General features: G+C 40.9%; 1 protein-coding gene across 1 annotated transcript; it reads left to right on the forward strand.

Moving 5' to 3' along the window:
* Positions 1–2,067: 2,067 nt before the first annotated feature.
* Positions 2,068–181,468, forward strand: large1 (LARGE xylosyl- and glucuronyltransferase 1). Its single transcript, XM_051953994.1, has 15 exons — positions 2,068–2,668; positions 39,651–39,837; positions 70,894–71,192; positions 80,084–80,166; positions 89,892–90,015; positions 91,130–91,301; positions 133,112–133,216; positions 143,749–143,861; positions 151,921–152,046; positions 153,338–153,493; positions 164,866–165,029; positions 171,642–171,920; positions 172,035–172,181; positions 174,450–174,645; positions 176,074–181,468. The coding sequence occupies exons 2-15, from the start codon at positions 39,732–39,734 to the stop codon at positions 176,269–176,271; spliced, it is 2,268 nt and encodes a 755-aa protein (XP_051809954.1). The 5' UTR covers positions 2,068–2,668; positions 39,651–39,731; the 3' UTR covers positions 176,272–181,468.
* The last annotated feature ends 33,017 nt before the right edge of the window (positions 181,469–214,485 follow it).

Consider the following 214,485-nt stretch of genomic DNA (forward strand, 5'->3'; position numbering starts at 1 on the left):
GGTTAAACTCTGCTCCCTCAACCCTAAGGAGGATGGTCCACAGCACAAAACATATTAGTTACACTATCAAGACTGTAAAATTGTGAGAAGTCTACATTTTTTGTGCCTGCACCAAAATGACATGATTCGCACATTTTATGCTGTGTACCTCCCAAGTTTCTTTTGCTTTGTACAGTAAAAAGAAACATCGTCTGCATTAGGAGGTTGGAGAGGTAGGCTGGCATTAACCAAAGGACTTTCATCTACAAGACCGTTAAAGTCCTGAGTGTCACCATTCTTATTACTCTGCCAAGGAACGTGGCGGAGTTATGTGATGATTAGGTTGGTTTGTCTGTCTGTCAGCAACATTATAAACTGTTGGTTCACTGCACATATATTTATGTTGCAGGTTTGTATATATAGTGTGTCTCTTTATACTTATATTGTCTTTATGAAAGTGTTTTTATATTGTTTTGATGGCTGAAACTGGACCAGGGTCCAATTTCGTATTGTTTCATGTGGAATGATATGACAATAAAGAACCTTTGACTTTGACTTTTGACTTTGATTACTCAAAAACAGAGTAACGGACTTGGATGAAATTGTCAGGGAAGGACCAATGATTAGATTTTAGCAGTGATGCGGCTTATAGTCTGCATCCATGGATTTGTTAAAGATTTCTCTAGCATTGCGAGATAGCAGCACGGCGTCACTGTAACTATGAGAACAAATGAACAATACATCAACTGCCTGCTGACGATCAACTGATTGTTATCCTACTACAAATTCACCACTGAGGACCAGAAATTGTTTAAAGATTTCAACCGCTGGAAATCATGCAACGACTGAGCCACCTTGGCAGAGTGCTGAGCTCTCTGAGTGCTTTTTTTTGTTTTTGTTAAGTGGTATTAACTTTTAGGTTGAAGAAAAGATCATGGTTTGGGTTGAGTTACACCCATGCAAATACAAAAGAGTACTGTCGTAATACATGGAGCTCCAGGTGTTTTCTCATAAGCATTTCACAATTTGACAGTCATTTTTGTGAATTATTTGTTTGTTATTGTTGAAACTTAGATCTAAATTTTTTTGGGGAAAATTGCCGGTAACAGCTGCAATGCTACTGGGCAACTGAACTACCTACAGTAGTAGGCTCTGAGGATATAACAGAATAAAATATCCTGTCCTTATCAACAGTTCAGAATGTGACCTCTGTAAAAAAAAAGACACACAACAAAGGCTGCTTTAATTTTATTCATGGTTGTGCCACCTGGTGTCTTTACTGAATGTATATATGGAAAACTTTGAGAAATGGTGATGAAGCTGTTTTCACACACATGGCCTTGTCCTCCAGGTGGGGAGATAAAAAAAAAATACAAAACAGGAAAACAAAGGTGTACTTGGAGTAACGGACTGTAAGGATACATATCTGAGGCAGCTGTTTAGTCCAAAAAATGATATGTATATATATATATATATATATATATATATATATATATATATATATATATTATTATTATTATTATTATTTTACAGATAATTTAACGTTACTGCACCAATAGTTTCCTTACAGTTTTCTTTAAAAGACCCACGGACTGTATGGAGGAATCCTCCATAGTGGTTTCCCATGTTTCTAAAGCAGTGGTTTTGAAGCTCAGTGTAGTGGCTCAGCCTGTTGCCATCTTGGCAGTGCTTGACTGTGTGATATGAATTTATTTGAAAATGCTTCCACAATAAAGTCCTGTCAGAGAAATAGCAGTTACTGGATGGAACTCTAGTCCTATGACTGTGTAAATATCCCTCTAATGGGCTACGCAGCTGGTTGCGTGGGGTGATCTGTTCAGTCTGTGATGGCCACCCCTTGACTCTGCCCTAGAAGGACAGTAAACATCTATGCTTGATAGTTTCTAAGGTTTCAGCTGATAAGCGAGAGTATATCCCCAAGGAAATGTGAATTTAACCGCACACACTGGGGCCAACCGCTCACGTTTTGCCCAGGGCTAAGCAGTGTGCTTTGCAGCCGTGCTTCGGAGGTGTGTGGTCCGGTCCGCTCCGCTCTGATCCACTCCTTCTTCTGCCGCGGCCCCTCTCTGAATGCTGCGCTGTGATTGGATGGTGGCTGCTTGTCAGGAAGAAAGCTGCTGTATTGAGGCCGAAAACTCAGACACAACCAGGACCTGGACGCCACTGGAATATTTCAAGGGAATGGATTTAAAGTCTACTGGACACTCGGAAGGTATTTTTCAGTAGCTGAGCTTCAGAGGAGCACCGTTTAAGTCTCCGTGCTGCCGCTGTCTTGTGCCATCGTGGCGGTTTCTCCCTCCGACTGTGTCTCTGGCTGCTGGTCACAGTAATCCAGAGCCGACGCTGTTTTAATGAGACTGAGGCTGCTGTGTGGCGACGCAGCCACAAACCTGACAGAGATTTAAGTCTTCATCCTGCCGGGAGGAAACCTGAAGGCTCAGCTGTTGTTGCTGCTCTCCGGGGCTAACAGCTGAAGCTGCTGGACATCCCGATAAAGCTCCAACTACATGGAAGAAGTGAACGGCGAGGCACCGTGTCGTTTTGCGCCAGAAGTGTTATGATCGACCTCCAGACAGCCGTCTCCCTCTGAGCCAGCACCGAGCTTCACTGCTCCGGTTCATACACTGACTGGTCCTGGAAGCAGCAGTTTGAAGCCTCTCTGCATCAGGTGAGTGCAATCCGCACATATTCTATGACTAACACGGAGACTTTACCTCACCAATCTGGCAATGTGTGTTGCTTTAAACTGCCTCCCCTGTGATATTTTAGGCACCATTTGTGTGTACTTTTTCGCTTGTTGTCATAACCTTAAGAAGTCCTTGTGCTTAAATATCTACCAAGGCCTTTGTATAGCCTGTGTGTGTTAATCCGGAGTGCGGGTAGCAACGCAGCAGATTTACTCTCTGCCGTTCAAACCTACAGAAACCAGGGCAAAATGCTCCTTTAATGCCTCCCCATAACAACCTCAAATACAGCCAGAGATGATTTACAACCATGGGGTCGGTCAAGGTCTCCACTGAGTTCTTCATTGTGGCTGAAACCGGGATTAACGGCGCTACCAGTCCCTGTTTTATTGTCTTCTTAAAATGCTGATTACAGTTGGTGCGCGTGAGCACGCGGATGCATCCCCAGCTATACGTAACACTGTCACGCGCTGAGCGGCAACAGTTGCTCGGTGGTACACCGGGATACACCAGGACCGATCAGCGGGAGAACACCGGTAATTCAGCGACTAATTCTGTTATGATTATAAGTCATGTAGCATATTAACCTTTCAATTAAATAACTCGCATTTAATAACATTTGAAAACAGAACTACAAAAATGTATAATTTTAATGCCAGCTAGGTATGGTTAAATTAGGTATAATTATTTCATCTGAATTCTGCTTTTCATTGCAGGCTTGTTGTTTACACGTTTTCAAAGTTTTTGGAGCGATGAAATAAAGCCCTAAATTTACCAGAACATATACACACACACGCTCACTGGTCATTTTATTTGGAACACCTTTTTCGTAAAAGGTTGGACCGCCTTGTGCCTTCAGAACTGCTGTAATTCTTGGTGTCAAACGTTCAACAACCTGTTGGAAATGTTCCTCATGTGTTTTGGTCCATATTGACATGATAGCATCACTCAGTTGCTGCAGATTTGTCGGCTGAACATCCATGATGCCAAGCTCCTGTTCCACCACATCCCAAAGGTTCTGCTGGATTGAGATCTGGTGACTGTGGAGTCCGTTAGAGTACAGTGAATTCATTGTCATGTTAAACAAGAAACCAGTGTGAGATGATTTGAGCTTTGTGACATGGAGCATTATCCTGTTGGAAGTAGCATCACAAGATGATCCACTGTGGTCATAAAGGGATGGACATGGTTAGCAACAATACTCGGGTAGGCTGGCGGGTTTAAATGATGTTCAGTTGGTACTAAGTGGCCCAATGTGTGCCAAGAACATATCATCCACACCATTACCCCACCACCAGCAGCCTGAACCATTGATACAAGATAGGATGGATCCATGCTTTCATGTTGTTTAATCCGAATTCTCTCCATCTGAATTTCGCAGCTGAAATCAAGACTCATCAGACCAGGCAACATTTTTTCCAATCTATCTTCTATCATCCGGTTTTGGTGAGCCTGTGAAAATTGCTGCCTCAGTTTCCTGTTTTTAGCTGACAGGAGTTGCACCTGGTGTGGTCTTCTGCTGCTGTAGAACATCTTCTTCAAGGTTGGATGTGTTGTGTGTTCAGAGATAGTATTCTGCATTCCTTGGTTGTAACCAGTGGTTATTTGAGTTACTGTTGCCCTTCTATCATCTCCAACCAGTCTGCCCATTCTCCTCTGGCCTCTCCAATCAACAAAGCATTTTCATACACACAACTGCCACTCACTGGATATTTTCTCTTTTTCAGACCATTCTCTGTAAACCCGACAGATGATTGTGGGGGAAATCCAGTAGATCAGCAGTTTGGGAAATACTCAGACCAACCCATCTGGCACCAACCACCATGTCAAAGTCACTTAAATTCCTTTTCTTCCCCATTCTGATGCTCGGTTCGAACTCTAACAAGTTGTTGTGACCACGTCTACATGTCTACAAGCATTGAGTTGTGGCCATGTGATTGGCTGATTTGTGTTGACAAACTATTGAACAGGTGTACCTAATAAAGTGGCGTGTGCGTGTGCTTGTGTGTGCGTGTGCGCTTGTGTTGTCTGATAAGTTTATCTATAAGATAAACCGCAGATTCACACATTTAAACAGAAGCCAAAAATGGAATCAGAGAATATTTGCTGCTTCAGTGACTCATTTTCTTTCACTCCACTAATTGAGTAATCGCTGTCAAGGCGTGCTTCGTCCAGTATTTCAAGAACATACAGGGAATCCATTTGAAATGATATGAAACATAAAAAATGCTGTGAATTGTCATGTGTGTAAATGTAAAGCTAAGTAAAATTTGGTGTTTTTTATGTTAACATTTCAAAATTTATTGGGTCAGATTTAAAAGTTTCATCTTGACATTATTACTAGGGCTGCAACTAACGATGAATCAATGAATCATCTGAGCGCAATACGTCATCAAAAGTGGAAGTGAGCGTGCAATGCAACTGAAATCACCGTCTGAGCGGAGCGCGGAACACGGACGGACATCCGTGCTGCATCATACTTATATTGCATGTGCACAGTACAACACAGATGTCCATGCTGTATTGTAAATGCGGATGTCCATCCGTGTTCCGCGCTCTGCTTGGACTGCGATTTCAGTTGCATTGCACACTGACTTCCGCTTTTGATGACGTATCATGCTCAGACGATTCATCGATTTATGATTGGTTGCAGCCCTAATTATTACTGACCTCCTACCATGCGTGTGTGAGATGAATAAAACCACCTATAGCCATGGTGACAACATATTGTGATTCACATTCTTTCATGAGCGTTAGATTAAAAGGATGTATTCTATACCTTAGAATTAAACTTCACTGAAAATTTCTGGTTTTTGCCAGACAATCACAACTAATTTCAAACAAGGTATCAGTGCAGTGTTCTTCTGCCAGTACTATGCCTATTTGTACAAATTTTGGTCAGTAAATTCACATCAGAGAATTAAGTGTTTAGATTTAGACACTTATACATAATGAGTCAATAACCTTTAGACAATATCTCTGTCATTAGATACGAAGTGTATCAGTGTTATGGCCGTTTGTCTTCATTAATGAGCTGGGAGGCCGACTCTCAGGGGATGTATGGTGGAAAAGCAAACAAGCCTGTTCAGTCCAATGCTTCATTGATTTCCTCGTTCAGGCCCGGCGGCATCAAACAGCCAAATTTCAGGTGATGCACTCATCACCATGTAATCACTGGAGATATTCCTAAAGTTAATGCCCCTTCACTGGAGATAAGGTCTGACTGAAACTACTGCTGTATGAGTGATGAAGCCAATAGGAGAATGTTTTGACTTGTACAGGTGGGCGGCCTGGACAGCAGTGTTGGACAGTTAACACATATTTTATATTCATAGCACAACAGGCAGTATGTAGAAGTGTGATTTAATATCTTTGGATTTTGGTCTCTCCAGTAAATTGAGGGGGGAAAAAACATAAAAACAAATTCAACAAAATCCCTTCCGCACTGCATCTGTTGTCCTTCATACTGTATGCTAAACCAGAGCTACCAAACTGAAGAAAAGATAAGTCATTTACTGGAGTTAATTGGAACTGTGTGATAGCATGTCCCTCACCAGATTTATTGATACCTAGCAGATTCCTATCAGAACACCCGAATTATTTCAGCAAGACAGAACACAACCCAGGGTTCTCGCCAGCGCATTTCAGCGTAACGGGCCGTTAAACTGTCAGTTTTAAAGATTACGCTGCGATTAGGGCCGCTACGCTGTCTTTCAAGTTGTGGTATTGTGTTTTGAGCACATTTGCTTGTGTAATATTTCCATATTTATGTGAGAAAACTTCTTTATTGGGGTAGTTGGCGCTGTGAAAGAGAATTATTTTGACAGATAACGTCATGTGCGTTTGTTTTTATCGACTGGGTGCCTATCTAGGTTAATTTATGTCTCCCCACCTCAGCCGTACTTTCCTGTCAATTGACCCGTTCTCGTCTAAAATTAAGAGTCGCTTCCAATCTCGGGGTTACAATTAGCATGTCTCGGTTGTTTCCATGATGCCATGTATGGTGAATAGTGACCTAAATCACAAGCATTTGGAGCATCTGCGTGACGCTCATTGGCTGACATCTGGGCCGGCCGCTCGCGAGATTTAATGAAAGCTATTGTGCGTGCGCGTTTGCATGCATGTGCGCATGCGGGAGGACCTGCCGTTACGCTGTAAAAAAATCCTGGTGAGAACCCTGCAACCAAATCAGCTTACTGCAGTCTGATTATCTACATATACCTCTTTAACTGAGTGGATGGGGACACTACTATTTGAACTGATTTTACTTTGATTGGAAAACATTTAATGAATAAATATAATAAAAGAAAACTTGCACAGTTTTTATTTTCCATGATTATCTACAAGAGAAGTCTGTTTAATTTATCCTTATTTACTCCTCTTTAAATGTTCTTGGATACAGTTTTTCCCTTTGTTTACAAGGTTCCACATGTGCACATCAAGATGAACGAGGAACAATGAAAAGGAAGATTTGGTTCCATAAAATGCAATGTCAGCTGTAGGGCAGCGTAATAATGGAATATTAACTACAATCACCAATTTGGCTTCCCACAATTAAACAGTTGCGACTGACTGCAGTACTGACATTTAAATGCTCCGCACATGAAAACCTCTGCTCATAGAAAGCAGCACGTTTGTAAATATAATCACTTGACTTACAGTGTGTCTCTCTTTAAAAACATATTTTAATTTTTAAATAAATACACACACTCTTCAAAGAAAATTGTTACTGTAAAAGTTGTCCTATCTGATGCATAGGTGTCTGCTGTGATTTGCTTAAATTTTGGTTGGAGGTGTCGGTTATTAAGACAATGTGAATAAAACATGTAGGCTCAGTGGTTAGCGCTGTCGCTTCACAACTAGAAGATTCCCAGTTCGCATCCCGGCCTGGGCCTGGGATCTTGGTGTGGAGTTTACGTGTTCTCCCTGTGCAGCGTAGGTTGTCTCTGGGTTCTCCAGCTTCCTCCCACAGTTCAAAAACATGCTGAGGTTAATTGGTGATTCTAAATTTTCCATAGGTATGAGTGTGAGTGTGACTGTTTGTTTCCATGTGTAGCCCTGTGATAGACTGGCGACCTGTCCAGGGTGTCCCCTGCCTTCGCCCGAGTCAGCTGGGATAGACTCCAGCACCCCCCACAACCCTAGTGAGGATAAAGCGGTGTATAGAGAATGGATGGATAGACAGCATTCCACCAGAGCTTCTACACTCAACAAAAATATAAATGCAACACTTTTGTTTTTGCTCCCATTTTTTATGAGATGAACTCAAAGGTCTAAAACTTTTTCCACATACACAATATCACAATTTCTCTCAAATATTGTTCACTAAATCTGTGATAGTGAGCACTTCTCCTTTGCTGAGATAATCCATCCCACCTCACAGGTGTGCCATATCAAGATGCTGATTAGGCACCATGATTAGTGCACAGGTGTGCCTTAGACTGCCCACAATAAAAGGCCACTCTGAAAGGTGCAGTTTTATCACACAGCACAATGCCACAGATGTGGCAAGATTTGAGGGAGCGTGCAATTGGCATGCTGACAGCAGGAATGTCAACCAGAGCTGTTGCTTGTGTATTGAATGTTCATTTCTCTACCATAAGCCATCTCCAAAGGCGTTTCAGAGAATTTGGCAGTACATCCAACCAGCCTCACAACCACAGACCATGTGTAACCACACCAGCTCAGGACCTCTAAAGGGTTAAATTGCAAGTTTTCCGAACCGACTAGTCGTTAATTTTATTGGCGACTAGTCGGTTCAGAAATTAGTCGAAATTCCCATCCCTAGTGTAGATACAAATGCTGTTCGGTAGAAAGCCTATACAGTGTAACAGTGCGGTTGCCATGCTGTGTTTCCCCAATGCACTGGCGTGACTCTTCACTGCTCGAGACATTACTGAAATAACCTCTGACATTTAAACTGAATGAAGAGGCCATTTTCTTTCCATTCTCATTCTGCATTGGGCGGTCATGTGGGAGTAATTCAGAGGCTGGTTTCATGGCTGCTTTCCACCAGCATGTTTCTGTCTCATGCAACAGCAGGTTAACTGTCAGTCAGCCTGGGGCTAAAGAAGTGGACAGACTGAGCTTAGGTCAAATGATTGAAGGCTTTGTGCATTTGTGGAGATACACAGGCTACGGGTGTATTTTCACATGGAAACATATATTTTCAAATGAGAGACATTAATTTCTTTTTTTTCCCTTCTAAATCATACCTACATTAAACGATCTATTAGATCCCCATTATCTAATGTTATTGTTTTCCTTTAGCTTCAGTTACATCATTTAGTGTACTAATTAGGCCTCCTCCCCTCGAGCGGTTACAAATTGAAGGGACCAGTAGAAAATCAGCATTAGTAAATTTATATGTCTCATTGTTGCTATTGACAGCATAACATGTTGCCGCAGTTTCTGAATTTACATACAGTTGCTCCAGAGTTCAGAAGTGAATCTCAGGCCACTTGCATATGTGGTCCTAATTCTGATACGTATCAGATCTTTTGTCATGCGACTTCAGTCTGAACGGCCATGTCGAATTTATCCGACCTATATGTCATTGGTACACGACAAACGTCACTATTCTTCGGGCTGCCGAAGACGTGTGTCTTGCCGTGAGTGTTAAAAAGAGGCGCTCACATATGTAGGTAAAGGTTGCCCTTGTCATTCGAAAATTCTGAATGAAGTCCACATCTGTGAAGCCTCTCACATCACTATTCCACCACTCCTGGCTGCGACTCCGCACCCACACAGTTCTCTGGACAGATGTTGCTGCCTCTACCCCACAAAACGCCAGGGCCAAAATCCTGGCTCTCTTCCTTCTTGACCTTCTCCTTAAAACGATTAAGTTATTAATATGCTGGCTCCGGCTGCACAACAACTTTAAAATGGCCAGACAAGCTCTACTGTTACCGTCCATGTTTACTTCCGTAAACACTGAACACGCTCTGTGCCTGTGCCGTTGTTGTGTCCTCTTGTGCGCGGGACACTTTTGGGTCATGTGAGGTTCACACAGGACAGTTTTACCACTCTACAGCAATTTTTGTAATGGTTGGGTTGTTGAAGTGTCTTTTGGCAAGGCACTGAGCTCTTACTTGCTCATGATGTAAATGAGCATCTTACATGGTCTGCCTCCATTGGTGGGGGGAGTGTATATGTGTGATTGGCAAACGCATTGTAAAGTCCTTTGTAGAACCTACATAGCTTAGGTTAAAAGGTGCAATATAAGCTTGAACCATTTACTATTGACAGCATTACGCCTGTTGGCAGTCCAGCATCACAATTAGTGTGATGTTTTCTAGCTCAGCTTTGACAAAGTGAATGTGTGACTTGCTGGGTTGTCTTACTTTCTCCATTTTGGCAATACGGAATTTTCCCATCGATTTCTATTCAGGATTTTTTTAAGTCGTGAGACTCCCCATTTCTCACCTTTCTTTCCACTTCTAATTCTTAGAATTACATGTTAACTTTTTGGTCTTTTATGTAATACTCACATTTTAGAGCCAATAATCACATTAGGATTTAGCAATGAAATGGAAGTATGCTAATAATACCCCTGTTTGTTGCTGGACTGTTGATAATAGTGAACAGCAGCGGAGAAGACCACGTCTGCATCCGGTTCACATTATGTTGACTTCACTGGCATTTAGGGCAAGGAAAAAAAATCGGGCTAACGAAATGGGGAACATGCTCTGCTGCTGTTCCTCTACATTAGTCTGCTGTCCCTTGTCATCTTTCTGGGTTTCTATTGCAGATTGAACTACAGTTAGGAGATCATAGGACAGGACGACGTATCAGTCTTGGCAGCTTGCTATGCTCTTTTCCTGTGCCAGCCTGCCCAGTGTCACCGTTTAAAAATGAGACAGATAACTCAGCTGACCACAGGCTTGTATGTGAAAGGCCTGTCCTCTAAAAATATCAGTCCTTGATGACCCTGTTCAGTATCGTCTCTCCTCATCTCACTGCTATCCTCCAGTTGCCAAATGTTGTGTGTTTTTCTGCCTCTTTCCTGTCATCTCAATATCATCATCTTTGCCATATCTGAAATTACAGAATATTTTTTTGACTGACACAACTGCTCTAAGTTCAGTTTTTTTCTTTTGTTGCTGGTTTAGAGTTGGTAGTTAGCACTGGAATTGGGTGCTGTGCTTGGCTAATGTTGGTCTCTCTGGGATGCTGTTCATAGAGTACTTCAACTCCATCTTGCCAAACTAATTATTAAGTTGCTATGTCCAGAATCCACTGACATTCTTGTCTTTTTCTAATGTTGAACGATGTATCTCATGCAAACCACATGTTCTGCCTTAAACATTGAGTTTTTAATAATGCAGAACAACGTATACAGCACAGGGTGTCCAAAAAATGTATACACACTTTAAATAATTGTAAACTAGGTGTTTATTATCATTTGTTTAATTTTCAACATGTAAAAGAATTTACAAACATCATTCTATTGTTTTGTCACCCCCTGTTCTCAAACTGATGTCCGTTCTGGTCCAGACACTGCAGACAACGTGAAGTGATGGAATAGCACACATCATGAAACAATTCCCTTGGTATCTGCGTGCATTCACGTTCAATGGTTCAAAGGTCTCATTGCGTAGACTTTGTCTTTTAGGTATCCCCATAAAAAGAAGTCTAGTTGTGTGAGGTCTGGTGAATGTGGAGGGTATTCAACAAAACCCTGCTAAAAGGTGTATACATTTTTTTGGGACACCCTGTATTTGTCACGTGTCAATGGATTCTGAATAACAGGGGACATGACCTGCAATTCTTCTGTGAGTTAACATTTTTTTCTCACCACCGAATCAAAATATGTAATCGCTCATTGCCTTGAGGATTGTGTTGGTCGCTATCTCAAAGAAAGTGTCGAAAAACAAACAATATTTGCTAATATCATGAAGTCTGCCATGCAAGATTTCAATTTGATTAGACTCGGTGGCCTGTGATTATATGGACCATGTATACCACAAAAAACTGCATTTTTATTATCAACACAAATTTTTTTGTCAGGTAAAGAGCCTTTCTTTGATGATCTTTCATTATAAAACAAAACAGAAAACTTTCCCACTAAAGTGGGATACATTATATTAATGTTATGTGTGGTTAGTGTTTAAACAGTGTAGTTTAACAAAATCATTTCTGTCAGTACCTAGTAATGTCAGTACTTAGAAAAAAACAGTAGTGTAAATGCAGTACTAGACTCATAGTCTAATCTCTCTGTGTCTCTCTGAGCAGCTTAAGAAGCAATGTATTGACCTACATGCTTTTGAAATCCACATTGAAATAAATTTCACCACAAAGCAAATGTGCAAATTCACATGTTCTTAGGGGATAATATGCACATAATAAAAAGTGTTTTGCCTCCTGAACGCCATGTCATTGGCCTGCCTTGTCTAATAGCTTACTATTGGCATTTTCTAATCCACTTAAATATATGAAATTTCAGCAAATGTCAACAAAATCAAGAACATGTTCTTCTTATGTCTTCCTAATCCATACTGTGCAAGTTAAAGACCGACCATTAGCTTGTATTACATCTACTATGGCATCTGCATTTCAGCATGTCCTTGAGTGTTCTTCTTCCTTGAAAGATTTTCATTAAAAAAATCAACTAAGGGACACATTCAAGAGACAAAACAGTGTTATCAGCAGCACTGAATACACACCCATGCTTGTTTTGTGCATTATTCCATCATTTTTATTATTTGTTGAATATTTGCTTAGCATTGCCATGTATGTGCTGTTATCTACCTGCCTATCTTAGCACCGCTAGCTAGCTTATGCTAGGGGATTTGTGGGAAGCGCTTGCTGACAGTGGAGCTGCAGAAATGACAAAGCAGCAGTACCATGGGTGTGCAGTGTATTTTCAGTCAATGTCATTGGACAGTAAATCAATATATTGACCCAGGTACACTCTCCTCCAAAAGTATTGGAACAGAGTCCATTTCCTTTATGTTTGAAACCTGGAAATAAAAGCTGAAATGTTGATATCTTGTCTCATATTCATTGTTTGACATCAAACCCAAATGTTTTCGGTCTACAGCAAAAAACAAAGGATTTGTCCTCACTGTTCCAACAGTTTTGGAGGGGAGTGCATATGTATTTTTGTACCCCAAATGTCAGTACAATAAGACTGTTTACAATCAGGATGAAAGAATATCATTAAGTGTTGCATTTTCACAAGAAAAATGGAAACATTTGAACAACCTGCTGGCTGTAGTTTACTCTCAGGTGGTTCTATGTTGTCTGCTAGATTTAACGGATAAAGACACTCATTTTGATAGCAACGGGTGGTGATGAACATGGTGACAAAGCAATGTAGACTGAATTCAAATATATGAGGTGAGACATTCAGATGCACCTGGACCAGAGAATTAGCAAGCCAATGTCAGATAAACAAATTACCTCATTTTGAATTTGGACAGAAAGGGTAATGGTGAGATGCACTGCAATTGAAAACAGCTTCAGTAAATATGGAGCCAGGTCTGCTGCTGCCCACGTAAGATGCAGCCCACTTAACATGGCTAACCCTGAACACGACTCAAGGTACATGTCCCATGCTGCTCTGTCTGGGTCTACAGTAGCATGCAAAAGTTTGGGCACCCCTGATAATTGTCAAGATTTTCCTTTATAAATCACTGGTTGTTTTGATCAGCAATTTCAGTTAAATATATCATATAGCAGACAAACACAGTGATATTTGAGAAGTGAAATGAAGTTTATAGGATTTACAGAAAGTGTGCAATAATTATTTAAACAAAAGTAGACAGGTGCATTAATTTGGGCACCCCAACAGAAAAATTACATCAATATTTAGTAGATCCTCCTTTTGCAGAAATAACAGCCTCTAAACGCTTCCTATAGCTTCCAATGAGGGTCTGGATTCTGGTTGAAGGTATTTTTGACCATTCTTCTTCACAAAACATCTCCAGTTCAGTCAGGTTTGATGGTTTCTGAGCATGGACAGCCCGCTTTAAATCACACCACAAATTTTCAGTAATATTCAGGTCTGGGGACTGAGATGGCCATTCCAGAACGTTGTACTTGTTCCTCTGCATCAATGCCTTAGTAGAATTTGAGCAGTGTTTAGGGTCGTTGTCTTGTTGAAGTATCCAGCTCCGGCGCAACTTCAACTTTGTCACTGATTCTTGAACACTGTTCGCAAGAATCTGCTGATACTGACTGGAATCCATGCGACCTTCAACTTTAACAAGATTGCCAGTACCTGCACTGGCCACACAGCCCCACAGCATGATGGAACCACCACCACATTTTACTGTGGGTAGCAAGTGTTTGTCTTGGAATGCTGTGTTCTTCATCCACCATGCATACCGCCCCTTATGTCCAAATAACTCCATTTTAGGTTCATCAGTCTACAGCACCTTATTCCAAAATGAAGCTGGCTTGTCCAAATGTGCTTTAGCATACCTCAAGCGACTACTGTATGTTTGTGGCATGTGCGCAGAAAAGGCTTCTTCTGCATTACTCTCCCATACAGCATCCCCTTGTGCAAAGTGCGCTGAACAGTGGAACAATGCACAGTGACACCATCTGCAGCAAGATCATGTTGTAGGTCTTTGGAGCTGGTCTGTGGGTTGAGTTTGACTGTTCTCACCATCCTTCGCCTCTGCTTAGCTGAGATTTTTCTTGGCCTGCCACTCCAGGCTTTAACTAGAATTGTGCCTGTGGTCTTCCATTTCCTCACTATGTTCCTCACAGTGGAAACTGACAGCTGAAATCTCTGAGCGAGCTTTTTGTATCCTTCCCCTAAACCATGATGTTGAACAATCTTTGCTTTCAGGTCGTTTCACAGTTGTTTTGAGGCTCCCATGTTGCAGGAACTATTCAGAGAACATTCAAAGAGGAGAACAACTTGCAATTGGCCACCTTAAATACCCTTTCTCATGATTGGTCACGGAGGTTAGCCTAGTGGTTAGCAAGAGCCTCATGCAGGTTGGACAGAGCAGTGTCCTTGTCTACTCGGGGAAGTAGAACGGGTGGCATTTTATTGTTATTGGCCTAAAGTTTGGTGAACAGAAATGGGAGAGAGGGACAATATTCCTGCTGTCACACAAGTTCTTGTTTGCCGTCAGACACATTCTTCTCCACCTCGATTTGCTGGACTCATCAGTTCTGTCTCTGCGATGAACTGTGAAGAACTCCGCTGGTTGAACACCGTACTCAGGGACTATAGGAGTCAGGCATAGTTGACGTTTTTTTTCTTTGCATTCAGGCTGTCTCTGTGTCGTCTGTCTCATCATCTAATCCAGACTCCATGCTGTTGAGATTACAGCTCTGTGAGTACAGACCATCTGTTGCACGGCTGCTTGACTATGTGCCGGAAGATAGTTCTTTATGGTTCTGGCTGGATGTTTAGGCTTATTGTCCTGCTGCAGAATGACTTTGGGATCTTCAGACATCTCCCTCTCATGGAGTTGGTGATGAATAAAAATGGAATTATCTGAAGTACGGAAACCTTTTGTGTGGTACTGTATACTAATAATGAACACCATGGGCATCATATGTTTGCTTCAAACTTTCAAAAGCCCTCCAGCAGCATTACTCAAACAGGATAGTACACACACGTTTAGCCGCTGTAGAGGCAGTGGAGGGTGACAGAACAGAAGATGTGAATGAGTGGTAGAGAAGGTGTGAATTTGCCCCAAAGACTGTACCAGTTATCTGCATAGTTAGGGGAGCAATGCAAATTATAATAAAATGGCAGTACCTGTAATATACTAGTACTGCCAAGTCAAAAAATGTGTGTTTAACAATTATAACTGGCAGTGGTTGTGAATCCTCAAAGATAAACAAACATGCAGTGATATTTCCAGCAGCATTGTGTACTTTGCTCCACACCTCTTAGTAACTTTAATGTGCCAGTTCTGATAAATTATTAGTAATAGAAATTCAATGTAGCACATTGAGTATAATGATCTTTTTCTGCGTGAAATGGTATTGGAGATCCAAATCTTGACAGATTAAAAAGCAGACCAACTAAAAAAGGCAAACACAGCATTTGTACCTCTTCCTAATGTTGATTATCAGAATATTGACACAGTAATGACAAATTAAGAAACTAAATTTTTTTTCCATTCCATTCTCCTGTCGGAGAGTGGTTGCTCAATTGGAATTCAGTGGTCCACATCTTACTGTGTGAGGTGCTATGAAATAACATATATTCAAAACTGGTGCTATGTAAGTAACACTGAACTGAATTAAATTACCACCTTAAGTTTGTTTTCCTGAAAATTTAAGTTACCAGCGCAGTAGTTAGCTGGCAGCTCCCAGTGACGGACTTTAAATAATTCTAATTCTAACATTCATTTTTAAGTATGCTATATTTTCTCTGTGACATTTTTCAATATCGCCGTGTGGTTGTATTCAGCTGATATGAGATAAAGGCTGTTTCATCACTGTTGCACCAAGCAGGAACTGCAGAAATTGTATAGATGTACCTCCTGTTCCTCAGTCACACAATGAGCTGCTTGTATCAGAGTAGACATGTTGGTCATTACCTTTATGTACCCGACAGAGCATTCATACGCATGTACTGTTCAGTAAATAATTTATTTAGTTTATCAAAGACTGGTGGAGCAACATGGGATATTTTTGACATTTCCTTTCACTCAAGTGTCTCTTGCAGATCCATGGTTGCTTTGACACAAAGCTTGTCATTGTGATGGGCATGTGCTATTGATTTCTGCAGAGGAGGCTAGAATCTCTCAGCTCCCAGATGACACCGAGCTGAAGTCCTCAGAGCTCGCTGCCTGTTTCTGATGGACTTGCTTTACTATTCGAGTTTGCTATTCTGCTTCCTCTGACACAGTGGTTTGTTTAGTCCTTTCTGTTTCGCTCATAGTATTGGTGAGTATAGATATTTTGTCTTATTAGAGCACTATAACGCTTTTAGACTTGGCCGGGCATCATGCAGCTGACTCTGTGAATGCTGACTGTGAAGGGACAGGCAGTATGACTAGTGTGCTGTTGCAGTAAGAAAATAATAAGAAAAGACATCTGGGAAACTGTTGCCATTTGACCCATGACGTCCATCTATTAAATATAGTGTTAACATTAAGGGCTCATTAAGCTTCAGATAAACTCAGTTGTGCAGCGTGTCATCTGATTACATCTGAAAGATAAGTGCTTATATATAAATTTAGCCTCCTTGTGACTGCATCCTACTGCCTCTCTGATTTCTTACCAAGAAGAAATATTTTGGGTGCTTCTACAGGTACATGGCAGTCAGTTATAACAGAAAGGATGAGGACAGGGTGAACAACAATTAAAATCCTGCTCTGACCACCACCAAATAATCCCAGTATGACTGTGTTGCGGGGGGAATGGGAAGTCACTAGGGTTTAGCAGCTAAAGTCTTACAGTTGCACTCAAAATTATTCAACCCCCAGTGCCAATTTGGGGTTTAAGTACTATCTACAACTTTTAAGTTGTTTGGAATAAATTTAACATACAAGTGGATTTTAAACAGCTGAATGTAACCAATAATACAAGGGTTTTCTCTAAATTCCACACAAAATGTTAATTTTAATAACTAGCGCAGTTTCAAAATTATTCAACCCCCTAAGGAGTATTCCTTATAAAGACATACAATTGCAAATCAGATGTGGCTAATTATGCCCCAAGCTTTTATATGCCTGAAAGCTAACATTTGTACTACAGTTGCAAATTCTCTTTTTTACATGCTTGGATTTGCATCTTATAGTTTAATATTGTATCAAAGTCAAGAACACTACCCTAAAAAATTAAGAAAAATGGCAATGCCCATGCATAAGCAATGAAATGGATCCAAAAAGGTAGCATGTGCACTACATTGTTTTGAGGATATTTTTGAAAGCGCAGTTTGCTAGTTAATAGGTTTACATAAAGTGGCCACACTACCTGACCAGGGAGAAAGAATAACTTAATCACCACTACCACCAGATTTCTATGGAGACAAGTGGCAAAATAGCTTGAGTGACTATAAAAGAGCTACAATAAGATATTCTGACATCAGGAACTAATCAGTAACTGATATTTAGTTGGTACAGTAAGATACAACTTCACACCAAAGGGCTTCTTCAGGTACTCAAAGATGGGAACCTCTATTGACCCACAGCAAACACATAAAAATCAGCTCAAAATTTCTTAAAACCATTTACATAATCCATAGCCATTTTGTAATCATATTTTCCAAAGCATTGAAAGAAAATAAGAACTTCTGTAGGCCTGTGATTTATCAGTATATATGGCTGAAGATGGAAGATGACAATACACCCTATCTACAGTAAGGCATGTCGGTGGCTGAATGCTGTTCTTAGCCTGATTGGCTTCATCAGGTACTGCAAAACTATAATAAGCAGAAAACGAGATGAATTTGATCACATATCAGGAAATCTCAGAAGGTAATTTCATGCTGACATTGAATAAGATGATGCTTGGGGACGACATTTGGCTTTCCAGCAACAAGACCATGCTTATCACATTGTCTACTAAGGCTGGGTTTCCCAAGACATCCTAGAATATTCTAGAGTGGTATTGGTAGTTGAAGGATTTAAATCTCACAGGAAATCTTTATTGGGATTTGGTGAAGACAGTTGCAGCAGACATACTCAAGAATTATGCTGAACTAGGACACTTTCCCATGAGGAAGGAACTCAGATTCTTCGTTTGGATTACCAGAAGGTATTGTTTGGGTAAATATCTTATTTTCAAAAGGTTATAACAGTCATAAAATGCTCCAGCAAGTTTTAAAGACACTTGTCATTAGGGGGTTGAATAATTTTGAAACTGCACTAGTTATTAAAATTAACATTTTGTGTGGAATTTAGAGAAGCTCCTTGTATTATTGGTTACATGCAGCTGTTTAAAATCCACTTGTATGTTAAATTTATTCCAAACAACTTAAATCCAGTGGATCCACAAAAACTTAGCAGTAACTAATTACTAAAAAAATATTATATGTGACCGATGACAATATGTAATGCAGGTCTGTTGTGTAGGACCACATGTGTTTTATCTGAATACACCTCATATACAAGGATGGATGGGTTTACAGTTTTATTATTAACATTGAACAGGGTTTCTGCAGAAATCAGCCAATCAAATGTAATGCTTTTTAATGCTGTTTTATTGCTACACTGTAAAAATTTTAATGTCGTGACCCTGAACTCAACAAATTACATGGGTTCATTGTTTTGTAAAAGATAGTTTTTATATGAAAACTGTCCCTACATTTCACTTTTTCTGAATCCAGAAACCATCCCTGACCACCCATGGCCTGTAGGCATTCCCTGAATTCCACGTTTTTTTAGCCATTTCTGCTGGAATTTTCATTTCCCTGTTTCCCAGCTCTCCTCCACCTGGTCCAGCCTGCTGGTACCCAACCGGCTGGAACAGTTATTGCAGTGCTTCGGCATGTTTACACAGATGCACGTATCTGATGAATCGCAGTCTATAACAATATCATTATCAACTATTTTTCTTGAAAACTGCAGAAAGAATTTTTATACCACTTAGAATCAAATTTAATGATTTTAATGCCATTTAAGGCCTTAATTTTCTCAAAATCAATTTAATGACTGTTAATGCTTTTTAATGCACTGCAGTAACCCTGTTAAAGTAAATTAGTCTACTGTATTACTTTATTAGTCTATTTTACATACATAGCTGCGATTTCTCCTCAAACATCCAGAGGTTTTTAGTCTGCCCAAACATCACTATACATTAATGTAATTACCTGGACCTCACCACACAGTGCACCGCACTGAACATCATCACTAATTAGATAGATGGATGAAATCTTTATTGATCCCGCAGCGGGGAATTTTTCAGGTTAATGATGTAAATATACAGTATGATGTAAATAAAATATTTCACGTCAGCTGCTTTATTCAGAAGACCGTGGGCTCTTACTCTGCCTGTCAAGTAATAAAGCAGAACCTTTTCAAACATAAGCAGTGTCTGATCAAACTGGTCACATTAGAGGAAAACTTAATTCTGGCTTCAGCAATTCATGTCAGACAATTCATATTTACAATACAGTTCAAATAATATCCATCCGTCCATTATCTACACACCACTTCATCTTCGTAGGGTCATCAGGGGATGGAGTCTATCCCAGCTGACTTAGGATGAAGACGGTGGACACCCTGGACAGGTCACCAGTCTAACACAGGACTACATATAGAGACAAACAATCACACTCACATTCACACCTACAGACAATTTAGAATCACCAATTAACCTCAGCATGTTTTTGGACTGGGAGGAAGCCTGAAACACAGAGAAAAACCACACATACACAGGGAGAACATGTAAACTCCATTCCGAAGATGCGAACTGGGGATCTTCTAGCTGCAAGGCGAGAGTGCTAACCACTGAGCCACTGTGTAGCCCTCCAATCATAACAATTCTAAAAACTTGCTCAAACCGTACTTTCCTGCTGAATATTTTTCTGTCTCTTATTAATCTGACTTTGTTACATAGAATTTCCTACTTTTTTCAGCATACAGAACAGGTATATGTCACATGATTTTATGCTGTTGCATTTCTTTGGCTTCTGGTGACTGCCTCTTTGCTTTCACCATACCATATGTATTTGCATGATTCATGTTTAGTCCTATATAAGACTCAGTTTGTTTTCTGAGGGTTATGGGTGTCATTTCTTTGTCATTTGCACACACTTTGTTGTCAAACTACAAGCCAGGCTATTGCAAATGCTTCCAGCTCACAACATGTTATAGTTTACTGTCAAATGTTATCAAAGCTGGGTAGATGGTGGAAGTGCCTTACCGGATTCTTCAAACTTTCTCCTTTGTTGACTGGATCTTTAAAGATGTGGCAGGCCATTTTATTAATTTTTTTTGGTGGGCATCATTGGGCAAAAACTCCATACTAAACTTGCAACATGTTCTAATGTAAGTGTTCTAAGAAGAAACTAGACTTCTGCATTTCCTGGGTTGGTTTTCAGTCCTAAGAAAGTCTCGCCTGACAGGAGCCAATCCCTCAGCTTTTTACAGAGAGCAGGTTAGAGTATAAAGAAAAGTCCACAGTGAGCATAGGATGTGGAGGGGCAGTGGGTTAGACAAAGGACTGTCACTTCAGAGTGGGATCTGAATCCTGGATGATGACACAAATTATTGTTGACTTTCAGCTTCTCTATCTATGTGCATGTGAAGTGTGTGTTTGTCTAATGCAGGGGTCGACGACTCGCGGCTCCAGAGCTGCATGTGGCTTCGGAAAATAAGAGTGTTTAATTCAAATTTATTTTATTTTAATTTGTTCCTTTTTTGAAGGTAATTCTAAATTTGAAGGTTATGGTGATCTCGTAATGTCAAAATAAAATGTGTTTCATTTTTTTATCGGTCAAAATGTGCATCACATCCATTAATGTGCGACACCTGTCAGGACATGAGTATTTGAAGTCCTGTTGATCTTGGGATCCACATACGTATGTGAGCAGGTCTTCTCCAACATGAACTACATTAAGGACAAACATCGCTCACACCTCACAAACGACACCTTACAGAAGGTAAGAAGGTTCAGGAGCAAAAGGTACATTAACCAAGTAAGATAATTATTAGTGGTGGGATGCGATTACAAAAGTTAATCTAATTAATTAGAGGCTTTGGAATTAATTAATTTTGATTAATCCCATTTTTGTCAAATAGCAATATTTAACACAATAAGGAAAATTTTTCAATTCAATTAAATTTTGGCTGACAACTCAGTGGATGAATAGTCATGTACGTGAACCTAAACAACAAAATGTTTGTTTCATTTCTATTTATCTGCATTTTTCATCTGTCTAATACATTCACAGTTTAGAGCAAACTCAGACTGCAATTACAGCAATTACATTCAACATTTTAAGACATTTTGTAAACTCAACCACTTTCAAAGTATTGAAAAGTGTTCTATTATGGTATGGCTACTCCGTTAGCTGGTAGCAGGACTGTTGTTGCTCACGTTAGCTCTGGTACTAACAGCTACGTTTTGCATTGAGGTGATACCGTCAGCTTGAAGTGCTGCAGTGATCAGAAAACACTTTGTTGCACAATTTGCACACGACCACGCTTTTATCTAAGCTGCCTTTAAGAAAATTTTTAAAAGAAAACTTTTCACCCAACAAACCAAGCAATGCAGTCTCATCTTCCTTCACTGTTCACCAAACGTTCTTGTTGACTGACTGCACGGCTATGCATCTTCTTCACAGCTGCAAACAGGTTTTAGGTTCACTTGGCTGACGTGGTCATCAGTAGTTGGGTTTCCATACAGTTTTTTGCAAAATAAAAGCGATATTTCTAAAATTTCGACAAAGTATATTTGCACTTTGAACGTGTTTCCATTGAAGGTTGTTCTGGGCAGAAGCATCGTAACTCTCGTAAAATATCCCGCGAGATTTCACTGCAGGAAGATGGACACCCAAAACCTGTTGTGTGTAGGTGTTGTTATGTTTACATCGACTGCGGTTGCCTGTCTAGTATGGCAGTGATGTTTTTCTCAAGAATAATGGCAAGAAAAGTCTCGGTCTCCTCTTCTGTCCACACGTACCGCGCCACGTTTACTCCGAGAGAACTGGTCATGTGACCAGGTACGTCACGTCCGGTGACGTATAATTGCGGAAAATTTTTCAAGATCGAAAGGTCTGAAAAACCACCTCATGAGAGCGTAAAAACTTTTTAGCGATATTTTAGTCCTTTTTCGAAATTCAGGTGTTTCCATTCCCAGTTTTTTATTGCGCTATTTACATTTTGCGCATATCTAACAGTAATGGAAACGAAGCTAGTGTTACCTGTGTGCCAGAAATTGGGGAACTGAGAAAGGTGCATTATTTTTTAAATGTCATTTTTTTCTTGAATCTAACATGTTAAAGTCCCAGACCTAATAAATATTTTAATTGCCTATTATTTTGCATATTTTCATAGGGTTAGGGTTAAGTAATTTCTTTTTCTCTGTTGCAATTCCTTAATTTCATAAATGTAAAACTGTTTTTTTTTGTACATAGCACAAAGGTTATATATATACCGGGCTTTGCAAAAGTTCTGTTACACGGTTTCATGATCTTTAGAGACATTTACATGTCGGAGTGAAAAATTCCATTAAATAAACTGAAAGTTCTACCTTGTAGGCAGGTGTCCTTAATACAATTTTTTTCTCCGGTGAAGTTGTATCAAGATGCAAGTCAAAAGAGTTGAGATATCTGCTCTCCTTTGTGCTTGTTGAGACATTCACGAAAATGAACACAAAAATTTTTTGGTGCAATGAGAAAACTTTTGGATGGCCACATTTCTGATTAATATTATCATTAACACATATATTGAAATATTTGGAAAATAAAAAATTATCTTATTGCACCAAAAAATCTTTGTGTTCATTTTGCTTGCATTTTGCAAGTGTAACAGAACTTTTGCAAAGCCCGGTATATATATATATATATATATATATATATATATATATATGATATATATGTCACAGGCCAAATTAGAATCCAGGCAGATTTTAAATCCACTGAGGCAGAATTAGAATTTTGATTTCGCCTAGGCGAAATCAAAATCCTATCATGGTTCTTGTACGGATTTCAGTCTTGACAGATCAATATCCTGTATATTAGAAAGAATAACCCTAACCCTAACATTACTTCTAAAGTACTTATTTACCTTGTATCTAAAACCAAATTTCAAGGTACATAATTTTAGGGAAAACAAATAATTACATTAACAGAGCATATCATAGTCAAAACTCTTCAAATTTCAATGTAGCCTTGGCGAGATCAAAATTCTAATTCTGCCTTAAGTCTTTTTAAAATCTGCCTGGATTCTAATTTGGCCTGTGACACACACACATATACATACATGTATGTATGTGTGTGTATATATATATGTGTATATATATATATATATATATATATATATGCGCGGTGTTATCTTCATTCTAAATGTCAAGAGGTTTGATGGCTCCTGGTGCCTTGGCTGTTTGAGTGTCAAAGGTTGCTGACCCTTGGTCTAGGAGGGGTTTTAAGACAGCGATGAGAGCAGAGGGAAGAGCTGCAGATTTTCAAATTTTCAGCCTTTTCCACATTTCTGCTTACTGCATCTGTAACTACAAATGTGTTCTCTTCCTCTCTTTGATCTTCTTCTTTTCCTTTCGGCTTTTCCCTTCAGGGATCGCCACAGCGAATCAATTACCTCCATCTAACCCTGTCTTCTGCATCCTCTTCATCTCTTTGATAGTGTCAGTTTTATGTCCATGTGTCATATAATTTCTTTTCACCATTTGTATCAAACTACATCTCCAGAGAGAACAAAGGAAACAATGAGATTTATTTGCCTAGATAAAACAGTTTAACAGAGGAGGCACGGGAGAAGTGGCACTAACAGACAAGAAATACACATCTGTGTTTACTTTTGTTGCTTTTAAACACGTAGCTTGACCTGATCAGACAAATTAGATCAGAGATGCTATCAGTACTTATGTTTCTCATTTACTCATGAATCTATAAATAGCTGTGTTTAAAAAGTCTTATTTGTTATGCTTACATTTAAATGTTTTTAAATATTTGGAGCATTGTCAACCCACTGATACATATTGTAAACGTTGTTGGTCCTAAAAGACAAAGATTCAATAACAGTCCATGCTGCTGCTGTTGTCTTGGGAGGATAGCCTCTCTTGACTTTATCCTTGGCTTTGTATTTCTGGCCATCATTCTCATAAGTCTTGTTAACATTTTGACTGTTGATTTCATTGCTGAATCAAGGTCAGCGGGTGGTACAGGTTTTTTGCTTGGTCCTGGGTTGATTGCTTTTTAATACAGGGTAGTGCTGCAGCAGTTATTTCCATTGTTGATTCATTTTTTAAATATTTTCTCGCTGATTAATTTGTTGTTGGATGCATGCATCTTCATCAAATGATACAAAGAATATCCTTTAGTCTTTCCTAAAGCCCAAAATAATGTCCTCAAAGGTCTTGTTTTGTTCACAATCAAAAGATGTTTGGGTAACTAAGAATTAGTTGCTATTTATTTTCATAAAAAGTCACTCACTCACTTAATATAATTTACCAAAACTGTTGCGGATTCATTTAATAGTTGAAAATGAACTGATCTTTGCAGTTTTAATATTAAGTATATGCTAATATGGAGTGTAGCGTGATACTTATTTTTCTTGCCTAGAGTTCATGCAAATGATACCAAAACCTAAATTCAAGAAATATGGTGGTGAGGTGAAGCAGGGGAAAGTGATTAATCGGTTACATTTGCCGTGGTTCTATACCACAACATTTGGAGATGGGGCACTGACCTCTTGCAAGCATAGCAGTGCAGGTACACTAGTAGGCTAAGGACAAAATTCAGTAGATTATTGAAGAGAAATGATGTGCATTTAATTACTTTGTATTTACTGTAATGGATGCATTGCTGCAGGTCCTGCTTAGCCTGGATACTGATACTGAACCCACTGTTGGGCTTGAAACACATCCCAGTAAATCATTTATACAGGATCTTATTAAAAATGAAAAATTCAGTGCTCGTAATCACCATCAAACTGCCAAGTTACTCAGCTGTGACTGACAGTGAAATGACAAATAGAGAGTGAATTTTTAGCTGAGCTGTGGGCTGTGCTTCCATTGAGCACAAGACAAGTGCGATAACGAATAAAGAATGAATAGAATAAAACAAAGACTGCGAGTTTTATGTAGTTTTTTTTAATATATTGAGAATAAAACAGAGAGATGGATCTGTCTCTTGTAGACCTTTATGTCATTGCTCGTTGGAGGCTCAATCCTGTGGTTAAGTGTCACCCTCTACTCTACAGTACTTGGCTCCCATTGGGATGACACTCATGACACCATTTCTGTTTTTAGTTGTGTGCCCTACTTTAGTCCGTATGGTATGTGTTTTGAGGTGGAGTGACCACCACATGACTCAGTGATGATTCTAATTTTGTGAAAGCCTATTTCTGTAATTGTCTGCCTAATGAACAAGCAAACACGTTGTATTCTAATCCTGAATGATTCATTGCTGCTACATTCCTTATGAGTAGCAGAGAGAAAGGAGTAGGTTATTGACATCACACACACACACACACCCATACGGGTTTGGGTGGTTTATGAGGGCACTGTGTCCATACCAGTAAGAAACACGGTTTATGGGGCCACACCTTTCCCTGTGTCCTAGAGACATGTAGGAGACAAACAACTGCTCCAAAAAAAATTTGAAAAATTTCAATGTATTTAGAATTACAATAGAGTAAAAGACTGCAGCGATATAATAACTTTAAATTGTACAGCATTATGGGAATGGGATGGGTGGTGGAGGTGTTTCCAGGCACTCAACTCAACTTTATTTATAAAGCGCTTTAAAACAGCAGCCGCTGAAACAAAGTGCTGTACAATAAACAATGAATTAAAACATTAAAACAATAAATAAACATAGACATATTAAGACAGCAGCACAATAAAACAGAAGCAGAGTCTCATGCTGTGTTAAAAGCCAGTGAGTAAAAATAGGTTTTAAATTTAATTTTAAAAACACATCGGTGACTTATGAGGACACCCCTTGTTTACTGAGACATTACCCGTACACATATACACAAATATAGCAAAACCCCTGAATATGAGGACCATGCTGGCTCAACTGGACATTACCCATACATACACACACACGACAAAACCCTTTGTTATGGGGACCTTGATGGTTTAAGTGAACATTACCCATACACACACACACAAACACACACGACAAAATCCTTGACTATGCGGACCATGCTAGTTTCACTGGACGTTACCTATAAACAAGTGTTACATTGCAATCCATCACTGAGGAAGAACCACAGTGCAAGAGTGACAAGAAAGGTATAATACCATTATTTTGAAAGCGTAAATCAATTGAGCTATTGATCTGAATTATGGAATTGGTCTCTATTAGCTCACTTACATCTGGATAGGGCTGGCTGCATGGTGAAAATCACATTCTTTGATTTCTTCTACTGACCGGACAGACAGGCCGCAGCTCTGCTCTGTCTAATGTGGTGGTGAGTGACACAGGAGCCCCAGAGGGGATTGTGCTTTCTCCATTCCTCTTCATCCTGTACACCCCAGACTTTCAGAACAACTCTGAGTCAGTCTACTTGCAGAAGCTCTGTGATGACTCTGCAGTGGTTGGGTGTTTAAGTGGTGGATGGGAGGAGTACAGAGCGCTGATGAGCAACTTTGTGGAGTGGTCTGGGAAAAGCCATTTTCTCCTGAATGTGGCCAAAAAAAGGGGATGGTGATTGAAGAGGACGACCACACAGCCACTGAGCATACTGTGAGAGGACATCAAAGCGCTGAATGTATACAAGTACCTGGGCTTCCACATTGACAGACTGAAATAAGAGACTAACACAAAGGCTGTATATAAGAAGGGGACGAGTAGACTCTTCCTAAAGAAGATTAGATTGGTTGGCAGGTGCAGCAAGACTCTAATGGAGCATTGGAGCTGGTGTCAGATAGAAACCCATGGGTCACTTTTCTATTATAGAATTCTGACCCACCCTATGGAAAAGTGACCCACCCCCAATTATTCTGTAAAAAATATTTAAACACATGAAAATTAAAATATTATTGTGTTTTACAAATGCATGATATTTTTCAATATTGCAATAATAATTATATATAATAATATATAAGATGATAGGAAAAATCACGAGGCCAATACTTTATAGCATATAAGAGATTGGATGAAAACTTTACAACACATTATTGAAAATAATGATTTTATTTACAAATTCATTGTATTTACACTAAAATATACATTGAATCAGCTTAAACAGAGAAGACAGGCTGGAAGTGGCTGCAGATGTTGCTGATAAAGATGGACCCAGGAACTGATGGCTGAAGAATGGGTGTGGTTCCTTTCACCAGTAAGTAGGCGAGCCACTTGTAGATGGTGGTGTTGTTGATCTTCCCTGATGCGCTGTAAACATGAACTGTGGTGTTCAGCATCGATGCGAAGGCCAAAACCTCCACTTCTGTGCCCCATTCACCCGGTGTTGACATCTTGCTGCTGGCTGGGTAATCTGTGGTGTTAACGAGATCGCTGAATATGGCTGTGTTGCTGGCCATGTAGTCAACAACTGCCTGGCGGATGAGTCGGTGGTCTGACTGTGCTCCAGTCAAGAGATGGCTGAATGTCCGGAAAAGGCATTTCCCACAGTTCCTATCACCTCGCATGGATGCCGATGTCTGTAGCGAGTCGGTGACGCAGGCTGTAGATGGGGTACACTCCCGGAGTTTGATGAGGACCTGTAAGGAGAATGCAGCTGCACACTCCTTCTGCTAGGCAGCTCCTACCGGGCTGAAGAGGAACTCTTCAGGAACTTCCTCATCTACTAGCTCACAGTCCTCCACATCCTGCTGTGTTGATGGCGAACGTAGCAAAGGTGGTAAAGCCTGGTGCTCCACATCCTGCTGTGTCGGTGGTGAAGGCGGTGAAGATGATGAGGTAGTGGTTGGCTGATGATACGGCTTGATGTGGGTCATGTTGGCTAGTGCTTTCCGATCCTTGAGTCGGACTACACCGTTGTCTCGCAGCTCCTCGATCTTGAAGGTACCTGTCCATCATGGTGCCAACTTGTCCCCTTTGCGCTGCTGTCGACGGGCGTTGTTGAGGAGGAAAATCGAGCGCTGGTGTCTCCTTGGTTGAACGGTTGACTGAGGTCTGGTATGCTAGGAGGCAGGGATCCAGGAAGTCATCCCAGTTGTCTTGGTTGCTGTCCAGGTACTTCACGAGGGATGAGCACAGAGTCCCGTTGAAGCGCTCACACTGCCCGTTGGACTGTGGGTGATAGACTGTGGTGCGGCGGTGGTCAATCCCCAGACGATGGCAGATTTCCTCGTTGACCTCATTGCAAAACTCACGGCCCTGGTCCGTGATGAGAACTTTCGCAGAACTGTAGCGGCAGATGATCTTTGTGATGAATTTGGCGACGACTGAAGCATGTTTTGATGGGATGGCTTCAGCCTCAGGCCACTTGGTGAGATAGTTGGTGAGGACGATGATGTACTTGTTGCCACTCTTGGTAGTTGTTAGGGGACCAACGAGATCCATCCCAAACTTAGGCTTACAGACTGAACAAAACTGATTAGGAAGGCTGACTCTGTAACTGGGGGCTGCACAGTGGTGTACTGGTTAGCACTTTTGCCGTGCAGCAAGAAGATCCCCGGTTAAAATCCCGGCCTGGGCCTAGGACCTTTCTGCATGGAGTTTACATGTTCTCCCTGTGTATGCGTGGGTTTTCTCTGGGTACTCCGGCTTCCTCCCACAGTCCAAAAATATGCTGAGGTTAATTGGTTACTCTAAATTGCCTGTAGGTGTGAATGTGAGTGTGATTGTTTGTCTGTATATGTAGCCCTGAGACAGACTGGCGTCCTGTCGAAGGTGTCCCCTGCCTTCGCCTGAGTCAGCTGGGATAGGCTCCAGCACCCCCGCGACCCTAGTGAGGATAAATCGGTGTATCGAGAATGGATGGATGGATGGACTCTGTAACTGGCTACAAACGGGACACTATGGAAGCTGTGGTTAAGAAGAGGACTCTGAACAAGCTTAGCTGTTCTGGAGAACCCAGAGCATACATACATATACATACATACACACACACACACACACACACACACACACACACACACACACACACACACACACACACACACACACAGTTTGGGCGCACCTTTTCATTCAATTGAATGAGAAGGTGTGTCCAAACTTTTGACTGGTACTGTATTATTTATTGCACTGTATATACATATGCAACAGTATAATGTACATTTATATTTCATGCATAGATATTTTTATTTTATTTTTCTATTCCTCAACCTCGTCCTCCTCTGTTTTGAAGTGTTTTGCAACGGTAGACAAGGAGGGTCAAAAATCATCAGTCTCAGTGGTGCGTGTCGCCCCTTCGTGTTTTTTATTTCGTGTGTCTTTGAATTTTATTTCGCCATTTTTTATTTTGCGAAATTTTGTGCCACGAAATTTCGTTACGCTTCTAATATAAATATATATCTCCACACAGTACCAGGCAAAGCTTTGGGCACATCTTCTAATTCAATGGTTTTTATTTATTGAATTATTTTCTACATTGTAGCTTAATACTGAAGACATCGAAACTATGAAAGATCACATATGGAATTATGTTGCAAAGAGAAAAGTGTTCGACAAATCAGAGTATGTTCTATTTTTTCGATTCTTTGCAGTGGCCCCTTTATACTTTACTTTTGCTTTCAAGTATTATATTTAGAAGGCAGGCATACAACAGTAAGTTAGAACTTTGCTTCAACTCACAGGGCTACTTTCCTTTTGACAGCAAGGAAGAGCTTGTAGCCTGAGAGAGAGAGATGAGAAACGAAAAAATCCCAATGAAGATGAATGTTTCAGTAGGACGTGTTCTTTTCTTTCTTCTGTTTTGCCTCCGGTGTCCAGAGTTGGCCATGATTAATGGCTTCATCTGGGCCACTAAAGGTCTGTGTCCTTCCCAACTAAAGAGCAGGTCGTCTTTGTGCTGTTGAATAAATGTATAGTGCTGCTTTATATGAAAAGACACTCAAATGCCAAATGTTACTGGTAGATGTCTTCCACTGAGTGATATTTAAACACGCGACTCAGGTAATGGTTTTATTTCAACTCCGTGATTTTGATAAAGTGATTAAAGGGAAACATTTTGTAAGATTAAAGACTGATGCAGAGATGCAGTGGATACAAACAAGTGTTTTAGAGTGCACCCTAGAGACTAATTTGTAGGCCTCCATGTTGACAGAAGCTCTGCGTTTCCTAAATTAAATCCAGGAAGGTGCTGGTAGAGAAGCAATTCAAACCTCTGGTTCTTGAACTTCTCCTAAACCTCTTCAGACATTCATTTAAATGCTAAAATGCATCTTTGTCTATAAAATGTTTATGTTTTGAAGTTTTTTTCTATGAAAAACGTAGTCCCTGCCTATAAATGGCTTTTAGAATGGGCAGGTCTATGAAGTGCCTGCCTCTCTTTGCACCCACCCCTCTTCCACTTGCTGTACACAGCAGCTGTGCTCAAACGCTGTACAACTACTTTAAACTACACAATGGTAAATTTTGTCTTTTATTTTTCTTTAGAAGTAAGTGAAAAAGATTAATTGCTGGCCAAAGTATTTGCATATTTATTTTCCATTGATCAGCTAAGTAATTACACGACTAATCTTTCCAGATTAATTGATGCAACCATAAGTGTTAGTTAACTGAAAACTTGAATGCGCTCCAACATTCAGTCTCACAACATAGAAAATGAAGGGATAGTTTCACGCTGGAACTAGGGGCACTTAAAACAGTTGCTCCCTCTTTACAATGCTATTGAGACTGTAATGACATTCTAGGACGTTTGGCTGGTGGATGAGGATGATACACCCTGACTTAAATCAAGGACAAGTTCATGACCCATTGTAGGTCTGCAGCAACCCCTCAGTTCAGTTTCAGTTACCTACCCTGAGCCATACCACATTGCTATTATAGAAAGAATGAATTTTTTAAAATGTTGCCATCAAAGATGATTATTGGACATAATTTCTGGTTTTACAGTCATTTGGTAGCATCAGAATTCTTTCTGGCAGTTTAGTTGGACTGATGATACATTGAACTTGGTACTTACCATCCTAATTTTACTGGCACCAATGATTGGCAGCTGTGTAAATAAGCCCCAAATTGTGACAAACCTGAATTTAGCTGGAGTTACTGTTAACCACCACACCAAGGCATGGTTCTTCTGTAATGATACCACTAATCATTATGAGTCAAGGTGTCTTCTTTTGTATTGGGTTTGAAGTAATGTGAAATCTTATTACAGCATCAAAAACAGCTCCCAGGTAGACCTCCTCGGAACACTAAACTGATTTGCATGAAGAGCAGTCTGTGCCCATCTCATTCTACACCTTGCTGCTGAGGATTTGTGTGTATTCACCTCTAAATGCCTTTATGTGCTTCTGAAGCTCCAATGGCATACATACTGTACCGCCTTCTTTGCACGGCAGTGCACACATTCCTTACTATTATAACAGAATGCTAATGAATGCACAGCTAAGCTAACATAATAAAATGGAAGCAAACTCCCACAGCTCAATCAATATTTTTTTCCACTCTTTGATGGTAAAGGTCCTTACACACCGGGAGCAATGCGAATAAACGATGCGAAATAGCGAAATATTTGGATGCGAGTTTTGACGCACCTGTCCATACATATCAAGCACGATGTGTTTTTGCGACTTTCCGAAGGGGAGGAAGACGTTGCCGTAATGTATTTCCACCTCTTCTTCTGTTTTCCACCTGCCTGGCCACTCCTCGTCATTTCTCCCTCCTCTCTCTTCTTTCTCACGTACGTGTCCCTCAAATTCCTCCACATCTTCTTCACTTCTTCAACTATAAAGTATGAATAATAATAATATCTACCATATGCCACAGATACTAAAAGCAGAAAACACAACACCGGACGGATTATTTTCAGTTCTGATTAGATGCGTTGCGATGTCTTTCTGTCTTGATATCATGTACTGTAATGTGAGTCGGGGCCAGTACCGGGTAAGCAAAACATTAAACTATAATCCATAAACGTAAGGTAACAACCGAGACCTAATTGATGACCGTGACATCAACGCAATTGACAGTGAAAAGTATGTTGTATGCCGGTGAATGGGACGTCGCAACAACACGCAATCTGATTGGTCAGAAGTGGTCACAAAGAATGCGAAACTTTAGAAAAATCGACCATGATCCGAAAAAATAAATGCCGCAAAATCGCTGAGCGAGAAAACGTTGCCGATGTGAACGCGTGTATTGACAGGATACAGGTTCGAAAAAAAATTGACGTCCGACAAAAACGCACGTAAAAAACGCACCCGGTGTGTAAGGACCTTAAGACAGGAGTCGATTAGTCTCTTTGGTCTATGGGTACTTGATTATTATGTTGAAAGAGTGAAACACCACTCTATGAGACTGCGAGGGACAGTGGTTGTTCTTCATCTTAACCCTTAAAAAGCCGGGACCAAGTATACTCGGTTCACGCTTACTCATACACACAGCTGAAACTGAACATTCTTGGTTCGCTAATTAACATAAAATATGCACACACCCGTGTGTTTAAGTCGACCAATGGTAAGATATAAACATTGGCCCCAAATTTGCTTATTTCAAACGATAAAGCCGTACGAGCCGTTGTAACGAAACCGCAATTACGAAGCTTTTATCGGGCCTGTGTACCGTAATAACACGGCCGAAATTCACAATGGCGAACGTCTACGACAACGTGACCTCGCAAGACTTGATCGATATTTTTATGGATTAGGTGGTTTTAGTATATGTTTTAGTATAAGTACTTCTCCGGAAACATGGCCTTGTAAGGGTTAATGTTTCTGCCCAGCTCAACAACTAAAATATACACTTCTGATAATACTCGGTATGTTCATATCACTCCCTGTTCTGTTCAGCTTTTAAACTCAACAGAAAGAGTCCTTTTTTTAACCTCTCAGCCAATCACAGAGAGAGAGATTGGATGGTGGAGGGCACAACCTGGTGTCACCATTTTACTGGAGAGTTGCTTGGTGGCTCAGTGCTAAAGACAATCTGGGATCAAACAAGAAGTGACAGGTTTAATAAACCATTCTCAGGGACAATGTCACAGTTCTCTGCAGCAAAAAAGATTTTTTCATGCCAGGGGATTTCACTTCCCAGTCTGTCGTATGAATTCATTATATGCCTTTTCAAATTCAAATGGATCAAATTTGGTTCAGTTTTATATATATAGAATGTGTCAGAAATGATCACAACTCGAAGGCTTGCTTCTTTTTGGCGATTTCATGTTCATGGTCTTTAGGAAATGGAACAAGCTTAGGAGTAAATACACAGGTTAAATATGAACTTCAGTCATACGATAATTGGTTTACATTGGTAATTTCTGTTTGACAGTTTGCAATATGGAAATATTTTTGTTACATGCCAATCAAGAATACATTTCTATTTTCAAGAAAAGCATAGTAAATTTTTATTGTCTAAAGAAATTATCAGAGAGTGCTACACACGTGGACAAAATTGTTGGTACCCCTCAGTTAAAGAAGGAAAAACACACAATTCTCACTGAAATCACTTGAAACTCACAAAAGTAACAATAAATAAAAATTTATTGAAAATTAAATAATCAAAATCAGCCATCACTTTTGAATTGTTGATTAACATAATTATTTAAAAAAACAAACTAATGAAACAGGCCTGGACAAAAATGATGGTACCTCTATAAGAGATTGAAAACTATTTGACCAGAGTGACATGATTAACTCAGGTGTGTCATTTAATTGACATCACAGGTGTTTCCAAACTCATAATCAGTCAGTCTGCCTATTTAAAGGGAGACAAGTAGTCACCCTGCTGTTTGGTGAAAAGGTGTGTACCACACTGAACATGGACAACAGAAAGCGAAGGAGAGAATTGTCCCAGGACATCCGAAAAAAAATGATAGACAAACATCTTAAAGGTAAAGGCTATAAGACCATCTCTAAACAGCTTGAAGTTCCTGTGACAACAGTGGCTCATATTATTCAGAAGTTCAAGACCCACGGGACAGTAGCCAACCTCCCTGGACGTGGCCGCAAGAGGAAAATTGATGACAAATTGAAGAGACGGATCGTTGGAATTGTATCCAAAGAGCCCAGAGCAACCTCCAAAGAAATTAAAGGTGAACTCCAAGGCCAAGGTACATCAGTGTCAGATCGCACCATTCGTCGTTGTTTGAGCCAAAGTGGACTTCATGGGAGACGACCAAGGAGGACACCACTGCTGAAAAAAACTCATAAAAAAGCGAGACTGGAATTTGCAAAAATGCATGTTGACAAGCCACAAAGCTTCTGGGAGAATGTCCTTTGGACAGATTAGACCAAACTGGAGCTTTTTGGTAAGGCACATCAACTCTATGTTCATAGACTCAAAAACCAAGCATACGAAGAAAAGAACACTGTCCCTACGGTGAAACATGGAGGAGGCTCAGTAATGTTTTGGGGCTGCTTTGCTGCATCTGGCACAGGGTGTCTTGAAAGTGTGCAAGGTACGATGAAATCTGAAGACTATCAAGGCATTCTGGAGAGAAATGTGCTGCCTAGTGTCAGAAAGCTTGGTCTCAGTCGCAGGTCATGGGTCTTCCAACAGGACAACGATCCAAAACACAGCCAAAAACACCCAAGAATGGCTGAGAGAAAAGCGTTGGACTATTCTAAAGTGGCCTTCTATGAGCCCAGATCTGAATCCCATTGAACATATGTGGAAGGAGCTGAAACATGCCATTTGGAGAAGACACCCATCAAACCTGAGACAACTGGAGCTGTTTGCTCATGAGGAGTGGGCCAAAATACCTGTTGACAGCTGCAGAACGCTCATTGACAAATACAGAAATCGTTTAATTGCAGTGATTGCCTCAAAAGGTTGTGCAACAAAATATTAAGTTATGGGTACCATCATTTTTGTCCAGCCCTATTTCATTAGTTTGTTTTTTTAAATAATTATGTTAATCAACAATTCAAAAGTGATGGCTGATTTTGATTATTTAATTTTCAATAAATTTTTATTTATTGTTACTTTTGTGAGTTTCAAGTGATTTCAGTGAGAATTGTGGGTTTTTCCTTCTTTAACTGAGGGGTACCAACAATTTTGTCCACGTGTGTATTTGTATTTGATTAAAAATATCAGTTAACATATATCATTGATGGAAACCAGAGCGTTGGGTTGTAATAGGTTCCATTTTGGATTTTAACATTTCTTTAATTAATTGACTACTATCAGTAATAGTAATCCTTACTGGTGAAGCAGTCCAGTTATGGATGATGAGTGCTTTCACATACTGGTATTATTTAATGTATGTATGTATATATTCTGTAACAGTAAGCCTTGTTACTGATGAAGCCTAGTTAGCAAACATATTAAGATTTTTAAGATTTTTATGATTTTCTTAAATATCACTTGGCGAGAATCTGTCAGGCTATTGTTTTAGACTATGATAGAGTGAAACTTTGATAAATGTAGATTGATCATTCCTTCCATGTTTCTTTATAAGCTACGTGATAAGTTAATAAAACAGTAGCCATTTATTAATCTATCTTTAAAGTCTTTCTTTGTTGGAAGGTCCGCCTTGGATGGAAAGACTGCCCTTAACTATACATATTGGTCAGACAGCCTACAACAGATGTGAGTACATCACAGTGTCAAAGCAGCTTAATGTCAGATGATTACTGACACACAGGTTTTAAAAAACCTATGATCATTGCATCAAAACTGAGCACACTGTTGATTTTCAATTAAGTGCTAGAAAGAATGCTGGAAGTATTTTACATTTTGAAATCTGTTCCTTCCACTGTATTTTACTGGGTTACGGTATGATAATTGGCATTTGTCTTGTGCATGTGCCAGCCTCCACAGGTATTATGTTTCATCCCTGGGTGATGTCTGGTGAAGATTAAAATCAACTGGGGTCACCTGGGTAATTGGACAAACGTGGTTGTAACGGAAAGAGGATATTGGCTAATATTTTATAACGAGACTGTTATACACTCTGCCCTGCTTCGAAGTAGAAATTGACACAATTTAGGTCGTCAAATCAGATAGGTATGTGACTGCCTGATATATGCAATATTTAATAACATGACTGAAATTTGGTTGTTGGCTTAATGAAGGTTGAACTGCTGTTCATGAAGTCTGCAATTACATGTATGTTTCTGAATGTGTACTTTCAGTTCTGCGAGGGTTATTCAGTGATGGATAAGTTGCAGTTTTTGTTTGCTGCTGTTTCATGTTTGACCCCAGATTGACTTCCCCACATCCTTAAAATGTATATAAGTGAATTTTTTCCTCCTTCAAACTGTACAGCTTCACCTTTGTCATGCAGACAACAGAGACTTCTCAGTCAAGGAGTGTATCTCACTATTATTAGACCTTTGTGCTTAACGCTGGTCACAACATAATTATTACATATAATAACTACAAAAGCATTTAGAGAGCGCAGTACTCTGCCAAGGCTGCTCAGATGACGTATCATTTCCGACGGATGAAATCTTTAATGAAAAATTACCTCGTGCTGAGCACAGTGTAGTATCTGATCTGAGAGATGCATTACTTAATAAGTTAATAGAATGGAATCTGTTTGCCTGTTCTAGTATGTGATCTGAATTGTGTGTCATAATGCCATCTGGCCACAAGTGGAACCTGAACTACATGTGTTACCAATTTTACCAATATCATTGGAATGTGTTTTTTAGTCTGAGGAACCCGATGAACTGTTGTTTTCGGGGCTCCTATGTCTAGCTAGAAGGAAGTGTTTATCTAAGAAGTTGGTTCTTGACATGACGAAGACGCTGCCGAAAAGTCCTAAAATTCTTATAAAGATGAAAGAGAACGGTTCCACTGTTGCTGTCTAACAAAGGATGTGTCTGAACTTAGAAGCAGCTGCCATGGGGACAAGCTCTTACCAGGTTTCCTGAAAAAGGAGTGAAGGACAGAAAGGTGAATTTGTGTTCAAAATAAGGCTGATGGCTGAACGCAAACAAAGGCTTTGTGAAACATCAGGAGCTTCACTATTTTCTGGCTGGGGTTTGCTACATTGCGTGACCTAAATATGTAGCGAGACTCAGAAACACCCCACAGTTTATTCATTTGTTCCTTGTATGATTTCCAACTGGCAAATCACAGTCATTTTGTTGTAGGATCGCTATCATGTGATTGTCAGCAGGTAACTGACAGTGTTCACGTCATGCTTACAGCGACGCCGTGCCGGCAGCTATATCTGGCAATGGGAATTCCTCATCAATGCCGGGGATCTGGAGTATTAGCTGCATTGCTTCCAAAATCTAATCACTTGGTCCTTGTGTCATTTCTGACCTTCAATGAAAATTTAATCCAAATCTGCTGGTCCGTTTTTGAGTTATACACCGATTGTCACATAACTCCGCTGTTCCTTTAGCCTAGCCATGCTACACCCATGTTTCTGACGGCACAAGGGTCTAGGGAAGCTCGACAGGGAGGGAGGCGGGCTAAAAGGTTGTCTATCAGATCCCTCTGCAGCAATTGGGTAGGTGTACAACCAATCAACGCTACGAATAGGCTGACGTAGTTCCGAGAGCACCGGCGGATTGTGGCTAAGTCCCATTAGCTTCCCAACCAGCGGAGCCACGGAGCCTACTGGTATATTAAGGATTTGCCATATCCCGTCGGCATAAGTCCAAATACGTCTTTCTTCTCAATGAAACACTTAAGTGCCGTCCTTTGTTTATCTTTCAAGTTGAATTTTAGCTTCAAATCTTTAAGGGCTGTGGCCAAAGCCGAGTCGAAAGATAACTGTTTATTGTGCGCCGGTTGTTTCTGTCAGAATCGTCACGCCTCTGTCGTCACTTCGTTACGCCCGCCTTCTGACTCTACACTTCATGGTGATTGGTCTGGCCAGTTTTAGGAGAATCCAGCCTCGAGCCTTATGGAGGGTAACTAGACCCACCCTGGCAGAGAATTAAATTCGTTGCCGTGGGTTGTCTAGTGCGGCTAGGCTACTATTCCTTGGCAGAGTAACAAATAGCAGAAAACATAATCAGGGTCAAATCTATTATGTCCTGTGATTAACTGGTATGGCAATTTTTGTTCGTGGTTGTCACATAACAAATACAAATATCCATGTCAAAATTACATTTTGTTAAAGTAATTACCAGGTTTAAGAGCCATGCAAACCATAAATTAGTGGAAAAATATACATGTGATGTTAGTTCATGCCTTGTTAGCCCTTTGCAAATTCAAAAGCTGCATAACTGAAAGTCTTTGTTTACCTGAAGTACTGCAGCAATGCATCTACAATGGTGGCTAGTGTTGCATGTTAAACCTACTGTGAGGCCATATTCTGTAAAAGTGCTTCTTTCCATATTACTGTAATTATTGCACCACTAATCTCTGATGTACTTCAGACCTAAAAATGTCAGACTAGGTCCAAATCCAGGGGTAGTTATATAGCCTCTGTTTCTTTAAAAATCGAATATTTAATGAAATTATATTCATTTCAGGTCATAATACATTTTACAGGCACATAATATGCTGTATACATCCTGGATCTGTATATTTTCTGTAACTGTTTGTGTTCAGGGCTGCACAGTGGTGTACTGTTTAGCACTTTTACCTTACAGCAAGAAGATCCCCGGTTCAAATCCCGGCCTGGGCCTGGGATCTTTCGGCATGGAGTTTGCATGTTCTCCCTGTGCATGAGTGGGTTTTCTCCGGGTACTCCGGCTTCCTTCCACAGTCCAAAAATATGTTGAGGTTAATTGGTTACTCTAAATTGCTCGTAGGTGTGAATGTGAGAGTGATTGTCTGTCTGTATATGTAGCCCTGTGACAGACTGGCGATCTGTCCAGGGTGTCCCCTGCCTTCACCCGAGTCAGTTGGGATAGACTCCAGCACCCCCCATGACCCTAGTGAGGATAAAGGGGTGTATAGAGAATGGATGGATGGATGTTTGTTTTCAAATCTGACAAAAGGTAACACTATTACAAACTATTACAAACTTTAGTATGTAGATCTTATATCTCTTGCAGTATGCTCGTACCAAATTTGTTGAAAATCTAATTAAATTAAATTTCTTTAAAAAGGTTGTTTTGGTCTTTAGTGTCCTTTCAGCAAACGGACTGTCTGTGAGCACTAGATGTAGTACAGTGTCAAAGAAGCATTCTTGTGTTAAAGCAGAGCAAGCCCCAAGGTGACAGTGGCAAGATAAAAAAAAACCTTTTAACAGGAAGAAATCTTGAGCAAAACCCGGCTCTTTATGTGAGGGGACTCATATGCTGCTGGCAGGAGGGTCAAGAGGGACAGAAGAGGTAGAGGGGGAGAGGGAAGGGGACATGGATATGTAGAATGTGAAATATCTGCTCTTTTGCTAACCTAGGTTTTTATTCTCTCCTTACTTCTAGTGCCATGAATCAGCCTGGATAACAGCTGCTACCCACATAGAGGTCACTTTACCTCATTTTCCATTAGCCTTGTTCCAGAGGATGCTGGGAATGTGTCGTGGGCGCAGGAAGTTCCTGGCGGCCTCCCTAGTCCTACTCTTCATTCCAGCACTCACCTGGCTTTACCTGTCAGTCGGTAGCTTTCAAGGTAAGCACATGGATCTTTAATGATGGCAGCTGACAAGTGGTGCAGTTTGTGTGTGGCTGAACAGCACTCACTAATATTTACTAGTATTTAGGTTGTGTTCTGTATCCTCCATGTATAGAGCTCTAATACAGATGAAAATGCATGATCACATCAGGTGATATGACGTCTGTAATTTCCTTTACTAAATTGCTGCCTTTTTAAAATTGGGTCTGGTGATGACTTGGTACTCACTAGTGTGGTCCTAAAATATCAAGTTAAATTTTTCAAATGTGCTTTGAGATTTTTTGTTCCTCTTGGGGGGAAAAGTAATGTGAGTGAAATTTCAGGAGATTTTGAAAGGTTTAACCACTGTCACATAACACTTCCTTTTTTCCCTGAGAAGCATATTGTTATAAGGTTGGCGCAATGGTGAATTCTTGTGCTTAGCATACAACTAACATGAAAATGAAGAAATGACAAATTTCTTGTTCACATACCCACTGGACTTCTTAGTTAACCAAGAACAGCACAAGCAGTACTGACTCAAGTATTGGCAGAGATTCATAGAACAGTGAAGATGGCATGTGCAACACGCAAGCAGAAGAGTGTGGCTGATTGGCTTCCCCATGGATGAACTGACTGAAAATAGGCTTCCAACATGGGGTGAGGTTCTCCAACGGTACTTTAGATTGCACAGTGATGAGAAGTCAGAAATTAGAACTGCAGTGACACAAGTGGTACGTGAGACAATGGGTATTTGGGAGAAGGCAAGAATTCCAACTGGTGAAGAACAAAATGTGATAATAAAGCTGGAGAAAAAGGTAGCTCAGTATAGGGCAATCCTGAAAGGAAGAAACCGTCGTTCTGTACCACAGATAGAGAAGGAAAGAGACTTTCAGACAAACATGAATGATTTATTTGATATTGTCCACATTGATGCACTTCAACTGATTAAGATTCCTGAGGATCGTGAATTCCTTAGGGCACAACATGAACCAGGACGACGTGGCTTCATGGTTGGCACTGACAAAGTACTTGCAGAAAAAGAGAAACGTTCACTTCATCACCACGAGCCGTTAATGGTGAAGCATGAGAAAGAAGAGCAAACTGCAAGAGAGAAGACAGTTAAATTGTACTCATCTACTGTACCAGCAGTGACGAGACAGCTGATGACGGTTTCACTCCATCAGCTCCAAAGAGATCTCGCCGAGCAACGAATGTCGTAACACCACAGCTTACTGCAGCACTGGACTGCACCTGTATACTCAAGCACTGATTTTTTTTCACACCTCATGTGGCAGTGGTAAATTTAGTCATATCTTAAAGATATTTGGCAAAAATTATTTTCTTATTTTCTTTGTTAAGAAGCACCCACAAAAAGTCAACATTTAAATTTTAGTGTGTATTTGAGAACCACCCGAGTACTCGCATAACTTAAGGTTATCTTTTGTAAAGGCTCTTCTGTATACATGCTGTATGTAAATTCACAGCCGTGAATTTAATCTATAAAATTCGATGAAAACTAAAAACAACCTTGCAACAACTACAACTCCTGCTCTGCACTTAGTACTGCTGATTTTATTTCTTTCCTCCTGATTTTATTGTGAAGCACTTTGTGAATTTCCTTTCTGTGAAAGGTGCTATATAAATAAACTTTGCTTGCTTACTTGAGCTCTAACTAACTTCAATAGTTAAAACAGTGAACCTATTTCCCCACTTCCCAAGCTAAAATGTAAAAATTTTCCACATTCATTTTCCATTTGATCAACTGAACTGAATGGATGAACATATGGGCTTCTGAATTATATTCTGACATCCTGGTAACATGAACTAACTTTCATATGTCTCTTGGAAAAATAAAATTATTTAGACTCTAATGGTTTGAGTATTTCTCCATTACTACTCATTTAATCCAATTAAAAATATATATCTTGATTAAATGCTACAATTTGGAATATTTAGGTTACAGAAATGACAAAATTTGCCATGAATTAACAATGGCTTAGTTTCCTTTTCTTAGACTACACCATGCCTTGGTATTAGACATTTTTAGTTGTCCCAGAAAGTCTGAAGAAACAAATTTCCTATAGTCAAAGTCACTCCTCCCTCCTCTGTTGCTTCTGGAGGTGGGATATTAATGAATTACTGAGGCCTGTCCAAAGTTGATTACTTCCTCCAGACAATAGTCCACAAGTTCTTGGAGCCATTTTAATTACTTTGACTTACAGGATTGAAATGCTGCAGTAGTGCCATTATTAATTATGATTAAATTGACAATTTTGACTCTGGGTCACGGTCACTGGAGACTGTATATGTGAATGCACTCCCATAATGCAATAGTCACCAAGGTCTACAAAGTAATTATTAGATTTGGCAGTAAATTCTTTGTGGTGGGGAATAAATGCTGGGAGTATGATAAGTTGTGAAGGACCTGGCTGCTGGGAGCATCGGCTGTAGGTGAGGCCTGAATGTGTGAGACAGTGACAATGTGCTCCTACTGGCTGCCACTCTGTCATTCACACTTTCTCCCTTCCTCTCTCTCACTTTGCCTCTCAATTCAATTTCATTTCCATTAAATTCAGTTTCATTTTCATCCCAAACATGCTCAATGGGTGACATGTCCGGTGAGTATGCTGGCCATGCAAGAACTGGGACGTTTTCAGCTTCCAATAATTGTGTACAGATCCTTGCAACAAGTGTTGTGTTTGTATTTTTGTTGAGTGTATATTCAAACTGATCCATGATCCCTGGTATATGATAAATAGGCCAGACACCATGCTATGAGAAACATCCTCATATCATGATGCTTCCACCACCCTGCTTCACTGTCTTCACAGTGTACTGTGGCTTGAATTCAGTGTTTTGAGGTCATCTGGCAAAATGTCTGCTGTCTCTAGACACAAGACGAACAATCTTGTGTTCATTCTTTCATGCTTTCAGTCTTCAAAATGCTGTGCCATTTCTCTTTAGGCCAGTCAGTGTGTTCTTTGACAAATTGTAACCTCTTAAGCATACATTGTTTTTCCAACTGTGGGTCTTTGTGGGGCCTTCTTGCCCATCTCTTGGCTTCACACCCTGTTGTCGTCTCTGTATCAAAATGTTATGATCAACTGCCTCAAGCACAACACTGAGATCTACCAGGGGAAGTATAGAGATGAATCCACTGTCTGACTTTGTTGGTGTGGCCGTTATTTAGATACAGGATTGCTGAACAGCTTACATTTCCGACCTCTGTTCGTTGCCCTATCTCCGTCATGCTTCCTTCTCCTCTCTCTCTGCTGTGTTTATCTGAGTTAGAGATGTGTCAAGTTTTCAGTGCTTTGTCTGGATGAACTGTTACATTGAGCCACCTGCAGAGAGAATCGAGTCATATTGATGGAAAAATGTTGGTACTTGTAACCTGACCAAATGTAGTCGTAAGGCAGGGTTTTGGTAGTATTGTAGTAATCAAATTTAAATTCTTTTCTAATCCTTTATCAAATAGTTTAGTAATTACAAGAGATACTACAATGTTTCATAGGGATCTGATTAATGTTTACATCCTTATGCTACATACTGAAAATGAAATGTGCAGCAGAAGCCATGAAATATTTATTAAATGTATGACACACACACAGCCCACTGAAACTCCTCATAGTAGAATAAGACCTACCAAACCTCAATCAGCCAGCACAGTAGTCAAAGTCAGTTGCTTGTTATTATTGCTATATTTATTACATAAAGGGGCAACTCCACACTGTTTTGCTGTTGAGCATGGATGGACAAAAAGGGCATCTTCAGTTTCTTTGTGTGAGTTTTTCAGTGAAAGTGGCTCCAATTATGAACAGACTAAGACTTTTAAAGCCTCTAACAGCTGTCAGAAGTTCTAGCCACAGTAGCTGAAGACTAATGTTTTTACAATAGTTTGTGAGATCCTCTAGCTTTAAAAGCTGGGAATTTGATTCAACAATGGCATAGCAACAGTTGAGATATTTAAGCACTAAATGAGGTCAACTCTAACTTCTCTTGGAATGTTACGTATTTAATGTTACATTTAATGGTACATATTTCACTAATTACTAGATGAAACTGCATGTCATTTTGATACTCTGTTCTTACTTTTAAATGATCTGATTTAGGAATGGGACAAAAACTAACCATTAGCTGCAGCCTCAGGTACATCTTCATTACCATCAACATGCAGAGCAGTTGTCATAAAAACCCTGGTTTTAGGCATTTTTACCATTAAGTCCAAATAGCCCTCCAGATGTTTCATCAAACATGCTATTATACAGAAGACCTAAAAGCCCAGGATCACCAGCGACTGTATACATCAGCTCTTGTACAGTTTAGTGCTTGGATAATAAAAAATAAGTTATGTAGTTCTGGGCTACAAATGACCAGGGGCCTCATTTCTAAAACATTGCATAGGATCCACACTAAAAGTTTGCGTACGCCGAAAATCTGAAATGGGCGTACGCCAAAAAATATTCTGATTTTTAAAACTGTGGGTATGCACAGCTGCACGCAATTTCCCCTTTATAAATCACACACCAGCTGCAAGATTGCGCAGGGGGATCCACCTCACATCCTGCCCAAAACACACCCACATTTTACCATGAATGGTCAATGTAAAGTAACTCGTGAATGTATCTGTATATAAATAAGCTGCTGATCCACGACATTTTACGCAGCGCCGGCCTGCAGTCTTTTCACTGCTTTGCATCAGGATGAATGAGTCATGTGTTGACCCAGGCCACCCTGCCACTAAATTTGTTATGATTTTTTCTTTTTTTCCCCTTTATTCACATTTAATAACATGTAAGCATACAAAACATTGTGCAACGAACAAACAAACAAAAAAAAAACAGACAACAGGGGTACATAATTGAAACATACAATAGGTTGTGAGTATTGTGTGTGTGCGGGAGTGTAGGGGTGAGCGTGTACATGTGCTAGTTTGTGGTACTTTCTTGGTGGTTGTTTAGCCGGTTATAACAATAAAAGTAACATCAGAGATGATGAGGAGGGCTTAAGCAGAGGCAGTGTTTTAAACAGTAATTTCATAATAATAAATCACAAAAAAAAGCAAATAAAAGAATAGGAAAAAGAAACATGGCAAACAGACAACAAAAGGAAGTAGACACACATTATAGTATGATAATGTTAAATAGAGGGGGAGATGAGGGAGTAAAAGAAAGGAGGGGAAAAAAACAAGGATCAAGGGAATGTAACAAAATATATTTGAAGGGAAAATTAATTAAATTTAGTCAGAGTAGCAGTAATGGCAATAATAGTTGAAAAGAACTGTAAGGAAGGAACTGTCCAAAGAAAATTAAACTTCAAGCAACACATTGATTCCTCGTTAATGATTGTTTTGTATGCCTATTTAGGTGTGATGCATTAAAAAAAGTGAAGCTTACTGCCGGCTCACTTGGTGGTAGTATGTATTTGTCGATTTTGTGATGCTTTTAAAAAAAAAACAAACAAAAAAAAAACACTGACGGATAATGTGTCACAAGATTTCTTTTTTTCCCCCCTCTTTCTTCCCCTCTCCTTCCCCCTTATTCTTCTTTATAAATATATATGTATTTTTTTATATCCCTTTTTTCCCCCTTTTTATTTCCCCTTCCCCCTTCACTCCTCCCCCATCCTCTCTCCTCTCATCCCCCCATCCCTTTTTAAACTATATAAAATAGCAAACAAAAAAATAGTACAAGTAAATCAATACAGAAAGCAATAACGATAATAATAATAATAATAATAACAATAAATAGTAAGCCAAGGCAGCAAAAACAAAAATAAAATTAAAATTAACAACAAACAAACAAACAAACAAAAAACAGGCAAGAACGTAGGCTTTTCTGGAGTGGGAAATTAAAAGTTGCAAATGGATGAAACATTAGAGGAGCTGGTCAACAAATTAGTTTTGTAGGAAATTTATGAGTGTGGTTTTAAATTTGTTATGATTATGTCCGATGTACAAATAATTTGTACACTGATTGAATGTACATTTTTTCGGTTCACATAGACAAATTCATCTTCACTCGGAGCTCTTACAGCAACATAGTGCAGTCAGTTGTGCCAATTACATTTGGGAAACCGGACATCGCTGCAAATTGACGTTTAATGTTGGGCTGTTCACCCACAGTGTAAGGAAACCTGATGTATTGACTGGTCATGTTTATACTGTCATCCAAAACAGCTGGCATTATTGCGCTGAGGGATGGTTGTGATATCCCAGACCTAAAGGACATCATTTAACTGTATATCAGACCCAGATAGGATTTAGACAACAAATGTAACCTCATATATTCTTCATATAAAACACATACCTGTCGGTCAGTTCCTGCTGGAAGGAGCCGGTCGCCAGAAACCCCAGAGTGGTCAGCTCCTGTGTCTGTACCGGGATGGCGTGGTTTCGGCGGGTGGGTCGGTCTATGACAGGGCCCAGTTCAGCACATAGATCCAAGAGCACTGCTCTAGGGAATCTGAATCGGCTTATTAGCCAGTCATCATGGGCCAAGGAATCTCCGTGGTCCCTAAAATCTCTCTCCATTCTTATCTACCATTTATGTGATTTTCAGCAATGCCAGCGCATCCATTGTGCCACATTACGCACAGCTGTCACCCGCTATTTATCCGCTTGATCAGTGATTGGACTGATTGTCACATGCCTTGTCCCAAATAGTAATCAATCAGTGCCACTCACCGCTCTATTATATCATTTGAAGATGGAAGTTTGATATATTAACATAGTTCTGCAAATACAGTCGGATGCCGAATGGCGCACTATATGAACATCTACAACAATGAGGGTTTATGATTGTCCGGCTCTACAAGTCTAATATGTGATGACAATAAAGGTTTGAGATCAATCTGGTTTCAATTCACCACTTCACCCTCCGGCACTGCCGTTCCCTCAGTCTCCAAAATGTGCGTAAGCAAGCATCAAGGTTGGCACACCGGTGCGCAAATTCTTACGCCAAGTTTGTTTTTATAAATCACAACCTTTGTGTAGAAAGTGGCGTACGTAACTTTCTAGCCCTGTTTTGTGCGTACGCAAGCTTTATAAATGAGGCCCCAGAAGCGTCCTTTGAGGATTAATTCCTATGATGTGGGAATCCCATGTACATATTAATTTAATGCCCCAAGGGCCCCCCTCCACACACACACACACTTAGCATGTTGAATTCTACCAGATATACATACTGCTAGTAGGTAATAATGTTATAGCATAATAACTTGATGAATTAGGTCAAACAAATTATGTGTAATCTAAAAAAAATCCAGAAATCACAGTGTATGATTTTTTAACAATTTATTTGTATGCTACTGCTGCAAATAAGTATTTGAACACCTGTCTATTAGCTAGAATTGTGGGCCTCAAAGACCTGTTAGTCGCCTTTAAAAAGTCCACCTCCACTCCACTTATCCTCCTAAATTAGAAGCACCTGTTTGAGATCGTTAGCTGCATAAAAACATCTGTCCACCCCATACAATCAGTCAGACTCCAACTACTAACATGCCCAAGACCAAAGAGCTGTCCAAAGCATAGACTGTATATAAAGATGGACGTAGCATCTGGCTCCAAATTTGAAGCCCTCCCGGAAGTGTCAAAAACTTGCAATATCACGCCGTCCGCTAGGATTGGCTCCAAAAAGCTTTTGCTCCATAGACCCCAATTCATTTTTGGAAAAAATAAAATTTGATAGACTGATTTTCTACAGCTCAGGATTTTTTCCCCGTTAGTTTTCATGGTCAAAATGAGAGATCAGGTGGCCGATCTTAAAATAAATCAATACTGAATTTTAAATAAATCGTTAAAGTTGGCGGAGCCAGGGGACGTGGCTATACTTGATAGACAGCAACAGAAGCCTCTGCGGTAAAATGTGGGCAGAATAAGAGAGTCTTCAGCCAATCTTGCCCCTAGTTGCTCTCCGGTCCAGTCTGTTTGATGATGCTTTTTGCGTCACTGGCACCAAAAAATCCAAAACAGCAACCAGGAAGTAGCAAAATCCAGGCTTCATTTTCTCGGCTGACGTCACGGTTAGTTCACGCCTGGTCCAAAGACATCAAAAACAGAATTGTAGACCTCCACAAGGCTGGAAAGGGTTACGGAGCAATTGCCAAGCAACTTGGTGAAAAAAGATCCACTGTTGGAGCAATTATTAGAAAATGGAAGAGCCTAAACATGACTGTCAATCTCCCTCGGACTGGGCCTCCATGCAAGATCTCACCTCGCGGGGTCTCAATGATCCTAAGAAAGGTGAGGAATCAGCCAAGAACTACACAGGAGGAGCCGGTCAATGGCCTGAAAAGAGCTGGGACCACCGTTTCCAAGGTTACTGTTGGTAATACACTGAGACGTCATGGCTTAAAATCATGCATGGCATGGACGGTTCCCCTGCTTAAACCAGCACATGTCCAGGTCTGCCTTAAGTTTGCCAATGACCATTTGAATGATCCAGCGGAGTCATGGGAGAAAGTCATGTGGTCAGATGAGACCAAAATGGAACTTTTTGGTCTTAATTCCACTCGTCGTGTTTGTAGGAAGAGAATGATGAGTACCATCCCAAGAACACCATCCCTACTGTGAATCATGGGGGTGGTAGCATCATGCTTTGGGGGTGTTTTTCTGCACATGGGACTGGACGACTGCACTGTATTAAGGAGAGGATGACCGGGGCCATGCATTGCCAGATTTTGGGGAACAACCTCCTTCCCTCAGTTAGAGAATTGAAGATGGGTCGTGGCTGGGTCTTCCAACATGACAATGACCCGAAGCACACAGCCAGGATAACCAAGGAGTGGCTTCATAAGAAGCATATCAAGGTTCTGGAGTGGCCTAGCCAGTCTCCAGACCTAAACCCAATAGAAAATCTTTGGAGGGAGCTCAAACGCCATGTTTCTTAGTGACAGCCCAGCAACCTGACTGATCTGGAGAAGATCTGTGTGGAGGAGGGGCAAAATCCCTGCTGCAGTGTGTGCAAACCTGGTGAAAGATTACAGGAAACGTTTGACCTCTGTGATTGCAAACAAAGGCTACTGTACCAAATATTAACATTGATTTTCTCAGGTGTTCAAACACTTATTTGCAGCAGTATCATACAAATAAATTGTTAAAAAATCGTGCACTGTGATTTCTGGATTTTTTTTTTAGTTTATGTCTCTCACAGTGGACATGCACCTACGATGAAAATTTCAGACCCCTCCATGATTTCTAAGTGGGAGAACTTGCAAAATCGCACGGTGTTCAAATACTGATTGTACCCACTGTATGAGTCAAAGCTGGATTCCTTCAACAATTTTAATATTTCCCTAATTTAAACCTAAGCTTTACAAAACATGTTTGATTGAAAATCTGGTACAGAAATCATCATTACTGCCCTATATGCCAAACTATGAAAGATGCAAGTGGTATTTTTGTAACAGGGAGCAAGCAGAGTATGCATTTTACAATGTGGCACAGCCACACCTTTACAGAATACAAACTAATTTAGGTTATCCAATTCATTCCTATTCCTCAGGCTGCCCGACCTCCAAAAACAGAAGGACCCCAGTGACATTCCAAAATGTAGTTTTTCCATGTTTTGCCTCAAATTTCCTGAACATGTTTGTAATGCAGCTGATTTTCTACAACTCCCAGGGTTGAGCTGAATGGTTTAACAGATCCTGACACTCTCTGAGAAGAGGATTTCCATGCTTCTATCTTTTCATTTCTTGATTATTGTTTGACTTGTCATGGTAAGACTTTGCTTCCACAGCACCAACAAATACTGGTTCTGCCAAAGTTTGAATGGCTTCCCCTGTGTTACGGCAAATACATGCTGGGGATTTTGGCTTTCTACTCAAAATTTAATAATGTGTGGTCTTTGGACACTGACATGCCTCTCAGTGACCACTACAGGGCAGCCAGTGTAACAAGGACTGCATTTGTGAGTGAAAAAATGAACCAATGAGTATTAGCTTGATTTACTGTTGTGCATCTCGGAAAACAAATCATACTTGGCCTTAGACAACCAGTGGAGCACACATGTAGCCATATTTCATTTTATACTGGGAGTAATGGGGTCTGGAGAATGCAGGATTTATTAAATATTTCTTGATTACATTAGTCAAATGTTCCCAAAGGCCTCCATCAAATATTGTGTTTCTCCCATTAATCACAGGCTTGTTCATTTTGTCATTCTTTTGACCTTAGTACCAAATTTATCAAAGTTCCATTCAAGATCCACATCAACCTTGTTGATCCTGTTTTGTAAATAAACAACTGTCTTTCGTATTTATTAGTTCTTCTGGTCAGGAGTGCATGTCCAAACGATAGGGAACTGTGTCCTGAAACAATTCATCAATGGCTCATGTAGTTGCTAGAGACACATACTCAACTTGGTGGGGAAAAAAACATATACACAAGCTCTGATACCCCAGAGATAACCTTCATAACTTGAATTTTTGTGTTTTCACATATGTATGGCACTGATCATAACTGCTGGCTAAAATTCCAGAATAATACTCAAATTTGTTTCCTGAATGTGATCAGAATTGTAGCGTCAGAGGCAGCTAAGCTAAACAAAAGAAAGTGATTGGTTGATTGATTTGTATTTTATTTAGTCATAGTATCATGTAAAAAAAAATTCCTCTAATGTTACTAGTAATGCTAGAGGAACAATGCTTGTTAGTGTACTGAGTAACACACAGTACACTAACAATGATACAGCTGTGGCACGACTGTAAAGTTTTTTTGTTTCTGTTCCAATCACTTTCTGATTCCATTAGACCTTGTACTTGTTCCAGTTCTCCTATAATTTAATCACCATCTTTGAAGGTGTAGCACACTCCTCAACACTGTAATGTGACTCATGCAGAACATAACAGTTTCAGGTCTCTGTAACTTGATTTATCTCTGTGTCAACAAGCAAGACATACAGGCCTCAACTGTACCAGGAGGCTTCAACCTCCAGTAGAAGCATTAGTTGTTAAATTTTTTAAAGGTGCTAATTGAAGCCTGAAGGGCTGGCTATCAATATTTGATCTGCTTTAGGACTGCCAAGTTTTGAATAATGGCACATTTAATGCCTCCTATCAACATTTAAGTAGATATTTTAGTAGCATCAATGAGGATGCCCCCTTAAATACTACAGAGCAATTAAATGATGGCTAATCAAAATCATGATTTGAGGCACTGCAATTAAGAAACTTCAAAGGACATTGTCATATTTATGCTTCTGCAGATCCATACTGCCCTCCCTGGGTACCAGTCATGATTGCTAGTCAGAAACCCCATCAACGACAACATGTTAAACCTAAGGAAAACATTACATTCATGATGCTGCAGAATGACTTCCACTAAGCCAAAAGCAACACTGGACAATTTAGTGCTGAAGAAAACCAGTACTTAGTTGATATGGGAGTATTTCAGGTTTGGGATGATGTGAAAAGTGTGAAACAGTAAAAGGCATTGTGCATAGTCTGTCACAGAACAGTCACTACATCATGAGAGAACACCACAAACTATCAGCTCGTATAAAACCATAGCAGGCGGCTATATTGCGAATGTATGGCTACACATATAAATGTAAGTAGTGATGCTCTAGCCAAGTCTAGTAAAACCATTTCAGTGTCGTTTGCAACCATTAGTCCATGTGAAAACAGCTCATGGAGGTACCAAGAGGTAATGAACATCGTAATGCACTCCCTAACTATATCCAAAGTAGTTTAAATCAATCCACTGGACTTTAAGAAAGTTCCTTGAAGATGTTTCACCTCTCATCCAAGAGGCTTCTTTAGTTCAGAACTTTAGATTCTTTAGTCAGAAATAAAGAAGCCTCTTGGATGAGAGGCGAAACGTCTTCAAGGAACTTTCTTAAAGTCCAGTGGATTGATTTAAGCTACTTTGGATAACCATGACCTGGATGAATGAGAACCTACACAGACATCCCTAACTATAGGCATAGTGTCTAGTGGCTAATGTGTTGTGTGAGCTGGCTGATGAATGCACACCAAATGCAGATCTGGTTCTGTTTGCATTACAATAGATTTGCCACTCTTCTACGTGGCCGGTTGCATTTCCCCTCATATTGACCACAGATAAACACATGAGGAAACAGCAGCTGCTCGCAGATTACATTGTTATTTTGGCTCTGTTGATAGAAAGCGTGGACAAACAAAGTGCCTCCAAAGTTCTGGTCAAGAATTCCTTTGTATAGTCTGTCCTCATGCCAGACTGTTGCCTTACTGGTTTTCCTGGCACGACTGTAGTCAGGATGCTTTGTAATGCATTGGGCTACACATGGGTGGTTCAAGCAGACTCAGGTGGATTGTGAAATGTACATAACACCATTCTCAAAAAATGTCAAAAAGAGATTCTAAGAAGCTTTGGTGTTTTCAGCTGCGGCTACTTGGAATAATTTTTGGCGTGAGGTAGGGAGGTTTAGTTGGACTTAGAGAGTTCATTGTGTTGTTGTGTGTGTAGTGATGTTTGGTCCTAATTGATTGCTTGATTGACTCTGTGGTTATGGAGTGTACTGGCTTAGAGGATTTTGTGAAAGCACCAACTGTAGAAGCGATTCATAAATGCACAGTTGAGCAACTGATGTTGGTGGCTGATCATTTTAAAATTTCTGTAACTAAACAGGCTAAAAAGGCAGTAATTAAGGGCGAAGTGTTGAGTGGTTTGGTCCAGCTTGGAGTATTTCAAACTTCGGTGTTGTCTAAAGAGCAACGGCTGTCCTCATCTGGTGTAGAAGATGCAGTGAGACTAAAAGAGTTGGAAGTGGAGTTGGGACGCCTTGCGTTAAGAGAGAGCGAGCTGTGCTTGGAACAATTAAAGGTGCAAAAAGACGCTGAGATCCGTATATGGGAGCTGGAGCTTCTTGGTCGGTCACGTGAGTCCAGAGAAGCAGAGTTTGATGTGAGTAAAACATTCGCTTGGTACCGCCATTTAATGAAAAGGATGTGGATAAATATTTCATATTATTTGAAAGAATTGCCACCACACTTAATTGGCCACAAAATGTTTGGTCTGTGTCGCTGCAGTGTACGCTTGTCGGCAAGGTTCAAGACGCTTTTGCGGCATTGTCTGTAGAAGATAGTCTTGATTTTGATAAGGTTAAAAGTGCTATATTGAGAGCGTATGAATTGGTTCCCAAAGCCTAACAACAGAAATTTCGTAGGTTGAGGAAGCAATATAACCAAGCTTATGTTGAATTTGTTCATGACAAAGACCAAAAAACGCCAAAAAAAAAAAAAAAGGTCAGTGATTTTGCTCATCTCTAACAGCTGGTATTAATGGAAGAGTTCAAAAATAGTTTGCCCGAGAAAGTGACGACTTATTTGAATGAACTGAACAGGAGATGGATGTGTCAAAAGCAGTGGTGCTTGTGGATGAATACATGCAGACGCATAAAGCAACTTTTGAACGTCCATATGGCTTTAATAAATCAGACAAGTTTAATGGTCGTGGGAGGGAGGTTGAAAAAAATGCTTCTTCCCCTGTAGAGCCAGCTGAAAATTCTCCACCTAGTGGTGTTCAAAGTACATCAGGGCCCGCTTAGTCAAAGGAAAATGTGATGTGCTTTTATTGTAAAAAGAGGGGCCACATTGTGGCAGCGTGTCCAGTTTTAAAGAAAGAGAACACAAAGTCTGTTGCGTTGATTAAAACGAAATATCTATGTCAGTCTCGCTCTGAGACAGCTTGCGGTTTTGCAGATTTTAAGCCTTTCGTTATGGATGGATTTGTGGCTGTGTCTAATGGCTCTGAAAAAATCCCAGTTAAAATATTGCGTGATACTGCAGCGTCTCAGTCGTTTATTTTGGAGGGGATTTTGCCGTTAAATGCTGACACTGCTGTTGGTTCTGAGGTTCTGGTCCGTGGATTTAACATGGAGCAGTTACACGGGCGGTGGCTAAACGTGAGCAGAGCCAGAATGACATTGATTTGAGTGACAGTTTCCTGTGTGGGAGTGAGTCGGGTGAAGTGTCTGGGTTGCATGAGAGCACTGAAAAATATCAAACGCACACACCTGATTTGAGCACGTTGTCCATTTCTAGGAAGCAATTAATTGCTGACCAAAAAGCAGATAAAACCTTGGCTAAGCTGTTTTGTGAGATCGCAAATGGGGAGTCTGAAACCATGTCCACCGGTTATTTTCTCAGGGATGGATTGTTGATGCGTAAATGGATGCCTTTAAATGTTTCTCCTGTGGAAGAGTGGAGTGTGGTGACACAAATTGTAGTGCCCGCTTCATATCGAGCTGAGATTTTGAAGCTTGCTCATGATAATCCGCTGGCAGGTCATCTTGGCATTAGGGATGGGAATTTCGACTAATTTCCGAACCGACTAGTCGCTAATTTTATTGGCGACTAGTCAGTTCGGAAAACTTGCAATTTAACCCTTTAAGCGCCAAAGTCGCAATATTGCGACAAGCAACATTGCTGAACATAACAAGCCATAGCTTCAAATATACTGCCTCGTGTGCCTCATGTACTGTACACCAGGAGATGGTGGACATCTAGAACTTAATCTGAGCATCAGTTGTGGCCGTGTTTTCAATCAAAGTTTTGGAGTTTACAGAGTTTGAAAACCGAGGAGACGAGACTCGCCGTCGGAGCGTATCAGAGCGCAAGACGGCACATTTTAGAGTGAGAAAACTCACCGTACCGAGAGGTCTGGTCAACGCTGACAAAGTACTTTGTCAAATAATGGCTTACTCATATTCTGAAGAGGAATATTCACCCTCTGATGAAGATATTCAGTCGTCCACTGAGACAGAAAGTGCCGCTGCGTCTGTGCGTAACGGCAGCAGATCGGTGCGCCATGACAGTCCACGAGCAGCACATGCTGGAGCCGATGCTTTGCTTCGGGGTGGCAGGAAGGGACGTTGTGGGTGTAGCTGGAGTGGTCAAAACACCGCTAATGATGAGGGGGATAGCGGGGATTAAAAAAGAGACAAGCATATGCTACTGGCAGGATCAACCAGGTAGCCCAGACGGGACGAGCGTGCGGGGCACGCCTGAGCGTAGAGCTGCATGGCGGCGCCCGGTCGGGACCGGGGGGGACGGACAGGCGGTGTAGGTTTGGAGAAATAAACATGTCATCTGGAGGTCAACCGCTCCCTGCTCCGTGTGCGTTTGAGGGGAGGGGAGGAGGAGCAATTCGCTCCCTGGCTGCTCAGCCTGTTTACAAAGAAGCTGATGCAGAGGCGCGAAGAACAAGGTGCATGATGTTTAATGCAGCGTTTAACCGACTAGTAAAATACTAAACGTTTAATAAATGAGTAGGCGGTTGTAGTCGCGCACATCCCTACTTGGCATACAGAAAACATATGATCGTATCCTGCATCATTTTTTTTGGCCAGAATTACAACGTGATGTGGTGCGTCATTGTAATTCGTGTCATTGGTGCCAAGTGGCTGGCAAATCAAATCAGACTATTCCACCAGCTCCGTTGTATCGTATTCCAGCTGTGAATGAGTCGTTTGAACGTGTGCTGGTTGACTGTGTTGGTCCACTCCCTCGGACTAAAGCAGGAAATAAATTTTTGGTTACTGTGATGTGCACTGCTACGCGTTTTCCTGAAGTTTTCCCCGTGCGTAAAATAGCGACTCCAGTTGTGGTGAAAGCACTGACTAAATTTTTTTCACTGTTCGGGTTGCCTCGTGTTGTGCAGACGGATCAGGGATCCAACTTTATGTCCAGAGTTTTTGCACAGGTTTTGAAGCAGCTTGGCATTAAGCACTGCCATTCTAGCACTTTCCATCCGGAGAGTCAGGGAGCGCTGGAACGTTTTCACCAAACGTTAAAGTCTATGCTGCGTAAATACGGTTTGGAGTTTGAGAAGGACTGGGATGAGGGGGTGCATCTCCAGATGTTTGCTGTACGGGAGGTGGTGCAGGAGTCGCTGGGGTTTAGCCCATCAGAATTGGTTTTTGCACACACTGTTCAGGGGCCATTGAAATTGTTAAAGGACAAGTGGCTTTGTGCTGAGTCTGACCAGAATTTAATGGATTATGTCAGTAACTTTAGGCTGAAGTTGCGCCGTGCTGTGGAAATAGCAAGGGAAAATCTTGAAGTTTCACAAGCTAGGATGAAAGCTGTGTTTGACAAACAGGCAAGGGTTCAAGTGTTTAAGCCTGGCGATAAGGTGTTGGCTTTGCTGCCTATTCCAGGGTCGAACTTACAAGCGCGTTACAGTGGGCCTTACCTTGTTCAGATGAAAGTTGGTGATAGGGACTATTTGGTTGCCACGCCTGACAGACGGCGAAGGTCTCGTTTGTGTCATGTCAATATGTTGAAAGCGTATGTTGAGCATGTTCCTTCAGGGTCGTGTGAGACTAACACACCTGAGCCTCGGGTCAGTTTGTTTACGGACGTGCAGGAGGAGCTGTCCGGTGCTGAAGTGGAGAGCGATGTGTTTTCAGCAGCTCTGACACGGGAAGTTTTCTAATTCAGTGGCGTTGGAGAACTTGCCACTTTTGTTGTCCCACCTTGATTCATCTCAGCAGTCTGATGTCATTAATTTGATTCAGTCTTATTCAGTCTTGCCGATATTCCCACTCAGACGCACGTGCTCAGCCATGATCGACGTTGGCGATTCCATTTTTTTCTTTTCTTTCTTCTTTTTTTTCTTCTTTTTTCTTTTTTCTTTTTGATTTATTTTTTTCTTTTTTCTTTTTTTGTCTGCATATCAGCTCAGAAATGACACCAAACAGTCATGGTGTCATTATTTAAGCTGCATGCAAATTTTCTTCTTATTTGTGACTGTGACCATCACCTGCCCTCATGGCAAATTAACCTATCATGTTTATTTCAAGCTGTTTCCTACATTATGCCATTGAGGGCTGTGCACACCCAAGTGAAACAAAACAAACACCGGACAGACAAAGGACAGACAAAAAAAGAGGCATAGACAGTGTTCTGAGAGAGAAAGTGCATTCTATTTATTTGTGCTCTTTTATTCACACCTTGAAACCAGTTATAAATCCAAGGCCCTTCACAAATGCCAGATACAACAGAATCCCAACAGGATCAATCAGAAAGTTGTCAGGAAACCACAGGAAGGATAGATGAAGCAGAGTGAGATCCACAGACACTAATCCAGCAATACCCACTGACTCAGCAACCAGGGGAACAAACTCTATTGACTTTTGGTAGATGCCGGTGTGGTGGGTCTGGCATGCAAGAAAACATCCACCAAATGAGAAACAAGAATCGTCGCCTTATGAACTGGTCCTTAAGGTTGCAGTCTTTGATGTTGAGATTAAGCACATCCGGGGCAAGGACAGTGTTGTTGCTGACGCGCTTTCGTGCCTGTAGCTCTGCTATTTTTCTCACTGAATAGGTTGCGGGGCATGCTGTTTTTTTTTTAGGCCTTCTGCAATCCTATTCAGGGTCTTTGGGTGGGGGTGTTATGTGCTTGGGGCACATAATTTTGTTACCCTTTATTTTTTTGTCTAGTTTTTCTTTAAATAAATATTATTCCTTTCTGTTTGGAATATTTTTTCCCTAATATTTTAAGTAATATATTAAGTAATTAAGTAGTTTTTTTTACTTTATTGATTAGCGCGGCGGCCCTTTAAAAGGCTGTTCCAAGGCCTTGCACAAGAGAGGGTGCACATTCTCTCCCTACTCACTGCAGCTGCACGGAGCTCGTCGCACACTCGGTGTGCTCCTCGCCCTGAAGATCTGGCCGCATGGCACTGGCCACGCCATGTTAGCCGGTTAGCCTTTTGTTCTCTTTGTTTCACTTTTATTCGTTTGCCCAGGGGTGACCAGTAGTCATGTTTTCATATTTGTTTTAATGGGTTTAGCTGGTTTTTTTTTCTTAGTTTGGCCGTGGAAACCGCTCCTACGACTACGTAGCAGTTGGCCGGGGACCACGTCCTTTTGCTTTTTGTTTTTCTTTTTTTTTGTCTGCAAGTCCGCTCAAAAATGACACCAACCAACCATGGTGTCATTGCTTAAGCTTCATGTGCAATTTTTTTTCTTCTTTGTGACTGTGACCATCACCGGCCCTCATGGCAAATTAACCTATCATGTTTATTTCAAGCTGTTTCCTATATTATGCCATTGAGGGCTGTGCACACCCAAGTGAAACATAAAACAAACACAGGACAGACAGAAAGGTGAGGCATAGACAGTGTTCTAAGAGAAAAGGTGCATTTTATTTGTTTGTGCTCTTTAATTCACACCTTAAAACCATTTACAAATCTAAAACCCTTCACAAACACCAAATACGACAAAATCCCAACTGGATCAATCATGAAGATGTCAGGAGACCACAAGAAGGATAGATAAAGCAGAGTGAGATCCACAGACACTAACCCAGCAACCTCCACTGACTCAGCGACCGGAGGAACAAACTCTATTGAGTTTTGGTAGGTGCCGGTGTGGTGGGTCTGGCATGCTTGAAAACCTCCACCAAAAGGAGGGAGCTGTCTCCTCCAGCCCAAGGAGGGCCACACAGCCCCCCCGCAGGAGCCACCAAGCGGAGATCCAGCCCAGGAGCCCGGAGCGACCCCCCCCCGACACAGCCAGAGCCCCAAGGCCCGCGCAGCAGGACGGGCCATAGCGGACCCCCACCGGCCCACAGCCCCACTTCCCCCACGACCACCCGCCCCCCCACCCTCCCCCACAACCCGACTCCCCCGCCCCCCAGTCCCAAACCCCCGCCCCCCCCACCTACATTATACACATACACACAATCTTAAAAGCCCACATGTACACACACTCACATAAATGACAATTAAAAAGACATTAATGGTTGCAGTTCTGAGTGCTCTTAAGTAGGTTTTATTTCACATGCATACAAAGCCAGCAAAATAAAGTAATTCTGATGGATTTTAGACATGATACACTGGGTTTGAATGTGATCTTGACTGAATGAATAATGTTCTGAGGTGGGATTCAAATCTGTTAACAGTGGTCAAACAGCATTTAAAGTCAGGGACCCATCAGTTTTTATCACAGTACTGTTGTGAATTCCTTCTTGATTCTATCTGGATTATATCATCACTGCCAATGCCTAGATTAGGCAGCTGATACAGTCCATCTGTTCGGACATGCATCCACCTACTGTGCACCAATAAGACTGCTATATGTCTCATCAAAACTCACAAAGGTTTGCTAGGCTAGTACAGTAACCCCTCGACTAACAAGGCTTCTCTTGGTAGTTTGGATATTAATTTCAATTTCACGTGTGCAGAGGTCCAGAAACATAAGGAGTCATGATCCAATTGGGGAACAAACATGCAGTTTATTTAAACATCCTTTAAACAAAGCTGAATGTTAAATTTATCTTATATTAATATTATCTATGTAACTTAATCAGAGAAAAGCACAAAATGCTACCACAAATAGGACAAGATTAATTTACCTGTTTGAGGAAGTTTGATTTACTAATGTTTTCTTTGCAATGACAGATTATAAAGTTTTTTTTGTCAAGTAAGTCAGTTTGTATAATTTGAGTGTTATTTTAGGGGTAAGATGTCAAGGTCGACTGTCAAAAAAATGTCAAAAAAGCTTTGATAGAATCTTTATTCTGCAAAGGAGGCAGAGCCTCGGCGGAGTTATGTGACAGTCAGTGTTGGTCTGTCTGTCTGTTAGCAACATTACTCAAAAATGGACTAATGGATTCGGATGACATTTTCAACACAGGTCAGACATGTCACAAGGACTACCTCATTAGGTTTTGGTGAGGTTATAGTCTGGATTAACAGATCTGTTAAAGATTTCTGTATCATTGTGAGATAGCAGCACAGCGTCACTGTAACCATGACAACAAGTGAACACTACATCAGCTGCCTGCGGATGATCACATGATTGCGATACTACTACAAATCACTGTGGACTTATCAGGACTTGTCTGTCGCAAATGATACAAGGAGCAATTGATTAAATTGTGGGCGTGTTTCTGAGTCCCATCAATTCCCGCCCACTGCATATTTAGCTCATGTGATTCGGTATCCATACCTAATGTACACATGCATAACACATGGCTGTGCTCACCACAAGGTCATTTTGTTTGTGGGTACATCTATATTAATATCTGGGGGCAGTGGTGATGCAATGATTAAGTTTCTGGACTACTGATCCAAAGGTCAGAGGTTCATACCCCAATGCAGCCACTGTTGGGCCTTTGAGCAAGGCGCTTAACCCTTCCTGCTCCAGGGGCACTGTGCTGTGGCTGACCCTGCGCTCTGACGCCCCCAACTGGGGGGATATGCGAAAACTGCAGATTTCCCCTGGGATTTATAAGGGATAATAAAATAAAAAACAAAAAATGAAATTAAATGGACACATTCTATTTTGCCGTGATTTCTGAAATGAATTTTTTCAAGATTTCAGCCATCAGAAATGAGGCAACGACTGAGCAGCCTTAGTAGAGTGCTGCGCTGAGTGATTTTCTTGTTTTAAGTGTGGCAGAAATGTTGAATGAATTTAAAAATGAACTGATTACTGTTTGAGGACAAAGGTCTCCTTGACCTCACATCTGCCCAATTCTCGTAAATGCAATGTATCAAGATTGCCTGAGGGTTTCGTTCCATCTGGCACAACTGTTCATTCGATTGAAGGATGAACTAATTCAAATTTGGTGGTCAAAGGTGACTGTGACTTAGCAAAATTAATGTTTGGTCATAACTCAACAGATTATATGACACAATTTAGGATTAAATGCTGAACTGATGATTGTTTATGTAAAAAAAAAGTCAAGTGGGGACACATGGATAATCCCTGCAACTTTTGGTTGAGGCATACAACAGCAAGGTGGAACTAGTTGTAAGCTGTTTTCAAATTTTCAGGGAAACATGGCATTGTCAGTCTAATGTAATGCACAGTGTGACTGTCACTTGTTTCTTTTGATTGTTTCCTCTTGATTACACCTCTCATATAGATAAAGAACAAAGGCACCTGTATGATTTCAGGGCTCCAGACTGCGACTAAATGGTTGCATTTTGCAACCAAAATTTGAGCGAGTGCAAGTAAATTTTTCATCTACCTGTGCAGGTGCGACAAGTAAATTTGCCGATTTTTTTTTTTTTTAATTACTATTGAGTATTTTTTGTTGCTGACAAACGTCTGCTCCACACTTCAGTCCAGTAGACAGTAATGCGCAAATGAGCTGGTTTACCAACTGACATTAACTCCAAAAGAAGAAGAAAGGAGACGAACACCAAAGAAGAAGGCGAGCGAGAGTGAGACCGGGGGGGGGGGGGGGGGGCGAATGACGGTGAAGTTCCTGCTGTTTCACAAAGCCTTCATTTACGTTCAGCTTTATTTTGAACACAAAATAAGGCTGAAGGCTCCTTTCTTGTCTCCATTCCAGCTGCTTCTAAGTTTAGACACATCCTTTGCTAGACAGCAACAGCGTGGAACCATTTTCTTTCGTCTTTACGTGAATTTTTGGACTTTTCAGCAGCGTCTTCGTCATGTCAAGAAACCTCTCCTTAGAGAACCACTTCCTGTGCCGCTGGAATGGCTACAAAATAAAAGCCCATAGCATTAAAAATATGCCTTCAGAATAAAAGCCTGAAGGGAACGGTTATTTTAGCACTACCAAAACAAAGGCTTGCCAAAATTGATGAACTGATCAACAGACATTTGTAAGAGTAATTTACACGCGATTCAGTATCAATACATAACGTGCACATGCATAACACATGCCTGTACTCAGCACAAGCTCTTTTTTATTACAGATTTCATCCGTCGGAAATGATACATCAACTGAGCAGCCTTGGTGGAGTACTGCGCTCTCTGAGTGTTTTTCTTATGTTGTGCCAACTGCTGCACAGTGAAATGTGAATTGAAAACATAGTTTCCACATTTATTGTGCAAGTATTTATCAGTAATACAGTGAAAATGAGAGGAAATGTGAATGTTTACTTTGCAAGTCGATTTTGGTGTGTGCCCCTAAATTTTCTGCTTGTGCTCCTAAAATTTTAAGTTAGAGGCCACTGTGCTATGAGGAAAAAAAGTTAGTCTGGAGCCCTGGATTTAAATAATGTGCTGGTCACACCACTAAGTAGCATCTGAAACTGAGCTCATACATCTTGATGACAGTCAGGTCCAGTGATTGGTCATGTTTGTGCAGATGTGAAAGTAGGCCCAGATTGGGAAGTTCTCTGAAGCATCTTTTATTTCTTTTTCTTGCACAACTGCTTGAGTTGTGTGAAGCAGCAGTACAGAACAATCAGTTTTCTCAAGGAGAGATTGAAGTGTGTGTGTTATTATTTGAGTCATATTATACATCATGGAGAGATTACAAAGACACACAAAGGATTAAGAACTCTTGGAAAGAAGTTAAAAAGACAGTATGATGCAGCCAGGAAGAGGCTGTGAAGACAGGCTTTTAGCATTAAGATATTTGCATCTGTTTTAAAGGTATAAAACCCCAAGGATGTCCTTTAAGTCCTGCAAGTCACCTGTTTTTGGTTGATGTTATTCCATTTTTTTCTAAGTAGTTGCAGTCTGGTTTCAATGTAACCTTTATTTACAACAGAAATTACATTTTTGTGGGAGTTTTTTCTGATGCAGCTCCTCGACAAAATGGTGACTGCTGGTGTACTTGTGAGGAGGTGTTTCCATCTGTCTGCCAGGCGAACAGATTCCACAGCATGAAGGATGTGTTGCTACCACCCAGCAGATGTCTGCATAAGAGCAGGAGGCAGAGGATGGAGCTTTACAGCGATGGAAATTAAATCTGATGTGCATCAACAGGATGAGCAATAAATCACTCAACGAGTGCTACAAGCCTCTACAAGCCTCTACAAGGCTGAAGGTCAACTGATTATCTATAAGAGCATATGCTATGAGCTGTATGAATGATCAAATGAAGGATAAGCACTCATGTGGTTTGTATCTTCTCTAGTTTCATTGGTCAGAGGTTTTCATGCATTTATGCTTCTTTTAAAACCATTATTATTTTGATATAATTTATTGTTTTATTTCCATATGATACTATATATAACTCGTGTAATGTTATGTCCAATCAGTTTAAAATGTTGGCAGAGATGAGGATTGTGCCTAAACACAAAAATTTTAAACTTCCAAGGATCACGTGAGCAGAGAGGAAGTCACTATTCAATACAAGAAAATCGGAGAAGTGAATAACACCGAACATCTCTTTATAATGCAATGTTCAGCCTTCTGTTCAAAGGCTTATGTAGTTTTCTTTTGTTCAGTGCCCTTTTCTACCTCTGGGTTAAATGTGTAAAGATGTGCAACTGCAGGGAACTGACCATTAAAGGACAGAACTGCATCTTCTGTGGTTATTGCCTAATACATACATCCACAGTTTTCAACTAAAAGTGAAGTGACCTTAGCCAACACCCATACTCTATCCCACAGTTCTCAAGAAAGTGATGCAGATCCATCTCTGCCCCTCTTGGCCTGGTGGTTTTTGTGCAATCTTGTCCTCTGCTAAGTGTCAGACTACCTCATGAAGCTGATTGAGAAAAATGCCAAGAGTGTGCAAAGCTGTCATCAATGGTAATTTCATTTCAAACGACCTCACAGTCTTACCTTCGCGAGAGAATGGAAGCTTTCTTTCAAAACGTAAATGAGAATGAAGTTTAGCTGTATAGCAGCATCATTTCTGTGAAGTGTAGCAGGTCAAAATTCTTATCTTTTTGCTGCAAATGCAACTCTGAATGAAATGTAATGTTTTAAAGTTCACAGGTCTTGACTTAGTGTGTTAATGAAGTTACATGTTAACTTTCTTTCAGATGTATTGATCTCTGTGGTCATAAAATATGAATCCGGCCAATATAAAGATGGGTCCATTCAACCTTGGAAAGCCTCTAAGCCCTCTCACAAAGAAACCAAAGCACCTTCTGGGCTCCATTTCACCCATGCAGTGATTAATTTGCAGAATGGATTTGCTGGGATAAATTCCACTCAGCTGGACTCGATGACCATTTGTTTGGGCTTTTCGGGGATTGCATGTGACATTTTCAGGGCAGCAGACGCACCAGGTCTTCTGTGCAGCCAGGCCAATTCATTTAGCTTTTAGGTATTTGTCATTCTGTCTACATGCAAACAAAAGCCTATGCAAAGGACATAAATCACATTTTCCCAGTGAGGTGAGAAATAACACCACATTAGTAGAATGTGCTTTTCTGAAGTTCAGACAGCTACCAACAGGTTATTCGTTTTCACGCTAATCATGTTGATAATGGGTTGTAAAATCAGATTCCTCAACCGTATAACACCTGATCTGGTAAAATATTAACTGTTAGACATCTGTTCCATGTTCAGATGTGCTTCATGTAAGCTTTAGTCAATTTTCGCCTGAAATTTCTACTGAAGATGTACGGAAAGTAAATTGAACTGTTGAGCTGTTCTTGAACTGTTTGGAGTACATGCATGGTTGTGGTCTCTTTTGAAAGCTGAAAACCTGAATTTTCACCCAGTGCAGAATTACTCTAGGTGCTACTGGCACAGAGTATTTTATGTTGGAACACACTGAATTAGGATGAATTTTATTTTCGCCTAATTTTTTTCCCTAATAAAACACCTGAAAATAAGTGTGGCAGCACTGTGAGAGCTTGAAAACACAAAAAGGCAACAGCCTGGGGTCTTACATAGTTCAGGTCAAAATTTCAGAGCAATACCACAAGAAATGTAGTATTGCACAGTGTCACACCACACGCCGTGTGCACGGAGCCGAGCTGTTTGTGGATTATTTACTGATTTCAAGACATGTTTTGGACAAAATAATATACTGGCTTGTTTTGTCTGGATGCCTAGCTTGGATCATGGCTGTTTTTTTTTGTGGAATATTTTCATCTGTGTCCAGTTATGAGCGTTTATGAGCCGTCAAAGGTGAGTTGTGCACGTTTACGTGATTTGTTGTATGGTGGACAAATGTGTTTATATTACCTGCTGTGGTAATCACATCTGAAAGTGGTTTATACCAGCGGATTCATGAGAATCTAAGCTTTCCATGGGTGTATAGTGTTTTTATCATCGCATTTGCAGCTTCCGTGAATTTTGAAAAAATGCTTATGGGCCGCTGCGGTTTAAGGTGTAATAAGGACTCAAATGTTTCAGTGAATAAATGCTAAGGGACATCATGACGTGATCAGCTGGATTTCCTACAGTTTATGATGTCAATTTACCAGAGGATGCTTATGATCATGCGTGTGTGGCCGTGGACTCTACAGTATTTTAGTGACTCAATAAATGCCTAAGTTGTTTTTTTAAAATTCTTTTTAGTCTTCAATAAACATTTATTTAATAGCCTCTATGTGATCAATAAATGGCCTTTGCCTATCTAAAGAAAAACTCAAAACTCTATGTTAACAGTGCTAAATAAATCAATAAATACATGCCTACACACATAAATACCACAGTGCACACGTCTGATGTTGCTCACAGCAGTCCAAGGGAACGCTCAGTGCGTTTGTGTGTTTGCTCAGACTCGTGAAAAATTAGAGGGAACATTGGAGCTGACCCACCTTCACAACCTGTGGTTGGTTAGTCAAGACGTTCTTGATGCAGGAGCACATCGGGGGGGGGGGCAAAGTCCACGTCCTCCAGTTACTCCACCAGGATGTCAGCGCTGATGGTGCTGAATACCGAGCTATAGTCTACAAACATCAAGCATCCTAGCATAGGTTGTCAGGAGCTCGAGATGGCTCAGAGCTGTGTGAAGAGCCATGGCAACAGAGTTTTCCATGGAAAGGTTTGACCTATAGGAAAACTGGTGTAGTTTGAAGTTCAGTCAGAGACAGACCTTAAGGAGCTGGAGAACAAGTCTTTCAAAGCACTTTATCATCAGCAACGTCAGTGCCACTGGTCTGTAGTCATTGAGGTCTTTAGTGGCTGTAGTATTGAGCACTGGGATGATGGTAGCTGCCTTCAGACAGGGCGGTACTTCAGCCAGTGACAGGGATGAATTGAAGCTCCCCATCAGAACTCTTGCCATCTGGTCTGCACCAGCATGAAGCACTATTCCAAGAACGCTGTCTCATAGTTAGATGCATCACCAAAATTGCTTAGTTATTTTTACAGTAATTACATGCTTAGGGCGAAAATACCCCTACACATGTTTGAAGCTTCTCATATTTTTGGGTTACTGGGATAAGTCCTAAAAATCTAAAATATCACTGACTGAAATGAAGCAAAAATAATGCAATAAAGCCAGTGGCCAAGATGTAATGATTAGAAACATATTAGTGTTACATCACAAACGCACATAATCTGGGAGAAAAAAAAATCCCGCTCAATCTTCTGCACTTCAGTTGTGTAGGAGTGTGGTTTTTAGGTGACAGGACTGCTTTTACACATCCTGGAATTTTCTTTTCTCCTTGAGCCTTTCCAGTATAGCCTGTATCAGAGACAAAAGTCTCCCAGATGGGTGAAGGTAACGGTTTCTTTTTGTGTGTGTGTGAGATGACAGATGGTATCATACTCGAAAGCCATCTATTTCCCAACCCCGATCAATGCAAGTAATTCAAGCTTCTCTGTCTAGTTCCCTGACATACTGTAGTGTGTGTGAAGTTCTCCAAGGCTTCTCTTTTCCCTGGTGAGATTCTGAATGGAGAACCTATTGTATTCTTTAAGGATCCTCATCCAAGGCCTCCCCCTCCCCTTTGGGAGCTGAAGTTTCTAAGATGTAGTGGGAGAGAGACTGCTTCATCTTCTCTCAAAGGACTTGTCTCTCCAGGACTTAGGGCTGCTTGTTCACATTTGAAGTAGTCAGAGATGAGCAGAGGAAATTGCTGCTGACTTGGATTAGATACACAGAGCGCAGGCTGCCTTGCTGTTTGTACTGACAGTAGTGAGTGAAGGATATCCATGTGCTCCTCATACTATGTGTCAGCATTTTGATCTACCTTCGAAATGTAAACCCCCTCCTCCTGCGGGAGATTCTCTTTTGAGTTTCTCGTTTAGTGAGAAATCCACCATAAAGTATTGTCTCTTCTCAGCAATGTTTGAATAATTTCAAATGTTTAATAATTTTCATGCACTTCCTCCTTGGTATACCTAAAACATAAACTTACTTTAATAGGGAACGTTGTTTCATATATTTTGTTTTTAGTGATTAGTCAACACTGACTCTAAAACAGAGAGGACATGGCTCATTTCAGCTACTTTTGGCTGATATCATGTTTTCTTTAGTTAATTTAATTAATTTCTAACCAATAAAAATAAGTCTTTAGAGTGGAAAATAATCTTTTTAAGAGTTTTGTATCCTGTGCGTTTCAATTCTAATTCCTTAACATGGGAATCTAGAAATACAGAGATTGATTTACATACACCACTATGCATCTGTTTAGCTTTTTCTGAATTACACATTACTTCAGCCATGAGTACAAGAATTTGTGCAACAGACAGTATGGTCCCACAGAGCCCAGATGTCAGCCTCATTAAATCAGTCTGGATCGCATGAAGAGACAGAAAACACTAAATCCACAGAGCAGTTGTTCAGTCCTTTAACATGCTGAACACCTACCTGCCCAGTGCCGGAGAAGCAGCTGTTTGCAAATGTCCGAAAAGAACTGAACTTGTTTTATGGGTTCTCTCACAATATATAGGTGATTTTTTTTCTCTCTTTTCTGAACTTTGTATGAAGTTAGCAGAATAATAAGTATTTAAAGGGGAACTTTGTTTTTTTTCAACCTGGGGTCTGTTTTCATATATCTTTTCATATGTGAGTGATGGAGAAATGAATTTTCGGCATAGCTCCAGTATTTAGCCAGGCAGGCAGCTTAGCAGCTCAGCTCGCAGCTCAACTAGCGAAAAGTATGAGGCAAGAGGCCCCCCCGCGTCAAAGTCCGTCCTAACGTGCTTTTTTCCCCACACTGACCGGCTCGGATAGTCTCAACGAGTGTCCCACAACATACAAGAGATGAGAAGGGAACGAAAACCTCCACATTACCTGACGATCGCTTCACTTCTCATCTGCCTGGCTAAATACTGGAGCTATGTCGAAAAATCATTTCTCCATCACTCACATGTATGAAATGACATATGAAAACAGACCCCAGGTTGGAAAAAAAATGAAGTTCCCCTTTAAAGGTGTTTTCAGGTAAATACTTGACACTGAAATGACTGCTGTAGCCTTCTAACTTTGGCTTACCTTATTTTATCATGAGCTACCTAATTCAAATAGTAAAAAAATAAATAAATAAAAGTTCAATAGCCTAATGTGCTCATATAATATAGTTGAACAGTGTGCCTCTTATAAATGATGTGCCATAATCAGCTAAAGAGATGCACTCTGTGGGAGAAGTTGGAACTATAAAAAAAGCCTCCATTACGGAGTGAAAGTACGACCATTACACAAGATCTGTGGTCAGGTGCTGACACACAGTCCAACAAGCGTCACTTTGTCCTGGGATCAAGTTATACTATGCATTGATGTTAATTAGTGATAGCTAATATGCTGCCACTAGCACATTTTCTGTTTTCACCATAAATGTTTTAGATTTGTTAGCATGGAAATTGACGGAAAGAATGTACTTCACCGGCTTATGTTTCTAAACTTTGCTGTGTCAAAATACATTTTTAAATTGATGCATATAACTTTCCTTTGCATGTGCACTGAAACACTGCACTTTGTTGATATGCAGGACAGCAGCGCTTCAACACCAGCAATCTGAGGGGGCCAAAATGAAATACAGAAAAGAAATGATCTGCCGTAGGTGTGGGTATTTCTAGTCAATACTGAACATTTGAAAAATGCCTGGATCAGCTCTGATAATAATTCTAAGAGCTGGTTTTGGGACACAGGGGGCTGGACAGTGGCTCAGTGATTAGCACTCTCGCCTTGCAGCTAGAAGATCCCCGATTTGCGTCCTGACCTTTCTGGGATCTTTCTACATTAGTGTTTGCATGTTCTCCCTGTGCGGCGTGGGTTTTCTCTGGATTCTTCAAAAACATGCTGAGGTTAATTGGTGATTGTAAATTGTCCGTAGGTGTGAATGTGAGTGTGATTGTTTGTCTCTATGTGTACTATGACAGACTGGTGACCTGTCCAGGGTGTCCCCTGCCTTCACCCTAAGTCAGCTGGGATAGACTCCAGCCCCCACATGACCCGAATGAGGATGAAGCGGTGTATAGAGAATGGATGGATGGTTGTATAGATAATGGATGGATGGTTTTGGACATCTAAAGGTTGCACTACATTTTTTATATTGCTATGCTACTGTTATTGTACCCGTCAGTCATTGTCAGCCAGGAACATTGTTCCTCAGTATGACTCCTTCCACATTTTACACATAAGTGTGCAGACAGTGTGTCAGGTACAGAGTACAGAGTAGAGCCCTGCATTAGGACTCTTTGTAATCACACTCCCACAGTTTGTGTCCAGGTCAGAACTATGTCATTCAATTGACTTATTGTCTTCTGCCATCTTGTAGGGAAGCCATCATTTTACTGTGTAGTGTTATTAACAAAACACTCACCTCTTAGCAGTAAGCAGAAATTTGAGTTGCATTCATAAGAATTTGTTCTGGGACAGTAAATGCACATTTCATACATTTCTCCTTAATGTCTTGTTGAATATGTGCACCAAGGACTTGCTTTGTCCAGGGAGAATGGATCATTTGTCACCTCAAACCAGAGGTGGCAGATCTGTTGTAGATCAACGTTTTACACATTTGTCATCCTGAAGCCCAGTTTGTTTCTATATTTGTCAATAACAACCAGGCCCAGCAGTTTATATTTTGACTGCCCACTCCTTCCCAAAGTTTAGTGCAGACTCTGAAACACACATTTAAAGAGACATTTCACAGCCTGCATAATGTGGTGGTTTTCACAGAAGAATTATGAAAAATTAGGGGTGTAACAGTACACAAAAATCACGGTTCGGTAAATATTTCGGTACAGAAGTCATGGTTCAGTTCGGTTTGGTTCTCAGTTAAGGGGAAAAATTGAAAAAAAATCTGCTGATATCAGAGCTGGTATGACTTTCTGGCTGAAGACAGAGGAGAAGGAACTTCATAACAGGACTCTATCACCTAAAATAGGAAATATATTTTAATGTAATTGCTTGTTTTTAAATAACAACACCATTTAGTTAGGCTCTTGTTTACCAGCATAAATATACTAGTAGGCTAAAAAAATACACAATATAGTCATTTATCTACAGCAAAGGGCACAGCAATAATGTAAAGTTAACATAAGCTGACCTTCATCATGAGTTTAAAGCCTCAGTTCTCAACAACAGAGTATGGCCGTAGATCTGCTGCTATGAAAACACCATGGACTTGGTTATTGCTTTATCCCGTTCTGAATTGCTTGGCAGGGTTTGATGATGATGCTGGGAGCGTTGTTTGTACAGTTCGCTGTTTTTTCCTAGCAGAGGGGATAGTTATGCTTGGATGGTGCTTTTTCTAATGTGTGTCTAAGTTTGACGTGTTGCTGGATACATAGCTGAGGACCGCTTCACAGTGTTGGCATACGGCTTTCGTCTTGTCCACTTGTTTTTCTACTTTTTCATACTTCACTGGGAAACTGAAGTGATCCCAAACGGGTGATTGTAATGACGCTGGAGCGTCTTCTTGTTGTTGCTAGCATTAGCCACGAAGCGCCGGCAGGGTAATAACGATCCGTCACATCCTGTGGTTCCCTGGAAGTCCTACTTGTTTTTAGTTCCGCAATACTGCGCCACTGTGAGCCAAAGAAGGTCCACTGCAACTGTGGGCACTACGAAGTTTTAGGTTTCACAGTTAAAACAATTCTGTACATTGGCCATTCTTAACAGTATTAAAATTTTCGTACCACGGTACACCTCTGTACCGAACCGAAAGGGCCTGTACTGAACGTTTCGGTACAAATACGTGTACCGTTACACCGCTATGAAAAATGTTGATAAATTTTAACTGGCATACTGAGAAATATATACAAATAATAATAATATTTTTTCAAATAGCAATCAATTAGATCAAGTGAATTCAAAACGTAGTTTCCATATTCAAAGTAACAGAAGTGTTTGTATAAGAAACACACATGATGCAATAAAGCATGGCATATCGGAAGATTGTGTTTATGTGGCTTGCTCACTTCTTCACTGTTAAATTTCAGCTATGCTTGACATCAAGCTTTTGATGTTCTCATGTTGAAACTGTTTCTCTCTATCCTAACCCACAGTGAAGCCCCTTCCCCTGTCTCCTTTGGAAGCCCAGTCATCCACGCTGGTGGGTGGAGCCGGTGAGCGGCAGGCCTTAGAGCTGAGAGTCCGTGCGGTGGAGGAAGAGAACAGGGCACTACGCCGGGAGCTCAGTCGGCCACCTAGGAGCCCGTCTGCACGCCTTCCAAATAGCAGTAACCATGGCAACCAAAGCCGAACCCATTCAGAGGAAGGCACTGGCGACAATGAGGGCCAGAAAGCTGCAGCAGTGGGAAACAGCTCAGACTGTGTGCAGCAGCCAGTGGTGGATAAGTGTGAGGTGAGACATGGAATGTACATTTGTCATATCTGTTTTCATACCGTTTGTTTTGTTATAGCCACTAAATGTTCCCCTGGCTACTCGTAATTCAAAGCCTTGTTTTTTTCTTCAGTAATGCATTATGACCTCTGACGTTGCTTCGAAGAACCACAGTCCATTAGCATATTGTGAAACCATGTTGCCTTTTGGCTTGTATGAGCCAAATCCTCCAGCAGTGACAGTTTGCTGTTGGGAAATGGTCTTCTCTCAGACAGCTTTCACACAGCCATGCTGTGATCTCCACAAAGATACCTCACAACACCACAGCACATCACCTTTTAGCTCCCTGGAAGATGACTGGAACAGCCTATACAAAGAGCTGCTCTGATGTCCTGGTGCAGAAGCAGGACATTTTCTTAGTACTGTAAAATGGGCTGCTGAATGTTGACAGCGTTTGTCCATCCGCTTTTCTTTTAAGTATGCAATTTTTTATTGTTGTGGCAAAGCTACATTTTTGTTAAGCAATCTGGGCTTTGGTTTTAAAGAAGAATGTGCCTCCACAATAGTAAGCAAAGTAGCCTGGCTTCTACTGCATGTGTGAGGCCAACATATATATATTAGCTGGTTAGTTATTTAAAATTTTAATCATCAAACATATTGTGATATGTTAATTTTTACAATAAAAAATATATGGTGCCCCTGCAGCTCAACAGATTCCCCGATGCAGCGATTATGGGTTCGAGTCCGACCCACGACCGTTTACTGCATGTCCTTCCCCACTGTCTCTCCACTGTACACGATCATAAAGGCTAAAAGATTCAAAAAAGAATAATATAAAAAGAATTTAAAATATTTATCATAACCAGATCTTTTGGATCAGTGTCCGTACAATTGGATATTTACAAATTCTGACAAAGCTGCGTAGTGAATATCACTGCTGAAATTAAACTTGCATGTACTATCGACACATTGTACTACAGACAAAGACAGTGCATACATATTCCAGTTTATGAGGCTTTTTGTGGTTTTTGAGAAACCACTCGAGTCCACTTTCTTGGCCAAGAATATTTGGCCAATGAAGTGAACATACAGGGAATGTGTTGTGGATTCATAGTGATCCTTCTGCACTCCCATGTTCTGGTTCTTCATATGCATCTTTATAAACATTCGTATCCCAGTTGCTGAATAGTGCATGATATTTACACAGATGCCGGCAGTGTTTCCAAACACAAAACAGCAGTTTTTAACAGGTTAATCTAATATTCCTGTAATGTTAACCTTGAATGAGTGTTTAAATGAATAAAGCACTATAGATCAATTGAAGCAACTTTGTTGTGTCACATTTTACAGCCAGGACATGAGGAAAAACATGCAGTCATGTAAAAAGAAAAAGAAGCTAGCGTTCACCTTTAGCGTCAGTCAGTCATTTAATGTTGGTGTTTTGCATCACTGACCATCATTACTGAAACTGGCTTGCTGAAATTTGGTTCGCCCCTCAATAGGGCACTCCTTCAGTTACAAGCCGCTTGAGGTTTTCTTGTACGTACTGCCCCTTTAGAGTTGCTTTGATTGTGTAATTCCCTAACTCTCCATTTCTTCTTTCTGAACCATTCCTTGGTTGATGTTTTTGATTTGTCTGTCTACAAGACTTCATTCTGAAAGGCCTATCCTTTGCCTATATTTTTTCTGGCAAACTGTGGTTTTGTTCTAATGTTCTTTTTTGGACAGCAAAGGCCATTTTCCTGGCACCCCTCCCATACAGGTCAGGTTTGTGTAATCTCCTTCTGATTGTAGATGCAGCACTTTGACACAAGTGGCTGCAAGAGTTACCTGCAGATCCTGTGACGATATCTTAGAGCCCTGGACATACTGGCAGTCAAGTGAAATCTCCACCACTTGTGCACGATTTTCTTCAAAGTGCAACAAACTCATTACGATTATTTGGAGCTCTTTTTAAAACCCTTAAACCAACAGACATCCACACCCTATTTTGTGAAGGCTTCAGAGAGCTCTTCGATCTTAGCAGATGACAGTACACACTCAAAAAGAACAGCAGGCGCTAGATAGAAGAGGTTTAAATATGACAAATTCCACCTGTCAGTCCCTATGCAAGTTCTAATCATTGTCATTGTCTAATTTTATGGAGCTAAAGGTGTGAAAAATGTACTTCCTCTCTCCATGTTAATATTCAGTTTTTTATTATTCATTGAAATAGTAAAATGACAAAAATGATATTTTTGTGTGTGATTTGTTAGTGTATATTACTTTTATCAGAAGAAGATCAAATGGTTGCATGCTCAAATATAATGAAAAACAACTATTTTGTTCTTGACTTAATTATCCTGCCACGGAATGCAGCAGAGTTACGTAATGATCAGCATTGGTTTGTCTGTCCGTCGTTTGTCTGTCTGTCTGTCTCTGCACAACATTAGTCAGAAACAGACAAACAGACTTTTTCAGGGTCAATAGTGACACACAGACCAAGTGATTAGATTTTGGCAGTGATGCAGCTTATAGTCTGGATCCACACATTTGTTAAAGATTTCTGTATCATTGTGAGATTGCGGCACGGCATCACTGTAACCATGACAGCAAGTGAACACTACATCAGCTGCCTGCTGATGATCACATGATTGCGATACTACTACAAATCCACCGCTGAGGACCACAGCCTGTTTAAAGATTTCATCCGTCGTAAATCATACAACGACTGAGCAGCCTTGGCAGAGTGCTGCTCTCTCTGAGTGCTTTCGTTGTTATGTTTTGTCCTTTTCAAGTACTTCATTTTTTCACATTACTGGAAATACATTGGTATAGTAATTTTCTATAGCTGAATCTCATATATTTAAAAAAAAAAAGTAAATTCGCCTTATGCATTAATATTCTAAAGATTTATTGTATTTTGATCGATTTTCACATCCTAGTACAGTTTAGACAAAGAGTACAAGAGAAACGGGAGCTTCTGAGCTGATTTCCTCCCATCACATAGACACTTCATACTTTCTCCCTGGCAGGTGTGTGATTTGTGTATGGCACTCTGAGAAAGGATATGCCCTCAGATGGTTTCTTATCACCACCTTGTACTTTCCTCCCACATCAGCTGCCACTCACACGGCAGTCTTAGCTATAGCCTGGCACTGTTGAAATGTGAGCTGACTGCAGGGAGAGCAGAGCTCCTTCAGTGTTGGAAGGGGAGAAATCTAGAGAGGGCAGTCTGACTGTAGCACCCTTCCAGCAAAGCTTGAACATGACCTCTGCTCATTTGGAGGGTTAACTCAGCTAGCCCAAGCCCTGCAGGGAGACGACCGTAGACACTCTGAGAGGGGGAAAGAAAATGCATATAGAGTTTTGACATGTCAAGTTGGCATCAGGGAGAGCCATTTGGAGCTATAATTGGATCCATAACCCAGAACTGAGTGGAAAAATCCAGCATAATGTTCTCAGTGTTGAAAAATCAGCTGAAAGAAAGGAAGTCTTCCTGCAATAAGACGTGTTTTAGTTTGAGAAATGAGCAGAAATCATATTGTGCAGCATAAAAATGTGCTACAAGCTGAAGCAGTAGAAAAGTACACCACTAGTAGGTCGGGTAGATGTGCTTACAAAAGTCAGGCGAGGGTCACAGTGTTGTCTGAGGTAACAATATAGTGATAGAGCTTGTTAAATAATGTGACATTTCAGTCCTTGATCAAAAATATTTCATTTCCCACACATAGTGAACGATTACAAATCAGTATATATAAGTATACATTTAAACAATGCATACCAGTGTTCCATAAATGCCTCGCATGCAGGTGAAGGTGAATTTGTTTGAAAAAAAATGGATTGGAAAACAGTGAAATACGGTTTTCTAATGTCAGTTTTTCTCAAGATGAAACCAAGTGATTTTATCTACATGGCCTTAGTCGATGTTAATTTATTTGTAGGTAGCCAAAATTGTGACTGCTGTTGAAACTCCATATATATTTTTTCAGACCTAGCCATGCCTTAGCCATTGTAATTAAATGTAGTACTTTCTCTTCTGGATCGGTTTCATCACTGAAACACAGTCACAACAAAATGGATTGTTTCAAACACCAGGCAGGGAAAGACTGACTGAGCCAATGGGGAAAAAAAGTATTATTTTCAACCACAATTACACCACAGTAGCTGCCTGAGCCGGCCAGAGGACCTCCAAATCAGCCTAATAATAATTTTTTTACTTACACACAAAGGGTAACTATGCAAATATTTTGATCTCAATCTGGAGTCCTGCTCCCACTGTAAATGAAGTGTTATGTTATATATACAACATATGAACATTTCTGAATGCAAAGTGACTCAACACAGCTTTACATTGGACAGTACTATCACAGATGATTTACTAGGAGCAATCAAGCATTTCTGAGACTATAAACATATAAAGTGTACCTAAATTAAATTGGACAGCAACAAGTATTGTCCTTATGAAATGATGCACTGCTCTGAGTGCTCCTGCAACACTTAAGACACTCCTTGGAAGTCCTGTTCTGTGAAAATGTGAGACACTGTCTGCAGTGGCTGCTGAATCTCCTAAACTGTGTAAAACAGCAACCATTCAAGAGGAATTTTATTTTGGAGAAGAGGAAGAAGTCATAGGGAGCCAAATCTAATGGGGAGTGATAATTGTGTTGTTGTGGCCAAAGAATCCAAGCCTAATCACCCCCACAGCACATATGGACCCTCCATGCCATGATACAGTTCAGGGGCCTCATTTATAAAGCTTGCGTACGCAAAAGGTTGTGATTTATAAAACAAACTTGGCGTGAGAATCTGCGCACCGGTGCACCAACCTTGATTCTTGATGCTTCCTTACGCACAAAACAGGGCGTAAATCACAAACTTTGCGTAGAAAGTAGCGTACGCTGTGTACGTTGTGATTTCTAAGACAAACTTGGCGTGAGAATGTGCGCACCGGTGCGCCAACTTTGATGCTTGCTTAAGCACATTTTGGAGACAGAGGGAACGGCAGTGCCGGAGGGTGAAGTGGCGAATTTAAACCAGATTGATCTCAAACCTTTATTGTTATCACATATTAGACTTGTGGAGCCGGATAATCATAAACCCTCATTGTTGTAGATGTTCCTGTAGTGCGTCATTCGGCTGACGACTGTATTTGCAGAACTATGTTCATATATTAACAGGGGCGGATTGAACATTATTTCATTCGGTCGTTTGACCGAAGGGCCGGTATCTGGGGCCGGTGCGATGATCTTTATTAAATAATTTTGTTTACTGCTCACTCGGTTCCCGTTTGGCTCATCGGGGAAAGCAGAAGACCCATTTGCAGGGGTGGTCTCTGACGCAGTGGCTCGGGTTCGATTCCTGTCCGCGGCACTTTTATGCATGTCTTCCCCCTACTCTTCTCCCTCTTTCCTGTTACTCTTCACTGCAACTATCACAGTAAAAAGGCAAAAAAAAGTAAAGAATTTTGTTTACTTATCCATATGCGGCCGAATGGGATGAGCGTCCAACCATTAATCAGCCCTGTACAGGCACGCAGGCACACATGCTTCACACCACAACCCCCGAGTGAAAATGAATTTGTCTATGTGAACCGAAAAAATGTACATTCAATCAGTTTACAAATTAAATGTACATCGGACATGATCATAACAAATTTAGTGGCAGGGTGGCCTGGGTCAACACATGATTCATTCATCCTGACGCACAGCAGTGAAAAGACGCCGGCCGGCTCTGCGTGAAATGCCGTGGATCAGCAGCTTATTTATATACAGATACATTCATGAGTTACTTTGCATTGACCATTCATGGTAAAATGTGGGTGTGTTGTGGGCGGAATGTGAGGTGGATCCACCTGTGCAATCTTCCAGCTGGTGTGTGATTTATCAAGAAATTGCTTGCAGCTGTGCTTACGCAAAGTTTTATAAATCAGGGGCGAAGGGCATACGCCCTTTTCGTATTTTCGGCATACGCAAACTTTAGTATGGATCCTACACAATGTTTTATAAATGAGGCCACAGATCATTTGTACCCAGTGTTGTAAATGAGACATCTCACAACATTAAAGTAGAGCTCTGCTTTAATAGTTCATCGCTAGAAGATGACTACCAGTGTAGAACCACATGGTTTTTGAAGAGAGCAACAACTACATGCACCTTGTCCAGTTGTAGAAACTGTGGACCCTTCCACTTTTAAACTAAAGTTAACCTCCTTGCTTCCAGTTCAGTACCCTCATGCATGTAGTGTGACTGTTTTGCAATGAAGGTATCTCAGCTGTGAGACTATGAAAACGTTAGTTCTACACCAGTTTACCATGTATATGCATTGAAAGCTGTTGTCTGAACGTTCCTTTGTGAAGATCCATGTGTCTTTGCACATTGTGCAACGAATGCACAATTTTGTGCCATACTATAAAGGGTAAAAATGATCATTTCCAGTGCAGTCATTTTCAAGTAAATGGTTCTGGTAAGGCTACAAAAAATAACAAGGATTTTCCTTTATACTTACTTGTACAGTTCTGTTCATAAGTTTACATACACACGTGGACAAAATTGTTGGTACCCCTCAGTTAAAGAAGGAAAAACCCACAATTCTCACTGAAATCACTTGAAACTCACAAAAGTAACAATAAATAAAAATTTATTGAAAATTAAATAATCAAAAACAGCCATTACTTTTGAATTGTTGATTAACATAATTATTTAAAAAAACAAACTAATGAAACAGGCCTGGACAAAAATGATGGTACCTCTATAAAAGATTGAAAACTATTTGACCAGAGTGACATGATTAACTCAGGTGTGTCATTTAATTGACATCACAGGTGTTTCCAAACTCATAATCAGTCAGTCTGCCTATTTAAAGGGAGACAAGTAGTCACCCTGCTGTTTGGTGAAAAGGTGTGTACCACACTGAACATGGACAACAGAAAGCGAAGGAGAGAATTGTCCCAGGACATCCGAAAAAAAATTATAGACAAACATCTTAAAGGTAAAGGCTATAAGACCATCTCTAAACAGCTTGAAGTTCCTGTGACAACAGTGGCTCATATTATTCAGAAGTTCAAGACCCACGGGACAGTAGCCAACCTCCTTGGACGTGGCCGCAAGAGGAAAATTGATGACAAATTGAAGAGACGGATCGTTGGAATTGTATCCAAAGAGCCCAGAGCAACCTCCAAAGAAATTAAAGGTGAACTCCAAGGCCAAGGTACATCAGTGTCAGATCGCACCATTCGTCGTTGTTTGAGCCAAAGTGGACTTCATGGGAGACGACCAAGGAGGACACCACTGCTGAAAAAAACTCATAAAAAAGCCAGACTGGAATTTGCAAAAATGCATGTTGACAAGCCACAAAGCTTCTGGGAGAATGTCCTTTGGACAGATGAGACCAAACTGGAGCTTTTTGGTAAGGCACATCAACTCTATGTTCATAGACTCAAAAACCAAGCATACGAAGAAAAGAACACTGTCCCTACGGTGAAACATGGAGGAGGCTCAGTAATGTTTTGGGGCTACTTTGCTGCATCTGGCACAGGGTGTCTTGAAAGTGTGCAAGGTACGGTGAAATCTGAAGACTATCAAGGCATTCTGGAGAGAAATGTGCTGCCTAGTGTCAGAAAGCTTGGTCTCAGTCGCAGGTCATGGGTCTTCCAACAGGACAACGATCCAAAACACACAGCCAAAAACACCCAAGAATGGCTGAGAGAAAAGCGTTGGACTATTCTAAAGTGGCCTTCTATGAGCCCAGATCTGAATCCCATTGAACATATGTGGAAGGAGCTGAAACATGCCATTTGGAGAAGACGCCCATCAAACCTGAGACAACTGGAGCTGTTTGCTCATGAGGAGTGGGCCAAAATACCTGTTGACAGCTGCAGAACGCTCATTGACAAATACAGAAATCGTTTAATTGCAGTGATTGCCTCAAAAGGTTGTGCAACAAAATATTAAGTTATGGGTACCATCATTTTTGTCCAGCCCTATTTCATTAGTTTGTTTTTTTAAATAATTATGTTAATCAACAATTCAAAAGTGATGGCTGATTTTGATTATTTAATTTTCAATAAATTTTTATTTATTGTTACTTTTGTGAGTTTCAAGTGATTTCAGTGAGAATTGTGGGTTTTTCCTTCTTTAACTGAGGGGTACCAACAATTTTGTCCACGTGTGTACCTGGCAAAATTTGTGAAATATTGTCATTTTTTCTTGAAACTGTTTGATCGTGGAAAAACTTTTCTTTCTTTATAGTTAGTTGGTCAGACAAAGTTATTTATCATCGCACAAATGTATTTACGCTGATCATTCATGTTTTCATTAAAGAATGGTACATATTTGACCAATTCTGCCAGGATTTATAAACTTCTGAGCACAACTGTATGAACACATCCTCAGGGAATTGTTTCTCATCTGTGCTAATCAGCAATAAGGCAGGCAGCGTTTGAACTGTTGAGTGAAATATTATGACATCACATTGGTTCCGCTTTAGAGGGTTTCATGCCTGAGGTAAACAACACTGAGAATGTGGAGCTGCAAGGAAATAGACCATAAGCAGATGACTTGATATTACTATGGTTGATTCGGATTCCTCTTTTGATCCTTTCATGTGCGTTAAGGCTTAGAATTAGGGTTGTTGAATGTGTTTAAACTTTGCATTTTCTGTTCCGTGTTCTTGGATGTTTTGAAAGGCACTTATAAATTAAATGTTTTATTATTATTATGATTATTATTATTATGATTATTATTATTCTTTGCTGGAAAATGGCAATATTTTGTGCTTTGTAGTTCGTTTACCTTTTTTTTTCTCCTATTTCTATTCAGCCATTCCACTTCTGTTCATGTTTTTCTCCACTGTCCAAGTATTAAGAATACTTCTGTCTTTAGTAGCCAGTCCTTTTCACATATTTTCTTTCACTTTTGTCATTTCTTCCACAGACCATCCATGTGGCCATTGTATGTGCAGGTTACAACGCAAGTCGAGATGTGGTGACACTGGTCAAGTCTGTCCTCTTTCACAGGTACAGCAACTTTCTTCTATCCTGTTTACCCTGTACAAAGAATGTACCTCATTTCTGTACAACAGGTTTTTCTAGAGAAAAATAAAACTGTCTGGAGTACATAATAGAAACAAAACTTTTGACACTGAATGTATCAGTAAAAATGTGTTCAGCTTTTTTTTTAAGATTTTTTTTATTTCAACTTATTTGTTTGTATGTTGAGGTGCTGGAAATTTATAGGTGTTAGGGTTCAGACAATTTGGAGGACCAAATGCAGGACATATGAGGTGGATTTTGAAAAACCAAACGCAAACTAAGGAAATGGGCTGAGGCAGGCTTCACAGGTAGGGTAGCAGGGATGTTGAACCTAAAGTCACAGTTTTCAATGTCAGGAAGAGGACTCTTTAACCTGGCTACATCACCATGATAACTAATTCTGTGGAGCTAACCTGGTCTGAAGCAGGCTGTGTTTGGAGTTTTGGCTGGAAGAAGTGTCTCCATTTAAATCTTTTCTTTATAAGTGATACACATACTCAGCAGAGGGAATATGTTACATCTGCAGACCTGTTGAGCTGTCATTCCTAAAACCACTGAATGAAACCTCATAGTTACAATATCGCACACTGTATGTGCTGCTTTAGGAACCTGACGTTTCACTACTGGTACTGCAGCTGATAAAACAGATTAGAAAACGGATTATTCTACTGGTTTTATTACAGAGAATATTCAATCAGTATTATTAACTTCACTTTGATTTGGTCAAAAGTTCAAGTAATATCCTGCATTATGGGCCATACATTCATTTCAACACAATGTCATATTTAAATATAAGAGGTTTAAAGTGTAACAGCTCTAATGTGCAGCAGATTTCTACCAGCATTCCTGCCTGCCTGGCAGCACATTTTACTGTCAAAAATTGTAAGATTTCTCAATGTCTTCTATTAAAACAGCCTGACGACTGAAGTAGGCGGGACCATCAGTGTATTTTGTGCAGAACAGTCAAATGACGCCTTAAACGTCCCCTTTTAAATGAACGCACACAGTGTCTGACATAGGGAGCCTGAGTTGACAAAGAAAGTAGATTAAAAAGACTTCATGATACCTGTTAACTTTGACTGGGCCTTTAGTTTTTCTCAAGCCCTTCCACAGAGAATGCCTGGCTATGTAGAACTTGCTTCGTAGTTCAGCCCTCAGGACTCTGTAGATGAAGATAGCGCTTTATGACTCTGGCTTCATGTTTAGGCTTACTGTTCTGCTGTAAAGTGAGTTTTACTTCAAGCAGATGCTCATCATCAGTCTTAAATAGACGTTAATAATGAATGTGTACGTTTTGCGTTGGTAATGGAGAAACCCCTTTTAATCAGTCACTGTGAATTCAATAACACAGCTGGAAACACCGCGTCCTCTTAGTTAGCTCCTGACCTCAAATTGTATTACTTTTTTTTGTTACTGTGTTTGAGTAAAGGTCATTTTCTCTTTCACTCCTGCGGCCACACACAGCTTTAGAATGTTGCAATGATGTATTTTTTTGGCCAGATAGCAGAGTCCCTGTGTATATTTGGATTGGAACTGATTAAAAACAAGATTTTTGTCAGGTTAACTAGCCTACTGTCTCTGATAGGATGGGAAAATCACAGTATAAACATGCTAGCATTATAAACATGCTAATTTTAATTATCTCTAAGTGTCAGAGTGATTGTAAATAAGAAACAAATCCAACTGGGTCCTGCTCACAAAATAACATACTGTGAAATCTAACTCTCTAAACAGCTGAAGCCCTCTGCCGCACAACACACATACAGTGGGTACGGAAAGTATTCAGACCCCTTGAAATTTTTCACTCTGTGTCATTGCAGCCATTTGCCAAAATCAAAAAAGTTCATTTTATTTCTCATTAATGTACACTCAGCACCCCATCTTGACAGGAAAAAAACAGAAATGTAGAATTTTTTTTGCAAATTTATTAAAAAAGAAAAACTGAAATATCACATGGTCATAAGTATTCAGACCCTTTGCAGCGACATTCATATTTAACTCACATGCTGTCCATTTCTTCTGATCCTCCTCAAGATGGTTCTGCTTCTTTATTGGAGTCTAACTGTGTTTAATTAAACTGATTGGACTTGATTAGGAAAGGCACACACCTGTCTATATAAGACCTTACAGCTCACAGTGCATGTCAGAGCAAATGAGAATCATGAGGTCGAAGGAACTGCCCAAGGAGCTCAGAGACGGAATTGTGGCAAGGCACAGATCTGGCGAAGGTTACAATAGAATTTCTGCAGCACTCAAGGTTCCTAAGAGCACAGTGGCCTCCATAATCCTCAAATGGAAGAAGTTTGGGATGACCACAACTCTTCCTAGACCTGGCCGTCCAGCCAAACTGAGCAATGGTGGGAGAAGAGCCTTGGTGAGAGAGGTAAAGAAGAACCCAAAGATCACTGTGGCTGAGCTCCAGAGATGCAGTCGGGAGATAGGAGAAAGTTCCACAAAGTCAACTATCACTGCAGCCCTCCACTAGTTGGGGCTTTATGGCAGAGTGGCCCGACGGAAGCCTCTCCTCGGTGCAAGACACATGAAAGCCTGCATAGAGTTTGCCAAAAAACACATGAAGGACTCCCAGACTATGAGAAATAAGATTCTCTGGTCTGATGAGACCAATATTGAACTTTTTGGTGTTAATTCTAGGCGGTATGTGTGGAGAAAACCAGGCACTGCTCATCACCTGCCCAATACAATCCTTACAGTGAAACATGGTGGTGGGAGCATCATGTTGTGGGGGTGTTTTTCAGCTGCAGGGACAGGACAACTGGTTGCAATTGAAGGAAGGATGAATGCGGCCAAGTACAGAGATATCCTGGAGGAAAACCTCTTCCAGAGTGCTCAGGACCTCAGACTGGGCCAAAGGTTCACCTTTCAACAGGACAATGACCCTAAGCACACAGCCAAAATAACAAAGGAGTGACTTCAGAACAACTCTGTGACCGTTCTTGACTGGCCCAGCCAGAGCCCTGACCTAAACCCAATTGAGCATCTCTGGAGAGACCTCAAAATGGCTGTCCACCAATGTTCACCATCCAACCTGACAGAACTGGAGAGGATCTGCAAGGAAGAATGGCAGAGGATCCCCAAATCCAGGTGTGAAAAACTTGTTGCGTCATTCCCAAGAAGACTCATGGCTGTACTAGCTGAAAAGGGTGCTTCTACTCAATACTGAGTACAGGGTCTGAATACTTATGAGCATGTGATATTTCAGTTTTTCTTTTTTAATACATTTGCAAAAATTTCTACATTTCTGTTTTTTTCTGTCAAGATGGGGTGCTGAGTGTACATTAATGAGAAATAAAATGAACTTTTTTGATTTTGGCAAATGGCTGCAATGACACAGAGAGCGAAAAATTTCAAGGGGTCTGAATACTTTCCGTACCCACTGTATATAATTACTGCTGCAGTCAGCTGAGCTCATTCTTCTGGATGACATCATTTTTTATCAGAGTTCAATTTAGGATGCCTCGAAATCTTATAATATGGCACTCTGTAAGACTTCAGAACTGCACAAAAATATTTCTTTGATATGAAAGACAAATCAAAGAAAGATCACAAATGTGTGATTGTAGAGAGGCAAGCAAAGGAGCATGACTTTCCACCTCTGTAGACAGGAGTCACAAAAATATCAATTCATATACGGTTATTTCACCAAACTGATTCAGATTTGGTGGAACTTTTATTTTTCATGAGAAAAACATGTACAACAGTGCTTAGTGAAAATAATCTCATATGACATGCTTAGGTAGTGGAAATGAAGCTCAGACTGCCTGGGCTTCAAGTTGACGTGCAAGTGGATGATAAACCTCTATGAAATTTACAAGACAGTCAGATGAAAGACTAGACCTCATTTTCATTGTTCTGCTCAGATTAGCATCATAAAACAGTGAGCAGAATCTCAGACAGGCTGAAGTATGAACTGGGATAGAGCTTGTTGGACATGTCACCAGCAGCATCGCTAATATGCTAATTCCTGCAGGCGCTGTTTAATCAGAGGGATGTTTAAATGTTGACTCACTGTTGCTGCTGAGTGACAAATATGTGAGCAGGCAGCTGCCTGAGAGGTCAGCCTGTTGGACCGTCATCTGATAGTGTAGGCCATCCCGCTGAATGACAAAACAGGCAGAACAGGACACGCAAAACACAGCCCTGCAAAAGGCTGACCAGCAGCTTTTATCAAATGGTTTCTCTTGCTGTATTTCCTCCCTTTTGTTGATTTCTAATGAAATATTGAATATGGCGGAAATTCTCTGTGAAACAAGATTTAGAAGATTTCATTCTTTATGGTTACGTTTCTGTCATTTAATTTCTAGCAGCGGTATGTTGTTTAGCCTTTGCTGTAAATCAAATACTTGCCACCATTTCATCTCTTGGCCCAGTGATGGAGCGCCCTGTGGAATGGCTCTCACTGTGTGACTGATGCTGTCCCACCTGAGAGATGGCCTCTTTCTGCTGCACTCAGTCAGACTGCAGGGTTTCTCATCATTCTCATCTGTCCAGTAACAGCTGTTTATGTCCTGTCGGGACAATCTAAGACTGTCCTCAGCAGAAAAATGACAATATCAGTCATCATTGAAAGCTTTAAATGACCTCTGTGAATGTGTTACTGACAGTCGATCTGCTGTGGTTGTCTGAATGATAACAGTTGTTGTTTACAGTACATAATTGACACAGTTACGTAGAGTTTTTCATTCGGAATCAACTCATTCGGAATTAAAGTTTTGTTCTTCAAGTATAGATGGAAATATTAATTACGGTTTACATGGACGGCATGTTTTTTTCCCCTTACTTAATTCCGCTGTAACGCTTGGGCGTTGGAAAGGATTCTGATTAGACAGTGAGTATCCCTGTTTACCAAAAGAAAACAAACTGCATTTGCCACGGCATTTCTTTTCCCTAACAACACGGAGGAACAACTAATAAGCACGCTTTTCTTTTTTTGTTTAAAGTTACTTTTTTGAATTTGTTTGATAGATGAAGTGAGAGACTGACAGGAAGGCGAAGCGTAGGAGGAAGACATGCAGCAAAAGGCCACAAGCAGGAATCAAATCCGGGTCGCTGCGTCAGGGACCAGCCCCTGTACATGGTTCACCCGCTTAACTGATTGAGCTATACAGGCGCTCTTGACTTTGCTTTCTATTGTCGTTTTGAAACACCAACTCCACAAAGGTTGCAGAACGTGTACGTCGCTATGTCATCGCCACGTGAGGAGCCAAGCATGCGCAGAATGACTGGAATTAACTATCCATCCATCCATTCTCTATACACCGCTTTACCTTGACTCACTAGAGTCGTGGGGCGGAATTAACTAAAGCGGAATTAACTGTATACATGCATAGAACGTACACAAGAGTTAGTTTATTCGGAATTAACATCGGAATAGACCAGGTAATTTATTCGAAATGAAGTTTATTCGGAATGAACTTTTGAATTCAGAATTAAGTGTTTACAAGGAGACTTTAAAGCTGAATTAACTTTTACTCAGAATGAAAGAGGAATAACGGGTCCCATGTAAACCCACTGAATGTTGGTCCAGTGCTCCCAAAACCTTTCAGGGAGGACGACATAGAGGTGCCAAAGTTCACATCCCATCTGTGATTTCTATTATTATGACCACCATCTTCACCTCCCCTGGCTAAATGTTGACTTGCTAATGTGGCACCAGGGTCGAAACCATCATGAGACACAGAGGATGATGACGGTCTACTTTGTTGTTACGGCCTGAGGTCTTAGTTAAAACAAGCCAACAAAATATAACACTGAGTTAAATTTATCTTACATTGGAGGTAATTAAATTATTTGGATGTAAAACAACTATAATTAGCCTAAAGGTAGAATGAAAATAGAGACCCAGACTGACTCCAAAGCTGTGAAAGAGCATCTAGAGAAAAGCTTTTAAAGTAGTTCTGGCTCTGGGAATGTTTTCGTCATCCTCACTAAAAAATCGTAGTAAAACAGTTGTTAGTGATTTCCATGGTTTTAAATGTTTACAAAACATACCATGATGTCGAGTTTCATCACTGTATTATATTGGAAATAAAAAATAAATTATGCAATCAGGTAGATAAGACGACCGTTTATCAACCATGGAGATGGTTTGTTTATGTTACCAAGGACAGGTGTAGGGGCATAGGTAGATTACTGAATGGGCCTCCTCATATTGGCTTTTTGAGGGGATTGTAGCATTTCTAATCACAACAACTATACAGAAATGGGTAACCACTGCAAAGAGATCCAAAATGAATACATAAAAACAAGAAAACCAGACTACAAATACATTTCAGATTACTTCAGAGAGACCTTAAACAACTACAAATATGCACTAAATGACTTTAATAAGGCACAAATGGCTATAACGACTACAAAAAGCCAATAAAGACTTGCACAGTGTCTTTCTCTGATGTAGGAAGGATATGTGTTTCGCATATATGTGCCAAAAGGTCCATTGTCTCATAATCTGTCCAAGGTGTTGACACACAGAGGAAATGAAGCATAAGGTAAAACTACACACATCTAGTCAGCAGTACTTAGAAATCTGAAACTTTACATTAATTGAGCAGATGCAATAGAAGGAACAGTTTGATTTGCCTGCATTCAGGTCTGGATTGTAGTTAAAATTGAAGTATTACAGCACAGTCTTAAGAGCTAATGTTACGAGGGCAACAGCCAGGAACCTGACTTTGGGCATTGGAACCTGTATTGAGAGTATACCATCGTAGCATTTCAATGTTGAACGAGCATGCATGCGTGCGCGCGCGCACACACACACACACACACACACACACACACACACACACACACACACACACACACACACACACACACACACACACACACACACACACAGAGTCTCTGGAAGTTTTTAGTGAAACAAGAGAAAACAAAATTGCATTGATGAAGATGAGATCATTTGATTATCATGGGCACAGTTGAGATAGTCAGGATGTACTTGACATATTTGCTTCCTTATCGGCATGATCCCAAGCATCCCTCAAAGACTTGTTGCTGTTTGTCCAAGGGATGTGAAGACAGTTTCTGTTTGCACTGCTATGGTTGACAGCATTTCTGATTTTCTGAGTTCCGATACATTTTGACAGCTCCCAACCTCCAGTACTTATTCAGCAAATGCAGCTGACACTTTTATTACTGAAGCCATTCAGCACAAGACACCCTGGGATGCTCACATCCTCAGCTGAGTGTCCTTTTCTCTTGACCTGATTCAAAGTCATGAATACCTATTTTACACTCCCCCACCCTCCTTGTATGGGTTGACGTAAGATTCACACTGTAAGGTCTAATCCGGATGACGCTTTGGTCGTATATGAATATGAATCACCTCCATCGATATGCTGAGACTTCCTCATTCAGCCTCAAGCTACAACTCACACCTATCCCCAAACATATATTGTGAAATTCAACTACACAATGTCTAACCATGATCCAATTACTTCTTTGATAACCTTACTATGAGGAATGCTTTTTAACAAAAGCAGCTACAGCTTTTATTTGTTGAGTCTTGTCTAAATGCAAGAAGTTCCAAGACCTCATCAGAAGCTGGGTCGGTGTGAGGGACCAATGATTGCAGTGGAAGGACACCATTTATAGAAGAAGATGAACGTCTAAGAAGACAGTGAATTGAATAGAATAGTGAGATGAAGTGGAGTGACACGAAGATTTGTTGTGGAGCAATGTGTACAGAAAATCACATTAAATGTGTTTTCTGCTTTATGTACTGTATGGAGACCTGCTTCAGGTCAAATGATGCCATAAGTGACAGAAAGTCAGTTCCTTGGGCTTTATGTGAGTGTTCATATCTCCATGGCAACAAGTGATGTCATAGTCCTGAAGGACTGAGAGTAACATGTACAGTTTAACTACAAAGTTTCCTAGTTGACATCCTGGAGGGTGATATACGACGACAACAAATAGCTTAATTGGTACAGTGACACTGATGACATGGTATTCAAATGCACAGTTATTTGGCAGGGAGAGTTTAGTGAATTTGGATTTTTTGAAAGTGAGGACTCCTATAATACCACCCTGTCCAACAGCATGGGCTGTGCAGGAGAAGATGGAGCCAGCAGAGAGAGCAGCTGGTGTTGCAGTGTTTCCTGGATGGATCCAGGTTTCAGTCAGGGCTAGTACCTGAATATCGGGAGAATTAACCAGTGTTTGGATTAATTGTGTTTTGTTTATGGCTGACTGGCAGTTTCATAGGCCAAGGTTGAAGGATATCCCAGTAGTGAAGCCTTTTGTGAGGGAGTTTAGGTTTGCAGAATTGCGTTTTTTGTAGCAGATGTATTTTTTTTTCAAAAGCCTTGAACAACACATATTATATTTTAAGTACAAATCCTAGTCAAACTCAAAATCCAAAGTTCCAGAAACACTTACTATCTGCTATCTCCTATGTTTCCTCAAGTGTTCAAGTGTTCTTAATTCCCAAGTTTGTATGAGTGTGTGTTTATGTGTAGGTGTATGTGTGTGCGTATGTTTGTTTTTATATCTCTTGTATTAAGTGCTTTTAATTGTTGTATTGTTTTTATGTAAAGCACTTTGAGCTGCTCCCTGGCATGAAAAGGGCTTTATAAATAAAGATTGATTGATTGATTGATTGATTGATTGATTGATTGATTGATTGATTGATTGATGTTCTAGATCCCAGCTTGCTCTGTTTGGAGCTTGATTCAGTCTCTTTTTTAAAAGCTTTTGGTGAAAATCCCACCCCTTTCAGATTTTCAGCCAGGAAACAATAAGGGGAATGACCCACCAATTGAATCTAAGAGAGTGAAACCAGGAAATGCTATGCACAAAGTCTAACTCCAACCTGACAGCAAGTCCTAATCAAACTCAAAAGCCAGATTTCCAAAAACAAATATTACCAACTACCTGATATCTCCTCTGTTCTAGATCTCAGCTTGCTCTCTGTTAAGTTCCTGTGGTGATACTAGTTAACTTGTTATCAATAAGCTGAAATGGAATGATGGTGGCCACTGAAACCTTCTCAAGAAGTACAGCCACTGCTGTGTTTTCTTGATCAGCTGGGTGATGTGGTGGATCCAGGTGAAGTCCTCGCTGATGTGAACCCCGTGGACCTTTACAGTGCAAAGACCTGAATCAACATGTCAGTCTGTCCTTCAATACTTTATTTCCATATCTTAAGCTCCAAGCCCTCATGATGTACATCTAGAAAAACACCTCATAAATAGCAATTTCTTAAAACCAGGAGAGAGGCTGGTCCTTTGAAAGGACATTGTTTGATAATTTTGTGTTCCGTTCATTTAATGGTGCTAGATAAAAAGAAGTTGGATCATTACAGCCAACTTCCTTTTTCGGTTACTTTTTTTTATTCCTTTATTTAACAGTGATACCATTTTGGTAATTTAACGGCGATAATACGTGTCAGTAACAACTACATGGTAAAAGTAAATCAGACTTATCAAAAATCTAGATTATTTTTCTGCAGTTTGGGGTAGATTGACGTTGTTTGTCAGAATGTCTTTCCTTTCTAGTCAGTCTAGATATTGTTTAGCTCTTCTTGACTCTATTTTCCAACTTTAATCAAATGGGGCGGTCCTTTTTAGTACAGTTGGGCTTTAGAATTCCCAGTGCACATATGTTGAGTATTATGTGAAATGAAGCAGGATACTGTGAAAGAACTTATTCAAGCTTGGGAATGTGTGTGTGTTTTTGTGTGTCTGCAGGCGGAACCCCCTTCATTTCCATTTTATCACAGACTCCATTGCTCAGCAGATCCTGTCCTCTCTGTTCCACACCTGGATGGTTCCTGCCGTCAAGGTGGATTTCTACGACGCAGATGAACTAAAAGTAAGAAACAGACTCATCTTTACCTCACTAACTCCACTTTTGATCAGAAACTCTCACCCTGCAACTTCACTGACTGCCCTGTAGTGCTTAATGACCTGACAGTTACTTGCTCTATGTTTCTGACAAGTTATGAGTTCTGTAAACTACTGTATCTAAGAAAGGTTGATGCTAGAGGTACGGACCCGTACCCGTAGCATCTGTACTAGAGGTACGGACCCGTTAAGGTCACTGAAGAGCTGGCGCCGGTTAACTACTATTTGCTGCACATTACAGGCAGTTTATATGAATGACTTTGACGGCGAACATTGTATAATTTAACTAAAAATACACCGTCTCCTCTCACACTTTACGTAGACATTGTAGTTTTTACGCTTTTAGACGCCGTGTCTAAATTGTTTGAAGTCCAGTTCCTATTAATTAGTTTACCGCGTTCAGTGGTGGAAGCGGCTGACGAACTCCATTGCAAATGTTCCCATTTAATTTCAGACGCTAATTTACAAGATAAAATTAAGGATGTCGAATATGAAACAAACACTCGTGAATGGTGAGGAACAGCTCTTTAATTCGGCATGAATTAAAAAAAAACACAAACTCGATTTACTGTGATATTGTGAGATTTGTTTGTGGTGATGTAACTTAGCCATTCAACAGAGTCCGCTAACATTAAAGTGACTGTGACAGTGTCTGTGTTGACAGACGCAGAAAATACGTCAGGGTTTTGTTTAGGTTGTTAATATGTAATAGTCTGTCGCTGCTTTTGAAGGTAAAAAAATACTTATAGTTTGCTGGCTGTTAGTTCCGCCATTCATTCCGCAGATTCACCTCGAATCACAGAAGCGCCTTCATCAGCGTCGCCGGCTCATTAATATTCATGTACGTCGGATTACCAGCCAATCACGAAGCGCGTTCATCAGCCGGCTCATTAATATTTATGTACGGCTCATTAATATTTATGTTAAGGGAAAGTGCCATATCCGTAGGCCACAGGCTACGGGTACGGGTCCGTATCTGTAGACACTACCTCTAAGAAAACTATTGTGTAAATTACAGAATTTTAGCATTCAGTCAATTTAACAGCAAATGATTACACGTGTTCTCTACTGTGGTGTTTCAGTCCGAAGTGTCATGGATCCCCAACAAACATTACTCTGGGATTTACGGGCTGATGAAGCTGGTGCTCACCAAGACACTACCATCAGATCTACAAAGAGTCATTGTACTGGACACAGACATCACCTTTGCTACGGACATCGCTGAACTCTGGGCCGTGTTCCATAAATTCAAAGGTAATGTATCCTTATACCCTTTTCATACTTTTATAGCTGTTTGGCTGTTTGTCCAGGATTTGACCATTATTCCATCATTTTTAATCTTTTAATGCAAGGAATTTGCATGAGAATGTGCAGTATGTACAGTGAAGGCCATTATTGTTGACCAGTTTTATTTTGCATCAATCCTAACCTCATAGATTTGAAATCTAGTGACTGTAAGGTAAAATGACTGACTTTGAACCAGTGTTTATGTCCACACTCAGATCCAGGTCTTGGTTTTAATATGAATATAGTCAAAGTAGCTTTTGTGCATTTCTAGACAATAAAAAGTACAAACAGATGTATATGGGCAAGATTTACATATTTACATATTGTATGCTGTTTCATGGGAAAATGTACCATATTTACGCCACAAAATATGTACAGTCAGACTTTGCTGATGTCTATTAGCATCCATTGTTTTCCTACCTATGCACATGGTAAACAGTTGGCAAGTATTCTTCTGCAAAAAAATGTAGTTTTATTTATTCCTTTATTTATTTTATTCAGTCATTCATTGTGGAAAAAGAATTCAGTTTCTTAAACTGTCACTAGCACTTGTTTTCAAAATCATTGTTGTGATGAGGTGGCAGGAACGGTTTCCTTCTGATCACTCTGCTACGCTGTGTAAACCTTCATCAGCTACACCTGCCTGTAAATCTTCTGTCATATGGAGGTTTTGGTCGTCTTTCTAACCAACAGACAAGCAGTTTTATCTGTTTTCCTTAAGAATGTGTCTTGATATCTAGAGTTCCTCTTGACTGCAGTTCCTAATTGTATTTCGTTTTGATATATATATATATATATATATATATATATATATATATATATATATATATTAGCATTCCTCTGCTTCAGAGGAATTAGTTTGTTCCCTTTTTAGGTTCTCAGTCACTTCTTGGATGACCTTATGATTTTTGAGTGCTACCAAGTCTTGATATTTGGGGCAATTTGGAAAATGTATATTTTAGCTACAGCAACTTTTGTTTTCATAGCAAACACTGCAACTTTCCATTGTGATAGTTAAACTGAAATCAATAAAGGGTCAGAGGTTTAAGAACTTTTTGTAGGGGGCATTTTCCCACAAACCCGCCAAATGATCATAAACAGATTTTTTTGAACATCTGATAATTCTTATTATCCCTTTGCGCCACATGGTGATCAGACCCCAATTCAGTCCTAATGAAGTTCTGATACTTTACAATTAGAGGGGTGCCCATGCATTTGTGTGTGACACAAATACAGTTGATTTTTTTCAAAGAGAGCATTAACATGAAGAAAGGCTCATTTTTAATGCGTGTTTGTTGTAAAGATTCTTTTTGCTTCTTTTACTTAAAATAGATCGAGATGGATAGAGGCTTTTATTTGTCATTGTCAATGGAATTTGTGTTTAACTTTATCAACCAACAACATTTTGAATTTGGCTATATGGTATGATGGAAGCAGCAGCTCTGGGGGAGAAGCTGTTCCACAGTCTGCTGATTCATGCTTTTAAAGTCCTGAATCTTTTCTCTGATGGAAAGGGGATAAACAGTCTGTGTCCTGGATGGTTGTGGTCTCTGGTGTTGCTGCTGGACTTTTTCCTTGGCTGGCTCGTATATACCGAGTCCAGGCTGGAAAGCTGTGCTCCCACAATCCACTGTGCAGTCTTTATGATGCAGGGCAAGTCCATTCTATTTCAGTGGTGCTGCTGGAGAACCAGACCATGCTGCAGTAGGATAGAATGCTCTCAGTCATAATCCTGTAGAAGTTCACGAGAAGCTTGGCCTTTCTCAGCCTCCACAGAAAGGAGGCTGAGAGCACTCTGCTGTGCCTCTCAAAGCACGTCATTATTATTGGTGTTGTTCAGGCATTTCATTGCCTGTTTCTTCAGCACAGGCACTGGGTTTGTAGACTTGAAGCATGTATGGACTACTGTCTGTAAGGACAGGTTGAAAATGTGCATAACCACGCCTGCCAGCTGGTTTGCACATGATTTCAGGGTCCAGTTCAACACCCTATCCGGTCCTACCACCTTCGCAATGTTGATCTTCTTCAGTGTCAATCTCACCTGATGTTGCAGAACTAGAGTGGACACCCTCTGATGCAAGTGTCAAATTGTGCAAAGAATGCAGTTTGGGTGTCTGGAAGCATAGTATCACTGCTGTTCAGTGGCGTGCAGCCCTTGTAGTTGGTTATGGCCTTAATACTTATCCACATGCTGCGTGAATCGTTGGTCTTGAAGTGGCCCTTAATGCACTGCTTGGCTTTTCTGATGCCCCTTTTCACGTCTCTGTAGGTTAGCCTGTCTCCCGACTAAGGATGCAGGTTGTCTATTTTTCTTTCACCGTTAGTTTGAACCTTCACGGTCAATAGTCGGTTAACCGTAGGAAAACACCACAACTAAGTGTTTTCTCTACATTCATTCTGCAGCCCGCCGCTACTGAATCCCAGTTGCTGCTCCTTTATTTATTTATTATTTTTTTTAAAATCATTGCAAATACATCAGTGTGGGGCGGCTCCGGCGGCTCGGGGCGCGCTACCCAGAGAGCCTGCCACTGCTGCTGCAAAATATCCTAGCGGAAACACTGCACTGAAACCTCTGTTCCGCACAATATCCATAAAAAAAAAAAAGAAAAAGCAGCCCGTTTCATTGTGGAAGTCTGACCATGTGGAGATCATCTTTTTCTTGAATAAACTGAAGAGGTACAATTGGATGGGAGAGCTCTGGTAGGCCCTGGAGGTGTTAAAATGGACTACAAGTGCAGTCATGGCAATAGCAAATGTCACATCGCAGTTAACTGGGCAAAAGGCTTTTAATCGGTTCTAACAGTTAATCGGTTAACCGGTTAAAGCTTGTGTCCGGAGTTTCCGTTTGTTTTCAATTTATGTATCATTGTTTAACAAAGCTTAAATGTGTTAGTCTAGTTCGATACTGTAATATAATGTTAGTATGACGCGATATGAAAATTTATTCATGAGCGCCGCCTTCCTCTCATAGACCCCCATGTTATTCCAAAAGCGCCGGTCACTGCGACCAATTCAAGTTTGAGCTTCAGCTTTGTCATGCTGTCAATCAACGGTTACACGCACAGCAAGCAAGCCCATGCAGAGGTGGGCGAGCTACGCACTACGCAACCGTGAGCACATTTGTTTTGCTTGTGGAGGAGAGAGCATCAGGGATCAGCAACTTCCAGAAAAGTTACCAATCCCACGGCTTGTCAGGCCAAGAGACTGCAGGACGTTTTTTGGCTCGGGGTGCTCGCGTCGCTCCCCGACCACGGCCTCCATAGCCCGCCTGACGGCTTCGTTTAGATGCCCAACCTCTGGAGGAAGATGTTGGGGCGTCTGGGACATACTCTTCGTCAGAGGAGTCATGCAATTCTGAACTCTAGATAGAAATAAATAAACAATGTAACACATATACACGCGTAAATGCACTAAGTTTGATAAACAACGTCATCGAGAGGGATACACGAGTGTAATCACATATTGAACTTACTCGTTCGTCCTAGCAGATTCATGTTATTTTGGTATTTGGACAAGCTAGACTCAATACAGAATTCTAACGTAATTTCTTTATTATTTACAAAATGTACTAAATGTAGAGGAGTGGAAACAGCAAAACAGGCAAGATGCTGCAGCACTCCGGGCACTCCTCTCATGTACTGCGCGCGTGCACAAATAAGGGGCGAAATCAGAGGGACGGTGGGACCAACAGTGTTTTGGGAGACGCTGCGATTCAAACTCTGGACACGAGCTTTAACTGTGAACACCCCTGCTCCCGACATAAAGGCAGTGTCCCGTACCCTGAGCAGTGACTGCACATCACGTCCAGCCATGCTTCTGGTTGCTTTAACATGATTTAAAAAAAACGCGCTTTGCCAAGGGGGGCAACTTTGCATGCATTTGTAATCGCATGAGACATGAACTGTGTGGTGTAATTACAAGCCATTGAACTGAGATTAGAACTGTTGCTGTGTGGCAGTTATTTGCTTCATGGCAACCAGAAACTTGCCTGCTTGTCAGTATAACTGATTATTTATTTTCTATTTTCTGATTCCACTAAAATGAAGAATGCTGTTTCTCTGTTCTACATATAGAGCTGTAAGCAAAGACTATGTATGTCATGTAGACGTTATGTTAATCAAATTTTCTTAACTTCTTGTGGGTTATTACAGCTGACTATAGCAGCTGACTTCTCTGAGCCGGTTTAAAAAAGGGCCCCTTTGGCACACTTATCAGACTAGCCACAAACATGACACGGATAGTTGTTCATACTCGCTGCTGAGTAACAAACAAAGAAAAGACCTCCTGGGGAAAGTAATGTGGTCATAAAAATGAGCTATTTGAACACAATGACAAATACACTATATTACCAAAAGTATTGGCTCACCAATCCAATAATCAGATCAGGTGTTCCAATCAACTTCCACGGCCACAGGTGTATAAAATCAAGCATCTAGCATGCAGACTGCTTACAAACATTTGTGAAAGAATGGGTCGCTCTCAGGAGCTCAGTGAATTCCAGCGTGGAACTGTGATAGGATGCCACCTAGTGCAACAAATCCAGTCGTGACATTTCCTTGCTCCTAAATATCCACAGTCAACTGTCAGCTGTATTATCAGAAAGTGGAATGGTGTGGGAATGACAGCAACTCAGCCACCAAGTGGTCGGCCACGTAAACTGATGGAGCGGGGTCAGCGGATGCTGAGGCGCATTGTGCCAAGAGGTGGGCACTTTCTGCAGAATCATTGCTACAGGACCTTCAAACACTTCATGTGGCCTCAGATCAGCTCAGACAGAAGCTTCAGCAGAGAGCTTCTGGAATGGGTTTTCATGGCCGAGCAGCTGCATCCAAGCCTTACATAACCAAGTGCAAGTGTAGGATGCAGTGGTGTAAAGCACGCCACCCACTGGATTCTAGAGCGTGGAAACGTCTTCTCTGGAGTGATGAATCGCGTTTCTTCATCTGGCATCTGACGGCGAGTGTGGGTTTGGTGGTTGCCAGGAGAACGATACTGCATTGTGCCAAGTGTAAAGTTTGTGGAGGGGGGATTATGGTGTGGGCTTGTTTTTCAGGAGCTGGGCTTGGCCCCTTAGTTCCAGTGAAAGGGAACTCTGAATGCTCAGCCTACAAGACGTTTTGGACAATTCCATGCTCCCAACTTTGTGGGAACAGTTTGAGCTGGCCCTTCCTCTTCCAACACGACTGTGCACCAGTGCACAAAGCAAGGTCCATAAAGACATGGATGACAGAGTCTGGTGTGGATGAACTTGACTGGCCTGCCACAGAGTCCTGACCTCAGCCCGATACAACCTTTGGGATGAATTAGGAGTGGAGACTGAGAGCCAGGCCTTCTGGTCCAACATCAATGTGTGATCTCACAAATGTGCTTCTGGAAGAATGGTCAAAGATTCCCATAAACACACTTCCTAAACCTTGTGGACAGCCTTCCCAGAAGAGTTGAAGGTGTTATAGCTGCAAAGTGTGGACCAACGTCATTTTGAATCCTATGGATTAGAATGGGATGTCCGCTTACGTTCATATGCCAGTCAAGGCAAGTGAGCAAATACTTTGGCAATATAGTGTATGGTTTGAAAAAGAGAAAGGGGAGGCCTTTAACCCAAATATCATACCAATCCATTACACATGACGGTGTCAGTATTATGGTCACGGTGGTTTGCTTTGCTGCAGTGGAACTGGTGCTTAATCCATCTACACAAAGTTGATGGAATAATGAAGAAGGAGGATTACCTCCACATTTTTTCAGGAAACCTGAAATCACCAGCAAGAAGTTGGAGCCTTGAATGCATCTGGGTGTTTCAACAAGACAATGACCCCAAACACAAATCAAAAGTGGTCAAGAAATGGCTTAATCAGCCTCGAATTTAGGTTTTGTACTGGTCTCCGCAAAGCCTTCATTGGAACCCCATTAAGTTTAACCAAATATTTCCACTGCTGTTAATGTATTTTTGACCCCACAGATTTGTCAGATTTCCGTGAAAGAACTAATGATGTTGTTCTTTCAAACAGTCAATGATTCTGTCAACTGAAAACAAAAAAGTGACCAAATAAAGGTATAATTTTTAGTTAAAGCCTTGTAGTTTTAAAGTAGCTTCTCAATCACTGCCCAGGAACACAGCACAGTCCAACTAAAGGTCTGTCAGAGCAGCTGTTTGTCCAGAGTGTGTCCATCCATCTTTTGTAGTCTTTTGTCTTTCCACTGCAGTTCACCATCTTTAGCTGATTTACCACACAGAGAAGTGATCACCATGACTGACTGTGGTAGGATTATGCTTGTTGAATCAATATGTTTGGCATCAGCTCGATTGAGGCTGTGTTGCACCAGTGCTGTTCCTGTGGTTCCTGGATGAGTAGCTTTCATCTATCCATGAGTGTTGCTGTAAATGACATTTTAAAAATACACCTGCAGCTTTTTCATTTTTGTTTGAAAATAAAATTTGAAATGCAGTTATTAAATTAAGATTAGCTTTGACCAAATTTATTTTACAATACTCATAAATGTACTCATTTTGAACATTTTTAAAATTGTAAGGAAATGTCCTTATTTGCCTTTTTCCAAGATAAGACAAGAAGATCAATATTAGTCTCATGTCTGTGTGTCAGTTTAGAAATTATGTATCTGGTTTGTTTAACCTGACCTGAATGTAACATGATGTTTTAGGGAATTATGTGTTACAACTATTACATAAGAATCAACAGTAGTCCATGCAACTAACAGTTCTGATCAGCATCTCTGACTGTAGTCCCAGGTGTTAGACAGCTGGAAATACATGCATCACTGGGGTTGACCACTTGTCCTTCTTGAGCTGACACTGGCTGTTGTTACTTAGACTTTGGGATCTTTAAGCTGGTCTGGGTCACCAAGCTTTTGTTTTGTGTGCTTCAGTGAATTCTTTTTTCCCCCCTTTTCCTCTCTGTTTTAGATAGACAAAAGAGAAGCGCTAAACAGAGATTAATGAGGAATTTGTTGACTACAAAACTTAATCAGTTCAGGTATTTTATCAACTTCGAACCAGATCCAACATTGAAGTAATTATAGGAACCCATATCTTGTATAGCACGATGGGACCACACCTGCAGCCTCACTCTAGTGACAAGACTGCAGTGAAATAGAATTAATCGCAGCAAAAACCCAAATCAAAAAGTAGCTCATATCACAGATGTACAATTTCACAGATGCTATATAACCCTTTAAAAACCAAATTGTTCTTGAACTGTGAGCACAACGGGCTTTATTGTTTGTGGTCTAATTACCTGAGGTGACTATGTTGACAGAGGCTTCTGTTAAAGTCAGTGTACTGACAAATACACTTATCAGTCAAATCACAGCAGTCAGAATTCATCATGAAAATATGTGATTGTGCAATATTTATGATCCAGGTGACATATGAGGTACCAAGGAGTGATGGAGTGTGATATTAGAGAGCACAGTGAAAGTGAAACCTCTTTAGACTTCGAGGTTAGGCTATATGGCTTGTCAAGCAAAGGCTTTTGGACCTGTTCTGTAAAACCACACTGAAAGACTGAGTGAAAAATTGGCCATCAGTGCTTCCTCCCTTCTCCTCCTGCTGCCACCCTGATTTCTTTTTTGGACAGAAGATTCTTTTCCTGATCGTCTTGGCACACTAAATGAGTAGAATAGCGATGTCACGATGCCAGAAATGTGGTTCTTGGTAACAATACCACTGAACAATTATTATTGTCAAATTCATACATTTACTAAACAGAACTAACAGCAGTATTGGTATCTTCCATACTGTTGGTGCTGTCAAAATTTTGGCATTACCTCCGTGCTTAAGTAGGCTATTGGTCCTTGTGACAACACTAGAGCAAGATGAAAGCACATTTACATGTTCCTACTTCACAAGCATTCAAGGTGAAAAGTAAGCGGAATGAAAAAACAGCTTGAGAGAGAAGATAACCTTCTTTCACACCTCTGTACACCTGACTAAACTCTGCAGAAAGTAGGCATGATTGCCATACTTCTGCCATTTGAAAAGGGATTTCGGTATTAGACAGTTAGACATGCGTTTCTTTAAAGCATATTTTGAGCTTCATAGTATGAAAGAGGACAGACAGGAAATGTTGAGCCAACGGGATATAAAGTCCTGTGAACACATCCTGGGAAGAGGGCAAGAGAGGAGAGAGAGTAAAGACTGAGGAGGGCATGTATGCAGAACAAGGATAGGAGGTGATGGTGAGTCACTTCAAAGATTGATGGGTTGTGCTGTCCTATAGTGCAGCATGGCCAACACGGGCTGGGATCAATCTTAATTAACAGATGACTCCAATGCAACCTTTTGCAGTCCAGTGTGGCTGAACCTTTTAGTCCATTATTTTTAACGCATTATAATGTCCTCAAAGACACACTCAACAACAGGCTTTTAAAGACCATTACGAGATGTGATACAGAGTCATGATTTGCCAGCTTATGTGATCTTCTCATTAACTTCAACAAGCTCATAAAAGACACTATTACATGGTAGAAATCTTAGGTAGAAATTACCGCGCGCACACACACACACACACGCACACACACACACACACACACCTACAGCCAGATAGATGCACTTTGTACCCAAATTCACATGCTTTCCTCTCAGTTGAATTGTTCTTGAAGTCATTATTGCATCAAGGTGAAACATGTAACCAAAACCAAATCACTGGACCTTTTCTACAACACTAGTTGCTTCTGCATGTGGGAAATCGTCATGTTTAATCATAGAATTTGTATAAAACTGTATTTCCAGCTCCACACCCATTACATTGTTTTTTTAACACTTAAATTTTTATTGGTTTTTCAAAAATCTCAACATATAATGTCCATGAATTAAATTCATTTATAAGTCAACAGTAAAACAAGAAACAAATAAATAAAACAACATAAAAAAACAAAACAAAGAAAAAACAGAAAATATTTAAACAAAAGACAGCAACCGTTTTTCCAAAGAAATAGTTATAGATCAGTTTGCTCCATCTATTGACTTTTTGTATACAGTCCATTTGTCCCATTTGTCATTGAATTCCACCACTTTCAATCTTAGTCCAAAGGTAATCCTTTCCATTATGAACATTTCTTCCACAATATTGATCCATTGAGTGTGGTTGGGTGGCTCAGATTGGAGCCATCTTCTTGTGATTGCTTTCCTCCCAGCTGTCAATAATATTTTTGTTAAATACTGGTCATCCTTGTTTACAATTTCAGATAATAGGCCCAGGTACAAAGTCTTGAAAGTCATTGAGACACTATATTTCAGTATCTTGCAGATAGAATAGTGAACAGAGACCCAAAAGGGTTTAATCTGTGGGCAATCCCAGAACATATGGGTATGATTAGCGTCAGTACTACCACATTGCTCCAGCACACTTGTTGGAGGACAATTGTTTACTTTTAATTAATGGCGTAATAAAAACTCGAATAAGATTTTCCAATTAAAAACCCTCCATTTTTGTGAATTTGTAGATGTCTGAGATAGCCGGCAGATTTGATACCATTCCTCATAAGGAATTGTTATTGACATTTCCTTTCCCACTTTTCTTTAATATATAAAGTTGAACACTTTTGAGCGGACATTAAGCCAAGATAAAGCTTTGATATAATTTTCTGCGTTTCTGTTGGTATGCTCCACATACTGTATCTAAAACGGGGTTTATTTGACTACCTTTTTCCTTTATTTCTTTATTATAATATTCTCTAAGTTGCAAATATCAAAAAAAGTCATGATTATTAAGGTCAAATTTCTCTTTTAGATATTGAAAACTCTTCATTTCACCATTACTTATTAAAATACAAAAGGCTGTGACACCTTTATTGATCCAGTACTTGAAGGTTGAGTCATGTACCCCTGGTGTAAAGTCTTTATCGTAGGCTATCCATCTCAATATTTTTTTTCCTTCTTCAGTGTTATTAGTTTTGCTACGTCAAACCAAATTTCGAGTGGGAATTGTGTAATTGGATCAAGTACATTTTTTAAATCAGAAGGTATACAATTTTCTCCTGTAATTGTCTGCACATTGCACCCAGGGATGCATGTCTCAATCTCCTTCCATCTGGCAAAATATCCAGGATCGCACCAGCAACATAAATATCGCAATTGGGCTGCATAAAAATACATTTTTAAATTCGGGAAGGCCATACCCCCTTTCTCTTTTTGCAGCTGCAGTGTTGAGTATCGAACTCTGGCCCTCTTGCCGTCCCAAATGAATTTTGATAGTGTCTTATCCCATTCTGTGAATTGTTATGTGGAACGTTAACAGGGAGGGATTGAAATAAATAAAGCAACTTTGGTAAGATGTTCATTTTTACCACATTTACTCTATCACTTAAATCAAGTGGGTATGTAGACCATCTCTGAATGTCTGTTTTAATTGTTTGATTAATTGGGTTATAGTTGAAATCGTATAGTAAAGATGGGTCTTTAGATAGAAATATTCCGAGATACTTCATTTTATTGGCATTCCATTTATATCATACTTATGTGCAGTTTCAGCAGAAGGTGTATGGTTAAAAAGTAGTATTGGGTTTTAGAAATATTTAATTTATACCCTGCATGTACATTGTATTCATCTAAAAGCTCCACTAGTTTGGATAAACATGTGTTAACATCTTGAAAATATAACAATATGTCATCTGCAAATAATCCAATCTTCTGTTCCCTTTGATTGATCAAGATCCCCTTCAATTCTTCTGTCTGTCCAGTGACGTGCGGTCAGGGGAGGCAGGTGAGGCATGGCCTTACCTGTCATCATGACAAAAAAAAGAAAAAAAGTGTACATAAATAAATATTAATATTTTACACTAATCTGTGTTAAAAATGCATTTGCAGTATGACTACACATTTCTGACATTTTATTGAGTAAAAATTGCCGAATTTGAGTTTTTCCGATCAAACCTAGGGCAGAAACCCCGGGTCAGGCAGGGGCGAACTGTGCCTCACGTCTGACTGCATGATCCAATACAAACTGGATTGCATGACGCGTGCCCGTTTCTGTTCCTCAGCATATCACCAATATGAACTTTACAGAAATATTCGTTATACACCATGACTTTCTGCAGTCTGTGTAATGTCTTTTATGTATGTGTGAGAGAACTATTCCTGCTGATCGCTGCGATCCAGTGCAGAGAAAAGTCAGCAGGTGAGGCACCCAGTACTCTGCCTCAACTCAAGGGGGCGTACGCAAGCTGGCAGGTGCTTTCTTGCTGCAGTGCTGGCTTCAACAGAGGCAATCCAAAGTCGGCGTCAAGCTAAAGCCAGTAGGTCTGTAACTTTAATTTGTTTACAGAATATATGAATTGCTTAAGGGCTACACAGTGAGGTAGTGGTTAGCACTTTCACCTTGCAGCAAGAAGATCCCTGGTTCAAATCCCAGTCTGGGCCTGGGATCTTTCTGTATGGAGTTTGCATGTTCTCCCTGTGCATGTGTGGGTTTTCTGCGGGTACTCCGACTTCCTCCCACAGTCCAAAAATATGCTGAGGTTAATTGATCCCTCTAAATCACCCGTAGGTGTGAATGTGAGTGTGAGTGATTGTCTGTATATGTAGCCCTGTGACAGACTGGCGACCTGTCCAGGGTGTCCCCTGCCTTCGCCTGAGTCAGCTGAGATAGGCTCCAGCACCCCTCGCGACCCTAGTGAGGATAAAGCGGTGTATAGAGAATGGATGGATGGATGGATGAATTGCTTAAAACACAAGATGGGTGCTCTATCAATAGCTATAAAAGAAAGTTCTTTATAGGACAAATATGGTCCTGTGTATATGTTTGTGTTGGTTTGTGAGTATAATTGAAAGAGGAATGCTGATGGGATATGAAGCATTATCAGTAGTTGCATGCTGTTGGATGAATAGTGAAATAAGATGCTTTATTCAGTTCTTACAATCGTAAATCTGACTCTTGAGGAGTCAGTGCCTCACCAGCGATGAACCTCACCACACATCACTGTTTCTGTCGTATTGCCTGAGCCAATGGTTCAATATATAACGCAAAGAGAATGGGGCTCAATCCACAACCCTGCCGACAACCTCTACCAAGTTCAAACCGATCTGTCAGAGATCCATTAATTTTTATTCTTGCAGTTGGCTTTTCATATATTGTTTTTATACCCCGAATAGCTTCTTTTGTAAGGCCAAATTTCTCTAATGTTTGATATAAGAACTCCCAATTAACCTGGTCAAAAGCCTTCTCTGCGTCAAGGCTGATCAAGGCAGCTTTAATTTTTTATTGTTTATAGTATGAATAATTTGCAGGCCTCTTCTGATATTATCTTGCATTTGCCTACCAACTATAATGCCAGTCTGATCTTCATCTATGATATCGGAAATAAAAGTGTCAAATCTTTTGGAAATGATTGAAGTATATAATTTATAGTCTACATTTAAAATTGAAATTGGCCTGTTGTTGGGTCCGTGTACGTCGCCGTCATTCTATTTTCAATTTGGGGTCAAAACACCAAAAACGGATAACGGCCGTTTCCCGTTTTTCGTTTTCAAAACAAAAATCGGAAAACCAATCCGTTTTCCGATTTTCTTTTTTTCAATAAAAACGGATATCAAAAAACAAATTAGAAGTTAAATTTCATTTTTTGATATCCATTTTTTAACTACACTTTTGCAAGACAATCACTCTCACAGACCCACTCTCCTAGAACCAAATCAAAACATAAATGTTGTTAACCCTTTAAGCTGCAGTCAATTCCAGCCATTTTCAGTACAAAAAATCGCTAATATTCTATTTGTAAATAAAAAAATATGACGAGACATACAGGGAATATTGGACGCGCATTGCGAGGTGCATTTCCTTGAAAACGACCTATTCTTGGTAAATATACTGACTTCAAGACATGTTTTGGACAAAATATTTTACTGACTTGTGTCGTCTGGATGTCCAAGGTTGGATTATGGCCGTTTTTTGTGGAATATTTTCATCCGTGTGTAATAATGAACCCGGAAATGTGAGTCGTGCTGTGTGCGTTGAAGCCGTGTATAGAGAACGGATGGATGGATATTCGTTGTTTGTCGGACAAATGTGTTTATATTACCCGCTGTGGTAATCACATCTGAAAGTGGTTTATACCGGCGGATTCATGAGAATCTAAGCTTTCCATCGGCGTATAGTGTTTGTATAATCGCGTTTGCAGCCTTCGGACATTCTTTAAATTCCTATGCAAATTAGTAAGTGTACCGCGGGCAGTACACTGAAGTTTTTAAACTGCACAAACACATGAGTGCAAATAGTGCTTCTCTTACATGTTAACGTGCTTGGTGGTAGGGTCCATGCAGGGATCTTACCCTTAACCCTGCCCTCACAAGCCTTGACATTTCTTGATGATAGGTAGCCGGTCATCATTTTGCGGCCAAATGATGATCCAGTCTGGAAGAACATTTAATGTTGAAAATTGTGTTTTCTGAGCTAGAGCACCCAGAAGGTGGCGATGTTCACATTATTACTATGACATTCAGATATAGTGGATGAGATTGTTCACACAGTATATAAAAACTAGGCATGCAATTATGATAGACCGCTTCGGCAGTGCTGTTCTGACTATTACATTTATTTCTTAAGTCACCCTGCTAGTCCTGTGAATAAATAAGACAGCAGTGAAATCCATTGTACCCGATTTGCTTGCCCTTTGGGGTAACTCTTGTAATATTGGGCTATAAAAATAATAAATAAATAAAAACGGATATCAAAAAATTAAATTTAACTTCTAATTTGTTTTTTGATGTCCGTTTTTATTGAAAAAAGAAAATCGGAAAACGGATTGGTTTTTCATTTTCCGATTTTTGTTTTGAAAACGAAAAACGGGAAACGGCCGTTATCTGTTTTTAGTGTTTTGACCCCAAATCGAAAATAGAATGACGGCGACGTACACGGACCTTGTTGGCACAGTTCTCTCGTTTTTTATTTTCCGTGGGAATTAATGAAATTATGGCTTCTTTCCATGACGGCGGGGTCCTACCTTCTTTTTGAATATAGTTTAACACTCTAAGAAGGAGTGTTTGCAGTTCTTCCTTAAACATCTTATACCACTCGCCAGGAAAACCATCACTACCAGGGGTTTTGTTTGTCTTCAACCTACCTTTTGCTTTATCAAGTTCTTTTATTGTGATTGGTGCGATTATCTTTTTATTCTGTGTTTCTTCGATGCTCGAAAGATCCAATGTATCTAAAAATGCTTTTATAGAATCTTTGTTAGAGTCGCCCTCTGGAGAGTAAAGGTTGCTATAATATTTGTGGAAAATTCTTTCTATCTCTTTTGGCTCTGACTGTAACTTTTGTGTGATAGGGTCTATAATTTTTAAAATATTTGAATCCACCTGTTGTTTACGCAATTTCCAGGCGAGCAACTTTTCAGATTTTGAGCCTAATTCATAATATGACTGTTTAATGTATCTGGCTTTTTTCTCTACCTCTTCATCTAAAGATTTTCTGAGTTGCAATTTCAGATTTTGAATTTCCTTTTGAGTGTCTTGATCTTTTCCTAACTTGAATCTGTCTTCTTGTTCATTTAAATCTTTAAGCAGCCTGTTATATGTTTCAATTCTAATTTTCTTAATATATGTTGCCTTGGCTATTAATTTTCCTCTTAAGCCTGCCTTTAGCGAGTCCCACAAAATTGCTGGGTCTACCTCGTCATTATCATTTTCTTTCATAAACATCTTTATTTCTTGTTTGACATAGTTAATGACTAATTGGTTATTCAGCAGTCCCACATTTAGTCTCCATACCGTATTTTTAGGGCTATTTTCCAAATTGATGGTTAAATAAATTGCACTGTGATCAAAAACGTCTGCTACCCTAATCCTACATTCGCTTATTCTGTGACAGTCTTCTTGTCTCATTATAAAGTAATCTATTCTTGAATGAACCGAGTGAGGAGAGGAGTAGAATGTGTAGTCACGTATATTAGGATTAAGTTTCCTCCACACATCTACCATGCCAATTTCCTCTAAATTTGTGTTGATTAAATTTGTGATTTTTTTTTTTTTGCTCCTGTTGTTACTTGTCGTATCCCATTTCAGATTTAAGACCACATTCCAGTCCCCTCCACACACACAAATCCCTTCAGCTTCTGCTATGACCGTATCAAGAAATGTTTTGTAGAATGAGAGTTCACTTTCAGGTGGAGCATAGATGTTTACAAGCATAATAAGATTATTTTCCACTTTACCCTTCGCAATGGAGAATCGGCCCTCTTGATCTCTTGTTTAAACAGCTCCTCTTTCATATCTCTCTTGAATTCTTCTTTGAACGAGGTCAGGTCGTAGTTGAGCTGGGTTCGAAGGCCTCTTATCTGGTCGCTTATATCTTATAAGCTTAGATGGGAGGACTCGTTGACATGCTCACTTATGCTGGCCAGGTTAGGTTTAGCATCCCACGTACTTGAATCGATTCCTTTGAGCTCTGTTGTTGCTGGTTTGTCCGTCATCATTTTACTTCTTGTGCCCCTGCTCATATTTCAAGTTTTCTAGGAAAATAATATGTTTAGTAGCTGAATTCAAGGGGCTTTAGTAGCCTGACTTTAGGGAGCACTCGTTCTACACGTCCATCTTGTTCCCCTGGAAGTCACTATGAAAAAGACACTCGACTAAATTGATAGGAAAATCCATTACATTGTTTGAATCACTGAAGAACTTGCTTCTATATTGATATGTTGATATGCAAATATGTGTGTATGTTTCTATAGAAATTGTTGCATGTTAATATAAGCCCCCAAGAACAAGCAGGACTGAACCCTTATAATTATGCTTCTTATATGTTTGTACATACCGAGGTATAGAATAATTGAGAAAGACTAGACTTCTTAAAATACTATCTTTACTAATTGGTCATTTGTTGTCACACTCTTCCTACTCCTGAAACTGAATAATTTGGTTATTTCCTATAGTTTCATAACGTTACCTAACAGGCCAGAGTACACGAACACATCAGAGAATACAATAATAACATGAATTTCCATGAGAAACTGAGCACATATTTTTCTAATTTTTTCCTAATTTTTGTGTCATCCAGTAGTTTTCCAGTAAAGGTAGTTGGATTACGATGAAAACACCCTAGAGCTCATAGAGTGAAGATCATCTTTCTCTTGGTGTTGTTTCTGTCCATCTGTAAAGCTGATGTTCTCTTTTGGTAGGTACTTGTTGGCAGTTAATATATTCTAATATTTTTAAGATGAAGAAAGAGACAAAGAGATAATTCTTACAAGTAGGTCATAGTTTAGAGGCCATGATTGGAGTGATACAATAACTCTTAGGAGTGACTGCAGGTATCAGTCTTTGAGCTGGTGGGGGACATTAAGGTGTCTCAGATGTTTCTGTCTGTTAAGTGATGGACAGTCAATTATTTGGAATCTACCAAATGAAATAAGTTGCTGAATTGCTCCTGAGTAAAACTGTTCTCTAACAATATTTCCAGTAAAAATCTACTGAAATGTGAGAAATGTGTTTCATGTAGCGTGGAAACAGTATGTGGCAGCAGTGTGACAGAAATGCCAGTCAAGTGTGTGTAAACCGACCAGAGAGGCTGTGAATTACTTCATGTTCTTCACACTGTGTGGGGCCAGATAGTTATGGTTGCCATGGTGATGATACCTGCAGCTTTCTTCTTCAGTCAGACTGAGAGTTCAATGGGATTTGACTCGGTGCACCTCTCAAACTCTGTTAAGCCAAAACCCTTCTACCAAGGTTTTACCACAATGAGGACTTGAAGGCTTTGCTGAATTTATCAGTGTTTCATTTGTGTTGCTGGTGTCGAAAATATGGAAAATGGACAAAATTACCGTCTTTCTCTGATAATCCAGGTAGGTAGTGGTCAAAGGGACAGAATATCTTCCAGAAGCTTCTAGAAAAAAGTGCAAGTCAGTTGGTTTAGAGCATGATATAGTGAGAGAAAGTGAATTTTTGAGAGTAGCCACCAGTTAAACGTGTGTGTGTGTGTGTGTGTGTGTGTGTGTGTGTGTGTGTGTGTACAAAACAAATACAGACCAGAATATACAAGTACACATCACAAGACTAACACTTTTATTTGCAACATATAGTGAAATTGTGATTGTGCAACAATCTCACCAATCAGTTAATACATTAAATTTGACTTTTGTTTGAATGAAAGCTGTATATAATATGATTAGTCTCTATCCTGCTCCTTCTGATCTGTTTAAGCACTGCCTGCAGTGTCGGTGAAAAGTCTGAATTTTTCTCACCACTAACTAGTGGCTTCTCAGTTGCTGAATGTGGTTGCAGTAAATGGTTAGTTTTGTGCTGATTTTAAAGTGTATAATAAAGTGATTTTGATAAACTATTCCTATTTGTAGCTTCATTTGGGGTATTTTTCCTGACTAAACCAAATGATTGGTTCAAGGACTGTTGTAAAGTTGAAAATCATACAATATTTTGTGAACACCCCAATTTTTCAAAATTTTTACTATATTTTATATTTTTTTAAAAATATTTATATTATTATGCATGTTAACCCTTTACGCTTCAGTGCGTAGTAGGTGTACCGCCAGCGGTACACCTACTAATTTGCATAGGAATTTCAAGAATGTCCGACGGCTGCAAACGCGATTATACAAACACTATGCGCCGATGGAAAGCTTAGATTCTCATGAATCCGCCGGTATAAACCACTTTCAGATGTGATTACCACAGCGGGTGAGAAAAACACATTTGTCCGACAAAAACGAATATTCATCCATCCGTTCTCTGTACACGGCTTCAACGCACACAGCGCGACTCACATTTCCGGGTTCATTATTACACACAGAAATAAAGATTCCACAAAAAACGGCCACAATCCAACCTTTTACATCCAGACAACACAAGCCAGTAAACTGTTTTGTCCAAAACATGTCCTGAAGTCGGTATTGCCAACTTAACGACTTTCTCGCTAAATCTAGCGACTTTCCAAAGCGTCCTAGTGACTTTTTTTGTCAAAAGCGACAAGCGACAAATCTAGCGACTTTTTCTGCCGTTTTGGAGACTTTGACAGGAAAACTCAGATCATTCTGCAGTTACTGTGCTCAACAAGCAGCAAGTGCTGCTGTGAGCTTCTCCCTCCCCCTCCCAAAGCACAGGCCGTCAGTCCAGTAACCCCGCAGCAGTCCCAGTGTCTGATTAGGGGAGACCCACATCACTCCGGGGCCAGACAACAGATGAATCGCGCATGCACAAAGTCACTACAGATCCCATCCAGACTTACGGAGCGGAATTTAAATGAAAATGTTTTCTTCACTGTCATACTAAAATAAGCCACAGCATTTAGCCTTGAGTTCAAAAACATATTTGGGGTGTTTTATACTCACTTTTTGGTCTCTTCCACAATGTTATTCCTCTCTCCTACAATGTTGATTACAATTACATGCAAACTGGGAAATATGCACACGAACAACCAGCTCAAACCGACGAGCTTGTACCTAAAAGTGGAGGAACTTCTGTCATATGGCAGTGGTTTGGATTTAAAAAGACCGACAAGGATCAGACTACCGTACTTTGTAAGGTATGCCGCTGCCCGGTCCCATTCATTCATTGAATTTACCAAAAATATGCTATATCGTGATGTATATTGTATCGGGATATAAAATAAGCTATATCGGGATATAAAATTTTGGTCATATCGCCCAGCCCTATGTACACGCATGGTAAGTTTAGTGTAGGGCGGATGTGGCTCAGGTGGTAGAGCGGGTCGTCCAATGATCGAAATGTCGGCGGTTCCATTCCCGCTCTCGCCTAGTCATGTGCTGTTGTGTCCTTGGGCAAGACACTTTACCCGCCTTGCCTCCAGTGCTGCACTCACACTGGTGTGTGAATGTTGGTGGTGGTCGGAGGGGCCGTAGGCGTGGATTGGCAACCATGCTTCCGTCAGTCTGCCCCAGGGCAGCTGTGGCTACAAATGTAGCTTACCACCACCAGAGTGAGAATGTGTGAATGAATAAATAATGGATCCATTGTGAAGCGCTTTGAGTGCCCAGAAAACCGCTATCTATTATTTTTTAGCACTATTTCTGCCCAACAGGGTCATCTTGAAGTCACCACTCTGTTGCTTTTGCTTTCCTTTCTATTTTAAACAAAAATAAAGTTTTCCTTCAAGTCCAGTCTCATCATATTTTTCCATAAAATTGATTAAAGAACCCTTTGAGTCACATTTGTACTGAAACATGCGTGCAGGAAGTGCTGTTTCATTATTGTTAACTTATTAGTGGTCATACATAGAAACATTGAAGAAAGTGGAAGCAAGTATCTAATAACCCCAACCCTAACCCTCTTTTAGAGAAGAGTAACTTACAGTAGCCAAAGAGTTTGTACAATTCTGTTGTTGCAAGTACATTTAGCACGCAATGGGTTTGCATTACCAGAAAATGTAAATGATTTCCATTTCATTTTTCCAGTAAAGGCTTTGTCTTATATGCAGTTGAGGTTAACCAAACCCACTGTTTGAGAAGCTACTCTGATGAGATAGTATTATTTAAACATTAATCTGTACACGCAATTAAAGGCTTTGAAATATTCAGTGTTCTCCAGCCCCCTTTTTGTATTCTAAAAGTTTGCTCCTCTTGACCTGAGAAGCATGTGTTTGATGTCATTATCCTCACAATGTTAAATGTAGTACTACAGAGCTCTGCATTTTGGCCATGTTTGCACATTATAGTGTAATGGGTGGCTGAATAGACCCTATATTTCTTAGCTGGTTTGGTCACATTGTGATTTACTTGCTATGTCTATTTTATGGATCATTTTTTCTGCTTGTCTGCAAGCATTTCTTCATTCTCTCCCCTGTGTACTCTGTTTGACCGGTAGCCCACAGGAAGGCAAAACATGAACTGTGCTTTTTCTTGCTCATTGCTGATTGTAGCATCTTGCTCTTGGGCTTCAGGACCACTCAGAAATGGTGACGTGCACTGTTCTCCATCCATTGTCAGAAATTAATGTACGCTTAAGATTTATTCAAATTAACCCTCAGTTCTAATCAACAGGTATTCTAGCGTTAAATGCGGAGCCCTGGGGAAATTAGAGCTCCACTCAAGACCTCATATTTCATTTTAGACTCATTCCCATATACCATACTCTACAGGGAGTACAATCCATGACCCTTGCCATTTGGACAAATTTAAGGCATGCGAGAGTCTGTACCAAGGGGAGAGGGCATTCAGGCTGAGGTCAGGTTTTTAATGTAGATGCTGTAAGGAGACTGAAGAGCATGTTGTAATGGAATTAAGCTGGGGTATTCTTTAACATCTCTAAAGAGCCTACATCAATTTATCTTCCTCAGACATTTGTCCACAAAATCATGTCTGGACTTAAAGTTGTTCTATGTCTCCTTGAGATGCTTCTTTGCATTCAGTAATTTTTCAGTATCCACTGTTGCATCATAAATTTTAACTTACAATGTGTGTATGTGCAACGTATATAAGTATAAACATTGTTATTGGATACATTGTAAAGAATATATTAGGGGCACAGGCTTCTTCTGTCAGTCTGGCCACTGATCAACATGTCAGTAGTTCCAGCTGCAGCAGTGGTAGTTAAATACAGCTCATAAAGGAAATGAAGGTAGTTAAAAGCCGTGCTCCTGATTGCCATTGTTTTCATCACAATGGAAAACAACAACTTGGTGTCTTAAGTCATACAAATCCAGACAGATCAAATGAGGCACATATCTTTAGATTCAGTTGCAGTTTTTGAAGATGTTATTGTCATTGTAAGTGAAACTTGCCTGAGAATCCACATAGTTACACATCCATAGATAAACTGCAAATAGGTAATGCTAACAACACACTTGGAATACTTTTAAGGGTGTCAGTTTGTGCCTTTTTCATTTTCCATCATTACAATAGTTTTTGACATTGCTAAGCCTCAGAATGTCTCATCAACAGCTTCCTCTGCTCATTCATACACCACTATCACTTTTCCTAGCAGTACCTCAGTTGTTATTTTAATCCAAACCATTAGTCCTGATCAAGGAGCTTTGTATGTTATTGTAACTGCTCATCACTGCACCCCTCTGCATATCTGATCTCTCCACAACAATTTAGTTTTCGGTATGTGTTTGGTGTCACTGTTGTGAGATGTACTGTTGGAGTCACTCTTCACTCTTTGGGCAGTGTCTGCTAGTCATTCACTGTGTTGCATTAGTTCATTTATTTGAAGCATACTGAGACTTACAGGTATTGCGTCAGGGCACTGTAGTTAAGAATAGGTCAAGAATGGCTCCATATTTTTCCCCAAAGTCCCAACCTAAGGTCATCTGGGACATCTCGGGTATCTCTATGACAACTGGGCAAACTCCATCCACTGGGGAACATTTTGAGATGTAGCCGAAAGTTCTCTTCCTCCGAGAAGAGGGAATAACAGACTGCGCATGGAAAAATTGGTCTTGCACAATCAGCTGTATGTCACTTTGCCTGTTGACAGGAACAGAAGATAAATTGAAAATATCTTCTTATTTGGGGGAAGATTTATTTGCTTGCACTGCCTGAATAAATTCTGATGGGATTTACCATACATACACAGGGTTTACATCTGCTCTGGTGTTGTCACTCTGTCTACATCTTTGCAAGATGTGTCCTAACTTCACTATTTTGCTGATTAAAGAATGTTTTGTTATATAACTACATTTACAATTAGGCCTATTTCAACTGAAATTGAAGATTCAAGCAAGATAATGTCAACTTATTTGTAAAGTGTAATTTATACCAAATTTTCAAACTCAAATTGCTACAAAGTAATCAAATGTAATCATCTGTACAGCAGAAAGATAACTAAATAATAATAATAGTAAACTTCTATAATGCTATTCTAAACCAGAGGTGCAAAGTGCTTTACAGTACAGTGTCATACACTATAAGACAACAAAGAAATAGACATCAATCATATAAGATACAATTAACATATAATGTATATATATTAAAGAAAATGTATACATATGTGCATAGATATATACACCCACGTACACACATACACACAAATATACATACATCCACACAGAATTATGTTCACATATATGCATACACTGCCTGACCAAAAAGAATTTGCCACCTGGATTTAACTATGCCTATACAGTGGGTAAGAGCCTTTCATTGGACAATTGCTCCAGTGATGAATGTGCTTCAACTACAACAACTTATTTAACCCTAGCTGATGGAGGGAGGAGGTTCTCATTTCTTAAGCAACCATGTCAGAAGACAATCCTGTGGTCATGGAACGGATATAAATCTGTCTCAGAAGGGTCAAATTATCGGCCTGCATCAAGCAGAGAAAACAACTAAGTAGATTTTTGGAACTACTAAACTCAGATTAAGAACCGTCCACCAATGCATTATTAATGCCTGAAGGGTAGTGGTGAATCATCATCTTCCAGGATGAAGTGTGGTCAGTCATGTTGTCTGAAGAGTCCAGATTTACCCTGTTCCAAAGTGATGGGTGCATCGGGGTTAGTAGAGAGGCTGATGAAGTGATGCACTCATCATGGCTAATGCCTACCAACCTGTAGGGGTTAGGATTATGATCTGGGGTTGGTCAGGTTCAGCAACATTATATTTCCAAAGAATGAGGTCAGCTGACTACCTGAATATACTGAATGACCAGGTCTTTCCGTCAATGGAGTTTTTCTTCCCTGATGGAATGGGCATGTTCGAAGATTACGATGAAAGGATCCATGGAGCTCACATTGTGAATGAGTGGTTCAGGGTACATGAGACATCATTTTCACTCATGGATTGGTCTCCACTGAGTCCAGACCTCAGCCTCACAGAGAATCTTTGGGATGTGCTGGAGAAGACTTTGACAGCGATCTGACTCTCTTATCATCAATATAAGATCTTGGTGAAAAATGAATGCATCTTTGGACAGAAATAAACGCTGTGACTTTGCAGAAGCTTATTGGAAACCATGCCCCGGTGAATGAGTGTCATTCTCAAAGCTAAAGGCAGCCCAACAGAATATTAAAGTGTGTGACTTTTTTTTTTTTTGACCGGGCAGTGTATATGCACAGACGTACACACATACAAATTGTATAGTGTTATCTGAATGCCAGTCTATACAGATGGGTTTTTAAAAGCTTTTTAAACTGAGCAACTGACTCAGCTGATGTGATGTTCAGGGGGAGGGTGTTCCACAGCTTAGAGGCCAGGATTGTGAATGCAAAATCACCCTTTGCCCCAGACTGTAGAACTTTTTACAACATTTGATTCTCTGATCTAAGGTGTCTTGGAGCAGAATAGGGGGCTATGAGCTCTGAAATATGAAGCAGACCCAAACCATGTAAGGATTTAAAAGTAATTAGTACAATTTTAACTTGAATTCTTTACTGAATGGGGAGCAGGACTGAAGTGATGTTTGTGAGAAGCTGTGCTGCTGCATTCTGTACCAACTGTAAACATTTAACTGAAGCATTTTAAGGCAATTAAATAGGGAATTACAGTAATCTAAGCAGGAGAAAATGAGCTTGTGGATAAGTTGTTCAGCTATGTTTCTGGAAAGCACTGGTTTGACTTTTGCAGTATTTCGCCGTTTAGGCCTTCAAATGCATTCAGACATTTATAAAATGCAGAATTGAACAGCACCCTTAATGTGCTGATTGCAGTTGAAGTACAAATCGAATACAACTCCCAAGTTTCTAGCTGAGTTTTTTATGTTAGTTGATTGGTCTCTGATTATCCAATCACAATGAAGTCATGACCAGCAACTAGATCTGAGAGAGCTACAGACATCAGACAGGACAAGCATGACTCTGACACTTGACAGCATCTTCTTTTCCTCATAAATATTAATTTATGTTGATTGTAGCCTAATCAATTAGCACTCAGCACAATTCTATTAATTCAACGTGATGATATTTTCAGTAATTCTGAATATATTTCATAACAGTAAAGTACAGGAAATTTTGTAAGTTCAGTGTCCATTTGAAGAGACATCAGGTGTTCCGTGATATTAGCCAACACTTCATTATTCATAGTCACTATACAAAATTATATTTTATTTTTTAAAATTTTATTTATCTGTTTATTTTGAAGTGCAGTTTGACATGGTTGAACACATGCCAAACTCTGATGACAACGGAGAGGCCACCAAATGTAAGGGCTGCACAGAAAACACGTCTTTTGTGACAAATGCAGCATCCACCTGTGCATTGTGCCACACACAAACTGCTTCAAGGCAGCTCATTGAAAATGAGTTAATAGGTAAAAGTATCCACAACTGATGTCTGTTCTAATTGTTTATGTGATTAATTTCTGCATTTAGTCTTCTGTGTTAAGAAAGTATGCAATACATTCACAATATTTTACTGATGGACATCAAACTGATGTCTTGGATTTTATCTTACCCAAAATCACATACATGTAAAGTTGTTCATATTCAGACCTGCATACACACATACGTACACATGTAGACATCCACTTCCAAATGTTAAAAACATATGCAAATATACAAAAATGTCTTTTTCCCCCATGTATTTCTGTATTGGAGAAGAGTAAAAAGCAATTGGATTTTTTTTTTTTTTTTTTTTTTTTTGCTCAGTAGAAAAAAATAGGTCTAATGGGTCTGTAACAACAGCAAAACAGCAAAGAATTCAGACTGTTCATTGGAACAGTCTGAATTTGTGTATCATGTTGATGCGCAAATTTCTTTTTCAGAATGACTTCAAATGTGAAGGCAAATTATGTTTAAAATTATTTTGTTGGACGGAATAGCAAGTACAACAGGGCTAAATGAGACATATAACTGAGAATCATCAGTGTAACAGTGGTAGAACACAGAGGAGAAATTGCATATAATATGGCCAAAAGGTACAAGCTTAGTAATACTAAGCCAAGGACTGAGCCCTGTGGGACACCACATAACATCAGAACAGTTGAGAAACTAAAGTTGCTGCTAGTCACTTTGAATTATCTGTTTGATAAGTAGAACGCAAACCAGTTAAGAGGAGTTCCACTGAGACCAAGCCAGTTTTGTGATCAGCTGTGTCAAAGGCAGCACTCAAGTCCAGCAGAATGAGAATAGTTTGATGTCCTGACTCCACACTCATTAAAATATCATTTGTTAGTCTCAGTGGGGCTGTTTCTGTTCTTTTTTTAAAATTGGACTGGAATTTGTGAAATATATTGTTTCTTTCCACTGTTTCTAAAAGTTACTGAGCAACCACCTTTTCAACTATATTTGAAATCAGTGATTTGGATGTAGGATGGAAGTTACTAAGGAGTGATGGATTTTAGCCAGGTTTCTTCAACAGAGGCTGGACACAGGCCTGTGTAAAATAAATTTGAGTAGCCATGGGGCAATGACTCCAAAAAACTTTTTAAGAAACTTAGATGGCAGAATGTCCAATTTACAGGTACTGAGTTTAGTATTGGACACAATCTCATTCAGATCCCTAAATGTAATGGTAGACCAATCCAACATGGTGATGGAGAATGGAAGCTAAGGTGAAGGTAGAGGTGAACTCACAGGAGCAACTGGTGAGCTGATGTTTCTTATCTTTTCAACTACTTGAAACACTTCTCACAATCATCTACAGAAGAGTCAAACAGTAACTGAGGCAGGGTTAAGTAGACTGTTGATAGTGTTAAACAGAAATCTTGTATTACTTTTTTTCAAGACAGCTAGACTGGAGAAGTGACAGATTCTCCCAGAATTTACAAGTAAGTTAAATGATGACATTAACCACTCATATGAAATCGATGAACTTGAAGTTTGGACTTTTTCCATTGCCATTCAGCTATTCTGCATTCTCTTTTTAGTTGCCTAAATATTCATTTACCCAGGGCCTTGTGTTGGAGGGATGATAAGGCTGAGCCTTCTGAGGGGCTATTGGTCCAGAGTTATGGTTGATGAGTTGACGAGTTGGACCGCCCTGGGCACAAAGGTGGCCCTTCTCCTCTGTGTCCTGCATGCAGGGCAGCAAAGCCGTCGACCAGAAGGAAGCCACTCAAATGCAGAGAAGAGAGCATGGGAGGGGTCACGGATGATCCGGTTTGCTAGTCTACATGTTAAGTGTTCGTATACTGCAGACACAGTTCTGAGAGGCAGTCTGAACTCTGTCTGGAATATACCAGCCCAATCTCACGAGGATTCGTGAAACTGTCACGTAACTTTTTGTTTCGGTTTTGTGCGCACCAACACGATTTCGTCATGTTTTTCATGCCGCTCACAACGAAATGCACACCAATGTATTTTAAACGGCGGACTTTTCGTGCCACTCAGAACGTATTTCAAACAAATGGGTATATTATATTTTTAATGTGAAACCGTTGCGAATCCAACGCTATATTTTGCATTACATCATCCCTAACCATAACCCTAACCATAACCCTAACCATAACCTGGTGGTACACTTACCAATTTGCATAGGAATTTAAAGAATGTCCAAAGGCTGCAAACACGATTCTAAGAATGTCCGACGGCTGCAAACGCGATTACACAAACAGTATACGCCGATGGACAGCTTAGATTGTCATGAATCCGCCGGTATAAACCACTTTCTGATGTGATTACCACAGCGGGTTTCGTTGTGAGCAACACGAAAAACATTTCGTTGTGAGCGGCACGAAAAACATGACGAAATCGTGTTGGTGCGCACGAAACCGAAACAAAAATTTACGTGACAGTTTCACGAATCCTCATGAGACCGGGTTGAATATACAGAGTATACTATTAATGAATGAGACAAAGCACCATTTTCATTAGTGCAATATTTATTACCCCAACAATTTAGACAATAACAAAGATAGCCCCAAATAACCAAAACTGACAAAGTCAGTAGCGGGTGTTTCCACCATTTGCCACAGTGACAGCTTGACAGCGACATCTCATGCTCCTAACTAGCCTCATGATGTTGTTCTGAGGCAATGCGTTCCACTCCTCCACAAGTGCTACATGCAGTTCTGCCAGCTCACATGGGGATGGGGTACGAGCATCCAGTCACTGCTTCAGCTGGTCCCAGACATGCTCTATGGGGTTCAGGTCAGGGGACATTGCTGGCTATACCATATGAGACACTCTGACTTCCTGAAGTGGAGCTGTGACGATTCTGGCACCATGTGGTGGAGCATCATCCATGAACAGAAAGTTGGGGGTGTGTTGGCGGAACTGGGGGATGATGATGGGTTCTATGATGTCTCTGAGGTACGAAAGTGCAATACTAAGCCATCTACAATCACCTAATCTGTTTTGCGCTGACTGGTGATGTCTGCCCAGACTGTTGCACCTCCTCCACCAAAGCCAACCCTGGGGACCATGTTGACCCCGGCGTTCGCTCACCTTGCTTTCTCCAGCAACACTGATGACCATCATTTCTGTGCAAGGTGACCCGACACTCATCAGTGAACAGGACGGTAGACCACTGCTGCAATGTCCAGGTCACGTGGTCTTGTGCCCATTGCACGGCGGTGTCTTGTTGTCAGTAGAGTCACCTGCAACGGTCGTCTGGCATTTAAGCCAAAGCGGTGGAGTCGGTTCCAAATGGTTTGTCTGGAAACCCTAGCACCCCTCACTTCTGGTAAACAGGCCTGCAGCTGTTTGGCAGTTGAATAACGGTGTCTGAGTGCATAGGTCCTTAGGTACTGGTCATCATTGTGGTCCATCACTTGTGGCGCTCCACTCCTGGGTCTGTCACCAACACTGCCAGTAGTTGTGTGTCTTGCTGCAAGTCTGCTGATGACCCTTTGAGACACACCAAGTTCACCAGCAACATCTGACTGCCTGGTACCGACCTGAAGCCATGCTATGGCCAGGTGACGCTGCTTGTCCATTAAGTGAAGTGTTGTTCATTGTTGCTTGAACTGGGAATGACTTTGTGACAATACTAGCTTTTTATACCCCCAGAATGTTGAAATGAATGCCACATTGAAAACGGTTGTCTTTTTGCATTTTTTGGTATTGGCCCCAATATTTAAAGTGCACTGTGCACAGTGAGACCATTACTTGGAAAACACAAAATGAGGTATGTCTAGCACCCTAATACAATTGCTTCCCTATCCCTAAAATCACTGAAGTGAAACAAACACCTTATGTGTGAAATCCACTGAGGACCTCACAATATCCCTAACTTGTTGTGAGTAGTGTATATCCAGCCTGTCCTCATAGAAAAAACGACCACATAGGTCGTCTGTACATGCCCGTATTACGACCGAGTGTTACGTTTTGACATTAAGTGACTTCTCGCGGTTGAGTAAATATCGACACTCCAGTGTCTCAGCTGAAACGTCACCATGAACAAACTTTTACCTAACACTATCCCTATCCCTAACCCTAACCCTAACCCTAAACCCGTGTTGCGAATGTGAGGAAAAAGCCGTTTCGTGAGTTAAATCCCGTAATGCGTTCCTGTCTCCTGTATGGGCGCTAACGTAAATACGCTTTTATGGGTCGTATTCCGGGGGAACGTTACATACAACCTGTGTGGTCGTATGAGTTTGAGGACTTGTTGTGTATATCACCAGATCTCAGTCAAGTTTCATGTAAGAAGCGAAAGTCTGGGCACCTGGATAGCTCAGCTGACTGTACAGGCGACCCATGAACAGGGGCTATAGTACCTGATGCAGCGGTCATGGGTTTGAATCCAGCTCATGGCAATTTACTGCATGTCATTCCCCCAAGCCCCAACCCATATTTCCTGTCTCTCTCTCACTGTCCTATGTCATAAAGACAAAAATAACCAAAAAATAATACTTTAAAGAAGAGACAGATTTACTGCCAGTTAGAGTAATTGCTTTGTTGGGGAGGGAATAAGGTGAGCAGTTGGAGTGATGGTGTCTACTGGTAATATGGACAGGAATACAGAGAGGTTGTACAGCAGTATGATCATTCCACACGGGGAGGCTGATGGGGTAATCCTAAAAGGTGTGATGGGGGCTGGAAATGGGTGTGTCTGTGTTCTGGACCGATGAGCTGAGATACTGTCGGTGTTGTGGTGAGGCTGTGACGGAGATGAGGAGGAGCAGGGAACACTTCCCAAACATCTCATCACTGCTTTTTCCAGAGATTATGCTGAGAAGCAGAGGTTTTTGAATGGAATGAGGTACATTGATTTGGCTTTTCAATGGAGTGGGAAGCCACCCGACGCTGTTGTCCACAGCAACAAAGAAGTTGCAGCTGCCAAGGCCATTGTTGGAGGGGAGTTCAGGTGAGGAGTATCAACCTGGTGGACCAGAGCGTCATCGGACAGGAGTGCGTAGAAGTTGGAGAGACTCAATCCATGAGGTGAAGCAGCTCTGTCTGAGGACCCCTTGCAGCCGTAGACCACCACCACCGACCAAGACAGAATTATAGACAGGCAAAAGTAAACAAAACCTTATGCGGAACTGTGCATGTGGCACTGAAATGCTTCAGTATTCCCACCTTCTCCAAACCTGACTTTCTATACACACTTAAGCCAAAATGACACATTACCCATTTAGTCAGTGCATTTGGGCCCTTTTCTTCCCCTGGTCACTATTGGCTTTTTAAATGTAGGAATACATGAGTAGCAAAGGTAGGAGAGTGTAGTGTAGGGAAGAACACAGGGAAATAGCACTTGTGATTGGGATTGTGCAAGTGATTAATGGTGGAAGGCTTTGAAGATGAGTTAACTCTGTGGTTTGACACAACAATATCGGCAAGGCCTTAAGAGTTTCCTCAACTGCTGCCCCATGAAACAAAATCTTTCCATTTTGTAGATATTAATGAGTACTTTTGCACCATTTAGATGTTATCCAAATTGCCAAATTTGCTGGGAGAATTCCAAAGCATGAAACCTGAGATGGCCTTATAACATTTTTAAAGAGATATATTGAAAAAAATAATCAAAGCTGTCCTGCTTGTGCAGTTACCATGCAAAACGGTATCCATCCTAATGGCACAAGTAGGTCACCATGACAACGGCACTACATTATGACATCATGCGTTCCCTCATTCCCCTGCCATCTGTAATCAGCAGAACAAATGGCAGATGAGCTTTGGCAGTGTAAACCTCCAACTACCTGTCCTTGAATTAGGAACACTTAAGTGCATTGCAGCGTTCTAAGTGTACGAGACATCATTTCTCTCTTATTCAGCAGTCCAAACCTCATGTGACAGAGATGCTTTTTAGCTGATCACTCGGTGCTCAAGGACACCATGACAGAGACAGTGACTTTCCTCGCTACTTTGTTTTGTCTGGTGATTTCATTAAGTTTCTTGTGTTTGCTGTGTCTGTGAAAGTCAGAGTAAACAGTAAAAAGTAGCAGTTTTCTCTTTTCATCTTCCACAGAGCTTTGTTGAATTCTTAAGGAAACACTTAAAACTTGATGATTAAAGGGAGAATTTTATATACAATTTGGCTCCATAATGATTCAGCTTGTTATTGAAATCAAACAAAATCAGATTCTGTTTATTCTTTCATCTTTCAGTTGCATCACTTTATTTTAAAATGATGGCCCCAGACCTTGAACAACAGCCCACATTAACTTTCATCGTTTGCCGGTTATGTAGCTAGCTAGTTCTCCAAATATAGCAATTTAAAACTATCTTTCATGTTAAATACTGTGATCCTTATTCTCAAATATCACTGCTAACCAAAATTGTCTATCACATCCCTTCTTCTCAGCTGAATGGCTCCGAAAGTATTTATGGCAGCAAGGTGTAGGACGTGTTTTTATTGCAATGATGTTCTGGTCGAATGAAAAGCCTCACATCCGGTAATTAACATACAGGAGAACATGCTGTAGTTCAGGAAGATAAGATAATCCTTTATTGCTCCCCACGCAGGGGAAATCCACATTGTTCCAGGAGCAAACATATTTACATCAGCAGTAAACATATATGTAATAATAATATGTACAAGGACGAACCATGAAAATGAATAAATGCAGTACTGACACACTGTAGACAACAGCAATATAAAATGGCTATAAAGTAAGTTCAAATAAAATAAACAATATAGAGGAGAGCATCCTTTAATTGAGACTGATTATAATTTTTGTGGTAGGATCACGTTTTTTTTTTTTTACAAAAGAGTTCAGTCCTGCAGCAGCCATATCAGTTACGATCATTTCTCTTTTTCAATCTGTGAAGTGAGATATGTGACACAACATAAACATTACAATCAGCTGTTGTTGCCCTCAGCTAAAACAGTTTTTCATTAGTACATAGAGTAATGATTTACTCAACCTTAGACTTGATGTGCATGTTGGATCTATAAATGTGCTTCACACGAGTCTCATCAAGGCCAAGCCAGAAAAGCACTAGACAGCGTGCCTCAGTGGGAGGCTAAAACCATTTTTAGTCACATTGGCTTGCTGTAAGGCTGCACAGCTGGAGCTGGGGGCCAGGGGAGCTGCGGATGTCACTGGCCTTTACTTTAATCTGTCAAAAAATATTTGCATGAATATTTCTGTCTAATATTCATCTGCATTTCAGCATTTCCTTATGATGTTAAAGAAAATATTTCATTCTCATTATTTTCTCCCCTTCCAGTTATCATTGCATGATTTTGAGTACTTTGGCATTCTAGAAAATCCTAACTGTCATATGTATTCACTTATAATATAACCACAAGGCAGAGCACAGCACATTCATATGCATTGACTGGATTCAACAATCTTATAACTAATCATGTGTAACCTGTGATTCTATTGGAAAAATCAACCAAATCAAAATAAATAAATAGTCACTCTATTGTTAGGAGGGAAAAATGACAAAAAATAAACTGCTTGCACAAGACCCTGCAAAAAGGAAGCAAAAAATGTGGAAACAAATGAGAGATAGAAGACAAAATAGAACATACTAGAAAAATGAAATTACTGTAAGACAGTAAGCTTATGAAGAGGAGCAAAGTGTCAGCAGGTTGTTGGAAGATATATTCAGCAAAATGAAATATGTTGTGCAGAGATGTAAGTTATCTATAGTAAGTGGAACTGCCATATTTTTCCATTATTGGTAAAACCTCTGGGCACTTGGGAAGTGTTGTGAACCTCCACTGAGCTTGTATGTTTGAGATCATGAGCAGATCTTTTCTTTCTCCAAACGTAAGTCTTTCCATCACTTTGTTAAAGTTTCATCTTTGTCTCATCAGTCCATAAAACTTTGTCCCAGAATTTCTGAGGCTCATTTATATACTTTCTGTCATAATCCAGCCTGGCCTTCCTATTCTTGTTGCTAATGAGTGGTTAGCATCTTCTGGTGTAGCTTCTGTACTTTTGTTCATCAAGTCTTCTGCCAACAGTAGATTGTGATACCTTCACTCCTGCTCTCTGGATGTTGTTGCTGATGTCAGTAACTTGTTTTAGGGTTTTTCTTTACAGCTCTCACAATGTTTCTGTTGTTAACTGCTGCTATTTTCCTTGGTCTAACCTGTTCAATGTATGTTAATTAGTACACCAGTGGTTTCTTTCTTCTTCAGGACATTCTCAGTGGTTGTACTGTTCTATGGTCAGTATTTGTGCAATGGCTCTGATTGATGTTCCATCCTCTCTCAACTTCACAATCGCTTGTTTTTCCCCCACAGACAGCTCTTTGGTTTTCATGTTGGTTACACCTCTAACTATAGATGTGGTCTGCAGAGTTAAAACCCAAATCCGAAAGTGAACCTAGAAATTGAGCACTATTTATTGTTTGAATAATCAATATATGAGGACACATCAGAGCAACAAAACACACCTGTCAGTCACATGTTCCTATACTTTTGCTCATTAAAAATGGTTGTGTTCAAACAAAAGTTGCTGTCTTCTAAGTTGTGTATCAGATCCAGAAATAAATACCTGGAAATGAAAGCAGAAATGTTGATCTCTTGTCTCATATTCATCATTTGATGTCAAACCCAAATGTTTTCAGTCTACAGCAAAAATAAATGAACTGGCCTCACTGTTGCAATACTTTTGGAGGGAATGTATGTTCTCATGTAGTGAACATTTTATCCAGGCAACACTTCATATATTTCTATTTTATTCATTGTCTTTGCCTCCAGACTAGACCGCCAATACAGCTGTTCATGAAAGAATCCTTGCAAGTTTCCAGATTTAAAACTATGCCTGTAGGCCCTATCTCAGTTTTTCTCTGTTGATGGTCAAAGTTTTGTTTGTATCTTATTCTGTATTTTTTAGCAATTGGCAAACAGCTGGTTTTCTTCCTGTCTTCTTCTACTCTGTTTTTTAAATCATGTGTGTCGTTGCCTGTACTACCACCCTCAGATTACACTGCACAGCTTAGATTATTTGAAAACAGCCTAATTTGCAATTTTGTTTTTACATTTTTTTGGCCACATTTCAAAAGTTTGCTTCAGATTCTCTTGACAGCTGAATGGAAGCACATCAAATAGCATAATATCATCATATCTTCACAGTACAACTCCTACTATGGACCAATACAGTGACTTGAAAGCATGAACAGTCGCTATGTAATCGCTTTGAGACACTTCAAGTTGCTTTGGTGCAATGTATTTCTCTGGTAATGCTGTTCAGTATTCCCATGTTATCTGGGATAGGAGGATGACTTGGTGGAGTGAATCATGGATGTTGGTCATGCTGACCCTAGCATTCATCTTTACTTGTATCAGCACCACTGACTCAGCAGTAAAAACTCCCACTGATCTCCTGGTACCTCTCCACAGCTAATTTAGGAAGTCCTCACTCTTCTCTCAGCTGCCTGCATGCTGACAGATGGTGGCCAGATCCACTCTACTCAGACTGTAGTCCCCAAATAGCAGGTGCATATACATACATATACGTATGTATATACGTGTGTGTGTAAAAGATTAATGGCAACTATGCAGTGTAATGCACAATAATCTGTTTTCAAGATTTGAAAAACTTGATGCAGCATCTGACATGTTTGCTTGACTTTAGATAGCAGGAATAAAGAAAGACTTTATTGATGGGAAGTTTTAAAGCAGGGCCTTTCTTTTCTGATGAAACTAAGTGGAGCTGTATTGATTTATTTTCCTTTTTTCATGCCTGTCATGGCTCACTGACTTGGATACCCAATATCTGACTGTTTTTGAGAAAGCGGGTAGTTAAGACTTTACGTTCAGTTGCACATCAGTTTTTCTCATTGTCGATGTTTGGATTTAGTCAAAGAGTTTTGTTAGAAAGGGCCTGTTGTAGTGTCTATCTCATTTGCTGGTCTGAAACATAAACTATACCACAGAGAATGGCGATTAAAAGAAAGGCTTAAAGCGGCTCTAAGCAATTCAATCTTGAAAAAAAATCTAATATAAATCCCAGATATACACCCGGCAGAGAAGAAAATTAAAAGATTGTCTGTTTGGAAGAGGCAAGTGAATGCCTGTCCACATTCACAGTAGTTTGTCTTGTTGGCACTTTGAGAAACCCTTACCTTTCTTCTGACATATTTTCAGAATCCTCAAACACTGTTCTAACTCTCCAGAGGAGAGAACATCTTCCACTGAACTTAACCTCTTAAGCCCTGGCCATATTTTCAGAAAAAAACGCCGGGATTTCTTCGGCCCACCCGTGGGCCGACCGGGCTTAAGATGTTAATCAAGATTTTTATGTTTCTGTTGTATTTTGGAATTTGTGTTTACTTTGTTTTCCTACTATCCAGCGGACTGCCACATTTGTTTTAATTCAGCTGTGTTGCCACAAATAGTTGAGTTATTGAGGATTTCAGCAATACCTTCAGAGCAACAGTCCTTTTAAATAGTCCTTCAGCTTTTTCAAACATTTCTAGTTCATGTACTCATAGAAAAACAACAGTGCTGATATTGGGTAATTGGGTACATGAGGCTTTGCCTGCTGTATTTACCGCTCATGTGCTCACAGTTTTCCTGTGCATTAGGAAGTACTAGTGACATTTTAAGTGCACTCATTTTTATTTGTCTGACTGCTAGTGTTTCTTGACTATTTTCACTTTATGGTGGTAATGTCACTGTGTCCCTGTATCTCAGCATTTAGCAAGATCAGTACAGTATTCTAACCAACAGGACTATTCTAACCAGTGCTGTGAGCTGTGAAGACAAGGTCACATGTTAGCTTTCTCTTCATCAAATTCAATTTGGCTTTTTTTTCTTGATTGGTAATCACATGCTGAGTTGTAATTCTTGTGATTGCAGTTATCAGGCATTATACGGTATGTGGACTATGTATTTGCAAGTAGAAGTTTATTTTATTTATTTATTTATTTAACCTTTACCAGGTGATTTAGTTAAGAACAAGCTCTCATTTTCAATAGCGACCTGGTCAAGAACCAAAAGGAGATATATCATTGGCTTATGCTCCCTTACTATTATAAACTAAAGAAAAAATATGATCACAAGAAAGATAAACTTAAAGACAATTGTGTTGACTTCAGAACTTGCATGTGATTGAACAACCGTTGGTGGGTGTACAACAGTGTGCTTTTTCATGGAATTGATTTAAATGTCATTAGCTGCAGTTAATTACACACATTTCTCACTTTTTTTCTTGTAAACTTGATTCACCTTCATAAACTATACTATATGATAAACTCAGACCAAATACTGATGTGACATCCCAGTGAAACTCAGCAGTGTTTTGTGTTTGAGCTCTAATTGTCCTGTTCAGCCTTCACCTTCATGGCTTCATTCATGCCCTTTTCAAATCATGCATGTTATATTGTTTTCTGTTTTGTTAAATGTAATTGTGTGCGGGTTTGAAATAAACTTTTCTGAATCTGAATCAGGTCTGTGTTCTTTGTTTTGCAGCCTTTCTAAAGTGGGCTGCCTGTTCTCAGCTGCCTGCTCCAATAAGCTCTCATTAATCTTCCTTACAGCCTTCATTAAAGCTGCTACCACTACACCCTTGCCCTTCTCTCCAGGCTCCTATCTCTTCCTTAATGCCCATCTCCTCAACCTTTATCTCTGCCCAGCTTGCCTTCCATAATCTCTCATCCTGAACCAGATGTACCTCCCTTCCCCGAACATCCCTTCATCTTCACAATCTGTCTTTTTTATTTTGTTTTTCCACCTCCTTTCCTGTCTTTTGTATACCTTTTGTGTACAGGCTCAAAAACTTTAAATTCGTTTGAGTCGAGTACTGAATTCAATTTTCACCTCATCTTAGGCAGCGATGTGCCATCTATGCGGTGGCAAACTTTTCTGCCATTTTGTCATTGACTCTGACATAAAAGCCCACTTTATGAAGGGATTCTGTTTCTGTTGGCTCTATGGTGAACTACCTGACCCTGAAGTGTCTGCCTTTCCTTTCCTCCAACTTCTGTGTCTGTCTGCACACAGTCCAAGCTGTAGGGAAGCCAAGAACCAGCAATTATCCAGAGATCATGGCTCTGTTATATCCTTCTCTTAAGATATAATCAATGATGTCTTTATTGAAGCCATAATTTGTTTTTAAGATGTTATCCTAAAATGTGATCACTGAGTTATCACATGTATCAACCTGAACTATAAACAGGTCTTTATTATTACTGATTTGATTTGTTATTATGTTGGGTCATGTTCAGTTGACATTGAAGCCACTGTTTTCTGCTCTACATCAATTTTACTATGCTGTTTGCTGTTGAAAGGCTTACTCAGTGTTCACATATTTTAACAAAGTTACTATGATGTCTACAGCACTAATTCCATCCATATCCACTGCTCTTTGTTATACAGTCTGTGGCTTCAACACACTTTATCAGTTCAGTAAAATGCTTTTTTGAATTCACTGATTATTTCTATTTGCTTTTATTTTGTTGTTGTCTTAATAGTGTAAAGCTCTAATTTCACAATTAAAGTCTTTCAGTGGTTTAGTTCCCTTCTTTCCTGGAAGGCATTGAATCATCTGCATGAAGTGCTACATTAGAGGTAGACTAGTGTAGTAGTAGGCAAACAGGCAGAAGCAGGCGTGACTAAAAGAAAGTCGTGAATGAAAGGGGTATTCCTGAACCACATTGACATTTGTCTTTAAAAATATATTGGCTGATATTTTTATGCATTTATTATTTTGAAACATGCAATATAATGAAACAAGAAAAGCACTCGGAGAGCGCAGTACTCAGCCAAGGCTGCTCAGTCATATGATTTCAGATGGATGAGATCTTTAAACAAGTCGTGGTCGTCAGCGGTGGATTTGTAGTAGGATCACAATTATGTGATTGTCAGCAGCCAGCTGATGCAGTGTTCACTTGTTGTCATGGTTACAGTGACACCGTGATGCTGTCGTGCAATGATACAGAAATATTTAACAAATGTGTGGATTCAGACCATAAGCCATATCACTGCCAAAATCTAATCACTTGGTCCTTCTGTCATTCCTGACCTTTCATCCAAATGCCGTATCCGTAGCCCCACAGGCTACGGATACGGCACTTTCCATTTGCCAGACAGATACGGACCCGTACGCGAGTCTCGCGAGTCAAGAAGCTGCTAACCACTGCAAACTGTTGAAAGGTAAGCAAAGGTTAAGGTTAGGGTTAGTGTTAGGGTCAGGTTTAGGGTCCGTACCTGTAGTACCAATGCTACCGGTCCGTACCGCTAGCGTCTACCGGGAGTCACGTGACCAGATCTCGCGTATCTGATTGGCAAATGGCAAGTGCCGTATCCGTAGTCCACAGGCTACGGGTACGGGTCCGTACCTCTAGGAACAACCTTCTGAGTAACGTTGCTAACAGACAGACAGACAGACAGACAGACAGACAAACCAACGTCAATCGTTACATAACTCTGCCGCATTTCTTGGCAGAGTAATAGTGCAAAATACTCTCTGCAGTTAAACCAGTGAAGTGGAAACGTGATTTCTGAATCACCCCAACATGTCTTTGGGATATATCTTAGAGGTATGTTGGGGTGATTTTCTCATGAGAAGTGGTTTGGAGATGTCACTCATCCTCTGAGAAATGGTTAGACAGCCATCTTTTGACAGGACTTGTACTGATTAGCCCCGCTGAGAGTCTTCTGCCCTTCACTCATTAAAGTTTGTATCTGTAATGAAGCTGCTTTTCTGTCTCTCAGTGAATGAAACTGGATGTATTGATCTGATGGTGTGCTCTCTTTTGGTCTGCCTAAGCATGCTTTGCATGCAACTGATCCTGTTTCACAAAGAGCTTTGGAGGGCCTTGCAGTGCTCTCTTATAAACCCTGTTTATCCTGGAGTTGATGCTGAGAAAATTCCCTCTTTGCATGAAATCACTATTTGACTTCTGACACTTGAACTTACCTCTTGTTCCATGTTTCCAGTATCACAATGCTACTTAATGAGCAATGAAAACTTGAGTCACAGCGATGTATCTACCAGCTGAACATTGACTACCCACTGATTTGTTGAGGTCACCCCCTGAGTGCCATCGAGACCTCACTTCAATGGAAGGATGCCACTCAAAGAAATCTGACCTTTTATTTTGTTCAAATTCTTAGAACCCAACAGACACACAATGCACACAAATGTGCATCCCTTTTTCTTCATTTAATGTTTAAGCATTGTAGTGAATTGGAGCACATATCGAACTAGAAAAGCACTCAGAGAGCGCAGACCTACGCCAAGGATATTGACATTCCCACAGAGAGGAAAACAGGAAACCCATGCAGTAAAGGATCATGAGCTGGAATTGAACCTGCATCCCTGACACAGTTCCGTTTATGAATTACCTTCTTAACCAGTTGAGCTATCTGGACACCTTGCTCCAATTTGTTGGACGACATACTAACCTATGATGTTTTTTGTCATATTTTGGACCACATACTAAAACATACTAAAAAATTCAAAGTGATCCAGAATCCAGGATCCTTTCCGGATTGCCACCAAAATTAAATCAGCTCTTCCTCTTACCATAGTCTACATCCCCTCAAAATTTCATCTGAATCTGCCCAGGCGTTTTTGAGTTATCTTGCTAACAGACGCACAAATGCCGGGTGTCACATAACCTCCTTGGCGGAGGTAATGAAACTTTACACTATAACAGCACAGCCAGCTTCTGGTCTGTGTCCCTAAGGGTCGATGAAAAATAGGATTTTGAATTTCAATTAAATGTAATCATACATCTCTGTCTATTTCCACACCCACTACTCTCATTTGATTTACTCAGAAAAGTCTGCATATACAGTGCCTTGTGAAAGTATTCGGCCCCCTTGAACTTTTCAACCTTTCGCCACATTTCAGGTTTCAAACATAAAGATATAAAATTTTAATTTTTTGTCAAGAATCAACAACAAGTGGGACACAATCGTGAAGTGGAATGAAATTTATTGGATATTTTAAACTTTTTTAACAAATAAAAACCTGAAAACTGGGGCGTGCAATATTATTCGGCCCCCTTGCATTAATACTTTGTAGCGCCACCTTTTGCTGCAATTACAGCTGCAAATCGCTTGGGGTATGTCTCTATCAGTTTTGCACATCGAGAGACTGAAATTCTTGCCCATTCTTCCTTGCAAAACAGCTCAAGCTCAGTGAGGTTGGATGGAGAGCGTTTGTGAACAGCAGTCTTCAGCTCTGCCCACAGATTCTCGATTGGATTCAGGTCTGGACTTTGACTTGGCCATTCTAACACCTGGATACGTTTATTTGTGAAGCATTCCATTGTAGATTTGGCTTTATGTTTTGGATCATTGTCCTGTTGGAAGATAATTCTCCGTCCCAGTCTCAGGTCTTTTGCAGACTCCAACAGGTTTTCTTCAGAATGCTCCTGTATTTGGCTCCATTCATCTTCCCATCAATTTTAACCATCTTCCCTGTCCCTGCTGAAGAAAAGCAGGCCCAAACCATGAGGCTGCCACCACCATGCTTGACAGTGGGGATGGTGTGTTCAGGGTGATGAGCTGTGTTGCTTTTACGCCAAACATATCGTTTTGCATTGTGGCCAAAAAGTTCGATTTTGGTTTCATCTGACCAGAGCACCTTCTTCCACATGTTTGCTGTGTCTCCCAGGTGGCTTGTGGCAAATTTCAAACGAGACTTTTTATGGATATCTTTGAGAAATGGCTTTCTTCTTGCCACTCTTCCATAAAGGCCAGATTTGTGCAGTGTACGACTGATTGTTGTCCTATGGACAGACTCTCCCACCTCAGCTGTAGATCTCTGCAGTTCATCCAGAGTGATCATGGGCCTCTTGGCTGCATCTCTGATCAGTCTTCTCCTTGTTCCAGGTGAAAGTTTAGAGGGACGGCCGGGTCTTGGTAGATTTGCAGTGGTCTGATACTCCTTCCATTTCAATATGATTGCTTGCACAGTGCTCCTTGAGATGCTTAAAGCTTGGGAAATCTTTTTGTATCCAAATCCGGCTTTAAACTTCTCCACAACAGTATCTCGGACCTGCCTGGTGTGTTCCTTGGTCTTCATGATGCTCTCTGCACTTTAAACAGAACCCTGAGACTATCACAGAGCAGGTGCATTTATACGGAGACTTGATTACACACAGGTGGATTCTATTTATCATCATCAGTCATTTACGACAACATTGGATCATTCAGAGATCCTCACTGAACTTCTGGAGTGAGTTTGCTGCACTGAAAGTAAAGGGGCCGAATAATATTGCACGCCCCACTTTTCAGGTTTTTATTTGTTAAAAAAGTTTAAAATATCCAATAAATTTCGTTCCACTTCACGATTGTGTCCCACTTGTTGTTGATTCTTGACAAAAAATTAAAATTTTATATCTTTATGTTTGAAGCCTGAAATGTGGCGAAAGGTTGAAAAGTTCAAGGGGTCCGAAAACTTTCGCAAGGTACTGTATATGGAGCTCATATCATACGAAAGAGCTTGTTATATATTTGTATGTACCAAATGTATCACATTATGAAGACAAATCAACCGTCTACACAGTAATATCTTTATTCTTTTCTTTACCCATTTTCTCATTCTTGCTTCTCTGTAAAAAAGTCTCTTTTCCCTTTGCTGTTACACATGACCCATAAGGTTACCCAGGTACAGATCGTGTTAATACTAAATGTAGAAGGGATTAAAATTCCTACCCCTCAGTGTTTTTAATTGGTCTTACTTGGACATGCTATTCGATGGCTACTATTTCACACATTATGAATTACTATTTTAATACAAGCTTTTATATAATTCTGTTTGTGATAATTGTTTCTATCAGTAATATAGTGTGTAGGTTTGCTTGCTGTACCCAGATTCATCTCTAAACTTATCTATTTTTTTTAAATTCCCGCTTTCACTCAGGGAAGATAGGAATGACTCAGAAATGACACCAACTTGGATGGACCATAATAATTTTCTCAAAATGCTGACATTGATTTTCCACAGCCTTTCATGGTTTTGAATTTGTCTGAACTGAATTCGAAAAAAAAATCTCCAAATTACCCGCTGATGTATGAGTAGACAAGTGAGACTAAAAGAAGCATATTTACTTCCGCCAAGGAGGTTATGTGACACCCGGCGTTTGTGTGTCTGTCTGTCTGTGAGCAAGATAACTCAAAAACGCCTGGGCAGATTCAGATGAAATTTCGAGGGGATGTAGACTATGGTAAGAGGAAGAGCTGATTTAATTTTGGTGGCAATCCGGAAAGGATCCTGGATTCTGGATCACTTTTTATTTTTTAGTATGTTTTAGTATGTGGTCCAAAATATGACAAAAACATCATAGGTTAGTATGTCGTCCAACAAATTGGAGCAAGGTGTCCAGATAGCTCAAGTGGTTAAGAAGGTGATTTGTAAACAGAACTGTGTCAGAGACACAGGTTTGATTCCAGCTCATGATCCTTTACTGTATGGGCTTCCTGTTTTCCTCTCTATCCTTGGCGGAGGTCTGCACTCTCTGAGTGCTTTTCTAGTTGAAAAATGTCATCATAAAATAACTCCTTGAACTTTGCATTTTAAAATTATGCAATACTGATGGAAAATTGCTCATCACTGTTGGAGACAAACTGGAGAAAAGACATTCATGGTGTTGTTTTTGTTGTGTTTAGGTCAGCAGGTTCTGGGTCTGGTGGAGAACCAGAGCGACTGGTACCTCGGGAACCTGTGGAAGAATCATCGACCCTGGCCTGCTCTGGGCAGAGGCTTCAACACTGGTCAGTACATGATGGTGTGCTGTTAGCATATTAGCACAGTGGGCTACTCTGGGAAAATGATAAATCTTTGTCACAGTCATATACTACACAGTAAATTTGATAAGTCTGTGTGGGACCAGAGTGAGAACAGAGACAGATTTATTGTATAAATTAAACCGATTAAAGAAAGCCAGTGTGCAGGCTGTAGTCACTTGATTTTGGTGTGTGCCGTTTATGGACAGTCACAGCTGCGATGCTCAAAAATTTTGCAGATGATGGTGGAACAGGAAGATCTAAGAAGACTGAAGTGTCTTTAATGTTGCTTGCATTATTGTGCTCCAGAGTGGTTTTTCCTGTCACTGTGGATGTTTTGTTGATGTCCAAACCTGGAAGAGCTGGGAGCAAAGATACACTGTCTTTATTCACCAGGTGTATTTTTGCTACAGCAGCCCACATACATAAAGTGTGAATCTCATTCATAACACAAATACAGTATATAACAGAAGTAAGCACTTCTCTGTCCAATCGAAATTAAATGTCAAGTGATTTGAAATTATATGAACTTACAGTAATTGCACACTTTATTTGTAGAACAGTAGTGTATTTGCTCTTTTGTAAATTTAAAAACTAACTATGGGGTCAGTCAGTGTAAGTTCAAATAGCAGTGTTGGTCCACTGTCTCAGATTTGGTCTTTTTCAGTTTACTTATTTGTCATTTAGGGACCAGAACTAAGATCTGTGGAGAATTTAGAGAATTTCATGTTTCCTGACTTGGATTTTTTTTTTCACCCTCTAAAGACCTCTTGCCTAGAAAGCAATTTATTTCAAATGCAGAAATAGCTCCCACAGCCATGACATTTGTGGAGAGAACAGAAAATAACAAAATAAGCTAACTTTGAACCAAGTCTGAGATGATACAGCAACAAATTTGCAGAATTCTTTTTGAAGAAAGAATTGGGATGATCTGTCATTCTGCAGATGCAATGTTTTTAGCTGTTCTTTGCAGCTATTTTGTCATGAAAAAAAACTCATAGGTGTTCCTTGTAATTTAAGTCAGGTTAAATATTTGGTAAGGTCATAGTTTCAGTGCTTTCCTCTTTATAGTTTCCATTGATTTTGGCAGTGTGCTTTGGATCATTATGATGCCAGATTCTGAAGACTGGGAGTCATTTTGTCAGCCAGCTCCCTGGCAGCTTTTACACTCATGCAATTTGATACAATTTTGAGTCATTTGACATTTAATTATTTTGGACATTTGAAACGTGACACAACCACGTTCAGTAGCAGAGCTGCACACTTGAGACTTGGACTCAAGTTGCAAAAATGACACTTTGCAAGTTGACTTGTCTGCTTTGAGACTAGGGATGTAAAAGTACACAAAATTCACCTAATGCTCTTGAGTTTTGGGGTCTCGGTCCATTACATTCCTGGTACAACAGAAACAAAACAGAAGAAATACATAAAGTAACATATTTTGTCATTTTTGACAAATATAAACAGGAAGCCCTTGCTCCAAAAGCAGCACCGGCTCGACTGAAGTTTGCTGTTGATCACATGGACAAAGATAAGACCTTCTGAAGGAAAGTTCTGTGGTCAGACAAAACACAAATCGAGCTGTTTGGCCACAGTGCCGAGCAATATGTTTGGAGGAGAAAAGGTGACACCTTTAACCCCAAGAACACCATGCCTACCATCAAGCACGGTGGTGGTAGTATTATTCTGTGGGGTTGTTTTGCTGCCAATGGAACTGGTGCTTTACAGAGAGTAAATGGTATAATGAAGAGAAGAATAGAATAGAATAGAATAGAATAGAATAGAATAGAATAGAATAGAATAGAATCACTTTATTCATTCCCGAAGGGAAATTCAGTAGGAGGATTACCTTCAAATTCTTCAAGATAACCTAAAATCATCACCCCGAAGGTTGGGTCTTGGGCACAGTTGGGTGTTCCAACAGGACAATGACCCCAAACACACATCAAAAGTGGTAATGGAATGGCTAAATCAGGCTAGAATTAAGGCTTTAGAATGGCCTTCCCAAAGTCCTGACTTAAATCCGATTGAGAACATGTGGACAATGCTGAAGAAACAAGTCCACGTCAGAAAGCCAACAAATTTAACTGAACTGCACCAATTCTGTCAAGAGGAGTGGTCAAAGATTCAACCAGAAGCTTGCCAGAAGCTTGTGGATGGCTACGAAAAGCGCCTACTTGAAGTGGAAATGGCCAAGGGACGTGTAACCAAATATTAGCATTGCTGTATGTATATTTTTGACCCAGCAGATTTGGTCACTTTTTCTGTTAACCCATAATAGTCATAAAAGAACCAAACTTCATGAATGTTTTTTGTGACAAAGAAGTATCTGTTCCAATCATTCTATCAGAGAAGAATTAGGCTACGTTCACACTGCAGGGCTTAATGCTGAATTCTGATTTTTTTGTGAAATCCGATTTTTTTTGCGAGTTTGTTCACATTTCCAATTAAATGCAACTTGTATGTGATCTCCTGTGTGAACCTCACACGACCCAAAAGTGTCTCACATGCGCAGAAGAGGACACAACAACGACACACGCAGGGAGCATGTTCAGTGTTTACGGAAGTAAACATGGGACAGCATATTTGTAACTTAATCGTTTTAAGGAGAAGGTCAAGAAGGAAGAGAGCCAGGATTTTGGCCCTGCCGTTTTGTGGGGCAGTGGCAGCAACGTCAGTCCAGAGACCTGTGTGAGTGCGGAGTCGCAGCCAGGAGTGGTGGGATAGTGGTGTGAGAGGCTTCACAGATGCGGACTTCATTCAGAATTTTCGAATGATAAGGGTGACCTTTACGTACATATGTGAGTGCCTCTTTTTAACACTCTCACGGCAAGACACACGTCTTCGGCAGCCCGAAGACATGTTTTGCTTGAACCCAGAATAGTGACGTTTGTCGTGTACCAATGACGTATAGGTCGGATAAATGTGACCTGGCCGTTCAGACTGAAGTCGCATGGCAAAAGATCCGCTACCTATCGAAATTAGTACCACATATCCAAGTGGCCTGGGTCTCATTTGAAAAAATCGGATCTGTGTCATTCAGACTGTCATGAAAAGATCAGATACAGGTCGCATAGGGGCAAAAAAATTGGATTTGGGTCACTTGAGCCTGCAGTGTGAACGTAGCTTTAGAGTTGTAGAAATTACTGGAAACTCAAGAGAGCCATGACATTATGTTCTTTACAACAGTATGTAAACAACTGTAAATCCTGTGCGAAATTGTATTTTTGTGTTCTGGAGCTCTGACGAACAGTCTGATGCATCTCCATAACTGAAGACACTTTTAGTTACAATAACTATTGCAAAAATAAAACTCAACATTTACATGAGAGTAATTCACCTTTTATTCAATGTATGTATGCATATGTTTTATTTGCTTTGTATCCAGTATGTCACCTAGTTTCTTCCTGCAGACATGGAAATGATTCTAAAATAGCAATCACTTATTCTTGTGCGAGTTCCTGCTTTTTGTTTCTAACTGCGTTGGTTTGTCTGTCTGTCTGCCTGACTGTCTGTTAGCAACACTACTCAACAATGGACATGAACGGATTTGCATGAAATTTTCAGGGAAAGTCAGAAATGATACAAGGACCAAGTGGTTTGATTGTGGCAGTGGTGTGGCTTATAGTCTGGATCCTTAGATTTGTTAAAGATTTCTGTATCATTGCGAGATAGCAGCACAGAGTCACTGTAACTATGACAACAAGTGAACACTACGTCAACTCGCTGCTGATGGTCCAACACGGTCTCACGGGGATTCGTGAAACTGTCACGTCAGTTTTTGTTTCGGTTTCGTGCGCACCAACACGATGTCGTCATGTTTTTCGTGCCGCTGCAACACGGTCTCACGGGGATTCGTGAAACTGTCACGTCAGTTTTTGTTTCGGTTTCGTGCGCACCAACACGATGTCGTCATGTTTTTCGTGCCGCTCACCACGAGCGAAACCCGCTGTGGTAATCACATCTGAAAGTGGTTTATACCGGCGGATTCATGACGATCTAAGCTGTCCATCGGCGTTTGCGGTGGCCGCTGCGGCCGCCGGACATTCTTTAAATTCCTATGCAAATTCGGCGGATTCATGACGATTTAAGCTGTCCATCGGCGTTTGCGGCCGCCGCCGCAGCCGCCATTGCGGCTGCCAGACATCTGGCCGCAGTGGCGGCCGCAGCGGCGGCCGCAGCGGCGGCCGCAAACGCCGATGGACAGCTTAAATCGTCATGAATCCGCTGGTATAAACCACTTTCAGATGTGATTACCACAGCGGGTTTCGCTCGTGGTGAGCGGCACGAAAAACATGACGACATCGTGTTGGTGCGCACGAAACCGAAACAAAAACTGACGTGACAGTTTCACGAATCCCCGTGAGACCGGGCTGGATGGTCACATGATAGTGATCCTACTACAAATCCACCGCAGGGGACTTATCAGGACTTATCCATCAGAAATGATACAAGGAACTGATTAAATTGTCGGAGTGTTTCTGAGTCCCTTCAATTCCCGCCGCCCACTATATTTTAAGTCACGTGATTCGGTATCTGTACATAACGTACACATGAATAACACATACCTGTGCTCAGTGCAAGGTCATTTTGTTTGTGGGTACATCTGTATTAAATGTCCACATTCTATGATGCTGTGATTTCTGATCATCAATACCTAATAAACAAATGCTGTATTTTGGAGAAAAAATGCTGCTTTTCTGACAATGCCATGTGGGGGAATGAACAGCCTTAGCAGAGTACTGTGCTCTCTGAGTATTTTTTTTGTTATTTCTGCTTCTATTTGTACAGCGTAATTTAAATATTATTGCTCTCCCTGTTTTGAATAAGACGTCATAGGGAGTAACTGCCCACTCTCTTGAAAAAATTATACAAGAATGACTTCTTCCGGTGGTGCTGCTCTGCTGACGACCCGGGCTCGTGGAAAGCATTCACGGCACAGCTTTGAGTCCAAGATAAATTTCCCCAAGGGGGACAATAAAGTATCCATCCATCCATTCTCTATACACCACTTTATCCTCCCTAGGGTCGCGGGGGTGCTGGAGCCTATCCCATCTGACTCAGGCGAAGGCAGGGGACACCCTGGACAGGTCGCCAGTCTGTCGCAGGGCTACATATACAGACAAATAATCACACTCACAGACAATTTGGAGTGACCAATTAACCTCTGCATATTTCTGGACTGTGGGAGGAAGCTGGAGAGAACCCACGCAGGGAGAACATGCAAACTCCATGCAGAAAGATCCCAGGCCCAGGCCGGGATTTGAACTGGGGATCTTCTTACTACAAGGCAAAAGTGCTAACCACTACACCACTGTGCAGCCCACAATAAAGTATATTGAATTGAATTGAGTTGAATTGAATTGAATGTGTTTTTGTTTAAATACTCGTATACATTAATAATAATTGGGCCTAAATGCTGAAAGGGCTCTTTCAACTATCAGAATTGAAACTGAACCTTGTAAAGTTGAATACAGCACAATATGTCATATACACACTAAACTTATTATGGTTTGTCTTTTGGGCTTTGCAGTTTCTAAGTTTTCTGACTATCATGGTACAACCTTGTGTGCCCCTCGTACAGAGTCAGCTACTACTTTCATCTTTTTCATTCTGTAATGTATTAAAAACACGGGTTCACTGATGACCATTCAGCACAGCTACTCTGACAGATCTGTCTAGACTTTGCATCTCTGCACAGCTGCCATGACATGGATGCTCTCACTCAGCTTTTTCACACATCCAGATGCTTTGATTCATTTGCAGGTGTTTGGCCTGTAAGCTCCAGCAGTTTTATGCTAAGCATTGATGGACCATCTCCACTTGATTTTTGGCTTGAACTGGGCTCAAAAGAAGCTTTGTTAACCAGCCAGGCACTGTGTTAAATCTCATGGAAAATGTATAGTTTCCCATTTATAGTGTTCGAGCAGCAGAGGTATTTCATTCAGTTTGTCAGCTTACACATTGTATAGTGTCCTACCAGCACAAAGTATTAAATTACAGTGTTTAAGTTGACACTATTATTGTTTTTTTATTAAGTTAGCGCTGTCTTCAAGATCTATGAATGTATTAAGAAACACTCAAAAACCTCATTAGGGCTCAACATGAACATTAGTGCCACAGTTAATCCATCCATCCATCCATCCATTCAACCATCCATCCATCCATTCATCCATCCATCCATCCATCCATCCATCCATCCATCCATTTACTACCGCTTATCCGGGGCCGGGTCGCAGAGGCAGCAGGCGAAGCAGGTCGTTCCAGACATACATCCCCCCAGCGACGCTTTCCAGCTCTTCCTTGGGGATGCCCAGGCGTTCCCAGGCCAGACGAGATATATAACCCCTCCAGTGTGTTCTGGGTCTGTCATGGGGTCTCCTCCCAGGCGGACGTGTTCGGAAAACCTCCAGAGGAAGTCTCCCCGGAGGCATCTGAATTAGATGGCCAAACCACCTCAACTTCCTCCTTTCAACGTGAAGGAGCAGCGGCTCTACTCCAAGCTCCCTCCAGATGTCTGAACTCCTCACCCTATCTCTAAGGCTGAGCCCAGCCACCCGACGGAAGAAGCTCATTTCAGCCGCTCGTATCCGCGATCTCGTTCTTTCAGTCAGTACCCAGAGCTCAGGACCATAGGTGAGGGTTGGAGCATAGATGGACTGGTAAATTGAGAGCTTCGCCTTACGGCTCAGCTCCCTCTTCTCCACAACAGTCTGATACAACGTCCTCATTACCGCTGACGCTGCACCGATCCGCCTGTCCAACTGACACTCCATTTTCCCATCACTTGTGAACAAGATCCCAAGATGCTTGAACTCCTTCGCTTGGGGAAGCAACTCCCCCCTCAACCGAGAGGGAGCAATCCACCGGTTTCCGGCAGAGAACCATGGCCTCAGACTTGGAGGTGCTGATCCGCATCCCCGCCGCTTCACACTCAGCTGCAAACCACTCCAATGCGTCCAGGTCATGATGTGAAGAAGCCAACAGAACCACATCATCTGCAAAAAGCAGAGACGCTATCCTGACATCCCCAAACCAGACACCCTCCTCACCCCTGCCACGCCTTGAGATCCTGTCCATGAAAACCACTAACAGGATCGGAGACAAGGGACAGCCCTGGCAGAGTCCAACACCAACTGGAAACGAGTTTGACTTTGTGCCGAGTATGCGGACACAGCTCTCACTTTGGTTGTACAAGGACCAAATGGCTCGTATCAGCGAGCCCGTGCCCCATACTCCCGCAGTGCCTCCCACAAAGCCCCTCGGGGGACACGGTCGTAGGCCTTCTCCAGATCCACAAAGCACATGTAGACTGGCATGTCGAACTCCCATGACCCCTCAGCAGCTCCGCAAGGGTAAAGAGCTGGTCCACTGTTCCATGACCGGGAGGAATCTGCATTGCTCCTCCTGAATCCGAGGGTCGATAATCGGTCGGAGCCTCTCTTCCAGCACCCTAGATTAGACTTTCCCAGGGAGGCTAAGAAGTGTGAGTTCTTGGGTTGCCGCCACGACAGGCACCAGTGACCTTCAGGTCACAGCTCCTAACAGCCACTTCTGCAATAGAGGCTTAGAACATGGACCACTCAGACTCCATGTCCCCAACCTCCCTGGGATGTAGGAGAAGCTCTTCCAGAGGTGGGAGTTGAAAACCCCACGGACAGGGTCCTCCGTGAGACGTTCCCAGTTGACCCGCACTACACATTTGGGTTTACCAGGTCTGTCCGGCAGCCTTCCCCGCCATCGGATCCAACTCACCACCAGGTGGTGATCAGTTGACAGCTCTGCTTCTCTCTTCACCTGAGTGTCCAAAATATTCAGCCACAGGTCTGATGATACGACTGTGAAGTCGATCATCGACCTTTGACTTAAGGTGCTCTGGTACCAGGTACACTTATGAGCAACCTTATGCTTGAACGTGGTGGTTGTTATGGCCAATCCATGACTAGCACAGTAGTCCAATAACAAGACACCGCTCGGTTTCAGATCGGGCAGGCCGTTCCTCCCAATTACCCCCTCCAGGTTTCTCCGTCGTTGCCCACATGAGCGTTGAAGTCCCCCAGGAAAACTATGGAGTCCCTAGGTGGTATCGCTTCCAGGACACCACCCAGAGACTCCAAGAAGGCCGAATACTCCGAACTGCTGTTCGGTACATAAGCACAAACAACAGTTGCCTCTCTACATCAGTCAGAGTGTTCCCCTCCGCACCCTCGGTCACTTCAGCACCAGTTATGAGCAGAGAAAGGACCACTACCATGACAATCACTTCATCAGAGAATTGCCCCTCATCCCTGGTCATCCACAAGTCCCAATCTACCCCCCAGTTCAGCAGCAAAGGCAGTAGTTTGGGAATGTTTATGGCTGTAGTGGCGCCCAAATGAGACCCGAACAAAGTTCCCTCAGCCATATACAGCGACCTATGTTAATGGAAATCAGGACCCTGTAAACCTTAAGGCGATCCTCTCGTTCTCCGGGGAGAACTCCAACAAGGCAGCCGGGGGTTCGTGAGTATCCACACCTGCCTGGCGCCTCTCAGTCTCAGCAACTCCGGAAGCTCAGGTTCCTTCCCCGCCAGTGAGGTGACATTCCACGTCTCCAAAGCTATTCTACGCCACCAGGGGGCGGTACACCTAGACGCCCACTCCTGCCTCCTCCCGGGTTGACATAGCACCCAAGCCCAATTTCCTGCCCGCTGGGTGGTGGGCCCACCGGGCAGTGACCCCATGTTACTTTTTCAGGCTGTGCCCGACCGAGCCCCACGGGGCCCCAAGACTCAGCCACCAGGTGCTCTCTTACAAGCCGCCCCCCCAGACCTCCAGGGAGAGGCCCTGGTTTCCCTAGTCCGGGTGAGGTAGTGGCTTCCATCTTGAGTGTTGTCATCAGGGTTTTCCGAATCGCTCTTTGTCTTGTCCCTCCCTCAGGACCAATTCGCCTTCGGTGACCCTATCAGGGGCTATTGCCCCGGACAACATAGCTCCCAGGATCACAGGAACACTCAAACCCCTCCACCGCGATAAGGTGGCGATTCATTGGTGGGGCAGAGTCTTTTTGAGTTATGACAACTAGTAATGTAACTTGTTGATTAATTCAATTTTTAATCAACTAAGCTAGAAATGTGCATTTATATTACAGCTAATATTAATGTCATGCCCTTACCAATGCTATTATATCAACCCAACTCAACAAAGTAATATTTGCAGCTCAAAGGTTGATCTAAATCAGTAAATCTTACATTTATTTTGCAAGTATACATTTAAATAAGTGGTGGAAATAAGTCTCTTAATTTACTTTGCAAAGTACAGTTGTAGCGATTTTGCCCGCTCTTTATGTGTCCATACGTACTGAGTAGATACTATATATATCCGATTAGTATTGCATTGTAATAATCTGTTTTCTTTCTGTGATTGTAATTTAACGCCTGAGGTAATGTTCATGTATCATCTGTAATAGGGAAATATTTCATTGCTCCCTTTTTTATTCTGACAATTTCAGTGTGCGGAGGGAGCAGTAGGGCAGTTTTCATCTTTTCAAAAACAGTGTGTGTGCACAGGCATTGATTAAATGTGCCGGCATGCACAGGCTTGTCGAAGTTGTATGGAAAAACATTTTCAAAGAGGCATGGGATATCATTTCACAAAGCCTCAGTGCAGCTGATATTTGGAATTGATTGGATTCCATTACGCCTTATTATTTTTCCCTGGTTGTATATTTTTAACTCCATCAGATCCAGCAGACTTTTCCTTCAGGAGGTGTACAGCTCTCTGTGTGGTGTTTGGAGCAGGAGGATAATCTTTCTATTGACTATAACCCAAAACAAACATTGCCGCTGCAGCAGCTCTATGAATTTCACAGGAGACACATTTTTGTCGGAACACTGTAAGACTCCTGTGACCACTTCTGCATTGTAAAACCTCAGTGCTCTGCTCTTAAACATCCTGTGAGTGTGACTAAATGGCAGATGTCAGAAACGGAAAGCCACATGTTGCATTTACTCAGAACAGCAATTTGACAGAAAGCCTCCAGTTTAGCTGCAGTTGGTCAGCTTTGTGGCCATGGCCGTGGCAACAGATGGAGCACAGCGGGGTGTGAAAGATGGTTTGTTTGCTCTGATCTGAAACATAATTCACCATGTCTCTCCCTCTGAAAATTGTCTGCTTGATTTTGTTTGTAGCAGCCAGATTTCTTTTATTAGCCAGGAAACCGAGAAGAAGTTTCGGTTTTTCCAGTCTGTCGGAAAGGGGTGGGGGTGGGGCAGTGGAGTTGAGATGGCTTCTAAGTATGATTTGTGTTTCCAGAAGGATTTTCAAATGTTTTCTTCTCCTGGCATCGGTTAGTCTTTAAGCTGAAAGTCTCCAGCTTTATCTCTAAAAACACAAGGCTGCAATTCAGTGCCTCATGATAGGACTTTATCACCTTTACCAGGCAGCTAGATACAGATCTCTCTGTTTCTTAAGCTACCATATCTCTGACTGTACACCCGTGTCTGTGTTGTGCATGTGTGTGTGCGTGTTTGTGTTTTGTAGGGGTTATTTTGCTTCTCTTGGATCGACTACGGAAGCTCAGATGGGAGCAGATGTGGAGGTTGACGGCAGAAAGGGAACTAATGAGCATGCTGTCCACCTCTCTGGCAGACCAGGTAACACACACATCCTCACTCTTCTGGGCTACAAATATGTTACCTCTTGGCAAATTTGTCATTGCACATAAGCAAATCAGAAAAAAAACACCTGTTTTAAAAGCAGCAACCTGCCTGATGGTATGTTTTAGACCTGGCTAAAGGCTCGTGGTTTCAGCCATTTTGCTGAGCAGCTACGCTACTCGTGTTATGCTTAAAATGGCCAATTTTATACCATGTGCTATTTGAATATGACCTAAGTCAGAAGTGTTTCTGCTTGTGCTCATTGCCTCTTTTTTCCACATATACAGTAGTACTCCCCAACACCTGGAAATACCTTTGATGTGTGAAATAATCTCAAGAATAAGATAAGGGAAAGATCCTGTTTTAATCAAAAGGTGATTGCTGAATGCACATCAGTAACGACACGCACAAACCCATCTACTACTTCAGTACCGTCGAAATCATCTCCTGACATCCAGACCCATACATGGACATTTACCAAACTGTGCAAAAGGTTTAGAGGTTTGGAATGTTTGAGAAACTATGTACAATGTACCCAGGAGAAGTGGAGTGGGTTTACTGGCAGATCCTTCAGAGTGTCATGGTGAGGGGAGGTGTCAAGGTCACATGACCTATCAACAGGGGTCCCTCAGGGGTCAGTGCTTGATCCCTTACTCTTCTTTCTGGACACCACCTCACTTGGTGCAGTGATCCGCTCCCATGGCTTTTCCTACCACTGTTATGCTGACGACACTCAGCTTTTCCTCTCTTTTCCACCTGACGACACAACAGTTTCGGCTCGGATATCAGCATGTCTGGCTGATATCTCCACATGGATGAAGGAACGGCACCTTCAGCTAAATCTGTCTAAGACTGAACTCATGGTCTTTCCAGCTTGTCCATCTGTTCAGCCTCAGATCAGTGTCCAACTTTACTAGAGCCTACTTGTGCCCACAAACGCAGCCAGAAACTTGGGTGTTGTGAGGGATTGTCCATCTTCCCTCGCTGATCAGGTGTAAGCTCCCCACTTACCCCCCATTATTTTGTATATTTATGTATATATTTAGTGTTTGGTATTTCACCACTGCACACATAAGTTACCATATTGATTATTATTACATTACAGTTATTTCCCCCATTATTCTTGTGCAACAGCTGAAGATTGGATTCTTATTTAGTTAGTTGCACATAGAAGTTTATTGGTTGATTTCCAGCTTCTCACGAGGTTCTCCTTTCTTTGAGATGATTGGCTGGGGTACTCCATGGAGGCGCGCCCATGTGAGTGCAGTCCAGGTGCGGTTCATCTCCCCTGATTGGACTGAGCCAAGTGGCCTCATGGGAGGGGAGGTTGGGCTGGGGAAAACGTATTGTAGTGGGTAAATAAAGTAACTTAAAGGGGTAGTTTAAAGTGTAAATATGAATTTGTAAATTGCAATGTGTTTTGCTAACAATAAATAGGCCTATTTTGTACATAAATTGTAATATATTGTAAATAATTCTGCTGCACTGCTCCTTGGATTCTACCTACCAATGGGGCGTAGTGGTTTAAGCTCACCTATATAGTGGGTGTGAGGGGATTTTGAGGGTGTGCCTGTTCTGTGTGCTGGGGAAATGCTGTCTGACTGCTCTGTGATGTGCTGGTGAATAAATATGAAGATCTGCATCCTCTACAAGTTTCACCTTATTCTTTCCACCATCTCAGCCGCAATAGCCATCCCGGGCAAGTAAGAGCCTCTTTTACAACCTGAATCTTACAGGTGTCATGATTGATGACCAGCTGACCTTTAAGGTTCACGTGGCCTCAGTTTCCCGATCTTGTCGTCATGCCCTCTACAACATCAGGAAGATCAGACCCTTCCTGACCCAACAGGCCACACAACTTCTGGTTCAGGCTCTTGTGATGTCACGCATTAACTACTGCAACTCTCTTCTGGCAGGTCTCCCTGCATGTACAGTCAAACCTCTACAGATGATCCAGAATGCAGCAGCACGTCTGGTCTTCAACCAGCCCAAAAGAGCTCATGTCACTCCACTGTTCATCTCCCTTCACTGGCTTCCAGTTGCAGCCAGAATCAAATTCAAAACTCTCATCCTGGTTTACAAAACATTTACAAGAACGGCCCCAGCCTACCTGGATTCCCTGATCCAGGTCTACTCCCCTTCACGCCCACTTCACTCTGCATGTGAGAGATGCCTGGTGCTTCCAGCCCGGCACGGCTCGAAATCTCTAACCAGACTCTTCTCCTCTGTTGTTCCCAAATGGTGGAACAAACTACCAAACTCTGTGCGTTCTGCTGAGTCCCTTTCTACTTTTAAGAGACAATTGAAGACTCAATTGTTTAGAGAACACCTAGGCATTTAATCCCACTCCACCTTAGGGGTAGAATAAGTCAGGTGGTCCAAAACCCAGCACTTATTTAGTGCTGATAAAGTTGAAAAAAAGGGGGGGGTTGGCAATTCTTCTGCAACTTGATGGCAACACCTTTGACCAATCGCACTTGAAGCACCTTTGCACTTACTACAGGTTTTTCCTTATGTCTGAATTCCTGCTTGTGTTGTACGTCGCTTTGGACAAAAGTGTCTGCTAAATGAAATTGTAGAATTGTATTGTAAAGAGTCCTCACACCAAATAGGGATCAAGTTTAGATTGTATCTCTCTACTGCGCTTTGAGTTAGGTTACCTGATCAGTAGAAACCATTCGTGGAATTCTTATTTGGCCTAAATCTTTGTACAGTGTTGTACATAGTGAGCTAGAAGGTAATATGCACATATTTCGCTGAATACATATGGACATAATACAGCCTTACCAATTGAGTGGCCGTCTCACAACCGGAGGGTTGCAGTTCGATCCCCCGGCCCGTTGTGCTCATGTCAAGGTGTCCCTGAGCAAGACACCTAACCCCTAATTGCTCCTGGTGGCTCGTGGTTAGCGCCTTGCATGGCAGCTCCAGCCATCAGTGTGTGTGTGAATGGGTGAATGTGATGTATCATGTAAAGCGCTTTGGATAAAAGCGCTATATAAATACAACCATTTACCATTTACCTGCTGTGTGACACTAAATGATGCATTTAGAGTGTGTTGCTCTAAAACAATGAAGCCATTCTCAAGTACAGTTGACAGAAAATTGAAGGGGGAAGCTGAGGTGCCACATGACATCGCAGGAACAATTATCACTTGAAACCGTCATTTAGACCAAAAGGCAGAATAATGCACTTACTGTCCAACTGCAGTACTGTCCAACATGCCTGCAGCTGATGTGTTGTGGTTGTGCATCTGTTCTGTTCTGATCTTCAAAGGTACAAACTAAAAAACCTGAAGTTTTATCTTTTGCCACTTAGAATGCACCAGGACACTTCATTTCCATGTTGAAGTTGAAGTTTTGGTCTCAGCTCTTACATCATTTTTAGCACACTTAGGCATATATATGTGTGTTAAAGGTCATAAGTAGGAGTTTTCTTACCCTGTGTGCTGTTTCATATGGAACAGTCTAAGGGCAGACACTGAGATCTTGGCGAAGGGTCTCTACTTTATCTCTGAGCTATTCAGAGCTCATCCAGATGAGATGAGAAGTACGTTTATGAGATTTTAATTAAACCTTCATTAAGTAAAGTCCCACAAGGTATGCAGTTTGGAAAATGAACAGGCTTTGGAAATTGTTTCAGCATTCCATCTGCCTTCCACTGTATGAGCTCCTCCAATAGACTGTCAGCCCTCTTTATTGCTGCATTCATTACGTGGCTATAGAGTTTTTATGTCTCCCATTAGAAAGCTGGAATCTGTCACTGAGGCTCTTGTCTTGTGAACCTGCAAAAGATCTCAAGCTTAAAAAAGTCCCCCAGATGTAACAAAAGTACATTTCCTCAAAGCAGTTGGAGGGATTCAGTTTTACGAGTATCATTACAGCTAAAAGATAGGCAGCTATAAAAGACTAAGATGTACAAATCACTAACAAGACTGGGAAGACTGCTAAACTGGTATTATAAAGCTGTGATCAAGACCTCGTCAAGCTGACTATAATCTCATAGTCTGCAGTCAAACTGTGTTCTTGTTGCAGATACATGCCAAGAGACATAGATTATTTGCATGCATATTTTTCCTTAAAGTAGCCATTATATGGCTTCATTGAAGACCTAAATAAGTAGGCTATATAAAAATAATACAGCCTTACCAAGCACTTTATCAGGAACACATGCAATTGTCTAATCAGCCAATCATGGGGCTGCAGTGCAGCATAAAGTCATGCAGACACAGGTCAGGATTTTCAGTTAATGTTCACATCACATAACAGAATAGAGAAAATGTTCATCTCAGTGAGCTTGGACTTCATGAATGTCAGTGTCTGACAGGCTGGATTTTCACCACAACTGTCTCTAGAGTGTTGGGAAAGCAAACATCCAGTAAGCTTCATTTTTGTTGATGGAAATTCCTTTTTGATGAGAGGTCAGAGGTCAGACTGCTCGGAGCTGATAGAAAGGCTGTAGCTACTCCTTACAAGTGAACTGCAAAAGTGCAGCTTAGACTCACAACATGTCTAACCTTGAGGTGGATGAGCTATCACAGCAAAAGAACATGTCAGGCTCCACTGCTGTCAGCCAAGAACAAAAATCTGAGGCTGCAGTGGACACAAGCTCAAGAACATGGAACAGTTGAGGCTGCAGATGGTAGGTCAGAATCAACAGCATGAATCCATGAACCCACTCTGTCTGCCATAGCCAGTTTATGTGTGGTTGTTAATTGATGTGCATTGCATTTTGCCAACAGTTTACCATCCTCTTATGCACCCTTTATCAAAGCAAAAGTCAAACTGGAAATCGTTTCAGCATTCCATCTGTCTTCCGCTGTATGTTTTTTTTTTAGGAATATGGCATTGAGTTCAGTCAACATCAGTGGCCTCCCCAGTCACCACACCTGAATCTCGTAGGACACTTTTGGGATGTGGCACAGCATGTGGTAGCAGTAGAGTCATCTTAACATGCAGCAGAATCTCAAAGGAATGTTTCAAACACTATGTACAATCCATGCGGCCAAGAACTGAAGGTATTTGAGAAGAAGGCAAAACCTGACCCACTTATGAGTTTGCTCTTCCTAATCAAGGTTTCAATGAATGTAGATTAGAGCCCCATGCCAGACTGTTTTCCAAATCCTGCTCTTACTGGATTTCTGACTATTACCAGCCAATCCGGCAATTTGTATGTCCACTCCCAGTATAGTATAATATCTTATTTAATATGTGCTGGAATAAGTGCTTTATCTTTTAAGGTGAGCTCACTTTGACTCGGGCAAACAGAGCAGTGTCACCTCAACCCAGAGGCAGAACATTGGTGCCTGTTGTATGGGGGTACTTCAAAAAGCTCTCAGCCTCACCAGAAAATGTCACAGCTGACAGATTGCTGCTTTATTTTTCAACATAGTCTTCACCATTGTTCAAGCTTCACTTTCCCTTTGCAGAAGAAGGTCATATCTTGAACCTCCAGATACTCCATTACAGCCTGGGTGACTTCACAACACTGACAGCAACGCATGTTAGATTTCGGTTTAGGAAACATAAGTCAGACGTTGCCAAGTCACATTTGGCTGCTTCTGCTAGCTGTGCTCAAACGTGAGTTTTTGTGGACAGTGATATACAGTTATGCCTCAAAACAGGAGATGTGCCCCTTACTTCCAGATGACACCAAGAACTCTAAAGTTCTTCAGATTTATTAACACTTTTTCCCCCATCTCTGTTAGTAGCATCTGTACAATTTATCCATATCACATGTCACATTGTGCGTTGTATACACTACTGGTCAAATGTTTTAGAATGCCACAATTTTTCCATTTTTTTAATTGAAATTCAGGTAGTTCAAGTCCAATGAATATTTGAAATGGTACAAAGGTGAACTGCCAGAGATTGAAAAAGGTAAGGTTATTATTAGAACAATATTGCACTGCAGAAAATAATGTGTTGCTATAAAAATGGAGGGGAAAAAAGACAATTAACAATAGAAGAGCAACAGACCATCATAATTAAAAATAGAGGTCCTTCCGACAGAGTAATTGCAAAAAAAGTCAAAGTGTCAGTGAGTCCAGTTTTCTTCTCCATCAAAAGCCTCAGAGACTGGAGGAAACTCTGACATGAAGAGGTCTAAAAGACCCAAAGCAACACCAGAATCAGAAGACAAGTTTCTGAGAGTCAACAGCTTGGTGATAGGCGGCTCACAGGACAACAGCTTCAAGCACAGCTTCATAGTGGTCATAGTAGGAAGTCTCAGATTCTACTGTGAAAAGAAGACTTGGAGTTGCAGCAAGAAAGCTGTTGCTAAGACATCAGAATAAGAAAAAGAGGCTTGTCTGGACCATGAAACACCAATAATGGATTTCTGAAGACTGAAAGAAGATATTATGGACTGATGAATCAAAATTTGAAATCTTTTGAAAAAAATCACGCAGGATTTTTGTACGTCATCGAGTAGGAGAAAGGATGGTTCCTCAGTGTGTGACATCAACTGTCAGACATGGAGGAGAAAGCGTGATGGTCTGGGGCTGTTTTGCTGGATCCAGGGTTGGTCACTTGTACAGAGTGAGAGTGAGAGAAACTCTGAACCTAAACATCTACCACAGCATTCTGCAGCTCCATGCAGAACCCTCTGGTATGTTCCTAGTTGGTCAGAGGTTCATCCTACAGCAGATAATGACCCAGAACATCTAGTCCAAGCTATGCCAGAACTACCATAGGAAAAAAGAACAAGATGGTGAGCTTGAAAACATGAAGTGGCAGCACAGTCTCCAGACTTGAACCCCATGGAGCTGGTTTGGATGAACTGGACAGAAGAGTGGAAGCAAAGCAACCTACAAGAACCACACATTTATGGGAACTTTTGCAACAGAGTTAGGAAGAACTTTCTGAAGAATATTTGATTTCCATTGTGGAAAGAATGCCATGAGAGTGTTCATCTGCCAAAGGTGGTACTTTGATGAGTCAAAAGTTTAGACTACACTTTAGTTGCTAAATTTATTTTTTTAACTTCATTTGTTTATTTGTTCTATGCTTTCGTTTCAGAGTATAATGAGACATTAACATGCATAATTTCCAATACAAAAATCTAAACTGGAAAAATTGGGGTTTTTAAAACTTTTGACTGGTAGTGTAAGTCAACTTGATACAGTCCAAAACAAAAAATCAAACAACTGACTCCAAAAGTTGTCTTGGTCAAGCACTACTCAAAATCTCGACTGCTGCTTTTGCGGTGTTTGATCAGTGAGTTATTACCAGACCAGCATTTCACTTTTGTCTACATACTGTACGTTACTTGAATTTTAATATGTTGAGACACTGAATTTCTGTGCTTGTGAGAAAGAGAGAATAAAAGAAGAAACAGAGGGATATGAAAGAGTTCCAGGACCTTCTCACCTACTGAAAAAATAATCATGACCAGTAGTACAGTCAATAAGGCTGAAACTAAGACATCTAAATTAACGATTGAAGCTTAAATACAAAATAAATTGTAAAAAAAACAAAACAAAAAAAAAACCAACAACTTATAAGTTATATTCAATAAGGCATCACACTATAACTGAAGAAATGAGAACGGCTATTATGTTTGTCATTCAAAATTTTCACAACTGTCGTCACAAAAGGGCCTCTGTGTACCTTCTTAGCATCCTAATGTGATCTCAAACACTTCTTGGATGACTAAAAGCAGCCAAACAGGGAATAACCATTCAAACTAAAGTATAATCTCAACACTCCTTCAGGTCCTTTTCTTTTAAAACATGAATCTGGAGTCAACCAAATTATAGAAGTAACTTTTTAAATAATCCTGTTAATGCTGCTACCGTCATTGGATGTGATGCTTTTATCCCTAACATAAAGTAACAAAAATCACAGCACTGCCGACTGCATTCTGATAGAAGGTAACATTTAAAAATCTTAGTTTAGTCAACACAACCTCAGGAGTAAGACTGCATACAGTTTGCATGGCCATCAGACAGGCAGCAGGTTCAGATTAGGTCTTTTTGGTGCTGGGCTGCTGATGATGAAACATAAGGCAAAGCATAAGGCATAGTGTGTGTGTGCGTGTGTGTTGTGTCTGCAGGATATCTTCAACGCTGTGATCAAACAGAACCCATTCCTGGTTCACCAGCTGCCCTGCTTCTGGAATGTCCAGCTGTCGGACCACACCCGCTCAGAGAAATGCTACAAAGATGTGTCAGACCTGAAGGTGAGACCTTGCTGTTGCCACTGTGCACACACTCAGTCACTTCACACATACAAGGACTTGACCTGCATTCATCGAGAATCTCAAGCCAGTGACACACAGATGCTTCATCTTTTAGGCAGAGCATAATCATTTGTATTTTCCAGACTTGAACAGACCCACGGAGCTCCTATAAGCTGCTGGTATTTCCCAGTAGGTGGACAATGACGTCATATATGCATACAACATATGTGTGGACAAAGAGAATGTAGAATTTCACAGTTGTTGAAATAATCGTTGTGTCTATTGATTGGACAACTCATGCTTCCATTTTCAGCTGTTTTTCAACAAGGAAATGCAGCTAATGTCAAAACGACCAGGCTCCCTGACAGTTGGTCATCTGTACATATTTATTTTGGTCTTTTTACACCTCGAAACAACAATAATACAGAATAATACCAAGATCTGCTTTTCACTGTTTTCTAATTGAGTATCATGGCTCAGTGAATATAATTGCTGCAAGCACTAAAAATGATTCAGGATCAAAATATTACCAGATTAGTAGCAGTGGATGTTTTTTTTAAATTGAACAGGTACAAAGTAAAGGCATTGTAAGCAAAAAGACAAAGACACAATCACATGTGATACACAGAAACACCTTATCATAAAATGATCCTAGGGGGTAAAAATGCAACATGTCCTCAAATTCATACAACCACATCAGTTGTATGTAACGTGCACCGGAATATGACCCATGAGAGCGTATTTACGTTAGCGCCCCTACGGGGAAAAGGAACGCGTTACGGGATTTAATTCGCAAAACGGCTTTTCCCTCGCGAAACGGCTTTTTCCTCACTTTCCCAGCACAGGTTTAGGGTTATGGTTAGGGTTAGGGTGAGGGAAAGGGATAGGGATAGTGTTAGATAAAAGTTTGTTCATGGTGACGTTTCACCTGCGACACCAGAGTGTCGATATTTACTCAACCGCCAGAGGTCGCATAGTCAAAACGTAACACTCGGTCATAATACGGGCGTGTACAGATGACCTATGTGGTTGTTTTTGGTTTGAGGACAGGCTGTAAAAATGAGTTATACTTTATTACCTCAACAGCTGAAAACTTCATCCAAAAGCAGAGATGAACTTGTTCATAAGTGGCTCCCAAGCGATCCACTGTTCCTGTCTTTTATGTTGTTTTTCTCATTTAACCCTCATCAGTACACGTGGCATCTTCCAATATCATCATCTGAATGTGGCAGTATCGGACATTTCCTGATTAGCTATTCACTGCTTTTCCCTCTGTGGTTCTCCTGAACAGGTGATCCACTGGAACTCTCCTAAGAAGCTGCGAGTAAAGAACAAGCATGTGGAGTTTTTCCGCAACCTTTATCTTACCTTTCTGGAGTACGATGGTAACCTGCTGCGTAGGGAGCTGTTTGGCTGTCCCAGCGAGGCCGACCACAACAGTGAAAATGTAGGTGGAACTGCTTCTGTATTCCTACCCGTGGTGTTGTATTGCTAAGCATATTTAGGGTAACGCCACAGCAGAATTTGATTGCCTGTAGCATTAACAAAAACTGAAAAGCTAACTACAATAATTACTGAAGGTAGTGTAGACTGAAAAATGAAGACAACACTAAGTGCCAAAAACTGTAGTTCTTCAAATGAATACTTTAGATAGGCTCCCAAAGTGAGTCACTTCCCATTCCCCTTTGCCTAAATGCTCAGCTTTACAGCAGATAGAATCATGTTTACAGCTTGGTGCAAAAAACTGTTTTGCTCTCTATAATTTTCCTGTTCATGAAAATTATACAGGGAATGAATTTGTATACAACTCACCTGTTTGAATTGTGTTAAGGCTTAAAGTGATACAGAATTAAGAGTGTGGCCTGCCTCCATTTTAGCTGATGGTCAGGAAATGTCAGTCTCTGTCAAGATGTGGGGTCATGCTCATTTTTTTTGAAAAACCAGCGAAATAGCAGTGTCCTGGAGTTTTCCAAAAAATTCTACATGTTTACACAACAAATTTAAAACATTGGTTTTCAGTCTGACAAAAGCAAACACAAAAATACAGCCATTTTGCTGCCTTTGTTAGGGATCTCCAGGAGTATATCTGCCAGATGACCACAGCCTCCTACACATTAAACAATAACATGATGTGTGTGGATGGAGGTCTGACAGCTGACCTACTGCAGGGTGACTAGTTCAAGCACATAGTTGTATTTACTTTCAAACTAAAATCAAACATTTTGAATAGTTTAAATGTTCTTTTGTTTGTTTTCAGTACGCTGTAGAGAGCTCACAGTTATTGCCTCAATGTATGCTGTTTGCACAACTCCTTGGTTCCCTGAATCTCTGCGGCAGAGGTGGCGAGTGAGAAAATAGAATGTCCCACAGACGGGAATGGGAAATAGGCTGGAATGAAATAAACCACTATTATCCTTTAAGTGTTGAACCACTTACTCTATTAGCATGAATAAGAGGATAAGGACACGAATAAAGAGTGGACCAACACACACCGTCGGTGCCTGCCCACCATAAACTCTGTGTTACTTAGACATTCAACATGATACCTGAACTGAACTAGACAGCAGTTTCCTGTCCACACTAAAATTCCAAAACAACAGAACTGTCCAGCTCACCTTTAATAAAAGCTGACAAACAACTAAATTGTTCTTTAAAGCTATTATCTGGTGAGAAATGTGATTGGTTGCAGAGAACATTTTTTACAAAATCTTCCACTGCTTGGTCTCAGAAGGTGCAGCTGTGTTGTGTCACCTCTGACTCTACCTGTTATTGCCCATTGTGTGTTGGACTACATAGCACAGGTGCTGCCAGTGACACTTTTTGCTTCGTGACTGCACCGATTGCAGGAAAAGGAAACTGGCCTGCAGACTGTAGACTATGCAAGGATTCACACACATACATCAGTGTTTGCGTAAACACTGGAATAGTCATGCATATTTACGAATAGAAGCACTATCAATGGTTGAAAACAGCTTATTTACCTGGGTCTTTCTGAATGTTTCTGGAATGTTTTATAGATTCATTATTTTCCTATCTTATTTAATACAATGACTTCATCTTGTAATAGTTGTGCAAAAGCGACATTCATGTTCCATTTTTTGAACATTTGTAATCTGTTGTGATACTTGAACTAAATCCAGAGGATTTTTTCACAATTTTTCTGTGAAAGTTTATTACAAGCATGTTGAGCTACTGTAAATAAAGGTACCAGAACACTGAATTCTCTTTACGAGTAAATCTGCACTTTAGCTTATTTACTCATTTCAAAAATATAACCTCAGATTGTGGTGATGGGATGATGGGATGGCAACCACTGACTGGTCAACATACACTAGTGTTTAAAAATTTGGGGGTCACTTACAAATGTCCATACTTTTGAAAGAAAAATATTTTTTTAAAGAAGGTAGCATTAAATGAATGATAAATCCAGTGTAGACATTGTTAATGTGGTAAATGACTATTGCAGCTGGAAACGGCTGATTTTTAATGGAATATCTCCATAGGGGTACAGAGGAACATTTCCAGCAACCATCACTCCTGTGTTCTAATGCTACATTGTGTTAGCTAATGGTGTTGAAAGGCTCATTGATGATTACAAAACCCTTGTACAGTTATGTTAGCACATGAATAAAAGTGTAAGTTTTCATGGAAAGCATGAAATTGTTACCCCAAACTTTTGAACTGTAGTGTAGGTGTTGTGTTTTTTTCCTTCTACTAGTTTCTGGTGATGGTTGAAATTGACAACTTTTGAAATCCAACACTGATGTACAAATCAAAACCTCAAACGCATAGCAGTTGTTCAACCCTTCTATCAGACATCAATCCATCTGCAGTTTTCTAACTGGAACTGAAAATAAGGAACAGTGGGAGCTAACTGCAGTGTCATTACCTGTGCATGTATTTTGTTATATACCAAACTATCGAATTGTAATTTCAATGGCCCTGTATGAATGCTAGGACATAAATTCTGAGGGCAAAAAATGTCTCTCCAGAGTTTAATTACAACCCTTCAATAAATAATGCCAGATGTCAGGGTCACAACATTTCAGCTGTATTTGTCAGTCAACCAATGGACCAACACTGCCATCCCAGGAGTTGCAACAGTACTTGTAAGTGGTGAAGACAGTTTATCTGGCCTTTGTTCTTTCCGTGCCACTGAAAGAACAGCTGCTTCTGTGACAATGAGAGCCTCTACAGTGTCAGTGTGGACTGAACAGATGGATGCTTCGGTATCTCATAAATATTGCTAACATCTAATGGTGTAAATTTGGGTTTAGTTCAAGTATATCCACATCAAGGTGAATGTTGGGTCTGTCTTTTGTTCTAGTGAGTGCACCACCATGAATGTTTTTTTCTGAGAACATGTTTTTCCATTTACAATTAATCATGTCGAGACTACTAAGACAAGATACAGAATTTCTGCACAAAGATCATGAAGTCTGTGGGGTGCAGTTAGTGGAAAGCTACAGTCGCAGACTTTTCTCCCGCCTTCTGGTGTGCCCAGTCACAACCAATAGAAATACCTAAAATTAAAATGTGAGTGAACCGCACATTGTACAACTTTGTTTAAGTTTACTGAGGCTGGGCATACTGTACAGACTCACTGTTAGTGTTTTATCATTCAGATAATTGGTCCTTCACAGCTCAGCTTCTAATCTACTGGAGGTCACTGTAGAGAGATGAGTTTTCACAGGACCGGCATCTACAGCTGTAGAATTATTTTAAGTGTCAGCTCTGTGGTCAGTTAATCACATTATAATTTTCCATCATGGTGTGGCATGTCCTTTTTTTGCCAACAGTCAGTTCTAATGTGTCCTAAACTTAGGAAGTAGTTTGCTCATTCAATTTTTCAGAGTTTGAGCAGCAATTTAAATACCATTAAAGTGATGATTAGCCTAATGAAGTCACCGAGGGATTGGCTGTAACAACACGTTGCAGACCATGCCCCCTCAGGGCCACAGTGCCATTGCAACCCAGTTGCTCACTGTAGCTCCACTAATCACACTGTTCAAAGCAGAACAATGCCACACGACAAGTCTTCAGTTGACAACCCTTCGACCACTGCTTTCTGTTGTTCCCCAATGTCTGCACTTTGTTCAGCTTCCCCAGTAACACTGTGATGGGCCCATCATCACTTTCAATAAATTCAAGTTAGACAGAGCTGAAGACAGATTACTGTCCTCCATTCATCCTTTGGTCGATGTTTAGTCTTGTTAATACCTTTATAGTATGCACACACTGTAAACAACTTTCCAGTCTTGTTCCTTAAAAAATGCAGTATCACAGTTTGTGTGACATCTCGACAGAAAGTTAGTAAGAGCTAATCAGGCAACTAAAGAAACTGCATTTTGTTTCCATTCAATTAGGACAGATTGCTGCTTAATCAACTTTTTAAAGAAGAACTTATATTGGAGATCTGGGTCAGTAGTATTCAAAAATTAACTCATGTTGACTTAGCATGATCAGAAATAACTCTTCACTACATACATACACATAGACAGAGGTTTTCCGATGAAAAGCAGAACAGTCAGTTGTTCATTCAAATGGTTAAATGTGTTAACATACACCAAATAAAGATCTTTCGGCAAATGCAAGACCTATGACTCTGAAGAGGAGTATTAAGTATTGTAAAGTATGGATTAGTGGTTCGTATGGGGTAGAAGCACTACAGAAGATTCCGGCCAGAGAATCCTTCCAACACTTTATTTGGGGCAGCAGGTAATCATCAGGCACCTTACAGTCATGTGTGTAGTAGTGTATGTGTGTGGGTGTGGTCTAAAACAGAGAGAAAAACAAATATATGTATAATTAGCATGATGTAGAATAACAATTAAAGTAATAAACAAAAATGTTACGTCTATGTTCATTATTCACAATGACACCTCAGAAGCAATCTAAATGTATCAATATTAATGCAATGAATCTACCTACAGTAGTTACCCTTTAATATCCTGCTCCAATATGTGCACATAAGGCCGTAGCATATTAATAGTGCAGACAACCTATTAACAACATAAAATAGTGCACAAATATGCATCCACATGGTTAAAATGGCACACAAATGGAGTCTAGAGCATTGGAATTGCTTAATTGGTCACATGGTCAAAACAGAAACTTAACTCAAGTTAACAAATAAACTGTCTGATACCAATACAACTTGAAAACACGTAGAAGCAATACAAAACTTACTTGGGTATCATGAACGCACACAAAGCAAGGAAACAATGAAAAAGAAGTCCCTTTGGCCTGTCATCCCTGTCTGCTTTCCTCCTCGCGTCAGTCACTGAGCAGCACGCTGGATCCTGCCCCTGTGCCGTTCACGTGATGATGCGTTCAAGCTCACCTCGTAACTTTCAGCACTCCACTAAATAGTCTTTCAGACAAGTATAATGACAACCCAATACACACTGTTACTTTCTTAATATAGCATATTCATAGCTTCTTGATTTTTTTTTGAGGAGATGTTGTTATATGTACTAACTAACCAGTTGCTTGAACTTAATTTTTAAGAAAAAATATTAGAAATAAATGTAAGTATGTTCCAATAAACATTTTTTTTGTTCGTGACACCCAATCCCAGTCATGTAGTATATAGTATCTGCTGAACCCAACACAGTTTTTTTTTTAGTTATTTCACATATTAAAGCTGCTGTCCGGAGTTTGAATCGCAGCGTCTCCCAAAACACTGGTGGTCCCACCCTCCCTCTGATTTCGCCCCTTTATTTGTGCACGCGCGCAGTACATGAGAGGAGTGCCCGGAGTGCTGCAGCATCTTACCTGTTTTGCTGTTTTCCACTCTTCTACATTTAGTACATTTTGTAAATAATAAAGAAATTATGTTAGAATTCTGTATTGAGTCTAACTTGTCCAAATACCAAAATAACATGAATCTGCTAGGACGAACGAGTAAAGTTTCAATATGTGATTACACTCGTGTATCCCTCTCGATGACGTTGTTTATCAAACTTAGTGCATTTACGCGTGTATATGTGTTACGTTGTTTATTTATTTCTATCTAGAGTTCAGAATTGCATGACTCCTCTGACGAAGAGTATGTCCCAGACGCCCCAACATCTTCCTCCAGAGGTCGGGCATCTAAACGAAGCCGTCAGGCGGGCTTTAGAGGCCGTGGTCGGGGTGCTCGCGTCGCTCCCCGACCACGGCCTCTAAACGAAGCCGTCAGGCGGGCTATGGAGGCTGTGGTCAGGGAGCGACGCGAGCACCCCGAGCCAAAAAACGTCCTGCAGTCTCTTGGCCTGACAAGCCGTGGGATTGGTAACTTTTCTGGAAGTTGCTGAGCCCTGATGCTCTCTCCTCCACAAGCAAAACAAATGTGCGCGCGGTTGCGTAGTGCGTAGCTCTCCCACCTCTGCATGGGCTTGCTTGCTGTACGCGTAACCGTTGATTGACAGCATGACAAAGCTGAAGCTCGAACTTGATTGGTCGGCAGCGACCGGCGCTTTTTGGAATAACATGGGGGTCTATGAGAGGAAGACGGAGCTCAGGAATAAATTTTCATATCGCGTTATACTAACTTTATATTATAGTATCGAACTAGACTAACACATTTAAGCTTTGTTAAAAAATGATACATAAATTGAAAACAAACGGAAACTCCGGACAGCAGCTTTAAGCATTGCAGATTAGTTGTAGTACCTGTGTAAGGCACCAGATAGAGTCTCTTACTGTTTTATACTGTAGTGACCAGAGGCAGGTCCTTGCATGCTAGCAAGCAGAGAGCATTGTAGGGGTGTATGAAACATCCACTTTCAAAGGTTGTGTCATCTATCTATGACTTTTCCAGCAATATCATGACCAATAAAGAGTATGCTAAATCTATATTGTTAATCTATCAGTTACTTATTGATATTGCTGCACATGAAGTAAATTAAAAACTAACCTTGGTTTCTCAGAGTAGCATGCATGAGATGTCTTACTATGGAATATGATCCCCTGCATATGCCTCAGAAGCATTTGCCTCATTACGCCAATCCTTATTGACTGACACCTGTGTCAGGCCACCTTCCCTTAAGTAGCCTAATCTACCATGCAGTATCATTCAAAATAAGCACCTGTTCTTGCTTTGCCCCAACAAGAAGGGCTGTCTGGTGAGACATCTCACTCACACTACTCTGAGAGCCAGGGTTATGCAAGTAACCTATAGTTCTCTTTCTTAGCATTGGTTTCGATGTCTCAATATGGGATATGGAAACTCCTGCATTTCCAGACATGCGTATCTGTAGCAAGGAATGACTCTGTGCTCCGAGGAGGCCCAGCACTCATTACTGCATGAGCCAGGCTCAGAGCAGAGACGTCCAGCTCATAAAAATGGACAAAAGTGAGAGGTGAAGGTCAGTTTGCTGCTGCACAAATCTTTTGCATTGAAGCCCCTTTACACAGGGCCCAGGATGCAGCCAAGCCATGTGTGGAATAACCCTATAGGCCTTGAGACATGTCAGCTAGGTAAGCTGCTCCCAAAATCCAGCGGGAGAGCCATTCCTCTGTGATGGGCCTGCCCATGTGAGGGCTTGTCCAGGACACAAAAAGTTGGTGACTTGTCTGAAATCCTTTTGTCCTGTCCATATAAGTCTGCAAGTCTAAGTGCACACGGCCGGTACAGTGAAACTGCGAATGGCTGATTAAATCAGATATGGTTCCTTCTGCTAGATGTCTCTGCTGGAGACGTCCCCTCAAGCATCGGCCCTTGCATATACCTCCCCAGCCTGACATGTTCGCATCTGTAGTGACTACTCTCTAAGACAGAACGGGACACGCAATGGTGATGCACCATTGCGTGTATTACGCGCAGACTGTTACCCTCCATGTGCAATGATGCACAGGATCCAGCCTGAGGGAGGACACCCACCACTGGAAATCCCTCATGTACAGGCGACCGAGCCTGACTATGAGGATGGCTGAGGCCATCAGCTCCTTTAGATGGAGGAATAATTTGAAAGTGACCAAACTGTGCAGGTGAAAGCGTGAGAGGCAAGCTCTAAAACCTTTCATCCTCACTGCTGACAGCCGAGCTCTAGTGATAACCCCAGGAAGATTATTTTTTGCACTGGAGAAAACACACTTTTTAGAGTTCATCATGAAACCCAAGTTGACAACATGTTTTATGACAGTGTTTGTATGCACTATGGCTCTCTGGAGCATGCCAGGATCAGCAAATTGTCCAAATACGCGACCAGCCAAACGCTCCACTGCTGTAATGGCTTTCAGGCTCAGGGTCAGTCCTAAAAAGAGCATTCTGTACTTTTGACAAACATCTTGAAAAGCGAACATTGGATATTTCCTGTGTGGAGGATAAATTGGGACATGGAAATATCCATTCTTCAGGTCGACTGATGTAAACCAGTTGATCTGACACAACATATGCAGCAGGGACACGTGCATGAGCATCCTGGGTTTGTATGTTCTGAAGTATTTGAGCTCAGAGATCCAGGACAGGGTGAATTCTGTTCTCTCCCATTTGAGGACCAGAAAGTAAAAGCCGATCTGACATTGTTCAGGAGGCATTATGCATATTACTCTGTCAACAGCAAGTGATTTCCTCCTAACGAATATGAGCTGACTCTCCGCATGTCTGAGCATTGCACTATACCAGAGAAACAAGGGGGAACAATGATGAACTGGAGCCTGTAACCCACTGATATTCTCAAAACCCAGGTTGACCTTATGAGCACTGCCCATCTCTCTCATCAGAGAGAGATTTGACAGCCTATGACACACCTCCAATACCAGTGTTGTGGTGCTCTCTCGTGGCAGAATGTGATTGTAGAACTCTGGTGCCCCGGGTGCTAGCGTACTGACAGATTCAGTACCCCTCTGGGTTCCGATCTAGGCTGTAGCTGAACTGCTTATTGCATTCTTGTTTGTTGACTGTGACTGTCCTCTTGACCCGAGGTCTGGATGCGACATTGAAAATCTTTTTACATTGTCCTCACCCTTCTCCTCTGATATGTGGTGATCCGAGGTATCATCATCCTTGTAATACAACTCTGGTAGCCTTACATGCGGTCTGTTGTCCATGTCAGTCCCGTCCTTGACCTTATTAGCGGCGGTGTGTTGATCGTGGAAAAGTAGGGGTCCTGGCCAGACAAGCTCTGTGAGCAAGGTGCCCTCAGAGACTCCTCATGTGAGAAGAATGGGCGTTCATCTTGATTAGCTGGGGTGCTGAACAAGAGGCACATGAATTAGCTGGTGTGCTAATTATTGAAAAGGCCTTAGCTGCTACGCTAAGCCATATAAAAAGCCTCAGCATGGCGTGGTTAAGCTCAAGAGTGTGGTGAAGGCTGGAGGGATTGTAGGCGTGGCAACAGAGCAGTAACCAAGGTAGCTCTAGTCCATGAACAATTAAGCTAATAGCCTGTACAACAAGTAGAAGTATGCTGCTAAAAGCAAGAAGAGGTGTTTGAATGATACTGCGTGGTAGTGCAGGCTATTTAAAGGGGAACTTCGTTTTTTTTAACCTGGGGTCTGTTTTCATATGTCATTTCATACATGAGTGATGGAGAAATGAATTTTCGACATAGCTCCAGTATTTAGCCAGGCAGGCAGCTTAGCAGCTCAGCTAGCAGCTCAGCTAGCGAAAAGTATGGGGCAACTTGCCCCCCCTGCGTCAAAGTCCGCCCTCACGTGCTTTTTCCCCACACTGACCGGCTCGGATAGTCTCAACGAGTGTCCCACAACAGACTAGAGATGAGAAGTGAACGAAAACCTCCACATTACTTGGCGATCGCTATTTGTTGTGGTCTGTTTCCAAATCGCAGGATGCTAGAAAGCAAATCTCGTTCTGAAATCGCGCGAGAGCTCGCACCAAAACACCGGTGGGACACTCATTGAGACTATCCGAGCTGGTCAGTGTGGGGAAAAAAGCACGTTAGGGCGGACTTTGACGCAGGGGGGCAAGTTGCCCCATACTTTTCACTAGCTGAGCTGCTAGCTGAGCTGCTAAGCTGCCTGCCTGGCTAAATACTGGAGCTATGTCGAAAATTCATTTCTCCATCACTCACATGTATGAAATGACATATGAAAACAGACCCCAGGTTGAAAAAAAATGAAGTTCCCCTTTAAAGGTAGATGGCTCCACCTGATGTAAGCGTCATGATCACCAGCCAATCAGGATTGGCACAATGAGATGAAAGCTTCAGAGGCATACTCACAGGGCGTATGCCGTATGAGACATCAAAACAAATGCTATGAATGAGAACAGTGTTGGGCAAGTTGCTTGAACACTATAATTGGTTACTTTTTCAGCCTTATGTATATTCCCTGTGGACATTCAGGCTGGCTGTGGCCTTGTTAGAATTATCTTGCTTTTTTTTGTAGCCCAGTGTAGGTCATATCTATGCTACCCCTAACACTGATGTCCTACAAATATCATGCTAAGATTCAGTGGTGCATTTTGACAGATCTACAACAGTGTCTTCTGTGGTCCGCATTACATAAATTTCATCTCTCTCACTCTCAAGAGTGCAGTTGGACCCTTTTGTGGCAATCTGTGTACAGCTCAAAATTTGTATCCACATGGACAGTCTGAGCTGCAACTATGCTCCAAGGGGAAATAGTGTGTACGCTTGGCAGTAGTGTGCACGTGCAGAATAGGTGAACATGACCCACCGCATTCCTAACAAATTCCAGCAGACTTTAAGACTAGTATATTAGAAACTACATGTCTGTGATATCCACATGTTTCCTGTTTACCACATGAGAAGCCAAAAACAGGACACTGCAGTAAAACAAGCAGGCAGCTCTATAGTCTGGAGAATTTACTGACCAACTAGTAGCAACTAGCTTTGCCTCCGTGACTGCGCACAGGTCGAGAGACATCCTACCCTCAGCTTCAGGTTTGAACACCTTCAATTCCAAATAAGATCAGGCGCCTTTTGAATGTATGCATATCTGTGGTTAACATTACCAAGCCAGTTAAGAACACACAGCATTTAAAAACCACAGCTTGGAAATTACTGGGAAGCACATTTTGCATGTTTTAGTAGAGGTTACCTCCCATGCAGCGTCGCAACCATATCCCACAAATCCCAATTGTAAGTAAGACTCTTGTAATTACTGAATGTGTTTTTCCTGAAACTACCTGTTACTGCTGCATGTTACAAAGTAATGCATTACTCATATGTATGACCTAACACTGCAGGTAACAGCTTTTTTTAACAGTTTTGAGAGGTGCTGACTTTCTGCTGGAAGACCTTCAGTCTGTCAGTTTGATTGTCCCCAACTCCTATAACACACACAAAAAAATTAAATAGTAGTCTATTGATTTAGCATCCATCCATACAGCAAGAGAATCTTATACTGTCCTTTTTATAATTCAGGATTTTTATTCAAATTTAATTCATTTGAATTCTCTAAACCCAGGCTAAGCTGACCTTGACAGCGCCCATTTGGTTGTTGGAATTTGAAGGCTCCATCCAAAACAACAACAGAGATGCAACTGTTACAGACCCGGTAGTATAGTACTACCCATGATCAGGAAGCTCGTTGTGTATTTGCCACATTTTCTCTCCTTCTTCAAATGAGTGTTGACATCTCTACCTGTTCAAAATTTCCTGATGTTTTAGAAACCAAAATTATCAATTTGAAAGTCTACAGGCATGCAGTCACCCATACAAGCCAGTTGTGTTCTGTAGAAGCTTGCAGCATGCACAGTCTGAAGACTTAACTCCTTTTCATTAGCTAGTGTGGGTTTGACTATTCCGGAACCACAGAAAACCATCATAATAACCCTGGCACAGTTTACTGTGTGAATAATGAATTACCTTTTCCTGCTGATGGCTTACCTGTTCTCTCTGCCTACAGCTCCAGAAGACTCTGTCAGAGCTGGATGAAGATGATCCTTGTTACGAGTTTCGTAGAGAGCGATTCACTGTCCATAGAACACACCTCTACTTCCTCCACTATGAGTATGAACCCAGCTCTGACAACACTGATGTCACTCTTGTCGCCCAGCTCTCGATGGACAGGTACTGCTACACACCCACTGTCACAGCTCAGACTGCTCATGAAGTTCTGTCTATAACTGAAATAATGCTCTCCTCCATGTAAAAGAGAGTTTTTTTTGCTGTCACTGTTCTGAGTTCAATGTTCTGGAGATTTTATAGAATATTAAAGTGGGAGGACTTATTTAGACCTCCAGTTATTGTCTATGTGGATACTGCTACGTAAAGTGATATTAGAGCACCTCCAAAGATTAGATGCAAATTCTCTTGGTTAAATCTTCAAGGCATGGCAGGAAAATAAAACACCAAAGACACAAGCCTGTGTAAATCATCTGCAACCCATAGGTAGCCTTTTGGTTAGAAGCAATGCAATGTTAGAAACAATGTTTCAAAATGTTTTTCCTGTAGATTCCTGAAATTCTGTTTTGTTTTGTTTGTTCGTTTGTAGAAACTAGGCGATTAGTTTGGGGTTTGGTCACAATTGTTTACGACTTTGCTCACTGTAAGCTCGCAGGTCACATTTGGACATATCATAGCACAAACTTGTCCGAGAGACAAGAAACACTTAAAACACAGGATGTATTCAAAAAGAAAATTGACTGCAGGAATTTAAAGGGAGGAAAAACTACTCCTTATATCAATGGTGTTTTTGAGAATGCAACTCTTCTATCTCAAATACTTCCTTTGTCACTGAAGATAACTGTTCTACAAATTAATGTTGTAGTTTCAAGGAGGAATTATGGACATACACGCCTTTAATTACAATTCTATGAAGAGGTGCAAATAATTTGGAACCAATTTCCACTTCATGGTGATGTATTTGAATGTTTTCTTTGCGTCAACTGATGCATATTTCCATGTACATGTACACACACAGAGCCCCCTGAGAATCCTGGCTTTGAGTGTACATGGACAACTAATCAGATTGGCATTTTTTGTGACAGGGGTCATTTACAAGCAGTGAAGCAGAATGGTTGCCAGTGTTCTACAAACACCATGCTGAGACACAATGGGGTATATTAACATATTTGCAGTATTGGATGAGCCTTACAATTTTCAGCTTTTAGTGGATTTAAAACAACCCCTGTCAGATTTAGTAATGAGCAATATATTTGTCCTGGACAAACTGAGAAAACCAGGGACCAAACTATCAGACAGTATCAGTCTGCCATGTACAGTACATGCTAATTTTGCTATTTGTTTCATCATTAACAGTGAGCAGTAGATTATAAGCTTTTTTGTGATGAGCACTGTGTAAGCTTGTGCAACTTCTTCAAAAGTTAAGCCATATAACCCACATGTTCAGTAGTCAAATGTGTACCTCTTTCTCTTCTCATAGCGGAACTGAGACTAGACTGACCTAATGTCTAAATTAAGGTCCTCCTAAAACAGGGAGGACATTAGAATACCATTGTCCTCTCCTGGGTAACATCAGGAAGTGGCACAACAAAATGAATGTGTATATCTTCATGAATCGGAAAGCTTGGTAATATAGTGGCAACCTCAGTAGTTATATAAACTCTAAGTCAGCATAGTTAAGTGAAAAGGGCATATTTACCGCAGGTCCTTCCTTCCTGCTGCAGTCAGACTTTACAATCAAGCCTGCTCCCAGTAGTTTCAGTTCACCCACTTACAATCTGTGCAATAAAAAATGTAAATAATGATGCTGTGCAATTTCATAGACATTTTGCTGTAAATACTGCTTTTTTTTCTTCTTCTGAAGAAAATATTTTTATTTATATATATATATATATATATATATATATATGCACTGTGTGCTGCACTCTTTTTATTCAAATGTTCTATTTGCTGCTGTACACTGTAAATTTCCCCGCTGTGGGATTAATAAAGGTTTAATCTATCTATCTATCTATCTATCTATCTATCTATCTATCTATCTATCTATCTATCTATCTATCTATCTATCTATCTATCTATCTATCTATCTATCTATCTATCTATCTATCTATCTATCTATCTATCTATGAAAACAGAGCAGATCAGGTTAATAAGACACTCCAATAAAAAAATGTGATCCAGGTTTTAATGAAATATTGAATGCAACTGAAGATTAGTTTGTCAACTCAAAGTCTTTCCTTTGAGTTTAATAAATACCAGCAGCATCAGACATCAGCAGGATCTATATGAGCTGGTTACAGATGAAGTAGTAGCACCATGTCAGTGTGATTATCACTGACATGCGCTGAGCACAGTGGGTGGACACGGCATCATGCGGACCTTTGCAAATATGTGGATACAGACGGTACAAATTTATCTTAACTGGTAGACTGTGCTCGCAGGATTTTATAGCTTTTCAAAACAGCAATTTAATCAACTTCTCACTTTTTTCACATTTTGTTTGTATGACCAAGTCCATCACCATTGCTGCCTTTAAGGAGGCACTGCCAGAATGTGTCAGCTGTTATCTTCATTTGAACGATTGAGTGTATCTGACTTCACACCATGACAGCAGGCTCTTTGGCTCCCTTCCCAGTAGCTGAAGCTTAAATGTTTCGATTATTTATCCTGGGAGTACGTATATACTAACTGTAGGACAACAATAGCTCATCTGCAACACATTTTGCAGTTTAACTAAAAGGGAGTGAAAAGCGGGAGCGATGAAAGGATGGTGACATCTTATTGTTTAAGCTTTTGCTGCTTTTAAGCGTCTTTCGCCTGTTATATTTTTACACACTGTGCTATTTTTTCACTGCAGTAACCCGAACCCCAAGGCAACGTGTTCCTCCGTGAACTGTTTGATCTTTCTGCATTTATTTTATTAATATTATTGTATTTTTATCAGTTTTTTAAATTAGATGTACAATGAAGGGATTTTTCAAAAATCTTGATTTTGAGCTTAGATTTGGTTACTTTAGTTGACAAAATCCCATTTCACAAATGAATCATTCAAAGAGCTTTGGAAAGTTGAACGTGATGATTTTTTTTTGGTTTTCCCAGTTTCTAACTTAATTTGGACTTTCCTTTTTAGGAAAACCTTCCTTTTGAATCTGCCAATGGGTTTTGATGTTTCCACACAATCCTTCCAGGGAGGCATTCACAACCAGAGTGCTACAAACAGCTTATCTTCCCAGTTTGGTTAATTAAGTCAAGGATGTTGCATTATCTTCTTTATTTTGAGTTATTGCTGGTTCACGTATGGTGAAATTGGCAGAATAAACCCTGGAGATGTGAGGAATTTCCATAAACAAGACAGTGAGCCCCACATCATATTAAAGAAGCCTTGAAGCTCAGCAGTGCTTTAAGACAGGAGAGATATGAATTAACCCACACTCCAGTTGATGCTGTCACAACAAAGCAGAGATAGAGACAAAAAGATCGATTTTTCCTGCATATAGGTTATCATGTGGTGGTGATTTAGATATAATACTGTAAAACTGGACTTCTCTGGGTGAAAAGGAAAACTTTGACTTAAAAACAATTGCATTTGACCAAATACAAAATTGGATGAATGTAATGAAACAAACTTAGCTAATACATCATGTGATGCGTCACTCAAAGGTTTCGTTAAATTCACCCGTTCCATTCTATATGGCTGTCTGCATCATGCTAACTTGGTACTGTCCACCTCTGTGGAGATTCAGGTAAACAAGGTGCCACATAAAACAATGTATGTCGGTTCAACTAGTGCAAACTTCCTGTTGCTTTCCAAAAACATAGATTTTTACATTAATCACTTTAAAATTTTGCTTCTGAGTCTGACAGAAAGTAAGCAGAGCAATTTGCCAACTATGTCTGTTTTGCTTTTCTCTGGAAAATTTGGTGGACATTTGAGTTTGACTGAGTCTACCCATTCCACGTTTACTTGAAAGTAACACATTATGAAAAGTAACAGTCACATCATCTGCAGGGAATGTTTGATCAAAATTTGTTGATCTAGCAACTTTTCTGTCATCACTAAAAGAAGTTCATTACATGTAAAATACCAATCAGCCACAACATTAAATCTCCATGTCGAGGCCTGGACTCCGCAGTTTTCTGAAGAAGTGCTGTGGTATGAGGGACCAAGACATTAGTATATAGGCTGCTGTGTGGAACTTTTGTCTCCTCCATCTGGCAGAGTACTTACTCAGTTGGTGGTTCTGTTGAACAACATATTGATATTCTATATCTAAAACAGCACCTACAATGTGAAGTCAAGTTTATGGGAAGGCTGCAAGAGAAATAGACAAGATGTCGGTCTCTGTAGAGTGAACAACAGTGACATCTGTGAACTTGCTTCCCATCTCCAGCATCGGGGGTATACAGACGACACCCATTGCATAATGAGTGACACTGAGTAGAGGCCAGCCTGACCAAAATGTTTTAAAAGTGCATCTCTTCAAAGGAAGGCCAGGTCTCTCACTAGACTGACCTAATGTAATGAATGCAAAACAAATCTCAGTACCTCATTTGCATATTAAGTCCAAGGCGATGTGACTCATTATTCAAGCAGTTCCAGCTGTGAAACACAAAGTCTAATTGTAATGATTGTGTTGTGTCAAAAAACCCAAAGAAACATAAACAGTTGGAAACTGCTGCAGGACTTCTTTCTAGGGCTGGACCCGAATATCCCGAATATTCGTTCGCTACGGCACTATCCGGATATTAATTTGGCTCCTACGTGTCAATTCTTTCATTTTATTAGTTCAATCAGTTTAATTTTATTGTTTTGTCTTGGATGTTGTATTTGCATGTGTGTTTGCTTTGTCAGTATTACTGTTCTTCATGTAATTAATTGTAATATGTTGCATTACGTTATATTATGTGCATTTCTGTGAACCTAAATTCACACCAGAATTTCGGCTCCTTAACATAAGCTGAAGGTTTTATATTCACTGCAGTTTGTAATTCAAAATGTAATGACTTTTCACAGTAGATTTCAAGTGAAAATCCCAATAAACTCAGCCCTGCTGTGGGGGAGCACATTTAGAGATATGGTATGCAAGCATAGTATTTTTATTGTTTGGATAATATATAAATTCAAATTTAAGTGTTTTAGTTCAACACAAATCATGCAGTTTGGGAACCATTCTATATTTTGAAAAAGAAATTAAGCTAAGAAAAAAAAAGAATGACAGACAGCACTACATCTCCACAATGCCTGTACATCTGGACCCGATGGATGCTGATAAACCAGCCCATAGATGGCTCCTTGTCTACCATGTCTTGTGTTACTTTTTGGTCATTTACGCAAGCCTTAATGTAATATGGGGGTGTGACAGTGTCACGAATAGTGGGTCTGGACCCGTGCGGAGATCCACGCTACCAAGGCGAAATTGGGAGTAAAACCGGTTTATTGTAAGGGGTGGTGATGGTCAGGGAAGCAGTGGAGGTGAATTGAGGGTTCTGGCTGCAGGGAGGGAGTTAAGCCGGAGATCAGCGGCCGTGGTGGCTCCGGTGGGGAGCAGAGTGTGGCGGCAGATGTCTGGTGCGGATCCCTGGCGGCCGTGGTGGTCCGGGGGTTACGTGACGGGGTCCAGTGACAGTTCAGTGGGGTCCGGGGGGCGCCAGGAGACAAGGAGAGGGGAGGGGAATCAGAGAAGGGGTCCAGGCAGGCAAGGCAGAGCAGGTTCGGAATGGAATGGGCTGGTCGGGGCAGGAACGAGGAGCCTGGACAGCTGGTCCTAAGCAGACGAGAGGAAACGGAGTTAGTGATGCACAAAATGCATAGTAATCACAGAATGGCGAGATGATGACTGACTGTGTGTCTAGTTCAACGATCTAGCAGGGAGTGGAAAGATGAGCCGGTTCTTATTGCAGATGAGTGTAATCAGGTCGATGTCCTTCAGCTGTCCAGGACCCACGGGGAAGGCTGATTACCTGAGTGGAGGCAGGTGTGAGCCCGCACTCCACTCACGTGTTGCACTGGGGAAGGAAGTAAAGGCAGAGGAGCAGATGGGAGACAGAGAGAGAGACAGGGGTAGAGGAGCGGATGGGAGACTGAAGGGAGACACAGAGAAAGAAACCGAGGGACGGAGAGAGAGAGAGGGGAGCATGAGTGGAAGAGAGGAGCATGAGAGGGAGAGGAAACAGATGGGGAAAGGGGTATTTGGGATGTCAGGTGGGAAGGACGGGGGTGAGGAGGGAGCCCTGACAGACAGATGTATATATAAACCTATGTTGATGTACGGTTGTTTTGTAGAAATAAACCTTAGTAATTAAACTCAGTAACTATTGCTTTGTACATAATGTAAACAAAAATATGTCTTCAGAAATTTTGGACCTAAAATTGTCAAGCGAGCATCTTGTTCAAACAAGTTATCATCAGGTAGTTATTTCTGTGTTATCTTTTGCACATGATTCATTATCTAGCCCCTAAAACACATACTCAGTCGCTACGGTCCTTGTTTTGATCTACAGTATACTTCTCCTGAAATGAGGACACGCTCCGCCATTTTGCCTGAAACTTATTTGTGCCCCAAGTTTTTCCTAACACAGTTTGTAATGTGTTGGTTCAAGTTTGCATTGACATCCCGCCTTAATTTAAGAGCAGACTTCTGATTTCTGATCGTCTACTTGTGTTGCTGTTTTCATGACGAAATGCTTGAAATGATTTGAGATGTCTGATTTGTTAAGTATTGTCTAGTAATAGTTTATTTTCCTGACATGGCCAACCCTGTGTACTGCCCCTTGTAGGCTGCAGATGTTGGAGGCCATCTGTAAGCACTGGGAAGGTCCCATCAGCCTGGCCCTGTACCTGTCAGATGCTGAAGCCCAGCAGTTCCTGCGCTACGCTCAGGGTTCCGAAGTGCTGATGAGTCGTGGAAATGTAGGTTACCACATTGTCTACAAAGAGGGACAGTTCTACCCAGTCAACCTGCTGCGAAACGTGGCCATGCGGCAGGTCAACACACCCTACATGTTCTTATCAGACATTGACTTCCTTCCCATGTACGGCCTCTACGAATACCTCAGGTAAGTGAGAACCACCTATGCTGGGAGAGGAACTTTGACTAGAGCAACTCTGCGGTTATGTTTTGTTAATCTTGTGTTACTATGTGTGTAACAAATTACTATGTGTGCTTTTAGGAAGTCAGTAGTGCAACTGGACATGGCCAACAACAAGAAAGCTCTGGTGGTTCCTGCCTTTGAGACACTGCGATATCGCCTATCATACCCAAAGTCTAAAGCTGAGCTACTGTCTCAGCTGGACATGGGCACCCTCTTCACCTTCAGGTCAACTATTTTTTCATTCAGCTTCAGCAGCTCTTTCATTTTTCTGTCAGTTACATGAGGAATTTATCTTTTATTTCATGCTCAAATCTTTACTTGGTCCTTGGGTAAAATAGGAAAACCCAAAACAAACTCATCATTCTGAGCAAACAGAAATTTTCTCAGTTTTCGGTCGTGTCTGGACTGAAGGTTTCTAAGAGGGTACTGCATGGAGCACTAAACACTTGGTGGAAATGCAGCTATATCTGAAAAACAATCAGGCAACTTAAAGTTAGCACAGTATCAGAAGATAAATACATCCAGACTAGTATCATAGACACAAAATCTGCTTAATAAGGAATGAATGACAGAAAATTGTAGTTCATGACAGTAAAAGAAGAGTGTTTATCATTTTTATTATTATGTATACACCACTTTATCATCTGTAGGGTCATAGGAGGCTGGAGACTGTCCCAGCTGACTAACTGTGAAGGCAGGAAACACCCTGGACAGGTCATCAGTCTATCACAGGACTACATGTAGAGACAAACAATCACACTCACATTCACACCAATGGGCAGTTTAGAATCACCAGTTAACCTCAGCATGTTTGTGGACTGTGGGATGGAAGCTGGAGAACCTGGAAAGAACCCACACAGGGAGAACATGCAAACTCCATGCAGAAAGATCCCAGGCTGAGATTTGTACCGCTGAGCTGTGAAGCGACAATGCTAACCACTGCAACACTGTGCTACCACAGTGAAAAATGCTGCTGGGAATGTTTTGAAGGTTTGCTATTGGACACTTGCAGAGGTATAGCGCCACTCTAACCAAGGACAAATAACCCTCTGGTTTGCATCTTTGTGGAGAAGAATTCACACTGCAGCAGAATAATGATTCCAAACATACCTCAGAGCTTTGACTGGAAGTGCAAAGAAGACCAAGGATCTGTCACTTAACCTCAACCTCACAGACCATTTATGGAGCACATGAGGACTGAGACAGACAAAATATTACTGACATGATAAAAAGCTCTTTGGAACACTGTCACATCTTGCTGGGAGAACATGGTTTATTAGGTTTCATCATACTAATAGAGGCTTTGCAGCTCAAGTGCCTGTTGGCATGAAGGGAAAAGGAGGTACAGACCAAAGTTGTTCTGAAACGTGCGTACATTTTCCCACATTCAAATATTCCCTCAGATTGCTAAGATGTTTGTTTTCATTTGTCATGAAACCTTTCCCACTAAATTTGAAAAGAATACAATGTGACAGAGCTCTAGAGCAACTTTTCCAATCTTGCCAGTGCATGGGACTCCTCTACATCATTAAAAAACACATCTCTGTTTTAATTAGTCCTTTTGATTGATAAATCATAAATTAATGACTGTGTGTAGCATGTTTTATAACTTATTTCATACCATGGCCCTGTTGTAACATTTTAATTTCCCGTACTAAAAATATTTTTGTTTGATAGGTTGCATGTGTGGGTTTCCTCCGGGTACTCCGGCTTCCTCCCACAGTCCAAAAATATGCTGAGGTTAATTGATTACTGTAAATTGTCCGTAGGTGTGAATGTGAGTGTGATTCCTTGTCTGTATATGTAGCCCTGTGACAGACTGGTGACCATCCAGGGTGTCCCCTGCCTTCACCCGAGTCAGCTGGGATAGGCTCCAGCACCCCCCGCGACCCTAGTGAGGATAAAGCGGTGTACAGAGAATGGATGAATGGATGGAGGTTTTGCTATACTTTTTCAAGTTTTGTGTTATAACCAGTGCATCTGTATGTACTTCTTTACACTTACATATATTTGTGCTTGTTCTTGCCTGTCTTACACCGCACACTGTAGATTTGATTCAGCAACATCTGTAACATTTTTCTGTATGGCTGTTCATTTTTCTCCTGTGTGCAGCCCGAACAGGCGGTCCAGCTTCCTTCTGTCACGCTCACTTTGCTTCATCCGCCTTGAATTTTCAGTCAGTAAATACCTCTTTTATCTTGGAGGCTGGACCAGAAAGAAGTGTTATGATGGCTCAGACTGAAATAGAGACACCACAACTGTTGGTCATCAAAAATGATATGGTCTGCAGATTGAGAGAAACTTTCTATAAACAATGACTTTATTTCCAGGCCCTCGATGATAGAATGTGAGAGAAATGGGTTGAAAACAAAATGCTGCCTGATATTTCACAAACTATTTAACTTCTCCAAGGGAAGACTAGATGTAGGATTGTAGTTCACACTCCCTCCAACAACATTCTAATCAAAGCTTCTCTGTTTTTCTTCCTTACAGGTACCATGTGTGGACTAAAGGCCACGCACCAACAAACTTTGCCAAATGGCGGACAGCTACCACACCTTACAGGGTGCAATGGGAGGCCGACTTTGAGCCCTACGTCATGGTGAGGAGGGACAGTCCTGAGTATGACCGCCGCTTTGTGGGCTTTGGCTGGAACAAAGTGGCTCACATTATGGAGCTGGATGCACAGGTAACTGATATACCTTCACTTTATCCCTAAACTTGAGTACCTGTCCAGACCTTTCAGTGTAAAGCATCCTAATTTCTGAACACCACAAGTACTTGGACTTGTCTCGTTTCTGACACTGACTGTACCTATGTAAAAAATTTGTGTAACAGTATTTAATTTAAAGGAAAAAGTCCACTTTATTTCACTGTATTACTCAGATCTTACTTTTGTACTGTACTGTATTTCTGTACATCATCTTTTTCAGCAAATTATGCACTCACCAGACTAATTGCTCTATTGGGGCAGCATGGCTCAATGGGTAGAGTGGCCATCTTGCAACTGGAAGGTTGCCGGTTCGATCCTCGGCCTGTCATGCTCATGTCGAGGTGTCCCTGAGCAAGACACCGAACCCCTAATTGCTCCTGATGGGTTGTGGTTAGCACCTTGCATGGCAGCTTCCGCCATCAGTGTGTGAATGTGTGTGTGAATGGATGAATGTGATGTATCATGTAAAGCGCTTTGGGTACCTTGCAGGTACAGTAAAAGCGCTATATAAATACAGACCATTTACCATTCTAATTGTGAAATGCGATGATCGCTATTTGGAAGGACCAAAATCTCAGTCAGACAGCTGATTGGATAAGTTGTATGTCTTTACATTTCCTGACAATTCTGTGTTCTAGTCTGGCCTGTATCACCCTGTTGGAAATAATTCGGATTCAGCTCTGTTATGGGGCTTTATTACGTAGTTTTAGATTTGGCAGAAGTTTTATGTAATGACCTATTCATTGAAATGTCATCTTATAAAATCAAGCCCTTTGGTAGGAACAGCCTTTCAAGCACTTTCAGTGTGACTGCTGAATGTATTGGCTCCTGGTTTCTCAATAATATCAAGTTATGGGGAAAAAAAGGATTTGCAAAAGTAACCCTGCTTGAACCCATGTTTCTTATTGTCAATATATGAAGTAAAAGCATTTTTGTTTTGTGAAGTTGTTATTGTGGCAAATCCACAGAATTATGACCATGGTAATTCTGCCCTATGCCTTCACTGTACCATGTTTTTAGCTTCCTTAAGATCTCTGTTTTGATTTTAGAACCCACAAAGTCTATTCTTTTCAGTGGAAAAGCTCTGACAAAGCCACTGTACACATTCTGTTCAGCAGCAGATAGCAGATGCTGTTAGAAATTAGCTCCTGAACAGTTTGTCTTAATTAGTTAAACTGACAGCAAGCTAGTGAAGACTGGTTATGTCATGTTCTAAATGCTAAACTATATTTAACAGTAGCCCAAGTAGAGAACAGACCCAGGTCAGCAAAGTAACTCAGTATTTACAATGTGTTCACATTCCCTAACATTAACCATTGCCTAAATGTGGTCATGTAAAAGACTGTAAAGCAGTATTATGAGCAGTTAAAACTCAATGTTTTTCCTTTTCTCATCTCTCTACAGGAGTACGAATTTGTGGTTCTACCCAATGCTTACATGATCCACATGCCTCACGCGCCCAGCTTTGATATCACTAAGTTCCGTTCCAACAAGCAATACAGAGTCTGTCTCAAGACCCTGAAGGAGGAGTTCCAACAAAACATGTCACGGCGCTACGGCTTTGCCGCCCTGAAGTACATGACAGCTGAGAACAACAGCTAGCCACCACTGCAGACCCTCACAACCCAGGCCATGAACTACTGACACACTCCATGGGGTGGGGAAGGGCAAGGCACAAGAAACAGACAGCCCATGTGGGGTCAGTGGGATACTTTGAGACTTGAGTCCCTCAGACTTTGTTAGAACATTTGACCCTCAGTGTGGGACTGCAAGGGTCTTTATGTCCATACTTTGTCCTGCTGTGCTTAGAAGAGATAATCCAGGAGGAGGTGTACTTCTGCCGGGATGTTAAAGCTGTGAAGGGCAACATGAGTGACTGCTGGGCCTGGGCCCCAGCTGTGTGAGCACGGAGTCCCATCTGTGGACTCTAACAGAAAGCAGGCAAAGGGAAGCAGACATCCGATGCCATATTTGTAAGACCAGTGACAGTTGTGGGCTTTGTGTAACATTATGTATGTATGTATGTGGGTGTATGTGTAGGGAAATGAAAAATGTGACTGTGTGTGTGTGTGTGTGTGTGTGTGTGTGTGTGTGTGTGTGTGTGTGTGTGTGTGTGTGTGTGTGTGTGTGTGTGTGTGTGTGTGTGTGTGTGTGTGTGTGTGTGTGTGTGTGTGTGTGTGTGTGTGTTCCTCCAGAATGGCGCTTAGCAAAAAGCTTTTGGAGAACTGAAGATGGGAAGCAATGTCTGCACGCTGCAAAGAGGAAAGCCTTCCAAGTGCCATGAAGTAACAAAAAGCTGCCGGTTTGACTGACAGCACACCCCGACTCAAATGCAAATTGTCAGCAGGCGGTGAGATAAGACAAAGCGGTATATGTGTCCACAAAGATTTTGAAAATCTCATTCTGACGAGTGACACATACCCAAGATATGGAGGCGAGCAGCCCAGCCAGCCGACCATCTGCTGCTGCTTAATTTGTTTCATAGCTGATACAGATCAGAATAAATCCTCCTCCTCATATGACAAGGGACGTTAAGTGCAAGGATGGCTGGAGGTCATCCACTCGGTTGATATTCAGGGTATCTCTACATCAGCCTGAGCGTGCTGCTAGAGAGCGTTCCACTGTTTTGTTAGGACTAAGAATCTAACAGCAATGGTGTGCTGTATTTTTCTGTGTATTTCAAATGTGACTCCAGTGCAGCCTGCACAAACACATGCTGCACCGAGCAGCATCAAGGCCAAGCACCGATCACTGAGCTCTCCGTTTACCCTTCTTTCCAACAATCAGTATTATTTTTGGTGTGTTTACAGTCCTGATATGTGCAGCGGTCTCCTCAGTGCACCATCAAGAGGATGTAGGAGGATAGGAAGGACAGTTTAAACTCTCAAACTCTGTGAAAATCCAACAGTTACAGCTTCTTGCTCTCATGCTCTTTCTGTTTTTTGTCATGGTGGCCTCTAGTTCACAGCATTATAGCTGCCGTATCAGTCAATAACACACTGGCAGTGTGTGTTCTTGTGTTGCTGGCACTTAGACGAGTCATGGTGATGCTGATATTGGTGTGTTATGGATATTCTGTCTCCTCTATTCAGCGACTGCTGCAAACAAATCTTGTGTTATCTCGAAAGACTGTAGACACCATGAGCAGACTGACAGTCACAAAAATATTTTAATATTAGGTAAGACCAAAAACATCCTTGTTTGCAGTAAGGGGTGTCCTGTCAACTTTTTGGGCATCTGAATTTTTTAATTGCAATTCTATGAGTGACCACTGGGACAAACTGATCATTGTCAGTGATAATAATGCGTTTAAGCCCAGGTCCCCCCACCACCCCGCACTTGGCTGTGCAGCACTTTTAACGTAGTGGCCGAGCTGCATTACTGCTTCTTCTGCATTCATTGCTTGAGGCACACTGGCCCCAAAAGCATTTTTTTCCACACACATCCTCAAAATGACTTATCAAATTTTGATGCAGTCAGTCCAACAATATTTCCAGTGTGTAGAACTGACGTATGACAGGAATTGAGTTGGCTCCAATGACAGGTGCATGCTCTAGACAGATTCAACTGAGCGGTAACAGATGAGCATGCTCCATGACCTCGGAATTCCAGAAGCATGTGGTACATCTGGGTACCTCCTGGAATAAGCTTTAAAAATGTTAACATACACACCAGTGAGAAACTTTCATTTAAATAATGGAGGGCCCATCTTGGAGTCCATTCATCCATCCATTCCTCAGTTTTCTTCCACTTTCAGTATCAGCTGAAAGTAGAGCATTCCAAACATCTCTCTCTCCACCAGAGATTCCCAGTTCTCTCCCACTACATATTTGAGTTTATTAGGTCTGTTCAGCCATCTCATCCTTATCGTAGATTTCAAATCCAGCTTAGTACATGCTTAGCCATATTGCCTGCTATTCTCAGTGGATAATGTGTGATGTGACTACAAAACAAGAGGATCTTGACCTCACCTTTGGACTGTATTTTTCAATTTTTGTTTTACCACCAAGAATGTCCACATTTTTATGTGCAATGTTAAGCCAAAACAAATTAGAAGTCCTAAAAACTTACTAAATATCAACAAATTTATCTCCTCCATAACAACTGGCCCAGGCCTACCCAACTGGCTCCAGGGGATCAGGTGGTCCTTGGTAAACAGAGCTCAGATAAAGATGTCAGTCTGAATCAAACTAGCTTTCAGTCCATATATTGTGAAACTAGAGGCCGCTATCTTGTGCTCTCTCTCTCTCTCTCTCTCCATATAAATATATATATATATATATAAATATATATATATAAATATATATATATATATATATATATATATATATATATATATATATATATATATATATATGCGCTGATCAGGTCTAACATTATGATCCACCTGCCTACTATTGTGTTACTAGTGTTGTGTTTTCCCCACTTCACGTTAATGTTTTATGTCATCAAACATCAAAGCTACCTAGCCCTGGGTGAGAAAATAGTTGCCTCCTAAACTTAATAACTGGTTGGGTCACTCTCAGCAGCAACAACTGAAATCAAGTGTTTTCTAGAATGCCAATGAGTCTTTCACATCTCTATGGAGATATTTTGGCCCACTGGTTTTGGAGCATGAGCAGTTTTTTAAAGCCACGCCAGCATTTCATTTGGATTCAAGTCCAGACTTTGACTAGGCCACTCCAAAGACTTTGTTTTGTTTTTTAAAACCATTCAGAATTCAACTTGCTGATGTGTTTTGTATTGTTGTTCTGCTGCAGAACCCAAGTGTGTTTCAGGTTGAGGTCACAAACTTATGGCTGAACTTTCTCCTTCAGGATTTTCTGGTAGAGAGCAGAATTCATGGTTCCATCAATCACAGCAAGTTGTCCAGGTCCTGAAGCAGCAAAGCAGCTCCAGACCATCTCACTACCACCACCATGTTTGACTGCTGGCATGATGTTCTCTTTCTGAAGTTCCTTTTACACCAGATGTAACGAGACACACACCTTCCAAGAAGTTCAACTATGGTCTTGTCAGTCCATAGAACATTCTCCCAAAACTCTTGGGGATCATTCAGATGTTTGTTTGCAGAAGTATGACAAGCCTTTATGTTCGTTTTGGTTAGCAGTTGTTTCCCCTTGGAGCTCTGCCATAGGTGCCATTTTTGTCCAGTCTCTTCCTTATTGTTGAGTCTTGAACACTGACCTTAAATGAGGCAAGGGAGGCCTGCAGTTCTTCAGATGTTGTACTGGGTTCATTTGTGACCTCCTGGATGTGTTGTCGCTGTACTCTTGGGGTAATTTTGGTTAACCGGCCGCTGCTAGGAAGGTTCACCACCGTTCCATGTTTTCTCCATTTTTAGACAATGGAGTCCTAAAGCTTTAGAAATGGCTTCATTACCCTTTCCAGATGGATAAATGTCAATGACTTTATTTCTCATCATTTCTTTGGATCACAGCATTTTGCTACAGCTTTTTGAGATCGTTTGGCCAACTTCATATTGTCAGACAGGTTCTATTTAAGTGATTTCTTGATTGAACAGGTCTGGAGGTAATCAGGTGTGAATGCGGTCAGTGAAAGTGAACTCGCTTTTCAAAAAAATGTGATTAGCCACAGTTAATTCATGATTTAACAAGCGGGGGGCAATTACTTTTTCAGACAGGGCCAGGTAGGTTTGGATAGCTTTTATCACTTTAAACATTAATCATCATTTAAAAACTGCATCTGTATTTACTTTGGTCATCTTTGTGTATGTATATATGTGTGTGTGTATATATGTATATATATATATATATATATATATATATATATACATACATACATATACATATAGTCACATTGTATCGGGCTGGGCGATATACCTGAATAATGTACCATGAGAAAGTGTTTCATATCATGTTTCATGTATTGTAATTTAACCACCTCACTTACCTTCTCAGCTACTTTGCATGTAAGCTTTTTATTTATCAAACCACACAACACAGAATTTTAATGTTAACAATGAAAAATGCCCACAAATAAATATATTAACACATGAACAATAAATGAGAGGGATAGAGATTAAGGAATCATCTATCCTTGATACAAAATAAGAAATACAGCAAGTAATTCCATCTCAAACTTTGTCATGTAAGCTACTATCTGCGTAAACTGACCAGACATCATTATTAATCATTAAACTAAAGTTCAGAGCAACCAGGACAAAGCTGCCCTGGAACAGCTGTCAGTCGACAGAAACCTTGATTTGATCCTAATGCAAACTCTAAGGTCATGTCCGTCCATCTCAAGGCACCAAGAATGGAGCCATGGGGTGAGCAGCACAGGACATAGAGGCTCCATTATCAAAGGATATGATGGGCTGTTAATAAGCCAGCAAGGGAGCAGCTTGTGGTTTGTTCATGCAGTCAAATCTTGTTACTGATGAAATGTCTTTTGCTGATACATATTGGTATCATCGCCCAGACCTAATACACTCTTTTTCTTTTTCTGTCTCTCTCTCTCTCTTTCATACACACACACACACACACACACACACACACACACACACACACATTCTCTCTCTCTGTGTCATGACAGCAGCCTCTCAACCTGTACAGGGAAGCAGCAGAAGGGTTCGGTGCATGAGTGGGTTGAGAAGTGTGACTGAATAAGCTGTGTCTGATTGTTGTGTGATGTACTGTGTGTGGACATGTGAAAATTTGAAGTTTGAATCTTTTCTGAATGTATGTGTGTGGCTTTGTAGGGCTGAAAAGGACTGCAGTGTGTAAGCAGGACAGTGACTGATGCTGCTACCTGAATAAAAGCAACGAGTCAAGTACTGGTGCTCCTTTGTTACTTCATTTCTGTCTCCATGAATATAGTTTCAGTTCAGCCTCATGATGCCAGAGTGAAAAGGTATGCATGGAAATGCATGCGCTTTGCACACACAACACAACATTACAGCTGTATGCATTTGTATTTGTTGGAATTCTCAGAAGTAATCACCTCCCCAAGTTGAGGGCTTTCTTTTGACTGTGCCTGACAATGTCAACTGTCAATTTATGCTTCAAAGGGAGTTCTCCTCAGTCTGTGTTAACTGTTGCTTAATGTACAAGTACAATATTGAATGACTTGAGTCCAAATTTAAGACACAGCTTCATATTCTGTCAAAGTAAGGAAGGTTTTTTTGGTTAACAGACTACACAGTAACTGCTTGTAACTAGTCAGTAATACAGTAATTGTAGCAACAAACAGGTCATGCAGAGTAGTGGCATGTAGCTTTGCAAAGGTTTTCCACAATGCACCATTTAATGTTCACTGCACAGATCCTTCTTTATTCTCAACTAGATAAAATTTGTATTTAATATTTTCTCAGTTTTGACAAGAGGACACTGTTACATTCAAGACACTGCATTCTTAAAGCAGCAAACAGTAGAAAGCCTCTGCTAACATGAATAGTATGATTAATGACATGAGCCTGAACAGGGCCTGCTCATCCTAAGGCTTACACTACACACAGACAATCCTACAAATACATCTCAATGAATTACTTGGACTTTATCAGCACTATTAAAAAACAACAGTAGCCTTGCTTCTATTCTTGATAAAACTCAATGAATAAACACATCTAAAGCCAGAAATGAAGGGATAGGTACTCTCAGTGAGTACTTTGTTAGGAGCAGCATCCTAGCACTGAATCCTTGACCTTAAACAGACTCTGTTCTCTGTGTCATGATTTCCACAAGATTATGGAAGCATTCCTCTAAGATTCTCTTCCATGTTGAAATGATTCATCACACCATTTCTGCAGACTTGTCAGATTTCACCACATCCCATAGTTGTGCTACTGTACTCGGATCTGCTGACTGCAGAGGTCACTACAGTCCACTGAACTCTTTAATATTTGCATTACCCTGCAGGAAGCAGTCAGTAGAAGACGGTGAAATGTGTCAATCAAGGGATGGTTATGGTCAACAACAACACTCAGACCATGACATCAAAGCAGGATAGACTGGTTTGTGTGGCTTCTTAGTCTTCCAGGGGTCCTTTTCACAAAGCAGGTTCAGCAAACTCTGAGTGTAACCCTGAACTCTGAGTTGATCTACTTAATAGAAAACTCTGAGTTTTCAGTTCCAGAACAGCTGATTTGAGTTGGTTTAATCAACTCTGAGTAGTTTCACCCGGAGTTAAGCGCGTAACTTTAAAATGCCAGTATCAATGGGGCACCGATTCAACAAGTCACCATGGCAACGGGGAAGCAGAGAGCTGCATTTTTTTCACCACTTGAATTGGAAATCTAAATGATATCTACACACGTGGACAAAATTGTTGGTACCCCTCAGTTAAAGAAGGAAAAACCCACAATTCTCACTGAAATCACTTGAAACTCACAAAAGTAACAATAAATAAAAATTTATTGAAAATTAAATAATCAAAATCAGCCGTCACTTTTGAATTGTTGATTAACATAATTATTTTAAAAAACAAACTCATAAAATAGGGCTGGACAAAAATGATGGTACCCATAACTTAATATTTTGTTGCACAACCTTTTGAGGCAATCACTGCAATTAAACGATTTCTGTATTTGTCAATGAGCGTTCTGCAGCTGTCAACAGGTATTTTGGCCCACTCCTCATGAGCAAACAGCTCCAGTTGTCTCAGGTTTGATGGGTGTCTTCTCCAAATGGCATGTTTCAGCTCCTTCCACATATGTTCAATGGGATTCAGATCTGGGCTCATAGAAGGCCACTTTAGAATAGTCCAACGCTTTTCTCTCAGCCATTCTTGGGTGTTTTTGGCTGTGTGTTTTGGATCGTTGTCCTGTTGGAAGACCCATGACCTGCGACTGAGACCAAGCTTTCTGACACTAGGCAGCACATTTCTCTCCAGAATGCCTTGATAGTCTTCAGATTTCATCGTACCTTGCACACTTTCAAGACACCCTGTGCCAGATGCAGCAAAGCCGCCCCAAAACATTACTGAGCCTCCTCCATGTTTCACCGTAGGGACAGTGTTCTTTTCTTCGTATGCTTGGTTTTTGAGTCTATGAACATAGAGTTGATGTGCCTTACCAAAAAGCTCCAGTTTGGTCTCATCTGTCCAAAGGACATTCTCCCAGAAGCTTTGTGGCTTGTCAACATGCATTTTTGCAAATTCCAGTCTGGCTTTTTTATGAGTTTTTTTCAGCAGTGGTGTCCTCCTTGGTCGTCTCCCATGAAGTCCACTTTGGCTCAAACAACGACGAATGGTGCGATCTGACACTGATGTACCTTGGCCTTGGAGTTCACCTTTAATTTCTTTGGAGGTTGCTCTGGGCTCTTTGGATACAATTCGAACGATCCGTCTCTTCAATTTGTCATCAATTTTCCTCTTGCGGCCACGTCCAGGGAGGTTGGCTACTGTCCCGTGGGTCTTGAACTTCTGAATAATATGAGCCACTGTTGTCACAGGAACTTCAAGCTGTTTAGAGATGGTCTTATAGCCTTTACCTTTAAGATGTTTGTCTATAATTTTTTTTCGGATGTCCTGGGACAATTCTCTCCTTCGCTTTCTGTTGTCCATGTTCAGTGTGGTACACACCTTTTCACCAAACAGCAGGGTGACTACTTGTCTCCCTTTAAATAGGCAGACTGACTGATTATGAGTTTGGAAACACCTGTGATGTCAATTAAATGACACACCTGAGTTAATCATGTCACTCTGGTCAAATAGTTTTCAATCTTTTATAGAGGTACCATCATTTTTGTCCAGGCCTGTTTCATTAGTTTGTTTTTTTTAAATAATTATGTTAATCAACAATTCAAAAGTAATGGCTGTTTTTGATTATTTAATTTTCAACAAAATTTTATTTATTGTTACTTTTGTGAGTTTCAAGTGATTTCAGTGAGGATTGTGGGTTTTTCCTTCTTTAACTGAGGGGTATCAACAATTTTGTCCACGTGTGTAAATAATATAGCGAGTTTGAACACGTTTTCAGAAAGAAGTGCAACACCGCTGCAGCTGCAAAAGAGAGAGAGACGGCGTGGAGAACACTGCTGCCCGGGTCAATGCATAAGTTTAAATGTATTCCTTTGTAGTCGTAATAATATTACAGGGAAAAACTGTCTGAATGGTAGCCTATTAAGTTATTTAATTTAGATGAAATTCCGTGGGGGAGAAGCGCACGGGGCAGCAGCTTAAGATGAAATATAAAAACATTGTTCAAACAGGTCAGACCTCGGCATTATCTCACGGAGGTACTTAATGTTGATCATGTTTTACATTGTAAAGTAGCCTAAATATTAAGTGGCTGTTTGACTGTGCAGTTGTTTTATCCACACATAGCCTAAATGTCTGCATCCATATCATGTCCTGTTAAATAATTAAGCCTATTTAAACTAACACAGACTTCTGCCCAGCCAACAGAAAGAAAGCAGATGCCGATAAAACGAGTGGTGGCCCAGCACAGCCACCTCTAACGGAGGCAGAGGAGCTGGCCCTAAGCCAGAACTTCTTAAGGTCAATGGCTGAAGGAATCCCTGGAGGGAGCTCATCTGAGACCACGCTGCAGTCTGTTGCTCAGGTTAGACTCTCCATAAATCCTGGAGTCATGAACAGATCCAGGCCACATGGCCTCCACATTAGAAATGATGTATGCAGCATCACATATGATTTGGACAGTGCAGAGAATGACAGATGTTGAACTATGATGCAGTCTTTAACATTTAGAAACAGTAGTCAGTCTACCTGTAGCCTACCTGCACATTTATGCTGTGAATGGACTTCCTATTCATGGTGTGAGGGAGCTGTGATGGGGAAGTATGTGCATCTATGCAGCCAATCACACTGGGAAATCCTAAAAGAAATTCAAATGACTAATCCCAGTCTGAGGTTGCAGCACAATGTCATTAACAGAATATGATTTAAAATGAATTTAACAGATCTCTACATCATTCACCTGCAATCCTGTGGAATCCCCCTTGATGCTCTGACAGGTTTGTGTCCAGGAAAACCACAATGATGAGTAAAAGTCGTTTCAGGTTCAGGAACACTTTTCTGACCGTCCTGCATACAGTTGTCTTCCTGAAGTGCTCTGCATCTCCGACATTATATAAAAACTTTCATTTGCAAAGAACCGCAGCGCAACACACAATATCTGCTGGATGTGAGAGCATGACTACGGCTGGTAATGTAAATGTAAGGACGGATTAGGTTGTTTATGTAGATTATGGATTGTGACGTGAAACGGTATCGTTCAAAAAGATAATTATCTGGAAATGCGAGAACATTTATGCTTGGTCTGAAAACAATCTCCCGACAAATATATAGTTCTCTGCACAGTGATGCTACTCCTTCATCCACTGGATCGTTAATGAAAGGACATGCCATTTTGACAGACGACAGAACTGGGCTACTGACTGACTGACTGACTGACTGACTGACTGACTGACTGACTGACTGACTGACTGAATGAATGAATGAATGAATGAATGAATGAAGAAATAAAATAGTGTGTGTGACTGAAAGAGGGCGGAGACAGAGAGAAACTCGAGGTTCATTGAGGAAAAACCTGGTTCCCACAGGTTAGATTCATAGTCTGTTACCAGAGGTGGGTAGTAACAAGTTACATTTGCTCTGTTGCATTTACTTGAGTAACTTTAAAAAAAAAAAAGTACTTCTGAGAGTAGTTTCTCTCTGCCATACTTTTTACTTTTACTTGAGTGGATTTGTGAAGAAGAAACGCTACTCTTACTCCATTACACTGGGCTACTCTCGACTCGTTACTTTTTTTTTTTTTTTTTAACCACATTATATGTGCTTTATTTTTGTCAAAGAGATGCCCAAGGGAATCCCGTGACCAAATATTCGGATATACTGGTTCACCCCAAGTTGTAGTGTTATTTTCTATTTACTGAGCCTGTCCCATTTGGAGGGAAGTGAAATACAGCATATGTGTCCATGGGCCAGACCAGATATTGGTACCACCTCAGGTGATCAAGCCAAAGTGGTACTAAAATGTACATTGAGTCAATATAAGTACATTAAGATGTGATAGCCTTTCCACACTGGCAGCTTAATCACTTTTTTGTGAAACTTTCACATTCACCATAACCGCTGTATTGCAGTCCATTTAACTCTATGAGGCCCCCAGCTGCAACATTACAACATTTTTTTAAGGCTGTTCAGCTGTACCTATTTCTGCCTGAATGCAGACAAACACTGCATATCCCAGCATCCCACACTCTGAACTGCAAAATTGCAACATTTTTGGAATGTATTTTAGGAAAATATGAATACTGTGAGACATACCACATTCCAAGTTCAAACATGTCTTTCACTGACGCCCCCAGCTCTCTCTTAAGAAACAATTTCAACAATTTTCCAGACAAGTATTTGATCTGTAATGTTTTTTTCTACATATAGAAATACAGATACAGATTTTTAGTGATAAACAACTCAAAATATTTTTTAAAAGTATAATACAGTTTATGACAAAATTATTAGCCACGCCATGAAATTCAAGTTTTTTTTTTAATTCCCAAGTGCTGTAAAACGCATCAAGAAATTTCTATCTCAGCTTTCCCAAACATCTTAGTGTTATTTTAGAAGCTTACTTTATTTTATTTTGCAAACAGAAGCAAAATTATTCAACAAAAACCAAAAACCACCAGGGTCAAAATTATGAGCCCTCTTAAGAATTTACCTTTTTAGCAAGCCAAACCACAAACCACTGTTCTGCAATCATGTGTTTTAACTTTGTAATGCTCACAGCTTGTAATCAATCAATCAATCAATCAATCAATCAAGTTAAAACTGGGGTTGTCCTACACTTTACGCACAGTATAAAAACTTAAGGATTTGAGCTATTACTTGAGAAAGCATCATGCCAAAAACAAACAGAGAAAAAGAATTATTGATGCTTACAAAGCAGGAAAAGGGTCTACAAAGTTATCACAGCATTTCCAAGTGTCAAGAAGAGGAGTGAGAAGTCTCATCAAGAAATTCAGAGAGAGCCACACAGCACAGAACAAGTCTGGCAGAGGGAGGAAGCCAAAGATTTCAAAGACTCTGGAAAGAAAACCTGTGAGAGATGTGTCTAAAGATGCTAGAACAACCATCAAAACACTGGTTAATGACTTAGAGAAGTCAGGAATTGTTGCGTCAAAGAAGACGTCACTAGAGCCTAGCACGGAAATGGACTGAACCCGAACCCTCCACTTCCACGGAAGAGAAACCTTCAAACCAGACTGAAGTCTGCTGAGGACAACCTGGAGAAAGATTATGAAGACTGGAAGCGTGTCTTTCAGATGAGACCAAACTAGAGCTCTTTGGTCGTGGAGACGCTGCTTCTGTTTGGAGAAAGAAGGGAGAGGCGTAGAACCCAAAGAACACTGTCCCCACAGTTAAACACGGTGGTGGCAGTATCATGCTGTTGGATGCTTCAGTGCGTCTGGAACTGGGAATCGGGTCAAGGTTTAAGGAGTCATGAAGAAAGAAGGATTTATGAAGATTTAGAAAGAAAACCTCCAGCAGTCAGCTGCTAAACTGGGTCTGGGTCTTCCAACATGACAACGACCCAAAACTTACGTTGCTCCTGGTGAAGATCTACCTCCAGAAGACCAAAGTGAACGTGACTGACTGGCCTGCACAAAGACCTGACTGGGATCCCATTGAAAATCTGTGGGGTCAACTGAAGACCAAGGCCAGAAGACCATCAGATCTGGAAGATTCTGAGAGGTTTACCAAAGAAGAACGGGCTGGGATTCCTCAGGAGATGTCAGAGACTCGCTACAAACTTCAACAGATGACTGGAAGCTGTTATCCAGCAAAAATGATACACAACTGACTGTTAGCATCAAGGGGGCTAATAATGACCCTGGTAGTTTTTGGCTTTTATTAAATAATCTTGTTTCTGTGTGCAAAATAAAATATTGTAAGCTCCAAAATAAAACTAGGATATTTGGAAAAGCTGTGTTAAAAATTCCTTGATCTGTTTAACAGTGCTTGAGAATTTTTTGAAAAAAAAAATCGTAAATTTCACGACGAGCCTAATAATTTTGTCTTCAACTCTACTTGTGATTTTTAGGGATTTCTTTCTATGGTGCAAAAATGCAACACTGGGATTTCATGGATGCTGCTTATTTACACTGACGGCCCCATACACTGGGTCAGGAGTAAATTCATCAGTTGTACCATCTATATCATAATATACAGCATCTGTACTGTATACCATAGCCTATGGGGTTAAGTTTAAAGGTTTACCCAGTTAATTTAGTCTAGGATTAACAGTATATTAACAGGTACATACATCAACTGCAGTGTGATGCTCGTTTGTGCTTCACAGTTCAAAAAAATGCTACCTTCAATTTCACATAAGGAGACACAAAGGAGAATGAAAACCACCAGTTAAGAGTCCTCAGACACCAGAAATCATTATAATGTTCAAGCAATTCCAATATGTAAATATGAACTTATCGTGGAGGACTGATTTAATACAATTCTACTTTTGCAAGTTCAATAAAATTAAGTTGTATTAAGATAATTTTCTTACAGCTTTTCTGTTGTGTGTGTTTTGTTGTGTTGATACTATTGAATCATCAATGCCTGATCATCTGTGGATTTTGTTAAAAATTAAGTTGTAATATTTGCATACACTAAGAGCGGCTGTTGCAATTTTGTAATGTTTTCACAAAATCCTAAAAAATTCAAACAATGATGAAGTCTCATTGTCTTCTTGATTAGAGGCTAAAAACTGTTTAAAAAGAAAAAGAAATTACATTTGTATCATCAATGGGTTTCAGAGGGCTGCATAGTGAGTAGTGGTTACCATTTTCGCCTTGTAGCAAGAAGATCCCCGGTTCAAATCCCAGCCTAGGATCTTTCTGCATGGAGTTTGCATGTTCTTCCTGAGCATGTGTGGGTTTTCTCCGGGTACTCCGGCTTCCTCCCACAGTCCAAAAACATGCTGAGGTTAATTGGTTACTCTAAATTGTCCATAGGTGTGAATGTGAGTGTGATTGTTTGTCTGTATATGTAGCCCTGTGACAGACTGGTGACCTGTCCAGGGTGTCCCCTGCCTTCACCCGAGTCAGCTGGGATAGACTCCAGCAGCCCCCATGACCCTAGTGAGGATAAAGCAGTGTACAGAGAATGGATGGATAGATGGATGGTTTCAGCGGGTTAAATCTTGGAGTATGCAAAGGTCACATTTAATATAACTCAATAATCAAATAAAACTGTGAGAAATCCATCCATTCTCTACAGTAATTATTACAGTAAGTATTTACAGTAATCAATTAACCTCAGCATATTTTTGGACTGTGGGAGGAAGTCGGAGTACCCGGAGAAAAGCCACACATGCACAGGGAGAACATGCAAACTCCATGCAGAAAAATCCCAGGCCCAGGCCGGGATTTGAACTGGGGATCTTCTTGCTGCAAGGCGAAAGTGCGAACCACTTACTCCACTGTCCAGTCCTGTGTGAAATATATTGTACATATAATCTATTATAATAATTAAACATCAGACCCAAATGAATGCGAAAGAGTTATTGGTCAGTAGATGTACGTTTGTTTTCAGGTCCTTTGAAGAAAATGCTGAAATGTCTAGTTATGCAAGTTGCCTTTTACAGTTCTAATTAAGGTTAATTAAGCTGAATTAGATCAGTTAACTGTGGTAATATCCTTTCCTTTACTAGGATTAACTTTGAATTAACTTGAATGACTGCCTTTATTTTATACGATGCTTGTACGTGTAAGAAATGACTCCTACCTGTATTTTATAACTCTGTACTGTTCTCAGAGAATTACCGCACAGCACAACAGGATGGAACTGATGAAAATGTAATCAAAATAAAAACTGCAAAAGCATTTGAAAATTCAGCTTTGTAATGGAAAAATAGTCTTTGCAATAGTTTTTTGACATTTGATGAATTCTGGTAGCAGTCATAATTGGGTTATATTTTGAACTTGTCATCACAATTTTGACAGATTTGACACCATTTAAAAAGGCATTTTGTATGTTTAACTGGAAATTACAGTCTGCTGTCTCACACTGACCACAAATCACAAGACATGGTTTGTCTTTTTTTAAAAACTTGAATAGAATTTAACTTTGAAATTGTTTGTCAAATTTTCGCTACTTTATTGTCCCATCCTGTTACAGATAATCTTGTTACCATAGAAAGGAAATCTTTCTCAGTCTCATGTTTGTTATAGTATTGTTCTGAGCTGTAAAGTTATTATACGGGTCATGTGTAGCATGTGGCGTTTCATATTTTTAGCAATGAAGAAAAATCCCATCAAATTGTCCTGTCGTGTTGATAGGACTTTTGGCTCAGACTCCATGCATTTCATCGTGGGTCATGTCCATTAAACGAGTGATAACATATATTTAGCTGTGAGTCTGCAAGGGCTATCATATCAAAATGCAAACTAGAGACATATAGCAAGTTAAAAATACCAAAAAGAATTGGTCACCTTGGGTGGTACCAATATCTGAAATTTTGGGTCCTGGCCCAAGGACTATATCTTGTCATTGGAAGTACCTTGCACTGTTCAAACATAGAAAGGTTACCTTACTACAGGTATTTGTTTAAAAGCTTTATGTTGTGAAACACTGATTTGAAAATTTGTGTTTCTTGTGCCTTAACTTGTCATTTTATAAAGATGTTATTTATTTTTGCTATTTTTTATTTTATTATTTGGAAATACCAGAATTGACACATTATTTTACATTTTTGTCTGTCTGATCACATAATTTCTAAAAAATAATAATAATAATAATCAGACATTACAATCAAACAGTTACTCAGTACTTGAGTAGTCTTTTCACAAAATACTTTTTTACTCTTACTTGACTAAATTTTTTTATGACGACTTTATACTTCTACTTGAGTGATATTATTTTTAAGTAATGTTATTCTTATTTGAGTACACTTTATGGCTACTCTACCCACCTCTGTCTGTTACTACGGTAACTGACTGAGAGTTTTTTAAGTTACCTCTCTCTGTAAAACAGGCTAGAGTTACCCCTCTTTCTCTGGTTTGAGTTAACTCCCTTTGTGAAACGGAAAACTCAGTTTCCCTCATTTCAGGGTTAACAGACTCAGAGTTTTCACTAAACCTGCATTGTGAAACGCACCCGAGGTCGAGGTAGTTCCATGAGCCTCAGTCAAAAAGCAACTGGATTTCTCCTTCAGGTTCTTTATAGAGGTTTCCCCTCATATCAAGGAGGTTTCTTCATTTCTGATGGATTAGTCATGATCCATGATAGATTAATGATAACCATGCTTTACAGTTTGTAAAGAGTGGTTGTCTGAGTCTGTTTAGCCTTTCTGGCAGCTGCAATCAGTCTGCCCTCTGTCAACAACAAGGTGGATCTATCCATAGAACTGCTGCTCACTGAATGCTAGACTCGACAGGAAATTACCTGGACATCAACAGTTTCAGAAATTCTCAAAGCAGCCCATCTGACACCAACAATCACACCATGATCAGAGTCACTGAGGTCACAGATCATTCAGATATTTGATGCAAATGGATTAAAGCTGCCAAGCAAAGAGCTTGGGAGGAACTTTGGATTTAACCTGAGCCCCAGATGATCCTTCTTTGTATCTGCAGGAGGTTGTGCTGCACTGCTGTCACTGCTAACTACAGATGTTGTTCAGAAATGGTTTGGGAAGAGAGGCATCTGTGGGATGTGCAGGAACAGATGTCCTGTCCATCCCATAACTTCCACTATTTGTTGGATTTGCTGCCAACATCTTGGTCCCTGATACCACAGGACTCCTTCAAATGTCTATGGAGTCCAGGCCTTGATGGATCACAGCTGTTTTAATGTCATGTAGAATCAACACAGTGTTACTAATTTTTTGAGTTTTGTGTAAAATTCTGTCAATTTTGACTTTTTTCTTCTGCTTTTTTGTCTTTTTCCAATGCGCATCAAGGAAATAATCATATTTACGCCAAAAACATTTGTAATTGCAACAATTTGTAGGGAAAATTGTCTATTTTCTGGAAAAATTTCAGGGGTGCCAATACTTTCGTCCATGACTGTACATGTAAAATACAGTGTTAAGCTATGTGATAAATAAATGTCCTCTGATGTTTTATATGTACCTTTTTTAACCATTTATCGGATCCACCTGCCAGATGAATGTTCCCAAACTATTATCCGCAGCCTGTTGTTGTGATATTTGGGGAACAGTGTGCTGACCTGCCTCTAAATGAAATGAGAGCAGAGACAGCACCCAGTTTATCAGCTCCCTGGTGCCTGACTGTCCCCACCAGAGCCATTTCTTAACTTCCTTTAATGAAGGTCCCAAGACACCATTTCTCTTATCGCATAGACTATTAAAAGTTTTAGAGGTTCCACTCATTAATTCAATTTAAAATTTAATGCATGAATTTCAGCGGACTTTCAGATAATAAATTCACAGGACTGGATTCTCCCCATCCTCACAGTTATGGACTATGGCCTGTGATATTAAAAGCTGGACTTACAGCTACAGAATACAGCAGAAGTTAGCAAGCCTCTGTGCAATATCACTGAAATGCCAAATGATGTAACTTTGTATCACCTTACAGTAATTGCTTTACTTCCAAGTGGAACACGGGCTATGTGGACTGGTGTAAAATTAACAACAGTGAAGTGGCAACAAAACCTAATACTGAGTTTGTCTTTTCACTACTCTTCCAATATCCCACTTTTTTTGCCACCTGGAGAGTGCAGGTGCAGTGTGTAATACTTATAGCCTTGTTTCCAAAATAAATGAAACGAGTTCATTTCACTGTTGATTCAGCTTTTTTACCAAAATAAGCACCACAGTAGACCCACTATGCAGCATGCCCATCAACTTATAGGATTGAGTACTCATTGCATATGAAGGGTGTGTAGCACGTACAAGAACAAATACAAACACAAAACATGAGTTAATTATGAACATAAAAGTACAGTAGTGGCTCCTACAAAGCCATCCATTATCTATACACTGCTTTATCCTCATCAGGGTCATGAGGGCTGGAGTCGATCTCAGCTGACTGAGGGTGAAGGTAGGAGACACCTGGACAGGTCACCAGTCTATCTTAGGGATGGAGACACACAATCACACTCACATTCACGCCTACAGACAATTTAGAATCACTAATTAACCTCAGCATGTTTTGCACTGTGGGAGGAAACTGGAGAAAAGCCACACATGTACAGGGAGAACATGCAAACTTCATGCAGAAAGATCCCAGACCGGGACGCGAACTGGGGATCTTCTAGCTGTGAGGCAGCAACGCTAACCACTGACCCCACTGCGCAGTTTAGGTTTACTACATAAGAACATAGGTCCCACAGTAACAACAAGGGTCAGTAGAGTTTTTATTATAGAGATTCAAATCTTCTGTTTTTAATGCTTCATATGTACACCTGTATTTTGATGACAGACTCAGTCCTCCTCAACATTTTTTTTCCTGCTGCTCTTTGGAGGGAATGTGTTGCTCTACCTTTCTCTTCTAAATTCCCCAAAGGTGTTTTGCTGGATTTAATCAGTCAGACTGACAAAATCCACCTGCTAATATCCTGTTTGTGTTTAGTTTGCCACCAGAAAAGCTCCAGCCTTCTGAGGCACAGAGCTGCTCTGTGGAATCTGATACCAAGACAAGCGGCAGAGCCTTCAACCCTGGAAAATTGGAGGTAGTTCCAACAGATCCCCCAACATTCTGTCACCAGTTTAAGGTTTGTTCCTGTCAGCAGGTAGTCACCAGTGTGAGAGCACCTCCCCAGTATTTATTGTTTCAGAGATGCTCTGACTCAGCCATCTGGCCTTCATAATTTGGCCCTGTGTCAAATTCATTCAGACATCTGTATCTATCCATTTCTCCCATATCCAGCACTGTGATTACAAAAACGGACTGTTTCCTGTCTAACATATCCCAGACCCTTACAGGTGTAGCTGCTATGAGATCATGAATGTAATTTTCTTTATGTTTGAATGGTCAAAATGTTGTACCTCAAATATAATAGAGATAATGGATGGAAAAGTACGTGAACAGTGTCATATTTTCATATAACAATATGACTGATTTGAAAACTGTATACAGTAACATTTTTGAACCTGTGTGATGATTCACAGGGTGCCTGTGTGCTTGGTTCAGGTGCAGAGCTCAAACATTCATTTGGCAATTTTTTTCAATGCCATGTCTTTATAAAGATGTTGGAGAATGGCTTGGAGTTGAGTGGGATCCAGTAACTGAGCTAATGCTGAGTTTAAACTTCAGGATACCGCTTTCCTCTTTTGTATTAGACGTTATATATTATCATTTTTTATTTTTATAAAGCACGAGACACAAGGGCATAGGTTTGGTCTCAACATTGGTAGGGACGATATAACAGTATAACCTGCATGTACACTTTTTTCTGGGGACAGGACATTAATAAGACCAAACAGATTGGGTGAACGGGGGTCAGGGCTACATTTCTCACGAATATGAACCTAATTAATTGATAAGCTAAATGATCAATGCAAAATAAATCTGTATTGACTTATACTAACTTTCATGTGTATTGGTTCAGGTGATAGTAATTAAATACATTTCAATTAATAAATAAATGCACTAATAGGTATTTGGTTTCAAAAGTGTAAAGTCACAACATGCTCTAGTCTTCTTTCCTTCTAAACCAGGCCGTTTACAAGAAGAAAAGCATCAGCATGTGTTTTTTTTTTTTTTTGACTGTCAACACTTTCCTGTGAAACACAGACTAGGACCTCTCTCTCTAAGCAGCTTCCTACTCGAGTTTTGCAGGTTAGCAAGTTCACACAGTTTAATGTTATGCTAACTCTGATGCAGGTCGGACTTTCACTAGCAACATTAGTGGTGTGTTCCCCACGTCCACAACATTGACGTCTTTTTACATTACTTACAGGGTCGTCTGCTGCTGCTGCTGGCCGAAAAAAAACTTCTAATATCCCTCCTCTTCGAAGGGGGTGGAGAAGGCGGCATTAGAGTGCCTGTATAATCAGAGTGGCGACAACTGGGGATTTGACGCCATTTTGTTTCCATTCACTCAATATGGGACGCGCAGCACGAGGTGCACATTCACGAAAACTATGGATTGTTTACAGATTTCAAGACATGTTTTGGACAAAATAATTTACTGGCTTGTTTTGTCTGGATGTCCAAGGTTGGATTATGGCCGTTTTTTGTGGAATATTTTCATCTGTGACTAGTTTTGAGCCTTCAAAGGTGAGTTGTGCTGTTTACGTTATTTGCTGTTTGTTGGACAAATGTGTTTATATTACTCGCTGTGGTAATCACATCTGAAAGTGGTTTATACCGGCGGATTCATGAGAATCTAAGCTTTCTGTGGGTGTATAATGTTTCTATCATCGAGTTTGCAGCTTCGGTCAATTTAGTAAAATACGTTTTCCCGTCCGCCTGTAGGCTGCTGCAGCTGTAAGCATATGGCTAACAGCATCCTCATGCTAACGGCGGCTAACAGCCCAGAAACAGGTGAACAACACGGAGCCTGTTCGGATCATATGAGGCTGATAAGTGACTGCAGGTTGGACGGAAAACAGAAAATAGGAAACAGAAAACTGTCAGCTGTTTGTTGAATTGGAAATCATGTGAATGAACAGGGAGGCTGTTGTCGAAGCTCAGATGGACTGCTGAAGTTTAACGGGTTACCCCGTTAAACTTCAGCGGCCCGTATTTCATGCATCTCCATGCATGAAAATGGTCAAAGTCAAAATAACCACAACTGCCTAAAATCACATCAAACTTTTCTATCTGTCATTCACCCATACATCATAACATGAAAGTACATACATGGGACTAACCTGGCACAAAAATCATGATGAAGTCGGTTTCCATCCCACTCTCCGGACTTTATTTTCCCACAGTTTCATTCTTTCACTACTCCTGGGAAATCTAAACATGTGTAATCCCTTCTCCGATCGATTTGTGCACCCAAAGGCACAACAGCCCGTCATTTTTCAGGTATTTATGAAGCCAAAAAAGACCTAGAATTACTTTCTGCGTTGTAAACAACGTTAACAGGCATAACTGGCGTTCATGAATTGGAAACAAAATGGCTCCTATAGATCACGTGACCAAAATTTTTTGGACCCGTCATGTCGCCACTCTGATTATACAGGCACTCTAGGCGGCATGTTTATTTCTTGTGTATTTCTGTTGGGGCTGTGTGAGTGTGCGTCGTGTGGGTGGCGGGGGGGGGGGGCGGGGGGGTGGCGGGGGTGTCAAGTCATCAGCCAATTAAAGGCACGTTTGATTGGACCGGCACATTCAGCAAGTGAAAAGGGGTTAATGTAAGTCTGAACCTGGTCTGAACATAATGAAAATAATTCACTTAATAATGGTAGGGTCAATTCTATCCTTACAACATATGGGAAGACAATCAAAATTACCTATATAACTGAACTCATTATATAATGCAAATAAGGTTGCTTAAAAGTTGGTGGGGACAATTTGACCCTCTTGAAAAGTTGGTAGTGTTATGTCCCTACCGTCCCTATGCAAACCTACGCCCTTGACAGACTAGACACTGGTGCCCAGCCATTTGAGATAAGAGGGATGTGTATGATGCTGACTGTCTTGTCTTTGGGAAAGCTTCAACAAATCAAGAAAAGCTGATTGTGGGCCCATTCATGGCTCCCCAAGAGGACAGTGTGTGCTGTCTGTCCTTCAACTGCTGGTCTTTATCTTGACATTGCTGTGTGTTGGAAGTTGCTATACAGTATGAGGGAAGGCAAAAAACAAAATCTTCTGACAGGCTGCTTTAAGTCATCATGGTAAACTAAAGTAAACCATTTTATTTACTGCATTGATCTGGTCCATCCCTGGTTCGCATCCTGGCCTTCCTGGGATCTTTCTGCATGGAGTTTGCATGTTCTCCCTGTGCAGGCGTCGATTTTCTCTGAGTTTTCTTTCTTCCTCCCACAGTCCAAAAACATGCTGAGGTTAATTGGTGATTCTAAATAGTCTGTAGGTGTGAATGTGAGTGTGATTGTTTGTCTCTATTTATAGTCCTGTGATAGACTGTTACCTGTCCAGGTGTCTCCTGCCTTCACCTTAAGTCAGCCCCCCATGACCCAAATGAGGATTAATAAGTATATAGAAAATGGATGGATGATTTGGTCCAAACAGTCTTTCAGCTCAGTCTGAAACTAGCAATAGAGGGACTGAATCAGTCTGGCTGCCTTTAGGGCCCTGTCACACTCTAGCGTATAGAGCCAGCATCTGAGGAACGTATCGAATATTTCGAAAAATTGTTTATACGCATAACTTTTCAGCGTATGAGGTCGATTTTTGGTTAATGACCGTTAGAGTAATGTGAGCCTAGTGTACCGTCAGCGTGTGAGTAGCGTACGCATAGCGTATGTGAGCGTATGTGATGTGATGTGTATTTGAGTTGGACGTATACCGACGTATGAGAAACGTATATCGCCGTACCTCCGACGTATGAGAAACGTATGCGGAACGTCAGCCTAACGTATGTGGAGCGTTCCCTGTATCTAGTATGTTGCCTGGTGATGTTGGGACCAACCCTGTCCAGCAGTTCATCATACATTTCTGGAGGCATGCATAGGAAGTTCCTGAAGGCTCTCTGATCTTCATTTCTCAATTCAACCATAAGCTGGTCATAAAGGCCAAATTGACGCCACCTTCCAATCCAAGGTTTCACCCAGATTGCACGTCTCATTCTACGCCTTCTTCTTCTGTGTCTAGCATACTCAACTGCCAACTGTAACAAATCTTGGTGATGTTGCAGCACAGCAACCTCCATCTCTGAACTGTTGGTACAAACTGATACAGATTTGGAAATGTGAGACTTTATATACCCCCCATACGCTGGAAATACGCATGTAATACGCATGGGATAAGTTGGCTGTACGCTCAGAACACGTTAGGCATAGGTTGAGTACGTTAGACTGTCATTAGAACTACCATCATAATGTTAGCCATTCATTAGACACACGTCAGACACACGTTCATTATACGCTCCTCTAACGCTAGGTTTCCTGACCCACTCAATTTCAACGTATGAGAAGCGTACTCGACGTATGAGTAACGTATCTTCAGCGTACCTCTAGCGTGTTCAGCGTATGAAGAACGTATGAGGCGCGTAAAATTCATACGTCGGCATACGCTGAAAATTTTTGTGCATGTTCAAAAAAAATTTTTGGCCATCAGCGTACACCGACCTACCCCGGCGTACTAGAAACATATTCCAGCGTACCCCTAGTGTGTTTCAGCGTATGTCAGCGTATTCCCAAAAAGTCCATACGTTCCTCATACGCTGGCTCCATACGCTAGAGTGTGACAGGGCCTTTATACTCAAGTATTTATGCAATCACTTACCTGGTCCGTTGTAAAAGACACACATGCAGGAAAATTGCTCTTTATTATATGGGAGAGCAGCCACAGCCTTCTGCAGTTTAATGTTTATTTCAGTTAAACAGATGGAAGCATGATATCAGAAATAAAGCAAAAGAAGTTTTTTCTTTGAGTGCTCCCACAAAGCAAGTCATTTTACTTCCAACTGAAATCACGAGTAAGGCAAGACCTAAGGGAGGTGGCTGTTTGGTGGCTGTGGAGCCCTCAGCAGACCTTCAGCTCAGTTCATTCTCAGGCCAGCTGCCATGTGAAGGACAACTGCAGAGAGAACACACACAGCTGTGAAGAGCCAATTGGAGGCTGCAGCTTCAAGATATCAGCTGATCTCAATAGCAGCACACTTCTCGCCAATTCCCTCTCAGGAGGAACTGAATCTCATCAGAGTCTCATCAAATCACACAACCTGATTCAACCCAGTAAAGTCATATTTATGAAATGACATGTTTTTAAATGAAATTATGGTTTATTTTTCAGTGTTGAATGAGAAAATGGCAATCTGTCATTATGTTCGCCCATCTCAGAACAAATCACAGTTTCATACTGACACCAAGTGGTCACTTATTTAGATATCTGAATTCTTAAGGCAACACAAGTCAAAACCTTTCTCACTTTCCAGAACAGAAACACATTGCACCCCTACAATGAACAGCCAAAATACATCCATGTGCATTTTTACAACATTGAATGAAAAACTTTCAGAACAGGTCATTTTCTTTCAGCTCAACCCCTGGGCATCTCTGTCCTCTCTCTTTAAACTGTAGAGTCTTATTTTTTTACACAAAGGTTCCCTCAGTTCTCTCTAAAAACAAAAATCAGTGGAGAGTATGCAGACAAGTAGTATTTTAATCTAATGTCAGAACAGAGCAGAATAAATAAAAACAGGCATTTAAAACAAATGAATTTAACTTAATGGATTGACAATACTCTCTCTCTCTCTCTCTCTCTGTCTGTCTCTCTCACTCACTCACTTACTCACTCACTCACTCACTCTCTCTCTCTCTCTCACACACACACACACACAGAGCAAATGCAGTGGTTAACAGTCTGCTCTAGGCCGCCTCTTTACTGCTTTACACAACACCACTAATTATAGCTTCCATATCTGAACATCTTATCCCTATTTCTTCATTATGTCATTGTTACACTGACTACTTTACGTGCCTTTTTAATTCCCCCCTGGGGATAAATAAAGTTTTCTGAATATGAATCTGAAAGAGCTTCATTAAGGTTCAAACAGGCCTGTTGCACCACAGTGAATTAGAGCTGTGCAAAGACTCCTGGGTCAGCTATGGTTCAGTCCTCCAAACACTGAAACTGACTGCTGTCACCACCATCCTCAAAAACCTGGACTCAACCCCAACATCACTGGTCATTTCTGACCAACCTCGACTCTTCATTCTCTGCCAATAATACTGGAACTTCACTGCCACACAACTCAAAGCCCAATTAAACTCCAGACATGTTGGAACCATTCCAGTCCAGCTTCCACCCTCATGATCATTCCTCTTCAAAGTCACAACAGCCTCCTCATCTCCTCAGACTCTGGTCACCTCATCACCTTCATCCTCCTCAAACTTATAGCAGCTTTAATAGCATCAAGCACAGAATTCTCTCCTGCCTTGAATCCCCCTCAGCTTCACTGCTGACTACGATCACATCTCACAAATAGACAGACACTCTTTCAGTGCTTGGTCCTCTTCTATTCATCTTCTGCAGGTTCACCCATGGTAACATTACACAGCACATTGTCTACCAATATCCAGTTTTAGATCTTCATCAAATCCATCACTGCAGCGGCTCATCCCACTCTCACCACTACATCACTAAATTGAATTATGGAAGCAAGCCAATTTCCTGAAACTAAACTCTAGTAAATCAGACTTGGTCATCTTCTGACCTGAATCTCTCATCACCACTCACAACTGATAGCTCCACTCCGTCTCTCTTCTACAACTTCAGGGTCTTTTCTGACAGAAACCTTCTCTTTCTGACACCATGTCAATCAAATCTACATAAATGCCTTTTCCCCCCTCAGAAACACAGCTCGTCTCTCTCCGTCACTTCAAACGCTGATCAGTACTTTCATCACATCTAGCGTTGACTACTGCCACAGCAGCTTTAATGGTCTATCATCTGAAGTCCTAAATAAACTACGGTATTTCCAGAGCTCTGCTGTTGGCTTCTCCTCTGCTTCCCTGACATCACCCCCTTTTGTTCCCACAACAGATCGATTTCACAGTCTTCTCGCAGAACTTCCACCACCAGCCTCCATCACTGCACTCCTGTGTTGCCAGACTCCTGTCTACAGCACCAGACCTGGAATACAGAACATGCTCCAGAACTGTCCACTCTGGAATTCTATCCTCAAACCTATCTATGACTGAACCAGTTCGTCCATGTTCACATCAGTGTCATAGAGCTGCTTTTATTGTGTGTATATTGTCATGTGTTACAAGTTTTATTTTGTTTTGAACATTTGTTTGTTATAAAAATGAATATAAACCATCTTTGAGTACAGAGAAGTGCTTGAAAAAGAAAATGCATGGCTATTACTGATGAGTATCTCCATATGTTTCTAGGATGACATCAAGACACAGAAGCAAGCACTGTGAGAAAGTCTGTCCACTATGCTTTTACATTAAGTTTAGCTCTTCTGAAGTAGAACTGTTCTATTAATGTCATGACTGGAGAGAACATTAACCCTTAGATGCTCCAGTGACTGGACCTACACTCTTCCATAAGTGGGTCACAAATGGCCTGTTTAAGAATCAATGTGTTTTTATGCCATTTTTATTTTTTTGTCATTTTGGTTCAGAATAAACATTTGTATTATTGTGTCCACACAAGAATGATTTCATGTTTGAAATATGTTTATTTTTCACTTTATAACAGATTTTGAACATTTTGATCATTGAAAAAGAAGAATGCCAGCATTGATTTAGTTGACCTTTTTCCACTCTTTTTCTGTTGCTGCTGTCTGTCTCGCCATCATCTCTTGTAAGAAATCATGCTGATAAAGAACTTGGGGTAGTCATAAAAATATTATTATTTCTTTAAAAGTATAAAAGACAATTTCAAAATTTAAGTGGAATGTTGCTAAAAACATGTTTTTTGAGGAATAGCTGGAAAATGAAATGACAAAAGCTTTTCATTACAAAGATATTGCAATCTATGCAATAAATAGGTTCACCTGCACCCATTTATGCATCTACGGGTTAAAATTGGCTTGAAGAAAGGAAGTAATGAAACAAGTATTTGAATTAAATGAAATGCTGCCTCTGTTTCCTGTGAAGAAGAGCTGTTGCCTCTACGGTGGAACAGAAGCAGTGGAGGAGAGCAGGTCGCTGGAGGATGAATAGCAGCAGCTGAGGGTTCAGCTCCAGCGGGTGTCACCTCCACCCTCCCCGCCTCCTCTGCTCAATGTTTACAGATGACAGAGGTAGGCGGGGCGGTAGCAGCATGATGCTGGGCGCTGTCTCCCAGAGGGCCAACCGCAGTCTCCTCACGTAGAGCTATTTTGGAGATTGTCTGGAGCGGACCGATTGAAACAATCAATCACAGTCTGCGAGCCTTCACTCATGGACAGCACAGCTACCAGCTAGCACACAGTTTATTACCACAACCAAACTATTCCTCCCACATCGCTTCCCTTTGTAGCACAGGTACACCCTCTGCTCCTGATGCACTCTTCTCTAATAACTGTGTGTGACTTTAATGTCACGATGCTTCCTACAATTAATAAAGTCAGACCAACCATGACCTCAGTTAAGTCTACAGACATCCATTCTTATATACTGTATCTGTAACAAGTATATGAGAAGCTGGTTTGGCAATTTTTGAAATTACTGTGACATTTTATGAATAGATCTCAGTATGCATTGGCAGCTGAACTTTATTGCTGCTGTGATTTGGAGACCTTGATCACAGTAGGAGGGAAAACTCTTGCTGCTTATGAGGAACAAGAGCAAGTGGTGAGAATTCAGAAATATTTGAATGTAAGTCACTGACAGGAGACCCCACCACTGCACCTCTGATCTCTGACATCTGTTGACCACTTTTGGTGCGTAGAACATTCTAGTCTGCTGTGTGGAACATTATCAGCTCTATACAGCCAGAAGAGCAGAGGGGAATATTTGGGTTTTGATAGAAATATCACAAATCTATTCATAGAAGCAGTTCATGTAACTGTTAGATGTTACTTTCTGAGCTGCGCAGTGACATTGTGGTTAGCACTTTCACCTTGCAGCTTGAAGATCGCTGGTTCACATCCTGGCCTTCCTGGGATCTTTCCTCACGCATTTTGCATATTCTCCCTGTGCATGCGTGAGTTTTCTCGAAGTACTCCAGCTTCCTCCCACACTCCAAACACATGCTGAAATTAACTGGTGATTCTAAAATTGTCCGTAGGTGTGAAAGTAAATGTCCATCCATCCATCCATTCTCTATCTTCTTCTTCTTCTTTTCCTTTCAGCTTTTCCCATCAGGGGTCGCCACAGCGAATCAATTGCCTCCATCTATCCCTGTCTTCTGCATCCTCTTCTCTCACACCAATACCTTCATGTCCTCTTTAACCACATCCATAAACCTCCTCTTTGGTCTTCCTCTAGGCCTCCTGCCTGGCAGTGGGAAACTCAGTATCCTTCTACCAATATATTCACTCTCTCTCCTCTGGACATGTCTGAACCATCTCAGTCTGGCCTCTCTGACTTTATCTCCAAAGCCTCTAACATGTACTGTCCCTCTGATGTACTCATTCCTGATCCTATCCATCCTGGTCACTCCCAAAGAGAACCTCAGCATCTTCAGTTCTGCTACCTCCAGCTCTGCCTCCTGTCTGTTCCTCAGGGACACTGTCTCCAGACCAAACAACATGGCTGGTCTCACCACAGTTTTGTAAACCTTTCCTTTCATTTTAGCTGAAACTCTTCTATCAACCATCACACCTGACACTTTTCTCCAGCCATTCCAGCCTGCCTGTACACGCTTCTTCACCTCTTTTCCACACTCTCCATTGCTCTGGACTGTTGACCCTAAGTACTTAAAATCCTCCACCTTCTTGATCTCTTCTCTCTGTAACCTCACTCTTCCACTTGGGTCCCTCTCATTCACACACAGATACTCCGTCTTGCTGCGGCTAACCTTCATTCCTCTCCTTTCCAGGGCAAACCTCCACGCCTCTAGCTTCTCCTCCACCCGTTCCCTGCTCTCACTACAGATCACAATGTCATCTGCAAACATCATAGTCCATGGAGACTCCTGTCTAACCTCTTCTGTCATCCTGTCCATCACAATAGCAAACAAGAAGGGGCTCAGTGCTGATCCCTGATGTAGTCCCACCTCCACCTTGAACTCCTCTGTCACACCTACAGCACACCTCACCACTGTCTTACAGTCCTCATACATGTCCTGCACCACTCTAACATACTTCTCTGGCACTCCAGACTTCCGCATACAAAACCACAGTTCCTCTCTGGGCACCCTGTCATAAGCTTTCTCCAGATCTACAAAGACACAGTGCAGCTCCTTCTGACCTTCTCTGTACTTCTCTATCAACATCCTCAAAGCAAATGTTGCATCTGTTGTACTCTTTCTTGGCATGAAACCATACTGCTGCTCACAGATGTTCACCTCTGCCCTTAGTCTAGCTTCAACTACTCTTTCCCATAGCTTCATCATGTGGCTCATCAGCTTTATTCCTCTGTAGCTGCCACAACTCTGCACGTCTCCCTTGTTCTTAACTCATTGGCTGCCAGCTGTTTTCAGAGCAAAGAGCCCCCTACTGACAGAGTTTTTAAGAATTTTGACAGATTTTTCAAGATCTACAGAATATCAAGTTTTAAGACTACATAAACATTGAAACTATCAAAAGAAAGTGTAGATTCTCTTCTTCATCAGGAAAAAAGGTTTGTTTCTGGCATTTTCGGTTCTAAAGTTATCGGCAGCAGAACATAGGGTCGTTTCAGCAAAAACACCTGTTTTTGACCAAAAAACAGAGATAACGAGCTTTTTCTGCAGAGAGGCACATCAATCACTTTGATGCTAATATTTTTTGGTTTAGTGACATCCCACACAACTGAACAGTTGTTTACTTATATGAAACAACAAAAACAACTCGGAAAAAGCATTTTGAGGTCAACTTTTTAACCTTTTGTTAGCTAAATCATTTATTTACAAACAACACAAGTCAACATTTTGGTTCAGAACAATACATCTTACAAAATTTAAACAATCTATTTTTAGGTGTGTGTGTGTGTGTGTGTATGTGTGCTCGCTCTAAACTCATCTGACGAAGCTGAGTCAGATGAGCTCAAGAGAGCGGTGGTGGTGAAACCGAAACCGAAAACTAGCGCGGCTTTGATCACCAGCGGCTGTTGGCAACGGCACTTTTAGCTGTCGCCCCACCATGGCCACTGTCTTTGTCATTCTTTTGGCCCACCGCAACACTGTCACGTTCCAAAACTCCAGGATTTTCACCGACAAGCTCCGACAGACTATCCTGCAGCCCCCCCAGTCAAAAAACATGATTGACGTCTATAGACGTCATTGGCAGCGAACGTTCGAATTTCAATTGACGTCTATAGACGTCAATGGCAGCGAATGAGTTAAAGATGGGCACCAGCACACTTCTCCATTCCTCGGGCGTCTTCTCACTATCTAAGATCCTGTTGAACAACCCAGTCAGAAACTCTACTGCTACCTCTCCGAGACACTTCCATACCTCCACAGGTATATCATCAGGACCAAGTGCCTTTCCACTCTTCATTCTCTTCAATGCCCTCCTCACTTCATCCTTACTTATCTTTGCTACTTCCTGGTCCACAACAGTCACCTCTTCTATTCTTCATTCTCTCTCATTTTCCTCATTCATCAACTCTTCAAAGTACTCTTTCCATCTTCCCATCACACTATTGGCACCTGTCAACACACTTCCATCCTTATCCCTTATCACCCTAACCTGCTGCACGTCCTTCCCATCTCTGTCTCTCTGCCTTGTTTTACATCGGATGCCCTTCCTGCCACAACCCTCTGTATTTATCCGGGCTTGGGACAGGCACAATAAGACACTGGCTTGTGTCCCCTTGCGGCTACATTCCATCCATCCATTCTCTATACACCGCTTTATCCTCACTAGGGTCGCAGGGGGTGCTGGAGCCTATCCCAGCTGACTCGGGCGAAGGCAGGGTAACCCTGGACAGGTCACCAGTCTGTCAGAAAGTAAGTGTGACTGTCTCTACATGTAGTCCTGTGATAGACTAGTGACCTGTCCAGGTGTCCCCTTTCTTCACCCTAAGTCAGCTGGGATAGACTCCAGACCTAATGAGGATTAAGCGGTATAGAGATAATGGATGGAGGGATGTTACTTTCTGAAAATGAACTCTGATAATGATTTCATGGTGTTCTCTGAAACTAAAGTACTAAAATCAACTTGTATTCTGTTTTTTCCACCAGTAGGGTTAACTGGTCAACTTTTGAATTTTGATGCACATTTTCCCGTTTACCTTAGTGTGGTTTATACTGGGCTGCACGGTGGAGTAGTGGTTAGCACTTTCACCTTGCAGCAAGAAGATCCGGGGTTCAAATCCCGGGGTGGACCTGGGATCTTTCTGCATGGAGTTTGCATGTTCTTCCTGAGCATGCGTGGCTTTTCTCCAGTTACTCCGGCTTGCTCCCACAGTCCAAAAATATGCTGAAGTTAATTGATTACTCTAAATTGCCCGTAGGTGTGAATGTGAGTGTGATGGTTTGTCTCTATATGTAGCCCTGTGACAGACTGGCGACCTGTCCAGGGTGTCCCCTGCCTTCACCCGAGTCAGCTGGGATAGGTTCCAGCACCCCCCATGACCCTAGTGAGGATAAAGCGGTGTATAGAGAATGGATGGATGGTTTATACTGTCATCTCCTCTGTCTGGACTGAATTTACAGTTTTGATACAACATTCTGAACATTCTATATTTCTAGTATATAAATCAGAAGAGTTTTTTGTTTGTTTATTTGTAAACAGTTTTAAAAAAAAAACTAAAAAAAAACAAATGAAACTGACCAGTGCTGAAAAGCAGTAAGAGGAGGATGAATTTTTTTTGTAGGCACTGTATTGTATCAGGAAGTTTAGTTCTCTCAGTAGATTTTTGTTTGCTGCTGACATTTTTGAGAATGCAAACAAAGTGCACTTTCCACCAAATATTTCATTGTTTGTTGTACTTCATAAGTTTATAATGATGTCTGTGCTCACTGAAAAGTCCAACCAGGGACAGGGGTTGAATATAGCTTAATATTAAACACTCTAAGGGCAATACATTAGATGTTTTTGTAGGGGATTCCACGTTATGATTTATAGCTCTCGTTATCAATAATTGGGGCACTACCTAGCGTTCTAATTGCTCGGACATTATTAATTAACATTAATGAAATTATTAATATTAATAAAAATTTTGATCAATTTCATATCAAAAAGTCTTGAATCCTCGGTTAAATTGACCACATTCTACACAAAGAAACACTCAAGTTGTAATTTGGTCTAAAATGAAGTATTTATTAACTATTCTATGAAAGTAATGACAAGTGAACTATATACAATGTAGATATAGTGTGTGTGCGTGTTCATGTGTGGAATGTGGGAGTGTGTGTGTGTGTGTGTGTGTGTGTGTGTGTGTGTGTGTGTGTGTGTGAGATGTGGAAGTGTGTGTGAGAGAGAAGGAAATATGGTGAGGATTAGCCAGAGCTAACCTGACGAGGTAATCGGTAATTTGGATTAAGAATTAATAATTTGTAAACGAATAAACTGATTAAATGAATTAATTGACCAAGCAGTTAGTACATCACCCATAGAATGGAATCAGAGCAAACTCAGCTGGATTTTGAAGTGAACCGTCATGGGGCTGGGACTTGCAGGCCTTCAGAGAAGCAGCACACGGTCTGGACTTGCAGGTTCGGAGCGGTGTGTCGTCGTTATGGTCACGCTTGGATGTCCTGCCGCGGGTTGATCGATTCTGTGCAAATGGACCTGGTCCAACAGGTCTACAGAGGTCACAGCTGAATGGCGCTGGGTTTAATGCTGCTTGATTTAAAAAAATGATGGCTCTCAGTCTTAGCCAAGAAAAACGGATGTTTGATGAAAAACTGTCAAAATTAAGAAAAATAAATGCTGGTTCTGAATCGGTTCTCCAGATTAAACGAATAAAATTCGGCTTAACGTTGAGCAAAATGTCTAGACTAATGTTCCAAAAATTGAAGAAATAAATAGTTAACACTTTGAAAGGAAGATAACTTAAAAAGAAAAAGAAAAACCCGCTGTAGATAGAGAAAATGAGAGAGACTTTGGTTGGCCTCTCAGGGCCAGATGAGGAAGAGAAGAGCGTGAAGGTGGGGGCTGCTTAGGCTTATAAAGGTCAGAGGCGGAGAAAGAAACTTTCAGCGCCAGAAAAAGGAAATGATCCAAAATGGATAAAGAGTATGTGACATTAGAACGGTAAACGATCTGTCTATCTCTCCACCATATTGCAGTTGTGTGAAAGTGAAACATGGGTAGATTGATACATATGTTCATATGATGTGAATTATTTCATTCATAACTATATGTTTATGTTTATGATATTAAAAATAGGTAGTGTCTACAGATACGGACCCGTACCCGTAGCCTGTGGCCTACGGATACGGCACTTTCCCTTACCATAAATATTAATGAGCCGTACATAAATATTAATGAGCCGGCTGATGAACGCGCTTTGTGATTGGCTGGTAATCCGACGGACATAAATATTAATGAGCCGGCTACGCTGATGAAGGCGCTTCCGTGATTCGAGGTGAATCTGCGTGCGGAGCCTGTCATGTCAGTCATCTGCTCTGCGTGGAATTTGACCTGACTTTTTCACGGACAGCGATTTGGGGGTTGAAATCAGCACTACTATTAAAAATAGCAAAACTTTTTATTCACGTGAAGCACAAACAGCAAACAAAACAAATGGCGGAACTAACAGCCAGCAAACTACATTATTTTTTTACCTTCAAAAGTAGCGACAGACTATTACATATTAACAACCTAAACAAAACCCTGACGTATTTTCCACGTCTGTCAACACAGACACTGTCAGTCACTTTAATGTTAGTGGACTCTGTTGAATGGCTAAGTTACATCACCACAAACAAATCTCACAATATCACAGTAAATCGAGTTTGTGGTTTTTTTTTAATTCATGCCGAATTAAAGAGCTGCTCCTCACCATTCACGAGTGTTTGTTTCATATTCGACATCCTTAATTTTATCTTGTAAATTAGCGTCCAAAATTAAATGGGAACATTTGCAATGGAGTTCGTCAGCCGCTTCCACCACTGAACGCGGTAAACTAATTAATAGGAACTGGACTTCAAACAATTTAGACACGGCGTCTAAAAGCGTAAAAACTACAATGTCTAAAGTGTGAGAGGAGACGGTGTATTTTTGGTTAAATTATACAATGTTCACCATCAAAGTCATTCATATAAACTGCCTGTAATGTGCAGCAAATAGTAGTTAACCGGCGCCAGCTCTTCAGTGACCTTAACGGGTCCGTACCTCTAGTACAGATGCTGCGGGTACGGGTCCATACCTCTAGCATCAACCTTAAAAATATATACCACAGTGAAAATATAACAACAAGTCAGAGATTTGGTAACAGGTAAATACAATGGTCATCATTCAACCTAAATGGAGAGGAAATTCAGAGATTAATAAGGGAATTCAGTCCAAAATCCTGTGGGAGAGATCAATTAACCAGGCATTTTGATATCTAGGCTTCTGTAAAAGATATAAATGTCATTTTTGGATATGATGTACAACATAATCTCACTATAACTTTGGTAATCATGAAAGAACAAAATAAATCTCAGAAATATGAACTTTGAAGATGTTTAGTTCCTTCAGTTAAAGAGAGTGTCTCTCTCTATTCCAGCCTTCTGCAGCAGGGTCATAAATTTTATGACTTTGGAGCCAGGCAGGACTGTCTCTGAGAGTGTATTCCTGTGAGGGGAGGGGGAATTTGGTTAGAGCAAAAATAAGGTTTTAGTCCAACAAAACATTTAAGCATAAAGTGACAGTCATTGTCTTCGAAAAGAACAGGTTCTTCCAGGTGCAGGAAATGATTACAGGAGCTCCTTCTGTGAATGAAAACCTACAGAAATGCAAATGTCTCAATCTTCCTATAGAGATGGGTGTTAGTCAGTTCTGGAGAGGGAGAGCTTATCTGAGTTTTGATCAGCTCAGGAATTCCAGGGCCTTCGCAGTATTCCTACATTTTCTATGTTAATTGTATGGTCCTCGATCAAATAATTAAATAAATTGATTCTTGTTTTATTTCTGACCTTCCCTGAAAATTTCATCCAAATCCATTAGTGTGTTCCTGAGTAATGTTGCTAACAGACAGACCAGCCCGATCTCACGAGGATTCGTGAAACTGTCACGTAAGTTTTAGTTTCGGTTTCGTGCGCACCAACACGATTTCGTCATGTTTTTCGTGCCGCTCACCACGAAATGCGCACCAATGTATTTTAAACGGCGGACTTTTCGTGCCACCCAGAACGTATTTCAAACGAATGTGTGTATTATATTTTTAATGTAAAACCATGGCGAATCCAACGCTATATTTTGCATGACATCGTCCCTAACCATAACCCTAACCATAACCATAACCCGGTGGTACACTTACCTTTTTTTTTTTTTTTTTTTTCCCAATTTGCATAGGAATTTCAAGAATGTCCGGCGGCCGGCGGCCGCAAACGCGATCACACAAGCAGTATACGCCGATGGACAGCTTAGATCGTCATGAATCCGCTGGTATAAACCACTTTCAGCTGTGATTACCACAGCGGGTTTCGTTGTGAGCAACACGAAAAACATTTCGTGGTGAGCGGCACGAAAAACATGACGAAATCGTGTTGGTGCGCACGAAAAAGAAACAAAAATTTACGTAACAGTTTCACGAATCACCGTGAGACCGTGTTGGACAGACAGACAGACAGACCAGTGCAAATTGTGACATAATTCTGCCACGTTCATTGGCAGAGTTACACTTTTTATGCCTATATTATATCCATTCCTCCATTCTTTCAGATAGTCTGTGATGCAGTCATCCCTGACATAGAGGAAGAAAGATCTGGATCATCAGGACTCCACGGTCTTTGGTGCCTCTTCTCTTTCCCAGCAACTGTCATGAGGCAGCCCATTCAGTTAACATTAAGAAGACCTTGAATTTGTCATTACAAAAGAGAGATTATTTTTGCTCTAGAGAAATTCTGGGTTTTGCCAGAAGATAAAGGCAGTATAACAGCCTGTCTACTCTATTTCATGATTCCCTATCAGGAGCGCCAGACTGAGACACAGCTACAGTGTTGTGATGTGTTATGAATGCACGATAGAATAACCTCAAAGCATCACTGCCTGAGAGGGGAGAAGTAAAACTAGAGCAATGAGGCAATTTTTAATGACAATGGAACAGGTATAATCAGAAGAGACATATATAACAGTTATTCCGGTGAGCATTTTATTCTGCCTTTAATGTTAAAGTTACAATTGATGTGTTTTTGTTACTTTTAGTTTACACTGAAGCGGTCTGTTGGATGGGAGGGAGGTACATTTTAGTGAGGTGAAAAACTAAAGCTCAGTGTCATTGTCTTGATAATTTGAGTTCAACCTGCATCTTTATTTTTTGTTAAATTTCCAGTTCCAGCTTTCAATTCAATTCAGTTCAATTAAATTTTAGTTATATAGCGGCAATTACAGTTCAAATTGTCTCAAGACGCTTTACAGAACTCATATACCTGAACCCCCACAGCAAGCCCTCTTCTGATATTAAAACTGTGTATCACTCAATTTCCCATTTTAATATATTTTCTCACTAAGAGGCAGTTAAAGGGTATTCAATATAGGCTCTATATACCTACACGAATATACTATGAACTGTGCTTATCTTTGAGCTGTTAAACTCTTATTATTGCTTTTACTATATGACCACTATACAAACCCTGATTGCAGAAACGTCGTCCCAGATCCATATGAGAAGTATATGCATTCAGAAGTGCACATGTGACCAGCTAAAGTCTACAGTCAACTAAAGTTAAAAGCAAAAGGTTACTGGTAACATTAGATCATAAATCTGCAACACCTATAGCTATTCTTCACATTTATAAGCCCTGCAAACAGAAAAAATTGGTCTGATTAAACAAATCTGTACATCTTAAGGTTTTTTTAGTTGTAACGTTCAGTGTTTTCATTTGTTTGAGGAGGACCTGTCCACTGTCTGCACAGAGCCTGTCCTGGGCCCTGTTTCACAAAGCGAGGTAACTCAACCCTGAGACAGAGGGGTAACTGTAGCCTGTTTCACAAAGAGGGGTAACTTAAACTCTCAGTCAGTTACCGCAGTAACAGACTCTATGACTCTAACCTGGTCGGCAGCAGGTTTATCTGAGAAAACCTTGAGTTTCTCTCTGTCTCTACCCTCTTTCAGCCACACACGCTGTTTCATTTCCTCATTCATTCAGTCAGTCAGCGGGCGAGTTTTGGCGAAGAACAGCTTTTATTAACAATCCAGTGGATAAAGGAGCAGCATTACTGCACAGATAATTAAATATTCGTCGGTAGATTGTTATCAGACCGAGCATAAATGTTCTCGCATTTCTGGACAATTATCTGTTTGAGCGGTACCGTTTCATAATCGTTTCAAGTCCATAATCTACATAAACAGCCTAATCTGTCCTTACATATACATTACCAACCAGTCATGCTCTCACATCCAGCAGATATTGCGCTGCGGTTCTTTGCAAATGAAAGTTTTTATATAATGTCGGAGATGCAGAGCACTTCAGTAAGACAACTGTATGGAGGATGGTCAGAAAAGTGTTCCTGGCCCTGAAACGACTTTTACTCATCTTTGTGGTTTTCCCTGGACATAAACCTGTTAGAGCATCAAGGAGGAGTTCCACAGGATTGCAGGTGAATGATGTAGAGATCTGTTAAATTCATTTTAAATCATATTCTGTTAATGACATTGTGCTGCAACCTCAGACTGGGATTAGTCATTTTAATTTCTTTTAGGATTTCCCAGTGTGATTGGCTGCATAGATGCACACACATCCCCATCACAGCTCCCTCACATCATGAACAGGAAGTCCATTCACAGCATAAATGTGCAGGTAGGCTACAGGTAGACTGACTACTGTTTCTAAATGTTAAAGACTGCATCATAGTTCAACATCTGTCATTCTCTACACTGTCCAAATCATATGTGATGCTGCATACATCATTTCCAATGTGGAGGCCATGTGGCCTGGATCTGTTCATGACTCCAGGATTTATGGAGAGTCTAACCTGAGCAACAGACTGCAACATGGTCAGCAGCCTAAAGATTTTCACAATATAATTTACTTGTCCATCCATCCAGCCATTTTCTTCCACTTATCCGGGACCGGGTCGCGGGGGCAGCAGGCAAAGCAGGTCGTTCCAGATGTCCCTCCCCCCAGTGACGCTTTCCAGCACTTCCTGGGGGATCCCGAGGCGTTCCCAGGCCGGATGAGATATATAATCCCTCCAGCGGGTTCTGGGTCTACCCCGGGGTCTCCTCCCATGTGGACGTGCTCGGAAAACCTCCAAAGGAAGTCTCCCTGGAGGCATTCGAATTAGATGGCCAAACCACCTCAACTTGCTCCTTTCGATGCGAAGGAGCAGCAGCTCTACTCTGAGCTCCCTCTGGATGTCTGAGCTCCTCACCCTATCTCTAAGGCTGAGTCCAGCCACCCTACGGAGGAAGCTCATTTCAGCCGCTTGTATCCGCGATCTTGTTCTTTCGGTCACTACCCAAAGCTCATGACCATAGGTGAGGGTTGGAACGTAGATGGACTGGTAAATCGAGAGCTTCGCCTTATGGCTCAGCTCCCTCTACACCATGATTCTACGCCCGCATTACTGCTGACGCCGCACCAATCCGCCTGTCCATCTCTCACTCCATTTTCCCATCACTCGTGAACAAGATCCCGAGATACTTAAACTCCTTTGCTTGGGGTAGCAACTCCCCCCAACCCGGAGGGAGCAATCCACCGGTTTCCAGCAGAGAACCATGGCCTCGGACTTGGAGGTGCTGATCCTCATCCCTGCCGCTTCACACTCGGCTGCAAACCGCTCCAGTGCATGCTGAAGGTCTCAGTCTGAGGACGCCAATAAAACCACATCATCCGAAAAAAGCAGAGATGCGATCCTGAGGCTCCCAAACCGAAAACCCTCCCCACCACGACTGCGCCTTGAAATCCTGTCCATGAAAACCACAAACAGAATTAGAGCCAAGGGGCAGCCCTGGCGGAGTCCAACACCCACCGGAAATGTGTCTGACTTAGTGCCGAGTATGCGGACACAGCTCTCACTTTGGTTGTACAGGGACCGAACGGCTCGTAGCAGCGAGCCCGGGACCCCATACTCCCGCAGTGCCCCCCACAAAGCCCCTCGAGG

Source organism: Acanthochromis polyacanthus, chromosome 1 (genome assembly GCF_021347895.1).
Source record: "Acanthochromis polyacanthus isolate Apoly-LR-REF ecotype Palm Island chromosome 1, KAUST_Apoly_ChrSc, whole genome shotgun sequence".
NCBI lineage: Eukaryota > Metazoa > Chordata > Actinopteri > Pomacentridae > Acanthochromis > Acanthochromis polyacanthus.

What these genes read in the sequence shown, in the direction of transcription:
- large1 (XM_051953994.1), top strand. Translation starts at nt 39,732, where the DNA reads ATGCTGGGAATGTGTCGTGGGCGCAGGAAGTTCCTGGCGGCCTCCCTA. An exon ending in GCCCAGCTCTCGATGGACAG is followed by an intron (nt 165,030 to 171,641) that starts GTACTGCTACAC and finishes TGCCCCTTGTAG; the next exon opens with GCTGCAGATGTTGGAGGCCA. An exon ending in TTATGGAGCTGGATGCACAG is followed by an intron (nt 174,646 to 176,073) that starts GTAACTGATATA and finishes ATCTCTCTACAG; the next exon opens with GAGTACGAATTTGTGGTTCT.